Source organism: Micromys minutus (assembly GCF_963924665.1).
Source record: "Micromys minutus genome assembly, chromosome: 29".
Lineage (NCBI taxonomy): Eukaryota > Metazoa > Chordata > Mammalia > Rodentia > Muridae > Micromys > Micromys minutus.
Window position 1 is genome coordinate 23,759,619 of NC_137964.1, and position 283,679 is coordinate 24,043,297.

General features: G+C 47.9%; 8 protein-coding genes and 1 long non-coding RNA gene across 11 annotated transcripts in view; 2 read left to right on the top strand and 7 right to left on the bottom strand.

Annotated features, from left to right (window-relative positions):
• Positions 1–23,029: 23,029 nt before the first annotated feature.
• On the bottom strand, positions 23,030–46,140 carry LOC308439580. Its single transcript, XR_013975622.1, has 4 exons — positions 45,946–46,140; positions 45,385–45,528; positions 26,909–26,975; positions 23,030–26,752 (listed from the first exon to the last, which is right to left on the bottom strand). It is a non-coding gene; the product is annotated as an uncharacterized lncRNA (long non-coding RNA).
• A 500-nt stretch (positions 46,141–46,640) lies between these two features.
• CCDC92 (coiled-coil domain containing 92) lies at positions 46,641–72,128 on the top strand. Its single transcript, XM_080940569.1, has 4 exons — positions 46,641–46,753; positions 67,781–67,927; positions 68,546–68,587; positions 71,081–72,128. The coding sequence occupies exons 2-4, from the start codon at positions 67,798–67,800 to the stop codon at positions 71,851–71,853; spliced, it is 945 nt and encodes a 314-aa protein (XP_080796695.1). The 5' UTR covers positions 46,641–46,753; positions 67,781–67,797; the 3' UTR covers positions 71,854–72,128.
• A 1,080-nt stretch (positions 72,129–73,208) lies between these two features.
• Positions 73,209–183,312, bottom strand: DNAH10 (dynein axonemal heavy chain 10; the record flags this gene model as incomplete). The annotated part of the gene is made up of 79 exons (XM_080941394.1): positions 73,209–73,355; positions 73,737–73,882; positions 75,433–75,613; positions 77,269–77,436; positions 77,528–77,739; positions 77,888–78,019; positions 78,323–78,494; positions 79,059–79,154; positions 79,276–79,485; positions 79,708–79,908; positions 80,666–80,849; positions 81,848–82,002; positions 83,192–83,346; positions 83,729–83,833; positions 85,114–85,387; positions 86,198–86,427; positions 86,656–86,935; positions 88,052–88,199; positions 88,396–88,617; positions 88,760–88,977; positions 90,492–90,628; positions 91,608–91,789; positions 92,379–92,553; positions 93,566–93,727; positions 94,671–94,868; positions 96,881–96,961; positions 97,322–97,525; positions 100,594–100,765; positions 101,561–101,749; positions 102,423–102,590; positions 103,039–103,132; positions 104,725–104,897; positions 105,768–106,028; positions 107,291–107,443; positions 111,601–111,746; positions 113,295–113,414; positions 115,231–115,447; positions 115,716–115,850; positions 117,549–117,671; positions 119,577–119,712; positions 121,720–121,878; positions 123,987–124,105; positions 125,044–125,235; positions 126,904–127,050; positions 129,102–129,290; positions 130,289–130,441; positions 130,970–131,104; positions 132,506–132,689; positions 132,790–133,059; positions 133,995–134,218; positions 134,547–134,780; positions 135,692–135,814; positions 138,456–138,689; positions 140,157–140,310; positions 142,538–142,749; positions 143,003–143,181; positions 145,288–145,390; positions 145,556–145,672; positions 148,365–148,523; positions 149,024–149,500; positions 150,144–150,300; positions 151,852–152,059; positions 154,261–154,425; positions 155,401–155,552; positions 156,755–156,927; positions 158,873–158,998; positions 161,039–161,215; positions 161,938–162,108; positions 162,780–162,974; positions 163,905–164,103; positions 164,379–164,569; positions 168,156–168,386; positions 170,234–170,391; positions 172,897–173,119; positions 173,715–173,830; positions 178,023–178,131; positions 179,079–179,179; positions 181,599–181,679; positions 183,096–183,312. 79 exons carry the CDS (start codon positions 183,310–183,312, stop codon positions 73,209–73,211), a joined length of 13,776 nt encoding a protein of 4,591 aa, XP_080797520.1.
• Positions 183,313–183,838: 526 nt separating this feature from the next.
• ATP6V0A2 (ATPase H+ transporting V0 subunit a2) lies at positions 183,839–212,605 on the bottom strand. Of its 2 annotated transcripts, none has more exons than XM_080941396.1 (20): positions 212,383–212,605; positions 208,901–208,979; positions 206,370–206,467; positions 204,974–205,111; positions 203,821–203,909; positions 201,850–201,976; positions 198,430–198,512; positions 197,560–197,653; positions 196,750–196,962; positions 194,072–194,222; positions 193,585–193,721; positions 193,058–193,245; positions 192,877–192,967; positions 192,049–192,167; positions 190,063–190,273; positions 189,001–189,120; positions 188,453–188,572; positions 187,868–187,985; positions 186,725–186,896; positions 183,839–186,337 (listed from the first exon to the last, which is right to left on the bottom strand). In XM_080941396.1, exons 1-20 carry the CDS (start codon positions 212,497–212,499, stop codon positions 186,295–186,297), a joined length of 2,508 nt encoding a protein of 835 aa, XP_080797522.1. In that variant the 5' UTR covers positions 212,500–212,605; the 3' UTR covers positions 183,839–186,294. The 2 variants fall into 2 exon arrangements, with proteins under 2 accessions (XP_080797522.1, XP_080797521.1); XM_080941395.1 differs by having other exon boundaries at positions 183,839–186,400.
• Positions 212,606–214,577: 1,972 nt separating this feature from the next.
• TCTN2 (tectonic family member 2) lies at positions 214,578–242,336 on the bottom strand (the record flags this gene model as incomplete). The annotated part of the gene is made up of 18 exons (XM_080941397.1): positions 214,578–214,896; positions 215,779–215,867; positions 216,013–216,138; positions 217,124–217,280; positions 218,801–218,907; positions 221,494–221,605; positions 222,651–222,728; positions 225,478–225,555; positions 226,786–226,920; positions 229,479–229,544; positions 229,792–229,933; positions 231,642–231,765; positions 232,344–232,540; positions 236,567–236,667; positions 239,663–239,858; positions 241,379–241,455; positions 241,970–242,077; positions 242,255–242,336. The coding sequence occupies 18 exons, from the start codon at positions 242,334–242,336 to the stop codon at positions 214,769–214,771; spliced, it is 2,103 nt and encodes a 700-aa protein (XP_080797523.1). The 3' UTR covers positions 214,578–214,768.
• Positions 242,337–244,525: 2,189 nt separating this feature from the next.
• On the bottom strand, positions 244,526–257,512 carry GTF2H3 (general transcription factor IIH subunit 3). The gene is made up of 12 exons (XM_080941420.1): positions 257,498–257,512; positions 254,268–254,347; positions 252,715–252,988; positions 251,718–251,780; positions 251,198–251,227; positions 250,895–250,923; positions 250,334–250,408; positions 248,764–248,817; positions 246,513–246,581; positions 245,672–245,807; positions 245,526–245,562; positions 244,526–245,445 (listed from the first exon to the last, which is right to left on the bottom strand). The coding sequence occupies exons 1-12, from the start codon at positions 257,508–257,510 to the stop codon at positions 245,376–245,378; spliced, it is 930 nt and encodes a 309-aa protein (XP_080797546.1). The 5' UTR covers positions 257,511–257,512; the 3' UTR covers positions 244,526–245,375.
• A 109-nt stretch (positions 257,513–257,621) lies between these two features.
• EIF2B1 (eukaryotic translation initiation factor 2B subunit alpha) lies at positions 257,622–265,405 on the top strand. Its single transcript, XM_080941412.1, has 9 exons — positions 257,622–257,699; positions 258,431–258,532; positions 259,625–259,761; positions 259,863–259,979; positions 261,781–261,897; positions 262,505–262,569; positions 263,116–263,191; positions 264,215–264,340; positions 264,717–265,405. Exons 1-9 carry the CDS (start codon positions 257,687–257,689, stop codon positions 264,879–264,881), a joined length of 918 nt encoding a protein of 305 aa, XP_080797538.1. The 5' UTR covers positions 257,622–257,686; the 3' UTR covers positions 264,882–265,405.
• Positions 265,406–265,531: 126 nt separating this feature from the next.
• DDX55 (DEAD-box helicase 55) lies at positions 265,532–279,631 on the bottom strand. Its single transcript, XM_080941398.1, has 14 exons — positions 279,478–279,631; positions 277,948–277,998; positions 277,789–277,875; positions 276,513–276,604; positions 276,337–276,399; positions 275,191–275,340; positions 274,176–274,365; positions 272,318–272,400; positions 270,990–271,121; positions 269,747–269,839; positions 268,554–268,668; positions 268,091–268,259; positions 266,995–267,287; positions 265,532–266,717 (listed from the first exon to the last, which is right to left on the bottom strand). Exons 1-14 carry the CDS (start codon positions 279,583–279,585, stop codon positions 266,541–266,543), a joined length of 1,803 nt encoding a protein of 600 aa, XP_080797524.1. The 5' UTR covers positions 279,586–279,631; the 3' UTR covers positions 265,532–266,540.
• Positions 279,632–281,891: 2,260 nt separating this feature from the next.
• Positions 281,892–283,679, bottom strand: part of TMED2 (transmembrane p24 trafficking protein 2) — a 9,245-nt gene continuing 7,457 nt past the window's right edge. For both annotated transcript variants that reach the window (XM_080941418.1, XM_080941417.1), the window contains one exon: positions 281,892–283,226. In XM_080941418.1, coding sequence (XP_080797544.1) covers positions 283,102–283,226 — 125 coding nt within the window. In that variant the 3' untranslated portion in view covers positions 281,892–283,101. The remainder of the gene's footprint in view (positions 283,227–283,679) is intronic.

Consider the following 283,679-nt stretch of genomic DNA (forward strand, 5'->3'; position numbering starts at 1 on the left):
AACAGGAAGATGAAGAACATGAAGCAAGACCACTGTAAAACATCACGCTTGCCCTGTCCCCAGAGGACCACTTCTTTGGGCAAGGCCCAACCTCCCAAAGGTTCCAGTATCTCCAAAACAGGGCAACCGAACTAGGAACCCAGTACTCAAACATGTGATCCTGAGGGGATTTTTATATCTAAGCCAGGAAGTCTTGGGTTCTTGTCACAACACTTCAAAAATGTAATACTGAAGGGGGGGGTAGAGGAGGTAGAGATGGGAGAGGAGGAGAAAGAATAGGAGGAGGGAGAAAGGGAGGAGGAGGAAGAGGAGCAAGAGGAGGAAGAAAAGGAGGAGGAGGGGGAGGAGGGAAAAGGAGGTAGAGACAGGAGAGGAGGAGGAAGAGGAGGAGAAAGAGGAGCAAGAGGAAGAGGAGAAGAGAAGGGAGGGGATAAGGAAGGGGAAGAGGAGAGAGAAGAGGAGGAGGAAGAAGAATAGGAAGAGGAGGGAGGGGAGGAGGAACAGGAGGAAGAGTTGGGAGGGAAGGAATAGGAGAAAAAAAGATGAAGGGAAAACTCCCATTTCTTTAGAGAATGCATCTGATTCTCCATAACTGGAGTTGGGAGTCCCTCATGACCCCGCCAGGATCCCAAGGGCTCTGAGCACGTAGCAGAGCCAGGGTTGAGCTGGTCCAAACTCTGCGCTTTCTTGGTAGACAGACTGAGCAACTGTCTTCTCTGATCTTATGAAACACTTCCTCTAAAAACCCCATACTAGGAAGTGAACGACTGAAGTCTTCACTTATCACGGCAACCCCACTAACCATCAGGGCAGAGATGGTAGGAGATGTGGGGGAGGGGAGGCTGTTTTCTGTGGAGAATGGGACAGACCAGACTGAGAGGAATAGGACACTGTGCTATGAATGTGCCCAGCAGCGGAGCCTGTTACATCCATGCTGAGGATGAGAGGGATGATGTCTGAGACTCAGGAGGCACAGGGGATACAGAAATACCCAGGAACCATGTTACTAACATGGGGAAAATTCTGGGAGGAAGAGGACGGAACCTGTGCACACTGCCCTTTAAGATATAAGTAGGTCTTAAACTAAACTAGTGAGGATTTTTTTTTTTTTTTTTGGTTGGTTTTTGAGACAAGGTCTTCTTATGTAGCCCAGGCTGGCCTCCAACTGGCTATGTGTCTGGGGATGGCATTGAACTCCTGCCTCTACCTCCCAAGCACTGAGACTACCGGTGTGCACCACCACATTTGGTTTATGGGGTGCTAGGGAAGGTACCAAGGACTTCATGCACGCTACATAAGCACCAAGCCACACCCCCAGCCTCAGCTTCTTATTTTTGTTACTTGAGAAAATGGAATCTGGGGACTGAGCTGGGAAGGGGGCTTATTTCAGAAGGCACTTCCAGAGCACCCACTACCAGTAGACCCAGTAGGGCTTTTTCTTGGCTTGTCACCCTTCTTTGGGGACCATAATCTATAAATAATAGCACCAATCACTTCCCTTGGAGGCCAACCAGCCTCCTCTTGCAGCCACTAAACTCTAAGAGCAGAATGTGGAAGCAAGCTACTGTCTCAAGGTCCGGAAGCAACCCACGAATAGCTATGGCCTGTCTCTTGGTCCCCCTAGTCTGGAAAGCAGCGTTAGTTCCTCCCTTCCCTATAGACTAGGAGATGAGACAGGGTAATGAGATCATAACCGGCAGCCTTCCCTTCTCTCTTATTGGCTATACAACCACCAACAGGAGACCTTAGTTTTAAATATTGTTCCTTTCTGAGACAGGGTCTGGATATGTAGCCCAGGTTAGCCTCAAATTCACCATCATCCTGCCTTAGCTTCTCCAGGGCCATGATTCCAGAAGTGTGACACATGCCTGCTTTCAGATACTTTTTTTGTTCGTGTGTGTGTGTGTGTGTGTGTGTGTGTGTGTACAATGTGCCATAGTGTATGTGTAACAGAGGTCAGAGGGCAACTTGCTGAAGTGTGGTCTACTCCTTCCAATATATAGATTTTAGAGACTGAACTCAGGTTGTCAGGCCTGGGGGCAGGGTCCTTTACCTGCTGAGCCATCTGCTCCATCATTTTATTTTGAGGCAGGGTCTCTTACTGACCTGAAGCCTACCAAGTGGGTTCCAGGGGTCCTTCTGCCTCTGCCTCCTCCCCAGCACTGGGATTAAAGAGACATGCTGCTCGGTCCAACATTGCACACGGATGATGCTGAGGATCAAAACTGAGGCCCTCCATGTTTATATGGCAAGCAGGTTTCAACTAATCCATTCCCCCATCTGCCGACAAACGAGTTTTAGACCATAACTGATGGTGAGTAACGGAAGCCACATGGCAAAAGTGTGGGTAAAAGAACTACTCCATAACCCCTCACTGAGTGTTGAAAATCCCCCGGGTGCAGTTAGTTTACTCTAGGCTGCCACAGAGCAGCCGGGGGAGCCTATAGCTCAAGAGCTGACACAGATCCTGAGCTCGGGGCCAGCAAACAGGAGCAGCACCTGGCACTCCACGGGAGCTCGCCCAGGGCTCCTCATATGCGACAGCCGACATTAACACCACGACTCAGACAGCACCCACACAGCACCCTGCAGCTCCACACCTGTGCCCTGCTCACTTGGTGCACCCCTGCTCTTGGGGAAGCAGGCCGTGAAACTAGGCAGCAGAGATCAAACAGAAACCCCCGGATCTGAGCAGGCAGTTTGACAGCAGCTTCCGGTAGAGCCACAGTCACGATCTCTTTCACCGCTACCACCCTGTTGGCAGCTGCTGCCGGATGAGCCCAGAAGGGCAGAACTGCTCATCTCTGTTGCTTGTGTCTGTCGTCAGCCCTGCTGGGGGAGCCCGGCTTCAGATATTTGTCAGTTTACTGTGTGTCTAGTATTAAAAATCCCACCGGGGAGCTGAGATCCCTACGGTAAATGCCGGCGATGTGGGCAGGAGACACTGTTGTTTCTGCTCTGGCTTCTGTTTTGTCTTTGGCTTGGGGTGGTGGGGCTGTGTCCCCGAAACTCAGTGATGGCTCTTACTGTCCCTCAGTAAGGGGCTGGCAGAAGGAAGAGTGAACTGACACCTGACTCAGCTGCCAGCGGTATGGAAATTCCTTCTGCCAGCCAGTCTAGGACAAAGGCCTGGAGCAGCGGCTGTGAGCCAGGGATGGGTGTGAGCCCCCAGGGGATGGTGGCAATGCCTGGAGATGCTTTTGGTTATTTCTGTTGGGCATGTGCTCCCAGTATGCAGTGGGTGGAGGCTGCTGATGTTGCTGAGGGTCCTCTGATGCAGTCTAGACGAAAGGGGTCATAATGCTTGGCCTGGATAACCGTTGCCTATGAGCACCCGATAAAAGAAGCTTTGATCAGCTTTTCCCGTTCTGTTTCATGGTGGAGACCAAACCCAAAACCAAAACAAACAAAAGCCATTGGAAAGTAAAGCCTCCTCGGTGACCTTCAGCTGGTGGCATTCCAAGAGAGCTAGGTCAGCCATAGGATATAGATGCGGCTCTCCTGGGAATGAGGCCCAGGGCTGCCTCCTGTATCCTCTTTCACTGAATCTGCCAAAGAGCTTTTATGTAACTCACATTTGTTGTGAATGAGCAGTGTTTATGGGCATCTGGGTCCCTGCATCCATGGCCCAGAAACAAATAGGCTCATTAGGAGAGGCCGCTTATGGAAGACGGGGTTATATCCATGTCATCGGAATACTTGCTGGGTATATAGGGCAGGCAGAGGAGGGTCTGAGTTGTACTGTGTGGTTGGAGCCTGTCTTATAGTAACATGTTACTCCGTGTTCTGTTGCTGCGAGAGACGCTCCAGGTAAATCAACTTACTAAGTGTCTCAGTCAGGGTTTCACTGCTAGGAAGAGACACCATGAGCAAGGCAACTCTTATGTTGGCAAACATTTTAATTGGGGCTGGTTTATAGTTTCAGAGGTCCAGTTCATTGTCATCATGGTGGGAAGTATGGCAGTGTGCAGGCAGACAGGTGATGGAGGAACCAAGAGTTCTACATCTTGATCCAAAAGCAGCCAGGAGGACACTGTCTCCTCCAGGCAGACAGGCAGGAGGAGGGTCTCTCCCTTAATGGGCAGAGACTGAATTAGGACCTCAAAGCCCAGCCTCATGATAATGCACTTCCTTCAACGAGGCCATACCTCCTAATAGTGTAACTTCTCACGGGCCAAGCGTATTCAAACCACCATAGTAAGAAAGAGTGATTCTTCTGGCTCAGGATCTCAGAGGTTTTGGGTCATAGTTGCTTGACCCTGTTACTTTGGGCCAGCAGTAAGACAAACGCATCATGTCAGGCTACATGGTATAGGAAACTTGTCTATTTTATAGAGGCAATGAAGCAAAGACAGGGACAGGCACATGTCAGGGTGGCCCTGTCCCCTTCACTATCATTCTCCTAATTTTCTCCCATCAGGTCCTGTCCCCTAACTCCCCCCTACTAGGCTCCACCTCCTGAAATGTCCTAATTCCTCCCACTAGGTACCACCTCCTAAATGTTCCACCACCTCCCAGTAGTATGATGGGTAGGGACTTTCATCAATGCATGGATACCTGGGGGGAATATTCCAAATCTGAACTACAGCAGATAGGAACAGTAGTCACTTCCAGAGGAGCAAAAACCCCATGGCCTCCTTGGCCTGGGAAGGAGGAATACAGGAAATCCAACACAAGCCTTAAACTGTTGTAAATACCCCCTTACATTTGTCTAAAGATGTCTACCTGTTCAGCAAGAGCTCAGCTTATGGGTGAGGCAGAACCTCACGTTGACAAGTAGGTTCTAGAACTCCCACCACAGACGGGAAGTCTGTTTGAGAGGGCCTTGTGAGTCCTGTGAGGGAGAAGAAAGAGTGAGTTTGATCAGAGCCCTTAAGTGGGCATTTCCTCCTAGTCACTGGTAAGGAAGATACGTTAACAGAGACAGGAGCCACAGCAAATGAGGAACTGAAGCTTTTCCTAATTACTAGAGGATTTCCTTCCCGGTGGCTCAGGGTGGCTGTGGATGCTGTACTGCTGTGAACTGCAGAGTTGGGAAGCCCTTTCTTCTCTGCTGCAAAGACCCTCCTGCATGACCCACTCCGAGTGTCCTGCTAAAGGTGGGGACTCACTGTCCACTGTGGCAAATGAAGAGCGATGTGAAGAAGTCCCCACAGCCAGGTGGTCGAGCCTGGTTCTCACGTGGGAAGACATTAGGTCACCGGGGTAGTGGGTCCTAGGTGAAGGAAGTTAGTTTATTGAGGATAGGTCCTGGTACAAGAAAATTAGGTACCAGCCCAGACATTGTACTATACTGTCTGTGCCTCCCACAACTCATGCCTACCAGGAACATGGGACTATGACAATGACCATCCCTGCCCCTGGGGATCATTGGCTGATACTGGTTCATGAGGAAAAAGGGAGCAGAGGCTATGGATGGGGTAGGGTGGGAGTGAGGGTGGGTAGGGGTGGGAGTGGGGTGGGGGTTTAGGAGCCCTGTGAGTACATACGGGAATGATGACACTGAGACCGGATGTGAGGAGGCAGATCAGTGTTACCTGGAGGTAATTCAAGGATTATACAGTTTTGGTGACAGGGTGGGGTCAGAATATCTAGGATGGGCAAAGGTCACTGGCTGAAGGTTTAAGGTACTGAAAGATCTCATTAGCATAGAGAGTCAGTGCAGAAACTGTGTGTGCTAGCTGAACGGATTCTATTGGAAGAAAGGAAGTTGAACCTGTAATCTTAAGGCTACGTGACATTCTGCAGGTAGAGGTGTGTGTCAGAGAAGGGGAAGCCCTGTAGTAAAGGGGATCCTTCTTATGTGCCGAGTCCAGAAGGCTGTCCGGACAATGGTAGTCTTTGACCTTAATTAGCAGGGCAACATAGAACCTCAGTGGGAGCAGAGCCATGACATCTTTAAGATGAGGTCACATGGGGGGGGGGGAGAAAGCCAAGGTCGCTCTAATGACAGACTAATTTTCAATGACTGGTATCCTAAGACTTGGACCCAAAGACACATATGCAGAAGAAAGACAGCCATGTGACAAGGGAGATGCTATCTGGAACATTTTGGCTGTAACAGTGTGGCTAAAAGCCACACGAAGCCAGAGAGTGACAGATCCCTGCTGAGGACCCCCAGAGAGCATGATGCTGGCTACTGCTGGGTGCTGGGGATGTTTCCTGTTCTCAGGCCAGCCTGTTCCTGTCTGTCCTTCACAGCTAACATCCCTGCCTGGTCTAAAACATCACCCAGATAATTCAGACTGTTCTGTGCACACAGACAGCTTGGAGGGATTTCTCAAGTTTGTAGATGGACATCCTCCTCAAGTGTACATGAGAGTTTTCAAGTAACGGCAACCATGACCGGAACTCATCATCACCAGGCAGTGACAACTAATAAAACCATTCAAGTCTCTGAGGACTTTCTTTTCTTTCTTTCTTTCTTTTTTCTTTCTTTCTTTCTTTTTTTTTTTTTTTTTTTTTTTTTTTGACATGGTCTTACCATGTAACTCCCTCTCAAGTGCTTGGGTTAAAGACATCACCTGAAAGCCTTATTTACCAAAATGAAGTTCTGAATTTCTGTGACACACAATTTAGAACATTTCATCTATTTCGACTGTTATTAGACTTGAAAGTGAGTTTTGAACTAGATATGCCTTTAGATGTTTGCTTATTTAATCCCAAGATTAAAAGTGTATCCAGGAGCTAGAGAGATGGCTCAGCCGTTACAAGCACTGGACTACTCTCCCAGAGGTCCTGAGAGGGCAGAGCGGATGCAGGCAGCACAGCTCCCAGGTATTCATCCAGCCAGCACAGTGGGAGGAGGAGGGGTACAGCCAGGAGGACCCGCTAGCACTGCTGAGTCAGGAGACAGAAAGCACACACCTGGAACCAAAGCTGATGGCTTCTGGCAGCAGCTCAGAGCCATGGTGCCCAGCCCCCGCCTCCTATGGAGTTCACTGTATCTCTGTGTACGCTGTGAGACAGAGGGTGCCTGCTTCCTAGTTTTAAGTGTGCACTGGCTGGTTTTGTGTCAACTTGACACAAGCTGGAGTTATCACAGAGAAAGGAGCCTCAGTTGAGGAAATGCCTCCATGAGATCCAGCTGGAAGGCATTTTCTCAACTAGTGATCAAGGGGGGAGGGCCCCGCCCATTGTGGGTGGAGCCATCCCTGGGCTGGTAGACCTGGGTTCTATAAGAAAGCAAGCTGAGCAAGCCAGGGGAAGGAAGCCAGTAAGTAACATCCCTCCATGGCCTCTGCATCAGCTCCTGCTTCCTGACCTGCTTGAGTTCCAGTCCTGACTTCCTTTGGTGATAAACATTGATGTGAAAGTGTAAGCTGAGTAAACCCTTTTCTCCCCAGCTTGCTTCTTGGTCATGATGTTTGTGCAGGAATAGAAACCCTGACTAGGACAAAGTGTTTTGCCACATATAATTTGCTACGGTACAGGTGTGGAGGAGAACCTGTGAGAATTCATTCTCTCCTTCTACCGCGTGGGTCTCCAGGATGGAGCTTGGGTCCTCAGGCTTGGTGCTAGGTGTTTTCCTGGGTTTGCACATCTTGCTCTGTTGCTATCATCCTGGTGCTAGCGGGGGGGGGGGGGGTCTCTAACTGCTGGATGGAGCGCAGACAGGGTCTAGAGTTTCTCGGGAGAGCTTGAGACGTAAGGATGTCCCTTCTAATTTACAAAGCCGAGTGAACTGTGGCAGCCCTTCATCTTCCATCAGCAAACCCAGGATAAGATGATGCCAACCAGAGCTGCACTTGGGAACTGTGCCCAGGCCTGGTACACTTTTGCTTGGCTCATGCTGTGAACAGAACTATCACTACCCTTGCTTCATAGTGAGAGAAACTAGAGTCTCTCATCTATTCTGTGAGGGTGCTGGGATTTGAACCCAGGGCCAGGGCTGGACTTCACTGATGAAAAGGGGGTGTTTGTTGTTTTCAAGGAACATGTCACCTTAAACTTAATAGACTAGGGAGAGTGTGCTCCTGTCAGCCACTTGGGGACTTACGTAAATCAGCCCGTTAGAAAGTACATCCTGATTTTGTTTATTCTGGAAATCTATTTTAAGGGACGAACACCGTTTGGTTCAGCAAAGGTGGGAACAAAGGCTTGCTCAAGTCATTTGCCTACTCCTTCTTTTATTTTTTTATGAGTCACGCCTGTTTTGCCTGCTGCTGTTTATCCAAGACTGTTTGAGAGGGTGGGGAGTGGGGGGTAGGTGGGAGGGGGAGGGGGAGTCGGACCCCATGGTCAAGAGCACTTGCTGCTCTCTCACAGAGGACCTGCCTCCAGTTCCCACCAAAACTATATTGGCAGCTCACAATTGTCTGTAACTCCAGCTCCAGGGAATCCGACACCCTCTTCTGACCTCTGTGGCCATCTGAGTGAGCTGGCCACATGCACACAGACATAGGAAAGAAAAAAAAAGGAAGGAGAAAATGTTTACGACGTGTGTGGTGGCATACACCTGAGGCAGGATGGTCCTGGAGTTGAGGTCTGAGTCACAGAGTGAGATTCTGTCACTCTGTGACTCAGGCAGCCACTGAAGATGTGATTTGCCCCCAGGCAGGAAGAGAGGCTCTCTTGAAGACACTGGGCAGCAGTCCGGCCTAGGGTAAGAATCTGCCGAGGCTCCAGGGAAAGGGACCTTCCCCCACATCTCCCCACTCCACACCTCCCCTCACCACCATTCATGATGTCTGATGGCCCTGCCCACGTTCAACAGCAATTCCCCAGTCAAATTGCTCCTCATGAGTCTTTTCTACCCACTGACCCCTGTCTCTGGTCCCCAGACACCTCCACAGAATCCTAAGGGGACCCTCTTGAGTTTGGACCTTATCACAGTGGTGCCAAATAAAATCTTCTTGGGCTTTAACCAGCATCAGAGTGATCCTTTTCTGTAACAGGAAAGGCAAACAAGATAACCTCCCAAAACAGGGAATGCAAAGGTCTTTGTCTTTAAAAATCAAACTTCAAAATAAGAATACTCTAAGAACATTCCCGGACAAGCTACCTTTCTTTCCTCTCCCGAGAATGTCTTGTCCCTCAGAGTTCATAGCTCATTCTCGGTCATTCTTCAGTGTGACCCCCGTGTAGACCCTGTCATCTCCCAAATGGACATGGTAGGGTATCCTCTGCCTTCTGAGCTCCCCAAGCGGCCCCAGTGCCTGGGCATCCCACAGGAATGCCCTCCACATTCCTCTGCTCCGCCCTCACTCCTTTTCAGCCTCCCTAGACATATTTGTGTTCCAGAACATTCTGGATTCTTCCCCTCATTCCTGATATTACTGCCTTTTGGATGGTACCAGCTGCCACCCACCTGGATGTCTCCTATTATACCAGAGGCTTCCAGAGGCGGCAAGTAATCCGTTTCTGTGCCACCCCCAGTGTGTGGCACAATGCCCAAGACCCAGTTGGTATTCGGTAAACATGAACAACGGAACAAACACTGCTGTTAAGTACTGCAGAACAAGAAACACCGGGGGGAATCTTAAGACTCACTTCCTGCAAGAACATTGTGTTTCTTTGCAGGCGTGAGAGCTTAGATCCTACACAGTGTACAAGCGCCCCCTGGTGGCTGCATGAGGCAGTACCATGACACTAGGAAACCAAGTGGTTAAAAGGATGTCCCTGTAGGATTGCAAGGCTCAGGAGCAGAGGCATTAGCTGGGTGACAGGAGCTGTGGACACCACAGGGGAATCTGCCTGAATCTGTTACATTAAGGTTAAAAGTTACATTAGAAAGGTGACAGCCGAAGGTCTTGTGGGGAGAGCAGATGCCTATAAAGCCAATACACAGTCTGCACAGGGATGCCCAAAGCAGAGTTATTCAAAATGGTCAGAAGGAAGCCAGCTCCCAAGTGCCCACTCTGGGAATGGACTATTCAGTAGCATTAGACAGTGACAGGACCAAGGACTCACACACAGCTGCATGAAAACCTTTACAATTTAGTTCTTTTCTGTGCCTCTCGAAAACTGGTTTTCTGTTTCTGTTTCTCATCTCTCTGTCTCTGCCTGTCTCCGATCTCTCTGCCTCTGTCTCATCTCTCTGTCTTTGATCTCTCTGTCTCTGTTTCCCTCTCTCAAGCTAAGGCTAGACTTGAACTCATGTCTTTTCTGCCTCAGCTTTCTGAAGGTTGGGATTAAAGATACGCATTACCACACATAGCTCAATATGATGTCATTCATATAACGTTTTAGAAGGAACTATAACAGGAAAGATTAGGGCGTGGTTGGCTAGGGGTAAATCTGGTCAATTTGTCTGTGGCCCAGACAAATGACTTTGACTTTCTAAAACTGTATTTTATTTAGTGTGTGTATGTGTGTACTATAGGCATGTGTGCACATGTGTCACACCGCATGTATGCAGGGCAGGGGAGTTCTCGGCTTCCACCATGTCTGCCCCAGAGATTGAGCTTATGTCATCGGGCTTGGCAGCAGGCTCCTTCATCTGCTGAGCCATCTGGCCATCCCAAGATGTCTTAACACAATGAATACAGTACTTAAAACCGGAGTATTTCATTTCACGGGAATGTCACATCAAAAGGGAAAATGAAGAAATGCTGAGGTCATATAAATGACACCTGTGCTGATGCATGTGTGGGAAAGTGGCTGATTTGTTGGCTTCTAACTCAGAAAGACAAGACCCCCTGAGACAGACTGGCAGAGGCAAAGATGGAGGGGGGTGGCATACAGCGAGTCAATTGTGGTAAATACTCGTTGCGGACCTGGATATACCCATGTTCTCGGTTTAAGCTCCTCAGTTTGTCCTGACTGTTTTGTTTTTCTTTCTGCATTGTTTTTATTGATGTTGTTTTTGTTTGAGACAAGGTTTCTCTGTGTAGCCTGTGCAGTGCTGGACTCACTTTACAGACCAGATTGGCCTGGAACTCAGAGAGCTCTGTTTCTGCTTCCTTGGGTGCTGGGATTAAAGGTGTGTCCTACCACTGTGGTCTCTCATCCTGGCATTTGAGATGGATTTATGCCAAAACTTTACAGAGAAGCCATGGAGGAAGAACTGGAGGTATCTGAATCCAGACTGGGTATTTGGTGACTGACGGAATTGTAATGTTGTATTTGTGATCTTGCTGATGCTGTGTTGATAAGAACATGGTTTTCATTTTAGATGAGCACTTTAGTACCTAGAGACGTCTTAGCATGTCTGAAATGCACTTCATACTACTCTATGAGAGACCCAGGAGTTAAGTTGGATGGTAGGAGGGTCGTATGCCTGTAATCCTAACACTGGGGGAGTCTGAGGCACAAGTGAGACACGAGGACTCCCTCAAAGTCAAGGCCAGCCTAGGCTACAGAGTGAGAAACTTGAAAATGAAAAAGAAGGATTCAGGCCATGCTCACAGTTGTCCATCCATGTGGAGAAAGCTGAGTACCAACTGTGCCAGTTCCTCTTTGAAAGAACACGCCCAGGAAAGGAGACAGCCTTCCTGGAGCCTGACTCCTGCAGGGCACATCTGCCCCTTCTCCCTGCTCCAGCACCATATTTACAGTTTCCTTTTTTCTATCTGGGCCAGAGAGATAGCTCAATGGGTAGAGTATGTGGATTTTAAATGTGAGGGCTTGAGTTTGAATCCCCCAACTCTATATAAAGTCAGGCGCCAGAGTGTGTCTCTATGAAGCCAGCATCCCTGGGGGAAAATTCCCTCTCACCCGGAAAATACTGTTTCGGTTATCTCTATGGGACCATGGTTTGCTAACGTGGTTGTGAGCATCCAATCAGAAGGCAGAGAAAGAGGAGTGAATGAGCAGGTAAGAGACACGGTGACGTCTAAAGGGTAGCAGAGGAGGGTTCGGGGAGGATGGGAACCTGGAAAGGTGGCAGTTTGTTAAGGTTCCAGGCAGCTCAGCAGACTCCCACCCCTTGCCAGGCCCTGCCTCCAAACCAAACACCAGATCTGAATCCACACTACATCCCACTAATGGCAAGCCGAGACTCCCACCTTGGACACTCACTGGCTGTCAGTTTAGCCTCCATGGCCTCCTAAAAAGTCGAGTTTGAGCCCCATCCTGGTCTCCAGCCCTCTCTGGCCAGGACAGGTCCTGCCTGGCTGATGGAATTCAGTTAGAAATGTCAGCACATTCTCTGGCAAGGCACCTCGCCCCCAGCTGTAGGACCCAAGGTGGCTTGGAACCCTGGGACCAGCATCTACTCAGAGGGATGTGCTGACATATCCTTCATGCACAAGCGTCAGAACACCCTACCCCTGGGCTGTCCTCAGGGATGAGAGTTGTAGTCTCAGGATCCACACAGGGAGTCCCTTAAGGCCTGCCAAGCTCCCTCCTGCAATGTTGCTTGGCTCCCCCTCCCAAACTCCAGTTATCTCTACAGCCTTGCCTTGCCTTTCCAAAGATACACTGTAATCCTGCAAGTCTTCCAGAACATGAGGTCCTCAGAGCAAGATGCACACTGGGAAGCCATGAGTAATACAAGTATCCAGTGTCTAGGCCCTGCTTCAGACCTAGTGAGTCAGATCTCCAGGGGCCAGGACTGGGAGCTGTGCTTTCTTGAGTCCCCAGAAGGATGTATATTGGCCATTTCCTCGGTACCAGTCACACTTTCTCACTGTACCCACCAGCAAATGCCCGCCCACACATCCCTTAAAGCCCTATAAGAAAGCTCTCTGGCTCTCTGGCTCTCAACAGGATTCCTCCCTCTTTCCTCTGAAGCACTTGGTTTGTATTTCTACGGTGGTTCCTATTATCCATTTGTGAGTCTTTCTGTCCCAGCAGGGTAAGCATATGGAACAAGGAAGGAGGAGGCCTTTCTTCTCAGCACTTAGCACCTCCCTGAGTGCTGCTCAATTCTTGTAGATCTCCACTAGGAAGTGAAAGCCACAAAGCAGGCTTGGGGACAGGGGGATGGCTGGATTTTAGTCAGTTTCGCCTCTCAAGGTATGTTCTTCCCAGTTGCTGGCCTTTCCTGGGCCTGCTGCTTCTGCTGTTGGTGGAAGAATGCTACTCAAGTAGAGGCCTTAGGCTCCACCACAAACAGGAACCAAGAAGCTCCACACATTGCAGCCCTTATAACCACCAGATGCTAGACCTTTGCCTGCCCAGACTGCCGTTGCTCTCTGAAATAAGGAAGCAGAGTCTTCGCTTCTGGTCCTTTTGGTCAGCTTGACATCTAGTCATCAAGGAGCCAGTCAGGAAAGAGAAGGAAAGACCATCTCAATTTGCTGGAACACATTCTTGGGCTTTTTAAAGCCAAAACCAATGATCATCACGGCTGGAGAGATGGCTCAGTGGCTAAGTGCAAGTGCAGTTCACACGGGAGATCCAAGTTCTGCCAGAACCCACATGGAGCAACTCACAAACCTTTGAAACTCCAGCTCCAAAGAGTTACTGGGTATGGTGGGATGTGTTGGAGGTCTAGCGATTCCAAATGACAAATAAGAGGACTGCCCTAAGTGTGAGGCCAGTTTGGGCTACATAGCAGGAACACACCACCAAGCAGCAGCCCCACGTCATTCCCGATGTGGAGGGATTGACACCATCTCATGTTACCTGAAGGGACAGCACCCCACTTTTGCCTCACAGCCTCTCCTGTCATCTGACACCCTGTCTTGTGAAGTATCACCTTCTGCCCATTTGTAGTGCTGGTATTTAACTCTGCTACATTAACCACGGACATTTCCAGGGTGTTGTTTGGTCTTGAAACAAACAAATTCTATGGAAGGCAAGGCCGATACTTGGTAAAATACGACATCAGGGCAAAGACTCTTAAACCCTCAGACCTGTTTGCCTTATAAAACACACAACAAAAATAAACACTCTCAAAGAGTACTTGGTATTTTAAAAGTCCTTCAAGGACTAAGAGGGTATGAACTCCCAGTGTGTGAAGATCACTCAGCTACCCCCCTAGTGACCCTGCAGCCTCCGGATTTCTACTCCTCATAGAGGATAATGAAAATGAGGCCCAGGCTGTCTTTCTTCCTTTATGACTAGCTCATGGTTGCCAGCTCATTTCATTACCTTATTTCACACTAAATAATGATGGTAAATAAAACACTGTTTTCAAGTAACACGTCTACTTCATTATTCCCGTACTCATGGGGCTCATTCCAGCCCTTGAATAATCAGTCTGCATATTAATGTTCAATCATGTATTAAACCCATGTCAAAATCCAGAGGCGATTGCCAGAGGAGCCAGAGGACCTTGTGAGCACATCAGCTCCTCTGAGCATCCTTTGCAGCAATGTCAGAGAAGGTGCTGGAGAGATGGCTCAGTGGTTAGGAGCACTGACTGCTCCTCCAGAGGTCCTGAATTCAAGTCCCAGCAAGCACTTGGTGGCTCACAACTATCTGTAATAGGATCTAATGCCCTCTTCTGGAGTGTCTGAAGACAGCGACAATGTACTCACATGCATACGATAAATAAGTAAATATTAAAAGCAAAAAAGACTGTCAGGGAAATGCGAATGGACAAAGAGAACCTGGCTGGTGTGCCACTCTGGAGAGGAATCCAAGTCAAGGGATGAGGAGATGGCCGAGCTGGCAACATGCTCGCTGAATAAGCATGAGGACCCGAGTTCAAGTCCCCAGTACTGATGTAAAAGTCTGGATTTGTCGGCATGTGTCTGCAATCGCAGTGCTAGAGAGGGAGAGGCGGGTAGGTCCCTAGAGCTCGCTGGCTGGCCAGCCTGGCATATTTAGTAAGCACCTGCTTCAGTGAGAGCCTGTCTCAAAAGACAAGGTAGAGAGAAACAGAGGAAGGTGCCCAAAGCTTAGGCTTCTACATGTATGCACACACATGAACATGCCTAACACACAACACACACATGCACACGCACATACACATACATTTTAAAAACCTAACTCAAGTAATTTACTGCAAGTTTCTCATGCCAGTGGACCCTCGAGTCTCACGTCTGCCTTGCACAGGTAGTCCTGAAAACATTCTAGAATTTCTTGTTGAGCATCTTAAAGCCTGACTCACAGTTTGTGGAGACACACAGAAAAGAGCTGTTTTGTGGGCCTTCCTACTGCTCAGTGACTCAGACATCTTGACTGACATGCCGCTGGAACATTGGGGAACCTAGGAAAGACTTGGAGGTGCTGACCTGTCATAATTTCTGTGAGATAAGCAAGTTAATGCTAAAATGCTAGAGATGCAAACAAGCCTCAGCTTCAGTCTCTTAGCACTGCCCGGTAAGCATTTCTCTGGACTCTAAGCATTTCCCGTAGAAGCAGCTCCTCTGCACACCTTGAACACCACATAGTTGACCTGCCTTGTCCTTGAATCTTGCCAGAAGTGGTCCTGGTCTGGGCCCCATGCAGAACTTTCAGGGGCATCTTTACCCCATCTTACTCACAATATCCCAGGCCTGGAGAATCTTTGTGAACCAGGCCGGCACTCAGGGCCTTCTTGGCCCTGGTCTCCATGTTGCCTTCTTCAGAGTAGGGACTGTCTATACAGTCAAGCCCAGACCTTCATGGTTAGGCACAGTGGTGTGTGGAGAGGCTGGCCAGAGTTCAGGCTGTGGGATACTGTGTGGGGAGTCCCAGCCCTCCAGGTCATCCTACAGGAGCCAACACGGAAAATGGTTACAGTAGTTCACCACCAGCTGTTTTGTCCTCTTGGTTGGTAAACTAATGGAGCAGACCTATGGGTAAGGGCCATTTGTACTCTTGCCTGGGTCTCCAGCCTGCCAGGAGCTAGCTAGAAACTGGTGTATGGTAGGGAACTGATTTCTTTTCCTTTCTTCCTTCCTTCCTTTTAAATGATTTATCTATTTTATATATCTGAGCACACTGTCACTGTCTTCAGACATACCAGAAGAGGGCATCAGATCCCATTACAGATGGTTGTGAGCCACCATGTGGTTGCTGGCATTTGGACTCAGGACCTCTAGAAGAGCAGCCAGTGCTCTTAACCGCTGAGCCATCTCTTCAGCCTGGGAACTGGTTTCTTAAGAGCTTCTGAGCTACAGCCCCCAGATACACACACCACAGAGCATTTTTAAAATAAAATACCATTTTAAGTAAGAACAATAAATGATAGGAAAAGAATTTAAAGCCAGCACCCCCCCCCCATAACCTGTTTCAAAAGAAGTCCTCAGAAATTGGTAGACAGGAACTGTGCACCAGGCTTTCTGGCTTTGAAGTCAGCTCTACCAAGGATGAAGGCGAGCTTCCAGCCACACAACTGATAGGTGTGCAGGTGCAGACCTGAGGGTGCTCTGGAGTAGCCTGTCACAGCCTAGAGGCTGACAACTCCAGGGGTCTCTGGGGAGAGCTCCATCCCCTCCCCCAAACTCCCTTGCCCAGGACAAGCACCTTGACTGTGACCTCAGTCACAGCCTGTCAATATTTGCTTTCAGAGAACAGGAACTGACTTCCTGCTTTGGCTGGGCCTGGATCCCTGTAAAGTTTTGTCTTGGCTGTCACTCTGGGGCCTTCAAATAAGGGGTTCTCAGGAAGCATTCTGGGGTCACTGCCAGGTCAGTGATACTGCAAACCTCTGTCAACATCCACTGTCCCCATGCTCCTAGACACAGCCTCAGATGTTAAGCCAGCCATCTGGGCCAGTCACTGGGGACAGCCAGCTCTGATGAGCAGTGACAACTGTAAGATCCAATATCACAAGTGCCATCCTGTGGGGGCAGAACCTGATGGCTAAGCTAGCCAAGCCCTTACACCAGGCCAGGCTGCAAGCTAAGGACTTCACCTGCTTAGCTCATGCTTGCCTCACATTCTGGAAAATACCACCCTTTGCCCTGTGGCATAGATGAGGACATGGAGGCTCAGAGAGGTAAAGAAACTGACTCAAGGCCACACAGCTGCATCAAGGAGCCTGCGCTCCCAGTGTCCCACTGTGAACCTCTGGAGAAAACAATCTTTGTGAGGAATAAACTCAGCTTGATCTCCTGGGACTTTTACAGTCTGGCACTGCCTTCCCACAGGCTGAATAGTCGCTCGCCAACTGCATGGAAGCAGGCTCCCGGAGGACATTGAGTCTTCTGGCTTTAGGGAAGGTTTATAAGTGCTAGATGATCTATTTTCTCCTCCCTCAAAGCCTTCTGAAGCCTCTGGGAAAGGCAGGGCCTGAGTCACAAACATACAAGGAGCTTCCAGTTAAATGAGTCTGGTTCATAAGGAATCCTTTTAACCTAAGTGTGGGCATGTCTGAGATCCAAATTTAACCTCAGGGGAGGAGTGCCGTCATCCCTCAGCCTGTGTAGACTGAGGTTGGGGAGGGATGAGAGATCGGGAGACAGACACACAGAATAAAAGAGGACCTGTGGTGAGAAGGGTGTGGGCGGGGCAGCTCCATCTCTACCTTGAAGAGGTCAAGAGAAAGGGATAGGATGGAAATGGATCTAGGGAAAAAGGGAGAGAGCCCAAGATGGATTTGGAGCCTTAGCAACACTCAAGTGATAAAGGAGGAACTTGAACCTCAAAAGCCAGCCCTAGAGGTCTATGACCTGATCCTTTGACATGGACTGGCTAGATGGCTTCAGAAATAAGACCCTTGGGGCCAAGCCTGACTAGCTGAGATGGATTCCAGGGACACTCAGAAAACTGGTCCTTGGAGGCCTTTGGAGATGCAGGCTGGGCTGGGGTTCCTCTGAACTCTGCGGGCCTATGGGACTGACTTCCTCACAGAGGTGCTGCAGTGAGGATCCCATTAGATCCCAGAACAGCTTGGCATTGTTTGGGGCATCATTTATTCTGCTGGCTGGTGTCACATGGCTAGAGGATGGTGGGACACTGACAATGAAGTCAGTTCTGTGGTTATGTGGGCTGCTGCCATTCCTACTTAGCCCTGACAGTTCTGATGAACAGCAAGGCTGCCCTTAGATCACAGGGCTATGATGGCACCTCGGCCTCAGCTGCCCAGAAATGGCTATTCCAGTCACAGCCTCAGAAGCCAGTTTTTTTCTTTCTTCCAGAGCTTTCCACACATTACCTCATCCCTTTCTGATATGCTCGGCACTCTTTCAAACCTCAGATGGAAGGACTTCCAGGACAGGGCATGAAATCAGGATTGCTTCAAAGCTTGGGACTGGGCTGCGGCATTGTGGAGCCTTTCTTTGCAGGTGATGAAAGCCGGATCAGGCACAAATGGGAAACTATGGATTGACTTGAGCAGCTTAACAATTTGAAGGCAGATGTCACATGCAGGTGCAGCTGGATCCAGGTTATTGATAGCACTGAGAACTGATCTTACAAAATGGCATGCCTAGTACTTGGGTCCTGGGTATTGACTTTGTTCTTCAGCTGATCCCTTCCTTATGGCAGTGTAGCCTACTGGTGGGGCATGGACACTTTCCATAATGCCCAAGGGCTTGGGTTCCATCCCTGGTAAGGTGAAAATTTTCATGGCCCAGTTTTAGTTCCAGAACAGATCATCCCTGTGACCAAAGAGGTACTGCATAGACATCCCCTCTGGATGTGAAAGAGCAGCCACGCCCACCCACACCCATTCTTTCAATCTTGCTGTCAGCTGTGCCAAGTAATCATTCAGGGTCCAGATCCAGAAAGGAGCCAGGGGAGGATTCAGAAGCCACAAGCAAAATAGGCAATGAGTAAGCCCCAGTTACTGTCAAGGGCATAATGGACTGAGTAAAAATGGGGTCAGACGAAGGGGGGCTTGGCAAAAAAGCATGGAATGAAGGAAGGGGCTGTTCAGGTCATGAGCATGCAACAGCACATAGGAAGTCAACAGGCACAGGGGAGATCCAGCAGGATTTGGGCTGGGCAGTGGGGGGTGGCAGTGAGTCATTAGGAGTGCTCTGAGCTGCAGGGAGCAGTTTCATGTAATGGGGTGCACTGCTTGAGCTCACAGTACAAGCTATAGAGGCCTCTCTGTGACTACTACCTCCGGTACAGCGGGAGCCTCCACTCAGCCCATACTGTCTTGTGGCACTTTCTCCTGAATGGGTATCCTTGAAGCCTCTGGAGGGGCAGGGCCACCAGCCTGAGTCAGCACAGAAGGAACTGCCACTCAAATGAGTCTGGTTCACAAGGAGTCATCTTAACATAAGTGTATGGCACGCCTGAGATTCCAAACTTAACTGGGCATCCTGTATTTTATCTAGCAACCCCCAGTAAGGGTGGTTCCTGGCGATTCCTTTCTCTGCCTGTTCTAAGGCCCTAAAGATGCAGTGTTCCAGAAGACTGTGAAGCTTGGCCTCCTACTTGAATAAAAAAAGCTCTTCAGTCCCTAGTGGGGCAGCTAGTGACATCTGAGTAGCCAGGAAAAGAGAATAGGTTGAGCCCACTCTAAGGTCACAGGAGCTTTCTGAGGCTCTCAACGTGCAGGGATATGCCGGTGCGAGACCCACAGACCCGAAGAGATGTGGCTATTTTGTCTATGCATCAACCACAGGACTGTGAGACAGGGTAAACAGTAGGTTAGGGAGGAGAGGTTATAAAAGAAAATGGGAGCCAATAAGGGTGGGAAGGGCAAGGCTTGATAGAGGAACAGCCTGGGGACTCTCTAGGGACAGAAGTGGCCCGATCTCTCTAGAAGATATGCTGCTGTTCCATGTGAAATCCCAACAGCATCATTCAGTCAACTTAACATGTTATAGATTGAACCCTAAATGTTTTCTAAAGACCACATGCTTTAAGGCTGTCAGGGCATGAAGGGCATGCCCTTGAGGGTGTATCATAACAGCAGCTTCTTCTTAACCCTTTGCTCCCCAGCTATCAGGCAGATGGCAGCTTTGCTCTACCATGCGCTCCTTGGCAAGATGTTCTGCCTCAACAGGTCCCAAAGCAACACTTGGAGACCATGAGTCAAAATAAACCTCTCCTCGTGTTTTAGATTCTTGAGTCTAAAACTGTCCCCAAAGGCCAGAAAAGGGTTTTAGACTACCTGGAGCTGGAGTTGGAGGTACTTGTTTTTGAGTCACCAACATGAGTGCTGGGAACCAAACTTAGGTTCTCTGCAAGAGCAGCACGTGTTGTTAGCGGCAGCGCCATTTCTTCAGCCCCCTTTCCTTCTTATATATTTGTCAAGAAGCTTGTCTGTGCCTGCTTCAATTTCCTTTAGCTGGGGGTTCAGTTGAAGTGAGGGGCTGAATCTGCTTTTCTATGCATTTATGTGAATGTATGCATACTTGTGGAGGTCAGAGGTCATGTCAGATGTCTTCCTCACAGTACACCCCCTAATGTGTTCTGCGGCAGGATCTCTCACTGGGACCTAAAGCTCACCAACTTCCCTAGGCTTGCTGGTTAGTGAGCCCTTGGGGATCCTCCTGTCATCAGTTGCCCAGCACTGGGATGACAGGCGCACCCATATACCTGGCTCTTACCTGGGTGCTGAGGCTTAAACTCTGGTCTGCATGCTCGCAAAGCAAGTGCTTTACCGACTGAACCAGCTCTCCAGCCTTTATTTGGGATTTGGGTTTTAGTAAATAGCCCAGTGGTTTTGGCTGTTTATCATGCAGTTTTCACTACATTAAGAGAATGTAACCCATGGCAACTCTATGTTCTGGTGTCTGGTAGTGATCAGTCCTTTATTGTCCAGGTTCACTTAGTAGTTCATACATGACAGGTAGATACAATGTGTGTTCACAGTGCCACACAGTGCAGTCCTTTTGAGAATAACATTCCCTGCTATGAGTGGAGACAGCATTTCTTACCACATCCTAAAATCTGAACTGTTAATAACTTGTTAGAAAAAGATGCACACCATGTGGGCAAGTACCACTCTCATACACTAATGCATTCTGTCTTGGGCTGTTTTGACAATACCACTACCTGCTTTCTACTGGCACCTGTCTCAGCCTGGCCTTTGTCTTTTTTGGTGGTCTCCTGTGATTGGCATGTTTACATTCTGGTAGGGAGGAGTCTATTTGTAATCCACCCCTATTTACTGTGTTTTGACTCCGGCAGCCATTTTAGACTTTGTCAGTCAGCAACCCCGGAAGCACAAGGTGAATTGAAGTTTGAGTCTAGCACTGTCCAACAGCAAGTGTGACACCATCAGCTCAGGAGATAAGGCACAATCTCAGGCTTATTCTCTGCAAGACCTTGGGGATAGGACTTACTCTTCAAGGACTCAGGGTTCAGAGTTGGGAGTGTACAGGGCTAAAATAATGTTCAAGTATGAAGCCCAAGATGGCTGTAGTGACCAGACACCACCATGTAACAGGAACAGGCTTTAGACCAACCTCTATCACCACAGAAACATCTTTATTCTGTAGCCAGAACTGTCTCCCCGAGAACCATACATATGCCAGGTTTTCCCAGAACCATCTCAACGTGCACACACTTGGGCATGCTGAGATTGTGCCCGGCTTACCTGTGGCCTTGTGTAATACACACCATGTTATCTTCCTTTTCTACTATAGCCCTCATCTTCCCAATACCCCTAATTTGTCAGCTTCCTATTAAAAAAAATTAAATGTGTTACTTTAAATTATGTGCGTAGGCCTGTGCATCCAAATGAGGAGGCCCACAGAGCCTAGGTATTCGATCCCTTGGAACTCACAGATAGTAACTGTGAGCCAAGTGATGTGGGTGCTGGGTACCAAACTCAGGTCTTTTGTCAAGAACAACAGTGTATAGTCTAACCGCTGAGCTACCTCTCCAGCCCCCAGCTTCCCACTTTCTAAAACCAAGGCAATCAACATACAGGAAAAGGGGTTACCATGGTTCAGTTCCATGTCTCAAGTTTTGGTTGGCCATGTGGGAACATTCAAGATCTGAAGTGCAGCAACTGTTCTATTTGTCCATTTTGTATTTGTTCTAGGGACCCATGACTTGTGTGGAGCCATCAGGTGTCCCTTTTATCTAAGGTCTTTGTCAGGATTGACCTTGTGACTCAATCAGAAGCTTCTTTAACCCAGTCTGTTACTTCTAAATGCATCAGAACCTTTCCCTAGAAAACAAACTGCAGAGGCCAGAAGTCTCACAACAGGTCAGACTGTCAGTCTCTCAGAACTGCCTAATTATTCAGGGTAGACCTTGAGCAGGGCCAACAGAACTTGGTGAGGGCATTCAAAAAATACAAATGTTAAAACACACATGAAAAAGGGATACAAAACTAGGCATGGTGGCGTAAGCTTTTAATCCTAGGCAGAGGCAGGTGGATAGAAGCCAGCCTGGTTTGTAAAAGGAGTTCTAGGATAGTCAGGTAGCCAGGGCTGTTATGTAGGGAAAACCTGTGTGCCCCTAGCCCCCAACAACAGAATAGAATACAACAATTCATCTGTTTGAGGATTGCAAATGTGGTTATCTTATTCTGAGCCCTGATGGAAAGAAACTTCAGCCAGATCCTTGTTGGTGTATCCACAGACAAAACATTGAGTTGGGTATTTGGGGAATTTTCTGTAATGCTAAGAACCTGTGCACCTCAGGTGATCATTCTACAACTAATCATCCATCCTCCTACAGGGCAGCTGTGAAAGGTTGGCCCATGCTGCACTACCTGAGCCTATCCTGTTCCTCTGCCTCACCTGTTCCTGCTTAGCTTTTGTGCTGTGGGGTCAACTGTTTACTTCTCCCCAGGCTGATTTCACTGAGTACTTTCCCATCTGCTTCTGATCCTTGCCTGCCAATAACCTTTCCAAGTCTCTGAAGATTATCAGTAACAGTACAGAAAGACAGCTGGCTGTGATTCTAAACACTAGACAAACACTGCCTGAAAGATGGAGATGTGTGCAGGCCCAGGCCAGAGAGCACCTCACCCCTGCCCCAACACACACCTTCAGGACACACAATCTGAGCAGATTAGACGCTTCTTATTAACATGTAGGTCCCAGGTCCTTCCTTGAGGACCCTGTACCCAGAAGGGCCCCACCATTACTGTGTTCCCTTGGGAAAGTGTTTGGGCAGCTGCTACTTCCATCTCAGTCACTAGAATGTAGACTTGTCTCCTCAGAGTTTAGTGGCTGCTAGGCTGCTTCACAACAGGTCATGCAAGCGGCCTTGCTTAATCAGAGCCTCACATTTTGCCAAGGGTTCCAGGCAGACAACAGCAATGACCAAAATGGGTCATACACTGAATATGATTGCTACCAACATTGTAAGATGACATTTTACTATGAAGGTCTATTCTGCAGCACAAATAACAGCCAATCCCAAGCCCCAGGACTACTGAGCTTATACATCACACAGGAAACATAGGGCCCTGTTATAAAGTGAATTTATTAAATTGATTTAAACATACTGTAGGTCAAATAATATTTCTGAAGATAACAATTATGGACTTTAAAGCTTGACATAAAATTAGTAGCTTCAAAAGTGTTAGTTGTATTCCCCAGCAACAGCATGATAAAATAATTCAACTATGTAGAAATATAGAACTCTAGGACTAGCTGGAAATTGGGAAATTATTTAGTCCAGTGTCCTCATTCTGTGAGAAAACTAGACCTGAAGATTAAGCAATTTTCCCAAGCTTACATACCTAATAGTAATAAAGCTAGAAATCAAACCAATTTCCCCTAAACTAAAAGTCTATTGATGGTATTTCAACTGGCTCTCTATCAACTAAGTCTATCCAGGCTTTTCTCTAATGCTCCACGCTGTGGTGACATGGAAGTATAAGACACTACAGGAAATTGCTGTGAGGCCAGGAAGGGGCTTTGTTAGCCAATAGCCCTCTGTGGAGAGGGGGAAGGCAGTGACCAGTGGGCCAAAGGCTTGCCTGAAGGTGTCTACACTGAAACACACGGTGACAGAGTCATTCTTAAATCCCACCAACTGACTATGTGCTCCCACAAACCCCTCTATGCACCAAGGCTTCAGTTTTACAAAAACCTCTTCCAGCCAAACACCAAAACAAAACAAAACAAACTCATATTTTCTATCTGAGAAGTTATTTATCCAGCCTTAGATGGCTGGCAGAAACCACCAAGACAGTCACCCACTTCAAATTTACAGGTCATTAGTTTTCCCAAAGACTTCCTGAGCAAAGGACTGCATGTGGGAGACAGAGAACGGGAAATGAGAAGGAAACGGAACTGGGAGCTTTGTGTTGGTGTCACTGGGGACTTTTGGTCTTCTCAACATCCCTTGAGTTCTTCCATGAGTTTTACCGTCAGTAGAAACAAAAACAAACACAACAGTCCCATAAATGCTAGCCACTAAGCTCATGGCTCAGCACCTCCCCTCCCCACACACTACCTCCAGCACCTGCATCTCCTCCCCAGAGCCAGCAGCACCTGTGCTGTGTACTGTCATTGCTCCCTTCACCTGACCCCAGCACCTTCAGCGCAGAGTTCCTGACCCTTCCTACCTGACACCCCCCACCCCCCTCTACATATCACCCTAGTTTCTCATAGCATTTAATCACTACTGCAAACTACATTATTTATGTGTTAAACTCACTTATCCCGTCTCTTCCAGAGGTGAATTTCATGATCCAGTGGCATTCCCAGCACCCAATACATGTCTGACACCCAGGAGGCGTTCAATACTCAGTGAATGAATGATGTTGGATCAGTAATACACACTCATGCCTAAAAAGAACTGTATGTGATTCATGATGACACCTACACATTATTGCCTGAGATGACAGATTCATCCTCAGTGACTCCCCAGTCAGCCCTCTCAGGGCCTTCTTAGCTAGTAGGGAACCCCACCACTTATAAAAGGAGCCTGAGAGGGTCACTCTTGAAGTAGGCAAGCTCCGTTTGCTTGCTTCTTCCTCCCTGATATGTACATTCAGCTACTTAAAAAAAAAAAAAAAAAAAAAGAAATTTCAAGTTGGAGCATGTGACAAAGCCACTAGAAAATACTTCTAACTTAGAAACACAGTGATTAGCAGAGTCCACAAAACTAAGGAAAAGTTCCAGGGCATGTACACCTGCCAGTGATTCCTGATCAGCTGAGTGAGTGCATATTATGACTTTCCTAAAATCTAAAATGAAGTTTAATGCCATCTAGGAAGGGGTAAGTGTTTATAGGTACTCTGAGGACATGAGGTAAGGTGAATTCAGAAATAACGGGATATATGGAAAGCTATGTCAGGGTTGAGTCAAATGGCAACCTCAGAAATACCAGGACTCGGCCTTCACGGGAGCTGTCCATCTTTAAATGCACTGACTGGTAGGTAGGCTTGAATAGAGGAAGGAGCATGAGCTCCAAAAGGGAGTGTCTGGCACTGCCTGGAAGCACAGCAGACAGGTGACCGAGTGGCTGAGCAAGGTTCACAAGTTTGAGTATTATTTCAACTGCTGTGGCATGCTGCCAGTCTCAGGAAACACCATACCTGTGACAAGGACACAATGCTCCATCTTGGGCACATACAAAGAAGAATTCCGAGTTCAGAAAAACACAACTTCACCCCTAAACCTCCTCAGAAAGAATGTTTTTCTGGGGACTGCTGTAGATGTTCCTGGGTTCAGTGTAGGTGGATTCGAGGTTTCCTTCCTAGTGGCACTTACGGGTTTAAGATTTTAATTCTTAGCAAAATGCTTTTATATAACTGATATTTTGAGATGGTTTCTCTCCTTGGTGTGTACTCTCTGGTGAATGCAAAGGCTTGTACTCTGGCTGAAGGCCTTCCCACATTCATCACACTTAAAAGGTTTTTCCCCTGTGTGTACTCTCTGGTGGATGCAGAGGCTGGAACTCTGACTGAAGGCCTTCCCACACCCACAACACCGATAGGGCTTCTCCCCTGTATGTACTCTCTGGTGGATGCAAAGGCTGGAGCTCTGACTAAAGGCCTTCCCACACTCATAACATTTATAGGGTTTCTCTCCAGTGTGGACTCTTTGATGCATGCAGAGGCTGGAGGTATGCCTGAAGGCTTTCCCACACTCTTCACATTTGAAGGGCTTCTCCCCAGTGTGGACTCTCTGGTGCATACAAAGGTTAGAACTGTTACTGAAGCCCCTCCCACACTCACTGCAGACGTACGGCTTCTCACCAGTGTGGACTCTCATGTGGATTTGAAGATGGGAGCTCCAGTTGAAGGCTTTGCCACACTCATAACATTTATAGGGCTTTTCTACAGTGTGGATTTTCTTATGTCTATTAAGCTTTGTTGTTGTGCTAAAATCTTTACCACAATCATCACATTTATATACCTTCTCTCCTGTGTGGTCTCGCCAATGAATATGAAGCTCTGATATGTGAAAGAAACCCTTATCACATTTGTCACATTTATGGGGTTTCTCTGCTGTATGGATTTTCTGATGCATAAAAAGATCTGCTCTCTCAGAGAAAAATTCCCTGCACATGGGGCACTTGTAGATCATTTTTTCCTATTTGGTATCCTGACTTAAAGAAGAAAGTGTCCTTACAATTATGAGTTCCAGAACTCCTACTTCATAAAGCCTCTTATTTCGCCATCTTGGTAGTCTATCTCAGGCATGCTCCACTGGGTAAGCTAACTGTCAGTCTCAGCTTCTCCCTGCCTGTCTTTCTGTGAAAGGCTTCTTCCTGCATAGTGTTCCTCACTCAGAGCTCTTACTGATTACAAAGTCACACTGACTCTCATATGAATCCCACAGCTCATCATCATGGAGCTTTTGTTCCTTTAGATCCTGAGTGGTCAACATTCCAGGGGCAGGAGAGAGTAAGCCTTTGTTTTGAGCCCCTGGAGTCTTTCTCTGATGTACAATACTCTTCTACTTCTCAGTCATAAAAGCCTGTGCAGTATGATCTGTCCAGGGCAGAAGATGCCAGCTGGTAATGAGCCGCCAGAGTACCCTCAGGAGAGTCAGAACGCTGCTTTGCCTCCTGCCCATCAGATGGAAGGCCTTGCCAACATGAAGGCTCCTTGGCTCCAGGGACAGCCAGTCTTGCTTCTAGGGACTCTATACAGTCGCACGCTGGTTTTCTGTAATACAGACAATAAATAACATGCAAGGTATTTTAAGTCTAGAAACATCTAGTCAGGATCAATGTTACTTAAATGGGGACAGGGATGGGAGCAGAGGACAGAGGGATGGGACTTAAGAGGAACAGGACAAGACACACAGACACCCCTACCTACCTTTTCTTGGTCCTGAGAAGGTAGCTCTCTCTTATCTCCCAGAGGGAAGTAGCTTGGATTTGCAGGTCTGAGAAAAGAATTGGAAGACATCACGGTCCTGTTCTAGGCCAAGTACATGATCAATTGTAGCAACTTATCAATTACACAAACACTGTCAAGGACAGAATTAGAGAGAACTCCTGAGACCCTTGAGTTTGAAGAACAGCTGACCTGTGAAGAAAAACCACCTCTACTTTGCAAGACTGACCCCACCTGTGAGAAAGATACAAGATATCAGTGTCAAACATTCCCCTGGCTAAGCCATCCAATGTGTCTTCCTGGCATGCTAATAGCATCTGATCCTTACCCTGAGTACTGAGGCCCTGCATGGCCCAGTCCTTTCATTTTTCTGCACCTGACCTTTTCTCTTCAGTTCTTACACAACCCAACTGCAGCCTGCCCTCCAGCCTTTCTATACTACTCCCAGGACTAGATCTACTTTCATGTGGTTATGTCAGCTCCCTCTCCCCTTAGTAAAGAAGGCCCTTTTATTTTTTCAGAATACAACTTTAACCTTGTTTGGTTTCTTCAAAGCACATACAACTTGTAATTATTTTCTTTATTTCCCTGGGTTTTGATCTATTTCCTGTATTGCAATGTGATTATGGTGAAGAATGAATGCAGCATGTTGCTCACTCCCATGCTCTGACAGTTAGTGCTTTGGAAGGATGCCCATGATCCTTCAGGGGCCCTACTCACACCCCACCAGAGCTTCCTCATTCTAGAGAGCAGATGGGAAAACATTTGCCACTGCCTTATTTCTAGGCTTTTGACAGTCAGAGGGCACACATGAAAGTCAGAGAACAACCTCAAGAGTTGACCTTACTTTCCACCTTGTCTGAGACAAGTCTTTTGTGTTGTCATTGTGTGCCATACAAGTACTGGGATTACAGACACCCACTAACATACACGTGCTCATGCCCACCTTTAAAACGTTCTGTAGATTCATTCAAATCTGAGTTCTCTTGTTTGCACAGTATATGCTTTTACCTACTGAGCCACCTCCATAACCTCAAAAAGGAGTTGAAAATGATTCTTTAAAAAGTTTTTTTTTTTTTAAAATATGCATGTGTGTATGGTTTTTGTGGTGGTTTGAATATGCTTGGCTTAAGGAGTGGCAGTATTAGGAGGTGTGTTCTTGTTGGAGGAAGTGTATCACTGTGGAGCTGTGCAATAAGACCCTCTTCCTAACCAGGTAGGAGTCAGTCTTCTTCTGTTTGCCTCTGGAACAAGATGTAGAACTCTCAGCTCCTCCAGTGCCATATATGCTTACCTGAACACTGCCATCCTTCCTTCTATGATTATAATGGACTTCTAAACCTGCAAGCTAGCCCCAATTAAATGTTGTCCTTTATAAGAGTTGCCTTGGTCATAATGTCTCTTCAAAGCATTGAAAACACACACACACACACACACACACACACACACACACACACACTCTCTCTCTCTCTCTCTTTGCACGTGCACATGTGGGTGTGCATGAGCTCCTGTGGAGTTTTAAAAAAAGGTGTCGGATACTCTGGAGCTACTGTTACTAGTTAAGAGTCCAGGTGGTTGGGATCTGTTCAATGTGGGTGCTGGGAACTGAACTCTGGTCCTCTGGGAGAACAGCAAGATTGCTTAACCACTGAGCCACTTCTCCAGCCCCCAAAATGACACTACCAGTTGTTCCACACATAGGCATGTGACCAAAACTTGAATGGAGAGATGTAAAAAAATCAATTGGCTTGCTCTCAGTCAAAAGTCCTCACAGTAAGGCAGTGGTCACTGTCCCAAGCCAAACAGAAAAACTTTTAGCCTGTATAGGTAGTTACCCTGTTTGTGGCAAGAAGCCAAGGCCAAGGGTTCTTCAGGCATACCTCCAGCTAGGTCATAGTATAGCAGGTCTTCCTTTAGAACTGGACACAAATAAACCAATAGCTATAAAAGGGTATTTTAAGTGATATGTGGGCACTGTAACTACAGGGAATTGCACATAGTCTTGGGTCATCCTGAAGCCCACAGGAGTGACATGGTGATATGGTACTTCAGAAATAAAATAAGGAAAGAGAAATACTGGCCAAGTAAAAAGTGCAAATAGCAAGCCTTTCAAGCCACTGAATTCAGGTAACAGAAAGGATGAGGAAGAACACTTAGCTCCTTCTCCCAGGGTCTTCTGCAATAGCAAACAAGGCATAACAAAATGGCTCAAGTCTCCAGTTGAGCCTGTATCCAGGACCATGAGTGTTAAGTGTCTCAGAAGAGCTAAGAAAGGCAGAGCTGCAGCAGACACAGAAAAGGACAAAGGAAGCCAGCACCAGCCTTACCTGTGAGCCAACCCCAACACAATTTTTAGAAAAACAAAACAAAAAGATAAGCAAAGCTCCACAGGTTAGATCTTTCTAGACCAAAGTGTGGGTTAGTTAGTCATGTGCTATAAAGTGATCAGCAGTGAACTCCAAAACCCTGTAGGTCTAAAAGCTCCTCAAGGCTTCCAGAAAGCTCAAGATTTGGCCTTATGCCTCATCCTCACTATCCACCAGCATCTGCTTGGTGTGACTGCCTATTCAAACTGGCCTCACATGCAGGTGAAATTGAAGACTGATGCTATGAGTCTTAAATGCCCAAAAAAGATCCCAAGAAGAGAGGCTCCATCTAGGCTTTGGCACTGCAAAGGGGACTCTGATGGTAGGGCATAAGCAGGACAGATGGGACAGGAGAACAGCTGATGGCAGATTTCCCTTAGAGTCTGTCAGGCCACAAAACCACATGAAGCTTGTACTGATACTACATCCACACTCTACAATACACAAGCTTCAGCTCTTAGCTTCAGGGAGGAAGTGCAGGAGAAGGGAAATAGAGCAAGCACAGATACTCCAACTGAGACCTAGGCTGAGGCAGAAATGGAGTGACAGCCCATCTGCTTGGAAAATAAGTTCAGATGCCAGGCTAGAGAGGGAGGGCTGGTAACGGCACTGGAAACACAATTTCCTTTATGTATATAACATTCCCTGGTACATGCATGGCTAACCAGAAAGTTTAAGTTTGTTGAAAAAAAGCGAGCCCGTGAGTTTCTGTGATGTCTCCACATAGGTCCATAATTTCCACCCAGTAATGCAGGACAAAGGTGTGCAGCCTTCACAGAGCAGCAGCTGGGAGGCAGCACACTGTGGGGGAGGGCTCGGAAGGACGTAGGCACCAACACTGGATGCCAGTTCTCTGAGGTGGAAGCAGAGGGATGGTAAGCTGTAACTGCTGTGTGGACAACTGGGCGGGGACCCCTGTTAAGTTCCTGGACAGCTACAGTCACATGCACAGCTTCCCAACTTCAGTCAGATTCACAGAGCCTCCTCTCAGCATCAGATTTGGCATACAGGTCTCAACACGGTTTTGCATCTATTTTACAAATTAACAATGCAAATGGCCTTGAGAAGGGGCCAGCTCTGGAAGCTCAAGGATACAATACTCTCTGTGCTTTGTTCTGTTAGGAAATAATGTGGTTGTACACATGCTCAGGCTGCTAAGACCAACAGCAATTGGTAACCAGCACTCACCACAGACTAACTCTGGGAATGACCAGAAACAAGAACATGCATCAGGTGGTACTCAGGTTCAAGCCCTGTAGTTATGAATTCCTAGGGGTCCATTTGTTTCTTTCCTTACATTTAGAATTTTTGTAAAAAGCCTGAGAGGCCTCTGCATATACAACTGTTGTTATAAAGGGTGGTTAACCCCCAAGAAAAATACATCATTCTTCACAATTCAGTTGAGTAATCCATGCATCTCATATGACAGAGAGGCTAAGGCTAGCCGGTGGGTCTGGCTGCACCCTGTCCATCAGGACTGACTGAAACTGTCCTTTGCCCACAAATATCTCTGTCACAGCATTTTGCCTGGTGAACACTATGGAATCTTCAGTTCTGCTCACATCTTCCGTCTCCCAGCCAATGTTGGTCCTACCACTGAGACATTGGCTGTCTTCTTTCCCACTTCCATTCTAGTTCAGTCCCCACAGTAACCTCTCTTGCTGCTGCCACCCACTCCCCCTTACACCTATGATGGCACCCAGGTGTGTTCTTACCAGGAACACTGGTAGAACTCATGCCAATCAATCCTTTTGGGTCACCATGTTCTTACTCCTGATGCAAGATTCAATTCAGCCACTCACTGCTAACTTTCCTGACACTCTGAGCAACCCCCTAGGTCCTTCTGAAGCTAACTCCCCATACTTGTTTGCACATGCTTCTGAGTACCTAAAAGAAGCCATTAGACTTGGTCTGGGATCACAAATCTCAAATGGACACTTAGTCCCTCCCTGTTTTTCTGAAAGTCCTGGCAATTTACACGTCCCTAGCAATTTAACTTCCAGCACAGCATATTCTTTTCTCACGTACCCCATGTGCCCTGGAAAAGGGCCTCTACTAGTACTCAACACTGCTCCTCTCTATTTGGCATCCTGCTTTGTCCCCTCTATAGATTTTATAGATTGTGTTTCTATCTGTTCTCGAGAAATAGTTCTTCAAGCCCAAGCAGTTGTCAGCCAACACCCAGCACAAGTTCCTCAAAGAGTTCTAGACTCATGGATGCTCCAAGGTTGTCTACCTCCCACAGCCTTCACTTGTCACAACTAACCTGGTCTAAGATTCTCTACCAGCCATCCTACAAGTCACTGCCAATCCTTGACCGTTTCCCTGCCAGCTGTTCACTGACCCCTTCAGTTCCAAGTTGACTTCTCTGTATATGGCCTGATGCCCTGTCATGATCAAGTTCTAACTGTGGTCTTTTGAACTCTTCCAAATACACTGCTGGGACTGTCCTTTTTTGTTCCTCCCCACCTAATTCTCAGGTTCACCTTACAAGACAGATGAAAGCAGGAAGAATGGTGCTAGCACTGGCTGTTCTGAAGCAGGAGCTAAGGTCATCTATGGATCCATCTCCAGGGCTCAGCCCCTTGCTAGGTGAGAAATGCTGATGACTGGCTTTCTTCAACAGCTTTTCTAACAGGCACACCAAAAGAACAGAGCATTCCCTTGCAGAAGTCTTTCCTGTCAGTCCAGATCTCTGCCTTCTCACAGGGATATAGGACACATGCTGGTTTAACTGTTACTGTCCTGAGCCTCCTACTTCTGGAAATATATAAGGCTTTTGCCAAACTTGGCAGGAAGCTACTCTGTACCATACATGTACCTACTCTGACCTGCAGCCAGTTCCTTCTGCACCAGATGTCCAGGGAATAATGACTTCTCAAGCAGGGTGTGTACGCAGGCCTCTCTCCCTCTCCCCTTACCCCCTCTCCTATAGTCTTTCTCTCCTTTTGCAAATGAAAGGCAGTAATTCTGCCTGAGGTCCACATCATTCCCTAGTGTGTTGTCTGAAATGGGACTATTCAGAAACAACTGCAGTGCTTTGAAGACAATGAGCCTATTACTCATAAGTCAAGTAAAAACTATGCTTTCGGCTTTCTGTAGCTCTCTAGTTGTAGGTTGCTCTGCAGTACCAATAAACCCACTCTAGGCAGAATGCTATAGAGCACTGAGTGTGGGGGTAGCCTTGCTAGGTCAGACTTATACTTCACTCCACCCAGAGCATGTGATATAAACTCAGCCATCCAAAGCATCAGGAGCAGTTTCTGGGAAAAGAAAATGAAAAGCAGACACACTGATCAACTAAGGCTCTCAGAAACCTCTTCTTACTGTAGAGGAAAACAGCGATCAGATCACCTTTCTCACTGACAGCTGCAGATGGTGCCACATGGGTGGGGAAGTGCAATGAGTCACAACAGCCTTGAGAACTGGAAGACTGCAGGAAGATTCTGAATCCTGGTTCCCGCAGGGCATGCTGAAGAGTGGCTCTGATGCTTAAAAGCCAACATACCTGTCAGTCTGGAAGAGAGCTATTACCAGAAGAGATGATGACAGCCCTGTTGCTAACCTTAGATGCAGAACAGCAGAGGCAGGCACAGAGGCCTGTGTTCCATGGACACCTGACTAGGGTCAGGCATTGGGTCTGCTCTGGAGAGTATGAGGACCGCAACACACACCAGCCCCAGAATTCTTTGAGTAAGCTCTGGGAGAGGAACTCCCTTCCTAACCTCCCAAGAGCATAGATGGTGATCACTTAAAGCTGACATCCCGTACACAAGATAGCCACAAAAGGGTTAGGAGGGAAGATGTTCAGTGTAGGAAAGGCAGTGGGTGGAACAGGCAGGATGGTTTTGAGGTTTGGTCTTTTACTCTGTATTGTAATGCTACGTGAGGGCCTCCCAAGACCTGAAGCCTGCAAGTAGACCTAAGTGACCCTGCCCCCAAATTATTTCTGATTAGAAAATAAAGATGCCAACAGCCAATAGCCGGGCAGAGACACAGGTGGGTTGGGGATGAAGATTGGTTAGGTGTGCCATTAAAAAATGGCCCCGAGGGCTGGCCAAATGGAGATAAGAGCAGCACAGATGAAACTCAGTAATAACTCAGGGCTACTGATAGAAAAGCAAATTCTAAAGCAGAGGGTAGGTATCTGCCCAGCTCTAGCGCTGATTAAACCTTATTGTAAATATAAAAGGTGTGGTGTCTTTTATCTGGGAACTAAAATGATCAAGGTAGTATAGAAAACCTGGATTGGGATTAGATAATTTCTACAACACAGGAGCTCAGGTAGATACATACATTCCATGTGGAACTATGTTTTAAAGAAATAAAACCACTACCACTGAAAAACTCCCAGGTGGTAGTATCTCTAGAGACAGAAAGGGACTGAGAGCTAGTCCTGAAGGGCAGACTGACAGCACAGGACAAAAGATGGGATATTCTGGGTGGGGATGGGGGGGCACTGCAGTCTTAAAAGAGTAAGGCTTTAGGCAAATACGATCTAGCACTTACTCAATATCTGTTATGTGGCCATGAGTTCTGTGATGGGGACATTCCCTTCCACTTCAACATTCCTCAAATGCTGCTTCCCAGAAACATCTGGGCCTTGATCCTGACATCCTTACTCCCTCTAGCACCCACTTTGATCCCAAGTCCTTCTATTATGTAGTCCAACCATAGATCATGAACAGAATCCTGCTCTCACTGAAGGACCAAGAAGCAATCAGCTCTGCCAAGAAAGGAGGGGTACACACTGGCATCTCTCCAATATCACTTAATAGATGAAGTTGGACCCTAATGTTTTTTTTCTTTTGTTTTTTCAAGTTTGGCATCCTTAAGAGTATAGAGGCAGCTAAGTGGAGATAGAGCAGGGACCAAGACGTGTACATGAGCCACAGCCTATCAAGGGATATGCCAGACAAAATGGTAGCTTCCCTGGGGCTTCAGAAAAAAGAGGTCACCATCTTACAACAGCTGGTGAGAATAAAATCTGTCTACAATACTTTGTGACAGGAGCCTGAGAAACTACCGAAGAAAGGAAATGGCACACTATTGGGAGTCCTGTTGGGGACAGTATACAATGAATGTCTTTGTTAGTGACCCATCCTTCTTCCAAACCTGCCCCACTCTAAAAGCTGGATTCCCGCCTATGCACTTGGAGGAGGGAGGGGGTACGGCTGTGTATCTCATTTACATACTTTCCTCTAAGAGATGGTACTTCACAAACCCCTAAATTCCCCCCTTTTTGTCTCCTGGGGTGCTGCACTCTAGAGGCCTTAACCCAATGAGAAAAAAGACAGAAAGGGTTATCTGATTTTCTTTTTAAACTATAATTTTCCATAGACTATGAAATTGGGTCCAGAGAAGAACAGAAAATTACAAAGGGAATGAGGCCAAGTTCTCTTCTGAGTGAGGATGAGTGCATGTGTTAAGAATGTGAGGGAGAGCCCTGGGTGTCTATCTAAGCCCCTTCAGCAAACTCTTCTTGATGAAATGACCTAGAAACTGGCACAGGTGGGTAGAGGCCTGAGTATGGCCACCTGCTGTGTGATCCCAGCTGACCTCAGGCTATCTGAACAGTAGGTTATTACATCTCCGGGTGACTAGCTGGAATAATTACAGAAAAGAACCAGTAAGTGTCTGTCAGAGAGCCCAGAGCACAGCTGAGGCTAAATAAATAAATAAATGTTTATTTATTTCCTATACTTAATTAGTACATGAGCCTGGTATCTGCCAAATGTGTTACTTCTTCTGAAGGTTATGAGCTCCTCTCCAGTAGTGAAGGCTCCAACTCTGTCCAAAGCCCAAGCCTTGGCTGTCTCTCCTACCCTACCATCTCTGCTCCTCCCGGACCTCTACTTATAGGCAGGTTGACAGGCTTGACTCCACTACTACTAGATGTTCTCTTTTCCAACATTACCTATAGAAACAGCACTGTAATGGACAAATGACAGCCTGTGCTTCATGGAACTAGCATTCACAGGACTAAACTTATCTTTTCTACCCAGTAAATGTGTAACATCAGAATTACTTGGAGGACAGAGGGCTTCTAGACAAAAGACCCAAGTTCAAATGCCTGGTCTCACACTAATTAGCTACATAGCCACTGGTAACTTGCCCCCATTAACCTCAACTAATGAACAGAGTTAAGAAAGCTGCTAGGGTCATCCCAAGTGTTACCTCACCTACAAACTCACTGAGAGGAGGTGAGGTACCTAATTCTTCCCTCATAAAGGAAGAACACAATGGGTAGCCAATGAAACAGAAGCTCCTCAGGCCATGGCTAGGAGGCCTAGCAAGGATCAAGGTATGACTTTTAAAAATGTCCTTTTCTCTGTACTCTGCCTATGCCAGATCTGTTCCCTCTCCTGATAGGACTCACTTGCTAACCTAGTTTCCTTCCTCCACAGCTACAGTAGCGAGTGCCAGAAGAACAAAACTAGTTCAAACCCCAGGCCAATAGGCTAGAAAGCTCAGCCACTGCCAGGAAAAGGCAGAAGAAAGGCTGAAGAATAGCACAAGCCCACATCAGCCAGCTCCAGGGAGACAAGACAGTTTTGAGCAAAGTGGAAAGTGATCTCCATCAGCAACAGAATCCCTTCCACACTCATTTCTCTGCTATCTCTATAAATCATATGACCCAGGGATGCTAGATTGGGCTACTGCTATACCTGGATTGTGACTCCTTATCTGTACTGTTTAGACAAGACAGGGTAAGCAAAACTTAGGATTGATGCAGGGAGAGATGTACAGGGGCTTACCCACAAAGGACACTTAAATCTTAACTCTGAGGAGATTATCTATCTTGGACAAATGGTGAAACAATGGGAAAACTGACTATAGTGACAGTAGCCCTTCAAGACAGTGCAGAAGAAGCAAGGCCATAGAGGTCTCAGAGTTTTACTAAGCACACAGAAAGGACTAAAGCACCAGGTTTACATTATAGAGACCTGAGAAGCATAGGTGTTTCGAAGAACTGGGTACAATAAATGAGCAATCTGAAGAGCTCACAAAACAGGACAGACCAGTCATACTAGAAGCTTGTGTAAACATACAGGATTCAAGACATGAAAAGCAAAGAAGTGAAAAAAAAAAGAAAAGGGAGGGAAGGAGGAAGGGGGAAAGGGAGGGGGGAGAAAGAAAGAGAGAAGCCAGTAGTGCTTTTTACTGATGCTTCAGGCAAGAGGAATACTAAAGACAAAGCCAAGCCAGACAGAGAGACTCCTGGGTTGGCTTTACTATCCCTGTTAAGACAATCTTCACTTGAAGATGAAAAAAGAAAGAACAATGAAGGCCCCAGATCCTACAAGGTACTAACAGGATGAAGTAAAGGATGCTTAGGCACTTACAATAATGCTAGCAGTCTGAAGGGTTGGTTCTACACATATGGATGCACAGCCATTGTCACTGTTGAATTTACCCCTCTCTTCAAACACCTAAAGGACTTTTTGGCATCTACTTGCTGCCATGTTTTTACTCAGGACATACTCTCATCCTGTAATTTGTGAAGTGGGGGTGATGCTAATCTGTTCTCAGATTTCAGGGAGAGGAACTGGCAGGAGGCCACATTGCCAATCGATCGATTGATCGATCGAAGTGACCACAGCATTGCTAACTGTGTTCATATGTAGGAGAAATATGTCTGTTAGTGCCAAAAAAAGGCAAACAGAAACATCGGGGACAGTTTCTCACTAACTTCTCTGTAGACAGAAGGGGCTGGGGAACTTTTAATAAGAGGACACGTAGAGAAGAGTTACACATAGTTCTGTTATTGGTCCTTACTGTGCACACCAGCCACAGTGCTTTTCAGCCAATGAGATCAAGCACAGCCATACATTAACCCTTACCTATGACAGGGCCTAGAACAGTATCAAAAGCACCAACAAAAATAGGCTTTCCCCTGTCTCTCAAGATTATAAACAATCCTGAAAGAATGCAGTGGTCAGCTTGAGAGAAGAACCTGGAAGATTACCAAGTTCCTAAGTGCTGCAGAGGGTCTAGAGATCGCAGCAAACCACTTAGATGGAAGGCAAGCCCATCAGCAAAATGAAAGCAGAAGATGCAGAGAAGAAAATGAGTCCAAGGACTTCAATTGTCCTGGAAAGGATGCCCTTTTTCCTGAGGTTTGTCCCAAGTCCAAAGAATCTTGACAACACACATCTCCCTTTCTTAAAATGGGCTGAATAAATCTCTGTTCCCTTCCATGCTCCTAAGGCTGCAGCTTTCTCAGGAGGCTTTCTGATCCCTGAAACAAGCAAGGTCTCTCAAGTCCACTCCATAAAGCATGCTTGACATTTGCCTCTGGAATGACAAGGATATGTCATCTTGGAAGAAGAACAGACCATAAGCCGTGAGCATCTTAAAGATCAGTATTATAGGATGAAAACAAAGGGAATGCACAGACCCTTTATAGTTTGGTGGGGGCACAGCATGGGAAGACACAATAGATGATGATGACAGCAACATGGGTTATAAATTTTCTAAAGGCTGACTGAACAACCAAGACCTGTACCAGGGTTTGAATGTGAAGCATCTCTACTCTGTCCATAGCTGGTAATGTGTTTTGGAAAAAGTTGGAGAACCTTTAGAAGGGTGGGTTCTGGCTGGAGCTGTCGCCACTAGGTACAGGCTTTGAGGTTATATAGTTTAGCCCTATTTCCTGTCTGCTGTCAGTTTGAAATGCCAACAGGTACCTTAAGTTCTTCTATAATGGGATGGATCCTTTTCAAGACTGTGAGCCAAAACAAACCTTGACTTGTTTTACTTCTTTTATTAGGTTACTGCAATAAGCAACTGAAAAGGTCTCCAAAGGTCTACATACCAGTTCAGTATAGGGGAACATGTCTACAGTCAGGACTGTCTCAACCTACTGAGCTCCCACTGAGAATACACCTTAGTCTGCTGCCACTCAAAGCTAATTCATAACCCAAGTCCCTGCACCCTTTACCATCCTATCCTGTTCGTGGTACCTCTGACACCACTTACTATTTCTATCAATTATTGCATTATTTCTACCAAAAGGAAGAAAGCATCTTTTGTGACAGCAAATGGTCCTGTATGTTGAAAAGATGGCTTTAACTTTTGGCACCTGCCCAAATAATCATCACAACTCAGTCTTATCTACTCTTTCCTCCTCAAGAACTCTCTCAACTATCACAAGGAGATGGGAACAATCACTACCATCTGGCCAGTAAAAGCAAAAGGGCAGGGGCTACAGAGTGGCTCAGTAGAGAAAGCCACTTCTTGCTAAGCCTAATGATGTGAGTTTGGTCTCCAGGACCTACATGGTAGGAGGGTAGAATGGAATTGTCTCCATATGTGTGCTCCAGTGGAGTAAATATATGCACACAAAATTGAAAATTTAAAAGAGCAAGTATCACTCTGGACAGCACAAAGTGTATAGGCGCAGAGAGGTCCCCACCTGTCCTCTGTGGCAACTCCTAGCCTGGTACCCAGCACCAGCTCTGCTGGCTGAAATTCTGTAGCCCCACACACTGCTGCCCAGCCTGCCACACTGCCTCTGTAAAGCACTGGAAGATAATCTCCCCCTTTTTGACTCCTCATTCTACATATCTGCTGCTCCCTACTCTCAATCTTCCTTCTTTGACCTTGTGCAGTGCTGTCATTGTTTCTTTTAATCCTTCCTCCTAAATACAGGTACCCCTGAAGGTCTGTTCTGATTCTGTTGTTTTTTCAGTGCAGTAAAAATGATGATGTAATGATGCACTGACCTATGGCCTACAAGACATTTCTGCATTGCCAACCCCAGTGATCTGGACCCTCCACAAACATCACCCCACCTCTCCTGTCCCTTGGCTTATTCCTCTTCCTTAGCATTTAACCACTATTAAAAAAAGCCACACTGTTCCTCTCCTACCCCCTTCTCTTGCTGCCAGATTCCCAAGTCAACCTGCATTGCCTTTTATCCAGTAATTTGGGGCTCCTTCTGTTTCTTCTCTCACAGGCTACCAGAGGCTGTATTTCTTTGCCTCCAAACAGCAATCTTCCTTAGCTACAAAAACTCCTCCATCCTTAGCTGGCCTGACAGGCCCCTGTAATGCCATTTCACATCCACTTCAATTCCCGATTCATGTTTTTGCCAGTTTCAACCGCCTGGCCCTAAGTCTCAACTGGTTGCTACCAAAAAATAAAATTAAATTAAAATATCCCAGCACCTCCAGAGGGCACTCTAACACCAGCTCACAGATGCATCAGTCATCCACAAACTTCTAGTTGATTGCCAAACACCTTGAGAACGTGCACTGGCTGTATGCAGCTTCAAGTGAGCTTGAGTTCCACCCAAGGCTTAACACTCAGTCCTATCACAAGGTAAAGACACAGTACAGCTAGTTACCAACTAGATTAATAAGGGCAGTGCTGACTCTGAAGTACATGTTAAAGTATAAATATGAAGATGACCTGGAAAGCTAGGGACACAGCAGCACTAGCTCTGCAGAAGAAAGGCTGCTGATTCTTTTCATTGGTTCACTGGGAATTTATGAGGATACAGTCCATAGTGCTGCTTTGGCTACCAAAGCTTTTGCAAAAGTTGTTCCAATGCTGTGGAACATGCTATTCTGAACCTTATTTTAGATGTGGAAGTAAGTTATTATTTTTATGGAATGCCATTTCAAATCCACTGTGAACTTGCATGGCTATGAAAAATGAGTTCTGGAATAACATTACTGAGGACAAACTGCATGCTCCAGAGAAAGAAACAAGTACAGAAACAACACTAATTCCAAATACAAGTAGCACAGAATATCTCTGAAAGTAAATTTGACTTGTTTAAAAACCTCTCTTCTTCCAGGGCTGGGTGGTACGTAGCTCATTTGGCAGAACACTCAACCAGCATGCACAAAACCTTTTCATTCCCAAGACTACATAAAACCAGGTATGTCAGCACATACCATTCTTAGCTACTCATTGAGTTTAAGGCAGCCTGAGATACATGAGGATGTTTCTCCCTCACACACCCAGTTTTTCCAAAAGACCAAAACTATTTGACAAAAATCAAAAACACTCCTCTTTAACATACACAAGTACACACATACACAGCTCTCCAACACAGACACATGACCTTAATTTAAATCAGGGCTTATTATTAGCACCAACCTAACAAATATTGTCTTACCCTGCTCTCTTTACTACATCTCCAGACCATTTAAATATATCACCCCCACACCCCCTTTTTCTAACTTCTAATTCCAGAAAATTTTGAACATTCTCATCTCCCTTTCCCCCAGATACTGAGCCAGACTCTCATACACTCAAGTTAAATAGCACTGAGCTAAGCCATTGGTACTTCCCAGAGAATCCATAGCTGCTCAGCAAAACTGCATCTATGAGGTTAGCTGGGAAGAGACTCGGGAGCACCTTCTAACATGGCCATTCTAGGAAAATGTCATTCTAGAAAAATGCAGGTGATGTCCAGAAGAGGGAGTACAGGAGAAGCTATAAGCACAGATGGGCAGAAACAGAAGACCGAGTAGGGCGTAGCCACTCACATGAAGCCAGAAAAAAAGCTCAGTTTCATACTGTGTGCCACAGAAAGCCCCTCACATCAACAGTCTCTCTGGTGACACCAGCCTTCTTTCCCTCCCAAATACTGTCTTTGTAGACAGAGGCTTTGTCTTCCGGGATATAAACACCTAGCTCTGACCAGTATGTCCTCATTGTGTTTCACATAGGCTCATCTGCCCTTTAAAGAAAACGACCAATTCCCAAACCCCCATCTCTCCTCTAAGGGTCAAGTGGGCACAGCCTCACAGAAGCATGGCCAGAGTGCCACTCTGCCTACTTTCTGTCCCCTCATTACAAGTTCATCAGTATTATAGAAATCACTATGTCACACTACTGTCATAGAAGACTGAAAGCAGGACCACCAATGCCCAAAGCAACCCCAAACTACCCAAATATCACCAACAGTCACAGTCAAGGCATCTGTAATGATTCCACCTGACACCAACAATGCAGGCTGTGTACAGGCATGCCCCAACTTAAACAATTTGGAACATATAATATTTCAAAAAAATTACTACAGAGAAACACCTTCAATGACGAAGCTACACACTACTCTTCAGAGAGCAAATGCCCATAAAGCTTCCATGAAGAAACTACACGACCTGTTTAAAGTCCCTCAAACTCTGTGGGCCCAAGGTCAAGCTTCATTATAGCACCTATTTTGCTAATGGGTCCCTACCTATATCCATTTGTCAGTGCCAGAAACCTGGGTACCATCTGCCTCATCTACCAAGCCCTGTACTCCCTACATTACTAGATTTTTTTTTAACCCCATCATTTACATCAGCCATTTATCTCTAAAGCCTCCCTCTGATACTCTAATGCATTCTTTATAAAGCATCAGATTGTTCCTACCCCTTACTTTTCAATGAGTCCCATCCACTTGCATTGCAACTTTCAACTGTTTATGGCTTAAAAAAAAGATGCAACACAATGTGGTGGTGCATGTCTTTAATCCCAGCACTCAGGAAGCATAGGCAGGAGGCTCTCCAAGAGTTCAAGGCCACCCTGGTCTACATAGTGAGCTCATAGACAGTCAGGACAACAGAGACCCTGCTTCAAAATAAAAACATAAATAAATAAATGTGCACATAATTTTATCATGTAGCTAACAATATATTCTGCAAAACTGAAAGTTCCATTGTAATTTTTGTAACTATAAAAGGACAGATTAAGTAGCTCAAAATCCTAATATGCAAAGTCCACAATTCTTCACATTTTCACCAAATTTCTGGTACACATTTCCATTCACAGTTTTAAATGGGAGATTACTGAAATTTTTGTGTATTTATATTGTATCTGCAACTGTTACTTCCTGATTTTCCTCTACTTAACAGTCATGAGCTTTTTTTTTTTTTTCTGTTCAGCCATTTCATATAGAGGAAAGACATGGAACAGCCCCTCCCTCTTCAGATCATGGCACTTTTCATCTATCCCATAAGCATAGCCACAAAATTCTATTAGGAGAAAATGTGGTAGTCAAATGGGAAACAACCATGAGCTTTAATTATATATCCTTGGTATACATTGTAAGTGGCAGCATTATCTAGTGAATATTACTGCCATTCTACAATTAAATCCTTAAGATCATTCTACATTACTTTGTGTATAAAGCTTTTTATTATATTTAAAAACATTTCTTTAATGGTTCTCATGTCAAGAAGCAGAAGTACTGTAAGGCTTGATCATTATGGCCAATATAACATAAGAATGTAAATATACCACTGGTACTGTGCCCCTTAAACACTGAACACAATGATTTCTCTGTGTTAAATGACAGAACTCACAGCAAGTTAGTGTTCTTACAGACATCAGGAAATGTGAAAGCACTCAGAAGGAAAACTGGCTCCCAGTGTCTCCCTGCAGAAGTAATCATGGTTTCCATGGGCTATTCTGGATATTTTTCTGTTTTTATTCAAACACACAATTATTTTGTTTTGTATCTTATAAATATAGAATGAAGCTTGTGTCTTTGTCTGGTAGTATATTGCAGACACCTATCCAGGTTACCCCTTTCAAAACCAACACACTACCCCCAGTACAAAAACACCAAGCTTCCCAGCTTAATAGGAGTCTTCTGCTTCACCTTTGTCAGAGCTTCACTCATACTGATATTCCCAAGAGCTGTCAGGGATTTCAACAAACTTCTAAACTTGCTTTAAAAAATTTCTTTTCTATATAGTATCACTAATGAAATTTGGATAGTTCTGTATTTTTATTTTATATGTATGGGTATCGTCTGCATGTGTGCCATGTACATAGTACTCAAAGAGGGAAAAAACTAGAATTACAGACGGCTGTAAGCTGCCATGAGGGTTCTGGGAACTAAACATGTCCTCTAGAAAGTGTGTCTGTGTGAGTGTGCATGAGTGTTTTTTAAAATGCCCTTTGTGTTAGAAACATAAATCCAATGACAGAAAATGTGCCCGGAATTTGGAAGGCCCTGTCAAATATTTTTTTGCTCTTGCTTTTATTGAGTCCTATCTCTAAGTAGGAAAAGAGTGGGTCTTTAAAAGAAGGGAAAAAAAGCATCTATTTTTGACTTCACTTTTGCTAGTGGTGTGAATTCACCATGAGCTCTAAGGAGCAGGCTGCCCCTCCTCCAAGAGCACTAGGAAATGGCTAGGGTGTTCTTCTTCCCCAATTTCTCTCTCACACCCCTACATTCTGAATGTGGCAAACTGGAGAGGTTGTTTTAAAACCACATTTCTAACATGGCCTGCTAGTAAGACTACACAATGTGGCCCCATCAGGTAATACTGTCCCTTTAACCACTGTCCAGTGAAGCCTTAGCTCCTACAATGAGCACTACTTTCCCACCCTTTAAGGCCTTCCCACATACTGTTCCTCTGCTGCAAAACTATCCTCTACTTCACTGACATCAGGGCTTACTAATCCATCAAGTCTCAGCTTAAATATTGTTATATAGAGTAGGGGAAGTCATTCAGGGTCCTCAAATCTAAAATGTGGTTCTCATCTTATGTTCTCCTATACATCAGGTGCTATGCAACTTTCAAAGCAGATAGTGTAGTCTGTGACTAGACATGAAGTTCTGGGATTAATCTCTCTCTCTCTCTTTTTTTTTCTCTCTACAGACTATAAACTCCTAAAGAACAAGAACAAATTGGTTTTCTTGGTATGCTACAGGCACTCACAAACATCTAAGTAAAATAACAAAACAAAACACACAGCCACAAAAGGACTGACTGAACTGACTGTATCTTAAGATGTTACCCCATTCCACCACTATCTCAGCTAGTGAAACTTTCTGATATACCTACAAATTCAGTCCTTTCCCTGAAAGGGACTGAGAGGTAATTCAAATCTTCTGCAGTCATAGAAAGTAAGTTTGTTTAAATGGCAAAGTAAGATTTTAGCTAAGCTGACTGCAGATAATCTGATCTAATCAATTAGTAAATGTGCTTTAATTTTTTAAGAATAGAAAAGCATTAGGAAAAAAGTACCTTGTAAAATATTCACTAGAAACATAGCATTGACACTACTCCATAAAAATTAATTGTAACAGGATCAAAAACTTAAAAGCTTTAAAGTTAACTGTCATAAGTAATCTACAATATGCTCATATAATAAAAAAGTATACCAATTATACTGCAAGTTAGTGGGTTTTGAACCACTAGAATTAATAGCCAGTCTGTTTACTGCTTTACACTTTCCAACCTGGTCTGTGCAGTGAACAGACCTTTATAGAAACTGAGGCTCTGAGTGTCCTCCCGAAGGTCACAGGCAAAAGAACAGTCTGCAGTCACCTCAGAGATGCCCTTGTGTACATTCCTAACCAAGGTCCTCCATCATAAATGTTTCCATTCTACAATTGGCACGGCTCTGTGGCTCCCTCCAATAAAATTTTATCTTACTAAAAAACTGCCGCCAGGCCTTTTTGGTTTTATATGTTTAAAAGCTGTTCTTCAAAATGAAAACTTCAATTGCAATCACCATAGGACATGGCTAAACCATGACAGACCCAAACTCTCGAACACCAGGCCTTAGTTCTAAAACAGACGAGTTAAAGCACTATATGCTAAAATGAGAAAAGTGCATTAGTTAGTACTCTTCATAATGTAAAGGCCCTACATAAGACTTGGAATACACACCACGTGCAGAACAGTTATCTCGACAGACACGGGCTGATAAAACTTGTCATCTGTTTGAATACATTCACCTTTACAAGAAAACATCTTTCTCTGCTCACCTACAATTAATTTCTAAATCTTAACCTGTAGGGGGGACAAGGTGGTCACTACTTTTCTGCTCAGGGAAACTACAAGACTACCAAGTACAGATCCCCTTCTCAAAGAGTCCCACCCCCAGAAAACAATACACAGTGCTTCTGGCTTGGGACTATGACTTCCGATCCTGGTGCTCCTTTGTTGCAACCGGCACACTTTAAACTCCCGATCCGACAGTTGCACCCCCCCAAGACCGACTTGGCCTGGAGTTTGCCCAGAAAGGTCTCACAAAGAAGCCGAGTTCGCGGAGAGAGGCGACCAGGCTGGAGTCGCGGCCGGTGCTCGGCGGCGGCAGGGGAGCTCAGCCCAGCACTGGCCAGCTTACCTGCGGAGAGCCGGGCCCTGGCGGTGGTCAGACAATGGAGGCGTCCGGCGGCGGCAGCAGCAGCAGCCTGGCGCGCTGGGGACGCGGGGAGGTCCTCATCACCTGGGCGGGATGCTGGACGCCCTCGGCCGGGACTGTGCAGTGCTGGAGATGACACGACATAGAGACATGAAGCGGACCGCTCTGCGACCCCCCGCCCCGTGCCCCTGCCCGCGCGCGCGGCCATTACGGTTCTCCCGGGACCCGCCTGGATGCGCTCCAGGGCGCGGCCCTCGGCTCCCAGAGCTGCCGCGCTCCCGCCCGCCTCGGCCGGGACAACAATGGGGCCCGGCCCGGGAGTCCGGCACCCGCGGGGCCTCTTCGGCTTCGTCCTTCGGACTAGGGCCTGCACGGCAGCGGGCACCGCGCTGACCTTCCCTCCCCGCCATGCCCGCGGCCCAGGCCCGGCTGAATGATGGGTTGTTTTCCTTTTCTTACTCCCCCGCCCCTACCGCCTTCCTCCCCCCAAGCCCGCTCGTCGGCCCACGCCCGGTCCTGAGAAGCTAAGAGAGACAAGCGCACCTACTATGGTCGGCCGGTCCAACTCACTCCCAAGTGTGGCTGAGGAGCGCGTCTAGGCCGCGGACTCCCGCGCGCCCACCGGCCCTCTCTCCTCAGGGGACACCTCACAGGTGCGCCTCTGAGCCGCGCGCGCGCGCGCTCCGCTCACCCAGACGCCTCCGGGGTACGGCGCGCGTGCGCACGCGCCAGACCGGCCAGCCCCATCCCCGGGGAGGGGCGGGGAGAACAAGGAGGGCACCACACGCATGCGTACCGGGCAGCTCGAGTCCCCGCCTATACACGCACGCGCGTTCCCGCTCTGCCTCTCCACCCCTCCTGGTCTCCGCCCCACCCCGCCCTGGTTACCCAGGGCAACCGCAGAGCGGCCGCACCTGAGCAGTGCGCTTGCGTGTTACTAACATCGCTCTCTTTTTCTCTCCCCCCCCACCCCCATCCTCGTCCTCGTCTTTGCCCTGCCGCAGCCGCAAGGAGCGGGGCGTCGTCCCCTTTCCCCTCCGCAGAGAGAGCATCGATCCGCCCGGGCTCTTCCCCCCCTCTTACTAGCAGACCGCCGCCGCGTCGGCGCCGCACCGTCTCCTCAGACATCCTCGGGTACGAGGACTAACCGGGCAGTCAACGGCTCCCGGCGTGCACCGCGGCGAGCGCTCTGAGGGAGCGGGCGGGATGCTCCGGCCGGGCGGCGGCTCTTGAGTCTCCGTGCCCCGCGGCAGGGCCGCCGCGCACCCGGCTCCGACCGTCCCTGCCCATGGGCCGCGGGCCACCGCGAGGAGCGGGCCGAGCGCCGCAGCCGCCTGAGGGACCGTGGCAGGTGAGGCGCGCACCTGCGCTGATAAAGAATCCTTGGGGTTCGCTCGCGGGGCTCGGAGCCAGGCTGCGCACCGGGCGCGGCGGGGGAGGCGAGGCGCAACGGCTGCAACCGCCGGCCGGGGCCGGGTACGAGCCGCATTGCAGGTGCGGGGCTGTGCCCCGGGGTCCGGCCCCACGCCGGCAGGATGCTGCGGGCCTCAGCTGCCCGCCCGCGTCACACCTGCCGCCTCCCGGACCTGCAGCCCTGGCGACCCGGTGGCTCCGCGTAAGTATTCTGCCCTGAGCTCCCCGGACGGGCGGACGCGCACGCTGGCCACGCTCGCAGGTAGCGGGGCAGCGGTTCCCTCGGGCTCGACCCGGCCCTGCGAGCTCATGTCAAGCCTCAAGTATCTTGAGCGCACGGTCTAGTCCACTGATGACAGTGAGGTGCCCGGGGAGGAAAATGTCACCCTGCTCTGTGACAGGTGGCACCGATCCGTTTCATAACAAAATACAGGTGCCTTTAGGAGTGTGATGGCGCACGCCTTTAATTTGAGCTGTCGGGAGACAGAAGCAAGTGGATCTCGAAGTTGGAGGATAGTTTGTACTACAACAATGAATTCCAGACAAGCCCAAGGCTACCTGGTGAGACCCTGTGTGGAAGGAAGGAAAGTTAGTTAAAACCGGGATCGCAGACTACAAACTAAGTGTGAAATTCATTTAAATAGCGTCGATATTATTTATTTATTTATTTATTTATTTTTTGCACAGCCAAGAATTCCCTGACATTCTATAGACAGTGAATTGTAAGGATTTTGAGGTGCTAGCATTCCAAGTGACTTAAACCTCCGGTTTTTCGTGTTTTCCTTTTGACTAACTGTTCACCAAAATGGCTGAATAATCTAATATGTTTGTAAGAAGGGCTTTAAGACTTGTGCTTCCTTATTTTGTATGTGTTTATGTGTATAACACTGCCGAAAAGCCTTAAAATCGTTTGGATTGCTTCTCTGTAGCATAATGAATCAGTTTTGTTTAGATTTTTCTGTTTGGATCTGAGGTGTAGAAGGATGAATGTAGGGCTCTACTGAGCTCTAGTTCCAGCCCTGATTTAGCTGTATTTTTAAAGTATAGAACAATGACTTTCATGGACCAGAATTTCCCTGTTAACACGCTTTAAACATCCCAAATTGGTGTTTTGGAAATTATACTTTTTTTTTTTTTTTAAACGTTGAGTCTTTTCAAAGAAATGCGTGAATCCTTTGTTTAGAACAGCTCACTCATTCTGGGTTCCTAATTCTCATCTGTCCTATGTTGGAAAATTGATTTTAACCTCATTATCTAATTGCCAGGATGTGTATGCAGCAGGACTGACGTTAATTATGATGTCGATGCTTTTAAGAAATACTTGTAAAGCATTCTCTCATGTTTCTGGCAAGAAGATATGCAGAGCTTTTTTTCTATCTAAAACAAGGTCAGACATAAATAGATCCTAATGCATACTGTGTGACACATTTATTAACTAAGATTAACTATCTCCTGAACTTCCTATACTCTGAGGGCAGTGGTGAGACACCCTGCAGTGCTGAACATACGGAGGCTGCCGCAAGAGCAAGTTCCAGCCCAGCTAGGCAGGCTCTGATGTTTCATCCCGCAGAAGCATTTGGCAGGGAAAGACAGACCTGTGTCCTAATGGTCTTCAGACATTTGAAGGTCTGCCATGCAGGAGGGATTTTATTGCTTTAGAGTAATTCCGAGCAAGGAAGAGGACACTGAGTACTTAGAGGAAGACAGCGTCCCTGGTGGTGATGGAAAACAGAATTATGATGGGAAGTTCAGTTCAGCAGTGAGAAGGAGCTGCTCATCCCTTTGGCTCCCTCCCAGTGCAGTAGGAATGGAGGAGACAAAGGGCTGGAGGGGGCTGGGGGGGGATCTAATGGAGGGTCTCCTGGGGTTCCTGTGGGCACAGGACTCTGTTTCCCTCCTAGCTCTGTGGGAGTTTGCTGTTATGTGTTCTTCTGCCAGCTTCTATAGTTGTAGGCATGTTGACATCCCCAGACATCTACTTGAAGCCTGGAAAAATAATAACTGGCTTATCTGCTTGGTGTCAGAGCTAACTTGAACCCCATTTTGCATGGTTTTAGGGGCTTAGAGACAGTAAAGCACTCCATGGTCAGCGTGATGTTTGAAATGTATTAGCTACTTCTTCCTCTGGCTTTCCTCTTCTGTAATAACCACCTAGTCAGGATAATTGCCTTTTCTAGGAAGGAAGTAGGAAGTCATTCTTGTTAAAAATGAGGTAGTACCAGTTGTGAGAGTCAGCAAGTTGTAAAGGTGTGCTTTCCTGCGCTGAGGACATCACAGATGGTAAAGTCTTGACTTTTGTGCTTGTTCCGCATTTTGCTTTGTTTATTTTATTACTCAAATATGACTCAAGATTCATAGCAAAACAGTCAAGTCATACCTACCTAAAGTAGTTTAATTCGGTGTTTCCTGGATAGTTGCTAAGTATATTTCCAGGAAGTAAAGCAAAACTACAAAGAAGAGCCACTGTGAGATGAAGAGAGGACGAAAGGCAGTCTTAGTTCAGCTTTCCATTGCTGTGGTGACACACCACAACCAAGCCAAAGTGGGGAGGAAAGGGCTTATTTCACTCACAGTTCCATACAACAGTTCTCATCAAAACCAGCCAGGGCAGGAATTCAAGCAGGGCAGGAACTTAGAGGCAGGAGCCTCCAGTCGTACAGAAGCCCTAGAGGAGTGCTGCACTCTAGCCTGCTTTACCAGGCTTACTCAGTCTGCTTACTTACAGAACCTAGGAGTAACAGCCCACAGGGGGCCCCACCTACGTGGGCCCTCCCACACCAATCACTAATTAAGAAAATGCCCTATAGGCCTGCCAGAACCCCAGATTTTATGGAGGCAGTTTCTAGGTTGAGACTCTCTTCTCTGATAACTCTAGCTTGACATGAAACTAGACAGCACAGGGGCTTTGTGATTTAAAGTACGTGTTTGTGCTATGCCAATCTTGATGAACTGATTAACAATGGGAAGGGCTGTGTCCTATTGGAATAATGACCAGACTCCCTAGTATGTACATTAATTGGGGTTAGTACTCTGGGCTATGGCTAATGAACAGAGCAGGTTCCTGGAAGCTCAAAGGACTGATGTGTAGCACAACGGTCATGAGGTCAATGGATTTAAACTTTGGATCCTCTAGAACTGAAGTTCTGGATGGTTGTAAGCCACCATGTTGTATTGTCCTCTGCAAGAGCAGCAAATGTTAGAGCATGATAGCATGGGTGTTTAATTCCAGCACTTGGGAGGGTAGTCTACATAGTTCACGCCAGCCAGGGCTCTAAAGAGAGACCCCATATGAATGAATGAATGAATGAATGAATGAATGAATGAATGAATGAATATATAGTAAGTTCAGGGTAGCCAGGGCTCTGTAGAGAGACCCCATAAAAATAAATGAAGGAAGGAAGGATTCCACAAATAAAATTTTAAGTAATATTTCTGAGACAACAAATAATGAAGTAAGGCAGACAGTTAAATACACACTCTGCTCCCCATCCCCCCCCCCAAGTTCATCACTCAGTTATCTTAAAAGATGTCTTTGTTAAGCAGACATGGTGGTGCATACCTGCAAGCCTAGCATTCAGCAGGCTGAAGCAGGAAAATCCTGAGTTCAAAGTCACCTGGTACTACAATCCAAGACCTGTCTTTAGAACTAGAAAGGGGTGGGGGGGGGGGAGACTTCTTTGTTAATGAAAAGAAAGAAAGAAAGAAAGTGAAATCAAAGAGCAACATTTCATGATTGTTTTCCACTCACCACTTCTCAGAATGAAAAGTGCATGCATTCTGTCCTGTGGCTGGAAAGGAAGAGGGGAGTATACTTTCTTCTTGATGCTGAGTGCTTTTTTCTATCTAAATTCTCAAAACTGAGCAGTGAAATCCTTGGGTTAGCACCAAACAAGAGAGCAAACCCAAGAGGCTTGGTGTTTAGGAGGGACAGAAGCTGTTGATAAGTACATTTTAAGACAAAATACCTATTTTCTGTGGATTAATTGTATCTGTGTTTCCTGTTTGGCTACCCTAGAGGAGAGTAAGTTTAGCTCTGCCCTAGACCCTAGACCTGCTGTTGTGGCATTATTTCCTAGCCATTGTAGTGGGCTGTTGTCTTCTCATTTGATGAGTTAGAGTTTGTGAGCCTGGAAATCAATTTTCATATTGACATTGTTTAAGGTACATTTGCTACTACACATTGCAGTTCCCAGGATTATTGTGAAGGTTGCATGTTTCACCCAGAAGCAAAGAATTACAAAGAAAAGTACCATCCATCTTTGATACCATGTGGGGGATGCATAAGACACTGGCTTCACAAGAGAAAGTTTTGTCTCTGTTGTGCATGATTACTCTGGGAGCCCTAATAGGTTCTAACCCAATTTTTCTAGTGATGAAGTAAGAAGCTAAGCTCATGATGCACTCTTATATCAAAAGAAGCTTTTTTTGGACCCTCTCCAGCCATCACATATATCACCCTGAGCAGAAGGCACAGGGTATTTCTCTTCTCTGACTAGAGACAAGATAACAGATCCATATTGAGAGGTACTAAAGCCTGTTACTTTGATAGGGAGGATAAAGAAAGCTGCTGTTGATTTTATGTCCTTCTAGACAAGATTGGAGCTGAGATCATGAATATTGCCTGTCCTTTCCAAGGTGTGTTGGTCTCTTTTGTAGTATGTCATCTTTAGTTTTTGGTTGGAAATCTATGACCAGATCAGAAACCCCCAAAAGCTGAGAGCAAGCATCTTTCAGCCATGAAGAAACTTGCTTGGGGTCTGCCTGTTGCCCTGGGCAAGGAGAGGTGATCCTTTGGCCAGGGAGTAGACCCTGTTGGCCCCACTGGCAACAAGTCTTAAGTAAGCATACTTCCCATGAATAAGTGGTTAGGGACTGGCTAGATAGCTTAGCAGTACCTGGGCAGTGCTCTACAGAAACTGAGTTCAGGCACTTACTGCCAACCTAATTTAATTTTGATTCCTAAATCCTATACAATAGGACCAGCTCCCCTAAATCACCCTGTGACCTCCATATAACCACCATACTCTGTACACATACCCCCAATACATAAATGTAAAACAGTTTCAAGTGGTTGAGGCCATATTTTGGTAGTTTATCTCAGTATAAAGCCTATGGTATTGTAGTCCAGTAAAAAGACCACCAAAGCTAGGCCTCGCTGATGGGAGACCAAAGAGATTTTTTTTAAAGGAGTTGGACAATAAGCCAGAAAAAAAGAGAGCCAGAGCAGCTCTCAATGCCACTAACTGGCTCTAGAGCATCATGGTGAACTTTGCCTAACAGCTTCTGGGGCTCCATATATTACACCTGCAGTGCTGTGAGCTGAGGACTTGGGCTGTTGTCTGACTGTCATATGGACTTCTCAGACAGTAGTAAAATTCATTGATGATTTTAGCATGGGCTTTGATAGGGGCTTTTCAGATAGTAGTAAAGTTCATTGATAGTCATATGGGCTTCTCAGACAGTAGTAAAGTTCATTGATGTCCATAGCATGGCTAAAGGACATAAAATTAACAGCAGCTTTCTTTATCCTCTCTATCAAAGTAAAATACTTTAGCAACTCTCAATATGGATCTGTTATCTTGTCACTAGTTATGGCTTCTGGTGACAGAACACAAGTTTATTGAACATATAATGCTATGTAGCTGAAGGAGTGGCTGGAGGTCTCACAACTGCACACCTGTTCAGGCAGAAGTTCTATATTTTTAATCGTTGTTGTGTGCAGTCCAAAAATAGGGCATCGAGAGACTTGAGTCCTGTCTCTGCAACATACTGTCAGGGTACTGCACACAGTTCAACTTTAAACTATTCTCACCCAGTCCAGTTTTGGGAGACAGTAAAGGCATGGAGAAACACAAAGTTGTAATCCAGTCATATGTGTGCTTCTGAATCAACATACAGTGTGCTAGGTCCAGGAATAAAATATTTTACAGGGTTTTGGCAATCAGTCACATGTCAGCCTTTGCAGGTAACATCTGGATGAGTGGAATGACTAGAGCATCCATGTGACAAGCACTCCTGTTTGACCTGATCTGAAAATGTTTATAATCCCACCCCTCATAAGCTACTGTCATTTCCTAATGGCTTGCCACAGTATGAGCCATATGAACAGTGACTCATACAGCACTGTTGGTAAGCTGGAGGCTTAGAACACCCACCTCCATCCAACTCTCCCTGCATCCCTCTGTTTGCATCCAGGCAGTGGAAACAGAGAACATCTTTTTGTCACTTCCAAGGGCCTTTTGGGGAATACCAGAGGTTACCTGCCTGGGACAAGTACAGCATGGAGAGAGCTGGTCAGCTTAAGAGGAATAACTTGACTTTTCTTGCCAAGCAGAAAGGTTCACAAAAAGGCTGGATTCAAGGTAGTGAGACCCTCAGGGCCCATCAAGGAGGCCCCACCATTGTCATCCCAGTGTGCTACTGTCAGTGTGAGAGTGTTTGGTCTTCTGAAGAGTGGATAGCTATCTCAAAGAGTGGAGACCCTTCTGTGTTGGGGATGGAAGCATCCAGCTTACTTTGCTGGGAGATGTTTAAGCCTTTTTTCCTCCATTATACAGGGTTTTGTTTTGTTTTGTTTTGTTTTTTACTGTGTTGTGATCCTTACATATAGTCATTCTGTATTAAGGTGTCTATCTGACTAAGTGGCAATGTATTATACAAGTTTTTAAGTGTACTGAGCATATCTGGTGCCCATAATATATTGATTTAACCATCCTCAATGGGCTTAGAAAGCAGGTGTTCAGAACTGTCCAGCTGTTACCCACAAAGACACTTGGTGACAGGTTTTCCTTTTTAGGTTTTAATTTCTTTTTAAGTCGTTAGGTAACTACATATTGTTTCCTAATCATTCCAGTATAGCACATAAGGAATTAAGAACTTTAGAAAGAAAAGTACAAAAAAATTCATGTAATTACTGATTTAACATTGGCAGAGAAACATGACACCTGAATATATTTCTCAGCCAGTAGAATAACTTTATAGTTGCCATACTGTATGATATCTAAGATTTCTTTAAAGGCTTATGAAGAGGCTATGTCTTTACTCTAAAAGGATAGGTATGTATCATTTAGCCTTTGTGAGAACATTCTTTCCTATGAATTATGTGCTCCTATGAATTCATATTTCCAATGAATTATCAGCCTCCTCTCCATCTACACTCTGAGTTATACAAGGGTCATATTAATGTTTGGTCCTATGTATATTCCAAATGGTTACCCTAGTTCCTGGCATTAAGACTAAAGAGAGGATTTGGCCGGCAAGATGGCTGAGTTGGTAAAGGTGCAGGCTGCCAAGCCTGGCAGGCAACCTGAGTTATATCCCCAAGATGTAAATGGTGGAAGGAGAGAACCAACTCTCACAGGATGTCCTCTGACATCCATACTGTACTGTGACATTCAGGCGCTCATGATAATGAGTAAATGCTAAAAGTTTAGCTACAAAACTTTATATTGCCACCCACAAAGAGAATGCTGAACTCTCAGAGCCTCAAGAAATGTGTCTTTGGTGTCATCTTCTATGTTACATTGGAATGTCTTCATTCTTCTGCTTAATACAAGAAGCTGGGCGGGGCTATTGTTTGGTGGTTTTTGTTTTGTTGTGCTTGGTCTTGAATACAGAGTCTCAGGTCTGCTGGGTAAGTGCTCTACCACTGAGCTACATTCTCAGCTCTTTTAATATTTATTATTGGAAATTGTCTTAAGTTGTCCAGACCAGCCTATAACATTTGATAGCCCAGGAGGGCCTCCAACTTTTGATGTTCCTGTTACACCCTCCAAAGATTACAATCTTTTTAACATATCAGTTTCCTTGAACACGGAGTTTCCTATATTGAATAATTCATTATACAGTATCCCCTGGAGTTGACCTGTGTCAGCTCTGTAAAGACTTTAGAATATCCACAGAATTTCTTTAGACATGTATCTTTTATAACTACGATACTGGAGATGCCTTGTTTGCAGGGCTTAAGTTTAAGTTCTTTTAATGTTTAGACAAGAAACCAAAATCTTTTGCCAAGAACTAAGAAGGAACACTTAGTCACAAGTACTCATATATAAATATGAAGTTTATCAGTGAGCCCAGACGATCAGGGAGGTGCCTGAGTTGGCCCAGCATGGAAAGTCCTCTGTGGACTTCTTACTAGGAGTGGAAGATTCAAGACAAGTTTATACAGGATCATTCTGAGGGCTTTTGCAAGATGGCTGCCCTTTTTCTCTAAGGTCAGTAGCTCTCTACAATGGGAAAAAGACCATGCCTGGCCAGACATTGTCCTTCCTGTGAGCTCTATATACCCTCACTTGCTGGGGAAACCCAAGGAGAGTAGAATAAACCTCAAATAATGAGAGAAGAGACCCTTTCTTCAGGGCAGAGCTGCTCCACCTGAGCTCCTGCAGTTCATATTGGGGGCTGGTGAGTTCTTTGCTATGGGGCTTCCTAACTGTAAGGAGCACCCCCACACACACCAGATATAGTGACCCAAATGGTACCAGTCGTGGTGCCTAAGAGCCACAGTTCCTCTGCAGCTCCTGATCAAGCCATTGAGTACACATTCTGCATGTTCTTTAATTCTGAGTACTTCAGCTGCTGTTCATCCGCAAAGAAACAATGGCTGTGCAGACTATCTTATAGCTTATGCCAGTGGAGACTGAGCAAAGATGAGCTTACATAAGCAGGCCAGCCCTTGGCAGGTATCATGTGCAGAGTTCTCTGCCTCCCCACAGTGTCTCACATGGCTGTCCCTTCCTCTTCCCCACTGCCCTCGTTCTATAGATCCATCTCAGTCATAGCACAGTTGTGCATTTAAACAGGCAAAGGATCTGAATGAGGAAAAAGTTGGCACCATGGCCTCATATTTATAAAGAGCAAGACTGAGCTTCTTCCTCCAGCTAGCCAGTCAGCCACATCCTACTGTCAGAGAGAGGTCACTTTACACTATCACCTTGCACTTACATTGTCATGTAAGATAGCCAGGAAAAAAAAATTTTAGGATTTCTGGGATACATTGTAAAGACTTCTGTTGAATCTAAATCCTGATTGTTTAAAACACTCAGTGGAAAGTAACAGCAACACATTTTCACAGCGTTCTGCACCAGCTCACAAGCAGGCTCTAGGTTCCTAACCCAGTACAGGGGCTGCATTTGTAGGGCAAACACTTCTTGTCCTGAGATTTTTTTTTCCATGTGAGTAGCTATATCCCCTAAATCCGAGCTGTTGAACTGCTAACACCAAATAAAAAATCTGTCTGTACATAAGCCACTTACAACTTTGGCTATGCAGTAGCAAAAGGGGGAAGGAAACTTTGAAAGGATGAACACTGACTAGTAGTGTTTTGTCATGGCAGTGAGTGCTGGTGGCATTTCCTTTGTGGGAGTACAACAGTATATTATGTCAGGAATGTGAACTTCAGAGTCAGAGTGGTTCAGAATGAATCCTACCCCTGCCACCTGCTAACTGCAGTTTTTTTCTTGCTGAGGTATAGATTAGGTCAGATGTTCGAGCATGCAGCGTAGCACCTGACCCTGTAAGCCCTCATGAGTGCTTTCCCCCAGAGCTAATGGACCTGGGGCTACTACACATCTTCTCTCCTGTGTCCTGCTTTATTATGGCCATTCTAAATTCTGAACTGCACCTCTATCGTGTAACCTTCCTGCTTGTTTTCTACCTGGGCACCTAAACTTAGGTGTACATTTTTTTTAAATTATGCTTTGTGAATGAGTGTTTTGCCTACATATATGTCTGTGAACCATATGTGTGCCTGGTGCCCATAGAAGCCAGAAGAGGGTGTCAGATAGTGTTAGTTGCCATATGAATGAAGGGAATTGGAACCCCAGGTCCTCTGCAAGAGCAGCCAGTGCTCATACCTGCTGTCTCTCCAGCCTTTGTGAGCAGTTCTTGATGTGTAACCTGTAGTTCTCATAGTGTAAATCTGGCATAGTCTGTTTATATCCTACCTTCTTTCCACACCTCTCCAAAGTCAAGTAGTCTGTAGTAAAGCTTCATGTTTCCCTCCCCAGAATTGCTTCCTTCTCCCCAGATCTGCTCAACTCAACCCTGGCCTTTCCAGAGGGGAAGCTTTGTTCTTCTAGGCCCTATGCACTCAGCAGCCAGTTAGGGCCTGGTGCCACCTGGTATTATACAAAGTGCCAGGAATGCTGTGATAATTGAGACTCCACCCATACCCTCCAGGGATCTTCTGTGCCTGAAGGAGAGACAGGTGCACTGAAGGGTGCCTCCCTGGGCTCCCTTCCCCTGGCTCCTGTGTTTAGTACTTCCATCTCAGGAGGTTAGAATCACTGATTGTTTTCTGATCTTCCCTCACCAAGTGATTGGAAACATGGAATGAAGTTATATATCAGGTACTTCAGGAGTATACTAGCTTGACTGCTAAGTACATAATCAAAAGGACTGATTAGCCAACTAGTGCAATAGGCCTTGTAAATGTGGAGATATATTTAAGTGGGGTGTTATGACACACACCTTTGATCTCAGCTTTAGGACTTAGAAAGCTGAGGTGGGAAGATGGTAGGTTTGAGATCAGCCTGGGCTATGTGGCAAGTTCAAGGCTATTCTAGGCTGCAGAATAAAACACTGTCAGAATAAGTTTTAAATAAATTCAATGATATTAAGCTTCTAGCTATTAAGGTAACTTCTGAAGCTCAAGGGATCCCCAGACTGATATTCATAGAACCCAGTGAACATAGATGTTCATTGATGGAACTGTCTGCACTATATCTACAGAAATTCTTAACTTGTCTTAGTTGATCTTGATACCTGGCCAGCTTTAGAAGCTCACAGGTAATATTTCTGCAAAGCTATGAGTGAGTTCTCTGCCAGTAGTGGTCACTCTGATGGGTGACCCCAGAGAGTAGTTACCCTAAGTGCTACATGGAGAGAGAAAAGGCAGGTCCTACATGACCTTGGTCACTGCTGTCCCGTCAGCCACTGTGTAAGCAGGAGTGCTGGGTTGACTTCTACAGGGTCTGGGGCTCCTACCTTCCAGGGTAAACTCTGCCTCAGGTTCCACAAGGCCCAGTCACTCCAGTGGACACCCTGTGATAGAGAGCTTGGACACTGACCTCTTCTGGCCTACACAGCCCATTTAGAGATGTATCATCTACCAGACTTGTTTTCTTGAGAAGACCTTGTACACAGAGTTACCTGTGGCTGGTCTTTTGCTACTTTGTGGGTTCTTTTTTTCCCCACCCTTTATCCCTCTAGTTTTACCTCCTATTACTAGGTAAGGGAGAAAGGAGGATAGGAGAGAGGGGAGAGAGAGAGACAGAGAGAGACCATCAGTCTGAGACCACTGAATTTTTTATTATTTGTTCTTTAAGCATGACTACTATCAAATTGCATCCAACCCCCCTGAACAGTAACCCTTCTGGGCCCTAGCATTCATATACCCCCTATACCCTCTGAAAAGTTCCCAGAATTCCAAACATCACACAGTTGGCAGAAACTGTCTGCAGGTGGCACAGCCATGCCTCTGTAGAGTATGAGGCAGACCACAGCTGTTGTGTCTGCTGCTTCAAAGCAGCTCCATATCTCCACACCTGGGATTAAAATAAAAACACTTTCTTATAGTATTTTTAAAGAAATCAAAATTCCAAACTTGTCACTGCTATTCCCCCTTGTGTTTTAAGCCATCAATTTTACTGTGTGTAGTAGTAAATCACACAGGCATTTTCAGTGAAGTACATGCTTTTCAGTTCAGTGTCTAAGGTTTTCAGGAGACCTCTCCTGCTCAAGTCTTTTCCTGCAGTAGCATGCATTAAATCTCCAACGCCAAGTGAAGGTTTTTCAGTCTGCATGTTACTCCTTGACTGAAACAGCTCATATTGTTGCTGCAAGGACCCTGAGCCAGGCTCCCAAGGGCCCACACTAAGAAATTACCTTGACTATCTCATTTTTGATCTGTATTCCTGAACCCAATGACAGCCTTTGCCTTATTAAATACACATCTCAGGAAGCCTAGGTGCTCTTTCTGTTTCAGATCTAGGAAAATCATTGCCCTTTGAAAGTTTTTCCAGAACTAAGTACTGTATTTCTCAAAGTTAAGGCATCAGTCATTTTGAGATTCTGAGGCTTTTGGTTTGGTCACAGTCTCTTTGCAAATGACTATATTTCCCACAATCGAAGCACTAGGCATTTTGATATCAGAGACCTCTAGCTATAGCTTGACCTATAGCGTGATATACATTAGAACCAGTGTCAGTTGTAACCCTTATCCATTTGTCTATAGCTTATGCTGGTGCCTTAAATGGTTGATAACTTTTTTACATTTGATAATCAAATTTTCAAATGCCAAGGTTTCTATCTTGCATCAGAGTCTGATGAGGCTTTCTTCATTGCTGAGACTAATCTTTTTAAAAACTAAACAAACATCAAACAAAAAACAGTGAAGGCTTCTCCAGAGCTGTGCATAGTCTTTGTAAATGAGGTGGACTTTTCCCCTTGGGCTCTTCAACTGTTGTCCCAAGCTCTTAAAGCCATTAAGTAACATTCTATAGTAGTGTCACCAAATTGAATCTGTTCTTGTTTATCAGAATACTACCCTTCACCAAGTAACTGATTTTACTATATTCATTCCCCTTGCTCTATTTCGCTGTTCAATAGTCAAGGCTTCTTCCATCCACCATGTTAACCACTGTGGGCATATGCTCTACAGCTTCTGGGAAAGCTGGTGTTGATCTCGCAACAGGCCTCCTCCTCCCACTCTGGGGGTTGGTTTGAGATTAAACCTTTCTCTAAAAAGATGCTGTTTCTCAGATTGTCCTACTTTTTCAGCTTTCTATGACCCGACTACCATCTAGCAGTTTCTTTCCCTCTTTCCTTCTGCAGGAAACTCTTGCTCAGTCACTGCAACTGAGTCATGTGTTCTCTCTTTCCTGTGCTCCTTCCTCACTTTCCAAGAGGGTCCATCTCCACCCACAACCTGTGTAGTTGTCCCACCAGTTCTGCAGCCCTTTCAGAAAAGAGAGCAGAAAGATCTCTTTTGTTTTCTGATTTCAGCCAATTTTTGTTTTTTGGGCCCTTTTTCCCCCCAACCTTTTTTGAAACAGAATATAAGAAAAAGGAAAAAAAGGAAAAAGAAAATCACGTCTGGGAGCAAAGCGGGATATCCGAGGAGTAGCAGCCTCAGTAAATTATTTTGCTAGCCTCTTAAAAATATATCCACTCCTTCATTCCCTGTCATTTCTTCTATGACCTTTGAAATCAGATTTCCCATGTTTGTATTTAATTTTTAAGGCACCACTTATAGTCAGCTTTTGCTACTTTGTAGATTCTTCTCTTTTCCACCTTTTATCTCCCCAGTTTTACTCCCTACCACTAGATAGGAGAGAAAGGAAAGAGAGAGAGAAAAACAGAGAAACAAAAATTATCACTACAGGGACCACCCCTTATCCAAATATGGGTGCCCAGAGTGATTTTAAATAGTAGCTCTGAAAGTGTGAGCTAACCAGAGTAAGAGGAACATGGGAATAAGTCCATAATGCATGCCTCCTGTGACCACAGGCTTCCCAGACAGGCGGTGTATCAAGTTTCTATGCCCTAATTGCCAGCTTCTGATCACATCTTTACAGCCCTCACATCAGGCTGTGCACTCTTTTGGAAGGAAATGGATGTCAGTGGCTGGAGAATTATTGATGGGTTTGTGTTTTATGATGGATAATGTCATCAAGGTACAGGAAGGTAGACCATGTGGGTAGAGGAGGCCTCCAGGGGCTCTTGTCATCCTCTGCCTGTCTTGGGGTCACTAAATTGTTGCTTTTGTAAAACTTGCCTCCAATGAACTCTTGTCTGCTTGGTTGAAGTAATAGCAATTCTAGCCATCCAGGATCCTCTGACATGATATTAGGGAACATAGTCTCTTCTCCTCAGTGATGTTCAGTGATTGACTTTCTCAGGAGAGACCTCTTTGTCATTTCCTAGACTATAAAGTGATGTTTGGAGAGTACTGAAATGGAGTAAAACATATTTACTTTGATTTTATGTGTATGAGTGTTTTAATTGCATGGCTGTCTGTTTATCACAAGTGGGCAGGGCCCATGTAGGACAGCTGAGGATATCACATCCCCTATAATGAGAATTACAGACATTTGTGAACCACCATGTTAGCTGTGAATTGAAACCCCAATACTCTGGAAGAGCAACCAATGCTCTTAACTGCTGAGTCACTCTCCATCCTGAAATTTTTAAGAAATGGAAAATCACCCATAATCCACCAATATCTAGAAAGTAATGCTTTAATACTCCTATGTACATCCTTGGTTGTGTAGTCATGAAAAACATTTGTCTTTTGACTTACACATTTACAGTGTAAATTGCTGATACAGCTTTGACTATGAGCTTTTCAGTTTAACCCATCACAGGCATATGATGTTAACTTACCCTCTTTCCACACTGCAGCTGTGCTGTAGTCACTAAAAGTAAGAGTTTGGCTGGTTTTTTCTGTTGGCTTTTAGAAACATATCTAAGCATTAGGCTGAGAGTAGGGTCCCCAATGGAGGAGTTAGAGAAAGGACTGAAGGAGCCGAAGGGGTTTGCAACCCCACAGGAACAACAGTATCAACCAACCATATCCCTCACAGTTCCCAGGGACTAAACCACCAACCAAAGAGTACACATGGAGTGACCCCATGGTTCCAGCCACATATGTAGCAGAGGACAGCCTTACCTATTGGGCATCAACGGGAAGAGAGGCCCTTGGTCCTGTAAAGGCTCAATGCCCCAGTGTAGGGGAATTGCCAGGGCAGGGAGACGGGAGGGAGGGAGTGGGTGGATGGGGGAGCACCCTCATAGAGGCAGGGGGAGGAGGGATGGAATGGGGGTTTCTGGATGGAAAACCAGGAAAGGAGATAACATTTGAAAGTAAATAAAGAAAAATATAGTATATATTTTTAAATATATGTATAAATATAAGTATATATTATAAAAATAAATAAAGAAAATATCCAATAAAAAAGAAGAAAGAAAGGAAAAAAACATATCTAAGAAAATGTCTACCTTGTAAGTAGAGAGTGAGCACTTGTAAGACACCCATCCCTACATAAAGTCTTCTGTCTTGGTTGACTCCAGCATCAGCTGGTTTATTGCTCTAACACACTAACCTAGCCATTCTGCTTGATCTCGTAGCTGAAAGTTTCCTTTAGTTCTGTCACCATGCCACATAGGCAGCATGATAGCTTTTTGGGTTACACAGGACTGCAGCTCAAACTCAGACTCCTGTTTTAAAAAAAAACAAAACTGAGCTGGAAGATGGAGAGAAAGCTTAGTGGTTTAGATTGAGCCCTTGTTGCTTTTGCAGATTACTTAGGTTTGATTCCCAGCACTTCATGATGACTCACCAACATTCATAAATCTAGTTCCAAGTGATTCAAAGCTGCCTTCTGACTTCTGAGGGTGCCAGGCATACATGTGGTACACAACATTCACAGGTAAAACATTCATCTGTGAAAAAATTAAGGAATGAAAATTTAAAAATTCCAATTCTTTTGGTGAGGTTAATTTCAAGTGTATGAATGTTTTGCCTGCATGTATGTTTGTGAACTGTGTGGCTGCCTGGTGCCAGAGAAAGTCAGAAAAGGATATTGAATTCCATGGAGGTAGATTTACATGCAATCGTGAGCCACTATGTGGATCTCAGGAACTGAACCCTGGTCCTCTTCAAGAACAACAAGTGGTATTTGCCCCTGAGCCTTTTCTCCAGGCCAAATCACCCTAATTCTTTAGGCTTACCTCTGTCTCTAAAAAATTAGTTGCATCTTTGCTTTCAATATTCAGTGCTATAACTTATTCCTCTTTAACAAGATGTTTCTGAAGTTTTGTCAAATGCTTGCTTTCCTGCAGCTGATGCTCTTTTTCTTGCATCCCTAGCTCTTTGGGGTTTTCAGATGACTCGCTCATTAAATTTCCTAAGTGCCCGTGTGGGCAGGAACAGGAGGTTCCTATAGCTTACAGCAGTTCATTCATCTTGTTTACTGTGAATTCAGAACTGTGTTATCTTCATACATGATAAAGTTGCACTTTAAAAATTGGGGTGGGAGGACTCATGTGTCATTGTGCCACATGTGCATACGTGCTAAGGCATGCATGTGAAGGTCAGAGGGCAACGAACTGGAGTCAGTTCTTTCTTTTCACCATTCCAGTTCTAGGGATGGAACTCAGGTTGTCAAATTTAGCAGTAGGCACTTTTTAACTGCTGAGCCATCTCAACAGCCTCCTTTCAGGATATAATAAAGCAGACCTAGGGGAGAGCACTGGCTACTTAGCCTCAGGCTATTTTTAGCCATTGGTAGAGTACTATGGATTGGTTCAGAGGAAGAAGTGAAAGTTGTACTGTCCCTGGGCTTCTGGGTCTGCCTGCCCAACTGTCCATCTTTATTGGCTTCCCTGGATAGAAGTATGAAGGCTGCTAAGAAGTACTTTCTGCCTCTGTACTTTTATGTTGTCTTCTTTGGAAGCAGCTAGAATTTGCTAGCTCATTCTCATAGTGTTTAGGAAATCAGAAGTAACATTGTAGAGCTGTAAACCAGTATTTATGTAGCAGTAGGTCACTGACTTTTATCAGCCATTTATTGTATGCCAGGCATCAAAGCCAGTGCACTTAATACTAAGGAGGCTGTGGCAAAGATCAGGTTCTAGCTAAATGACTTCACTTCCACCTCAGATTCAGCCCTACCCTCTCAAATTTCTCCACCCTGTTCTTTTTAGTCTCATTGTATTCTGCAGATCTTTTCTTTTCTGGGCCTGAATTTCTACATGTGGAGATAGTTTGCTGGCCAACTAGTTGGAGACTTTCTCCTCTGGTGTCCTCTGAGCCCACACATCGAACTAGAAATGCCTGTTGTATCTTCATTCCTGGCTATTCCTTTTTCTGATGGGACACCAGAACAGTACTCCAGTGGTTCTGAAGTCCTAACACTGAGCTGCTGTGTAGGGCCCATAAAGACAGGTCCTATCAAAAAGTAGAGGAAGACAGTATATCCGTCCTTCATGGAGAGAGAACCCACTGTGAATGAGCTATAATTAATTGATGAGTAGAGTCAAGAATAGCTTGGCTCTAACCAGTTCTCAGTCACCACCAGGCACCGTTCTCACATTCTGAAATTGTTACCTCCATGGCTGTATGAACCAGACTGAGAAACACTCCCACCCCAAGACACTCATTTCTCTTTGTCTGCTAAAAATGTAGCTGCTTTAAAATATCTCCCAGGCTGTTGAGAGTTTATGGGATGAGGTCATGTTCAGATCAATGCTGCTACAGTGCTTTTTGATTAATGTGAAGTAACTTAGGAGCAGCCTTTCTACTCAGCCCCATGGCAGAGCAGGATAAAATTATCTGAAATACATACGTTAAAAATGCATGAGTTCTTTGGAGAAGGAAGAAAGAGGGCAGAAAGTGGGGGTTGCCCAGAGTAGTCCAGACAGAGGGGAAAGAGGGTGTGCAAAGGCCCCAGTATTAAAGGGAGTGGCAGATAGAAGAAAGGCAAAGGATATTGTGATAATCGGGAAAAAGCACACTGGGGATCCAAGGGGGGGACAAGGCTGGGGAGGGGAAGCCTGCCCAGAGTATCAGATGCTTGGCATGAATGAAATGTAGGCCAGATGAGCATGTACACAGAAGGGTGCTGTGGAAGGATGCATTTTGGAAAGAAGAATATCTGGACCTGGCTGTAGGTCTCCCCCCATAAACATAACCAAATGGTGTCTGGCAGCTTATGGCTGAGCAGAGCACTACTTGTGAGCCGGAGCACCTTGTGCTGAGTCAGTCCCCAGGGGCTGTCATCCTGGCTGTGGAACAAAGAGGGTGAGTATGAATCTGGCCCTTAGCCCATCCTGCTGGTATCCAGGGTATGAGGACAGATATACTGAGGGTGAGATTCCTGAAGGTGTTTCTGAAACAACCTTGCTTTACAATGGTGTTGGTGGGAGCTAGAAGGCTGGACCTTTCCCTTTTACCTTAAAAGCAAGGCTGGTTCATGATTGTCTAGGGAGTATACTGAAAACCCAGTGGGTGTAGGGCATATCTGCTCCTGACCAGGCATTGTTTCTGACCCCACCTCAAAGAACTGTCATCCACTCTCCTCTGGAGCTTAGCTGCATCAGGTTTGTTTTATCTGTGTGCACTTGCTTTCATTTTGTTTCAGAGGTTGGATGTATATACAACATTTGTCTTCCTGTGTAAATCTACATTTGCCCAGCCTTGAAGGTTAGCTTTGTAAACCATAAGGCTGAGGGGAACTGCTAAGTTCAGGTACATTTTTGGATGACAACGTCCCTTTGTCCTGCAAAGAGGGACTGCCAGTTCAGAGTGTTGGTGCCAAAGTGCTTTGTAAGGAAGATCTTTAATGCCCTGGAGCTAGGAGGCAACCAGCACCTGGGAGTCAGGATAAGACAGTCAGTCTTCTTGCTGGCAAGAGTCCTTAGCTATTGAGGTCACCAGGACTGTCATTATCCCCAGGAATGGTGGTGAAGTTCCCTGTGAACTACCTCAGCTGGGTCTCTTTGACCCTCTGAAGAAGCACAATGACTTTCCCTGATGGATTTGCTGAATGCAGAGGGGACAGGGTGAATTAATGGTGTTCTGTGGTGCACTAACCGCAGCAAGTGTCTGCATGCCTCAACCTTCCACTCAGTCAAGGTAACCTTGTTAAGGGACACCCATTCTCACTGCCTCAGCTATCCGGGGAGAAAGACCACAGGTCTGTGTGCATTCACTGGGATTGGGCCAGGCCCTGGTAATGACAGTGCCCTGCAACTGGTGCCTGTCCTTGAGCAAAGAACTATGAAATAAATTACTGATGACTCTGCAAGGCACAGAAACATTTGGATCACCCTGGGGCAAAGTTGAGAGCTGTGATCTGGGTGGTACCTTTACCTCACAGAAGGGTAGTATTGACAAGGTGCTCATAGGAGGTGGGACCCATTAGTCATCTACAAAACAGCCCAAGATGACTCAATCTATTACACCAACCACTTCCAGACCCAGCAGTGTCCCCTTTCCTTTATGTCCAACTCCTCAAATTGCTTGGGGACCAGTTCCATCTATGTCCTGCACATTATCTCTAATGAGTATCAGTAGCTCAGAAGAAAAGTAACATCATTGTCTTACGCTATGCAGCACTTTCCCCAGGGATCCGGTAGCACTGCCCAGCTGGTAGGAAAGTCACTTAGCCATCTAGACACAGTTCAGCCCCACGTGCACATGCTTTGCTCCATAGACCTACCTGTACAGGTGGATCTCCTCTTTGGTACCTTTTAGGGCATCCCAGAGGAGGGACATAAGGGACCTAGACAGTCATGACTACCATGGGGCTTCTGTTGTCAGAGTAAATTTGTATGATCAGGATCCTGTAAACCTCTCCAGATAGTGCACTGCACTCCTTGTACACCTGGCTTTGCTCTAGGGTAAGACTGCAGCAAGGCCGCAGTGATTTCCTGAGTCCAGGGTTTGGTTCAAACACTGAGTCCAAGGCAGTCCAAATAGGAACAGTTTCTTAAACTGAACTTAAATGAATCTTAGATAAAACTTATCCACCACCCAGGGATTGGGACAGGGTGGCCACAGAGAGGCCCAATATAGATTATAAAAGCAAGTATCTGGCTCCCTGTGTAGATACGTTATTCTCTTGGAGCTGCACAGGATGTCTTAACATTTTAGTACATAGTTTCTTTGGGCATGCATGACATGTGAACTGTAGACCTGAGGAGGAAGGCCCTGCCAGCATGGGCCTTGGTGTTTGTAGGTCACCTTTGGTGTTCACCATGGTCTCTTAGGTGCAGGCACTGGGCTGGGCTCAGGTTGAGGCAGGGGCAGGTTGTGCAAGGATGAAGGCAAGAGACACATGCTCATAAACCCATCCTGACAGTTCTCTAGGACAGTGGCTAGGGATGTGAAGTACACAGACTAATTTGAGGCTAGGGATTGGAAAGCAGCAGAGCTTAGGTTGAGTCCTCAGGTATCCTGGGAAGGCATAGAGCAGGGTGCAGAAGACTGTTCTGCCATTAGAAGACATGGATAGGCTCTGAGGGAAGCTGCACTCTGGGTAGTGCACTGAGGCTCCAAAGAGGCCAGGGAGAGTGGCAGGAGCAGACTCAGGCTGGGCAGAACAATGGAACCCTTGCCAGTCTTTCTCTTGACCTTTCTCCGATGTCCTGGGTTTTGTCACCTTAGTTCTGCTAGGATATCTACTTAGCCCTGACAGTTGTTTTTCTATTTCCCTCTGTGGGGTTTTCAGTTCTCCTGCTGGCAGAGCTGGATGGAGCCCCAACTACCTCAGCTGATGGTCTGAGTTAAGGCAAGATCTGAAGTCCCAATGGAACAGTTCTTAGTGGTGAACACAACTTCTGAAGTGACAGCAGAGGCTGTGCTGCTACCACTACAACCACATACTGAGCAGATGGCATAGGCATGCTGGCGGCCCTTGAGCAACGGGGCTTCTGCAGGGAGGGCTCTCCAGCATGGCCATTGGGAAAGGCACTGAGAGCTGTACAGACTAGTCTGCATTCTGGCCTAAGTGTTTCTCAGTGCTGTGTCGGGTGTCTTGAATTATTCTAGAAAGATGGCCTGACTTCATATTACTCATTATCATAGTTGAGGGTAGGGCCAGTCACATAAGTCAGGACACATGGAAAGGTAGCACCTAGAATTGAGGGTCCTGAATTTGAAGAAACCCTGCTCTACACCTACTTATTCTTCCATTCACCTGCTGGACCTGCTTCCTTTCCAGGAAGGAGAAGTAGCCTGGTGTCCTATATTAGGTGTCATTCCTGCCCTCAGCTGGTTCTCACGTAGACCTGACATATGGCAGGTGCTCTGTGAGAAATGAGTTAAGGGTCTGCTCCACAGCAGTCAGAAGGGGTTTTTGGAGCCCCAGGACCTCACCTGCTCCCCACATATTTCCATGATGTATATACCCCGAGCCTTATGCTAGAAACAGTGACCAGAGTTTTATGTTCCCTGCAGGTCACCTGGATGTCAGCATGGCAGCCACAAACCTGGAGAACCAGCTGCACAGTGCGCAGAAGAACCTGCTCTTCCTTCAGCGGGAACATGCCAGCACACTCAAGGGGCTACACGCTGAGATCCGGAGGCTGCAGCAGCACTGCACAGGTGGGTGTGGCTGATGGCTGCCAAACCAAAGCCACTGTCAGTCTGTGGAGTCGGGTCAGCTGCTACACTAGGCCCACTCCCCAAACTGATATGTCTACATGATTAATCTTTTGTGGCCCACACACCTCCAAGTGACAGTTCTTCATATAGTATTGTGGAAGCACTGGCCACACAGCTGCCAGCCTTGCCCTAGAACAGCAGGTACTTGTGGTACTCAGCCACAGTGCCATCTGCAGTTCATGTACTGCTGGAGTGAATTCAGGGAAGATAAGGCATGGGTCCTCTTCCAGCCTTGATATGTACCTTGACCCCTAGTGTTATATATAAGTACACTGTAGCTGTCTTCAGCCATACCAGAAGAGAGCATCAGATTTTATTACAGATGGTTGTGAGCCACCATGTGGTTGCTGGGATTTGAACTCGGGACCTCTGGAAGAGTAGTCAGTGCTCTTAACTGCTGAACCATCTCTCCAGCCCACCCCTGGTGTTCCTTACATTGGTCCCTGCAGCTGCCATTCCTGCTTCTACAGGGTAAAACTCACTCACTGGGACTTGGTGCTTGTTTTCAGAACTGGTGGGAGGTACCTTAATAATCAATGTATCATGTTTTCTTTGTAGATCTAACATATGAGCTGACACTCAAAAGTTTCGAATTGACAGGTAAGAACTCCTCCCCAGATGTGGTTGCATCTTTTCTTTGTAATCTGTTCCCACTGATCATGTGCTTAGGGTCCCCTCTGCAATGACAGTGGTTGCCTTGAGCAAAGACAAGGGAATTTAGAGCCTGAAGTAACCTGTAGGCTGGAGTGATGAGTGGCTTTTTGACTTCCCATTATATATATGCCTAGAATGTCTATTATATTTTTCCAGAATTTTCTAACTTTTCTACTGTTAATGTATATCCTTCCACAATCCACAAATAAACTTCAGTGTGACTCAAGTGAGAAGTAGGCAGAAGGTCCTACATCCCCAGTTTCCAGAGTTTAGCAAAGCCCTGGCCCAAAGCCATATGCTCCAGAATAGGGAGGGCAGTATCCCTTGTTCATGACCCAGAGCCTTTCTGGACTGCAATCTAGATATACTTCCCATAAAATAAGGGTCTTCCAGGAGCTCTGAGCCTATGAGAATGGCCTGTTCGTTAGCACAGGGTTAGGTCTGAGGATATAGAACATGTATCTGGGGGAGACTGTGAGAGTTCAGTCTTTGTCAAAGCCTCAGGTCACTCCACTAAGCCTCGGTATCACTGAGCATTAGTTACTCTGGCCCGTTTCCTGGGGACACCTGTTATGGTTTTTTCTGGGTGGGTGCAGAGGGCCCTTGGAGCAGGAGCCTGCCCACAAAAATCTCTATAAAGACACTATAAGATGCTAAGAACTCAGGTCTATGCCATCCCTTCCCCACCCCCACCACACATTATGACAGAGCCTTGGGGAGGAGCTGCCTATACTATAGGAGCCAGAGCCTCACACTTTTGTCATGACTAGTCTGCACCATCTCATGCCTATGTCCTAGGACCCATTCAGTAGCATATAGCTGTTGTCAAAGTGTACAAGGCACTATGTCCGCAGAAGGAGCTGTTTGAAAGGCCTCTGGGTGGGTTTTATGGGCATGCTCACTTCTCTGGGGTAAAGCTATCACTCAGTTCAGTGCACATCAAACACAAGTTCAGAAGACAGGTTACAAAGAATCCTGATTATCTCCCGTGAAGACTTTGATGCCTGCAGTCAGGAGGCCTGGGGTCTACACACCTGAGTACTCAGTAACACACACAGGCTGAGTTCTGTTCCGTAATAGAGAGCAGTTGATGTACACCTCTCATGGGGAGCAGAGGACCATGGACTAGACAAGGAGAATCAGAAGTTTCTAGAGAAGATATGTATAGAGGACCAGGGGTACCGGAGGCTCCCAGTAGTACCTGCCAGATCTGGGCCAAGACTGTACCCGAGAACAGACAGCAGGTTAGCTAGGTCATTTTCAGGGAAGGACAATGTTTGGCCAAGCCTTTTAGGAATGGGAGGCCAAAAGAGCACCTTACTAAGGAGCCCTGGATTTCATGTTCTCTGATAATGTCTGTGATGACTCTGTGCCTGTGACTCTTGAGGATTATGTCCTTCACCAACACCAAGGAGTTTGCTTCTACTGTCCCAGGGCCACCATCCCTCTTAGTATCCCCTGGGGACACAGTGTTTGTGTCTGGTCGAGATGCAGTCAAAAGCCTGAGATTATAGACCTGCCATGCTTGTAGGTAGTACTGTACTTCAGAGTCTAGTGTTGTAGGACTTTTTTTTTTTTTTGATGTTTTGCTTTTGTTAAAAGCACAAGACTTTTCACACACACACACACACACACACACACACACACACACACCTGCAGTGAGCTTGCACCATCCACTTGCACATCCTCGGGTGTCCAGTAGTAGCTCAGAGTCTACCTGAGGCTGCTGGCTTAGGTAGGTGGGGAATGCCAAAGCAGACCAGGTGTGGGAGCCACAAGACTTGAGAGGTATAGTATGCTCCCAGCATCCTCAGGCACTGCAGGGCTGTCTACAGATTTTGAATGCACAGATATGGAGTTGAATCAACTCAGAAGGAACAAGGAGGTTCAGGGTTCTTGTGGGTGCAGAAGGTGTGGGACAGATGGACTGTCAGACCGGCAGGCCATGAGGAGTCATTGTTGGCCAAGGGAGGAAGAGGGAAGCAGGCCTGGGAGGTGGTAGTGCCCAGCGGGATGTGGATCTAGACAGGTCAGAGAGGAAGGTAGATTGCCAGCAAGGGAGCATAGAGGGAAAGTTCTAGTTTGAGGCAACTGGGACAATAGAGGTGGCAGAAGAGCAGGGTCTAGGCCTGAGGGACATGTCTGATGCCCTTCACTTGTAGAGCTGGCATTCCAGAGACGCTGACTCCAGCTGACGCTCAAGCTGTTTTAACTTCAGCACCTTCAGATTCTGGAGACGTTCTTTTACGCAGTAAGCCAGGGAACCAAGAGCTGGGAGGGGCCTCAGAGACCCCCTGATCCGCCTTTAGTGGGAGCAGGGCCTGCAGGCCATCCTGCACCCCGCCTGCCATAGGGCTTCTCGTCAGGGCTCTCCACACAGGCCATGAGCATCTCCTTCCTCTACTAGACTCTGACCTGCCACCTGACTTGTTCCTGCAGGAGACAGCTCTTCAAGAACGACGGAGCTGAAGAGGCGCTGTGAAGAGCTGGAAGCCCAGCTGAAGGCCAAAGAGGAGGAAAACCGCAAGCTGCTTCAAGAACTGGAGCAGAAGAATGCTGCCATCGCTGTGCTGGAGAACACGGTTCGTGAGAGAGAGAAGAAGTACCTGGAGGAGCTGAAGGTGAAGAGCCACAAGCTGAGCATGCTGTCAGGCGAGTTGGAGCAGCGTGCCAGCACTGTGGCCTACCTCACCTCACAGCTACATGCAGCCAAGAAGAAGTTGCTGAGCTCCAGTGGCACCTCCGATGCCAGCCCAGCCGGCAGTCCTGCACTGGCCAGCTACAAGCCCACACCCCCCAAGGACAAGCTGCCTGAGACACCCCGCCGCCGCATGAAGAAGAGCCTGTCAGCACCACTGCACCCTGAATTTGAAGAAGTCTACAGGTTTGGAGCCGAGAGCCGCAAACTCCTCCTTCGGGAGCCTGTGGATGCCATGCCTGACCCCACCCCATTCCTGCTGGCCCGAGAGTCTGCTGAGGTTCAGCTCAAGGAGCGGCCTCTTGTCATCCCTCCCATCGCCTCAGATCGTGGCGCCACTGGGCAGCATAGCCCAGCCCGAGACAAGCCACACAAGACCCATATTGGGGTGGCTCACCGAATTCACCATGCCACTCCATCACAGGCCCAGCCTGAGGGAGAGACGAGAGCCATGGACCAGGTGAACGCAGGGAAGGTGGTGCGGAAGCACTCAGGGACAGACCGAACTGTGTGAAGCCTGTGGCCTGCCACCGCAGCTATCCACACACTGTGAGCGCCACAGGGAACCTCACCCACATATTCCTCGCCTACCCATGCCAAATGTTTCCTCCTGTCGAAGCCTGGCTCTTGGCTCCATAGTGACACAATGCTACAATGGTGTCCCCGCTGAAGATATTTACTGGCACTGTGGCCAACGCCTGCATGCCAATAGCTTGCTTCCAGCCCCACGCCATGAGATCTTGGCATACTTCTAGATACGGCCATGGCTGAATCACTATGCCACACAGAATCAGAATCGCCTGAAGTCAAAGTAAAATTAGGAGCTATCCCTCCCCAGATCCAGGGCTGCCTATGAAAGCAGAGCAGCAGCTTCTGTTTCCTCCTGGAGACTCCTACCTTGCACAGTCCCTTTACCAAGCAGCTGTGTCTCGTGATCTTAGCAAGATGACCTCAACCCTGATGTCACCCTAACCCAAATGTGTGTTCATAATTTTGTTAGTTTCATCCAGATGTTCAGGATCCAACAAATGTTATTTTCTAAACCCGCCCTCTTTTTCCTCTGTGTCTTCCTTTTTGAGCACCGAGGGACTGTGGAGGAGGGCAAGGAGGACCAAAGTGGGGTGGGAGTACTTGCTGCCCAGAGCTGTTGCTAAGATTGTTGATATTCCTGCATTTCTGGCAGAAGCTGCATACTATCCTGCCTAGGCTCCGTTGCTGCCTCCCTGTGTCCAGCTGGCCAGCCCAGTCCAGTCTCAGTGTAAGGGACATCCAGTGTGACCACTTGTCCCGAAGCCACACACAGGTCCTGGCTGAAAAGAGGTCAGGTACAGAATGCTTGAGTCTTCTGCCAGAAAGTGGGGGTTGGCCGGGAAGCATGCGCTGGAGCAATGGAGGAGGAACCCCACACCAGTGGCTTAGCAGGAAGGGAGAATGCACTTGCCTTAAAACTTGCTCTGGCGTGTGCTCTGAGAAGCTACAGCCAATTCCAGCACCCATGTGGTGGCTCACAATTAGCTGTAACTCCAGGGACCACCTGATTTACATGTGGTGCACGTATATTCAGGCAGGCTCTCACACATACACGGAAATAAAATCTTAAAATAAAAACTAGATGTGGTGGTTCAGGTTTGTGACCCCAGTGCTGGGGAGGTAGCAATGGGCACTCCAGGATAATGAAACCTGGTCTGTTAAAGCAAAACACTGCAAAACTAGGTTCATTTAATGGAAAAAATAGATTCATTTATTGGCTGATTTTAACCACCACCTCACCAGACCCCTAGGGAAGCCCCCTGAAATAACAGTCTCCCGTTCTTTGGAAGCACCAGCCTCTCTGTGGCCTGCTCCATCTAAGGCTTCCACGTGCTGGGGTTAATCTGAGTTGAGGGTGAGGCACACTCCTTGTAGCACCCAGTGTGAGATGTGTTTTGCAGTGAAGAGGTCGGCTTCGAACACTAAGCCAACTCCCATGGCATTTCTCCTCATGGAGGTGGTGTAGACAGGGGTCCGGAAGGTGTTCTGCAAAGGAGAGGCTGTTGACAGATCCCCGGGATTGGAGGCTCATGACTAGATTGGGTTTATCGGAGCACTCTATGTGCAGTAGCTTTGCCCTTGCATGCCAGTGCCTTGGGTGGCTGGGCAAGCCCACTGACAGCACATCAAAGATGGCCCCTGGCCAGGTAAAGTAGAAGGCACCTTCTAACTCAATTAGTGTGCCCAAAATCTAATTTCCCTGTGTCTCTCCCACAGGTTGAGCTTGGACTTAACCCCTGTGGATGATGGGTGTATACCAGAGTTTTCCCCTGAACTTGCTCCATCGGTTAACCATGCCTCCAATAGTTCCCCCAGCTTTCCCTGAGAGGAGGGAAGGCACCATGGGATCAGGAAGAAAACTGTCACCTGTAGCTTCAGGCGATGACCTTCAATGGGGATGATCTTCAGGATGGGCAAGTCCACAACCAGCACCTTGGGCTTGCTCTTGATAAGACACCCTCTCTCTATGTCCCAGTCAGCACCTTCCAGGTAGAGCCCAGAGACAAAGCATCCTAGGTGTGACAAGAGAATGCAACTGTGTCCTGCTGCGTGGCTGCTATTCTTGGGTGTGCACAAAGGACAAGTGCAAAGACCACTGAGGGGGCCCTCCCATCCCAGAACTCAACCCTGCCAAACTTCCAAGGAAAGAAGACAAGACAAAAGGCTCTAGGGAAGTGGGTCCACATGGGCATCTCTTGCCCTGGACTCTGGCTTCAGAGCACACAGCTCAGAACAAAAAAACACATCCCCTGAGCCAAAGACAAGTCCAAGAGGAGTTGAGCTCTTGGCATGCAGAAATCCCTAAGCCAAGAGCATCAGCACCTCCCAGTGGTCTAGTGGTTAGGATTGAGTGCTCTCTCCAAAGGCAAAACTATCCACCTGCTCCCAACCAGAATGGCAGCTGGATGCTCTCCAGTAGAACCCATCTGAGGATCCTTGAGACTTGCCCATTAACATTCTCCTTAAACACCCATAAAGGAGCTTCTGTTCTTGGCTCTCCTGTGGGCTCTCTAGCCAGGGAAACTGAGTTTTCTGCTAGAACATGCGTAGTCAAAGTGCTGCTGGAGGGGCTGAAGTCAAGTTCTAACAGCCATGTCCCATGAGCAGTCTTACACAAAACCTCAAGCAGACCTTCTTAAAACAGTATGAGTGTTTGTTTTTCATTATCTTCTTCCAATTATTCATTTTACATTCTGATCACAGTCCCCCCCTCCTCCCAGTACTACCTTTAAAAATCTCTCCATTACCCAATCTCCTTGGGAGAGCCAGAGGGGTCAACTAAACCCGGGCCCATGGGAGTTCACAGAGACTGAACCACCAACCAAAGCGGGTAGGAGCTGGAGAGTTAAGAGCACTGGCTGCTCTTCCATGGGTCCTGAGTTCAGTTCCCAGCAACCACGTGATGGCTCACAACCATCTGTAATGGGATCTGATGCCCTCTTCTGGTGTGTCTGAAGACAGCTACAGTGTACTCATATACATAAAGTAAATCCAAGAGTATTCAGGGGCTGGACCTATGCCCACTACACATTGGTAGCAGATGTGCAGTTTGCTCTTTGAAGCTGTCTCTGACTTTTGCGTACTGTTGCATCTCTTTTCCCTAACTGGACTGCCTGGTTGGGCCTCAGTGGGAGAGGATGTGCTTAGATTTTTTAAACAGATTGTGCAGTTCTCAAATGGGAACTTTGTAATTGAGAGTGTCCTGTCACAATGTCAAAAGGTTAACTGCTTGACAGGCTCCAGGCCAGCTACCCTATGTGCTCTCTGACTCCCACACTCCCTCGGGAATTACAGAGAAGCCACTCAGAGATCTCCCTGAAAACTCACTTGACCCAGAAACCCATTTGCCACAAAGTAGCTGGGTGAACATAGGCCTCCCCACCATCCACCCAACCATGACTGCTAGTCTCCAGAGAGAAACTCTGTTCTCTGAGATGCCACAGAAAACACTGTCGGCAACAACCACAATAAGCAAGGCCTAATCTGCATGGCACCTTGATTTGGGAATGATTCTGGGAGGGAAGCCCCAAAAGGAGAGCAAGATACACGCCATATACTGTACCTTGCCCCGCACGTTCATTTACTTCATCGGCATCCTGGAACTTGGTCACTTGTGTAAAAAGGGTGGATCGGTCCAGTGGCCAGCCATTCCTCCGGCATGTGGCCTGTACTAGGGCTGTGAGGTAGGACTCTGGGATGTGCAGTCCTGAGAGCCACATCACACTGGGCTCACTCTCCGTGACCTGGAAAGTAGACAAGGTGTGGGAGCTTGGGCTGTGACACCAGACTCAAAGCCCACAAAATACCTGATTTTGCATGGTGACAACTGGTATTGGGTCAGTTCGATTTCCCCTGGAGAAACAGCTGACCACCAAACTCCAGGTGGACCAACAATTTAGGGAGATACCAAGGTCATTAAAGTATTTGCCACACAAATGTGGGGACCTGAATTTGCTCCTTAGGACCCACACTGAAAATATCAGGTGTGGTGGCAGATCCTTGTAACCCCAGTGCTGAGGCAGTAGAGACAGATCTTTGATGTGCCCTGACTAACCAGCAAAATCAGTGAGCTCCAGGTCCTAATGAGAAACTCACTCTCAACAGTCATGGCTCATGAGGAATGACACTCAGGATTCACAAATGGCCTCTGTACACGTGCACACACCCGCATGCATTCAGATATGCCCACACCCATAAAAGTACCAGATCAAACCTCCCATTGTTTTTCTCAAGCAGAGAATTACAAAGACCAGAAGCCACCTTGACTTGACTGCACACAGACTTAAAGCCCTTCTATTGAAACACACACACACACAGCATCATCATCATCCAAGTAAATGGCTCCAGTAGGGAAGAGTACATCACCAAGGGTCACTTTCTCTTATAGAGAGCTCTTAAATAACCAATGAAAAGGGCTGGGGAGATGGTTCAATGGCTAAAGCCTCACACAAGCCCAACGACCTGGGTTTGGATCACAAGAAACTGTAATGCTAGGTGCACTGTAAATCCAGTGCCCCTACAGTGAGATGGGAAACAGACAAGAGGATGGCCAGATCATCATGGGCCAGGTCGTCTGCAGTGTGCATCAGTCAACAGGGGACCCTGTCTCAAATAAGGCTGAAGGCAAGGGCTGATTTCCAAAAGTTGTCCTCTCACCTCCATATATGAACCACACGCACACACCATACATTTTCTTTTAAATCAATGTAAAAAGATGAAGCCTTCCACCAAGAGGAAACAGACATGAGGGATGGTTCACCAAATGTCTTTAAGCATATGAAACACTCTCCACTTCACCTTTGTTTACAAAATTGCAGGGCAAAAACAATTACATGTTCCATTAGCCAGCAAAGGCCCCAAACTCAAAGACCACAAAGACCGGAAGAACAGAACAAGCACGGTCCCCAAGCATTACGGCTTTGACTTTCACAGAATACTCACAGACAAGACCAGCTCACACCTGCAATCCCAGCACTCGGGAGGCTGAGGCAGCAGGACTGTTAACAGTTCAAGACCAGCCTGGGATACAGAGTTAGAGGCTATCTCACAGTCAATAAGTAAATCAAATGCACGTGTGCCCTAGGCAGACACATGGACCGCACTCACGGACAGTGACCGTGGTGCTTTGTGGCTCACAGGTACACAGTCACCACTTGAATGTCCGCCCATGGGAGGAAGGATAAAGACCCTAAAAAGAATGAGCTAGAACAAATGCCGAGACATACTCGGAAGCAATCATCACAGGAGCGGAGTCCCAAAGGCATACCAGCATAGACTGACCCCGTGGCAACTGAAGGGCTATCCCCAGCACACCCAAAATACATTCACAGGGGTCCACACTGAGAAGACCGGTGCAGGGAGGTGGCCAGAGACAAATACACAGCGGCCCGGCACTCACCCACAGTGTGTACTGGCTGAACCGCCGCAGGAAGTAGACCATCCAGTTTCCAAGGGTCTTTAGGGTGTCGGGGGCAAGCTTCCTCCAGATGTGAGGGATGTGCCCGAGGAAGAGAGACCTGGCTACGTCGTCTAACTCATTGCTCATTCCAACTTCCCCAGCCAAGGCCTGTTAGCAGGATAGAGAATCCTCAGGACCGTGGAGGGCCGGGAGTTCCCCTCTCCGTGAGGTAGTGCCAAGCCCACGGGCTCATGCTCACCCGCTGGAGCTCAGCCAGAGACCTGGTCATGCGAATGACAAGCTTGTTGAAGCGCCCCAGCTCCTGCAGCAGCACCACGGAGGTGGGTGAGATGTTCAGGCCCAGGTGCTTCCGAACCTGGTCCAGGTCAAAGATCTTGGGCATCTTGTTCTCAATGTCCTTGGCCACCTGGCCAATGTAGTCATCACGGCTGACGCCGCTGCTAGACTCCCCTGGGAGGATGACATTTTAAGGGACTTTGAGGCTGCCTGCCTAGAAGATAGGACTTTGGAGCCCCTTCATTCTTGGAAAAAGCCACCTACATTTACCAGTAGCATCCTCTGCCCCCAAGCAAACCGACGAGCTCCCTCACAGCTGTACCTGTCTGCGGCTGCAGCTCCAGCAGATGACCCCACATGTCTCGAGCTGCCTGTGTGTAATAGCCGATCTCGGCATTGGAATGGAGACCGAACACTTCCGGCGTGTTGGCAAGAGGGAGGGCCTCAATGGCTTCTAGAATCGCAGAGAAAGAGCAGGTTGCATGTGTTCCTCTACCTACCAGTCCTCTACCCAGTCCCCAGAAACAAAAGTAATTCTATGTGTTTTGAAATAAAGGTCCTATCCCACCTTGCCTGTCCCTATTATACTGTGTCAGTGAGCTTCCCAGGGTCACCTGCCCCTCCAGGTGAGGTTCCAGCTAAGGAGCCTCACTTGCCCAGCCCATGAGTGCCATCGTCATGAGAGGGTGACTAAGAGCCAAAGCAGATAAAATTTGTAATCTTTTAAAAGACCTTCCTTCACCCTGCGACAGCTCACCAACGAATTTATCCTTCACGTCACCCACGGGGATTTTATAGTCCACGTCCTTGTTCTGGAAGAAGTGGAACGGCTGAAATGTATCGAAAATGAAGTCTCCCAGGTACTCATCCATGTACGTGGTGAGGATGCGCCGGTCGAAGCTGTCGATGGCTCGGCCTCCGTACATGACCTGAGGTCAGAGTGGGTGAGAGGCAGCTGGACCCACAGCCTTACATGAACTTACAGCTCCGGTCCCCACCACTGCCCATCTCCAACCTTCTGGGCCAGGGAGACAAGAAGTAGGTTTATCTATAGAATCAGGCTGTGGTCCGAGACTCCCTGAGAACGGAACCAAAGCACAAAGCGGCACCGAGTGGATCAAACACAGACAAGACCCCAGACGCCGGCTGTCAGTCCTTAATCCTTATCCCCAAATCTAGAAGCCTCCCAGGAGTTCTTCAGGAGTCACAGTACCCATGCCCCAAGAAGACTGTAGGCTCCCTAGGTGTGCTCAGTGCATCGGCAAGCGGGGGACTGCCCAGAGAAGACTGGCAGGGGTCCTGTGGACCTAGATTTACACAGGGAATCTCCCTGGGAATAGAGTTGGTCTCAGAACAACAGCGAGGAGGCAAATGTATTATTTAGGGGTCTTAGGGTGGTCAAGAGTGGGAGGGACAGGACCGAGGACTGTCCCAAAATCTCAGAGGAGGGGTGTCTCAGTCCCAGCCCTCACGAGGCACCCAGGTACCATTACCTCTCCAATAAGGTACTTGAGGCTGCCCCATGGGATGCGAGGGTCATGCTGCTGGAAGGCTTTCGTTAGGTATGTGTTTAGGATTTCCATGCAGACCTTAAAGAGGAGGGACAGCTGTGGTTAACAGCCATTCACAGCCGGAAGCTTGTTGGTGGCGGCCTTAGAAGGCAGGTACAGAAGCTTGGGGTGCACCGGCCGGACAAGTCGTCATGCTCACCTGGAAGTCAGACTCATTGAAATCATAGTACACATTCCAGCCAATCTTGCCGAACTTCCTCCTCTCCTGCACCACAGCGTGGAAGAAGGCCAGCACGTAGACCAGGGGCTTGAAGGCGGTATGCGGACACTGCTCCAGCATCTCGTGGGAGATCTTGAAATAGGTTGCCCTCATGTTCAGTTTGAGCCCATTAGGTGGCTCTGTGACCACCTGCAGGAGGGCAGGAGACAGACTTGCTGTGGGCACCCTCCGCTGCCTCCTGCTCCCACAACATGTCTCTAGCTGGACGGGAGACCTAGACAACAAACATACCCAAGTCCCAAAGCCATTTAAGGAGAATAGGGTGGGCACATAGGGCATCCCCTTCACCCTAGGGCTCTCTGCAGCAGTGACCAGGAGCAGGGCTAGAGCATATCTGGGTCAATGCCAGACCTTCAAGGACTTCTGCAGGATTCCAATGGGGAAGCCCTTGGTGGGGTCCGTGGTGAGCCACAGGCGGAAGTCAGGGTGCGGCTTGGTGATCCTCTCCAGGGACTTCTCCAGGTCCTTCAGCCACTTGACCAGGAGGTGGCAGTTTTGTAACATCAGCCACTGCCCACGAGCCACCGCGGTCTCCAGCAGCTGCAGTGCCACCTGCGGGAGGGGGGTGGCGTGGCATGGGGGCAGGGCAGACTAGTGTTCCTGAGCCGGGCCAACTCCATGCCTCAAGGTAGCCAGAACTATGGTGACCAGAGTTAAGGGGGAAGCCATCCTGAGACAACCTTACCGCCCGTGACCTCAGGGCCAGTCATGGCTTAAGACAGCGAGCCTCCTGCCTCCCCAGCCTCTATGCCCCGAGATCTTTAACTTCCTCAGACCTGAGCAGGCCTGCCTGGGAGAGTCTTGCCCATCCCTCCAGGACTCAGAACTGGCCCAGAGAATTCAGGCGCATGAGGAAATGGCTTCCTCCCGTTCTGAGGTTGGAAAGAGAGAGCTCTCTGCCTGTGGTGCTCTGTCCACCCAGTATCGCTGTATTGCTGTCCTGTCCGTGCTCTGGTGGAAGCATTTGCCAGAGCTTCACAGACGCTTCACAACAAACTCAGGACTGTCAGTCAGCTCCCTCTGACTCTCTGTTTTCCTGAGTGCCATGCCCTGTCACAATGAGTTGGCGGATGGCACGGGATGGGACAGAGGGCCTCCGAGGGGCCACCCTAAAATTCCCGTGTTTGAACTCACTAATGGGTTCCTGAGCCACACACCAGGAGCCTATGACCACTGACCCACATGGGACCATGGTGACAGAGTTCAGTGGTCACAGGGGGCAGGGAGACCACAGTCAAGCTGTCCTCAATGTTACACTGTTTGAGCCAAACTTTTGCCCCACCCAGGTAACTCTCCTGGACACAGCTACCTTTTCCTGGCCTTGACCCATCGCGAGAAACTTGAGGCGAGTACCCCCAAAGCCACTCCGCTCAGCCAGCTTCATGAGGTCACTGGCAGGGTCAGAGCCAGGACTCAGGATGAACACAATGGGTGAATTGGGAGTGCTCTGCTCGAAAATGGCCTCGAAACTGATCATCGGGGGCTGCACATACCTGGCAAAAGGGAGAACGTGAGACCATCTGCAGGGCATCTCCAAGCTACTCCCCTACCCTCACCCTACCCCTCAGAATCCAGAACCTTCTGACTTTGGCTCTCATGTAAGCTCTTCAGACGTTTGTCCTGGCTTTTTGAGAATTCTGTTACACACAGAGATCTGGTAATGCCCTCCTCTGTGGCAGGGACCTCTCTGGCTCTAACAATGTGCGATTCCCCACATAATACTGGTTTCAGCTGCTTGGTATTGAGCTGGGTGCTTTAACCTACCCTCCATGTGCCCAGGTTTCGGGCACTTACCCAGAAATCACATGTCAACAGCTCTGTGGGCATGTCTCACACTGCCCCCTCCTTTCTTTAGTACTTTGAATAAGCTAAACTATAATTTAGTGTGGGTGGATGTCTATATGCAGGTGAGGGTAAGCACAAGATAAGGCAAAGCCTGTGATTGGGCAGTGAAAAAGAAAGGCAGGGTCAGAGTTTTTGAGAAGCAAGAGAGATTGGGGGGGTAGGAGGAGAAATCAAATGGAGGAAGAGAAGGATGACCCAGACCTGTGTGGCTGTAAATAGCCACAGGTAGCTCAAAAGTGTTTGCCTCGTGCACATGAGGACCGGAGTTTAAGCCCCAGCACCACCCACATAAAGAGCTGGGTATGCACACGTGGAATCTCAGTGCTGAGAAGATAGAGACAGCCTGGGCTAATCCTTGGTCCTAAAAAACTAAGTGGATGGCTCATGAGAAATGACACCCAAGGTTGAGCTCTGGCCTAAAAGCATACATCGTACATATATATAACATGTGCCTACACACATGTATCTGTACTCTCACACATGCACAAATTAATAATTTAAAATATTAGAAAACTTTTAAGTTTCCCTTTCTGCTGGAGTGTGGCCAGTGTTTGTTTGGGGTGTTGCATCTTCACGCAGGAGGTTAGACCAGGTCTCTTAGATCAGGCTAGCCCTGATCCTATGAGTCTGGGGGAGGGTCACTCACTTTTCTCCCATGGTGAGGGTCACATAGTCGGTCACTGCCCGGTACACGCGGTCTACTCGGAAGCACCGTAAAATAAGCAGTTTCTGGAAAGCCGTGATGTTGTTATCATAGCCCAGGGGAAATGGGAATTGTTCTAGAGAATCCTGGTCGTACCACTGTGAGAAGCAAAGAGTACTGACTGTGGCATCAGCCCAGAAATGACACAAGCTACCGTTTGCATGTGAAGGTGCCAAGATCTGAACTTTTGATCTAGGTGTCATTGCTGACACCAAAAACCATGAGTTGACAGAAAAAAAAAAAAAAAAAAAAAAAACCCAGAAAAGCTGAGTAGCAAACCACTGTGGACTTCAGAGGACCTGGCATCCAGTAAGTAATTCTAAGAATGGATGGACAGGGTGATAGATGGATGAACAGATGAATAATTATATGAATAGTTGTATAAATGGATGAATAGATGACAGATGAATAACGGATGGATGGACAGATGTGTGGATAGATGGACAGATGAATGGATGGTTGTGTAAATGGATAGATAGGTGAACGGATGGATGGATGGATGGATAGATAGATGGATGAATAGATGGATGGATGAATGGATGGACAAATGGATGGATCAATGGTTTATAAATGGATGGATAGATGAATGGATGGATAGATGGATGGACAGATGGATAGACAGACGGACAGACAGATGAATGAATGGATAGGTGGTTGTATAAATGAATGGATAGACATAAATATGGATGGATGTATGGATGGATAGTTGTATAACTAGATAGATAGATGGACAGGTAAATGGGTGATGGAGAGATGGACAAACAGGTAGACAGATGAACAATTGTACGGGTGGATGGATAGATGATGGATGGATGGGTGATAGAGAGACAGATGGACAGAGAAATAGTTGGATTGGTGATGGACAGATGAATTAGAGGACAGACGGATGGACAGGCTGATATATAGATGATGGGTGAAGGAAGGGATGGATAATAGACAGATTAATGGGTGGATAGACAGACGGATGGATGGGTGGTCTGATGGATGGATGGTAGATGGAGGATAAATTGGTGGTGAATGGACAGACAGATCAACAGATGAATGAACAGATGGACGGGGCAGCAGAGCGGTTAGGGATGGTAGATAGATGAATGGGTAGTTGACATGTGGCAGGCAAAGGGGTGGCTGGTCGTCCCACACAGCTAGCAGGATTAGATGAAGAAAAAGTGTATCGGGGACTCAAGGGCACTGACCCCATGGAGTGGCTTCTGGGAGCATTTTCCTGGCAAGGGGAGGCTATGTGTTCAGTGTGGAGAGCTGCCGTGTGGGGGGTGTGCTCACTCTTACCTCCTGCCAGACGGGGAGATGCTGCTCAATATCAAGGGGAAGATTCCCAAAGATGTCCGAGAACTTTTCCGACAGGAGAATGATATCTTCCCAGCCCTGGTCTGACAGCCAGGTACATGGCTTCTTCCATTTGCTCTTCTCCAGAGAAATGTTCCCTAGTTACAGGGAGAAGAGGGTGCCAGTCCAGTCATGGGCTCCCCGCACCCAGCACACAGACCATGCCCACTGAGCACTCCATGGCTCTTGCTCTGGGAAGAGGTCCCTCTGCCAAGGAGTGAGGCGGCATGGGCTTGTGTCACCAGTAGCCCTGGCTGGGTGGCTTAGCCAGGCCTCCAGTCTCAACACAACTCCTGGCAAAGGTGCCCCAAGTCAACAAGGAAGTGTTTCTGAGGCAGGGGTTGTTTGAGAACCTGCAGTTCTTGGAATCCAAGCTTGAAACGGATTTTGGTACTGGCAGCGAGCGTTTATGATGAAAGAACACGCAGGTCCTAGATGTCCGTGGACAGGATGAGGGTGAAAGCCAGCAAAGACCGTTACCTTTTAGGAAGAAGTCTAGCTCGTCCTGGGGGACCCTCCCCTCTGCCTGCTCTATCTTGATGGTCATGTTGAAGGAGAAGAGTAGTTTATGCTTCTCAAACAGCCCTGCGGAGAGACGGAGACAGAGACCACGCTTCAGAACCGAGGCCCTCGCACACTGCATGCTCGAGTCCAAGGGAAACAAAGTGAAAGCCCTCGTCGCTAGGTGGCTGCCCTTGAGGCTTTGCTCATCTGATGGCCATGGCTGTCCAGGTGCACACAGGTGTGCACTTAGCAGGGTGACATCAAGAGGAACCAAATGCTTCATAAGGGGAGGGTATGCAGTCAGAGCAGGAGCCACCCTCCCCACACAGCACCAGAGGTGAGTTGCTGGGGTAGAGATTGGAGTTTCCAGAGCACAGAAGTGACTGACATGCCAGTATTTCAAAAAGCACGTGACCCACATAAGCAGCTCCAGCTGCAATGGTTACTGGCAGGCAAATCCTACCCAAGGGGGCGCTGACAGTGCAGACAAAACCAGAGCAGCGGGTACTGGCCAGATGGTGATCACATTCCTCGGATTCAGAATGGTCCAGAATTTAAAAAAAAAAAAAAAAAAAAAAAAAAAAAAAGGTTCTTAACTAAGAGTGCACTTGGAGAGTAAAAAAAATTGTACAGCCATTTTGGAAACCAGTTGTGTAGTCCCTCCAGAAGTCAGAGCCTCCAGCATGTGGCCCAGAAATGCCACTCCAGGGAACATATGGATCCCATAGCAAAAAGCAAAAGCAAATGTTTAGGTTGAAAAGGAGTTCAGTGGAAGAACGCTCACCTAGCATGCATGAGGCTCAAAGTTCCAGCGCTCGGACCAATATGTATAGGATGCACACACACACACACACACACACACAGAGAGAGAGAGAGAGAGAGAGAGAGAGAGAGAGAGAGAGAGAGAGAGGGAGAGAGAGCACACTCACTGTGGCAAATATTGAAAGATGTTAGCCAAACAGGCAAAAAGCTGCCAAAAAGCACCCCAATGTTCTCCAGCTGAGAAGCAGAGTGTGAACCACAACCTAGTCAGTCCTGAACCGGCTGAATCCCGATACTCACTACAGCGCAAGCCTCAGTGTTCAGATGCATTAAATGAAGAGGCTAGCTATGAGAGTCACATGTTCTAGGACCCCCTTGACAGGAAGTGCCCATAACAGGTGGATCCGTAATCAGGAAGCTCTCCGCAGAGGCTGCCGGGAGGGGGAAGGGAGAAACTGCTGATGGACCAGGCTCAGCCCAACGGGGATGTCCTAGATTTAGGGGTTCTGTAAACTCTACTAAGCCTGGAGTGGGGTATTTTATCTCACTAAAGACATGGTTAAAGTGAGTGGCCAGCACAAGGCTTTCCCCTGCCTCACCGGTGCAGCCATAGTTGTAGATGTTGAAGGTCAAGGTGTCCATGATATTTTTCAGCCGCTTCAAAAGGATAGAGTCAGGTAGTGACTTCTTCAGTGACAGCCCAAAGACCTCCAGGAAGGCGATGAGGGAGTACTGGTACATGGAGTTGACAAGCGCCATCTCGGACAGCACGAAGAACAGAATGGCGCCCCGTCTGGCGGCCGGCCGGTAGCCATCCCGCAGCCTGTCAATGTCCAGGGCTGTCTTCTCTGCCAGCTTCAGCTTCTCCGAAACCTGCAGAAGGACTTCAGTCACCATGGAAACGGGGGATGGGGGGAGGAAGCGGGGCAGTGACAGCCTAGACAGCCTGGGGTGGTAGAGGCTGGACTGTGGGGTAAAAAGGGACCATGCTGTGCTCCCTGAAGTTACAGACCCTGCAGGGATCTTGCAAGGGGACATCAGACCATGCTCTTTCATGCAGAAACTAGAAGAACATAGAGTCGACCCAACATAGCCCCAGAACAGAGATGGAGAGCTAATGGGACCTATATGACATTTTTGGGTCCTGGATCCAGCCTCACCTGAAGCCACATCTGTAAATCTCCACTTTTGGAGCTAACTTCCCTTTTTAAAGTAAGCATGTCTGGGCTTTTCTGTGACTCAATTCCAGATGTTTGCCCAGCTGCACAGAAGCGCCTTCCCTCTAATACCAGCAGAGCCCCATATAGGTAGTCCTTCCTTTTTTATCTTTTTTAAGAGTTCTTTTATGTACATAAGTATTTTCCCTGCACACATGTACATTTATACACCACATGCAAGCCTGATCCCTTTGGGGGCCATAGAGGATATTGGATTCCCTGGAACTGGAATTACAGATGGTTGTGAACCACCATGTGGTTACTGGGAATTGAACCCAGGACCTCTGGAAGAGCAGCCAGTGCTCTTAACCACTGAGCCATCTCTCCAGCCCCAAGGTGGCTTTTTGTTGGGCGGGGGTCAGGTGAGAAAAAAATGATACCAAGCTCCTGTCTGATGCCGCTCTCCCAGCTGCTAGACTGGGATGGGTAGGAGGTGACAGGGCTCCGTCTGCACAGATATGCTCACCTCTGTGGCTTTGGACTTGGTCTCTTCCAGGGTCTGCACCAGCTCCACATTGTCCAGCATGTTCCCTGTGGACGTGGCCAGCTCCCGCAGGAGTGAGTCCTCCAGGTCCTTGAGCAGGTTCTTGTTCTCGCTCGTCTCTTGGATGAGGTGCTCCCTCTGCTCCTCCAGCTCTCGCCTCTCATAGGCCACCAGCACACTCAGCAGCTGGTCCTCCAGGCCCTTTAGAGTGACTGAAAGGATAAAAAAGCCTCCGTTGCTCACCCTGGCGTCCAGGCTAGACATACCCAGACACCAGCAGCTCACGGCTTTCCAAAGTCCCCAGTCCCGACACATTAAGAACCGACCAGCAAAAACAGCTTCCATGGACAGACTGGATCTGCCAGGAAACAAGGTGCCCATGAAGCCTCGCTTTCAAGGCGGGGTCCTGGATGTTTGCAGCCAGATCTGTCCCTTCTTACCGGTATAGTTGATGACCATGGCCTTCCCAAACACTGATGGGGAGTAGCGAGGGTTGGCCAGCTTGGTGTTGAGGTACAGCCGGAAGTTGGAGTCATAGTCAACCTCTTTGTCCCCCAGGATGATAAACTGGCGGCCTTGGGAAGTCTTGATGTTCTTCTCCAGGACGTTGTCAATTACAGGGTCGATGTACTCATCCACGTCGTGGAATAGAAAGGGGGTCCCATACTTTATGGACATCTCCAGCTGCTTGAGGAAGTCAGGGTCATTGAAGGAAGCAACCTGCAGGCAAGAGGCAGGAGCTGGGATGTGCCAGGCCTAATGAGGCCTCGGTGAGAGAGGGAAAGAGGGAGGGAGGGAGGGAGGGAGAGAGAGAGAGAGAGAGATTGCTCTGCAGAGGTAAGTAGGAGAGTCAAGTGGGAAACAAGAGCCAGAAAAGCAAGCACGGGACAAACTAGAGACCACTAGTTGGGTAGCTCAGCAAAAGCTGGAGTCCCAACAATCTCACTCTTGGTGTGTGCCCTGAAGGACCACGAATGGAGACACAGATAGGGCTGGTGAGGTGACTCAATGGGTCAAGGCCATTCAAGCCTCAGTTTGATCCCTAGAACTCACATGGTAGAATCAGCTCCATAAAGTTCTCCTCTGACTGCACATACATGACTTCCCCGCCACCCCAACAAACATAAATGAAAAAGAAGTGTGTATACAGATGTTCACAGTAGCACCATAAAGTAGAAACAACCCTGTTCTTCAGTGGATTGTGGAGCAACAAAATGTGGTATGTCCATACAAAGGAATATTACATAGCTGTAAAGAAGACAAAGAGGCCGGGACAAAGCCCCTACATCTGCTACAACATCGTTGAACCCCTACAAGAAGAAGCCATAAAAGAAGTCAATCCCAGATGATTAAATACTAAATGGTCCTATCCATAGAAGATATCCAGAGTTGGCAAAGCCATGGAGACAGAAACAATATTAGCAGTCACTAGTGGCCGGGCAGCAACCACTAAGAGAAATATCATTGTTCTTGGCTGGGGTGGGAGTGATAAAAGTATTCCAAGCTGGCTCTGTTAACTGTTATGGGATTCTGCAAATACTCTTAAAATGCCACAGAGGTGTCTGCTTTGAGTGAGTGAGAGACTTGCTAAGTGGGTCATATCCAAATGAAACTGTCACCTTAGCCTCCCTCCCCCACCAGCTCCTTCCCCAACCCAGACACATCCCGGCCACCAAGTGGAGCATCCCGGGCCACCAAGCCCTGTTCTGGGCAGAGAGGAATAAAGACAGAAGGTATGGTCTTTGTCAAAAAGGTGCTGAGCCCCTAAGCAGAGGAAGGGGCTGCTCAGTCCTCAGATGGGAGCATAGAGCAGGGCGCTAGGCAGAGGGGCCACACCCGTAGGTTGTTCTTCTCCTCCTTTCTTTTGATCCAGTTGAGGGCCTGCTGCTGGGGGTCAATGCAGAGCGGGAAGCGACTGGCCCGGGTTGTAAGGATGCCATTCTGAACCGAGAGCTCATCAGGGGGAAGGCCTTGGGAACCCCACCTGCGAGGGACAACCACAAGCAGATGAACTTACCCCACCAGGCTGGGAACCCCCCATGCTGCAGGTCACAGGGTCAGTCTTCTAGAACAATGTATGACCTTGCTCAGGGATAGCTGGGCTTCCCACGCCTGGAGCCCACCTCCACCCCCGTCCCCAGCTGATGCCCACGCAGATCCTTCTGGACTAAGTGCGGTACCTGCTGATCTCAACGTCATCTGTGAGGAGGCTCTCCAGTCGGAAAGGCTGGCTCAGGGGGATGTCTCGCTCCAAGATGTCATTCCTCCACACCTGCTTGACCATCTCATCACGGAACTCCCAGGTGAAGGCGCCCTCGTAGCTCAGGAAGGCTGCGCAAAGCAAGCAGTCACCTAGCAGCTTCACCCGCCGGTGCATTAGCTCATCCAGGTCGTTCAGCCACCTGCATAGGACGGGGAGGCCACGTGAGCAGCTCCCTCCTGGACGACCAATGGGAGCCTGCTTCGAAGTCCTTTAGTGCCTTGGAGCACAAGATCCATGTGTGTAGGTATGGCTCCCCTCTTTAGGTGGGTGGGACCTCTCACCTGACGTTTTCTGAGCCCAGCCCGGAGATGAGCTTGTCGGCTGCGATCAGCCGCCTCTCCATGATCTCCGCCTCCTCCTGCAGCTTCTGCTTCTCTAGGATGGCAGCCTCATACTTGGCCCCCAAAGCCTCCAGCTCCTTCTGGATTGCTGCCAACTCGTTCTGGATCTTCTCTAGCTCCCGTTTGGTTAGGAAGAAATTCCGTTCCAGCCTGGCCACCTGTGTGAAGGCAGTGAGCCGATGGCCCGCCATCTCCACCTACATCCGGGGTTCTCAGCCCTCCTAAGGCTCTCAGACAGTTCCTGTTTTGGTGACACCACCCCAACCTTAAAATGATTCTTGTTGCTACTTCGTAACTGTAACTTTGCTTCTGTTAGGGATCACAATGTAAATATCTTATATGCAGGATACCTGATACGTGACCTCTGTGAAAGGTCATTTGACCCCCAAGCTGACCTACATGAAGACAGTGGGCAGACAGTGAAGGGTCTCATTCCCAAGGATATTCATACTGAGTTACCATACACAGTGGGCCGCCATCAAGACACATCTCTCTCTCTCTCTCTCTCTCTCTCTCTGTGTGATTCCCAAGGATATTCATACTGTGTTACCATACATGATAGGGCCATCATCAAGACACATATCTGTGTGTGTGTGTGTGTGTGTGTGTATGTGTGTGTATGTGTGTGTGTGTATGTATGTGTGTGTGTATATATATATGTGTGTGTCTATGTGTGTGTATGTGTGTGTATATATATGTGTGTGTGTGTGTGTATGTGTGTGTGTGTGTGTGTATGTGTATGTATGTGTGTGTGTGTATGTATGTGTGTGTATATATATGTGTGTGTGTATGTGTATGTATGTGTGTGTGTATATATATATGTGTGTGTCTATGTGTGTGTATGTGTGTGTATATATGTGTGTGTGTGTATGTGTGTGTGTGTGTGTGTGTGTGTGTATGTGTGTGTGTGTGTGTATTACAGGATTACATGGCTAACCTAACCTTTCACATGGGTGCTAGGGATCTGAGCCCAGGTCCTCGTGTTCCCTCAGCAGGGACCCTTGCCACTGAGCTTTTTCCTCAGTGCATCATGGGGCTTGTCTTCTGAGGCACTCTCAGCTGTAAAAGCTTGTCCTTGTGTTAGAAAAAAAAAAAAACAAAAAAACTCTGCCCCTAAGATAGCAGACATCTCGGGTTGTGTGTCCTGAGGTCAGAGTGGCGGCTTAGTGGTTTTTAGTCAAAAGATTCAAGAGAATGTCTTCCAGACAACTCAGGTTCTAATGGGAATCTGGGAAAATGACAGGGTCCAACTGTTACCTCCAAAATGATTTCAGCCCAGTTGTTCACTATGGGGCTGACCCCGCCCACAAAGGGGGCATGTGACAATTGCTGGACATACTTCTGTGTGGAGACAATAGGCATCTAGTAGACAGAGATGAGGATGCTGACAGATATTCCACAATTCATAGCCTATCCCCGGCAAGAGGGAGAAGCCAGACCTACAGCCAACAGTGCCGAGACTAAGTCGCCACCTCAGCTTGGGGTGTGACTGTGGTCATCTTTAACACTGTGCACAGAGGCCTCAGCCCTGTCTGTCCATATGCCGTGTGAGAGACACCAGTACCCAGGCTTCTAAGTCTTTAGGTGGTTTCAGGTCAGAACCTGCCACCATTTTTTTTTTCCAGCAACATTATGGACACTTGAACTCTGACCCCAGGGCAGCGAGGCTTACCTTTTCTCTTTTGGGCTTGATCTCCCGAAACACATCACAGTAGCCCATGACGGCCTCCACAAACTTCAGCATGCCCAGCCCCGCCTTGCTCACAGCCTCCATCTCTTCAATTGTGGTGTTAAGAGTCTTCAGGAGGCCTGGGGGTGGGGGGGATACAGTGACCTCAAGCTCCCTCTTGGGGAGGGGGGATAAAACTAAAGACACACTGCCTGTGGACAGAGGGAGCGTCACCGGCTACTCCTCAGGGGCCTGCAGTGTGGAGCTGAAGGTGGGTATGCAGGGCAAAGTGCTGCCACCTGAGACTCCATGAGACCTCATGTGATCCAGAGGTCCCACTGGACGCCATCCAAGCTCTGGGGACAGGAGCGTTCAGGGGGCTCAGACAAGCAGTCAAGTGCAGTTCAGAGCTATGGTGGGTCATTCACGCCATCAACCCAGCAAGGTCTAGGTATTTTACTGTATCATTAGTGCCTGTGTTCCACTTACGTGACTGTGTGTGTGTGTGTGTGTGTGCGTGCGCGCGTGCATGCGTGCATGTGTGCCCATGAACTCCTGATCCTCCTGCCTCCACCCCCAAAGTGCTGGAATTGCAGGTGGTAACCACCACATTAGTTTGCCCAGAGTTTGGGATTAAACTTAAGGTTTCTTGCCTTCTAGGCAGGCGCTCTCCCAGCTGAGCCGCCCCCAACCTGCTCAGGGTTAAGGTTGCACACAGCTCTGACACTGTGGTCTGTGAGGGCTTCCTGGCAGGGAACTTGGGCATTCTCTGGCCAGAGACACATCCTCTTGACTGCAGCTGGCACCGCCCTTCCCCAGCCTGGTCCCCAGGTTCCTATGGACGATGGCATTGGCAAGAGGCACAGAGAGAAAATGCTGAGCCACACAGAGGGCAGCGGCAAGGCCAGGTTCCCACTGATTCTTGTTTCTCTGCCAGGGAGAGGCCAGACCCACTGCTGAGCTGACTGCAGATGGGCTAATGGCGACTGCCCTGTCCCCGCATCACCAAGGAGAGCTAGACAGCCATGGACCTGCTCCACCTACACAGCTAAGGTGATGCCCTAGCCCGACGCCCTAGCCCCACCCCTCACCTGGACCCTCCAGTCCCCACTCGCTCACCTTTGATGTTTTTCACTTGCCCCTGGGTGATAGAGTCAAAGTCGATCTCCATCAGGGACCGCAGGAAGTTGGGGTCGGACATCATGCCCTTGGCGGTTTTCCAGTTAAGCTCCTTGTAGCCTTTCATGATGAGAATGCACTCACAGACTGTCTGCACTTGCTTCGGGGGCTTCGCGAATGACCTGGGGGACAAGAGGCCCTTGTTCAGAGTATGAGAGGCCAGGACCTAGCCAGAATTCTTGGGGTGAAAAAGAAGAGGAGAGGCAGGCACAAGGGCTCCCTGGAGGTCACTGCCTGGGACTAGAGGATGCCTAGTCCCTAGGGGGAGGGAGATGGACCAGGAAGCGTCTTGTTGGATAGCATCCCATATCAGGCTCCGGGAAGACGGCAGGAAATAGAGACATGATGGTAGCCAATAAAATGTAGACAGATGCCGCAGGATATATGGGCAAGCCTTCCTGCTCCGGACCTGGCAGTCAGACCCTTGTCAAGCTGGTTGCTTTGATCCTATTTTTAAACTCTCTGGAGTTGGGGTTAACCAGTTGTCTCAGTGGTTAGAAACAGCGTCTGCTCTTTCAAAGGGACACAAGCTCAGTTCGCAGCACCCACACGGTGGCTCACTGTCCTCCCGTTCTGAAGCCTAGACTCCCTTGCTGGAACTTCCTGGCCTCAGTGTCCCTCTCTGTAAAGGGGTGGGGTGGGGTGAACACGAGGCAGGGCCCCGAGAGGGTTTCAGGGACACAGGTGGGAGCAAAGGTGGGGAGCTGGTACCTGATTTCCGTCACGTCCGACTTGTCCAGCTTCTGCAGTTCCAGTTTAGCGGCCTCCAGGATGGGCATGACCTCAGCCAGAGCTGTCTCTGCCTCGGCCTTCTCCACGGCAATGATCTTGTTCTGTTCCTCTATCTCTATGGCCTTCTCCTCCGCCAGCTTCTTCTTCTCCTCCGCTGCAAGGAGGAGGGGCTGGTGAGATGCTGGGGTACTGCTGTGTGGGAACCTCAAAGCCAGGCACGGGCATGGACTGGGGAGGGAGGAGGTGGCCAGGGGGCTCTGGTCAATTCAATAGCCTCAGAAATTCACAGAGATGATCCTATATGGCATTTCTTGCTATGTCCTACCCACATGATCCTAGGTCTGCCACACCTGCCTGGACACTGCTGGCCAAGGCCCTAGGGTGGCCTTCTGACTTCAGATTACTGAAGTGGCTCTGTTTCCCACTGTCTTTCCCTCTTCCTCTGTCTTACATGCCACGGAATCTGTTCTCTCCTATCATGTGGGTCCCAGGATCGAACTCAGGTCGTAAGGATTGGCCGCAAGCCCCTTTCTCTCTGAGCCACCTCACTGGCCCTTTCTCCCTCCATCTCCCACCCCACCCCCACTTCCCTAGCTACCCTTCCTTTTCATGCTCAATCAGGTCTAGCTCTAGAGATGCCCCATCTAGGGAGCACTGCCCCTCTGTGTGACTCCCCTCACCATGCTATCTGTTGGTGACACTGGTCACAACCTGACTTCACTTTGTCACTGGCTTGTACCCTGGGCTGGCTGCCTATAATCACGGGCATCTCCTACAGCTGGAGCTCAGAGATGACAGGGAGTGCAAGGGGGCAGACAGTGGCCCCCGGGCTCAAAGCCACTGTAGCTTCAAGGTGAGACCTTATTGGAAAAGATGTTGTTGGCGAAGATGAGGTCACACTGGCTCGGGGGTAGACCTCATGAGAAGCCATGCCTCACACTGAATTAAATTATCACAGTGCTCCCTATGAGTAGGCAAAAAACACTCAAAATAACAAAAATTAAACACAGAGATGTTTGGGGAGGGTGTCCTGTGATTGTGACAGATCTGGCATTAAAGGCTTGCTGCTAATGACTGCCCACACGGCTGGACTCTCAGTAGGATCTTGGGAGTCCCAGCCTCTTGGGCACAGACTGGCCCCAGGGCTACCCACTCCAGTTTCTCACCTATGGCTGTGTTGGTGGCGATTTCCTCCAGCAGGGTCTCACAGGCAGCAGACTTCTCGGCCAGGACAATCTTCTGCTCTGCCAACTTCTGGTTCAGCTCATCCAGCTGAATGGTAGCCTCCTTCAGCTTGTCCAGCCCGCCCTCCAGACGTTTGCACTGTGCTGGGGGCAGACAACGCATGGTCAGTGGTCCAGGCTCCAGGGCAGGACCTTGTATTAGCCTTGCTGGGACCCATCCAACAAGAGGAGAACTCACATCATCTACAAGATGCCATAGCCCTGTTCTAGCTCCCTGGTTCCAAGGCAGTTGCTAGCATGAACAGACCCGTAACAACCACTGTGCCTTTTGTTTTGATTTTCCAGACAGGGTTTCTCTGTGTAGCCCTGGCTGTCCTGGAACTCTCTCTGTAGACCAGGCTGGCCTCAAACTAGAGATCTGCCTGCCTCTGCCTCCTGAGTGCTAGTATTCAAGGCCTGCACCACCATCACCCTGGTAATAGTACATCTCTTAGCCAGCAACCATGATAGCCCTTCCTAAATAGCACTTTTCTAGGAGCGCACACTAAGGACCAGGGGACATCTCAGGCAAAGAAGCCAGCTCTGCAAGGACAGGGCCACAAGGAACTAAAATCACGCAGTGTCCCACCCACAGGGATGACCTGCCCCAAGTGCAAAAGCCAAATCTGCTTTATTTTGTCCCAAATATAAAGATGCCAGGCCTTGAGTTGTCCAAGCCTCTCATGGTTTGTATATACTTGGCCCAGGGAGTGGTACTATTAGAAAATGTGGCCCTGTTGGAGTAGGTGTGGCACTGTGGGTGTGGGCTTTAAGATCCTCATTCTAGATGCCTAGAAGACAGTATTCTGCTAGCAGCCTTCAGATGAAGATGTAGAACTCTCAGATCCTCCTGCACCAGGCCTGCCTGGATGCTGTCATGTTCCCACCTTGACGATACTGGACTGAACCTCTGAACCTGTAAGCTAGCCCCAATTAAATGATAAGACTTGCTTTGGTCATGGTGTCTGTTCACAGCAATGGAAACCTAAAAAGACAATGCCACCTTCCTCTGCACCCCTGCCCTGCCCCCCCACCTCTCCCTGCCCACCTATGTTGTACTGGGTTTTCTCGTCTAGCAGCTTTGAGTAAGTGTTAATGAAATCTAGGTAGTTCTTCGGAGTCACGTAGTTGCTGCGCCTCAGCTTCTGCTGGAACTGCTTGCTGAATTCACCCACCGACTGGTGGACCATGACCACGTGCTCCACGAGGTTTTCAAGTTTCTCACTGGGAATCATGGTATTATCTCCTGCAGTGGAAGGAACAGAGAAAGTAGGGGCTGGAACCAGGAAAAAGGAGGACTGGGGGCAGCTCACTGCCAAAGCACCAGCCTAGCATATGAGGCTCTGGTATTGGGCTCCAGCACTGCAGAAAACATACCAAAGAGAACAGGAAGGAAAACATTGTCCTAAATACTCATGAACTCCATTCCCATAAGTGTGCCCAAAAGAACCAGACCTAGAGCCTCCAAAAGATCTGTGAACTCCAATGTTCACAGCTTCAGAGTGCTTAGGAGAAAAGACCAGAGTCTAAGGTGAACAGTCACAGTGTGGCATGCCCAGTGGAGTACTATTCAGCCACAAAAAAGAACTAAATGTGGGGCTACATTCTAAGTGAGCCTCCAGAAATGCTCTACAAAAAAAGCTGGACACAAAGATGCAATGTGCATGGGTCCCCTTACATGAGATACATAGACACAGGGAAGGTTCATAGAGACAGGAAGCAGGTTAAAGGTAACCAGGGCCTGGGGGAGGGAAGAGTCAGTGTTTAGATGGGTGCAGAGCTGCAGTTGAGGATAATGGAAAGTTCTGGAAACAGATGGAGGTAATGGTTGCCTGACATTATGAATGTAATCAGTGCTTCAAGTACATTTTTAAGATGGACAGGAAGGAAAAGCTTACAGTAGACATAGTTTACTTAAACAAAAAGTGATGTCATCAAAAACTTGATTTGAAAAAAAGAGGAAATGAGCCAAGTTATTACTTATGGCAACTTCGAGAACCTGTGACGTGTCCCTGGTGGTCTAACACAGAAGCCAACCCTCCTGCCCTGGGGCCAGGGAGCTCTCTGCCTTTCCCCAGGGCTCAAGCGCCACTGGGAGAAGCTCAAGCTTTAGGACTGGGACCCACAACCAACCCTTGACTGATCCCTCCAGCCCAGCACAAAGTCCCCAGCCGTGGCATCTGGATAGGTGGATTCAGCCATTCTGTGACAGATTCCAGTGTCCAGCACACTCTGGGGGAAGGGGGCTCTTCCTGGGAGTCTACTGGAATGACTGGAGATCTCTCCCAGAGACAAATCTCTCCACTTGAGCCATGCTGACGGCCTGGGATGCAACAGGCTCAAGAAGAACGTGAGGGAAGGAGGTGTCCAGGTTCTGCACATCTGTCTGTGGCTCAGACTACACACAGCATGCCTGGAAAAAAAACACTGTCCACGGGCATCCAATATTGCAACCTCAGCTTCAGGGAATGTGTTCTAAGGAGAAGGAATTGTGAGTGAGCTGCGGGCAGCTTTGTGCATACAGCTGAAGCACTGCATGCTTCATGGGAAGATCTGGACATGACTTGCACACCTCGGGAGCTAGCATGCACAGCCTCAGCAGGGCTGGCAGCCATGGCTCCACAGGACAAACATGGCTGGCCCACCGCTTGTCTTTTGTAAATAAAGTTTTATTGAAACATGGCCAAATTCATCTACATGTGGTCCCAGAGAGCTCTCAAAGCACGCTGTCAGAATCTGGAAGCAGATGTCACCATGTGCACCTTCACAGAAGCAGTTTGCCAGACTCTGAGTCATGACATCACAACAAAATGTTCTCTTGGCTTCCTTCCCAGGAGAATAGCATTATAGCTGAAATGGTGGCTTTGGCTTTGGGCAGAGGGGCCGTTTGTTTATCGAGTTTATTGGGTGCATATTGATAAGGTTGAAACTATTTACAAAGCTACCCAATGGCACTGGTCATAAATCCTTTCGAGCTAGGCAAAAAGAGGACTTGTGTTGGCATCTCCATGGTAGTGACCTTTGGGGTATTTTTCTCTCCAAAGAGCTGAACAGTAGTAATAGCCCTGTCTCTCTGGCAAGGATATGATGTAGCAGGGGCCAAAGGCAGAATGTTCATGAAGTATGGGCCAATAAGACTTCAGTCATCAGAACAATCAGGGGGGCACATTATGCCATGAGGACTTCTAACCGCAAACCCTATATTAACAATACAAAGCTATTCCCAAGCAAGCAATCTCTGTAACACTGGGGGCTTACCTAAGAATGACTTGGCAACTGCGTGCAAGGCCTGAGGTGGCCAGGGCATGAACCAGTCAATCCCGGTGTTGTTTACCAGGCCTTGGAGAGAAAGGAAACAGAGGATCAACCTGCTACCCGGAACTCCTCCAGCGCATGCGTGCACACGGTCTTCAGAGTCTTCCAGAGTGGCAGGTCTGCTGTTCACACTCAAGTGTGATTGTGTCTCAGCAACCTGTCACTGTGATGCTGGGAGAGAGAAGAGGGGGAACCCTTCCCCCCCAACATATACCTACTGCCAGGAAGATACCAGGCCGTGTCTACTGAGAACTGAGAGGGGCCAAGAAGGTGTACTAACTTTCAACCTAGTACGACCATCCCTGTGTGATGGCAGGTCCCCCAGCACACAACATGCCACAACGCTGCAATGGTGAAGAATTTATAGGCTTGGCTCAAAGGTACCTGGAAAATTCCTACACCGGCTCCTCAAGGTGTCTCCCACTGGTGACATGCCCAGGACGATATGTAGGCTGTTAGCGCTTTTATTCACAAAATATTGCCACACAGACTCCTTGGCTGGACCCATGCCGAACTTCAAGGCCTCCTGTCCAATTTGACTGAGGATGTTGTCCTTTTCCTCTTCAGCGAAGAGTGCAGGGACCATTCCTGGAGAAGAAGGACGTAGGGGGAGCTGGCTTTCAGGTCTCTGAGTTCTCAACTCCTTGGGTGCAAAAGGAGGTGATGGAGCAAGGCATGATGGGTGGAGCAGAAGATGCCAGAGAAAGAACAGGGCTGGGGTCCATACTTGCACACATTTACTCACCCAAGGTCAGAGCCGTCCCTGAGCTTTTAGGATGGGTAGTGGGTATCCCTTGCTTACCCTGAGAAATGTACTGGGCATCAAAACCCATGTACATATGACTCTCACAGCAGGATTCTTACCAGGGGGATTTGCCTCCCAGTAAACACTGGACAATGTCTAATTAGACAGTTAGCCATTCTAACAACTTGAGAGGACTGATCTAGTTAGTTTTAAACATCAGCTTACCACAACGTTAAATTATCTGGGAAGCGTCTCAGTTAACTGATTATATAAGGTTAAGTGATGTAAGATGACTCAGCCTACCATGGGCAGCACCATTCCCTAGACAGAGGGTTCTTAATCCTACATAGCAAGAGAAAGCTGGAAGCAAGCAGCACGTGGGGCATTATTGACTATGGATATGATATGACCAACTGTTCAAGCTCCTACTGCTGACTTTCCCTACAACAAAAGAACATTAACCTGGAACTGTAAGCCAAATAAACCTTCCCTTCCCTAAGCCACTTTGTGCTCTGTCACAGCAACAGAAGTGAAAATAGAACCGAGGTGGTCAAACATCCAGTGGGACTAGCCAGTTATACAACATCAGATCCAACAAGGCCCAAGGGCAGTCCCACAGCAAGCAAGTCCTCAGTTCCAACAAGGACTGTGTCCATGTCAGGGTTTTTATTCCTGCACAAAACATCATGACCAAGAAGCAAGTTGGGGAGGAAAAGGTTTATTCAGCTTACACTTCCACATTGCTGTTCATCACTGAAGGAAGTCAGGACTGGAACCCAAGCAGGTCAGGAAGCAGGAACTGATGCAGAGGCCATGGAGGGATGTTACTTTCTTGCTTGCTCAGCCTGCTTTCTCATAGAGCCCAGGGATGGCACCCCCCACAATGGGCTGGGCCCTCCCCCCTTGATCACTAGTTGAGAAAATGCCTTACAGCTGGATCTCATGGAGGCATTTCCTCAACTGAGGCTCCTTTCTCTGTGATAACTCCAGCTTGAGTCAAGTTGACACAAAACCGGCCAGTAGAGACTGTGTCAGGCCAGGTACTGGGTGACCAAAAGCATCCCTGCTTTTAGATGGTGAGATGCCTGAATCAAGGGGTCTCTCGTGCAGAGGTCACATTGTAGCCAAAGTGGCTCATCCTCAAAAGACCCTGCCTCTTCCCTCAACTCTGAGCAGACCTCACGGGTGGCCAGAAGGCACACAGACTAAGTCCAGGCACTGAGAATGTAGCCTCATCTTTAAACCACCCACAGGTCCTGTGTCTCTGTGCCCCTCAACTTTTTTGTTTGTGTTTTAGGTTTCCTTTTTAAAGTGTGTGTGGGGGGGGGGTCTCATGTAGCCCAGGCTAGCCTTGCATTTCTTATATAGCTGAGGATGACCTTGTATTCCTGATCCTCCTATGTAAGGACCAAGAAGTCCTGAGTGAATGTGTGCTGCCTGACATGTGAAGGACCAGTGGGGCCTCAGCCCCCGTGGGGGTGGCAAAGCATTCCTCTGGTCTGAATACTACTGTTGACAATGGGCTGAACGTGTCCATCATAGTCTTCCCTCAACCCCATTTTTGCATCCTGGAGACTGCTCCTCGGCAGAGACTGTTCCTATGGAAACCGGCTAACTCTACCGTCTCCATCCAGGTGTGCACCACAAACCCTGCCTCCTTGTTTCTGTCTGTATAACAGCCCCGCCTGCCTCCTTTTTAACAAAATACACTCAGCTTCTGGATGCTGCCATTTCTCCATCAGAGAGCCCAGACCACCCAATTCCAGATTCTCTCCATGTGCTGGTCCTTTCTCCTTCTCCTTATGACCCCCTAGTCAAGGTTCTGGGACCCGGGCTGTGCAAGAATCAGTGCTGCCTCTTTGTCCTGGGTGCTAGGAGTACACACAGGTACTACTCTGCCCAACATATGTTGTCTGCTGGTACTGGGGATCGAACCCAGGACCTCAGACGTGCTAATCAAGCAAGCACCCTTCCCACTGAGCTACATCCTTGGGCACTCCTGAATCCTGCCTGTGAGATCACCATACCCCTGCCTTGATATCTCTTTTCCATCTGACTTCAGTACATGGGACTCGCTACATGTAAGTTTTTTTTTTTTTTTCCAGCAGTACCCTGGCCACTCTTTCTAACAGGGAGCATGAATAATGCCCCCCTGCAGACACCCTCACCCTAGGACCCTCAAGCGTGTTTCCTCTTTCTCCCTCCCAAACTGGACCAGGCTTTGCAGTTGGAACGAGGCTGAGGACACAGGCAGTCCAATGCTGTCACAGGAAAGGGTGAGGAACAGAAGTCAGTTGTAGGGGAAAAAACAGAGTACGGTGACATGAGCCAAGGAGCCCTGAGCTAGAGCGGCCTCTTCCGGTTGGAAAGGATGAGTTTGTACATCTCGGACCTGCTCACACCTTGGTGTCAGCTCCAGAAGGCATGCAGACCCTCGGAGATGTTGGAATCAACTCGCCTTTGGGCAGTTTGCCGAAGGCCCACGGGTAAGAGACAACACAGCATCTTCCAAGCCGTGCTTTGTGCGGCTCCTCCTCTCCCCCTCATTATCCAATCCCCACGTGTCTTTTTGTGTGCTTTGTTGGTAGGGAACCCCCCCCCCCCCCCGAACATCCCAGACTCTGGGCTTCAAGGACAGCAGAGATCCTGAGCGTCACATGGCCTGCCAACTCTGGAGTGTCCAGTGGCCGCGGGGTCTCTCACAGAGCTGAGACACACATGGCTTCAGGTCCGGGGACTATGGGACCATCCCTGTCCCAAGAATGAGGAAAGTGTCCCTAGGAGGGGGAGGACTTGGTGATGCCCCAGCCTGAGAACCGCAGGGCCGTGTGTGAAAACAAAGACCCATCTCAGACTGCAGTGGCAGGGATGGACATTTCTGTTGCATGGGTACCCGCAGGGCGGGCAGTACCTGAGGTCAGCATGTTGTTGATAAGTTCCAGGAAGCCCTCCTCAGCCACGTGAGCATCTGTGAACAGGAAGATCATCATCTTGTTCTCCAGCCCCAGTTTCATGTACAAGTTCTTCAGGTCGTCCCGGAAGTTAGTCTCCGAGTAGCCTCGGCTCAACAGGATCTCAAACACCTGGGGAAACAGGTAGTGCCGGCTGAGGAAAGTGCTGAGCACAGGGAAGCGTGTGGGTTTGCATGTCACATCACACGAGGGGCTCAGCCAGGGAAGCCAGATGACTGGCAGGGGACCTGTGCGCCATGCACACACGGGTCAGGGTACGAGTGTGAAAGTTCCCGGGCTCCTATGTAGAACATGGCTCTGGAGAAAGGAAATCGGGGGCAGTGGGGGGCTTGGCATCTTGGGAGTCACAGGGAGTTTTGAAGACGGAACACCCACAACAGCAAAGGTAGGTGATGGTCACGCGGGTCTGCAACTAGACAAAGTACTGCGTACACACTTTAAAGGGGGACCTGTTATCTCGAATGACAGCTCCACAACAGTTTTATCTGCTCTAAAAGATTTCTGTTGATTTGTGTGTGTGTGTGTGTGTGTGTGTGTGTGTGTGTGTGTGCGAGAGAAAGAGAGAGAGTGAGAGCACGAGCACACACGTGCACATTTACATCTGTAAAAAAAACAAAACAAAACAAAACAATCCCCCATACATGCAGGTGCCTGTAGAGACCCCAGGAAGGCAACAAATCCCCTGGAGCTGGAGCTGGAGCTGTAGGAAGTTATGAGCTGAAGTATGACAGTCAGGGTTGACCCCCCCCAAGGCTCCCCTGTGCTCCCACAGTTCTAAGTTCACAGGTGCAGCCCACGTCTGACTTTTGAGCTTGTGGTCTCATGGGAGTTAAGAGATTTGCAAGCTCAGGTGACAAGGACAAGAGCAGGTCCCACTCCCTACTCTCCACACAGGATTCTCCTCACCTCGTAGCCCGCGGTGAAGGCTGCCAGCCTGGCCAGCGACTGCTTCCCAGAGCCGCCCACTCCCACCAGCAACGCGTGGCCTCGGTCCATGCGAATGATGCGGTGCACGCGTGTCAGGTGTTCCAGCGCATCGTCAAACAGCACCAGGTTCATCTTGGTGTTGATTTCATTGTACTCCTCGAGGATTTCCTGTGTGGAGAGGATTCCTGAGCCTGCCGCATTTAAAGAGACACACTCTCTCCTTCTCGCCAGGAAAGATGAACAGAAAGAGCAGTCAGTCTTTCCCCAGCATCCACGGCTAAGGAAGCAGTGCCATCCTTAAGATGTGTGGGGCCTGAGACCTAGCATGGGCCAGAGACGGCAGGTGTGCAGGAGGGTGAGTGAGGGCGGGGCAGGAGAGATGGCTCCGCTGGGAGGTGTTGCTCTTCCCAGGACCCAGTGCAATTCCCAGCATTCACATTAGGTGGCTCACAAATGCCTGTAACTCCAGGCCCAGGGGCTTCAACATCCTCTCTTGGCCCCTACAGGGACCTGCACTCACATGTATGTACACACACACACACACACAATTTAAAATGAATCCAGCCACAGAGTCGCCTTTAATCCCAGCACTTGGTGGGGTGGGGCAGAGGTAGGCGGATCTCTGAGTTCGAGGCCAGCCTGGTCTACACAGAGAAACCCCATCTCAAAAAACAAACAAGTAAATATCTCCAGTTTGCTGGGTGTCAACCTGATAGAGCAAGCCACAGCCCATGACCGACAAGAGAGCCACTGAGCCACTGAGCCACTGGAGTCACCAAACACACCCGAAATTGGGTGTGCAAGCTCCTAGGAGGACAATTCGGAGGTGAGCGGTCCACACCTCGAACAGTGCCTTGGCGGCTTCATAGTCCTGGATGTCTTCATAAATGCGAGGCTCCCCCTCTTGCAGAGCCATCCGAAAGTCCCCGAACAGGATGGGGTCCCTCATCACCACCTCGAAGTCCTCGTTAAAATGCTCCCTTACCAGGTTCCCTATGTGATCTTGCACCTTGAAACAAAAGCAGGATGAGGCCCCAGGCAGGTCCACGGTTGCATATATTTGGCAGGAAAAGAGACTTTGCCGTTATCAATGGGATCATCTGCCCAGACCCTCCCTAGTGACGCCTATCCTGCTGTGAGCATCCCCGTCTAAGCAATTCATTGGTTTACGTTGGTTTCTTTGGGTTCCTTCCCCCCCCCAAGCCTTCTTTTGGCGTTGTTTCTAAAATTACATTTACTTATTTATTTGTGCTGGGGGGGGGTCATGTGTAGAGATCAAGAATATAACTTCTGGGCGTCGGTTCTCTCTTTCCACCACGTAGGCCCCAGGGATGGAATGGGGCTCATCAGGCTCGGCCACAAGTGCCGGCTGAAGCATTTGCTGGCCCCACTGACATGCGTTCTACTCAGACCTTGCTTGGGGTTTCCCACCCGCCAAGGCGGCTGCGCCTGCTCACCAGCTGCTTGTCTACTTCGTTGATGAGCCGGTCATGGAAAACCCGCAAGCATTCATTTCTCCACACTCTTACCATTTGGGAGATTGTCTGAAACCTACAGGAGAGAAGGACGATGCTGTTGGTCACCAGGTCCTCTGGGGAGGAAGGGGTTCAGGTAGGTGGGAGAGCACAAGAACCACGTCCCCGAAAGCCCCTCTTGTCCCATTCTAGCCGGAAGCTAGCAAATTAAATACAGGGGTCACGAAATCATCACCCACCACCCCCGGCCCACCCAAAGGAAGAAATGGAGCCTTCCTTTCAGTTCCACACAAAGCCCATGGCTGTATGCTAGGATGTGTGAACTTAAAATCAGCCTTGCTGAGCAGTGGTAGCTCACGCCTTCAATCTCAACACTCAGGAGGCAGAGGCAGGTGGGTCTCTGAATTCAAGGCTCGCCTGGTCTACAAAGCAAGTTTTGGGATAGCCAGGGCCACATAGAGAAAAAAACAAAAAGCTCAGCCTCAGAGCTGCTCCTTCTCCCAGCCCTATTTCTAGAACTTTCTCTAGTTCCTGTCAAAATGCCATCACCCTGTCCAGAAAACTAGGAACGAGAAGAACCATCCTCAGAACTCCAAAGCAGGTTGGAGCATGTGATGAACCCTCTGCTGTTCTTCAGGGTTATTAGTTCCTGGCACAAATCCATACAGTTTAGCTCTACTGATGCACAGAGACAGAAGCAGGCAGGGAAAATGAAGCCATTTTTATAGAGTCCTAATTCTTTCTGAGCTGTATCTGGAGACTCCTGAAGACAGGCTCATTTTCCACTGGGCTGGAAATACTGTATCAAATGAGCCACAGGCTCCACACAGCCCCAGCAGAGCAGGTAAAGCTGCTGAGCCATCCCACTGGAGGGACCAAGACACCACAATTGCAGGGGCTCAGGAGCATCATTGTTACCCTACGGCAATGGTTCTTGACCCCTCCCCCTCTCCTCATCTTATTCTTTGAGGCAGGGTCTCTCCTCTCTCCATCAAACACAGAGCTCTCAGATAAGGGTGGTCCCACTAGCCAACTTGCTCCAGGGATCCACTGGAATGACAGGAAAGCCCACCCACCACCCCAGCATTTGCATGCCCCTCTGAAGGTCTGGGTTCTGAATTCACATTGGACCTGCAGCATCTCCAGCTCTCTGCCCGACCCTTCTTGGTTTTGACTTTTCTGAGACGAGATTTCATGTACCCCAGGTGGGCCTTGAGCTTCATATGCAGCCAAAAATGACAACAAACAAACAAACAAAAAAACCCGCTGCCATTTCTCCAGTGGTTCCCAACCTTTCTAATGTGGCCGACCCTTTAGTACAGCTCCCTTGGTGGTGATCCCAGCCATAAAATTACTTTTGTTGCTACTTCAGAACTGTGATTTTGCTACTGTTAGGACTTGTAACATAAAGCCTGTATTTTCCAATGGTCTTAGGAGACCACTGTGGAAAGGACTGTTCAGCCCCAAAGGGGTCATGCCCCACAAGCTGACAATCATTGCCCTAAGCATTAATCTGTTTTTCAAATCACTAAAAATCAAGGATGCCATGTAACTCACTGCCACTTTCTTTTTCTTTCTGGAGCCATTGGATTTGTTGATAAGTCCTAACAGAAGCCATCGTGTCCTTAGGGTATATTTTAGTAAAACAAACAATCCCCCCAAACTCACCGCTCTGGATTAGTAAGGACAAGGCCGTTAAAAACCCTGGACAGGTCTCGAAGGTTGAAGATGTAATGGAACTTCGAAGGGGTGGGTGGTAGATCTTGAACGATGTTTTTGTAAAGTGTTAACGTGCAGAATGTCAGCTTCCTGCTCACGCCACCGATGCTCTCGGCAAAGATCTTAAAAAAAAAAAAAGAAAAGAAAAGAAAAGAAAAAGAAAAGAAAAGCCCTGTTGTATCTATCAGCCGGAAAATGGATAAGTGGAAGGTGGTATTTTTATGATAGGATAGTAATTGATCAGGAATGAAACACTGGCACGTGGATGACTCTTGAAAACTTGGTGCTAAGTGAGAAAAGCCTGTCTCCAGCACCCACTGATGGGGCCACAGAGATGGAGGCAGGTGAATGGCTTCCAGGGGCTGGAAGAGATGCATGGCCTAACTGGGACACATGAGATCTTGTAAGGGGTACAGGTTTCCTTTGGATTAAAAAGAAAGTTATGGGGTTGGGGGACTGGGGGTGGGGACATCCTTGTGGAGACGGGGGAGGGGGGGAGGTATGGGATGTGGAACAGTCAGAGGGTGGACCGAGGGGGAGGGACAAAGTCTGGACTGTAAAAAAGGATTGAATAAAGTTGAGGGGAAAAAGGAAAAAAGGTTTTGAGATTAAAAAAAAAAAAAAAAGTTCTGTTTACACAGTGAGACTGAATGGACCAAAAATGCCTCTGAACTGCATCTGCTAAAATGGTTAAAATAATGAATCTTCCATTCCACAAATTTTACACTTTGAATGTATGCATGTGCAGCTCACCATCTGACCCGCTCTGACTGCCCTGCATGGGTTTCAGCTTTTCGACACTGGGGTATGTGAGAGATGACCATCATTTGTATTTTAAACAGTGTCAGGCAAGGAAGGCTCAAGGTCCCTCCTGCTCCCCTCCTGGCTGAAGCCTTAAGTCCACAGAACCCACTCTAGGGTAAATAAATCAGGCCTTCACGCCCCCCACACCCACATGTTGTCCTCCTTGTGGGTAAAGAAAACCCAGTTACCGAGGTGTGGCCCTTCAGAATGGAGTAGTAGATCAAGCTCAGAGACTCCTCCGATGGGAAAGGGACGTTGAAGACGCTGAACAATGAGAGGAACCTGGGGTCCACCTCATTGCGGCCCCCTCCTGCCTTCCCCATGGCAGCGATGAAGCCCAGATCACGGATGCTCTTACAATTGAGTTCTTTCCCCCGGTCATATAAGTAGCCCTTTTCCAGCAGCAGCTTCAGCAGAGCGATGGGCTGCTGGGTACCATACTCGTCCACCTAGCAGGTTTTTAGAGCAATGAGAAAAGCAGTATCAAAAAGCAGGGCTTGGCAAGGCTGTGGTGACCTCAAATGCTCTCCTGTTTTCCTTTGAGAATTCTGGAATGTCCTCATGGGACTTCTCACTTCTACAACTGTCTATTCATTCCTGAGGTTTAAGGTCTGTCCCCTCACCACACTCTTCACTCCATGAAGGCAACAGCTGCTGAGCTTTACACATGGAACATCTCCAGTTTCCTGGGAAGAGTTCAGCAAATGGAGTGGATGGATGGATGGATGGATGGATGGATGATGGGTGGATGGATGAGTAGGTAGATAAATAGAAGAGTGGGTAGGTAGTGTGGATGGGCAGGTAGATGGATGGTGAGCAAGTAGATGGATGGATAAGTGGATGGATAAATAGATGGGTAGGTGGATAGATGAGTAGGTGGGTAGATGGGGGTGAGTGGATGGATGGAGAGATGGACAAGTGGGTAAATAGTTGTCTACAGATCCCTTATCATGTGGATAGAAAAATAAAATACTAGGTGAATAGAGAACTAGATACATAGATGAACAATGGATAGATGACCAGACAGACAAGTTACAGATGCACAAATCCTGCCGCGTACAGAGTTCTTCTAGAAGACAAGTTTTCAGAGGAGAAAAACGATACAAATCTCAACTCCAGGATGCTGAGAATGTTCTGCGTTTGTCAGGCCCCAGCCCTGGTGTAAAACTCTGGATGCCGATGGGAGGTACCTGCCATGCTGCCTCCCACATGATTGGGAACAGAGGTGTCACACAGTTCAGAGTTTACTAGAGAAGCCCTCCCTCAGATGGTTGGAGGCAGCTTTACTCCTGGTGTAGGAGACCATGTCACACAGTGAGGAGGCCTGTGTGAGAGGAACATGGAGACCTGCTACCTCAGCCTTTAACACTGTGGAGTTAAAGACCTAAAGAGATGGCTCTGCGGTTAAGAACACCTGCTGCTCTTCCAGATAATCAGGAGTTCTGTTCTCAGCTCCAGGGCAGGCAACTTTCAACCTGTAACTCTAGCTCCCGAGGGAACTAACACCCTTCTTCTGGTCTCTTTGGGGACATGTGGCATCATCTCTACACACGGGCACATACCAGTAAAAATAAATAAAGAATAAAATTAGTCTTAATAACGAAAAATCTTAAAACATGAACTTACACATGTGTGCACACACACATACACACACATAAACACATACACACACACACCTATTCAACCCCCGAGAAGGGAGCAGGATGCTCACCTTTGGCATGTTCATGTCATCCATGAACACCAACAGGCGCTTCCCCATGGGTGGCCCATATGTGTCCTTTGTCCGCTTCTCCACATTGGCTTCTAAATTTCTCTGGATGTCCAGGGATGTGGTCCGAGAGGAGAAACTGACCATCAGCACGATCTGCCACAAAGCAGAGGGTGGTGTTACATCTGGATTCCAAACAAACGTTTCCAGAAGTGATGCAGGAGTGTGCTTCCTCATTTTTAAGAGCTAAAGCCAGGGCTTGTTGTGGTGGCACACTCTGGAGACAAAGGCAAGAGGATCTCTGTAAGTTCAAGGCCAGCCTGGTCTACACAGTGAGACCTTGTCTCAACAACAATGATATCTGGGTCCTTCTTAGATTACATGTTGCCACTCATGAGACCTGGGACTATGCAGAGTATGGAGGCCACACTGTCTTGAAAGCAAAGCGGCTGTGACTCCTTTGTGGCGGGAGACGTCACAAGGTTAGACCCACTGATGTCATTGACCGGTGGAGGTATGGGAAGATTCTAAAGGTTCCCAACCCCCCCCCCCCCAAGATACACAACCAGCTAATTATCCACAAGTTGCCCTGCTTCTGTGGGTGACTCCCATCGTACTCATTTGGATCATCAAGCTAAACTTGGGTAGAATCACTCCTCAGTCCTTTCTAGCTGGGTGATTAGAAAAACTCCCAGGGAAAGTCAAGTGATGATATGTGGGGGGGAGAGTGTTGTTCTCCTGGGTGGCCTCCAGAAAGGCAATCGCATGACCCTTCAGAACCCAGAAAAGTCATTGTAATGACATCTGCTGGACAACTTGCTGTGGCAGAGGAATTTTTAAGCATCCACTGTTTTTAAGGCATCTGCCTGATGATAAGGAGGCCAAACCTCCTAGTTGGAGGGAAAATGTTCCCATGCAAGCTCTTGAACATGAACAAGGGGCTCTCTCTTCTCTCTGTCTTAGTCAGGGTTTCTGTTCCTGCACAAACATCACGATCAAGAAGCAAGTTGGGGAGGAAAGGGTTTATTCAGCTTACACTTCCATATCGCTGTTCATCACCAAAGGAAGTCAGGACTGGAACTCAAGCAGGTCAGGAAGCAGAAGCTGATGCAGAGGCCATAGAGGGATGTCACTTACTGGTTTGCGTCCCCTGGCTTGCTCAGCTATCTTTCTTATAGAACCCAGGTCTACCAGCCCAGGGATGGCACCACCCACAATGGGCTGGGTCCTCCCCGCCTTGATCACTAGTTGAGAAAATGCCTTCCAGCTGGATCTCATGGAGGCATTTCCTCAACGGAGGCTCCTTTCTCTGTGATAACTCCAGCTTGTGTCAAGTTGACACAAAACCAGCCAGTACACTGTTTTTGTCTGTCTGTCTGTCTCCCTCTCTCTCATGCCTTTAGAGGAACTGTGAGCATGTGTGTGTGAGAGCATGGATGCTCATATTCACACACACACACACACACACACACACACACACACACGGATGCTCATATTCGGCCAGATATCAGCTGCAGCTTGGACTGCTGCACCATTCAGCTTGCTGGCCCCTGCCCAGAGCTAGGGTTCAGTCAGTGAGATGTTTAAACATTTCTGTTGGTACCAAAGTTGTTGGCCTGTGGACCACGCTTTGGGAGCAGCTGACTTTTAAAATATCCTTTAACCCAGCTGCCCATGAGCACATGTCCATGGGCATGACAGGTTCTCTGTATGTTTTCTCACAGCCAATGAGGTCTAGGAGAAGAATGCTGGAAAAGTGATGCACACAGAGGGTTCAGCGTGTGGCTTCCCCTGGAGGCTTCCACCGATCTGCAAGTCCTACCGGTTCTAGCGCCAGCTCTGTGCCCTCCACTGTGACACCGTTAAAGCTAAATACACCCCATTGACTGCATGAGAGGAAGAAGGTAGGCCAGCCTGATCCACCACAGGCCTCATCTACCCAGTTTTCCTCACAGCGTAAAGCCCAGCTGAGCAGACCCTGTCCCTGAGGCCCAGGTTAGCTTCCAGAAGCCACAGGAGTAAGAGGCACAGAATGGAAAAGCATCAGCGAAGGAAGTGAGGGCGAGTCTCTGCCTTCTTAGGTTTGTAGAGACATGGTCTCTCCCTTGGGTATCCTGGAACTCACTGTTTAGACCAGGCTAGCCCAGAACTCACAGAGCTCTGTCACTGTGGTGGTTCCACATAAGTCTCAGGCACTTAGATACTTGGTATCCAGTTGTTGGCATGGTTGGGAGAAGGAGGTGTGTTCTCACAGCTGGGGGATGGGCTTTGAGATTTTTGAAAGACAGGCACCATTCCCAGTTAGCACTCTCTGGTTGCATGCTAATGGTTTGAGACATGAGCTCTCAACTGCCATGCCTGGATGGCGATGGGCTCTTGCCCCTCTGGAACCATAAGCCCCGAACCAAACCCTTCTTCTACCAGCTGCTGTGGTCATGTGTTTTTATCACAGAGAAGGAAAGCTCAGCAGTGAATAGAGATAAACCAAAGCAGACTGTGAGAACAGAAAAACCATCGAAGCCAGTAGAGGGACACAGAGGGCGTGGCCAGGCCCCTGGGGGTGGCCTTGTATGATGAAGGGACACGGCATCCTTGTCATCATGGACACCCTCATTTGTCCTGTGTCCATGCCCCCCTGGGAGTCCCCAGAGAGGAATTGTGTGAGCTTCAGCTTGTCCTATGCTGGTCTAGCCTGGGTCCCTGTTCATATCAGACCTTGCCATGTTTAACCAAATTCTAGAACGTGCAAGAAGATATCAGAGAATGGCAGCCAACTTCTACAATGGCGCTCTACCACCTATACCCCATGTCCAATCAAGGGGAGCAGAGGCCTCTGGGTGTGGCCCATCTGATACGGTATAATTATGAATGAGAGGCCCCGGCAAAGATATGTACTGAGCTCAGGACATGTCCCACTCCAAGCAGCTCCCTGTTATATAAACGTAGCCCTTTGGTCTCCACCCCGTCCTAAGAGACTCCGTCCTAAGAGACTCCATTTGACAAGCTACTTTTGACTCCACTGGGGGAGAAGGGTTTTTATAACACCCAGAAATTGCACCACCGGTCAGGGACCCCCTCCATCTAGCACAGACTGATAAATGACTCGTTCCTTCCTGAGACTGGAAAAATGAACTACCCTTATATGTTTATTGGGAAAAATCAAAACTGTAGGAGGATGCATGAATTTATTAAAACAATGTCAGGGAAACCAGGCCCAAGGATTTATCACCTACACCAGCCCAAAGAAAGAGTGTAACTCCCTCTGGACCCCATGAAGCAATGGACGTCGGATACTGCAGTATCGTGATACCTGGTGTGTGCACCAGGACTCACTGACTTGGCTCTGTCCCCTGCTGTTCACACGGAGTACCCACACGCCTCTCATCTGTCTAGTCCCCTGCCTAGACCCGCCTCTCTTCCCTGACCAAGTTCAGCTTTTTTACCTGTAAGAGAAAAGTCTACCGCTTGGCTCTCAACCCAATAATTGTGGGGATATGCTTATGTTTTAATCCCAGGTCTATGGATATAGGTCTGCTTCAGACTGTCCACAGCAGCTGACGATGATTTGCCTCGTGCTCTAGCAGGGGCGTGGTTTTGCCAGCTGCAGATACATTTGGAACCACGGCACTTTTCAGAGGGTATATAGAATGCTAGGGTCCTGGATGGTGGGATGCTCATGAGTCTTGGAGGGTCCCTGCACCTCTGGGGGATGACCGTATGGGAGTGCTCTCAAACGCATTATCAAGCCACTTGCAGAGAAACCGACTCAGGGGTTCGGAAGAAATGGCTTTTCTTTTCTGTTATGAAGGTGGGACTTTCTCTGGCAGGCTCTCTCTTTCTCACTGTGTGATGCTTTTCACCATTTTACCCTGTACCAAGAAGACCCTCACCTGCCAGATGGCAGCACCATGTTCTTGGACTAGCAGGCCCCTGAGAGTTGGGTTGAGTAAACTTCTACACTTTGTAACTACCAAGTCTTGAGTCTTTTGTTATAGCAAAGGTCTAAGACAAACACAGTCAGGCATTCCTAGGAGAGGTCCACACAGTTAGGATCTGAGACCTCCAGCCACATGAAATGCCAACTTAGAAGATGCTCATTCAGCCGGGCCTTCAAATGAACACAGCCTTCACCAACACTTAACCACACTTTCATGAGAGAACCTGAACTTAAGTTACCCAGCTAAGCCACTTTGCAATTCCTGACCCACGGAGGGTCATAAGAGGTGATAAGGGCTTCTGACCTTAAGCCACTGACTGGGTGCTGGGCTAACTTGTTACTCTGCAACTGGTAACTAATGCAGACAAATACTCACGTTGGTCTCCTCGTTCAGATTTTTGAGGAAGTTCTGGGTAGTGGCTGTCTTAGACGTGCCGGATTCACCCACAAAGAGAACAGGTTGCTTGATTTTAACCATCTGCTCCAGTATCCAGGTGGTGCGGGTGGTATCCACTGTGTGAACTGGAAGACAGGAGAGTCTGAGTGACACAGGAACGCAGAGCGTTTGGGCTGAGGCCATTCACACCGAGTCCCATGCATCCAAGAAGAGGTAGCTGCCACTAGAGAGGTGGCTCAGTGGGTAAGAACCTTGCTCTGGAAGCATGAGGACCTGCGTTCAAATCCCCAGCCCTACATTAAAAGCTGTGTGCAGCTGTGTGTGGCTGTGTGTGTCTGTGTGTAGCTGTCTCTATGCATGGCTGTGTGTGGCTGTGTGTGGCTGTGTGTATCTGTGTGTATCTGTGTGTATCTGTGTGTGGCTGTGTGTAGCTGTTTCTATGTGTGGCTGTGTGTGTGTGGCTGTGGCTGTGTGTGTCTGTGTCTGTGTGTAGTTGTGTCTATGTATGTTTGTGTATGCATGGCTGTGCGTGGCTGTGTGTGTGTGGCTTTGTGTGGCTATGGCTTTGTGTGGCTGTGTGTGGCTGTGTGTAGCTGTCTCTATGTGTGGCTGTGTGGCTGTGGCTGTATGTGTCTGTGTGTGTCTGTGTGTAGTTGTGTCTATGTATGTTTGTGTATGCATGGCTGTGCGTGGCTGTGTGTGTGTGGCTTTGTGTGGCTGTGGCTGTGGCTGTGTGTGGCTGTGTGTGTGTTTGTCTGTATGTGGCTGTGTGTGGCATTAACTCTAATGTCCAGGAGAACAAAGACAGGCAGGTCCTGAGAGCTTGCTTGCCAGTCAGGAGAGTCAGAACAAGCGTCAGGCTCAGGGGCCCTGTCTCGAGGCAAGAAAGCACAGAGCATTATAGGAAAACAGTTGACAGCCTGCTCACGCCTCCTCAAGTGTGCTGCACAGGTGAATGTGAATCAAAGCCTAGCCTCAGTTTCCCTGCCAGTCCACCTGATCTTTTTTTTGGAGATGTGACATCCACCTGATCGAATTAAGTATGAAATACTTCCTTGGCAAAGTGATTGTGGCAACTGGTGCAGCTTCAACCACCCTGCTTCTGAGCTCCAACTCACGCCTCTGGTCCCTGCAGGACTGACTTCCTGGAAGCCTCCACTAAAGGCACCATCATAGAAGAGTCGGGTGCAGCCAACCCACCCTCCTGTAGGAAAGTGTCAGTCCCAGAGGGGTTCTGAGAACATGCAGGTATCTTGCTACATTAGCACCATGAACTAGGTCAGACACGCTTACTATGCAATCCTAGGGGATGAACAGGACTCTCCAGGTCCACGCCCCCTCCAGGTTCCACACAGGAACCATGCCGTGGCTTCCCTCCTGCCCTCTCTGGACCCTGACAGCTCTATGGCTGGAACACCCTAGGAAATGCAAAGGAAAGTGGAGGACAGGCCACCATGAACATTAGCTTGCCCAGAAATGCCCAGGACACAGTCACACAGAGATGCTCTGAGGCATTTGACAAAGAGGGACCCCATGGTGCCAGCCTCTCTCTCATCACTCCCAACCAGTTCCCTGAGTGGTGCTCAGTTGCCAGTGAGGTCACAGTCATCTCCTCACACCCTTCCACACTCATTCACACCAGGAAGCTAAGACCAAGACCAGTGCTTACACACCCAGGATGTCGACAAATTTCCTCTCATGGCTGTGAATGTACTCAGGAACTAGCTTGTTCCATGGGGTCCAGTGGTTCCTCTTGGAATCAAAATGAAAGTCATACAGGGTGGGAAGTTGACCTGCAGGAGACAAGGACTGATGTTGCTTTGGTCATAGACATGGGGATGGGACAGATTCTGATACATCTGGAATGAGCTGCCTGTACTTGCTGTGCCTTCATGAGATGGGTAAGCAGAATTGTCGCTGTCCTCGTGTGGGTCAGAGTCGGAGAAGTTTGAACCAGCACTACCTGTTTGCAATTAGCCACCAAGCCTTCCCTGGGGACACAACCTTGGGATTAAAAAGCCAAGCTCCCACCCTTAGAGGCAGGTAAATAGACTATTTTGATGCAGATGCTGAACTCTGAGACTGGTATGACCCATGACCCCCAACCCATGAGAGCATCCGGCAAAGACTGGATGGGAAATGGGTAGAGAACCAGAGTGTCCAGGATAGCTCCAGAGCTGAATCCCTGCCCATCTCTGCACCCCATTCTCCACACCATTTCCTCAGAGGATCCCCATTCACATGTGTACTTTGCCCACCCATCTCTGGGACAGACCACTTCTCCTAGAAGAAGGCCATTCATGGGCTCTACTTGTTTGTATTTAAGGGTGAATGTCTTCACACAAAATCTTAAGCCCAGGAGTGGTATAGCTGGGTCTTGAGGTAGGACTACTCCCAGTTCCTGAGAAACCACCAAATTGATTTCCAAAGTGGTTGTACAAGTTTGCACTCCCACAAGCAGTGGAGGAGTGTTCCCCTTGCTCCACATCCTCACCAGCATGTGCTGTCCCTTGAGTTTTTAATCTTAGCCATTCTGACCAGTGTAAAATGGAATCCCAGAGTTGTTTTGATTTGCATTTCCCTGATGGCTAAGGACTTTGAACAGAGACTTAGGGAATCACCCAACTTGAGACCTATCCTATGGGCAAGCTCCAATCCCTGACACCATTGATGATATTCTGTTATGCTTGAAGACAGGAGTGTAGCATGGCTGTCCTCTGTGAGGCTCCAACCAGCAGCTGACCCAGACAGAGGCAGACACCCATGGCCAAACAGTGGATGGAGCTTGGGAATTCTTATGGAAGAACAGGAGGGAGGATTGTGGGTCCAGAAGGGTTGATAAGAACTCCACAGGAAGACCAACAGACCTCGACTCTTGAGTCTGAATCACCAACCAAAGAACATACACAAGCTGGACCTATACCCCGCCCCCACATACATATGTAGCAGATATAAAGTTTGGTCTTCCTGTGGGCCCCAAACAACTGGAGTGGGGGCCATCCCAAAAGCTCTTGCCTGACCACACAAGCTCTTCTAGCTGGGCTGCCTTGTCTGGCCTCAGTGGGAAGCAATGTGCCTAACCTCGCAGACTTGATGTACCAGGGTGAGTGTGGGGGATACCCAAGGAGGCCCCCCCAGATCAGAGAAGAAAGAGAGGTGGGGGGAGGGAAGGATTGTGGGGGGGAGGACCAGAAGTGGGGCACTGAGCAGATGTAAAGAAAATAAGTAAAAAAATCTTAAACTCTTATATGATTATATGATGTCTCTCTGCTGGTTTATGAGACAGATGGGGGAGCCCCAACATAAAACAGGGAACCCTGGGGTGTGTCAAGCGCGGAGAGCTCAGGCAGAGCTGAAGCACAAGGGTCCAAGATGGCTTCAAAGGGGCAGCCTTCTCTAGCAGTCATGTACTTGAAGCCTTGAGTGTTATTGATGGTCATTAGCACACAGGCTGTCAACCCCCCCAGGCCACCAACCCCCCCAGGCCGCCAACCCCCCCCAGGCCGCCAATCCCCTCAGGCTTCCAACCCACTCACACGCTGCAAACCCACCCGGGCAGGAACAGGGAAAAGTCATTTCATCTCCTCTGCACCTGAGAGAGGATCCTACCTGGCAATTCTCCAGGACGGGCCCAGTTCCCTTCCGTCTCCACAGTGGGCATTGACGAGAGGCGTTTGATACACTCGTCAAATTTGATCCTTCCCGGCTCAAGCAGGGAGGAGCCCAGTGAGCAGTAGAGGGCCTCCAGGAAGAAGCACTCTAGCAGGTCCAGGTCCTCAATTTCTCCTTCCAGTAGTGAATCCAACATCTTGGTTAACTGGGCCACCTGGTCACAGAAAGCCTGTCTCGGCCCATCTTTCCAACCTCAAGACTATTCTATCCTGAGTCCTGGGGTCCCCTATCCCACAGTGATGGCACCTGTACCTGCCTTATTGGTTTAGACACATGGAGCCTGGCACCTTGGCTTGCATGGGGAATCGCAAGAATATGCCCCTACAATCATCCACGAGGCCTCGCCATTTCCTGTGAGCCCCTCCCCCACCCTGTAGGACCGGGAAGCCTTCCCTTTGCCCTCAGCGGAGAAGCATTCTTACCATATTCAGGTCTGTCTGAGGGACCACCATCTTCAACTTCTCCCCTTGCCTCCCGTCTACTATCCCTTCTATGATCAGATCAATGAGAGCCGGAACATACTTCTCAAAGAGGTCATTTAAATACTTTTGCTCCACCTATGGAGGAGAGATCCAAATCCCTTTCAAGGTTTCCTTTTAAATGGCATCTCATCTAAGGCTTGCCTTGTCCCCGAGAAGTGTGAGAAATAGTTATGACTGTGACTTCAACAGGGGCCAAACCCCGGACCCGGTGACTTTCATGTGTATTAAGTCACACTGGAGAAAGGTTCTTCAGGCTACGCCCATTTCCTTCTATTTCCACAGGGTACCCTTGCCTTGGAGTGATGGAGGTTGACAGGTCCCTTTTGACAGAAGAGAAGCTGATGACCTCAGACTTCAACTATCACGGTGGCTGGAGGGCGTACAAATTCCGGAGCCATGGGTCAGCAGTTAAGAACATTAGTGGCTTTTACTGAGGCATGTTCAATTCTCTACACCTACATGGTGGCTCACAACAGGCTAGGACTCCAGTCCTAGGGGATCTGACACCATCATCGGACCTTCCTGGGCACAGCAGGTACACAGTGCACATAAATACATAGGCAAAAGCACTAATGTGCACAACATTATATATATATATATATATATATATATATATATATATATATATATATATATATATATATATACATACATACATACATACATTTTAAAGTTTAAGATGGCGGATGGCCCTTGTAGAGGAACCAAAGTTCAGTTCCCAGGACCCACACTAGGCAGCTCATAACTGCTAACTCCAGCTCCAGAGGTTCAGATGCCCTCTTCTTGACAATGTACTCATATGTATCACTCTGTGTGTGTGTGTGTGTGTGTGTGTGTGTGTGTGTGTGTGTGTGTACTTACGCAAAAAGTAAAGTGAATCTTAAAAGAATAAAGTTGAGCATTGGAAGTGTCTTTTCAACATGGCGTCGATGTACACCATGAGGAAAAGCCTCCCCACAGGACGTTGCTTCCTGTGGCCCCGGCATGCTTCCCCTGGTCATCTCCTCTCTGGGATAATTATATTTTGGCTTCCAGCCATTGCTATTTCAGTCAAGTGGCCCTTTGAGAGAGACACCCAGACAACCTGTGCAAACGGAGTCACAGGGTATTGAATGTGATTAAAGCCACAAAACACATGTGACCATTGCATACATCAACTTCCCAGGAATCCTGCTGTTGAGATGGGATGCAGCAGTGAGCTGAAGCCATTTGATCTCTACTACAGGGCAAACTGGTTCGTGTGCACCACACTCATGCAGTTGAGAAAAAGCACAGAAACGGGGCATCCTGTCTCTCCGTCACTGGGCTCATCTGAGCAAGGTTTGCACACTAGTGTGTGTGTGTGTGTGTGTGTGTGTGTGTGCGTGTGTGTGTGTGTGTGTGTGTGTGCGTGTGTGTGTGTGTGTGTGTGTGTGTGTGTGTGTGTGTGCCCAGATGTTTGTTACCCAGAATCCCACTGGGTTAACATCTGCTGGCTATAGCCATGTCCCGCATCTGTGTATTGTCCCTGGCTAGCGGTCTCACCCTAGGGGCAAACTAGAATAGTTACAAAAGAAACTCATGCAGCCGAGAATGTTTCCTACCCACCTCTTTGCAGAGGTGGGTTGATTCGTGCACATCATTGCCCATCGCACCAGAACACATGACCCAGAGGCTGGCCAGGCTGTGCACTCGGAACACACACAGCGGGTGGAGGACAAGATGCCCCCCCCTCTAAGCATCCCTCGCACAACACTCCTGCTAGTGCTCCAACTGTTTGAGGACAGTTCTCACCTTGCTTTGTATTTGTTGGAGCCATTTTTTCCAGTATGGTTGGTATTTCAAGTTCTTAGGGTCCACGTAGACCATCCCGCACCGGGACACAGTAGCCGGAGAGGCATATTGCAAGTCCCCAACCTGGGAAGAAAGCGACCCCTTCAGCTAGTAAACACTTTGCCCATGGCTGCTCACACATGGCCCGCATGCCAGAACCTTCCCTGTGCAGAGATTCACAAGGACTCGAAGCCCTGCCAGATAGTCGGCAGAGCTGTTGTGAAGTTTTTAAACAAACATGGCAGTCCTGGTGCCATGGCCCCTTCTAACCACCGGGTCATCTCTCCAGCTGCTTTGTTTTGGTTCATTTCAGTTTTTGTTTGTTTGATTGATTGATTTTTGTTCTGTTTTGTCTTCTTCCTTCCTTCCTTCCTTTCTTTCTTTCTTTCTTTTTTCAAGACAGAGTTTTCCATGGATGTCCTGGAACTCACTCTATAGACCAGGCTGGCCTCAAACTCATTGAGATCCACCTGCCTCCAAAGTTCTGGGATTAAAGGGGCACACCACCACCACCAGGCTGTTTCAGTTTTTGAAGGTAGGGTCTCATGTAGCCCCAGCCCCCAAACATCGTGTTACAGTTGTCTTCTCTTCCTCTTCATTTCTTTTTTAACGTAGCTGGCATTGAATATTGCAAAGTGTAAGTCTAAAGTTAAAAATACTGACCAATGTCTCTCTTCATAAAAGACATGCTTCCATGAGCCAACTAGACCCTGGTACGCACAAGCACATGTGCACCTATGGATTCTGCAGACTGGGGAAGAAAATGATGTTGCTATTTTTTCTCCCCGCCCCCCCCATGATGTCACTATTAAGCAGAGGCAAGAGTGAGTTCTAAGGGACAGCTATGAAGCAAGTATGGTAATCAGAAAATGGGGAGGGTGGGAGAACTCGAGAAGTGGTCTCTAGAGGGGGAAATGGGAGGGTTCAATTCTTAACACGATAGAAAGAACTTCTTAGTGGTGGTAAAGGCGAACGGTGTGAGGAAAAAAAAGAAAGGTCACTACAAACCCAAGACAAAAACAAACGGTCCTAAAAGGCAAAGAATGAATTACAGTATAGTAGTTGGCTCTGCAGTAAATATTTCCATAATTCAAAACCATGTAAACAGGGTGTGCTGCTAAGCAATTCAGCAGCATACAAGGAGGGAGGAGGGCCAGCAACTGATGCAGCAGACGGAGGAATCCTCACGTTCAGAGGACTTGGTCATCAAGAAATACGTAAAGATTTGAACTTTTGCTGTTTCTGTAAGCTTGGGACCTGCTATAGGCCTCAGACTCATGGGAATCTTCCTGCCTCCTGAGCAGCCTTTGAATTGCTGGGATTACAAGCATGTTCAGTAATAATATATAACTTTAAAAGCTTGCGTTTTGTGTGTGTGTGTGTGTGTGTGTGTGTGTGTGTGTGTAGATATGTGCACTAAGTAACTGTAGTACCTGGAGAGGCCAGAAGAGGGTGATGTATCACTTGGAGCTCAAGGGATGGGTGCTGGGAGCTGGGTGCTGGGAGCCAAACTCAGGAAATATGGAATAGTAAGTACCCTTAACCACTGAGCCATCTTTCCAAACCCACACTCAGGTCTACACTTAGTAAAGGAGTGAATCACAGGCTGCCGTGTTGTTTATAGATACTAGAAAGATTCTCAGGAGAAATAGCTTTAAGAAAGAAAGTAGTCCACCATGGCTTAGAGTAAAGAGGAGAGAATGGCAGAAGATGTAAAACAAAGGGTTGGGGAGGAAGAGACGGCTCAGCAAACAAAGCGTTGGCTGCCAGGCCGAGTTCCGTCCCTGGGACTCACACGCTGGAAAAAAGAAACGACTCCCACAAGTGGTCCTCAGACCTGACTACATAAACACAGATACATGTAGTGTTAAAAGTTAATAAAGCTAACTCATTATAAACTTCCCAGTTCTCATGCCCACCTACCACAGCGGAGAATTAATTAACCCACAGCGAAGCTTGTGTTCAAGTTCGGCTCTAGGCACTACTTGCCTCAAAGAGCAGAGCACAGTGCAACTGGAGCCGAATGCGCTCCCCATTGGCCAAGGTCAACAGCTTGTTGTCGTCCATCACAGAGTTCATGTTCTCAACCCACAGGGCATCCACGTCGCCGTCGAACAAAATGTACCTGCAGTGACCAAGGAGCATAGAGTGGTCCGTAAACCGTAGACCCCAGCGCATTCCCAACGACCCCACCATCCCTCCTGCAGCACTCACAGGGTGCTGTGTTCTCTCAGTACAGCCCACAGTACTCTCGAGCACTCCCTTTGTCCTCAAGTTGGAGCACATGGTGCCTGAATGCTGAGAAACTGGCCAGTGTTTAAGAGTGGGAGAAGGGGATGCGCGGTCCAGCTAGTCTCCTTTGGTACGCTGGCCTTCCCTCTTGAGAATAGCACACTGCTAACCTGGCCCATAGCTTGCATGACCTGCACTCCTTTAACGTGGAGACATTTACTGCAGAGCCAACTAGTGTTCTCCAATTCCCTTTCTGCCTCTTAGAGCCATGTGCTTTGTTTGGAGTTTGCAGTCCCTTCCTTTTCGTATCACTTGCCTTTCTCTTTCTTTGTTCTCTTAAGCCACGATACTCCCGCATTCTTAAGTGTGATTCACGAGGACAGAGAGTTCAGGGTCCACCACTATGCACCCCATTTTTGTCTTAAAACTGAGGTCAAGAATAAATGTCAACTTATCGGTATTTTTTTAAATACTTTGTTCTTTCTTTTCATTTTCCTTCATTTTTCTAAAGATTCATTTTTTTTTCATTTTTATTCCATTTGTATGAATTCCAGTGCAGATGTCTGTACCACATATGTATGCAGTGCCCTCCGAACCCAAGAGAGGGCAGCTGGAACTGGAGTTTATAGACGGTTGACAGTTGGGTGCAAAGAACTGAACCCCACTCATCTGGTAGCAGACAGTGCCCTTAACCACTCAGCCACCTCTGCAGCCCAAGTTGTTTATTTGAGGCAGTCTCTCATGAGGTAGCTCAAGCTACCTGAAAATTCTCATACCTCAGTCGCCCAAATGCTAGGTTTACAGATGTGTGCTGCCAAGCATTACACTTAGCCGGGGGAGGGAGGGAGAGCTTAGCTAAAAATCTCAGGACAAGAACGTTCTAGATTATTGGGAGGGCTCCCAATTCCATGGCAAAAATATCATAAGAAAATAGTTCAAGGAGCCAGGCAGATATTCCAACTGTAAAATTTATAGTCTGTCTCTCTCTCATCTCTCTCCATCTCCTTTTCTCTCTCTTCTTCCTTCCTCCCTCTTCTCACCCACCCCCTTTCTCCTCTCTCTCTCTTCCCCCTCCCTCCTCCCTCTCTCATCTCTCATCTTTCCCCATCTCCTTTTCTCTCTCTCCTTCCTTCCTTCTGCCCTCTCTTCACCCACCCCTCTGTCTCCTCTCTCTCCCTCCTCCCCCTCCCTCCTCCTTCCCCTTCCTCCCTCTCTCTTCTCTCATCTCTCCCCATCTCCTTTTCTCTCTCTCCTTCCTTCCTCCCTTTACCCACGCCCTCTCCCACTTCCTCACCCCCTCCCTACCCTTTCCCCTCTGTTCTTCTCCCTCCTCCCAACCCCCCCCTCTTTGGTCTATTGCAGATAGTTCCTAAAAATAAATGTATTCTCTTTGTACCCTCTGGACATGTGACATGTTTCCAATTCCATCATGTGGCTTACAGCCCACACTCCAATTATGTCATCTCCCACAGGAGTCTCTTTCTGTCTGTATCCATGGTAGAAGGACTGGACTAAGAAAGTAACACTAGCTGTTCAGACCACTGAGAGTGGGGTTGATGAGGAATGGGGTCTTAGCACCACCATGAGGCATCTCCCTATAGAGAACCAATCGATTCCAGAAGTAGGAAGTAATGCCTGGTCCTGACTAATGGGACATTCAGACACCATCTGTCTCCAGCGCAGAGACAGATACATCATCCCTGAGATGCACAGCCAGAATCTAACCTCAAGAGGGCAGCCTGAAAACTAAAACCAAGACTTGTCTATAACAACTGGTCTGGAATCTTCTAGAACATCAAGGTCATAAGGTTAAAAAAAAAATTCTAAGAAACTGCTCAAGATTGAAGGACTCCAAAGAACCAGCTAACCCAGGCTTCTGGCCAGTTTGGGAGGCACTCACTTCCGTTCCTTCTTGTCGGTCGGTCTGTTGATCTCCCGGAAGATGTTCGACAGCACCCCATCTGTCCAGTCTCGAGTGGTAGGATCCAGGATGCCATACAGCTCGATGACACTGACAGCTTTAGGGTTCAGGATGTACAACTTTGTCATTATCCCAAGCCTAAATGAAAGAGGTAGTAGCTTCAGCCATGGCTCAGGCCAACGAAGCACCCAAAGGAGACAAACCGTGAGAGGAAGAGCAAGTGGGAATCCACTCTAAACCCACCCGTGTTTCTGTTTTGTAAGGAAGGTTGGAGACAGGGTCTCACAATGTTGCCCTGGCTAGCCTAGAACCTATTAGGTCAACCAGGCTGGCTTCAAACTAGTGGTAATCCTCCTGCCCTCTGCCTGCTCAAGTGCAGGCATGCACCACCACACCTGGCTATGGGTGTCACACTTTATAAGTCAAGTGGACAGGGCATGCCTCTCTCTGATGATAAACCCCCACCACTCTGTGACTAGCCGAAGGAAAGCCCAACCTAATATGACCCACTGGTCAGAATATGAAAACAAATGGGTAAAAATAGTAAGCACACTATGACACACGTGCATGTGCGTATTTGTGTGATACTTGTGACAATCTATCTAGCAGCAGACTAACCAATTAAGGAAGACATCAATTAAGGCAGTGAACACCAGACCATAGCATGCCGCTGCCCCGGGGTCTCTCATACGGGACAGGAAGAAGTAAATGGTGCCGCCCAGAAACACAGCTTTTGTACATTTTGTGTGTGTCATGTATGTACAGACGGCATTTCACCTATGTGTGTGTGCAGAGGTCACGGAATGTCACTGCCTGCCTGTCCTGTTCTGTTCTCTCTGCCTTATTGCTTTGAGGCAGGATCTCTCCCTGAACCTGGAGCTAGGCTTGCAGCCAACAAACCCCAGGGATCTGCCTGGTGCCTACCCCACCACAGCACTGGGGTTACAGGGACCCGCCGCTATGGCTGTCTTTTTAGGTGGACACGGGGGATTCGAACTTAAGCCCATCCCCCTCCCCGCTTGTGCAGCGAATGTTCTTTAACGGTGAAGCCACCTCCCAGCCCCAGTCTGGAGATTTGCTATGAGATCTAGAAATGCTAGAGCCACAAAGATCTCACGGCTCCGCTGAGAGTTTGCCTGTAAGACTGGCGTTTGTCCAAGTCTCTCCAGAAGTCTTGCCAGTTATTGGGAAGCAGAGAAGCAAAAAGTAGGGAAATCCAGTCTTGATGGAAGACTGTCGCCACACAGCGAGCCTTTAGGATGCTCCGGAGGCTTTATCTAATTCTAATCATTTATAGAATTGTTATGACTTATTTATTATCGGGGCTTCGGAGGACAGTTTGTGGGAATCATTTTAATCCTCCTACCATGTCAGGTTGTCAAGCTTGGCCTCAAGTGCCTTTCCAGGCTCTGAGCCATCTTGCTGGGCCTTGTACCTAATTTAGGATAAATTAAAGGTGGAGCTGTCTCCTCCTTCACACAAGCCTGGTGCCAAGTTGCCTGTGGAGGTGTCACACCAGCGTTGCCCATTGTGGGTTTTGACTTGTGTTACAGGACCAATCTGACCAAAGGGGAGATTTTTTTTTTCAAGATGTATTTATTTTTATTTTGTGTGTTGAGCATTTTTTGTCTTTCATGTTATGTCTGCGTGCTACATCTATGCAGTACCCATGAGGGCCAGAGGGGGCGCCAGATTCCATGGAACTACTGTTACAGATGGTTGTGACTCCTCCTGTGGTGCTGGGAACCAAGCCCGGGGGCCCTCTGCAAGAGCAGCAAGTGCTCTTAACTGCTGAGCCATCTCTCCAGCCTCATTTTCAGAATTTTAACCAAGGAAGAAAATTCTTCCCTGAATGCAGGTGGGACCATCCCGTGGGCTGGGGTCCCAGAGTAAATAGAATTGGAAAGTGGGGAATATTCACCGAATGCCAGCATGGTTGACCCTCTGCTTTCTGGTCTTTGCGGATATGAGGAGTCTCAGCATTATGGGCCTGCTCACCTACCTCCAAGAACCCAAGGACTCCACAACACCTTCCTGACACAATGGCTTCCGCCCTCAAATGCTGAGACCGCCCTCGCCATAATCTGCTTTTTGTAAGTATTTGGTCACATCAGACGGAAAAACAACTCATGGTTGGGACTAACAGCCACCACCCCCACCCCCACCCCCTGGGAAATAAAGTTCTCACCAAACACTTCCCAAGAGGCCGCCCTGGCAAATCCCCCCAACCCCGGCAGGACACTCACTTGGTCTGAGCCTGACACAGAGTACTGATGACCACAGACTTGCCCCCTCCTGTGGGCCCTACCACCATGGTGGTGTGGCGGGTCAGCATGGTCTCGAACATTTGGACCACTTTATCTACCTGTGGGACAAACATGGGCAGTACCGTCAAACACATCTTCTGGGGGGAAAAAGATGTAATTATGGAGATGTAATTTGGGGCTGGTGAGATGGCTTAGCAGGCAGAGATGCTTGCCTCCAGGCCTGATCACCTGAGCTTGGGATAGGAGAGAACCAACTCCTATGCAGCCAAGGCTAGCCCTGAGCTCCGGAGTGCTGGAGGCATTTGCCACTAAGCCCATCTTGTTCTTTTCTATGGCAAAATACTATTTTATGGCATGTCTACACCAAAGTTTGCACATTTGGGCCACTGTGGATAATCTGACCATGGGAGCTCATGAGTGTATCTGAGCAGACATGTTCTCACTTATCTTGGGGCCATGTATTGTGACTGCTGGGTTCTAGGATGGCCCTGTGTGTGACATGCTAAAGAACCAAAAGACTGCTTGCCAAAGCAATGTGTTATTTTATATTCCCAAGAGGAATGCATGCGTGTTTCCATGGGTAGGTGCACACATGTGGGCATGTGTGTGCTCATGTGTGTGTGTTTGTGCGTGTACACGCGCGCATGCACCAAAAGTAGGTGTCTTACCCAATTGCTCCACCTTTTAATTTTTGAATCAGCATCTCTCATTGAACTTGGGCTCACTGATCAGGTTAGAGTTTTAGGGACCTACCAGTATCTTTCCCCCCAGGGCTGGTTTACAAATGCTGCTGCAGAGCCCAGCTTTTTACATGGGTTCTAAGCAACCGAACTCTGGTCGGCAAGTGCTTCATGCACTGAGCTAGGAGTTTAACATCAGCCTGTGTTATATAGTGAGTTCTAGGCCAGTGTGAGTTACGATGTGAGATTCGGGGTGTGTGTGTGTGTGTGTGTGTGTGTGTGTGTGTGTAAGAAAGAGAGAGACAGACAGAAGAGAGAGGTGTGTGGCCATCCTGGATCCCGGAAGTGTGGCTCACCTGGACTGGAAGAAGCACATAACCATTCTCCTCCAACACATGCTCTACTGCGTCGTTGAAATCCGGGTAGCGTACTCGGGGGCAGTCCAGCCCCGGAAACAGATCAGAGATGAGGCCCAGGAAGAGGGGGACGTCCTCAAAGACAAACTTGGGCAGGTTCATGTCACGCAGCGCCCTCATCAAGACTACATCCTGGAGGGACCAGAGGGTATGAGATGGCCAGGGATCACAGATGTTATATGTCTAACAATGAATGCCTGGTGAAGGCTGGCAAGATGCCCCAACAGATGGAAGGCACCAAGCTGATGTTTAGTCCCTGGGACCTACACGGTGGAAAGTGATAACTCACTCCCACAGACTCTTCTCGGACCACCACAAACACACTGCAGTGCAGGCGTGTGCACACACTAAATAAACAAATGTAAAAAGGGTAATGTAAAACAGAACATACTATATGCTATAGATTTATACATTTTTATATTATAAAATGTTACGTATTTATACATGTAACTTTCATATATTTCTATATCACACATAAAAATAGATTATTTAATAAAATATTCATAATATTTTATACTGTATATATTTTATGTGAAAATGTATTTTTTTAAGACTGTAAAGAAAAACTGGAGTGTTGTGATAGGGATTGGACCTTGGCAAATGCCTACTTCTGAGGTACATCCCCAGCTAAAATTTTTAAAAACTCACAATTTTGGCCAGTCATTGTGGCACATGCCTTTAATCCCAGCCTGGGACCAGAGGCAGTGGGTTTCTGTGAAGCTGAGGCCAGCCTGGTCTACACAGTGGGTTCTAAGCTAGAGAGACCCTGTCTCCGAAAAAAAATTCCCAATTAAGTATGATGCACTATGAAGTGTGAAATGTTATAAGGTATAAGTTTCTTTCATAAAATATTTTTAATGAAAATGAAATATAAAAATGTATATAAAATATCAAGAATATTTCTGGAATTTGCATTTTTGAAGTTTCAATCGAAACTAAAAATCCAAAATGAAGCCTATAAAAATGAAATATAGGATGTCAAGGTTTATATCAAAATAAAATTAAATATCCAACGTGTACAGTGTCACAGTTCGGAAGCTGTACAAGAAAGTCACCCTCCGAACGCCATCAGAGGCTCTGACTGGGGAGTATGTGTCCCCTGTCAAAGAGATGCCTCTGTCTCTCTCACGTTCACGGCAGAGAGAGAGAGAGAGAGAGAGAGAGAGAGTGTGTGTGTGTGTGTGTGCAGTGAGTGAGGCAGGGGTGAGTCTGACCAGAGCCCACGTGTGTGCCTGTGAAACATCCCATTGAATCCTGTTAGGATGTATGCTCAGTGGCTGGAGAGATGGCTCAGCGACTGAAAACACTGGCTGTTTTCAATCCCAGCACCCACATGACGGTTCACAATCGTCTGTAACTCCGGGGCCTCCAAGAGGACCCGGTGCTTCTGTGATACACAGACATGTGGACATGATACCCATGAAATGTAAGATAAATAAATTAATTAAATGTGTAATACATAGTCACAGCTCACATTCCCACTTCAACAGAAGGTTCCTAGTGTCCCTCTGCCACCCTAAGATGACAGGCTCACGGTTGTTACGAAAGCACTCTGAATTTTCACACTCTGGGTTTGATTTTCAAGTCACATGCGCGCACGCGCGCACACACACACACACACACATCTCTGAAGGCACCACAGAGAGAAGACCAAAGCAAAGGTAGACAGCTCACAGAGCGATAGCCAGGACTTGAGCTTCCGGATGGCCCCGCTCTTGTCCCATGTCCTCGGCCATGCCTTCAGCACGCGTACAGGAACTGCACCGAACCACACAGAACCCAAGACACTGAGTGGCCTACCTCCTGCAAGTCTGCGGAGCCTCTCTTCAGCTCACCGGCCATGACCAGCACTGACTTCAGGGCCCGGAGCCCAAAGTCATAATGGTGCTGTTTGGACAGCTGCTCCCGGGCCAGCTTGTACAGAACCGTCATCTTCTTGGCCAGCGTCTTTTTGACCAAAGACAGTGAGAAGATGAAAATCAATAGGACAAAGTGACAGAAAGCACTGTAAACACACGGGTCACAGTAAATACAAATGTAACTCAGCACACAAGCCCGGCATGGCTTCCCACCCACATTATTATGACCAGTTAGCTCTTTCCACCCAAACCCCAAAGCCCTTATATATCCTGTCCCTGGGGTGATAAAGCCGAGCTGTCTCTCTGAAGCTGATCCCAGAAGTTAATCCGTAGGTACTCACGGCCATCCAAACCCTACCCCTCCTCTGCTCCATTCACCCTCATGGGCCAGTGTCCAGGGACCCACAGGAAGGGGAGACACACACTATAGCACCTTGGCGACCCATTCAAAGAACACACATGCTAATGGGATTCATGTGTTCAGGCGGGAGGATCAGGAGTTCAAAGCCATCCTTGGTTATAGAGAGAATTTGAGGCTAGCCTGGACTACATGAGGCCCTGTCTGAAACACGTAAACACAGTTGCCAAGAGCTTTAGCTATTGTATAAAGCCAGGATCTTTACTGTCTTCAGTGACAGTCGATCCCTGTGGGCCATGACACACAGATGTTCCTGGCTTACCAGGACCTCAGCCTGCCACGCAGGAGGATGAGCCCAAGACTCCTAAGCTATGTTTTTAGCCCTTTATTTTTTTTCCACATGAAATCTGTGAATTTATAATCTTTCTGCCTCGATCTCCTTAGAAACATAAATTAGAGATCAATATGAGCTACCATGACCAGCCTGTTTCCCTTTCTGACGGCAGCTTAGATACCCAGGCCACAGGCGTCAACCTTACTGGTCCCCGGAGCTTGTGTGGGAATTCTGATGAAAAGAGACAAGTGATCTCACCCTGAAATCCCAGAGTCCTGGCAGCTCAGGGTGGGGTGGGCTGGGTGGAATGAGAGCCATGAAAGGCACCCTCTCGTGTGCAGGGCTGGAGAGATGGCTCAGTGCTTACGAGCACACAGTGTTTTTGTAGCAGGGCTCAAGCTTGGCTCTAGCACTTAGGATGGATGGCTCACAACCACCTGTAACTAACTGTTCCAGGGGAACAAGGTGCCCTCTTCTGGCCTCTGAGGGAACTGCACCCATGTGCACCTACACAGACTCGTAATTTAAAAATCAAATCTTTTTTTTTTTTTTTAAGTATGCAATTGCAGAAAATGGTTGGGGTGTGGCTCAGGGATGGAACACATGCTTTATCTGAATGAGGCACTGAACTCCAACTTCCAAATTCAGCATTGCAGGGGAGGGGGATGCATGTGCCTGTGTTGGTTGCGTGTGCACACAGGAACCAGAGGAAAAATTGTGTGTCTTCCTCTAACACACTTCACCATATTGCCTTGGTACAGGGCCCCTCAATATTCTGACTTGTCTCCTCCCTCCAGTGCTACGGCTACAGGTGTATGCAGCCCTGCCCAGCTGTTTACATGGCTACTGGGAATTCAAACCCAGGTCTTCATGGTTGTAGAGCAAGCTCTTTCACCCAGTGAACCTCCTCCTCAGTTCATGCCTTTGAGAGAAGGTGTCTCACCAGACCTGCCTGCTTTCACCTCCGGAACTACGATTGCTGGTGTGCACAACCACACCTGGCTTTCATGGGAGTCTGAGGATTTGAACTCGGGTCCTCATGCTCCCAAAGCAGGCACTTTGCTGACCAAGCCATCTCCCTACCTACCCTCGTGGTGTGACTCTGAGAGGCTGACCTGAGAGGTGTCTCGGTGTCTAAGGGATTGGTTTGTGCTCTGTGGGGACAGTCACTCCATCTCTGTACGTGATGAGAGAAAGACCAGGAATGCTGGTGGTGTTTGAACTTGGCGTGAGCCTGGGCAGCTTGCATGCTGCGGTGAAGACCTGAGTCTGTGTGCATAAGACACAAACTCCTGGGGAGGGGCACATGGGAAACTGTTACTGCTGTTTCAAGGTCTCGGGTATTAGCGCGTTCCCAAATTAAGCTTCAGAGAAGGGTGGGAGAGGAGCAGAGACAGGTCAGGATCCTCACAAAACACAGCCTGCAACGGGTCGCCTGCACGCTCACCTTGGCCCACAGGAAGCCCTCAGAGAAGAGCATGATCTCACAGATCTGCTGCAGGTCAGGCACAATGACAACCACCGGCCTGAACAGCGCCTTCACAGACTCGGGCAGCTCCGTGCGGCCTGCATAGCCGGGGTTCATGGTGATGAAGATGCCCATCCGAGAGTCAAGGGAGATCTCCTGCCCTTCGAACTAGGTGACAGGAGAGAAAAAAAGGGGTGATGTCACTGCCAGTTCACCTAAGAAGCAGAAGCCTGGGCCACAGGGCATCCCCAAGGGACATGGTGACGTGGACAAGATGGGCCTCTGGAGTAGCACAGATCCAAAGACATCTCTGGGAAGTCAGGTGTGGTGTCTGACAAGTGTGGTGTCTGACAGGTGTGGTGTCTGACAAGTGTGGTGTCTGGTCAGGTGTGGTGTCTGGTCAGGTGTGGTGTCTGACAGGTGTGGTGTCTGACAGGTGTGGTGTCTGACAGGTGTGGTGTCTGACAGGTGTGGTGTCTGATGGGTGTGGTGTCTGACAGGTGTGGTGTCTGACGGGTGTAGTATCTAGTAGGGTGTGGTTTCTGGTTAGGTATAGTCAGGTGTGTTGTCTGGCCAGATTTGTGGTCAAGTGTGCTGTCTCAGGGTGAGGTGTGGTGTGGTGTCTGGTCAGGTATGGTCAGGTATGGCCTGGTAAAGTCAGGTGCCGTGTCTGGTGAGGTGTGGTGAGGTATGATCAGGTATGATCAGGTGTGATATCTGTCGAGGTGTCACGTCTGGCCAGATTTGGTCAGGTTTGATGTCTGGTCAGATGTGGTGGGTAACCGTCATTGTCAACTTTCGTGGCTTTAGAATCGCCTCGGTACACCTGTGAGTGTTTCTGTGAGTGTTAAGAGATGGGGTGAGGTGCCTACCCTAAATGGGAGGAGGATACCATAAGGTAAGGAGGATCTGGATAAAATTACAGGGCGGTGAAGAGAAAGCTAGGCTTTGGGGCCACAGTGGCGGGAGCTACCCTGCCCTGCTCTCCCTACCGTGATGGACCGAATGAACTCATGAGTCAAAATCATTGCTCCCCTGACACTGTCTGGTGTCTGGTCACAGTGGCACTAGAGTACCTAGTAACGGACTCTTAACCAAGGTGGCACAGGCTTTGCAATTGTGGCTCCTGGGGCAGGATGCAGGTTGCGCCCCGCCCCACCCCCTACCTGGAACGTGGTCAGCTGGTGGATCAGAGCGTGGCGGATTGTCTGGATCTGAGACGAGATCACAGAGAGCACAGAGGCATCTATCCGGTTGAACTCATCAAAGCAGCCCCACGCGCCACACTGGGCGAGGCCAGAGAAGATCTTCCCGACAGCCTAGGGATTCCGTCAGGATGGTCAGTGCCTGTTCCCCCTGGAAACGGGGGTCGGGGTGGGGGGGAGCTTGCTCTTCGAAATTAAACTGGGAACGCTGGCCCAGTGCAGCACTCACAGAGCTTTCTGGCACTATTCCCAAGGCCCTCAGTCGGCCAACTCCCACTTGGGGCTAGGTTATCCAGACTGTGTATTTGTAGAAAACTCCAGATTGCCGGCTGATAAAATGCTGCAAAATCGGGCCACAGTGGGTCCACTATACTAAGTGCCCTTACCAAACCAAAGCTGAATGGTGGCGCCCTCTAGGCCCAGAAGGCGGTACTGCAGTAGACATTTTCCTCTCCCTCTCTTGCTCCCTATGCTAGCTCCCTGGTCTCCCTACCACAATGGACCGAGCAGCCTGACTTCAGGACCCCCCCCCCCAGGTGTCACTTGTCATTTCAGGAGACTGGTGACATACTTTCCAACCGTGTCTGTACTAGAAACTCTCTGCAGGGGAACCGGGTACTGGAAATGGTGGTGAGGTCTTACTTTGTAATCCATGCCTTCACCACAGTTAGTGACAACGCACAGGAGGCCCAGGGCTTTGGCGAGGTCCTTGGTGGTCTCTGTCTTGCCGGTTCCTGCCGGGCCAGCAGGGGCACCTCCCAGATACATGGACAGTGCCTGTGAGCAGCCAAACATAAAGCACATGTGTTCTGGTTCCTAGAGGATTCATCTCTGGGACACACTGTGACCCTCAACTCCATGTGTCACTTGACTGTGCAGGTTGCTGACTGAACGCTATTTCTGGGTGTGTCTGTGAGAGAGCATCTCAGAGTCTGATACTTTATGATGAGCCAAGCTAGGTAGATATCAGGGTAGGCAATATCATCTATACCGCCACCGCCGCTGCCGCCACCACCACCACCACCACCACCACCATCACCACCACCAAACTACTACCACCACCACTGCCACTGCCAACACCAACACCACCACCACCACCACCACTACCACCACCACAAACCACTATCACCACCACCACCATCACCATCACCACTTGAGAACCAGGTGGAACCAAAGGAAAAGAGAGCCTCCGTCTACTTTGGCTGGGATAGTAGCCGTGTTCTCTGACAATTCTCAGGGCTTCAGACCCAAAGGTAAGTGGCCCTCTCTGGTTCTCTGTCCTGTCTGTCCAGCTGGCCAACAGCAGGCTAGGATCCTAACGTGCCTCCCACCTCTCTGTCAGAAAATGCTTAAGTTGGTGGTCTCCCATTGATCCTGTCTCTTTAAACCCCCAACTCACAGAAAGGCTTAAACATTTCATTTTTGAAACAGAGTTTCATGTAGCCCAGGTTGGCCTAAAATTTGCTATGGAACCATCTACACCGAGATCTGGCGCCCTCTTCTGGCACGCAGGCACACATGCAGACATAACACCGTATACATAATAAATAAATACATCTTAAGAGAAAAGGTTTTTAAAAACTTGCTAGATAGCTGGGGGTGACCTTGAACTCCTGACCCGTCTTCCTCCACCCACCACAATAGGCTGAAGTTCACGCTTGTGTTTAGAAAGACAAAGGGCTCACAGCCCCGAGTTGTTATGGGCTTTGTCCCAGGTACTTCGAGGTAATGCAGAGACAAGCACAGGAGTATGCTGTGCGTGGTGTGAAGCTCAGCTGTAAGCTAAGGGACCCATCACACACAGGCGCTGTGTGCAGACTGTGGTGCCCCTCCGTGGCTAAGCTGTTGCTTAGCACGTACAAGCCCCCGGTTCCAGCCACAACAAAAGAATCTGCCTTCAAAGGACAGCTAGCACGCTGGCCCCCATCCTGAGGGGGTACACGGTCTCCCTCACTCACCTTCTTACGGTCCAATACACTTCAGACGTGTCTGAGATTTTCTATTACCCTCTTACTCCATCACCACTGTGTAGGGACCAGTGTCCCAGGGAAGATGTCCTCAGGGTTTTCAGTTCCAACAGAGACAGTCAGACTCCAAGTGGAAGATGTTTCCTGAGCTCAAAGCTGAGACCCCTGACTAGAACAACCAACAAGCTATGTTCAGGGGCAAACATGTCACCTGTGTGAGCGTCAGGTAGATGCGGTCCGTAAGGGGCGTGATGACCAGCCGCCCGTTCAGGCCCATGTACTCATAGCCGTAGCCGAAGGTCCCCGTGCACTGGCGGATGTTGAGTTCGTCCGGCTCGCGGTCCCAGTAGAAGCGCAGTTGGCTCTCCCATTCAAACTCCCTGGCCTCGAGGATGCTGAGAGGGGGAGAGGGGAGAGGGGGAAGAAGCCATAGGTGGGCAGACCACAGACGGACAGAACAGTAAAGCAATCCTGGTATCCCGGGGAGGGACCCACCTGCCCCGGATGAAGGAGTCCACGATGTCCCGGGCGTGTACGTCAATGATTAGGACCGTGTTGTATTTCTTCCTGTCGTTTTTGCTCAGCTCCATGGTGATGCGTGTGACCAGATCGTCGATCTGGCTGTGCATCTTCTTGCCGTAGTTCTTCATGGCCTGCTTGTCCCCTTGCTTGACCTTGTTGAAGACATCTTCCACTTCCCAAGTCCACCAGACCTGGCTGGCGGCCAGCACCACCATTCCTTGGTAGAGCAGCATCCAATCCACCCTGTCGGGGAAGCAGGCCAGTCACAGGCTTAACAGACACTGGGTTCGGCTAGAGACTACCCTGGAAGTCGGCCATTCATGTGTCTGACCAGGAACAGGAGGCGTGAAGGCCAAGAAAGTTCCAGGGCTAGACCACGAAATACCAGGACAGTGATTCCCCTTGTGGGCTCCTGACTACATATCAAAATACCCATCACAGGGCCAGAGGCGTGGCTCAGCAGTACAGTCCTGGCTGAGAATCTACCATCTAGGGGCTGGAGGTGTAGCTACACGGTAAGGCACCTGCCTACTGGGATCCTGTCTGGGCTGCTCCTGACTGCTAGGCACTGACCTCACAGTGAGGTCTACTAAGAAGCCCCCGAAAGACTAGAGATAGCACAGCTTCTGGTACAGACCCCAGTGTTTGGTGCCTGAAATGGACTAGGCACTGAGAGTTTGTATTCATTCATTCATTCATTCATCCATTCATCCATTCATTCATTCTTACAGGGCTGGGAATGAAGGCCCCAGAGTCATGCATGCTAAGTAAGCATTCTACCTCTGGGGGCTTCTAAGCAGATGTTCTTCCACTGAGCCAAGACCTTAGACCCTCCCTGGAAGATTCTAGGCAAAGACGACCACTGAGCCACGCCCCCAGCCCCTCACTGGAGGATTCCAGGCAGGGGCTCTACGACAGAGGCATACCTCCTGCCTAAAATTGAATCTCTAAAAAAAAAAAAAAATCTCCCCCAGGCTCACAACCCAGTGCCTTGTCCGCCCAGGAAGAACTGCCCAGAATTCATCATTTGAAACAGCGCTCAGCAGCTGGGTTGCCATGGAAAGGAAAGCCTCATTACAGTGTCAGCGAGCCTGCCGCGCACCCACGCAAGTCACCCCCTGCGCCACGCGGCAGGATCGAGCAGCTCATCCTCACACGCCCTCGCACGCCCGTGTCACCTGCTTCTGTCTTCACAGTATCTGAAGATAGCCTCCTTGGTGATGAGCCTGTTGGTCCTCCTCATCTCGTTCAGCACGGCGGTCATCCAGTCTTCCACGCGGCCCTCGGCCCGGATGATCCTGCGGAAGGTCATGACTTCTCCCTCGGCTGAGATCATGGCCGACACGAGCTTCTCCCCGCTGTCCCCGTCGTGGAAGCGCAGCATGGCTATGTTGTCATACATCTGCGAGACGGCAGGACGGAATGCCCCGCCGTGAGAACGCGGCCACCCGTCGTGGCCAGAACACGCTCGCAGCGACCCTAGACGGCTGTCCACGGCCCAGGGTGCCGTTTCCTGGTCAGGATGATGGGCTATTTGTACGCAGCCTGGTGCAAACCCAAGATGGGTTCTCAGCAGGAAGGAAAAAGGCCTCTCCTGCGTGATGTAGGGCTCGTGTGAACACAGGGACAGAGTGGCCCAGGCACATGCAGCAGGGTGAGGGGTTAAACCTGAGGTGGTCTGGGAATGGAGACCTTCCTGATGGATCCCGACCATCGCCGCGGGCCCTCACCTTGATCATATGCTCTTGCACGCACAGTGGGTCACTGTTGCCCAGGATGCTGAGCAGCTCATCGTCCGAGATGAAGAAGAATCTGGGGAAGGCGTTCCTCTTGGAGTCCAGGTAGTCGTTCAAGCTTTTCTGGCACTTCTCCAGGCCCTCGCTGATGGACTGCAGGTCGTGGAGGCGGTTTGGGGCCTCACAGCATCGCTTTATCACCGGGTCTTTCAACGTCTCACCCATGATCTGGAAGAGGTCGGGGAGACGGCGGAGTGTCACTCAAGGTGGCAGAAATGCTGTGCAAACACACACACACACACACACACACACTAAATTTGATTTAAAAATTGTTAAGAAATATGTCTCACACTGATACCATCCACCCTCAAACTGACACTTTCACACTGACACTGTCACACTCTCACACTGACACTATCCACTCTCACACTGTCCACTCTCACACTGACACTGTCCACTCTCACACTGACACTCTCACACTCTCACACTCTCACACTGACACTTTCACACTGACACTTGCACACTGACACTCTCACACTGACATTGTCTACTCTCACACTCTCACACTGACATTCTCACACTCTCACACTGACATTCTGACATTGTCATACTGACACTCACACACTCTCACACTGACACTCTCACACTGACACTCTCACACTTACACTCTCACACTGACACTCTCATACTCTCACATTGACACTCTCACACTGACACTCTCACACTCTCACACTGACACTGTCCACTCTCACACTCTCTCACTCTCACACTCTCACACTGACACTCTCACACTGACACTCTCACACTCTCACACTGACACTCTCACACTGACACTCTCCTACTCTCACATTGACACTCTCACACTGACACTCCCACACTCTCACACTGACACTGTACACTCTCACACTGACACTGTCACACTGACACTCTCACACTCTCACACTGACACTCCCATACTCTCACAATGACACTCTCACACTGACACTCACACTGACACTCTCCTACTCTCACATTGACACTCTCACACTGACATTCTGACACTCTCATACTGACACTCACACACTCTCACACTGACACTCTCACACTCTCACATTGACACTCTCACACTGACACTGTACACTCTCGCTCTGGTCACTTGCCCTCTTAAATATCCTGTCAATGTTGTCAAACTTCTTGGCCTCCTCCGGCAGCTGGGACCGTATGTCCCCACCAATGAAGATGCTCTCCAGGTACATCCACTTCCTCTGAACCAGCATCCAGATCTGAAAACATACGTGTCAAGGTCAGAGGGTCAGGCGGGATGCCAGCAACACGTGCAAAATTCCTCCCTAATTCAGGACACATCCAAGTCACCCCGGGAAGAACAAGGACTTAGTGGGCTAAGTGACAGTGTGTGCAGAGGCCTGGCCACCGCCCCGTCTACTTCAAACACTTATCCCTCACGGAGCTTTTGCTTGCTGGGGTATTGGTTAACTGTGGTCAACAGGAGTCTCAGCAAGTGTGAGGACAGAGCACATTCACACAGTTCTGAGATGCTGCTGTCACGGGCACTCTGTGTATTAATAGTCACCGTGGCGCCCCTCTGAGTGGACTGGACTTGTAAATTAGACTTTGCCAAGGTTATAGTGTACTGGGAAACAGTTGTGTGCAGTTCAGAGCTATCTTGGTTCTGGGTATTGTCAGGACGTCTGGGAACAGATCCCGGAGAGTTGGGGATTACTCAACGCAGGGATGTAGCATTTTAATGGGGAAAGATTTACTAAAAGGCAAAATAATGCTCCCCTTGCCAGTCCTGAGCAAGGAGGATGTGTGTAGTTACATGTAGAACCCAGAGCCCTGCGATCAACGACCAGTGTGGAAGCTCATGGCAAGCCACACACCACCTACTCAGCCAGTGTTTCCAGATACAGACACCAGAGAAAGGAGAGCTCCCACAGCAACACTGCTGTGACGCCCAGGACCCGGGAGTTAGGAGCAATGAATGTTTGAACCATTAGACAGCCACCGAGTGGTGAGCAGAGAAACCAACGGCGGCATAACGGTGAAACAGAATAGCGTTTAACGATGAAGAGGAGGGAAGCAAGGATGGATGCAGCCATGTGGGTGAGCTCTGGACATCTTACGCCCAGTGAAAAGGCAGACACGGGGCCTTGTGTGTGATTTCGCACATACGAGACATACAGAATAGACCTATGTGGAAATAGAAAGCCAGCGTGTGGTTACTGGGAGCTGGGGACATGGGGGCTGGGAAGTGATGGTTTGGGAGTTTTCTTTTACAGTGCTAAGAAGATTTTGGAACCAAATGGGGGCAGAGCTTGTAGAACACAAATGCTCTAAATGCTCTAAAGACTTGCACATCCTGAAGTGGTTCATTTGGCTGGTGAGATTGCTCGGGCCGGAAACTGCCCACTGCTCCAGCACAAAGACCTGAGTGCAGCTTCCCAGAACCCGGGTAGAAATCTGGGCATGGTGGCGTGCTTCTGTAACACCAACACTGAGAGGGTGGAGACGGGAGGATGTGTGGAGCTCGTGGGCCAGCGCAGCCAGTCAGTGAGCTTCGGGTTCAGTGAGAGACCCTGCCTCAAAAAATAAGGTGGAGCCAGGCTTGGTAGCACATTGCTTTAACCCTGGCACTTGAGAGGCAGAGGCAAGTGGATCTTGGTGTTTGAGGCTAGCCTGGGCTACGGAGCAAGAGCCAGAATAGCCGGTGCTGTGTAGAGAAACCTTGTCTCCAAGAAATAATTATAAATAAATAAGGTAGAGAGAAGAATGAAGTCAACCTCTGGGCTCTATACACATCCATGTATATGCATGTGCATACGTGCCTTCAAATGCTTGTGCACACACATACACACGCATATAGATACACACCATAGCCAGGCGGTGGTGCACACACTTCTAATCTCAGTATTTGGGAGGCAGAGGCAGGTGGATCTCTATGTTTGAGGCCAGTCTGGTCTATGGAGTGAGTTCCAGGATGAACAGGGCTATGCAGAGAAACCCTGTCTCAAAAAACAAACAAACAAACAAAAGATAGATAGATAGATAGATAGAACCAACAAATGGTCAAGTTTTATTAAAATTAAATTTATTATAAAATTCACCTCAATAAACATTTAAATCACAAAGAGGGCTGAGGCGATAGCTCAGTGGTAAAGAACTTAACTTGCATACATGAGACCCTAGGTTCAATCTCCTAAAAAACATATACAAACTCACACACACACACACACGCACACACACACACACAAACACACACACAACACACACAAACACACACATATACACAAACACATATACACCATCGCCACTACCACCACCACCAATAAAATTGACAAAACTATGCCATAAAAAAGAGCCTTCACAAGTAAAGAGTCAAAGGCAAAAACAAGCACAGAGAGTCAAGGATGTTCAAGCATGGTGGAAGGAAACAGGATCATGTTTCTTTGCCAGAGAACCAGGATATGGATGAGAAAACATACTTATCTATGGTCTGGGAAGAGAAAACAAACTGCCCCTTAGAGATAGTAAGCTGAGCCTGATTGATCCGGCTTGTTCACAGAGGCCTGGTCCAGCACTGTCCGCACAGGACTGACCCACCACCCAGTATGACAGGCCAGGCTGGAGAGACTGCAAAAGCAGATGAAAACAATGAAATACTCATGCAACAAGAACAGGAGGTATGGAAAAGGAACAGGGATGCTTTAAAAGGCCAAGTAGGAATCTTAGAAACTAAACATCAATTCCCTAAAGTCAAAATTCATCAATCTCCCCAGCTGCGCTCCTGCCGCCACCCAGTGGACCCAAGAGCCATGGGACAGCCAACCATCTCTCAGCGCAAATGTTCCTGTATAGAACCCGCATGAGAACTGGCAGCATGCTTTTCTTCTTCTTTGCGCTCACCTCAATGACCTCCCCTATCAGAGACAGTGTCTTCTCCCACTTGTGAACAGTTTGCAGAAAGGGCCCCACGAATCTGCTCCCTGAGATGCTCTGCAAGTTGACAGTGTTGTCGTCCAAGCACTGGATGATGTCATCCACAGACCCTAATATGTAGCCTCGCTCCTGCGTGCCTTTGTAGTACTTGACCACAGCGAACTTCATGTTCTCCCAGGTGTCCAGGATCTCCTTCACAGCCTGCGTGGGAAAGTGAAAAGAAGCACTGGAACCCACAGATGGAAGAGCAAGACCCTCATGTGTCACCCTCTGTCAGCAACTCAACCTGTTGTCCCAGCTCAGTCACAGGAGAAGTTGAGATAGTCCACAGCAGCAGTATCCCTGCCTACCAGGCTCACACTCTGCAGTATGGAATCTCATTTGACCCTCACTCCAAAAAACCACGTTGTTAGACAGAGATAGGCTCAGAGAGGCCACGTGGGGTGCCAGGTATGCCACCACGTTCCAAAACTGGGGTCTCAACCCAGCAGCTTCCTGTTCAACCAGAGGGTCTTGCTCTGTGCTCACTCCACTGATAAGCGAGAAAGTCCACATTCAAAATGCTAAGTCCACTATCGGTCCATTCTCTGAAGACAACCACATTGACATGTGCTTACATGTATTCCTACACATAGATGTTTATAATAAGTATGATTTAATCTCCAGTGAGACGGGCCCTGGGTATGCCTCTGAGGGATTGTCGTAATTAGGTTCAGTTAGAAACATCTGTCCACTGTGGGTGGCACCATTCCCTAGGCTGGGAACGTGGACTGAATAAAAAAGAGAAAGCAAGCTGGACACTAGCAGTCATCTGAATCTGCTTCTTGACTGCAGATGCTACGGTACCAGCTGACGCACTGTGCTCCTGCCATGCCTTCCCCACCGTGACGAACTGTGCCCTTAAACTGAGAGCCAAAAGAAGACCTTCCTTCCTCCAGTGGCTTTTGTAGGAGTGTTTTGTCACAACACTGAGAAATGTGCTAAGACAATATCTACACATACTATGTACATGTATTTGTTTAGAGGCGTGTGTGTATGAATATGTACACATGCATATATATATATATATATATATATATATATATATATATATATATACTGTATGTATTTTATACATATATATGGATGTGATCACATGTGTCATGTGTCCACACGTGCCTTGTGTCCATACATCTTTTAGCTTTTTGTTAACATGTTTTAGTTATGTAAAATGGGTTCTTCTTCCTTTGCTCATGTTTCACACTTCAATCTTGTAACTGCATCTTCTGCTAGGAGCAACACTTAGTAGGACAACACCCACCATCAGGTGTCCAGGCTGGGAGTCATGTGCTTATTTTTCATTTTTTCCAAGGGGTTCCCATTTCTTCATCAATAAGTAGAACATAAAACTATAATCAGAGATGTCAAAAAAGAAGTAAACTGAGGCAGAGATTCTATTTACTTAGATGCTAGAGAAGGCTTGAAAAGACAGCCTTTGCTGGGAGCGGTGGAGAATCCTAGGATCCCAGCACTTGGAAAGCTAAGGTAGGAAGACCACGAGTTCAAGGCCAGCCTGGGCTACATGCTGAAAACCCATCCCAATGAACTGAAGATTCTGGAGGAGTGGCTCAGAGGCAGAGCTCCCTGGATCCAGCTGCAGCACAGGAATCGAAGGTCCTCCTTCCCCACCTTCTCAATAGCAACCTCCTTGATGGCCGCAGTGACGATCTCATTGAGCACTTCCGTGTGCTTGTGAAGCTCCATGGCAAACATGTTCTCCAGCGTGAAGGTCTCTGTCATCTCAAAGAACACGCCTGTTTTCTCCATGAGTTCTTTCCAGTGTCTAAAACAGCGTAGGGTTATCGATAAGCACCGCTCAGACAAGAGCGGGGATGAGCTTGCTCCCACTACCGTCACAGGAAGGGGCCCTGTGGGAGATGCTCCGTAGTGACACGGGACAGCCCGGGAGCATACTCCCCAGTTCTTCCACATTCTCCTCCCTGTCACCAGAGTTAAAACCAGGAAGCATCTGGCAAGCCCTGCACTGTGTGTGTCTTCGGTGCTGAGGAAATGTGTGGCCTCCAGTTTTTCAGAACCGGCCTCTGCCTATGGGAGGGAGAACCTGGTGTCAGTCATGGAACCCCAAGTGTTGATCTAGCTCTGGATCCACTGGGCAGTGCCTGGTAACCCCAGGCCCAGTCCTGGTCTCAGGGAAAGGATCCTCTGACTGGGTCGATGGCCAATAGACAATGAAACAAGTCTACAAATTAAACACCATCTTGTGTTCACAAGGGGATGTGGCCCTAGGAAAGCATCATCAGGGAGTTGGAGACATGGCTCAGTGGTTAAGGGTACCGACTGCTCTTCTGGAGGTCCTGAGTTCAATTCCCTGCAGCCACATGGTGGCTCACAACCATCTGTAATGGGATCCCATGCCTTCTTTTGGTGAGTCTGAAGACAGCTACAGGGTACTCACATATATAAAACAAACAAATAAATTCAGAAAGAAAGAAAGAAAGAAAGAAAGAAAGAAAGAAAGAAAGAAAGGAGAAAAAAGACGTCATCAGGAGATTTCAGCTTAGTGTGAATTTCAGAAAGCACTACCCAAACCCACAGGGCCAGGCCTGTGATACATCTGGCCCCACATGAAATAGCATATGGTCTGCTACTGGCCAGAGCACTGGTACCTGCTGATATGTGGCTTAACTACAAACCTGTTGTTTTATGCAGAGCTGGGGACAACATGCTAGGCAGAACTGCTCTGTCACAGAGCCACATGCCCCAGCTTGTAAATACTAACTGTTCTGAACACTGTGGACAGGGGTGATAGTGCAAGCCTGTGGAAGACTGAAAAAGGACAATACAGAGCTTGAGGCTAGCCTGGGCTACAACCTAGACCCTGGTTCAAAAAAATAAAAAAATAAAAAAGAACAAGGGGGTCGGGTGTGGGGGGTGGGAGCCCTGACATCAGATGTGACCCTCAGATATGACAAACAGGGAAGGGCATGACCAGAACCTGGGAACTGTGGGCTATGAGGTCATGGAACAGGGGGAGAGGGACTTAAAATGATCTTCAAAGTGTGTATGTGGATGAGGGTTAGGATTCATTTCAAGCCAGGCATGATGGCTCTTGCCTATAATCCCAGCATGTGGGAGGCTGAGAAAAAAAGATTGATAGCCTGGGGTACATAGTGACTTTCTGGGCTAGCCTGGGCTACAGAGTGAAAGCCTATCTCACCCCACCCCCCAAAAAAGACTAATATCATTTGTTCCCATTCCTCTTTTTTTTTTCTTTCTCTCTTGGGTTTTTTTGAGGCAATGTGTCACTAGATACATGGATCAAGCTGGCATGGAACTTTCTGTCCTCCTGCCTCAGTCCCCCAAGCACTAGGAAAACAGGTGTGTACCGCACCATGTCTGGTTCTTTCTATTCTTTTAATATGGCACTGGCTGGTTCTGTGTCAGTTAGACACAGCTTTCTGAGAGGAAGGAGCCTCAGTTTAGGAAATGCCTCCATGAGATCTACTGTAAGGCATTTTGATCCAGGGGGGAGGGCCCAGCCCATTGTGGGTGGTGCCAACCCTGGGCTGGTAGACCTGGGTTCTATAAGAAAGCAGGCTGAGCAAGCCAGGGGAAGCAAGTCAGTAAGTGACATCCCTCCATGGCCTCTGCATCAGCTCCTGCTTCCTGACCTGCTTGGGTTCCAGTCCTGACTCCCTTTGGTGATGAACAGCAATGTGGAAGTGTAAGCTGAATAAACCCTTTCCTCCCCAACTTGCTTCTTGGTCATGGTGTTTCCCTGCAGCAGTTGAAACCCTAATACAGCCCCCCCCAAACACCACAAATAGCATTGGTGCCCCCATTCCATTCCTCCTGGATTCTGCTGATCAAATCCTGCTTTTAAAAAGCAGACAAACAGAAACATATCTCTCTGCCTGAAGTGACGGTCCATTTTATGACATGTCTTCACTTACAAACAGCCTGGTCACCTCTCACCCAGCCTCTGAACTGCCCCCATCTGACCTGAGCTCTTCGTGTTTGAAACCTAACGTCCCTCTCCAAGGACTAACCTCTCTCTCAGAGCCTCATGCTTCAGGTCCAGGAGAAGGGGGATGGAGTCTTTGAACGCCTTCATCTTCGCTTCCAAATGGAAGGCCACGGACAAGCTGCGCACCTGCCGCGGCAGCTTGCGGAGGTTTTTGAGGAAGCCATCGATGCCTTCCTGCAGATACTGGACATTCAGGTTGATCCAGAGGGTCTGGGACCATTCCTCTTTGGCAATCTAGAAACATTACACAAGACAGCATCAGCGGGGTCTGGTGCAGATGTTAAGAAAGGGACAGGGTGAGTGTCTAGCTCTGGCCCCTCTTGGCTCTCTCTTCAAAGGAACCTCTAACTTAAGAAGGCAAGAAAAGGCTAGTGCCGAGGCCGAAAGAAGGAGCTGTAGGCTTCCTGAGCCCTTCCTGACACAATGCCCCGCCTGAAGGCGTGCGTCCCTGTGCCCGGCTTGGGGAGTCTCCTGGGAAGAGTTGCACCTTCAGAGAGTTGTACAGATCATAGATCATCCGGAGCCCCGACACATCCTTCTGCACTTTGATGAGCTCGGGGTACATGGTGATGGTGAGGTCGAAAAGCTTCTCCGCGTTGGCCAGTTCCTGCCGGTTCCTATCATGCCTGGCCAGCTCCTTTTCAAAACTGCCCAAGAGTTCGAAGCCTGGATAAGAAGTGCAGAGATTAAAGCAGGAAGGACAGCCTGAAGGTGAGACGACACCTCTAGTTGCAGCACTTGGGAGGCAAGGGGTGCAGGGGTCCCTGAAAGTTCAAGGCCAGCCTATCCGGCCAATCAGGGCTACAAACTGAACAGTGTGTCTAAAATGTGTGTGTGTGTGTGTGTGTGTGTGTGTGTGTGTGTGTGTGTGTAAGACCAAGGGCCAGCAACATGGCTCACTAGGTAAAGATGCTTGCAGCTAAGCCTGACAGCCCAAGTTTGAGCTGTAGAAATCATGTGGTAGGAGGAGAGAACTCCTGAGTTGTTCTCTGACTTATACACATGCATTCACACACACACACACACACACACACACACACACGTACACACACACAAATAAGTAAGTTGAATTAGATTTTTTAAGTAAGAATAAAATAAAGTTAATGAAGAAATTAGCTGTTGGGGCTGGAGAGTTGGCTCAGTGGTTAAGAGCACTGGCTGCTCTTCCAGAGGTCCTGAGTTCAATTCCCAGCACCCACACGGTGGCTCACAACCATCTGTAAAGGGATCTGATGCCCTCTTCTGGTGTGTCTGAAGACAGCTACAGTGTACTCATATACATAAAATAAATAAATAATTCTTTTTTAAAAGATACAGATGTATGTCTGGCTCTTTAACAGAAAAAAAGAAATTAGCCATTAATTATTCACATAAATTACAGAGAGATAAATTTTTTGTCAGTAGGCTTTATCTTGTCCCAGCAACCAAAAGCCCACTTGCCCTACAAGCCCTTCCAGTCAGAGCATCAATCCCTCGTACCCAGACCATCCTGGACACAAGGTGATTGAAGGGATACCCACCGTGTCCCCACCAGAGTGACTCTCACTTGCTGACTGATACCCTCAGACTTTCCTCACCAGACTAACAACTGCCTTCAGTCTGTGCTTGGCCCCCAAACCCCGATGGCTACTACCATCCCTCGCCTCAGACCGTGTACCCACCCACCCACCCCAGCACTGCCTTCTCCCACAGTCTTTGTGATTCCCAGGATCCGACTTTTTCCTTGGAAACTCTAGACACCCTTGCTAGAAGCACACTCTTTAGGACAGCGACTCTGAACCTGTGGATGATGATCCCTTTGAGGGTCCAACAACCCTTTTGCAGGGGTCACCTGAGACCATCAGAAAGCTCAGAGATTTACATTGCGATTCACGACAGTAGCAAAATTACAGTTGGGAAGTAGCAATTAGAATAGTCTTATGGTTGGGGGGGGTCACCACAACATGGGGGGCTGGATTAAGGGGTCACCGTGTTAGAAAGGCTGAGGACCGTTGATGTCACATAAGAATGATGTTTCCTCTCTGTTGCTTTTCTTGGCTGGTGACATATGAAGGACATGTGTCACATTTTGCAGATGAAATATTCCCCCCAAAAGGCTCTGTACTGGAGGCTTGGTCCCTGGCTGGTGGGTCCAGCCCCTGAGAGGTGACCAGATTGAAGATAGTCAACAAATCCATCAGATTTGATGGGTTTGACTCAGATTTGATGTTGTCATTGAGGGGTGAAGAAAGAGAGAAGGTGAGACTTGGTTGGAAGGGTGGTGGCTTAGAGACATACTTCTGGAGGGTGTCTGTGCTCCACCCCCACCCCATCCCCAGGCTCTACTTCCTGGCTGCTGAACACTTCCCTCGGCGACGGTTTACCCCACTGGGGAAGTTCCGCATAACCACGGGTGAACTGAGGTCACCAAAAGCATGAGCCAGAACAACTGTTCTTCCCTTTAAAACATTCCTCTCCGATATGCATCATGATGACGGAAATGTGGCAGAGCCACCACAGGCAAACAGATGACTTTGGAGAGGGCCGGGGTACACACGGCTACACCAGCAAAGGCCTCCATGTCTGACTGCCTTGGGGACTTGCTGGGTTCTCTGGGAGTGGACCAGTGTCCCCACTCTCACTGAAGCTGCCCTGCCCTCAGAGGCCACCACACCAACCGACCACGAATGCAGCATCCGAGGAAGCAGTTGACGCCCCGAGACAACACGATTCACTTTCTGGGAACCTCTCAGGAACCCCCGAGCCCCCAGCACCCCCCTATGGCAACCTCACCTTTGTCAAGGTCTTCACCCACAGCCCCAGGGCCTTCCCTGTAGAAGCGCCTTGCAAACTCATCCACCTGACTTCTGTAGTTCATTATCTCACTCCGGGTGATCTGAGGGAAGGAGGTCGCCCCTTAGCTTGACTTGGCCTCAGTGAAAGTGGAGAGGTGGGGGGTGGGATTGGAACCCAATACCTCATACACGGCGCCAGCACTCCAGTGCTGAGCCTTGCTTGCCCCAGCCCCCCATCTGCACTCAGAGTTGAGGGGACACCACACCTCTGTGAACGTTCTCTTGATGCCCCCAAGAGCGTGCTCCACGTTCATAGATTCGGTGAAGAGACTTTCCCACATGTTCTCAATGTTGTCAACCAGTTGTTGCTCCGCATCTGTAGGCTAGAGAGACGGGGAGGGAGAGAGACAGACAGAGAAGAATGGAAAGGACAGACAGACAGAACAGATAAAGAATTGAAGTTTCAGGTCAAAGATGCTCCCACAGATTTGTGTTTCCAGCTGCGCCCAAGGGGCTATTTGGACAAATGGAAAAGCTACCTGAGGTATTAATGTCCTGTTCTTAGAGTTGTTTGTTTTTCTTATATCATGTGTTTTGCATGTGTGTGCAGTTCTTGCAGAGGGCAGAAGAAAACATCAGACTCTCTGGAGCTGGAGTTACAGAAAGTTGTGAGCTACCGGGTGTGGATGCTGGGATCCCAACCTGGGTCCTCTGGAAGGGCAGCAAGCTCTCTTAGCCACTAAGCCATCTCTCCAGGCCCCAGTTTGTTTGTTTTAGAGGTAAAGGTTCATGCATCCCAGGCTGATCTCCCACCCACCGTGTAGCCAAAGATGACCCTCCTGCCTCCACCGCCCAAGTTCTGGAAGTATAAGCCCATGTCACCGTGTTGAGGCAAAACTGTAGCTTTTAAAGTTAAAATGATATCTGGGACAGGTATGGTGGGATGGGTATGGTGGGACAGGTGTGATGGGACGGGTGTGGTGGGACGGGTGTGGTGGTATGTGCCTTTTATTCTGGAAGCAGAGTCAGACAGGTCTCTGTGAATTGAAGGCCAGCCAAGGCTTCATTGTCTCAATGAGGGAGGGACAGAGGGAAGGGATCCGGAGTGGGGGTGGGGTATAGATCTGTCAGAGCTCGACAGTTAAAAAGCACTGGCTGCTCTTCCAGAGAACCAGAGCCTGGATTCTATTCCCAGAGAGAGCTGACACCCTCTTCTCTTTTTTTTTTTCAAAGATTTATTTATTTTATGTGTATGAGTACACTGCACCTATATTCAGACACACCAGAAGAGGGCATCGGATCCCATTACAGATGGTTGTAAGTCACCATGTGGTTGCTGGGAATAGAACTCAGGACCTCTGGAAGAGCAGTCAGTGCTCTTAACCACTGAGCCATATCCCCAACCTCTGATGCCCTCTTCTTGCCTCTATGGGTATTACACTGATGTTGACACACACACACACACACACACACACACACACAATTATAAAAGAAAAGAAAATCACTTTCTTCATATTATAACTTCTGGAGATAAAGTACAAAAACAGATTTAAAAATCAGACCAAAAATACTAGTCAGACAATAACCTCAAAGAGGTGAATTGTTGACTCTTAAACAAACAAACAAACACCCAAAACAGAAGCCAGAGACAATTGTAGTAGCATCTTCCCAGAAGATGACCATACTATGTGCAGATAAGACTGGGGCCCCCAGAACCCCTGCAGATGCTGGCATAAATACACCACCAGAGATTATAAAACTGGGCATAAGAATTGCCTGTAACCCAGAAATTCTGTGTCTGAGCTCATTACTGCCAAAGATGCACGCTCGCGTGTGCTCACCAAAAGAACATCATAGCACGCAATCAGCCCAAGTATCCCATGACAGCACAGCTACATGGACTATGGTGGAGGAAAGACCACGAGCAGAAGTCATGAGAATATCTCAAAAAAAAGTAAAGTTAAATAGGAAAAGAAAGACAGATGTAGAGAATGCACTCCTTTTTAAGGCCATCTATACAGAGCCCATAAACCGGGAACTATCGGGGCTGGAGAGACGGTCCAATGGTTAAGAGCACTTGCTGCTCTTCTAGAATGCCTGAGTTCCGTTCTCAGCACCCACGTGGCTGCTTACAACCATCTGTAACTCCAGTGTCAAGGGATATGATGCCCTCTTCTGGCCTCTGCAGGTACTGCACTGACATGATGTACATAGACTCCCCGGCTCAAAACAAAACTAAACTAAGAAGTTGCCACCATTTTCCTATGATCTCACATTCTCTTCTCTCTCTTATCCTTATTTATGATTATTAGTGTGTGTATGTGTACATGCATGTGACCTGTAGGTGTGAGCCTGCAAGCCATCATGCAGACATGGAGGTCAGAAGACAACTCTGGAGTTGGCTTTCTGGGGATTTCACTGAGGTCTCCAGGCTTGTGTAGCAAGTTCCTTTACCCACTGAGCCACCTTGCTAGGCCTCTCTCTTATGGTTTTACAAACCCGCTTTACTTATTACAGGAAGTAAACCCAGTCCTCTCCCCAAGAAAAGGGATTGAGAAGAAAGGAGGAAGGATCGGGTGAGACAGTAAGCCGGTATGGCTGGGCTGTAAAACACACGGGCCTTATGAGATCAAGCTATGATCTCCACGTTTATCTGTGAAGTGGCTTCCTACTGGAAACTTACTACTTTGGTCCTTGCTTGGGAACACATGGCTGCCAGGGTGACTAAGAAGCCCTTCAGAGGATGGTCTTGGTGGTTAAATAAGAAAAACAGCCCCCATAGGCTTACTGTTTGGACACTTGGTCCCCAGTTGGTGGCGCTGCTTGGGAAGGTGATGGAATCTTCCGAAGACAGGACCTTGCTGGGGGTGTGGGCTTTGAGCATCTATGGCCTTGTCCACTTCCTGTTGTTTATCTCTGCCTTCGTGAATGTGGATGAAATATGACCAGAAATCAAATAAACCCTTTCCTCCCTAAGTTGCTCTCCCTGGGGTACTTTATGATGGCCACATAAAAGTGACTAAAGCGGTAGTCCACCCAGTCATCAGAGATGTCAGGACAACCAAGCTGACTTACAAAGATGTTGTATATTGCCATGGTGCGGTACCGTTCCTGGACGTCCTTGTACCTCAGCTCCATGACTAAAGATTTGCTCCTGATCTCCGAGATTGTTGCGAGGACAAACTTGAGATCTTCAAGAGTGCTGGGGCTCTTCTTAAGATTCTTGGTCAGATACTATGAGAGAATTTAGGTGAGAAGATGCAACCCAGAATCACTTGAGAAGAGCCTTAATGAGAAATTGTCTAGATGGGGTCGGCCTGTAGGCATCTTCTGGGAGGGGCGCATAATTGTTAATTGATCCATCCCACTGTGGGCGGCACCATACCCTAGGCAGAGGGTCCTGAACAGTATAAGAAGAGAAAGCTAGCTGAGAGCAAGCAAGCAAGGATGCATTTATTCTCTCTCTCCCTTTGACTGTGCATGTGATGAGCTGAGTCCCCACCTTGACAGCCTCTCAATGCTGAGCTCTAACGTGAAATTATGAGTGAAATAAACCAAACCTTTTCTCCCCACAAGTCACTTTTTATCTGGACATTTTATAATAGCAACAGAAACGAAACAAGGACAGGATGGAACCCAGGGCCTTTGCATGTGCTAGGCACACGTAGCTCTACCATAGAACTACACCCCCAGGCCTTGAAGGTCTGTTTTAAATAAAGGCGGCCTTCAGGTACCTCAATCTCATCCCGGAGGCTATAAAGTTCTTCCTTAGCTGACTCGTTGAGAAGCTTCCCCAGCGAAATCACCCAGGACTTTGCATTTTCTTGCACCGTGGTGGCCAAGGGCTCAAGCTGCAGCCGCATGCAGTGTTCATCTTTGACCAGTGGGTGGCGCATCACATCGGCAGAGATCTTGGAGTAGAACTGTAGCTTCTCATCATAGGCCACGCAGGCCGGTTTCTTGGCTGCAAACTTCTCCATCACAATGGACTTGTCCAGCTTCCAGAGAGGCCGGTATCGCTTCCACCTCTGAAGGTACTTCATGATGTTCACCAGGAGCCTGTGGATGTTTTGGGGGATCATAACAGCTTGATCCATGATCAGGGAGTTCTGGGAGATGTCGTTGTAGAAGCTTATGATGACAACTTCTTCCTCCTCCCCCTTCTGTGGGGGACATTCGATGCAGCTGCCGTTCATCCAGCGCACGAAATACTGGTGGGACAAGAACAGGCGGGAGATGAGGGCTGAGCGGGGTGTGCCTCCTGGGCACATACTGGTATCTGGGGACAAATCCAGCTATGACAGACAGTCGCACTATGTAGCCCTTCAAGGCTAGCCCTGAGATCATAATCCTCCTGCCTCAGCCTCAAAAGATTATAAGTCTGTGTTACTATTCTCTGCTGTGTTTCTTTTTCTCCTTTTCTCCCTCCCTCCTTCTCCCCCTCCCTTCTCTCTATTTCTCTGTCCTCTCTCTCTCTCTCTCTCTCTCTCTCTCTGCCCCAATGGATTAAGACGTCACTGTGATAGCTCTGGTGAGCCATGGTGACTACTTCAGGTGGAACAGCTGTGTGGAAAGAGAGGTGTGCAGAGTTGGGCGACCGTTGATAGAGAGCTTGCCTGGTGTGTGCAAAGCCCTGGACTTCATCCTCAGTACAGAGAAATTAGATGTTGTGATGTGCGCTTGTAATCCCAGTGCTATACAGGTGGAAGTGGAAAGATCAGAAATTTGGGGTCCTCAAATTTGATGGCTTCACGTAGGCCCAATGCTGGCACCTCTCCAACTGTGTCCACCGGTGGGCAGGAGGCAGGTGGACAAGTAGAAGGTGTGTCGTTACCCCCGTGATCTCCACATTACCTTGGTGATCTCCACACAGCTGCGGATGCAGTGGACACACATCTTATCGATCTCATTGGCGTTTGGGTTGAGGATGATTTCTGGAGCCGACAAAACGGTTTCCGCTTGGAACAGAGGGACATTTCTGAGGATCAGAGAGTTGAAAGCCTGTAGATTCCTAAGGTGGGGGAAATGCAGAGGACACAGGACTCAGGGTGTGAAATGGTGACAAGGAGCAGTCTAGAGTCAAGCAGAGAGGTCTGTTCCACACGGCAGACTTGTGAGGAAGGCAGTGGAGACGTCGACGACAGACCCGTTGTCTACATTTATGCGTCTTGTTCATTTCTGCTTGGGGGACTCAAACCCCTACTGGTAGAAGTAAAAACAACCACCACCTAAAATCATTCCCAGCAGCCCCTGAACTACCTCGTGGGGATGCTTTCTGCTCTTCTGTGAATCTCTTTGCTTTGAAGTCTCTCCTCAGCTCTCAGAAGACAAGAACCACTGTCTGTGACCAAGATGTAGTCCAATCCCTAGCACATGGACACTTCTGATAAAGCTTGGCTGCGTGGATGCGTGGGTGGATGGGTGGGTAAATGAATGTATGGATAGGTGAATGGTAGGCAGATGGATGGATGGATGGATGGATGGATGGACACATGGGTGGGTGGGTGAATGGATGGATGGATGGATGGACACATGGGCGGGTGGGTAGATGGATAAATGGATGGATGGACACATGGGTGAGTGGATGGATGGATGGATGGATGGATGGATGGATGGATAGATGGACACATGGGCAGGTGGGTAGATGGATGAATGGATGGATGGATGGTTGGGTGGCTGGCTGGCTGGATGAATAGGGATGTAGGTGGGGGATAAATGGATGGATGGATGGACACATGGGTGGGTGGGTGGGTGGATGGATAGATAGAAATGTGGATGGGGGGATAGATGGATGGATGGATGGATGGATGGATGGATGGTTGGATGGATGGGTGGGTGGGTGGATGAATGAATGGATGGGTGACTGGATGGATGGACAGATGGACGGGTAGGTGGATATAAACATGAATGGATGGATAGATGGAAAGAGAGAATAGAGATATGATGGGTAGATGGATAAGTAATAGGAAGATATGGAGTATTAGGCAAATACTGTAAAAAGCAGCTCCGGATAAGGTGCCTGGAGAACCGAGTTTGGTCTCCGTCACCCATGCCGGGTGGCTCACAACTGCCTATGAGTCCAGCTGCAGTGAGAACCAATTCCTCTGGCCCCCACAGCACCTGTACATGTGTGTGCGTATGTATCATTTAAAAATGAATAAATGTTTTAAAGATATGTTAAGGTTTTTACAGTGATTCAAGGATGCCGCCTTTGCCAGGACGACTTGGAGTCACAGAAATGCCATTCGTAGGCTGGCTTCTTAGAATGTCTCCAAGCTACAGTTTGTGTGTCTACCAGCTGGTCTGGCCATGCAGCTGGGCCACAGGACCCACAGAGGACAGCAGGGGGCAGTGTCACCTGTCCTCTGAGAAGACGCTCTACTCCGGCCTCCTGCTGCCAGGCAAACACAGAGAAGCCCTGTGTGCCATTAGGGCCTCATAGGAACAGGAGGGGGTCCACACAGAGGGTACCACTCCTTGCTCGGCCTCCCCACGCCCCTGGTGCCTAGATGTCCATCACAACCTATAACTTGTAAGCAGTCCATGATCCGGGTGTGCTTACTTTAGGATGAGCTTCACCAAGACGTCATAGATCTTGCCTTCCCAGTACTCATAGTAGGAGGCCAGCTTGGGGGCCCTGCCCGTGTTGGTATGTACAACCAGACCTTCCACCTTGGTCAGCAGAGGCCCGATAGCCATGTACCACCGGACCATGTGATCTACATCCTTGCTCCTTTCTTGTTCAATGTACTCGAAGAACTCTTTTACACCTGTAGAGAAGGACAAGAGTTACACACAGCCCCATAGCAAGAAAGTACTTCAAGGGCCAGTGAGATGGCTTGACAGATAAAGGAGCTTGCCACCAAGCCTGATAATCTGAGTTCAGTCCCTGTGAACCCACTTAGTAGAAAGAACCAACTTCTGCAAGTTATCCTCTGACTTCCACAGGTGCACCACAGAAAACACACATACACACACACACACAGAGAGAGAGAGAGAGAGAGAGAGAGAGAGACAGAGACAGAGAGACGGAGACAGAGGAGGGAGGGAAAGAGGGAGGGAGGGAAGGAGAGGGAGAGGGAGAGAGAGCATAGGCGTAACACTACTGTATACTATGCAAAGATTATCCTTGGATCATTTGAATGCTTAATTCTGAGCCCCCTCCCCCATAACTGGTTATAATCCTTAGTCTAAGAATCTCCTATCTTAATATTGTATAAACATTCCTGCCCAATTATTCCCTGACTTGTCCATAAAGTTAGCTAATCAGACAAGGACTGAGCAGGGGAGAGAATAGAGCTGGACTTCCTGGCAGCCAGGGAAGGAGGAGAGAGAAATGGGAAGGGGGGATTAGCCATAGGGAGGGTCCAGAAGATGCTGCAAGAAAACACCTTGAGCAGAGAGCAACACATCAGTACTAAAGTGCAAATGTTCTGGGGATTTTGACTGGGAGGCAGCTAGATTAGCTTAGAGGATTAAAACAGAGAAATGCTGCTCAGTTGTTGTGCCCTTAAAGCTTGTTCGGTAATATAATAGAGCAGTCTCGATTATTCGGAAGCTAACTGGGTTAAAAGGAAAATAGTAACATCCTTATTTAGAAGGACACTAACACCACAAAATACATAAGAAAATTAACAAGAAAATAATTAAAGAAACTACTTTGGGGCTGGAGAGATGGCTCAGTGGTTAAGGGCACTGGCTGCTCTTGCAGACGTCTTGAGTTCAAATCCCAGCAACCACATGGTGGCTCACAACCATCTGTAGCCCCAAATCCAGGGAATCTGATGCCAGCTTCTGCCCCTGTAGACACTCATGCACGTTGTACACAAACATGCAGGCAAAACGCCCAACCACATAAATGAGAATAGATGAAATTATAAAAGGAAAGTTCTTTATGCCTGCAGAAGGAGATATTAGTTACACGTGGCAGCTGTGACTCACAACGTCACAGCAGAAGCCATGGGTTCTGTCCTCAAGAACGTGGACTCAACGCCACAGGTTAATTCTCACCTCAAGGAAAAAGTGAATGGCATGAGCCCAGACTGTGGTAGGGGCTCGTGCCCCAGACATAGCCAGTGGCAGTGATGTTTTCCTTGAGTTCTTTAGTGTCTAGGTTTTGAGTTCCTTATTGACTTGTTTAAGACCATCTGAAACACCACTGCTGTGGCGAAAAGCAAATAGGAGCCCATAAAATAGAATTTACCTGAATAATAACAAAGTTACACAGTCGGATGTAGGTGGTACACTCCTGCAATCCCAGTAGTGGGAAGTCTGAGGCAGGAGGATGGCAGGTTCAAAGCCAGCTTGGACAACATAGTTAAAGTCCATCTCAAGAAAAGAAATGTCATCTGAGCGGTGGTGGTGGTGGCAGACACCTTTAATTCTAGCACTCAGAAGGCAGAGGCAGGCAGATCTCTAAGTTCAGGGCCAGCCTGGCCTACAGAACTAGTTCCAGGATAGCCAGGGCTACACAGAGAAACTCTGTCTCAAAAAAAGAAAAGGGGGGGGGGGGAAATAAGTTATTGACAGAAGCCTTTCAAAGTTACTGATGGAAAGTGATTGTTGAGCTGGGTGTAGCGGTGCAGGCCTTTAATCCCAGCACTCAAAAAGCAGAGGTAGGTGAGTGGATCTCTGTGGGTTCGAGGCCTGCCTGGCCTATATAATGAGCCCTTGTCTTTCTCAAAATCCAGAGTCTAGAGGGCTGGGCCTGGCTTGGTGGCAAAGCACTTAGCTAAACACATGAGAGGCCCTGTTCCAGCCCAGGATGGAAGTAAACCATGACCATAAGCTGTAAAAATATTAAGTAACACAGAACATGGCAGAGGGTAGGACAGTGCCGTAATACTTCCAAGTAAGGGGCTGGGGTGGCTAGACCAGTTTATTCCAGTCACGGAATGTGGAATTAACATAGAGACAGTAAACATGAGGCTTCTCCTTCTTCTGTGGCTGACAAGCTGGAAGCCAGGCCTACCTGGGAGCCCATCCTCAGTTTTGGCGACTGGGAACCTGAAAAGGTTGACTGACTCAATTAGTGTAAGCCTGGCGTTGATGTCCTCGGCGTTTTTGTGAATCTGGTGGACGAGAGACTCGAACTTGCCAATGGCCTGTTTGCAGCGTGTGATGTAGTCAGCGATTCCTTGGAGAAGAGAAAGCATTTTGGTTCCATCTCTGCTGTTCCTGGCCCACCCATTTTGGACACCCGTGGTGATGCCACTTAGCTCACAGACCCTGTTCCTCAGCTGTGGTGACGGAGAGGTGGATAAGAACCACTTAGCCCCTGGAGGCCTGGCACAAAGAGGCCTAGGCACATCTTCTATAAGCTTAGTAGTGAGTTTTATTACGTCCCCAGACATCTGTGTGTTTACATATGTGTACCTGAATATGTGCATACATGTCCATAAATTTGAGCATGTACATACGTATGTTCAGGCACCTATATGTGCACGTGTGTGGCTGACCTGTGCATGTGTGTACATGTATGTGCATATGTGTGCACGTGTACATGTGTATAATTGTGTGCATGCATGTATGTGTACACATCTATATGTGTGTAAAATTGTATATGCATGTGTTTATAGGAATGTATGTGTATATGTGTGTGCACCTTATATAAGTTTGTGTAGTTTATATTAACACTTTGTGATATTTGGGTTTTATGGGAAAGGGGCATTATATAAGGTTTCTCTAGGGACTGGGCATGTGGCTCAATGGATAAGAGAGTTTTCTCTATAGACATGAAGACCTGAGTTTGAATTCTCAGTGCCCACAAACAAAGCTGAGCAAGGCTGGGCAAACCTGTAGCCCCAGCATTTTAAGCAGAGACAGGCAGAGCCCAAGAGCTCCCTGGCTAGGCAGCCGAGCCAAAATGGCAAGCCAGAGCTTTGAGAGCCTCTGCTGAAAAGTGATCATGTGACCGAAGAGAACACCTGACTCCTTCCTCTGGCACACACACGCACACACTCACTGACATGCACACATTCGAGTGTACACTTACTTGCACAGTCATCCATGTGCACATCTGCATGCTCCCTTGCACACTCCCGTGCACACACCACCCCACACACAAGAAATAACTATAAAATAAACTGTAAGGCGACTAGGGGCCGTTTACCTAGTGAGTTCCAGTTCAGCCTCTTGTACCCAGACCGGAACACCCGGAGCAGCTCCTGGGAGTGGTCATCCAGGAGCGTTATCTCTGCCTCGTTCAGCGTGTTGACAAGCAGGTGGTAGTGGTCCAGCATGCGCTGGATTCCTTCTGTGTACCTGAGTGAAATACAGGATAGGACATGACTTAAGAACTACAAGAACGCCCCCCCACCCATGGCCTGGCTACCAGCACCCACCCTCAGAACATTTGCAGAGGGTGGGCAGGATGAGACTCAGGGCCAGAGCGTGTGCAAGCACAAGGCCTGTCCGTCCCCAGCATCATGGAGGTACCTGTCACATCCATGGGGAAGGGTCTGCTAGTGTTCTGCACCCAGAAGAGCAACTCCATGTGTGAACCACTGCTTTGTGTTGCGTCCTGATGTGATCAGTGTTGCTAGTTACACACCTCCAGTGCTAAAGCTTCCTATGGCTCGACTGGGGGTGGGGTAACCACTATCTCTAGTCATGTACACTCGTGCTGAGACCACCAGGCTCTGACCAGTAACAGCTAAAACCCTCAGTCACACCGGCCTGGCTAATCTCAGGTCACAAAACAATGCGGAGAGATGTAAGCGTTCGAGAGAGATTTGTGGGGGGGGGGAGGTTTGGCAGGAGTGAGAGTGGATGGGAGGCAAGGCATGCATAAGTGAGATTGTAAATATAATAATACTTTTTAAAGAAATAAGCTGGACCCAGTGGCGTGCGCCTTTAATCTGAGCACAGGGGAGCCAGAGGCAGGAGGATTTCTTTGAGTTTAAAGCCAGATTGGTATATATATATATAAATTTATATATATACATATATAAATGATATGTTATATGATATGTGATGTGATATGTTACATGTGACCTGTAACATATAACATTTAATATTAATATATTATATATTAATAGTTATATTTATTTATCACCTCTAAGAGCTAAAGGGGTAAATCCATTGATACAGTTGCCTGCCTTGCAAATACCAGGCCCTGAGCTCAGCCCCCCAGCTCCCATATATATATAAAACTGAGGACAGTCCCACATCTTTGTAATGCCAGTACTGAAGAAGCGGGAGCAGGCAGATCCCCGTGAGTTACCAGCCAGCCAACCTAGCCAACCCAGTGAGCCTCACACCAATGAGATTCTGCCTTGACAAACAAGCCAAGCTGTGCTTGAGGGCAAGGCCCACAGTTGACCTCTGGGCTCTGCATGCCCTGATATCTGAAACACACAGACACACATGCACACGCACACATACACACTTAAAAAAAATCAAAAGAATTTCAAGAAGCCCTGAGACCAAAAGTGTCCCCTCTGGTTGAAGAAGGATCTTGTCACCTGAGGAATTTGTCTTCCTGGAGGGCCACGTTCCTCGCCAGTTCAGGGATGTTGAACCCCAGCTGCTCTAAGTACTTGGTTTCGTTAATAATCTCTTTGAGAACGGGAGAGAAGTTGATCGTAAATGTGGTTCCCCTGTCTATGGTGGTGGAGTCATCAGTTGTGAGGATACTCTGTGGAGGAGACGGTACATACACGGAACTGGCTGTCCGCCATCGCTTGTAAAACAATGCAGGAAAAGAGCAATGTGGGCCCTTTCCCAGGTGGTCGGGCACAGACAGGAAGTAGTGGATTACACATTCTGTTTCTCTGAGGGTTTGGTTGGTTGTTGTTGTGTTGTTTTGTTTTGTTTTGTTTTTAATAATTTAGATTTGGTCCGGAGAGATGGCTCAGTATAAAATGTTCTCTCTGCCAGCAGAAGGGCTTGAGTTTGGATTCTTAACACTGTGTAAAAAATTTCAAGCATATTCCAAACAATAACAGAGAGAGAGAGAGAGAGAGAGCACCTAGACAGGATTCTAGGGGTTACATGGCCAGCCAGTCTAGCCAAATCCACAAAGTTGGGGGTGACTGACACCTGATGTCAACCTCTGGCCTCTGCATACATGAACATACATGTTAACACCCCTATACATACACACATACACACACACACATTCAGTTTAGCTGCTTCGGGTCCAACTAGACTACAGAGAGAGTTCAAGACCAGCCTAGGCGACTGAGTGAGACCCTGCCTCAAAATAAAAAAGAAGAGCTGGGGTGTTTCCCAGTGGTAGAGAGCCTGCCTAAAATCCCCCAATGAGGGACTGGGGTGTGTTTCTGTGGTGGCATTGCTTCTCTAGCATATATAAAGCTCTGGGGAAAAAAAAATACAAGAGTTATATTTAGTTGCCAGTAGTAGAATATTAGGTGAGGTCCCTTTAAAATGTACATTTCTGGATTTTCTTAGAAAATGGGGAAATCAAATCACGTTGGCAGGCCCAGGCTAGACTTTGGCAAATGACACCCCTGGAGCAAGGCCTTAAAAACCCCAGCTCCCCAAGGTACATGGGGGGCCTCCTGGTGACAGAGAAGTCACCTGCTAGGAAGAGTTTCAGGGGTGACATACATAAGCTGCCAGGTCCACAGACACTGGACTCCTGTGTGGTGGCCATGTGCCAGGCCCAAGGCCACAAAAGAGGGTGGCAAATGGTAACCTTTAAAAACAATTGCCTGTGGGCCTGTGAGGTGGTTCTGTGGTAAAAGTTTCTTGTCACCAACCTATTCTCAGTCCCTGGGACCCACACAGAGGAAGGAGAAAACCGGCTCCTATAAACTGTCATCTGATGAACACACACAAAACACACACACACACACACAGTAATGTAAAAACCTGTGACTTGTGTATGATTCAATCAGGGCTTCCTAGGCTTCTGTTGTCCAGTTCACTCAATTATTTTTAACATGTGTGCATGCATTTGTGCAAGGAGGTGCACATGGGTGTGTATTCATGTGAAGGACAGAGAACAACCTTGGCATCATTTCTCTAGTGTCATCTTGGTTTTTAAGACTAATTTGGGGCTGGAGAGATGGCTCAGTGATTAAGAGCACTGACTGCTCTTCCGGAAGTCCTGGGTTCAAATCCCAGCAACCACATGGTGGCTCACAACCATCTGTAATGAGATATGATGCCCTTTTCTGGTGGTGTAGCTACAGTATATTCATATACATAAAATGAATAAATAAATCTTTTTAAAAGGACTTATATAGGGGTGGATATATACACATGAGTACAAGGTACCCAGGGAGGCCAAAAGAGGACATCAAAGCCCCTGGGACTGGCGTCACGGGCAGTCGTGACCCTCCCTGAGTGAATATGAGGGATCAAGCTTGGCTCCTCTGCAAGAGCAGAGTGTGTTCTTAGCCACTGAGCCGTCCTCTCTTCAGCTGGACTTGGTTTTTTGAGTCAGGGTCTCTTGCTGGCTGGAGGCGCCCAAGGTGTGAGTGCTCCCAGCTGAGCCATCTCCCCCAGCCCCTCAACTTGTTTCCTGAAGGAGGAGGAGAAGCCACTCAAGGGGTGAGTGTGGCTGCTGCCGGTACCTCTGTTTCCTTCCCAGCCCAGCATGTGGAAGGGCGTACCTTGGTGAGCAGGCTCTTCTTCATGAGGTTTGGGAGGGTCTGCTCTGTGGCCTCCTTCCAATGCTCATACTTCACATCCTCATACTCCTTCATCTTCCTCCCCACCTCCAGGTACCGCTGCTTCACCTAGCGGGAATTGGAGCAGCCGTCACGCTTGTCCCAGAAAACGATGCCTTCTGCCCTCTCTATCCATCCCGCCTCTTTCTGCAACTGCGTGCGCATTCGGATGAACAGTCACACCACTCTGGACAATGGAAATAGCATTTTCACACGTGGTAGCGGGGTGGTGGTAGTGGTGGGGTTTTGGCTCGAAAACCAGGCTCGAAAACCAGCCACAAACCTCAGTTCTTGAGGAAAGGTTTAGAGGTGTTTTGAGGGCTGGAGAGACAGACGGTTCAGCAACTACGAGCACTTGCCGTCCTTCCTGAGGACCGGGGTTCAGCTCCCAGCACCCACAGAGTGGCTCAGATCCACCTGTACCTTCAGCTCCAGAGGATCTGGAGGCACCTACACGTATGTAAACTCACACACAGGGGGAAATGCACATCCATAAATAAATTCAATACTAAACCATGTTTAAATGGCTAACAGAAGTAAAATGAGGGCCAGGGTGGTAGTGACTCACACCTGTAATCTCAGCTCTCAGGGTAGGGGGTGTATGGGGGGCTTACATTCCAGGCTAACCTGGGCTATGAAGCCAGACTCTATCTCAGAAAAAGAAAATAAAAACCGAGCAGATTAAGGAAATCACACGTGTTTTCGTGAACATGTGACATGTGAACACTATGTGGAGTTCACACACAGCAGTCAGAACTAGGAAGGCATGTCTGTCCCTCCGTGTGTCACCAAGAGTAGCTTCCTTGGATCAACAGGGCAACATAGATCACGTGATCTTCAAATGTCTCTGCTATAAACTATATGGATTTTCAAAAGACGTGTTCTATTTTTAGTTACACACATGTGAATGTGTGCACACACCTGAGTGTGAATGCCCATGGAGGCCAGAGGAATTGGATCCCCTGGAGCAAGAGTTACAGGTGGTTGTGAGCCACCCAACATGGGAGCTAGAGTCCAAATCAGGTCCCCTGAAAAAGCAGAACCTGCTCTTTACCTCTGAGCTCTCTCTTCACCCCAAACTCTGAAGTTATTTAAAGAAAAAAAAAAAGTCTGTCAGCTTCTGCTTTACTACACACAAAAAGCTCTGGAAGAAGGGATAGCCAGAGTTAAAATGACAGTGGTCATAAATAAGTCAGGCATGTGACTCAGCTGGTAGAGCATTTGTTTAGTAGCCACAAACCTCAGGGTTCCATCCCTAGCACCACAGAAGCCAGTTGTGGTGTCACCATCTCTAGTCCCAGGATTTAGGAGATGGAGGCAGAAGAATCGAGTCCAAAGTCATCTCAGCTAAATAGTGAGTTTGAAGTCAGCCTGGGCTACTTAAGACTCTGTCTCAGTGGGGCAGTGGTATCACACACTTTTAATCCTAGCACTCAGGAGTCAGAGGCAGGCTAATCTCTGAGTTTGAGGTCAGCCTGGTGTACAGAACAAGTTCCAGGATAACCAGGGCAGCACAGAGAAACCCTGTCTCAAAAAAAAAAAAAAAAAAAAAAAAAAAAAAAAAAAAAAAAAAAACCAGAGAGAGGCTGTCTCAAAAGTAAATTTTAAAAAAGAATGATAGATGATAGATAGATAGATAGATATAGATAGATAGATAGATAGATGGATGGATGGATGGATGGATGGATGGATGAATGGATGGATGGATAGATAGATGGATAGATAGATAGATAGGTAGATAGATAGACAGAGAGAAAGAAAGAGAGAGAGACAGGCAGGCAGGCAGATAGACAGAGAGACAAGCAGACAGACAGGCAGGCAGGCAGATAGAGAGACAGGCAAACAGTCAGACAGACAGACAGGCAGGCAGGCAGGCAGATAGACAGAGAGACAGATGACAGTGGTCACCCTTCAAAACAAACTCAAATCCATGGAGAAGCAAGCAGGCGTCCTAAGCTCTGAGACTGGAAGACAAGGCCAGAAGGAACCTGAGATAAGAAGGCTCAGGAAACAGGGTGTCTGCAAGCATGGACATGCCACTGGCCAGCCAAGGTGGCAGTCACAGAGCAAATGAGGAGCACAGAGCGGCCACCAGCGGCGGTGACATACCTGCTGGCCCCTCTCACTGTCCAGGAGTTCCTCTACCTCCATGAACCGAAGGATGGTGTGCTTGATCCTGTAGAAGAGGGACCGCTCCCAGCAGATGGCGCCTGCCACGGGAGGGTGGTTCTTGTACAGCGGCGGGTTGTCCTGGTTCTGCACAAAGATCTTATTAACGATATCAATCTGAAAAGCAAACGGGTGCCCTTGTCAGCCTCACGTGTCCTGCCAGCCAGGCGAGGAGGAGAAAGGGTGCGAATGAGATCGGGGTGTGGCAGAACCTGGGGTCTCACTGAGGCCCCGAGGTCCATCCCCAGCACTGTTGTTGGGGGAGGGGAGCAGGAAAATCTAAAGAGAATACAGTCTTTATTGTTGGCTTAGTGTTTACTACTGTGGTGGCCTGGATATGGGAAGGCCTATGGGGGTGGGGGCGGGGGAATATATCACTGGGTAGGCAGGCTTTTCGGGCTCCTGGTGCTCACGATCTGCCCCGTATAGGAGAGTTAGTCTCTTCCTGAATGCCTTTGGAACAAGAGGAGGGACTCTCAGCTCCTTCTCCAGCACCATGTCTACCTGTGTGCCGCCATGCTTCCCACCATGATGATAATGGACTGAACCTCTAAAACTGTAAACCAGCCCCAATTACATTGCCATTTCAAGAGTTGCTTGGTCGTGGTGTCTGTTCACAGCAATGGCAGCCACTCTAACTAAGACAACTATTTTTTTCTTTCGTATACCCTCTCATCTCTTTTATCTAAGTGTTCCTGATTGGGTTGAATTATCTGAAATCCTTAAAGCTGTTCTGAGGTGACCACTGGCAGGCGGTACATTTTAAAAGAAGTGTTTCTGGGCTGGGCTGTGGCCACGTGTTCACTGCCGGGGTAGCCAGAGGTCCCCCGGCCGGTCACCTCCTTGTAATACTGTGACAGGATGTCATTAAACTTCATCATCATCTGCCTGTTGATGGCCTCCCGTGAACGAATATGCTTGAATTTTAGCAGCATGTCGAAGGCCGCTTCCGCTGAGCGAAGTGTTTTGAAAGATTCGTCAATGAAATTTTTTGCTTCTTTCTCAATAACCTGCCGAAAGAAAGAGGAGGAGGAGGAGGAGGAAGAAAGGGAAGGAAAGTTAGAGGAAGGGAGATGGGAGGGGGAGGAGGAAGAAAGGGAAGGAGAAAGAAAACAGAGAAAAGAGAAAACGTTGAAGAAGCTTGTCATGGTCTTGCATGGAAGTGGGGTGAGGGGGCTCAGCAGCTTGGGATAGGGCTCTATTGTGTCTTAGGGAAAGTTGGCATCTAGTCAGAGAAACTTGCGTGACCTGGGGCATGGCTCAGTTGGGAAAGTATTTGTCTCGCAAGGATGAGGAGCTATGTTGGGACTCCAGGATCCACATGAAAAGCCTGGGTGACCACACCTGCCACCCGAGCTTGGAGGGCGGTGGCAGAGGCAGGAGAATTGCGTAGTTTCAGCCTCAGGGAGGAAACTTGAGGTTGGGTTCAGGAAGAGACCCTGCCTCAAAGAAATATGTGGGGTGAGGCCCAACAGGACAGACACCCTCTTCTGGCCTCTGAGATGCATGCAACTCACACACACACACACACACATGCACACACATGCACATACACACACACATGCACACACATACACACACACACACACACACACACATGAACACACAAACATGCACACACACACACATCCTTATAGGAAGCCTCTGCTTCTGTGGTTGAATCAATGGCTGGGTCACTTGCCAGAACTTCAAGCTTGAAGTCTTCCATCACATATTTCCAGTACGGGGAGGACTTGATGCTGAAGGGGTCAAAGTTCAAGCTCTCCATAGGGGCGACCAAGCTGTCTACCCTGCAAAGGACATCGTCGATTCTCTTGGGGTCCCCGGTCACAGCCTTGAGCTCTGGGCCAAATATGTTGTAAAATTCTTCCAAGACCTGGTAGTGGGGGACAGAATGGAAGGGGGCTAAGCATCCTTGGGTTTACTCTGAACATTCGAATTGTAAACAGATAGCACTTCCAAAGTCCCAACACACAGGCAACCTTCTCCCCATCTGAGACCTTTGGGACTGAGACCACACACACAGGATAAGACTCAGAGGCCCCGGGGCCCAGAGAGATGGCTCAGGGGTTAAGAGCACTGAATTAATAAGCCCAGGCACATGGAGAGCATTACATCAAGACTGGACAAGGCAATCCAATAGGAGGAAAAGGGTCCCATAAGTAGGCAAAAGAGTCAAAGACAGCCCCAGCTCCTGCCTGTGGGAATCTTCACCTTGTTTGTTTGTTGTTTGTTTGTTTGTTTGTTTGTTTGTTTTGAGTCTCTCACTGAGCCTGGGACTCTAGGGCTCAGCAAGCCTGGTGACTGATTACTGAGCCTCAAGGGTCCGCCTCCCCAGCACTAGGATTACAGTGACAGAGAGCCCTGGGCCTGCCCAGCCAATTAATGTAGAGGTCACCAGGACCACCAATAATTATGCGGCCTTGCAGAGAGGTCAGAGCACAAAGAAAAGCTGCAAAGCCTGCTGGAAAGATGATTCAGTCAGTAAGAACCATGATGACCCAAAACTGATTCATCAGTCATAATGGCTCATGCCTGTAATCCCAGTACTGGGGAGGTGGAGACAGATAGGCCCCTGAGGCTCACTGGCCAGACAGCCTAGATACGCACAGAGTCACAAAAGACCTGGGGTGCAGTGGCACATTCTGGTACATTCTAGAACTCCATACATCTTTCTTCCAATGGTTTCTTTCTCCTGGGCACTTCAGGCTGATAGCATAATTAACACCCCCCCTCCCCCATCCAAAGGCCAGAATGTGTCCTTCCATCAGACAAACCCATACACATCCCCTGAAGTGGCTCCTACCTGCAGAATATATGAGAGGTCCTGGCAGATGTTGGCCATGTAGTCTGTTCTCTCAAACAGCCGCTTCCGGTCAAATTCCCACCGTGCCTCTCGGCCAGAAGCCTCGATCTTGGCCCGAATATCGAAGTAGGCTTTCTTCCACAGCTTCAGAGTGTTTCTGGCCTCCTGGGTTTTGAGCTGTGCGCTTGCTCTGTTTTCCCTGTTAAGCAGCAGATGCTCTTAATCGCTGAGCCACCTTTCCAGCCACGCGCTCTTACATCAACCGCTGTGACGGCTAGTCCCAAGAGTATACTGCCAACAACTGAATCTCTGTGATAATTGTTTCGCAGTGCTGGAGACGAAACCCAGGCCCCTCCGCACACCATGAGCCTGCTCTACTGCTGAGCTCCACCCTAGCCCTGAGTCCTGCACAGTCTGAACAGAGATGCTGGACTCCCAGAAGGGACCCCAGCTGGCCCTGTGGCTTCCTCTCACTTGAACAGAGTGCGTAGGTTGATGACTCGGCACACGCGCTCGGCAATCTCCCAGGCAATGCGTTCCATGAGTGGGATCATCCTCTCGTCTCGGTTGTAGTGCCTAGAAATGATCCACACCATGCGCAGGGCACTCATCATGGATGGAATGGTGTCCAGGACCACGTGGAAGCTGGAGCCGTGTGTGATGTTCTGCCAAAGCCACACAGAGGGGACAAAGGGGATAGAAGAAGGACTTAGTCTCAAAGCTAAGAATCAATTGTCTCTCTCTTTCTCACTAATACACACACACACACATACACACACATATGTACACACATACACACACACATACACACACATACACACACATACACACACACACATACACACACATACACACACACATACACACACATGCACACACACACATACACACACATACACACACACACACATACACACATATACACACACATACACACACATACACACACATACACACACACACTCACACCAGGTTAGAGCTTTTCCCAAGCACAGCCTTAGCCATTAGCCTTCTCTTTGTCTTCTGGAAGTAAGCCACCACCGGTGAAGGGTGATCATTCTACCCTGCGATCAGCTGGCCCGGAGATGAGCCATTCTCCAGGAGAGGCCCTGCCTCTGAGACTTCACAGGAAATAAGGCCCGAGGGCACTCAGGCAGAAGAGCAGGCAAGAAAGCCAGCCATTCTGCAAGGGCATGATCCACCCCACAACTCAATAGATGCCCCTGAAGGTGGAACCCTTCCCAAATCCTGACCCACTAAAATGGGGGGGATAGTGGTTTTATCAAGAAAATGATCACACACCCATACACAAGAACATGATGTCCTAATTAATGCCAGCTATCAACATGACACAGCCTGGAGTCATCTGAAGAAGCCTTAATTCAAGAATTGCTTCAATCAGACTGACCCAAGACCATATTTGTGAGAAATTGCCTTAGTTGATCCTTGAGAATAGTAGGGGGAAGAGGGTAAGAGAGTAAGAAAGCAAGAAAGAGAGGAGGGGGGCTAACAGTCCCTTTTATAGGGTCAGGCATACCTGGCTGTTGCCAGGTAACTGTGGGGCGGAGCTTAGACAGAATGCTAACACCATGTGTCAAGTTTCTCATTAGCTTCCTGTTGCTCTGATGGACCTTTCTTCCTTCTAAATCCGTAAAAGAAATTTTTTGTGGGTGTGGGTGTCTGCATGTGCATGTAACTGTGTGCTTTGTGTATCTACTATTCTCTTGACTCCCCTCCTCATGCCCTGCCCTGAATAAACTCTATTCTATACTGTACCATCCATGGGCTGGTCCCTCAGGAGGAAGCGATGCCTCAGCATGGCCCTGCCAGAGACACCCCTTCCCCCACACCTCACCACACCTCCATAGAACATATTCCCCTTGGGGCTGGAGAGATGGCTCAGAGGTTAAGAGCACTGACTGCTTTTCCCAGCAACCACTTGGTGGCTCACAACCATCAGTAATGGGATCTGATGCCCTCTTCTGGTGTGTCTGAAGATAGCAACAGTGTACTTATATGTAAGAAATAAATATTAAAAAAAAAAACATATCCCCCACTCTCTTTATCTTTTTATAAACACATCACGTGGTATATCTGATGGGGAGCCTACAATTCAGTCTTTTATGTTAGTATTACAGCCCATAATATAAACAAGAGGTGACATAGTGCATCCTGGGAGCATCTGGTAGAACAGAGCTATGCACTTCCTGTAAGTCAGGAAGCACAGAAGCAGACCGAGAGGAACCCTCCAAGGACAACAGTCCCCTGCCCCGCCACCCTGTGCCCCAGCTCCCATGGCCTACTTTCTCCACTAAGGCCTCCACTTTCCGAAGGTTCCAGAAACTCACAGAACAGCAATACCATAAGCCCCTGGATGACAGTTCCATTAAAACCACAACACAGCATGTTGTGTTCATGAAGACAAAAATGCAGGAACACAAAAATAATAGAAGATAAACATTTAGGCCCTGGAGAGATGGCTCGTTAGTTAAGAGCATGTACTTCTCCCCCAGAAGACTCAGGTTCAGTTCCCAGCACCACCATGTCATGTGGCTCACAACTGATAAGTCTAGCACCAGGCCAGAGCCTCTGTGGGCACCTTCATTCATTCATTCATTCATTCATTCATTCATGCTTGCAGAGGCTTATACATCTTTACAAATGATAATTAAAAAATTAAGAACACAGGAACAGCTGGGTGGTGATGCATGCCTTTAGTCTCAGCACTTGGGAGGCAGAAGCAGAGATATTTCTGTGAGTTCAAGGCCAGCCTGGCCTACGGGGCAAGTTCCAGGACAGCCAGGGCTACATATGTGGCACAAACAATCATAGAAGCAGTCTGGACACCCGTGAGTGTGGTCTGACACGTGGTCATAAGCCTGGTCCAACTCTATGAAGGAGCTTGATTCCACCGGAAGCACTCACGCCTCCGATTGTGAGAGGATAAAAAGTGCAAAGGGACAGAGAGGAAGGTGACTGCACTCTGGTGACACTCGGGGATCTGGGGGAGGCAGAGGTGAGACTTGGGGGTTAAATGGGTTCAGGTTCTCAGTGTAGGTGCTGAAGGTGTGCACATGTATGTCATTTATCTGGGGATTGGATGATCAGAGGTGGAGAAGAACTGCCCTGCCCTCCCATCTGAGATTAAATAATTAATACAACAGGTTTAAACCTAATGCTTCGGATAGTTCAGGTAGAAGTGGTGTTGCGCCGAAGGGATACCACAGTCCGTGAGGGCTTGCCTTATAAGCACCAGAACCTGTGTTTAACTCCCAGAGCCCAGACTAACACACCACGTGTGGGCGGTACATGCTCAACATTCCACACCCAGGGAGGCACAGACAATGGAGCTCCTGGCCAATGAGAGACCGAGACTCAAAAGAACGAAGCAAGAGCTGGAGACGTTGCTTGGTGGTTAAGAGCAATGGCTGCTGCTCTTCCAGAGGACTGAGATTTGATTCCCTGCACCCACACGGTGGTTCACAGGGACCTTTAACTCCTGTTCCAGGGGGTCCGACTCCCTCTTCTGTCCTTCATGGGATGTGCAGACAAAATACCCATTATTTTTTTTAAAAGCTTGGTGTGGTGAGAGGCAGAGGCAGGTGGATCCCTGTGAGGCCAGCCTGGTTTGTACAGTTAGTCCCAGGACAGCCAGAGCTACACAGAGAAACCCTGTCTTGAAAAAAAAAATGAAGGAAAAATGGAAAGAAAGGGAGGGAAGGAGGGAGAGAGGAAGGGAGAGAGAGATAGAGAGAGAGAGAGAGAGAGAGAGAGAGAGAGAGAGAGAGGAAGGAAGGAAGGAAGGAAAAGAAAGAAAAGAAAGAGTAAGAGAGAAAAAGGAAGGGAGGGAGGAAGGAAGGAAGAAAGGAAAAAAGGAAGGAAGGAAGGAAAGAGTAAGAGAGAAAGAGAGAGAGAGAGAGAGAGAGAGAGAGAGAGAGAGAGAGAGAGAGAAAGAGAGAAAGAAAGAGAAAAAGACTTAGGTAGCCCAGGATAGCCTCAGATTTTCTACACGACCAAGGATGACCTTGAATTTTTGATCCTTCTGTTCTACTTCCTGAGTGATAGGATTACAGGTGAGTACCACCATGCTAGGTGTATGTGGTCCTAGGGATAAAAATCAGGGCTTCGCGCATGCAAAGCACGTACTCTCTCAGCTGAGCCACAACCCCAGCTCCTAAATGTAATTTTAAAAATATCTGTGCAGTGTTCCTCACAGAGCTGGCTTCCCAGAACGCGGCCCATCCTCTGTACCTTGAAGTGACGTTCCACAGTGGACAGGAAACGCACGTTGTCAGAGGCCTCCATGTGGAGTTTGAACAGTTCTGTCAGGACAGGCTGCACATTGGCCATGAGCATGGATTCCGCTTCCTTGATCACTTCCAAGACCTTCTTCACAAATGGAAGCTTCGTCTGCTCATAGAGGGCGCTCAATGTTGCATTTCTTTCTCGCCAGAACTCGATTTCAGCCAGAGGACCGTTGCCCTGAGAGGTGTGAGCACGCAGATACACACAGTTAGGTGGGTGGACACCTGTGGTCATTTCTACAGTGATATTGTCCCAACTGCTCCATACAGAGGTGAGTCAGTAGAGAGCTTCTGTGTGGGCTTCTCATCCTGCATGGTCCAATCAGAGTGGACCCGCAGAGCCCTGCCTTTCCTGGTACGCCCACAGTGCCAGAAACTGTGACTACGAAGGAGAAAGCATCAGCCCCACAGCAGAAGAGATTCCGAAAGCTGCTCAGCCAGTGCTCTGAGCAAAGCTACCTTCTGTTATGGGAACAAGGAATGTATCTATCCTCTCTTTCTTCTGTGCGTCTGTGTGTGAGAGATCATGTATGTATTGCACATGTGTATGTGTGTATATGTGTATGTGTGCTCATGTATACACATGAGCATTGTGCATGTATGCTTGTTAGAGTGTGTGCATACACATGAGTTATGGGCTTGTGAGAATGTATGTGATCATGTTGTGTTGCATGTGTGTGTATGTGTGTACCTGTATACACATGGACATGTGTGCTTGAGTGTCTGTGCTCATGACAGAAAAAGAGAGCATGTGTTTGTGATCATGTGTGCAATGTGTGCATTGAACATGTATATGTGTGTATACATGTGAGTGTGTGCACATAAGTGTGTTCTAGGAAAAGTGTGTGTGCATGTGTGTGTGTGTGTGTGTGTGTGTGTGTGTCATTCAGCAGGAGCTATCCATCTTGTTTTAATTTTTCTTTTCACTTGTTTTTAAACCAGGTCTTAATGGTTTCCCTGGCTGGCCTGGAACTCGCTATGTAGACCAATGTCTTGGGGCATCTCCTGCTGTGATAAGACACTGCTGGTCAAATCGACTTGAGGAAGAAAGGGCTCCAGCCAGTTCCCCAGCCCAGTGCACCCTGGAGAAAAGTGGGGCAGGAACCCAGAGGCAGGACCTGAGGCAGAGGCCACGGAAGAACGATGCTTACTGGCTTGTTCCTCATAGCTTGCTCAGTCTGCTTTCTCATACGGCCCAGGACAACCTGCCCAGGGAGGGGACCACCTGCCATGAGCCAGGCCCTCTCATGTCAACCATCAGTCAAGGAAAGGTGCCACAGGCCAATTTACTGCGGGCATTTTCTCAGTGGAGGTTCCCTCTTCCAAAATGACTCAAGCTTGTGTCGAGTTGACATAAAATTGGGATTGCCTTGAAGTCTCAGAGATGCTTGCCTCTACTTCCCTGACGCTGGGACTAAAAGCCTGGACCATCAGGTCCCCCACACAACTTGTTTTCTTATTTAAAACAGTTGACGTGGCTTCCTAAGAATGGCAACCCGACCAGCTCAGCCTGTGGTCGGAAGAAAAATGGCGCTCATAGATTCATATGTTTGAAAGCTTAGCTATCGGTTATAAAGGATTAGGAAGATTAGGAAGTGTAGCCCTGTTGGAGTAGGTGTGCCCTGGAGGCGGGGCTTTGGAATTTCTAAAACCCAAGCCATTCTCAGGGTCTCAAGCTCTACCCCCTGCTTGCTAGTCAGTCAGGATACAGCCTCTGCTGCTGCTTCAGGACCACGCCTATCTACTGCGACACCGTCTGCCGCCATCAACTAAGCCTCTCAAACTGGGTGCAAGCCTCCAATTAAATGCTTTCTTTTGTGAGCTGCCTTGATCTTGGTGTCTCTTCACAGCAATAGGACGGTGACCGAGACAGGGTAAGCACTGTCACTCCAGACAGTGATCTGATAGCACCCCAACAAAGGCAGTGACTATGGTACCGAGTCTTGAACAGAAAGGAAAAAAAAGACCTGCCCCTCGGGTGGGTGTAACCTGAGTCTGGCTCCTTACAAGCCCTGCATAGAATACCTGGGGTGTCTTCTTCATCTGGGAATCCAGAGCATATGAAATCTGGCCCAGCCAGTTGATCACACACTGCTCCAAAGTCTCCACCAGTTCCGGATTGGCCATCAGCTCTGACACTTCTCCCTCCACACTGATACTGGGCATCTCCAGCTTGATCTCACCTGGTGGAGGGCATCGAGTTAGAGCCTAGCTTAGGAAAAACCTCTAACACTCAAGTTCAGCAGCCAGCTCTTCCCTCCCGCATCATCCGGTCATTAGCTCATCTCCTCGGCTGTCTCTGGCTTATTCTCTCTCTTTGGAATGTGATCGGAACCCTCTGGTGATGGTCTGGTGGTTAAGTCCCATCAAAGTGATGTCATTACTTGAGAAGTCCCTGGATTGACAATGCAATGACGTTCAGGGTTTTTTGTTTGTTTGTTTGTTTTGTGTTTTTTTCTTTTCCTTTTTCTTTTTTTTTTTTTTTTTTTTTTTTTTACAATTTGAACACAAGACCAGAGTTTAGTGGCTATTTAAGAAATCCTCAGGGGCTGGGGAGGTGGCTCAGTAGTTAAGAGCACTTTCTGTTCTTCCAGAGAGCCAGAGGCATCAGCATCTGAATGGATTGGCTCACAACTCCTGAGTATCTGACGCCCTCTTCTGGCCTCCACTGGTACTGCTCTCACACGCACTCTCCCACCACCATGCAAATACACAGGATGTAAAATAAATCTTTAGAAAGGGGAAATATACCCAGTATAAAGGAAGATAAATCAGGTTATCCCAATCAAGATAACGTAAAGAAGAAAATATTTAAGTCCCGACTCTTTGTCCCAAAGACTGGAGATAATGTGTCCATTCGACAAGAACAGAAGGCTCTGGGGAAATAAATGGCAGTGAGAGGCCTCAGAACTGAGCAGAGCAACCAGCAAGGAGAGATCCAGGCTGAGGAGCACTTCGGGCACACAGAACACGGGAACCAGGGGGATGCCTCCATGGCTAAAGCGCTTGCCACACAAGCATAAGGGCATGAGTTCAAATCCGAAGAACTCCTCCTACGCAAGCCAAGAACAGTGGTTCACATCTGTCATCCTAAAGTAGAGACACAGGGATTCCCTGGGGCTCCATGACCAGCCAGCCTAGCCCAGTTGGCAAGTGAGAGACCTCATCTCTAAAAGGAAAGCGACTGTCACCTAAGGAGGCGACACCTTGCCAGGACCTGCACACACAGGTGCACCCCCCACCCCCGGAGAATTAAGTCATGATTCCCTAGAGTAACAGTTCCACATTACGGCTCTCCTGGCTGCTAAGTGCTCAGTCACCTCTTCCCTGACTGGTCCCCTAAACACCTGGGGACTCCCAGGACACCCAGGGCAACTCCTCTCCCTCATCCAGCCAGCCTCTCCCCCTTTTTCTTCTCTGCTTACCACAGCCAGTTTCCGTTACTGGAAATCAGTGCGGGGGAGGGCACAGCAGGCACCGCCCATCCAAGGACCCCATCCAACGAATGACCCCATCCAATGACCAGTGACAGTGGGTGGCCTAAATTCCACAGACACAGCTTTCAGATGAGGCCCAGTTTCTACCCCCTCTAGAAAGCCTTCTGTGATTGCCCTGCCCTCTTCTGTAGGCCTTGGCATCTCTTCAGGCTCTACTTTCTGCCACACTGGGAGTGGGCAGGGCTGTCCTGTCACGGTAGAGATTTCACTGCCTCACTTCTAAACAAGTCCGTTTTCAGTGAGCATGCAAACAGGAATTCTCGGGCTTGACCTGCGGCTCAGCAGATAGAGCTAGTGCTTGGGATGTACATGGCACAGGGTTCAACCCCCAGCAACGTATAAACGGAGCACTGCAGCACACGGTGTAACCTCAGCACTTGGGAAGTAGAGGCAGGAGGATCAGAAATTGAAAGTCACCCTCAGCTACATGTCACAGATCTGGGCTACAAGACACCCTGTCTGAATGCCTACATACCAAAAAAAATAAAAAAAAAAACAGTGGTGGCACATGCCTTTAATCCCAGCACTAGGGAGGCAGAGGCAGGTGGGACTCTGAGTTCGAGGCCAGCCTGGGCTACAGAGTGAGTTCCAGGACAGCCAGGGATACCCAGAGAAACCCTGTCTCAAATTTTTAAAAAAAGGAATAAATGAACAAATTTTAAAATAAATAAATATTAAAAAAAGAAAAAAGCTAGAGAGATGGCTCAGTGGTTAAGAGCGTTGACTGCTCTTCCAGAGGTCCTGAGTTCAGTTCCCAGCAACCACATGGTGGCTCACAACCATCTGTAATGGGATCTGATGCCCTCTTCTGGTGTATCTGAAGACAGCTACAGTGTACTCATATAAATAAAATAAACTTTGAACGCATACATACATGCAAACCCCCAAACACATAAAATACTATGTTTAAAAGATCATAAACTGTTAGGAACTGATGGCTCATGCCTTTAATCCCAGCACTTGGGAGGCAGAGGCAGGTAGATCTGTAAGTTCAAAGCCAGCCTGGCCTACAGATCGAGCTCCAAGACAGCCAGGAATACACAGAGAATCCCTGTTTCAAAAAACAACCAAACAAATACCACAAAATGAAACAGGACAAAGTTAATAAGCATTCTGGACTTCGGCATTGCCTTCTTAGGATGAATTATTAGTGCTTCAAGAATGGGATGGAGGGGAGGCAGCGGAACAGACCTTCAAGCTGTTGCATGGTCCTTTGAATGTTGTTGGCAAATTTCTGAAGATTCATTAGGAACTCATCGCGTATCAGTTGGACACTGTGGTACTCCATCGCCTCCCCCGGCACGCCAGCCATCTCTGGTGCATCATAAGAAGAAAACTCCTGGGTTTCTACAAACGATAGTCCCTGGCTTGACTCCGATTTGTGCTGGTTGAAGGACAGAGCGGGCATGAAAACCTGCAAATGCACAGTGGAATACAGCGAACCTGTTGGGGGCGGGCTCTTCAGCTGTCTGTTAAATTGATGGATGGACGAGTTGGTGCCAGGTCTGCAATCTTAGCCCTCAGGAGGCTGAGGCAGGAGGATTGCAGCTTGGGGCAGCCTGGGCTTGCCTATTGAGACAGGGAGGATTTTTGATACAGTGGAGGTTGCAGATGATGTCCAGATCTGCTAGTTATGTGGCACGGGGCCGCTTAGAAAGAATTTTGTTTCACTCTGAGGGTGCTGTATAAGGAACGGCTTGATTGGCTTAAGCAGCCAGTGGCTCTGTTCTTAGAAGTCACAGGATTAAAAGATGTCACCCAGAGGCCTGGTGTGAGAGGAGCACACCTGTGATCCCAGCACTTGACAGGCAGGTGCCATAGAACTACCTACGAATTCAAAGCCAGTTTGGTCTACACAGTGAGTTCCAGACCAGCCAGGGCTATACAGACCCTGTCCCAAAGCAAATATATGCTAGATGAATAAGCACACAGACAGCCAGTGACCTTCTGTCCCATATCCGCCACCAAGACCGAACTCTCCAGCCCCTCTCTGTATAATCCACGGTTACCTGGCAGATGGTACCCTTCAGGAACTGGAGCACCTGAGAGTTTAAGATGCCATACTCCATGGTCTCTGGCATCATTTCCATTGCTTCCTTCATGTCGGTGGCTTCTGGGATTGTCTCTAAACAAAAACACACCCTGAGCGTCCAATCAGTGGGTGGTGGGGACATTCCTAGGTGTTCCAGGGGACCTCTCCTTCCTCTCAGAGGCTCTGGTCACAAAGTCAGAAGACAAGACAGGCTAACCGGGATCTAAACAAGCCCTGGGTAAATGAGACTAAAATAGACTACACTGAACTTTTGAGCTGCTGGGAGTTAAAGACTGTGTGAGGTGTAAGGCTGTCCTGAACTTTACATTATAGTACTAACAAGGGGTCTCGGGGACAAGAAATCAATAGGTTATAGTTTACTTACTTATTGTTTCTTTTCTTTTTTATTTTTCTTTTGTTTATTTATCTATTTATTTATGTGAGTACACTGTGGTTATCCTCAGACACACCAGAAGAGGGCATCAGATCTCATTACAGATGGTTGTGAGCCACCATGTGGTTGCATGTAGAACTCAGGACCTCTGGAAAAGCAGTCAGTGCTCTTAACCTCTGAGCCATCTCTCTAGCACCAAAGGGATATATTTTAAAGAGATGTATTTAGCGGCTGAGGAGATGGCTCAGCCATTAACAGCACTTGCTGTTCTTGCGGAAGATGTGAGTTCAGTTCACAGCACCCACATCACATGGTGGCTCACAGCCATCTGCAACTCCTCTTCCGATGTCTGAGGGCACCGGGCGTGCATGTGGTGCACATAAACACCCATACACATGAAATTTTTAAAAATACATCTTAAAATATTCATACAGCTTACCTCCGGGGCTGGAGAACATGGCTTGGTAGTCAAAGCACTTGCCACACAGGCGTGAAGACCAGCTAGGACCCTAGGTAAATGCCAGGCCGATGTGATTGATGGCTCACTGTAATCCTGGCCTTTGGGGTTAGAGAAGGGGGATGGATGCCCAGAGAAGTAGTGAGACTAGCCATACCAGCCAGCTCTAAGTTTGATTAAAAGACTCTGTGTGGGCTGTGGTGGTAAACACATCCTGGCACTTAGGAGGCAGAGGCAGGTGAGTCTCTGGGTTCGAGGCTAGTGTGATCTACAACTTGACTTCCCAGACAGTCAGGGCTTTATAATATTTACTGCAACAGGTGGTGCACCAATGTATTAGGCAAGCATCCACTAAAAGGTTTACGGCTATCAGCCTAGGAGTTAGAAAGATTTTATTTTCTAAGAGGGGGCCAGCGCCATTTTGAGTCATGTGATGTCTCAAGCCTGTGGGGGTGGGGTGGGGGGGGTGTAAGGAACTTAAACAAAAGAAACACAGAGACAGCCACTGCTGGCAGGCTGTGGTGTCCTGTGGTAAAAAAGCAGGAGACCATGTACACACACACACACACACACACACACACATACACACACACAGAGAGAGAGAGAAACAGAGAGAGAGAGAGAGGGAGGGAGGGAGGGAAGGAGTGAGGAAGGGAGAAAGAGATTAGTAGCTATTTGATTCTTTTAAAAATTGTTTTCAAAAATTAAAAAGCTTATCTGTTTGTTTTAAGATGGTATAAAGAATTAATATACAAGTCAGGTTTGTTTTTCTAGTTAGAAGAAGAGATTATAGAATTTACCTGAATCACACGGGAATTTTCACCAGAGGTTCGGGACTAAGACAGAAGTCTGTACACCAGAAGAGTGAATACAGACGTATATTAGGAAAGGTATTAATAAATAAGATCCTACACTCCAGACTGAGAGGAGAACAGATCGAAAGATTTTAAACTAAGGTCCTGGTTTTACAAATTTTTCACTTATTTATTTGTAAGTGATAGTTTATTTTGTGAATTATCCTGCTAAGGCCACGTGGCTGGTCAGATGCCGGCTAGCAAGGGTTAATAATTATCTTAATTGTTTATATTGTTTCAAAATAGATATGATGTTGTGTTTTATATTATTTCTCTGGGAAAGAATACAAGATACAAGATATTCTAGTTGCCAACTAAGTGACACGCTATTTTGGAAGAAAGGTTTTGTCTTTGTGTTTTTAAAAAGTGTGATTTGGCTCTGTGTGCCTTCCAGAGTTATATGGATTAGATTTGATAGAGGGAGACCACCTGAAAAACTAAATTCAAGAAGACCAAACAAAATATTTCTTGTTACTAAAATGTTTTCTGTTGAGGTTTATATATACTACAGAATGTGCAGCTATGGTGAAGCTTGTTATCAAAATGCTGAACTGGCCTGATCCCAGACATCAGAGACAACATCTGCAGGTGGCTTTCCTTCTTGAGGCCTGTCCAGCTTCCTCATTCTCCTCCCCGCTTCTAAATTCTCAATGCCCATATATTCAGCTTGAAGAAGCTATAAAGAGTTATCACCTGATTCCCTGAACTTTGGGCAGTGAAGGTGGTTACTATAAGGTTGTTTTTATGAAGAATTTAGAAATGGTCATAATCATACAGGGAGGAATTAGCCAGATTTGATTATATAGCCATAATATTTTTTGGTAACTAAGCTAAAGTCATATCTTCAATGGTAGGAATCTTTGTAATTGATGCAAAGTTAAAGTTATAATCTTTACAGTGTTATAAAATTGATTTAATACAGATTTAAAGTTTATACACTGTTTTTAGTTGATTAAACAATACTAGTTGAGGGCTAGATGACAAACTCATGGTTCTGAGTCATTAAAATGGTATTTTTTAAAGATAATTTCAATTAAAGATGGCCAAGAGTAGTCAAGGTTTAACAGTTCAGAGATGTTTTGTGTAGCTAGATAATCTTCAAAGTCATTAGAAGTCCACAGAATATGACATTTATAGGTATTTTTATTAAAGATTATTTGACTAGAGACCTGTCTGCTCCTGAGAGCACCCTTCCTTAAATTCTAAGAAGAAATTGAACATCAACAGAGGTGCTCCAGTTGTGGCGAGACAGCCACTAGGCAAGAATTGCCTCATTCATCTACAGACAATACTGTCCAGAAAGGGTCACCTTTGTGGACTAGTTGACTGATAATCTTTGCCAAGCCAAAATTATCAGTCCTTCAAAATTCTACATTACAAAGGTCTGTCAAATATGATCCTGGACCAGAAGGCTGGAGGCTGATGCTCCAACGTTTTGAGGGATGAGAGACTGTCCAAGTGATCAGCGGTCTCTATAAATTGTCTAGTTTTGGAAGCTGTGTTTTGTGCCTCTCATGTATTAGGTAATGTTAGTCATTCTGGGGTTTCTGACATGGTTGGAGATTGGTAGCCTCAGAGCCAACCCAGCTGTTTAGCATTGAAAAAGATAATATAGTATAGATCTAAAAGGGTGGTTTTCAGATGACATACAAGCTAAAATGAAGATATAAGTCAGGTGTGTATAGTCTTTTACAATAGATGACAAAGTGCTTTATTTAATAGACAAAAATGATAGACTGGGTGTTAAATCTGTCTTATAAATTGCAGAAAGATAACAGTTCTACTCATTTTATAGTTGAGGAAAAAGAGCCTTTTAACTGGACAAAAAGAGGGAAATATAGACTGTCCTGCAGCTGTTTGTACTTTGATGTTAATTCCACTTCCCCAAGAAGGGCTGCCTAGTTACATACTCAGGTGACTTCATCAGAACCTTCCCATTTTAATTAGTAAAACACAGGCGAGAGCCAGTGATTGGGCAGGGAAAGGGAAGGTGGGAGAGGGTCGGGAGAGAGAAGGAAAGAGGAGGCTCAAGATGGAGCTCGGGAAAAATGAACTGGATCCAGGTGGACTTGATTAGCATTAGGTAGCTATGAACATTTTAAGGATTTTATAGGTCTTTTATCTCATATGGAAGGGCAGGTTGTATCTTTGTCTATTTGACGTAATCTTATTGTGTAGAAGGTTTGTGGATTGGGAGTTTGACATATAAACCTGCATGAAAAGCTATCGGGACTTGTCATGTTTGTGCTGGACAGGGCAGTCATTCCACCTGGGACAGGGGCAGAAGCACCAGAGCAGGCGGAGTGAACCACCAGGGGAGGGAGCTGTGCCGAGAATACGGCTTTCGAACCGAATGACGAAGTCCATGCACCGGCTCCATGCTAGGAGCAGCGCCCGCAGAGACCTCAGGGCCAATAAAGAGATAAACCGTTCCTATTTTAATATTTACTGCAACACACACCTGTCTTGAACCCTGTTTAAAAACACTCATCCCTACACAAGAGAGTGTACCCATGAAGAATGCCCCCCTGACACACACACACACACACACACACACACACACACACAGCTTGAAGGTACCTTTTGAGCTCCTGAGGAAGTAAACCACATTCTGTTCCAGAAACTCCTCAGGAAGCGGGGTGAGGCTCACATGCAGTTCCAGCCTGTTGATGATGCGTTTCACAACTTTCTGAAACAGACAGGCAGACAGGACACCATTGTGCCAGCAGGTGAGTGCTTAGTAGAATGTGTCTGTCTCCAATATGGAGGATCGAGTTTCTGATAAGGAGGCGACGGCTATACAGTGGCCACAGAAGAGCTGATTCCCACTCAGACCCCTGACCCGGAACCTGCATCTTCTACCAGGCAGACAGTGCAGTGATAATTGTGGTGTACTGAGGTTGACAGGAAGCTGGGAGGGGTGGAGCGAGGTGGGGGCGGGGCAAGGCCTGTCAAAAGAAACTGGCTGCCTCTGGCTAGTTGGTTTACTGTTTCAGGGACTTCGGTGAGAATTACGCTTGTATCGCTGGGGGGGGGGTGGGTGTGCCTGTATAATAATTTCCTTTAAAAGAATTATTTATTGGGATTGGAGAGATGGCTCAGGGGTTAAGAGCACTGGCTGCTCTTCCAGACGACCTGGGTGCAGTTTCCAGCACCTACATGGTGGTTCCCAGCTGTCTGCAACTCCAGTTTCTGGGGTGTCTGACCCCCCTCTTCAGACCTCTGAAGGTTCCAGGTATGCATGTAGTGTAGAGTCATATAAAATAACACAATGGAGTGTAAATAGATAAATGAAGGTTTGGGACTTTTAAAGAGATATGTGTGTGTGTGTGTGTGTGTGTGTGTGTGTGTGTGTGAGTGTTTTGCCTGCCTGCATGTCTGTGAACCACGTGTGCACCACTACATTGGGCCCCTCCTTTCTCTGTAAGCCATAACTCCTGGTGGGATGGCTTTTTTTTGGTCCCGGTGAGTCCCTCCCAGCCAAAATGAATCTAAAGCTTTCCTGGGCATTCTCAACACAGGATTCTGGAATCTCCACTCCAATGCACTGTGTCCTTTACATGCTCTGTGCCTTTCAACCTGTCATGAGGGATGTCCCCGAGCCACTCTCCCGAGGAGGCAGGAAGCAGGGCGCACCTTGCCATACAGCCTGCTGTAATTCTCTGTGTCTGGCTCATCATCGTCCACATCAAACACGGAGGGAGTCATGGAGTCGCCTCTCAGCCTTGAGAACTTGACTGAAAAACACCATTTATTGTGTGAGTTGAGACGGCCAGAAAGAAGGGTTTTCCAGTATCCAAACAGCTCCTGACCTCCACATAGTTGCGACCTGTCACATGCTCTGCAAAGGTCAGGAGTACAGCAATCACAACAGGCCACATGCTTAGAAAATCCTCCAGAGCGATCCACAGGTATGTGTGTGTTGACTGTGTGTCTAGCATTTCTCTGACATTTTTTTTAACCTTACAAGAGATTTATGGATAAGCGTTGCAAGATTATGGGTGTAATTCCGTAGTAGATACTTGTGTAGTATGTGCAAAGGCCCTGGGCTCCATCTCCAACTCAGCAAAAGAAAAAGACAGGTATGGTTCAACAGACCTGTCACCCAGCAATTCAGAGCTGGAGACAGGAAGATCAGGAGTTCAAAGAGATCTTAGGCTATATAGAATCATATCTATGTACCCTGGACTCATATAGCCTGGGCTATATGAAATCCTGTCTCAAAAAAATATAGAGAGAAATGAAAAGATGGCTCAGTGATTAAGAGCATTTGCTGTTCTTCCAGGAGACATGGTTTGGTTTCTAGAACCCACATGGCAGCTTACAATGAACTGCAACTCCAGTTTCTGGTGTTCTGGTGCCCTCTTCTGGTCTCCTGGGGTACTGCAGGCACAAGGTGCACATACAAACATGCATAAAACAGACCTTCTTAAGAAATAAAACTAAAAACAACAAGAAGAAATCAAAATACTTTGGTCCGCCAAATCCACCAGGACCCTGGGAGGGTTGGAATTCTGTGATTCAAGGTTCAGCCATGAGAGCTTCAGCTGGTCAGGTGAGATTAACTGCACAGAAGGGTGGTTTTCCAGACTGACTCCATTCTGTCTGAGAGCACTGTGTTTGCAGGGCAGCTTTGGAAGCAGCTCAGTGAGGGACAGTAACACCTCTCTGCTGTCCCCCTTTGTCATCCAGAATATGGGACAAGCGCCTGTACTTTTGTATACCGGAGAGCCAGGTGATGGCTGTTACAGATCTTGGCAGAGAAAATGACAGTGCCAACATGAGGTGGGCAGTAGTAACCTTCTGCCAAAAAGACAGTCAGAGATGTGTTTAATGGCATTGAAAATAGTTAATGCTGGGGGCTCCGCTGGTGAAGCATTGACAGTATGAGGGTGAGAACACAGAACCCTGTAGAAAGCCAGCTAGCTGTGAGACATATGTTCAAAATCCTGGCTTTGGGGAGCCTCACTGGCCAGGCAATCTAGTCTAGCTGCCATGCTCCAGGCCTGTAAGAGATCTTGGTTCAGAGAATAAGGTGGCCAGCTCCAGAGGAATGCTACCTAAGGTCATATGTGTGTGTGAACATATGCCTGCTGTACATGCATGGTACAGCATACTCACCCACGTGGGTGCATGTGTGTGCAAGTGTGCACACACACCAGTAAAGAAATGATTAATGCTGAGTTTTATTCTATGTTTTTTGTTCATTTGCTTTTTAAAACACAGTCTCATATAGCTTGGGCTGGCCTCATTGAGGCCCTGTCTTTTAAAAAGAAGAAGGAAGAAGAAGGAAGAAGAAGAAGAAGAAGAAGGAAGAAGGAGGAAGAAGAAGAAGGAAGAAGAAGAAGGGAGAAGAAGGAAGAAGAAGGAAGAAGAAGGAAGAAGAAGAAGGAGGAAGAAGGAAGAAGAAGGAAGAAGAAGAAGGAAGAAGAAGAAGAAGAAGAAGAAGAAGAAGAAGAAGAAGAAGAAGAAGAAGAAGAAGAAGAAGAAGAAGAAGAAGAAGAAGAAGTAGAAAGGTTGTTGGTGGTGGTACATACCTTTAATCCCAGCACTCAGGAGGCAGGGGCAGGAGGATCTGAGTTTGAGGCCAGATCTACAAAGTGAGTTCCAGGACAGCCCTGGCTACACAGAGAAACACTGTCTTGAAAAAAAGAAAAAGAAAAACAAAACAAAACAAACAAAGGAACAAAGAAACGAAAAACAAAGAATAGAGAAAACCCGGCCTTTTGTTCCTGAATTTAACTGTTCACACACACACACACACACACACACACACACACACACACACACACACACATTCACCCTGCATTAATCTGCCTAGCTAAGAGAAGTGACAGTGTGAGCCAGACAATTAAGGAAGAGATCCCATGACAGCAAAGGAGAAACGGGACCAGTGTGCCCACAGGCCCTGGGGTACCAGAGCCAGCAGCAGCTAAACAAGGCAAGATGTGGTCCTTCATAAGAGCTTTCAGAGGGCATCTGGCCTTGGGGACACCGGATTTGGGCCCCCTGGACCCGTGAGAGGAGGTATTTCTGTATTCTGCTGTCCTATTAAGGCTGGGTGTGACAATAACCCAGGGACCCTTGTGCAGAGACCCATCACCAACTCCACAGACTCCCCATGCAGTGGCAGCTTCAGCCCCTCCAGACACCCACCTGTCATTTTATCAGCACCCTCTGCTTTTTGAGATTCAGTCTCCTCTTCCTCTCCCTCCTCTTCGAAGATCATGGGAATGTCTTCTTTATGGAACCATAATGGGGAAGATAATAGGAAATAGAGTTATCCCTGTATGAGTTAGCCCCACCTTTGCTTCAAGGACACACCCCATGGAGAACTCATAAGTTTCACTGCAAAAAATCTGATGCTGGGTCCAGTAAGGAAGATTTGTGTCAGTCCAGATAAGGGTGAAGAGGATTCCGGATTTCAGTTACAATCAGCCTGGAAGAACTCCCGGCAACCAGAGAGTATGAAAGAGATGTGCGATACCACCACACTTCAGTGTGTTTTGCAGCACCTAGGCACAGCCTAGAAACTGTTCCAGTGAGCCTAGTGCGGTGGTTCTGGTCTGTAATCCCGAGACTCAGGAGGTGGAGGCAGAAGGATCAGGAATTCAAGGCGAATGTCACCAATACCAAGTTCAAGGCCTGTCTGGTTTGTCTGAGAACAAAATGAGGGCCCGAAATGACCCGGGTGGGGGGGCGCTCTGAGATGAGACCAGGACACTCACAGAGTGAGGGCACCCAGACAGGAGGCTGAGTCAAAGAAGACACAGCAGGGAGGGGACAAGCTCCTGCTGCTAGCCAGAGTCCCAGGAGATTATGAGAAGTTAGGGTCTTGATGCATCTTTATTTGGTCTTGCTTTGTTTTTAAATGTATATAGAATACCCTCAGTATATCCTGGAATCTGTACTTTAAAAAAAGAGATTTATTTATTTTATATGAGTATATTGTAGCTGTCTTCAGACACACCAGAAGAGGTCATTGGATCCCATTTCAGATGGTTGTGAGCCACCATGTGGTTGCTGGGATTTGAACTCAGGACTTTGCTCTTAACAACTGAGCCATCCAGCTCATCTCGCCAGCCCAGAATCTGTACTTTTAATTGGTTATAATGAATAGGCCCAACTCAGAGGCTTAGGATAATGTATTCAGATTCAAAGTTCCACCTGGGGAAGAAAAATGAAGGCTTGGAAGCTTTGATTCCTGTGAGGCTGAGGCAGGAGGATTGAGAATTTGAGGGTTCCTTGGCTTACACAATGAATTCTAGACCAGCCTGGGCTATGAGACCCTGTTTCACAATATAATAATGAAAAGAAACAAAATTAAACGATAGCGGAGCCTAGTGTGTCTGACCTTTTTTCTCTCCCCTCCCTGCTTCTGGCTTGCTCACTATGAAATTTAGGTGATCCTCACTCAAACTTGCTATGGTCCTCAGGTGACTGACCCTCCGCTGGCTGGTTTACAGGACCCAAACTCCTGGGCGTCCTCCATGAGAGGTATGCAACCCTGCTCTATTGAGAGCTTCTGAGCAAGGATGGCAGCGCTCCTTAGAGCACAGATGAGAACTGAAGATGAGAAGCTGGTCCTGGGCACATAGTAGGGCTAAGTGCTAGCAGGGTTCTTGTTGTAGGCTGGCCTTTGCTCAAGCTCACCTATCTCTTCCACATCCACCTCCTCAGGTACCAGGACACGGTAGAAGAACAGCGCGGAGGCGTTGTCCTCCTCGCTGGAGAGGTTGAGGAAGTGCAGGATGAGGTCCTCTGCCTCACCGTCATCACGGCTCAGCAGCTCCTCAAACAGATCAGGGTCGCTGAGGTCGAAGGCGGTATAGACGCGGTCGCGCATCCACAGGACCCGCAGGTCGTCCATGGCGCAGACCTGAGCGGTGCAGGGCGCAGAACGGACGGGGCGGGGAGTCGGGCGGCGTCTGTAGCAACGGCGCCCCTAGCAACGGGCACCTGGGCAACGGCGCTGGCGCGAGGCTAGGCAGCAGATAGGAAAGCTAAGGTATGAGAGAACTGACAACCGAGACATGACAAGGGCACAGCCCGCTGAGGACGATGTCATTTCTGACAGGTGGGCCTTAGTTGACAACTGAGCGAGCCAGGGGGTGCAAATCGGCAGTGTTCCTCCATGTCTGCCTCAGCCCCCGCTGTGTGCTTCTGCCCTTATGATGGAATGTAACCCAGGATAAAATAAACTTATTCCCAAGCTGGTTTTGGTTGGTGTTTTCTCATAGCAACAGGAGCAAATCGGTCAGGCAGGCAAGAGTGGCCTCAGCCATCAGGCACTAATGAAAGAACAAGCTAACTCTTTCTGGCACAGGGGCTTAGGGAACAGGGGCACGAGAAAACAAGACACCGGCATCTCAAAAATATACATTTATTTTGTCACTAGCAAAAGGAAGTTCAATACTGACAGGCAAATTAGCCTTTCCATGCATCTAGCAGTACAATGCAGTCCTGGCTGGCTCCAGAACGCAGCCTCGATCCTGTGGAGTTGTATTGTCTGAGGATTTCTTGACGTCAGAGCATCATGTGTGGCATATGAGCAAACCCAGACTTACACCCCCTATAGAGAAATGTGATCTAGGAGCTGTTCAGACTCTAAATCACAGCTTGATGTGCCAGCCCTGTGAGTTACCGGTGGACAGTCTGTGCCTCATTACACTACCACAGATGGGGCGCTGGGCCTGAATGGCCTTATGCCCACGCCCAGCATTGCAGACCTGTAGTGTCATCTGAGAGACTAAGACAAAGTCAAGGCCTGCGTGGGTGGCACTAAGTATCTCCAAGCATATAGACCCATTCCAGAACTGAGACCAGGGGAGGATTTGAGGACAAAGGAGTCTGTCCCTGGTCCCCTGGAGGAGGGAGAGTGGAGGAGCTCAAAGCCCTTTGCATGCCTCGACTGGCCATGTCAGGCCTTCCCGCCAGCTAAGTCTATGTCATGTGGTTCCGTTGACATTGTTCTAGGAAGATGAACATGTGACACCACCAGACAGCTGCTTGCTTCCCCTGAGGACGATTCCCATCCTATATCCAGAGGGCTCATGAAGGGGGTGACTTCCATTTATGCAAGAACATTCTACATAACCGTGACGGGCTGCAGCTGAGAAGTCACCCCTGCTCTGTGTTCTGGACCCTGGTTAAGAGATGACAGGTAGAAAAGAGGCCCCATCACAACTGACACCAGGGACGGTCAATATGGCAGAAACGGCATCTCCTGTTTGGTTCTTGTTCCTGGAACCAGTTATCTTCTCTGTGGTGACCAAAGACTCTGGGGGCACAGTAGTAAGAGTGACATGGGGGTGACACCCGATACAGGTAAGGGCAGACCTAACACTGGGCAGCACCAGTTCATCCAGCTGCCAGTAGGTTCGGCATCATAGCTGCCAGGAAACTGACATGAAGGGCAGAGGCTGGAGCCTCAGTTCGGACTCTGTGTGGCAGCCGGAGGGCCTCCAGCTGTGTCACAGGAAGTAGGTCTTAAAGGACCCAAGAAGCTGTTACATTCTGTCAGCCAGGGGCTTGGCATTTAAAGAAAGGGACCCTCTCTCTACCACGTGGAGCTGGAGGGGTCTGCAGTAGCGTGGAACTCAGAGGTTTAAGATGTGTTAGGCTCCGTTCTCTTTCGGGTGTCACACAGCCCAGGCTGGCGTCAAACTTACCACACAGCCAAGAGTAACCCTGAACTTCCTGATCCTCCTGCCTCCACCTTCTAAGTGCTTGAAATACCAGTCAGGTGCCACCACACCTGGGTGAAGTGGTTCTGGAGATCTGACGATCAGGGAACACCCCAGCCTCAGATTTCTTTCTGAAATACTTAGGTAAATCACTAGCGTAAAATGTGAGAGTGAAAATAATCTATGAGAATATGACACGGATCAAAGTGTTCAATGGGACTGAGCCAACTTCACTCGAAGCGGAACAGTACACGAACGGGTGATGTTACATTGAGGAAGTAACTAACTAACAGATTAGTGAGATTCAGTCTTCAACTATCCTCAACAGTTTTGGAAGTTAAACTGTGGCCATTGGACCTTTATTCAGAATTAGTGCGAAAGTAAAAAATTATACTATTCTCAAGTAGAAGCAAGGTCTCTGTGGTAAAATATCTTCATTTGCTCTTTGCTATAAAAATACACATGACTTTTCACTGTCTCCCCTGGGTCTTAAGGCTCAGGACAGTCATCTTTCAGAACGCACAACCATCATGACTGGTCTGACACAAAGGTAAAGGACAAGCATCTTTAAAAATATACAAGCAGGAGAGCCATCCACTGTGCCATTTTGTCCCACTACCTCCAATTATTAGCTGAAGATCAGGCTGTCACGCGCCCTTCCTGGTAATAGTGAGAGCATCCAGGGAGAGTTCACACATTTCTTGAGCAGGCAGAGTGAGTGGGGAAGCCGATGACCCAGCAGTGATGTCTGAGAAAACTATTCTTAACTTGAGCTGTTGGAAAATATTATCTGACATCTTCTCATGATGGAATAACTTTTTTTTTTTTTGAAGTTGAAAAGGAATCAAGTATCTAAGACCATTTTTAGCTAGCTATTCATCTGGCTTCTTCTCTCCTCCAATCTTACACTTCAAAAAATAACCTTAAAGTCGCATTGGCATTAGCTTATATTTGTTCATAATAAAAACCAATGAAATTTCTGTGTCCGGAGTGGTGAGTTTTACAAAATCTTCAACATGAGAGAGAGAGGCGTCTCTTACAGAACCATTTGGCTGAGTTGTAAGGCAGTCAACAAGGGTGGAACTCTCCTGTCGTAAACTCTGGCTTGAGTGAATTCGTTAACATGATAGTTCTCCGGCAGTCAGAGCGCGCTGGCTGCGCTGACATCATGCTATGCTGTCATCATTACTGAACTTGGAGGAGAGCAGACTGAAGGAGAAAGGAACAAATTTGGTGCCTGCACCAACATAGAATTTGTTCTGAAATTCTACCCTACAAAAAGAAAAATGAACATGTATTAAACATCACACCTTCCTACCATGGACTCTACCCTGGGACTGTGAGTGATGTAATGTTTCTACACTTCTTTTTTTTTTTTTTTTTTTAAGATGTATTTATTTTATATATGTGAGTGCATGGTAGCTATCTTCAGACACCAGAAGAGGACATACAGATGGCTGTGAGCCACCATGTGATTGCTGGGAACTGAACTCAGGACCTCTGGAAGAACAGCCACTGCTCTTAACCACTGAGCTATCTCTCCAGCCCTCACCTTTGTTTTTAAAATACTGTTCAGAGGACACATATCACACTCACCAGTGAAGCCGTATGGCGTGGAGAAATGCAGAAAGCCCTTCCATGACCAGAAGGATAAAAATGGTCAAAACTGCAAAGAAAGCCATGACAGGCAGCAGCAGCAAGACCCCATAGGTGGTGTCCACACGCAGGCCCACACGCATCAGCATGGCCCACAGCACATCAGAGAGCTCTGCGAAGAAAGCCATTCGGAAAACATAAGCCCTCTCACCAGCCACATGACAGAAGAAATGACAACCAGTCTGTCTATCCCTCTAGCAGAGGCCCAGAACCTCCAGGCCTTCCTCTGTAAGAACAACCTTAGGAGGCTCCTTCATGCCCTCTTCTTGCCTACCTCAGGGGCCAGACCTGGACGGAGCATCCTATCTGAACCTACAAGTGACCTTTAGGAAGTCTGGGTCTGCAGTCAGCAAGGCAGCCTCTGCAGACCCAGACTTCCACTGTCGTGGGACACAAAGGGCCTCCTCTGTCCCCTGTTGGTCAGTACCCTCCTGTGACTACCCTTCTCTGTCATGTGTCCCAGGCCTCTGCCACAAAATAGCAAGGCAACACAAGTATATGCTGTGTGTGAAGTGAGTGCAGTCAGTGGCTGTCACCTCCAGGCTGGAGAAGTGACACGGCCTCTCTGAGCTAACTCAGCAGTGCATTAGCAGACCATGCACATGAACACTGATGGCGAGCCTGAACTCTGGCTTAGTGGCTGCCACACTTGCTTGAACTTGAACATACTTGGTTCAGTAAGTAAAGCAATGGCTAGGATACACACAGGGGAGGACACACACAGGGGAGGACACACACAGGAGAGGACACACACAGGGGAGGACACACACAGGGGAGGACACACACAGGAGAGGACACACACAGGGGAGGACACACACAGGGGAGGACACACACAGGGGAGGACACACACAGGGGAGGACACACACAGGGGAGGACACACACAGGGGAGGACACACACAGGGGAGGACACACACAGGGGAGGACACACACAGGGGAGGACACACACAGGGGAGGACACAGAGGAGAGCATCATGCCAGAGGTCACCAGACCTGTACGATCAGAAGGTACGCCCACAGTGAACAGGACTGGTCCATCACCTACTACCTGCAGAGCTTACACACTCTGTGGGCTAAGCAACGTACGTGCATGTGCCAGGCTGAGTGCCCAAAGCCTCAGGTAGGACGCAGTGTTGGAGATGCAGCCAAGGCAGTACTCGATGGAGTGGATGGCCTGCGTCATCAGGATCTCTCCAAAGTTAAACTGAGGGACAACAGAGAACATCAGACACCACACCACAGACCTGCTGCACTGTGAGTCCCTGGCTGGCCTCTGGGGCAGAGCATGCTGGGAACTAAAATCAGCAGATCCAGGGTATAAGTCCTGCTCTCAGCGGGGCTAGGAGGCCCACCAACCCATTTCCCCAATGTTACTCAAGCTTCAGTTTCCTGTCTGTGACCCAAACACCAGCCTAGAACCCCAGCGGTCACGAGGACCACATGATTGGTGATCTCAGTCACATCTGAGCAAGCCTCCGAAACTACCCAGCATCCAAATGGACATTTCCCTGCCATAGCTACACAGGACCCTGTGGTTCTTCCCTGCTCTCTTTAGTCTATGAACTTGTGATGTGGCTTTCTGGCCTGAATGAAAAGCGACCACAGGAATCCAGTTTGTTCTCATTAAGGAAAAGCTTCCTCCCTAACTCAACCGATCAGCTCAGAGCTCACCTCCTCACACGTCATTTCTCGGCAGCCTTCTTCCATGCGGTTGTTCCCCTCTTCTATGTCCTGGCTGCCCAGCAGAGACACCTCTTCCTCACTGTCCTTCCTCACGAGTGTGTAACCACTCTAAAGAGAAAAGAACGGCATCGGCACCCGGAACGACATAGGGCTGAGACAAACCCCAAGTAAGTGCTCCTCTTAGGACGCAGCTCTCTGGGAATAGGAGAGCTGTCTCCGAGAAAAGGCACACCCCATATGCCTTTAGACTGTCAAGGAGCAATGGGGAAGAGCAGAGCAGAGAGCTGCAAGTGTTGGAGCCCCGGGGCTCTCCTGCTGGGGATGGAAAGCGCTCCAGCTGCAACAGGGCAAGTATGGCAAGCCCTGAACGCTCAAACGCAGATCTGCCCTGTGACTCGGCCTCCTCTCTGAACACACACCCAGGAGAGTCCGGAGGAAAGGCCTGCACACACAGTTCAGCAGCATCGTTCCTCCAGCGCAGCCCAATGGCAACGTCAAGACTCTAATGAGAACTGGGGACGTGGGGACACACTCACCCGGCTCATGCCAAAGCAACTGCGCCCGTTGTGCAGCCACAGCAGAAAGAGCGGCTTTCCTAAGAAGAGCACGGGGACAGCCAGTACAGTGACAGCCAGTAACACTCTCTGGATGTGTGCCTGTTGGTACAAGGGAGAAAGAAGGCCATGAAGGTGAAAGGTACCCCAGAGTCACTGGGATGTGAAGCAGAATGGGGTCGGGGGTAGAGCAACTCTAGGTCAGGGTAATGGTCACCGTCCACACTTCTGACTCGCAACAGAGCAGTAAAGAAACAGAAAAGTTCTAAGTGGAGGCTTGGGAAAATGACTCAGTCCAGACTGAGTTAGATCCTAGGCCTCACTTTCAAAGCCCTCCGTGGCTGCGCAAGCTTGGGACCCAGAACTAGGGACACAAGGGTACGAAGATCTCTGTGGGCTCATTAGCTGGCCACCCCAGCCTACTCTGGCAATTCCAGGCCAGGGAGAGACCATCTCACACACACACACACACACACACACACACACACACACACACACAACAACTACTACAGAAAGGTAGATGATGCCTATGGGATGACATCCAAAGTTTGACCTCTGGCCTGTAGACACAGGTAACCACAATGTACATTTTTTAAATAGGGGCTTGTACTGGCATCACACACTAAAATGTTAGAACCACTCAGAGATTATCAGGGTCCCTGAGCAAGGATGATATACAAATTCTTGAAGCATTTATTTAAAAAAAAATTCTAAGCTGGGCGGTGATGGTGGTGCATGTCTTTAATCCCAGCACTCAAGAGACAGAGGCAGGAGGATTTCTGAGTTTGAGACCAACCCGGTCTACACAGTGAGTTCTGGGACAGACGGGGCTACACAGAGAAACCCTGTCTCGTAAAACTGAGGAGAAAAAAAAAAAGAAAGAAAAATCTAAATGAAGTCTAACCTCAGATGATAACTATTCTGGGAACAGTGCAATAAGAACAGAAGAGCACTTCCCACACTCTTGGCTCTGTGCTTTCTTATCACAGGCTGTGGGAGATTGCTAAGTGTAGGCTTGTCACTACCAGGCAGAGGCACACTCACCTGCCCTGGGTAGAGGCCATGCGTCTCACTGGCTGGGAACAAGAACATGTTAATGAACTCGATCAGGATGCTAGGGGCCTCTCTCGAGGTCTCTGCCGAGTAGGCCAGCCACTTGTAGATGATCATGAAAATCAGGTACCCAAAGATGCAGAGCATGAATAGGATCTCAGGGACGGACACCAAGTAGATGTTGAACTTCTTCCTAAAGTGCCTGCAAGAGAAGCAAATAAGGCAGCTGAAGGCTCTGTTGTACAGCGCCACGGGACACTTCGGGGCTCCACGTGTGTCCAAGCCAGAGATGAGATCCTTCCACAGAGAAAAGAGACAAGAGAGAGTAAGAGAGAGACCTATGCAGAACCTCACACAAACACAATCTGCTACTGGGTCTGGCTTTAAACTATTAGTTATTTTAATTATTAAACCAAATTGTTGTAATATAATCAATTTTCTTTAACTTATTTAATTTTATGTGTATGGATGTTTTGCTTGAATATACGTCTGGTGACCACAGAAACCCTGGAACTGGAGCCAAAGCCAGTTTGAGCCAATGTGGGCTCTGGGGACCAAACCCAGGTCCTCCAGAAGAGCAACAAATGCTCTTAACCACTGAGCTATCTCTCCAGCCTCCAATTTTTAAAACTTTTTAAAAGTGTGTTGGTGTGGGTGTATAGGGGCTGTACTTGATTGCAGGGCCAGAAGCACACCTCTCCACAGAGCTGAAATTACAGTTGTGAGCCACCCAGCAAGGATGCTGAGAGCAGAACTCATGTGCAGTCCTCTGAAGAACTTGCTACCCAGTTCTCTGCAGCTCAAAGCACTCACTGTTTTAACAGCTTTTTTCTTTCTTTCTTCCTTTCTTTCTTCCTTCCTTCCTTTCTTTCTTTCTTTTTTTTTTTTTTTTTGTTTTCCAAGACAGGGTTTCTCTGTCCAGGTCGCCCTGGCTGTCCTGGAACTTGCTCTGTAGACCAGGCTGGCCTCGAAGTCACAGAGACCCACCGGGTGCTGGGGTTAAAGGCGTGTGCCACATGCTTCCCCATGAGAAGAGGCAGTCAGGAAGGGCCAAGTGCTGACTTTCCCACAAAACAGAAAGCTTTCTGCTTTAGAGCAAAAAGAAGGAACAAAAATTCCCTTCTGGGAATAACCGGCATTCATGTCACACTTGGACAGGAGCTCCAGGAGGGCAAAGGCCTCTCTTCACTCTCTGCAGAAGCCTTGTGCCCAGGACAGTGTGCACTGAATGGATAGATTACTGATCCGCAAAACCCAAAGCTAAATAACCAAAACAGAATCACATCCAACCCTGCGCCATCAGATCCACTGCCATTGGCTCAGCAGCCAACAGTTTAGCATCAAGAAATAAAACTTAAGGGCTGGAGAGATGGCTCAGCGGTTGAGAACACTAGCTGTTCTTCAAGAACACCCAGATATAATTACCAACACTCCTGTGGTGGCTTACAACTGTTCTGTAACTGTAGTTTCAGGGGCTGATTGATGCCCTCTTTGGTCCCCACAGGCAACTCACATGGTGCCCAGACACATACAGTTAAAACATCCACTCATAAAATACACACACACACACACACACACACACACACACACACACCATATACGCATAAAGGTTGTGGACGTGGTGGAGAGGTGGCTCACTGGATAAAAGCACTTGCTACCAAAGCTGGTGACGAGTTCAATCCCCAGGATCCACGCATAGTGGAAGGAGAGAGCCAACCTCAAAAGTTGTCCCATAACCTCCACTCATGGACTATGATGTGCACCATCTTCCTCCTCTCACCAAATAAACACAACAGATGTGTAAGTAAATGAGTAATGAGAAGAAGTGACAGAAACAGCTTACAAGCACAGATGTCAAAACTGTGGGCCAGGCACATTGGCTCACACATGGACACAATTCTCAGAGAGTGGAAGGGCACTGCCCTAAGTGGAGGGCAGCCAAAAGCATGGAAGAAAAAAACCAAAACACATACTTACAAGTGGTTAAATATTCCCAGAACAACACCAAAAGTCATGTGAAAAATTCCTAAAATCACAGACATTTTCATCTTGAAGGAGTTGAGGAATGTGAGGCGATTTGTGGCCAGGTTCCAAATCTAAGGACAAAAAAAACCAAACAGAGGCAATCTAAGTCCCATCAGCTGCACTGGGGAGCTCCTAAACAACAGGGTTACTCTGTGTTTACAGAGGAAAAGTACATCTGTCTCTTCAGCTTTCAACTGACTTCCCTTAGCCAGGGCCTTGGGGGCAAAAACAGAGCTTGCTAGATCCGGCTAGATCACTGCTAGATCTAGCTTAGCATGCTAGAATGTTATTCACCTTCTGGATCACGCTCAGACTGAAGACTTGCCTCTGGGCAGGACTGAGGACACCTGAGTCTGCAGATCTGAGGTCTGCCATATTGTGAGCAGTCTCACCCACGGCTTCCCAGCCAACTCAACTGTGCTGAGATGCACTTTTAGGACAACTCCTCAGAAAGTCTTCAGGACACTAGTACAAAGCTTTGCCTACTGGCATCGGTCTGCTGAACCCTCTCGTGGGATAGGAGGAGCCTGGCACCCTAGGGCTGCCTCAGCCCCTCACCTTCCTCTCTAGGTCAAAGGTGACTCACACAAACAATGAAGCAGCTCAAGAACCCGGTTGGCGTCCACGAAGGAACACGTCTACCACAGGCAAAGGCCATAGCCCCACGGCTCTGCAGACCTGCACCGACCCAGCTCCCCAGGTGGCAGGCTACTCCACTGACTACCCTAACAGAGGAGAACCCCAGCACCTCCCCTCACACATGGGGAAGGAAGCACTCACAGGATCGATGCCGAAAGGGTAGGGGCCTCGGAAAACGCCGGGGATGTTCGGGTCCAGCTGCAAAGTCCTACTGTGCCTGATGGTGCTGTCACTGAAACAGGGCAGAGCAGGGTGACGCAGGGAGGAAGAGGTGTGGGAAAGGCACGCTCCACCTGTGCATCCCTGTTCACAGGCCACTTACTTCCAGAGCACCATCTTCCTTTGCTCCTCCAGAGAGTGGCTGGAGCTGTACATGGCGGACACATTCCACCCAGAGCCAAAGAGGTTCACAGACTTGGAGAAGCAGTCGTTGTAGATGAGGCCGGTGTACACGGAGAACAGCCCCATTAGCAGCAGGATGTATCGGCCATCAAAGAACATCCTAAGGATCTGGAGAAGAGCGTGGGAGCAGACTCACTCACTGGACAGTGGGTTTATGGGCAGCTCATAATAGCTTATCCCAGCCGTCCACACGCCAGCAGGAGTCCTACCCGTAGGTGATAAGTGCATGTCTCTTATTTACAGCCAAAGCTCTTGAGCTGGCCTGGGGCATATGCCTATCACAAGTTCCAAGGTCAGCCTTCAGTGTGTAACAAGTTTGAGTCCAGCCGCACTACCTGAGACCGCCCCATCACTCCCCACCAAAAGAAATACAATCAACACACAACACGGCTCCTCTGCAGTCAAACAGCGCAAGCCTTGTCACACAGGCTGGTGGGCGAGCATTACCTCCTGTGACTGGCTCAGTCTGGGGTGATTCTCATTCAACACCAGTAAGAGGGCAAACAGGAACATGACAAAGCCGTGCCCGAAGTCACCAAACATCACAGCAAACAGGAACGGGAAGGTGATGATGGTGAAGAGAGCTGCAAAGACGGGGTTGGCAAGTTCTCAGCAGGGCCCTAGGTTAGCACTGACACATGTACACACACACACACACACACACTTTTTTCTCAGAACAGGACTGTAAGGTCATTTAAATGTTACACCAGGCTGACATAGTGACAGCAATGAACTTGCTTGACCAACATTTACTCCATTTCTCCATTGAACACACTACCAGGGCTAGGCATGGTGGCTCACGCCTGTAAAGCCCAGCACTCAGGAGGAAGAGGCGGGAGGATCACCAGCAGTGTAAGGCCTTGCCTCAGAAACCCGACAAAAGCCAAGGCTGAGCTGACGCAAGTGCAAGACCTCGCTCCTCCAGATGCCCCACCTGGGTTGACTTCTCTGTAGCTCCCGACACCATAGGCATCCACGATGTTCTGGAAACCTTCGGTGAATTTGTTGGTGCGGATCAGAGTGGGCGGCGTCTCTTTCGTGGGGATCGTGTTCATAAACGAGGGGATTGTAGCTCCACTCTCTCTCTTCCACACAGAAAAGAAAGAGGAACATGACTGTCCGTGAGAACAGACACAGACAACACGTGACGCATACTGGTGGCTCTGCTCTGCTCTGCATGCTCACGGAAGTGGGTCACGGCACAGGACAGCAAGCAGAGCAAGCACAGAAGCTGAAATTGGGGCCCTGGGAAGGAGAGTGGGATGGAGCTGGGGCCCCTGGGAAGGAGAACAAGATGGAGCTGGGGCCCCTGGGAAGGAGAGCGGGGAAGGGACAGAGCTGGGAAGTGAAGATGAAAAGCTGGAATGAGAAAAATGGAGGCAGAATCAGGCCCAGGGCAATGAAAACCTTCTATGTGAGCCAGGCCTGCAATACAGGCCTATGATGTCAGCATTTGAGAGGTTTGAACAGGGGCTCTTTGAATGTAAGGCCAGCATAGCAACAGCAGAGCAGGACCTTATCTCATATAGGAGAGGGGCTGGGGGAGACAGAAAAAGAGAGAGAGGAAGAGAAAAAGAGGGGGGGGGGGGATAGGGCTGAAGAGATGGCTCAGTGGTTAAGAGCACTGACTGCTCTTCCAGAGGTCCTGAGTTCAATTCCCAGCAACCACATGGGGGCTCATATCCATCTGGGATTGAATGACCTCAGAGCAACAATGTTCTCATACATAAATAAATAAATAAATAAATAAATAAATAAATAAATCTTTAAAGAGAGAGAGAGAAAGAACTCTGAAGTCTAGAACTTTATTTCTTAAAAGTGGTCACAAGAGGGCTGGTGAGAGGGCTCAGTGGGTAAAGAAGCTTGCCTACAAGCCTAATGACCTGAGTTCAGTCCCCAGGATCCACATGGTGGAAGCTGTTCAATCCCTGCAAGTCCTCTGACCTCACAGGCACAGTAATACCCACATACATACACACTGCATAACAGAAGTAATTTACAATAGTCAGCAAAGAGGAAGTTAGATACAACTACAATGTTACCTAATTTACAAAAAGAAAACAAATAAAAAAAATAAATTGTATCACTGTGGCAATTTATTTCTCTGTCAGCTTTCCCTCAGTTTCAGTGCACTGTTCACACTTGCCCAGAAATGCACACTATCTACGATGTTCACACTTGCCCAGAAATGCACACTATCTACGATGTTCACACTTGCCCAAAACTGCACACTATCTACGATGTTCACACTTGCCCAAAAATGCACACTATCTACGATGTTCAAATTTACACAGAAATGCACACTATCTACAATGTTCACACTTGCCCAGAAATGCACACTATCTACGATGTTCACACTTGCCCAGAAATGCACATTATCTACAATGTTCACACTTGCCCAGAAATGCACATTATCTACAATGTTCACATTTACACAGAAATGTACACCATCTACAATGTTCACATTTACACAGAAATGCACATTATTTACAATGTTCACACGCAGAAATGCATATTATCTACAATGTTCACATTTACACAGAACTGTGCACTATCTACAATGTTCACATTTACACAGAAATGTGCACTATCTATGATGTTCACACTTACCCAGAAATGCATATTATCTACAATGAACAACAGAAGAGAAACAGACCAACACCCAGGGGAAGAAACCAATGGCATGTGAGAGCTGAGCGCCTTCAGCAAACAGGAAAAAACCCAGCCTCACTCAGCAAGAGCCAGAGCTGGGGAAATCCCTCTGGAAGACCTACACATGCTAAGTATCAAAGGTTCTGTGCAGTGGTGTTTATAACCAGAAAGCACCTGACCGACCGAGAACCAGCTAATAAACCAAGACATATGCCTGCGAGAGAATCTGGTCATAAAAGCAGAGCTGTTTTACTGTGTAGGGAGAACACACAATCTGCTGTTTGGAAGGGGCCAATGCCAAGCAGCTCTGCGGCCCACCATCCTTTGCGCTTCCCAGTGGGATTGCAGGCTAAACTAAACGGTTCTTTAGACATTAAAAAAAGGGGGGGGGGGTAATTTAAAAAGGCAAGAGGACAAGAAAGGCTGCCTATATACATGCACCTATTCCCATCCGGCCACAGTGACAGAGATGGGACAAAACTGAAGTAGTGCCCAGAGGGCCGGGCTGTCAGAGTCACTCAGTGCCCGAGAACCACCGTTCTTCCCACTGTGCATTGCTGTATTATCTGTGTGTGGGCGTCAGACCCCACAGAACTCAAGTACAGACAATGGGGAGCCACCATGTGAGTACTGGGAACTGAACCCAGGTCCTCTGGAAGAGCAGCCAGTGCTCTTACTGCTGAGCCATCTCTCCAGCCCTAAGGGACCCACTCTTCAAAGTGTTAGTCTGAAAGCAGTGTTGGGCAAGCCCCTTCCCAGCACCCTCAAACATTTTTTCTTTCTTTTTTTTTTTTTTTTTGTTTTTTGTTTTTTGAGACAAGGTCCCAGACTGGTCTCAAACTCTCCAACCTCCTGCCTCAACTTCCCTAGGCCTGGGGTCACAGGTATGCCATACCCTGTGACACACTATGTCCGTGAGTGGTCTTGGTCTGAGGGTCCTAATGGGGCAGGGAGCCTTACCGAGCCTTCCTCCAGTGCTCTGCGCAAGCCTGGCAGGTCCACCTCAGGGCACCAGACCTCAGCTATGAGGCACTTGTTGGTGACGTCAAAGCTGCACATGTTGAGCATGTGGTAGATGGCTTTCATCTTCCTCACTTGGATCACTCGGCTGCACACCGACTCGGCAGCTTTGCACAGCACCTGCCTCAGATAGTCCTCCGTCTTGTGCAGCACCTGCGGGAGCAAGTACACTGTGGCTACACGCACAGTTCTTGTCCACTGGCCTGACTGGAGGGAACTCTCACGAGGAGGAGCTTTCCATGCACAGGCTCCCATGGCAGCAACACCAGGGATGGTCAGACTGCCAGCTCAGCAAGGGGACACGATAGGTGGCCTCCAAGAACAGAGCCCAAGGGCACTCAAGAACTCAGACATCCTGCCAGTGGTGGCCAGACACAAGGGTAGTCTGACTGGCTCAAACAGCCCTTTGCCTCTCACCCCACCTTGTCCTGGCCTAGCTCCAATGCCCTGGAAGCCACCCATCCCATTTCCAGCTCTTTGGTTTCCATGGAGATATGCTTCCTCTCTCAGTGCTACCAAGACTCCTCAGTGACATGGAGGCTCAAATCTTCAACAGGCAGGAGGGATGGCCCCCACTGGAGCTTGTCCTCACTGCTCAAATGATGATCTGGCACACCAAAGAGACAGAGGGCTTTCCCCTTCACTACTCCCTGGAAACAGATGCCCCAGTACAGGAATGCATGGTGATCGTCCACAACCAGACACCAGGCTGACAGAAAAAGTACATGTCCCCAGCCCCAGCTTACTCACAGTATAAAGGTCTTGGATCCGAGTATTGAGGCCCTCCTGAATCTCCCTGCGTTCCTCGGCCGTATTTGGATACGGGTAGATGTGGCAGTGGTAACTAGAGGACAGAAGTCAACAGTCTAGAGGGACAAGAAGGGCTGCTTCTAAGGCAAGCCCAGATTCTACTCAAGCCAGGCACTCCTCCTCCAGCCCCAGGCAGGGCAGTCGTCGAACGATTCAGCCATACAGTAAATGGATCCCAAATCACACTCAGATCCACACCCACCACGACTCCAGAAAGCCTACCTTCCTGAAATGCACCCGAGGTTAGGAACCATCAAGCTGGCTAAAAGCATACCTTAAAAGGACATGCCAGGATGGTGGTGGCACTCAGGAGACGGAGGCAGGAGGATCTTAAGCTCAAGTTGGCTACTGTTTCAGGATTGACACTATTTAGGCTGAGCTGTCCTGCAGGACCCCTGTCCTCAGGTACCCCGACAAGAAACTGTTGTCCCACACTGCCTGCTGAGCTGTGCCCTCTCTTTTGCAGAAGCCACTTGGAAACACCCTCCCGGCCTCTTATCACACTACTACTTGGAGGCTGGAGAGATGACCGGGAGAGATGAACTTCAGTTCCTAGTTTGAGCCACCCACATCCCATAACTCCAACAATACCCAACAATAGGTGATTACAGACTGTACCAAGTTGATGGTTTAAATAAATAAATAACACACCTAACAAGTCCTAAATGCATTAAATAAACAAAAGAATCAGAGGCCCGGCGTAGCTCAGTGGTAGAGAACCTGCTTAGCATATGAGAGGCCTCAGTTCCCTTCCTAGTCATGGAAAAAAGGGGGGGAGGGGGGGTCAACTCAATGAAGCCTCTTCCTCACCAGTCACATATCTTCTTCACCTTGTGGCCAATCTGCTCTCCCCAGAAGGAAATCAGGAACACATACCACTTTATGACTTCACCCTGCAAAGACAAACAGGGAGAGAGTGGTGAGTTCTGTGCACACCCTCAGCCCTGTTCACTGCCTGGGGCAGCAATACGGTGGCTCTTACTGAGCACATCTAAAAGTGCACTTCACCCATTCACCAAGACAACCCGTAAGCTCGGAAACATGCCAGCTCACAGGCGTCTGCAGAGCCACGCTCCCCAGTAAGCAGTGAGCACACCGGGCCAAGTTCTCCCTTCTCTCCATTCAGCTTTTATATTGTAACCATAAGTGCCCTCCCCATCACTGCCACGACTTCCCCGTATGTGCTTTTTGTTGATGATGGTACTGGTTAAGATGGCCACTGTGGTGGTTTGCATATGGTTGGCCCAGGGAGTGGCACTATTAGAATGTGTGGCCTTGCTGGAGGAACTGTGTCACTGTGGGGGTGGGCTTTGAGACTCTCCTCCTAGCCACCTGGGAGATAGTCCTCTCCTACTGTGGATTTGGGACTTCGGATTTGGAAAGCAGTGAAATGCTTTAAGTGAGATGTAATGGGCTATCCCAGTAGGAACGTGAAGACTTTGTTGCTGAGGGTGATGAAAACTGTGGAAGCCTGGCTCTAAAGGTTTCAGAAGAGAAAATTTTTAATACGTGGCGGAGAGACTGTTTTTTGCGATATTTTGGTGCAGAATGTGGCTGATTTTTGCCCTTGTCCGAAAAGTCTATCTGAGGCTAAGGAAAAGATTTATATTATTAGTTGCAGAGACAAAGGAAGTCTCAAAAAAAGCCCAGCAGAGACTTTGTTCTCTGGTTTAGATTCATGAAAGAGCATTTGGATCAAGCACAGCAAGCTGGTCAGCTGGAGCTAAGAAATTAGTAGTGATTGAGACCAGCATCACTGAGGTAAAACCTGGAAACTGTTTTCTGAGAGAACAAAGAAGCTGTGTTCTAGAGATAGCCAAGGTTGTACCTCATGCTGAGGCTGGACTTGGTAATGTGTAAGAGTCACCCAAGTGGCACTGGTTTCAAAGGCATGAAGGGGTCATGGAGAGCAGCTGAGGCTTGGCACTGAGAGGCCAGGGAAGGCCACTGGTGAAGGTGCAGCCTCGGTTACAGTTACGGGTGTAGGACTGAAAGGGTCATGCAAAGGACTTGAGGCTTAGCACCATGAAGGGAACCTATTAGTAAAGCCCAGTTGCAGCATAAGACCACAGCGTAATGGAGATGCCAGTACCATGGGATGACCAAGAACAGCAGCGGCAGTGGAGTGGATCAAGCTGAGCTTAAAGTGCTACAGAGGGCAAAGCTGGAGAAGTGACAGCAGCCCTTTTGAGGAGCCCAGAAGATCATGTGTGGATCCCAGACATTGGAACAAGAAGCTGTAACATTGAAGTTGCCTTGAAAACCAAGATGCTAGCGATGCCAGAGCCATGGGATACCAGCCAAGGAAGGCTGCTAACAGGGAGTGGAACCAGCCCAGGAGAAAGAAGTTTGTTGCCAACAAAGATGAAAGGAGTTGGTGATCTGAAGAATGCTTTGACAGCAGATATGTAGATTTAGAGTTTGGCATTTACCCAGCTTGTTCCTGGTCTGGTTTGGTCCAGTGTTTCCTCACTATGGCATTTTGGAATGGTAATATACATCCTGTGATGTCTGGGGTAAGTGATCTCCTTTTCTATTTTCACTTTATAGGGAATTACAGTTCAGTGATTAGAAGAATCTCAGAAAAGATTGGAACTTTAAACTTTTAACATTGTTGAGACTGCTATAGACTATGGACACTTTTGAAGTTGTACTAAATATATTTTGCATTACCCTATGTTTAGTTATGGCCCCCATAGACTCATGTGTTTGAAAAAGCCTATGGAGGCCATGAAGTGGAATGTGGTGGTTTGAATATGCTTAGCCCAGGGAGTGGCACTATTAGGATGGCCTTGTTGGAGGAACTGTGTCACTGTGGGTGTAGGCTTTGAGACCCTCCTCCTAACCACATGGAAGGCAGTCTTTAGAACAAGATGAAGAACTCTCAGCTCCTCTAGCACCTAGCATGCCAGCACACTGCCATGCTTCATGCTGAACCTCTGAACCTGTAAACCAGCCCCAATTAAATGTTGTCCTTTATAAGAGTTGCTTTGGTCATGGTGTCTCTTCACAGCTGTCAAACCCTAACTAAGACAGCTACCAAGTAACCTATCTAGAATTCAGTCTTCTGGAAATCTTTGTGGATGAGCCTTGTTCACCACCAGTTAAGAGTACAGTTAAAAAAGAGTCAACAATGCATGGTAAACAGGTCAAAGAGAAACACAAGGTAAATCCAGACATGACTCACTGATGAACAGTGACCAGAGATGCTTGAGAAGCAAACCCACACTGCCACAGGAACGGAGAAACCCCATATTTGCTGAGTGTTTACAGTGTCTTTGAAAAACATATTTCTGTGAATAATGAGAATCAGCCATCATTACAAATGTTCAACAAGATGAATTTCTAGGAAGCTCAACCGGGGTGAATAGAACTTGCCTGGTATGAATGAGGGCCTGGGCTCTACGCCCATCACTGAGAACCAATGGAAAGGGAACTGTCAGGCTGATAAGACAAGACAGGCCAGATGGTGGAAACATTACAGAAAAAGCCAGGTTGGAAGGGCAGTGAGGCAGGGTGTGTGTGGCCATCTTAAACTGGTGGGAAAGAAGGGTCCAGAGAGGAGGACGGTTAAGTGTTGAGAACATGAAGATGAAGGAGAGGCACATGGACCAGGGAAAGACTGGAGCAGAAGAAAAACCCACAAAGAAGCATGATGGGAGAGAGGAAGCCCTCCCAGGGCTTGGACAGAAGGGTGCAACAACAGACAGGGACAGGCCAGGCCCAAGCCACCACAGGGAATGGGCCTTCTACTGGAAGCCACTAGAAGATTCTAAGAGTGAGATACCCTGGCAGAGCTAGCTGGATGCTAGGGTGAGACAGAGGCAAGGCAGGTAATTCTGTGGGAGTGGGCTCCTGAAACCTAGAGGTAAAAAAAGTGCAGCCAAGTCCCCAACCAGAACAGGCTGAGCAGAGGAAAGCTTATGAGCCAGACTCCCTTTGTTCCTGGGTACAGCCTCTGAGTCTGGGGATAGAGTGGAGTGTAGAAGATGCTGGGCATCCTGAGGCTTGTGCAATGAGCCTTAGACATGGAGCTGCTGCTTCCTGAGATGGGATCTGGAAGCCCGGACTTAGGAGAATTGAAGGGCTCAGTATGAGCCGTGAGGTAGAAGCATCTTTGGGTATTCACAAAATGGCGTACGTATACAAGCAAAAGGCTGGTGTGCACACAGGCAGAGACAGGGCTCTGCAGAAGCAATACTCCAGCTTCTGCCTCTGACAGGCACTCACCGTCTCAGGATCTTCCAGGGACTCGTCCAGCTCTGCATAGGTCACAATGGTGTACCCTTTGCAGGCCCGCCACAGCATTCTTTCAAATGCTTCGACTTTGCCTTGCTGAATCAGGCCAGAAACGAATCTGTGAGACAGTGAAGACCCCCGGCATTAGAGGACTGAGAAGACCTCTGTCTCCTGCAGGCCAAGAGGCTGGTGTGTGAGCCATCAAACAGCAAGATATTCGTGTGCTAGACAAAGGATTGTTGGCGCTGTCTTTCCTATGGCTAGCGGAGTGAGAGGAAAGTTGTAGAATTTCAAGATAAAACCAGATAACCAACTGCTGTACCCTTTACACTAACTGGGGTGTGAAGACCCTATAAACGCCAGTGTGGAAGATGACAAACTCCAGATGCCAGCAAAGTGAGGAGATGGAGAGAAGCCACCATGCCCATGACTTCCTGCCCAGAGGGCTGCTCCTTAAACAAGTGACGGCCGGGAAAGTAAAGGAGCCTACACAGCCACCTGCTCACGGCTGTGCTTCTCACGGACACATGAGACGTCTGCCCTGAGAGCACACAGTCAGAGCGCAGAACTCAGACAGGAGTTTGCTATTCCAAAAGCTAAAAGTACCAACAAAAACCCTGTTCTAAGAAACAAAAAAGGGCCCTGGGCTGACAGCACTCCCAGCTACCTGTCTCTCCAAAGGAATATGCCTTTATACCAGTCTCACTGGGTGCCCAGAGAAGGAACTGGAGAATATGAACAACTTTTTTAGCTGGGGAAGTGATTCTGTTACCGGGCACTTGCCCAGAACATGCTTCAATCTCAAGAAACACAGAAAAGAAAAACAGGGCTGGCAAGATGCTTACTGAGTAAGGATGTTTGAGCCACGCCCAACCTTACACAGTGGAAAGAAAAGTGACTCAGCAAAGCTCTCCTCTGCCCTCCATGTGCACACCAGAGTGTGCATGCACCAACCCCAAACACACACACTAGATAAGAAAAATAAAAAAGCAGGAGTCGGTTCAGCAGTTAACTAGGTGTTCTAGAGGGCCTGGGTTCGGTTCCCCTCCAGGTGGCTCACAATGGGCCTTAACTTCAGTTCCAGGGGGTCTGCTGACCTGTGTCCCAGACACATTCATGGTATCCAGACATACGGACAAGCAAAGCAACATATACATAATCCTTTTAAAAAATTAAAAGTTAAAAAAAAAGAAAATCATACATTTTTAAAAGTAAATAAAATTAAAAACAAAAGGTCACAAATTTTCAAGAAAAATGTGTTCTCGTTGGGTCAGGAAAGCAGACGGAGCAAACAGCCGTGCCAGGTGTGGTGACACCTGGGAGGCTGAAGCAGGAGGAACAGAAGCTCAAGGCCATCCTCAGCTACGTAGTAAGTTTGAGGCCAGCCTGGGCTACACGACACCTTGTCTCAAAGAAGAAGGAAAAAGAGGACAAGGATAGACAACAAAGGAAACAAAAGGAACAGAGGGCAGGCGCAGCCTCTGGGAGTATTACTTAACACCAGACCCCATGAGTGGCTCAGCGGGAAAGGCACAAGCTGCCCCCAGAGCCCACAAGGTAAGGGAGCACTGCCTCCTATCATCTGTACTCTGACTTCTGGGCACTTGAGTTAAATAAATGTAGGGAAAAAACAAAAAACAGGACACAAAAAACAACCATCAACCCAGAAGCGATCCGTTTCCACCACAGGATTTGGTGCTTCAAAGACCAATTATGTTGGGCTCATGGGGTCAACACTGGGGAACCAAGATGTAGCTTCTCTCCAACTCAATACACCAAGAGAAGAAATCCCTTCGGCCTTCAGCTATGTCAATACTGTGTGATTAAGTCCAATGTACAGGAGCCCAGTGTTCTCTGAGAGACTCTCGCTCTGGGCCAATCGCCGTCTGTAAATGGCCCATTCACCCGCTCTATGGCCCACATCTATTCTCCAGGAGGGGCCTGGTGCTCACTGTCACCTACCCCAGCTTGGCGCCCAGCCGCTGCATGCAGCTGTAGTCCAACAGAGAGTCGTTCTCTAAGGTGGGAAACTCTTCGTAAGTGGGCTCAAACTGGAAAGACAGAAGTAGGCACACTGTTAACAGACTCCTCCCTCACAACAAGCTTCCAGACAAGCCCACAGAGGTGCTGTACCACCGGGAACAGATGTCAGCTGAGACGGGTAAAGGGCCATAAGGAAAGTCACATCACCATGCTTGACAGGTGAACAGCGCGACACGCCCACGGGAGAGTGGTTGTCAGTGAGACAATGACTGTGTCTAGGGTCACAAGTACAGCAAGCGAGAGCAAACACAGAAGGGAGGGCTCTATCCTATGCACAGCTTAGTGTGGTGCGGGCCGTAACTGGGATGCAATGCTCTGAGCACATGGTGATGCTGGAGCATTCACAAAAACATATGTTCACGGACATAGACCAGAAAGATGGGTTAGAAATGCTGACTGCTCTTCCAGAGGACCTGGGTTCAATTCCCAGCAGCCACATGGTGGCTCACAACCCTCTATAACTCACTTAATGCAGTGTATAGGTAAATATTCAAGGAAAACACCAATACACATAAAATAAAAACACTAAAAACAGTATTCAAAACATTAAAGACTAAGCAAATCATCTTTTTCTCAACTGTAAATGAAAGGATCTCAGGGTGGGAAGTAATGTCCCTGCTAAAAGCAGCAGCACAGGAAGACGTGTATGACCCAACCTAAAGCAAAGCAGAGGCCGAGCAGACCCCTTAAAACACACGAAACAAAGCCACATCTATGCCAAGCACAGTGGCTCCGGCCCATAATCCCAGCACTCACTCCAATGTCAAGGACAGATCTGGGCTACCAGTGAGACCTGGTCTCAAAACATGTCCATTTTAGCAGAGTCTGAGAGACAGCTCAGCTGGCAGGGTGCTTGCCAAGTGACAAGGCCAGCTTTAACTCCAGGACTGGGGAGGTGCAAGCACAAGGATCAGAAGTCCAAAGTCAGGCTGCACAGAGAGTCCAGGGCCAGCCAGGGCTACATAAAGCTGTCTCGAGACCAAACTTAAAGGCATAAGATGTAAAGGAACTGACAAACCCCACAGGCAGCGGTGGTGGACCCTCGAGGTATGCTTCTCCTGCTGACACGTACCTCCACATTCCGTTTAAGGAAAGTCTTCGTGACCCTCAGCATGTGGGTATACTCCACCAGTTCCAGCAGGTTCTTCCTCAGCTTCTCCTTGTTCTTGGTGACTTCTCTGAGCTCCACCTCGAGCTTCTGCAGCTGTTCCTGCAATAACACAGCTGCCGGTGAGAGCAGGGCTTAGTCTGAGAATACCCCTGGGACCCAAAGTCACCACAGTGCCTGGCAGGGAGCCAGAATGCAATGTGATGTGCAGGGTGTGAGAACACAGCAAGACCGCAGGGTTCACTGGCTCATTTTAATCCATGGGGTGAACCACACCACCTGCCATCAAATATCTGCAGACTGCAGTGACCTCAGCACCTACAGGCCACACGTGGGCTCCCACCCGAGTCCCAGCTATTGCTGACTTCCTTCAGCTGCTTGTCCATTCCACACACTCAATGGAAAAGAATCTAAGATCATCCTTTCAGAACTCGTTCTCCTGTTAGTCCCTGGTCCGCCAGACAACTAGGAATATAAGGACTCAAGAGAAGCTTCAGTGGACACAACCAAGGGTCCTTATCCTTCAAAACACTGAGCCAATGCAAACTCACTCACCTGTCCTGTCCCCTTACCATGCTACACATCACCAAAGCGATCAAACTCACTGCTGCCCATAATTACGTCATAACCAGGCACTGCCAGAGTTCCACTATAACCAGGCCACCTAGCTGAACCAGAGGATTGCCAACTGCTGTTGGGAGGGTGCCATGCTTGACATGAGTTCACACACCAAGCAGCTGGCTACTTCCTCGCAGACAGAACATCTGGCCACAGAAGGGCCTCGGCAATACCATCGCCATCATTTCAAAAGAGTGATGAAGGGCCACCATATTTCTTCTGAGTGCCAACCCCGACAAGAAGTCTAGTACATGCCTCTAATCCCAGCACTCAGAACCAGAGGCAAACAGATCTCTATGAGTTCAAAGCCAACCTGGTCCAAGCCAGCCAGGGTTGCATACTGAGACCTTGTCTCAAAATTAAAAAGTATGGCATCTCAGACAACACCTGTGTTCATAGGCAAGGTGGGAAGATGGCATCGTATCCTCCATTCCCCAACATGGTGACCTCCTGCTGGGACCTTGGAGTGGGAAGGACATGCAGGCCCCGGGCCCGAAACCCACAGTGTGCTAGGGTGGGTAATCCCAGAGAGAGCACCCGTGCTACAACAGAAACTAAATTCTCCTTAGCCTCCCTCCACCACAGTCAGACAGAACTGGGTTGCAGGTCACTGAGGCCTGCCACCTGCTGTTCTTTATGTCAGGCCACAGCTCAGGGAGAGAGGTGGAGAGCCCTCAAGCGCTGTGAAGGTGACCTGGGAACCCTGGGACTTTTGCTGACAGCGTCTTCAGGAGCGAGTTACCTGCATTTCCAGAACATGTTTAAGAGGTGGTGCAGGAGGACTGGCCTCTCCCTCTGGCAGGGGAATATCAGCTCTGGTGATTTCCTGCACCAGGTACACTGTGAAAATAAGATGCACTCAGACATCTCACTGTGACCCTTTGCAATCAGAACCCTGACAGCCCCAACCTGCTGGGTGCACAGATCTGCCTGTCCTTGTCACCCCCTGCATATACTGGCTGAGCTACCCAGCTTCCTTCATAACTAAAACCTAGGCTAAAACAAGTTTGGGTACCTCCTCCTGTGGAAGGCATTGAAGGTGCAGACGGGTACCCCCACCAGAGGCAGAGAGCTGGCTGGCATTCCCTACAGAGGTCCTCAGAGGGAACCCGGAAGTCAAGTCACAGTAGAGCCAGGCTCTCCTGCAAGGCACCAAGCAGCCCTCTCTGCTTTTGGGAGCCTCATTCTACACAAGTGATGATGTCACTTGAACACATGATCTATTAATATGCAAATAACTAGCACCTTAAGCAAGAGACTCCGCATGACTAAAGGTTATTGTTAACACTGGGGCTGGCACATGCCTTCACTCCCAACACTCGGGAGGCAGAAACAAGTGGATCTCTTATTTCAAGATCAGACTGGTCTACAGAAAGATTTCCAAGCCAGCCAGGGCTACACAGAGAAACACTGTCTTGAAAAACAAAAACAAAACAAAACAAAAAATCCTGATAACTGTGTATTAGGGCTGGAGAGGTGGTTCAGAGCACGGCTCCTACAGAGGACCCAGTTCAGTTCCCGGCATCCACATGAGGCAGCTCACCCCGGACCTCAGGTGGACACTACAGTTCCAGAGGATCTGATGCCCTCTTCTGGCTTTGTTGGGCACTGCACTTACAAGTTCCTAGCCATACACTGGTGGAACATAATAATAAATCTTTTTTTAATATTGTAAAATTTATAATCCTTAACTAAAAGTTCAAGTTTTGTCTAGAGAAATGGCTCAGAACTTAGTCCTGAGTGCTCTTCCAGGAGACCTAAGTTCAATCCCCAGTTCCCACACTGGGAAGCTCACAACCACCTGGAACTCCAGCTCTAGGAGACACAACACACCTCTGTTCTCCAAGGGTTTATCTGCACTCACGTACACACAGACAGACAAACACACACACACACACACACACACACAATTAAAAGTAATAAAAATAAATCTTAAAAAAAAAAAAGAAAAAAAGGCTGGGGGTTGCTCAAGCCTGCCATCCCACTGCACAGGAGAAGAGGGCAAGAGGACCAGTAGTTAAGGTCTGCCTCAGCTACATATGTGCTTCAGTTCAGTCTGAGCTACATGAGACCTTGACCACCCCATTCCCAGTCCCCCCCCAAAAGAAAAGAAGTCTATAAATTAAGGGGAGTTCCTCGATATTAGCAACTGAGGGCAACTAGCAGAGGCAGAGTCTACCTTCTTTGGGGGCTCTAGCCACCAGTTACCTGTCTTCGCAGATGCCCCACAGCCATGAACACATGGGTGGCATAGGCTGAGTAGGTAGGTCGTTAAAGGAAAACAGGACAGGAAGTTGAGAGAGGGAAGTGTTTGGAGGGACCAGGGGAGGGAGGCATGCAGCTGAAGGAAAACAGCTGAGGATAAATATGATCAAGACGCCCTGGAAATGTGTACAAAATTTCAAAGAATTAAAAAAATTCCTAACTAAAATAAAATACTTAAGTAACAATTAGCAATCAGATATTATTCTAAGGGACTGGAGAGATGGCTCAGCGGTTAAGAGCACTGACTGCTCTTCCAGAGGTCCTGAGTTCAAATCCCATAAACCACACGGTGGCTCACAACCTCTTCTGGCACGCAGGTGTACATGCAGATAGAGCACTTGTATACATGAAATAAATAAATCTTCAAAAAAAAAATCATTCTAAAAGTCAAAACTCTTTACACCCAGACAATGACTACTACAGATTGTAGAGATGAAGGAAATCCTGTGCCTGGGCCACTGGGTTGTAAAAGTTAAGCAAGCACCAACCTACCCCATTCACAAAGGAAGCCCTGCAAAACCACCAGAGTTATCAAGCCAGCTGTCAGCCATTTCCTGCCTTTCTTGTTCCTAAATAGCAGCTTAAGTTGAGTGAGGGATATTAACATGCATACAAGGTTCTTCACTTACAAAAGAGACTATGCAGATTTGCCTGAGTAAGCCGTGGCACAAGAGACCAGGAAATCCTACTCAGCCGCCATCAAAAATGACAGACCTACCATTATGCAGAGCAGAGAGCAACTCCCTGCCCCCACACATCACCCTTCTTTTTTTTTCTTCCTTTCTTCTCCTCGCCCCCATACAAGGTTTCTCTGTGTAGCCCTGGCTGTCCTGAAACTTGGGCTGTAGACCAGGCTGGCCTCAAACTCAGACATGTATCTGCCTCTGCCTCACAAGTGCTGGGATTAAAGGTGTGTGCCGCTACCCGGCTTCTTCCCTCTCCTCTATTCATCTATATCTTCTGAAAGAAACATATGCTTATGTTGAGATAAAAAAAAAACAAACTTACCCAATATTCGTTCTAGTTCTTCACACCTCTTTACCTCACCAACGAATTTTCTTTGAAAAGAACTTACATTTTGGTTGAGCTGAGAAAAGAAAGAAAATTTTGCTTTTAAGTTCCTAAGATTTTAAATTTGCTTTTATTTATCTATTTAAGCCATTTTGGTGGGGGAGAATCAAATGCAGGCCTTGTTAAATCAAAATTTTTTATTTTCAGTTGCTAGTGCTGGGTCACATTCTGCCACTGAGCGAAGGTAAAATCTGTTGGGAGGAAATTATCACGGCCAGAGGTTTGGGGGGCACACACTGTCACTGGCCACTGAACAAAGGGAGAACTGGCAGGGGTTTCAAGTTGGCAACCGTTACCAGAAAAGCCTGAAAAATAGCCCTTGGCTCAGAAGTAACCCACGGAAAACACTTAATTTTAAAAAAGCCATGAACATGGATATGAAACTTGTAAGAACAGCAACCTGAGACAGAGAAAGTCTACACCAAAAATCAAAGGAAACTGGTGGGGGTGGAGGTCGTTGGCGAGTGCAGGTTAGGCCTGCAGGAGCCACATGAAACTGGGAGTGGTGGCACACACCTCTAACTTCAGCACTTGTCGGGTAGGGGCAGGAGGGTCATAAGTTCAAGGTCACGTCCAACTACACTTGGGGTTCAAAGTCCTGCTTCAAAGTAAAGCGGTATTAAAATGAGTTGAAAAGCTAACATGCCAATTTCTTCCCAGATAACACACACAGTAATTATTTTATTCTTAACAATAGCAGCAAAACCCCACTTTCTGTTTTTGTTTTCCAAGGCAGGGTCTCTCTGTGTAGCCCTGGCTAGTCTGGAACTCGATCTGTAGACCAGGCCTCAGAGATGCCCCTGCCTCTGTCTCCTGAGTGCTAGCTAGGACTAAAGGGTGTGCGGCTATGTATCCAACTTTTCTACTAATCATTTATAAGGACAGGCATTTATGATCCAGGTTGCATCAGGATTGGTGTGGCATTTGCCCTGGGCTCCAATGTCAAGATAAGTCGTGAGACTGCTTACACAGCCGAGCAGCAGCTGTTCCCAAAGTCTCAGTGCTTGTTTGAGAATCTCGGCTTCTTTTAACACTTTAGTTAGAAGATCAAAACTGGGGTTTCACTTCTGTCTCATTCCCTCTCACTTTTGGGGGTCACTCTTGTCCAGATGAATCAGTGTGGCTTCTGTGAAACTGAGAATGGAAACCAGGATCTGAGAACCAGCTGTGCCTGCAGATCCACTTGCCAGTTGTTTTTTTTTTTTTTAACGTGGTGCCTGAACTCTTAGCCGAATGGCAGGATCTTTTGTAAAGAGGTGTACTCCTTCTTCAAGGATGCTAACAGCCAACAGCAGCAGCAGCAGCAGCAGCAGCAGCAGCAGCTTGGACTGTCACTGTTTTTCTGTTGTGTGGGTTACAAATATTGGTTTTTTTTTGGGGGGGGGTGTTTAAGATTGCAGTCACTTTAACTCAAACCTAATAGTATAAAAGTACATTTCAACAGACCACCTTGTTTTTTGAGATTCTCTCTCTCTCTCTCTCTCTCTCTCTCTCTCTCTCTCTCTCTCTCTGTGTGTGTGTGTGTGGGTCTGCCAGGGTGTGGGTACATAAGTGTAGGTGCCTGAGGAAGTCAAAGGAGCTGGAATTATAGACCACTGTCAACTGTGGGTGCTGGGAACTGAACTCCAGTCCTCTGCGAGAACAGCAAGTGCACTCAATTGCTGAGACATCCCTGTGCAGCCCAGACAAGCCTTGACTTCAGCCTCCTTCCTGCCTTAGCCTCCAGAGTGTTGCGATACCACACCCAGCTCCAGGCAGTGGAGAGGGAGCTACTGCACTCAACCTTTCCTGCCCCAGCAGCCAAGGAAAAAAGCTGTCCTCGGAGTAGAGACGGAATTGAGCCCACCTGTCCCTTCAGAGCCACAACCTCTCTCCTTCCAGGTCTTCCCACTACAGTCACTTCAGCTGCCCCGCCCCCTCCAAGGGTGATGAGCAGAAAGGCCAGAATAAGCCAAAAGTGGTGAGAGAGCTTGGGACCCGACAAGCACTTTAACCCGGATGCCTGAGCAGACCGGGGCTACACCCAGCACCTCTGAAGGCTCGGCAAGATGCTTGTTTTATTTTCCCCCTAGAAAGAGCAGCAGCACTGTCTCTCTGGTTGACTCCCTGTTTAAAATGCTCCTGAGTCCACCCTGGATCTCATGTAACGGCACTCGGTGAAACCTGAGGCTCTGAGCTGATAGGAGTGCTTGCTTGTTCAGGCCTAAGATTGAACCTCGATAATGTCTTGGCTTGAAGCCTGACAGGATGGAACAAACAGACCTGATATAAAAGCCTGCTTCCCTTACCACTGTAGCCTGGATCTTTCTGGTCCTACTCAAAGCACCACACCCTACCTGTCAGATATGAAGATCCAAGGGCTGAAGTCCAAGTGGCTCCAGGACCCAGGAAGGGCACTGCACCCTGCCTGCTCCCTTGCCTGTCATTTAGGAGTCTCTGGAACAGTGCAAGGATCATTCATATCAGATCGTAGGTTGAGATGCTCCCTCTTTAGAGTAAGGACCCATCAGAAAGATACAGGGAAACGGCCAGGAGCCTACACTAATGCCATTAGTAGGAATCAGGGCTTGGTCGGCAGACTTTCTGCACTGTTCTTCTCCATAGCACGTATCATTTTAGCTCAGGATCAGTGCCTCCCCGCTGTCCTTCCAGACTTCGAGCCCCCACGGCACAGGGACTCCATCTGCCTCATTCACTGAGTCCCCAAGGCCACAAGTCACTCAATCAAAGATTTGTTCATCCAACAATTATTTAATGCCAATAAATGCCAGGGCCCGTGCCACTCGTGGGAAATGAGGAAAAGAACAAGTTGGGCAAGGTCCTGACCCTTAAAGGTTGGCAGACCAAAGGTTGAACATAAGCCAAAGGCTGCGTTCACAAGTGTGTTATTATAGTTGCAGAGACTGCCCCCATTCCACACCTACTGAGTGTGACCCAGGTCCTTGTCACTTGCCAACCATGCCAGCGCATCATGACACAGGAGTCAAAAATTCAAAAGCTCTCTAAGGATTCACAACCTGTCAGACTACCTCATTCTTCTTCCTGCCTCTCTTATCCCACTTAGTACTGCTCAGTGAGGTTCCCTCCTTAGTCACCCAGGAAAATCACCTCTGGGGAACCTTCTCCTCCACATCTAACACTGCCAGCTCCTGTTCCATCCGGATCTCAGCTCAAAGACCAACCATCTCCTTGGAGGGAGCCTCCCTTGACTATACTGCAAAGCCATCTCCAGAGACCCTCGTCTTTCTCCCTGACAGCTCCTGTCCCATCTGGGTCTCGGCTCAAAGGCCACCTCCTCCGAGGGGCCCTCCTTGGCTACCCTGCAAAGCCATCTCCCTGCCGGAGTCCCCGCGGTGCCAGCCTGCTTTGGCGGCGCCCAACCCTGAACCTCACAGGCCCGCAGGCCGCGGGACACTCACGTCTCGGAACTGCACCAGGCCCTTCTCGCCCAGCGCGCTCAGACACTCGTAGGCCGTGCCCGACTGCAGGAAGAGCTGCGCCAGGCACATGCTCTCGCTGCGGAAGAGGGAGCCCATGGCGGCGCCGCCTCGCTCAGCCTCCACGGACTGCGCACCCGCACCATGGGGCTCCCCTCCGCTGCCACCGCGGCCACCGCTCAGCCGCCGCCACAGCCACCCGTCACGCCCCGCCCACCGCCGCAGCCGGTTCCGGTTCCGCCCCGGGGAACCGCCCACTGCAGAATGACCAATGAACGGCCGGAACCGTGGCAGTCCGTCACTACGGCTCGGCCAATCGACGCACAGAAGGCAGGAGTCCTTAATTGGGTGACCCCTGCGCGGTTTTTAGAATTTGTTGTTTCAGTACTTCTTAAGTTTTTCGTGGATCCCAAGTTGGTCTGAAGTTCACAATCCTCCTGCCTCAGCTTCTTCAGGACAAGGATTCTAGGCGTACCCCACTACGGCCAGCTACTTTTGAAGATGTTTTTGTTTTATTCGAAACACAGTCTGTGTAACTAGCTCTGGAAGTAGATCCGCCTGCCTTTGCCTCCCAAGTGCTGCGATTAAAGGTGTCACACAACCACCTGTAACTGCAATTTCAGGAAATTCAACGCCTTCTTCTGACCTTGATAGGCTTTTGCATATATATATATATATATATATATACATATATATATATATATATATATATATATATATATATACACTCAAGCACACAATACATCTTTTAAAGAGATTTTTATTATTATAAGGTGTATGTGCATGCATGACTTGCAGAAGCCAGAGGTTTAGTTCGTCCATGAGCTAGGAGTGAGCTGCCTGACATGGGAACCAAGTCAGGTCCTCTAAGAGGAGAAGGTGTGCCATTAAGATCTGTTTCACGTACACAATCCTTTGATTCTTAATGAAGGTCCAGAGAGGATGCAGCCATCATCCTTATTCTGAGATCATGCTATTAACCCCCCGAGATACTGATTCAGCACAGTCAGATACCACTAGCTGCCTTTGTCACAGTGGATTTGCCAGCCTGGGAGGGATACGGTCCATGGGACAGGGCCCTAAGTGGTGCAGTGTGTGGCCTCTGCAATCCCTCAGCCACACTGCTAGCTCCCAGCAGTCACGAGACCTCTGCAACAACATACAATCTGATGTGTACTTAAAATCTCCGGCTTCTCCTGTTGCATGCAAATAAAACCCAATCCCCTCACCATCACAGAGGAGAGAGTGCATACCAGGTGGCTTCTGCTTCCTCCTGTGGGGCCCTGACTCCTTTCCCTGGGCTACACCTCCTCTCTGCTTTTCCCTGGTCTGCACACTTGAACTCTGGACTCCTTCCGTTTAAAACACTGGCCCACTGGACTTTCTCAAAGCTGGCTCCTTGAGATCTCAGCTCAGATGTCCCAGTGCCAGTTAGGTTTTACTGTCAGCATGACACAATGTCACCTGAGAGGATGAAATCTCAGCTTAAGAGATGACACAGATCTGACTGCCCGGTAACCATGGTTACGGTGAATTATCTTGATTGCTGATTGATGTGGGAGGTCCAGACCACCATGGGCAGTGTCACCGCTGGATAGATGGTCCTGGGCAGTTTAAGAAAGCTGGCTGAGACATTGTGGTGTATGCTTTTAAACTCAGCACTCAGAACGGGGAGGAGGTGGGTCTCTACATGTTCCAAGCTGGTCTGATCTACATAGTAAGAAATAGAGCATTTAATGCTATAGAACTGCTAAGATGGCTTGTGGGTAAAGGCATTGTCTACACAGCCTGACAACCTGAGTTCCCTCCCTGGATACAAAAGGAAGGAGGAGAAAACTGACTCCAAAGCTTGTCCTCCATGTACCTCACTCAAACACACATACACACACACACATACACAAATAATAATACATTCAATTTTAGTTTAAAAGTCTTTTAAAGCATTTTCTAAACCTTTCTCTGGAATATGTGACAGTAGTCAACCTTTTTTTATGCTTACATACTTGCATCAAGTCTGGTAAAAAATAAAACCCCTGTGGTTAGAAATCTGTGCTGGGCTTAAGTCTCTGACATTTAGGACACTTCCCCTGCAACCAACTAAAATCAAGAACGATCATCCTGAGCCACTTTGAACATTTGATGTAAATTCACTTAATGCTAAGAAGTTCTGCAAAAATAGACATTTTGTTTATTAAAATGTTTCAGAAGGTCAGGCATGTGGAACGTGCCTTTAGTCCCAGCACTCCAGAGGCAGAGACAGGCAGATCTCTGTGAGCTTTAGATGTAAGCCAGGACTACCCGTCTCAAACAAACAGGTTCCCGAGAGGTGCACAGGCCTACAGGAGTCACTAGAGAATGCTTGGAGTCTTCATTGGTGGACGGGAGCGGGACACCAGGCTTTGCTCATCCCCACCCAGGGGTGCCTGAGGAGTATGGCCAGCATGAGGAGTGACAGCAGCATCAGGCCTTTGGCCACACACTGCGACCGGGGCTCCCCTGAAAGACAGCAAAGGGCAGTGGTTAAAAGCATGAAGGCCCTTGTACCCGCAGATCACCAGGGAAACCAGGGTGTTGAGCATACAGGGTTGTGCTCTCAAAGGAAAGGACATGCGACCTGTTCTTCCATCCAGAAGGCTAGCAATGGGGGCGACTAACAGTCTGGTGATCTGCAGTTTCTGTTGGGCCAGGCCATATCAGGACCCCACAACAAGAACCAGAGGCAGCTAATAGTCTGAATGACCTTATGTAATCTGTATCGCCAAGGACTCCCACAGGCTCTCACAACCAGGACCAGAGATGGCTAACCGCTCACATGACCTCTACACCATATATGACTGAGACCATGCTGGATCCTTCCTTAGGCTCGTAAGCCAATCCAGGTAGTCTATCTCTAGAACCTTTCTTGGAGGAAGAGATATGAACTTTGAGTTGCATTTCAGTGTTAATTATGTCTCCTTGTGTACTGGGGATTGATTGTATTATACCAGGAAACTTCCCCCAAATTGTACTGTGTTTAAATATGCTGGCAGTAAATCACCTGACATCAGACTCCTGAAGTTTGACCCAGCTTGGATGACTAAATTGGGCTGAACTGAGTTTCCATTCATTCTCATTTCTTTGTGGCTTGTTTCCCTGCCAACTATGACATTTGCAGGGGACAACTCCTGCCCCACGTCTTGACTTTGAAGGTAATAATTTAGTGGTCGTTAGTGATAACCATTCATTGTTATCATAATTTCTAAACATCAATATTCGTGTGGTTTCTTCTTTTAAGTCTTTTTTATGTTTTAAGTTATCTGGGACATTTCCACATTGACTCGTCAACAACTTTCACAGGCACAACAGAACTGACAACACACAGAAACCTGGCTTCCCTACCTTGATAATACTGGGTCAGAGGGTACAGAAGTTGGGGCCAGCAAAGCTCATTCCGGGTACAGTCGTACTCTGTAAAGTTGATCTGGAATCTACACAAACGCAGGAGAGGGTTACAGCGAGAACAAGTGAGAAGCAGGAAGAAACCTACAAACCTGTCAGCCATTGGCTTATCAGGTCGGGGGGCGGGGCGTCTGCTCAGGAAGGAACCTTTGAACCTATCAGCCATTGGCTTACCTGGTCGGCGGGCGGGGCATCTGCGCAGGGATGTTAATGAACTTGACAGAGGCACTTAGAGGGAGAAAGTCAGCCTTGTCCTCACAGGTGAGCCCACACTGGTACTGCCAGGTCACTGTGGAAAATCTAGAAGGGGACGGTTGTAAGGTAGTGGGGCTACCAACCATTGAATGTCTAGGAAGCCGAGTGCTGCATCCTCACGTCTAGACCCAGAATCTACAAGTCCTTGTAAAGATCAATCACTGGCTGTATGTGGGTTCTCCTAACAAAGACTGCTTGTCTCCAACAGTCTAATAGGAACATTTATCGAAGGCATGGCATGCCGCAGAACAGAATGAAGGTGGGGTTTTTTTTTTGTTTGTTTGTTTGTTTGTTTTTAACATATTATGGCAAGGAATCCTCAAAACAGTACTGTGGGAACGGGATGTTGCTTGGCAAAAGAGGCCTTGGCTCCATCCCAACAATCTGAAGTGGGTCTGACAGGGAATCAGCACCCTCCTTCTATTCTGATAACTGCTCTCCAAATCTCCATGGGGGTTCAGTGGCAGTGGATCAGAAGACACCAAACCTGAATCCAGAGCCTGCCTGCTAGAGCTAGGTCTGGCCATAATGAATGGCTCCAGAAGGAACACATGACCCGGCTAACAACAACAAAAAGTCTGTCTATATCCCTTTTGACAGGCAGCCTCTCTTCACTAAGCCCAGGTGAGGTGAGGCTGGTGCCGACGTTTCAGGACTAAGGAGGATGTCCCTGAGTATGAAGACGTAAGGCACAGAGGCATAAGGCTACTACTACCTGTCACACTGTCTAAAGTCACACACGATTCCATAATCTGAACCCATGGTGCCGGCAAAGGCCATATTCTGTCACCAATGGGCTACTCAGGCCCACAGAGTTAAATACCCTCAATCACCAAGCAGCCCCTTGTCACCCTGGTCCTCCCCTGACACCACAACAGCTCTCATCCAGAGCTCTACAAATACCCCTGAGGGCGGTGTCTGTGCCTTCCACTTCCACAGCCTGATCTCTTAGTCACCATTTGCAAGTGTGCAGATTCCTGCCCAGCATTCCTCATCTTTGACTTTGGCAACTCTCAGGAAGGGACCGCACCTTGTCTCCACAGCGAGGATCTCCTGCTGAGCCACGCCTTCCACAGAGCCAGCCTCGGCAGTGAGGATGCGGATGGAAAGCTGGGCTGGAACTTCTGGACACATGCCATTTGCAATGCTTGGGGGCAGGTTGGCACCTGTATCAGGGGCGTCCGCACCTGAAGGAATGTCAAGTTAGACACCTGTTAATAGCAGCTGTCCTACAGTTTCACACATGATACCCAAAGGGTTGGAAGGTGATATGGTTTGGCTCTCAGACGGAGGCTTGACTCTCTCCCAAGGGTGTTGTCACTCCATGACTATATGACCTCCCAACATCTACAGCACATGCTACTCACCTGGGTGGTGTCTAAATGCTTCCCTATGTGTTGAGTGAGGTCCCAACCCACAGAATAAAAACAAACACAGAGATTCAGTGTCTGGGGCTGCAGAGACTTCTCAGTAGTTAAGAGCACTTGCTGCTCTTTCAGAGGACCCAGGTTCAATTCCCAGCACCAACGGGGCAGCACACAGTCACCCGTAACTCCACCTCCAGGGGATCTGGTGCCCCTTTCTGACTTCCAAGGGCACCAGCACACATATTATACCATATGTGTACACACACACACACACACACACACACACAAATAAAAATCTTTTCTCGGGGAAGGGGAGATGGGATAAGGAGACTCCAGACGGGAAACTGGGAAAGGGGATAATATTTGAATGTAAGTAAAGAAAATATTCAATAAAAAAAATCTTTTCTTAAAAACGATTCAGTGTCTAAGCTTGTCACTGAAAGCCACAAAGTATGGCGACAGGGACAGTACAGAACTGTGGTAAATACTTACAAGGCTATTCCAGACATCCCTAATATCCCTAATAGAAGTCATGTAAAAGAAGATATTTAAAACTCATCTGGGCATCTTTGGCTTCTATGGGCTAGATAAATAAGCAATTTCCTGGTTGAATGCACCACAATAACATAACCAAATCCTGGGCTCACACATGCCAGGCAAGCGTTCTTTCTTAGAACCACAACCCAAGTGCCTGCCAGTCCCCTTTTAAAGTGAACAACTCAGAGCTGTGTGACCATCCCCACTCTCTCAGGATGTCTCCCGATTTGTCTGTGTGTGTATGTGTGTCTATTTTAGGATCTGGAAAGTTGGTGCTGGGGCTCAAATCCATGGCTGTCCACACACACTAGACACTATGCGGAACCACATCTCAGCCCCAGATTCACTTTCAAATCTCCCTGTAAAGAACTCTCCAGATCACAAGAGTGCCTCCATTTCCTAGCACTCATGACTCTGCTTTCTCATACACAACTGTCCATTCTGGGCATTGCACACAAATGGAGTCAGAAGTTCTGGGTGCTCTGTGTCTGGGCCCCTTTCCCTCATCGCCGTGTTTTCACTCTCTATAAACTCCTAGGTCAACTCTCAATGTCAATATTCTTAGGTGCTCAAAACAGAAGTGCAAACTGATGTGTGCCCTGGACATCTTTAAGCTGGGGCTCTCAGCAAAAGGAAGCTCAGGGTAGTTTCCTCTTTGAGCAAAAGCCATGAGAGAGCTGGGAAAAGAAAGAGTCCTGCCTGCAGAGAGCCCTGGGCAAGGGCACCAGGCTCTCGGGCCGTGGCTAGTGACAATAGGCTCAACAGCAAGCAGTAAGCCCCTACGCATGGCCAGGGTGACTCACGTATGACCTCCAGCCAGTCGTCGCTCAGATCGCTGTAGTCCGAGTTGCCTCTCCTCGCGATGTGTGTAGCCTGTATCAGCAAACCCAGTCTCTGAAGGACATTCTCCCTGCAAGAGAGGAAGATAACACTTAGCTGGTGGCCAGCGGGCTTGGTCCTCAAGTCCTTTTCTGGGAGCCCAGATAAAAATCTGCAGGAGCAACCGCCATTAAAAACAGGATGTATGTGTGTGCGTATAGATTAAAGAGATGGCTCAGCAGATAAGAATACTTACTGCTAGCTGGTGTTGGTACAGGCCTTTAATCCTAGCATTTGGGAGGCAGAGGCAGGAGGATCTCTGTGAGTTTGAGGCTAGCCTGGTCTCCAGATTAAGTTCTATACAGAAAAACTCTCTTGGAAAAACAAAACAAGCAAGCAAAACCAAACAAATAAACAAAAGGAATGCTTGCTGCTCTTCCAGATTTGGGTTTGTGCACTGCCTGGACATGGTGCAGAGACATACATATGGGGGGAAAATGCTCATACCGGGGGCTGGAGAGATGGCTCAGTGGCTAAGAGCACTGACTGCTCTTCCACAGGTCCTGAGTTCAAATCCCAGCAACCACACAACCATCTGTAATGAGATCTGATGCCCTCTTTCAGTGTGTCTGACAGCTACAGTATACTTATATATAATAAATAAATATAAAAAATGCTCATACCATAAAATGAATAAATCCTAAGTGGGGGAAGTATGCTGGGAGGGACCAGTGAGATAGCTCTGTGGGTGGAGGAGTTTGTATGCAGGCCTAACAACCTGAGTTGGATTTCTAAACCCTTCAAACGTGGCTAGAGAGAGTACTGGCTCCCAAGAGTTGTCCTCTGACTTCTCATGTGAAGCATATGTAAGCTCACCCATCCTCCCACAAAATAAATGTAAGAAAAAAAAATGAGAAAAAAAAAAAAAGAAAGAAAACAAAAAACACAGCAACTTGGGGAAGGCGTGGAAAACCTGGAGCCCTCTGCCCCACTCTGCTGTGAGGATGGCAAAGCGAAAGTGGGTTCTGCAGACAGAAAAGGGAATTACCAGATGACCTGGCACTTCCATTCCCGGGGGCACAGACAGAAAGAACGGGAAGCACATTCAAACAGAAACCTGCACGGGCCGGTGTGCAGCAGCACACACAGCCAAACAATGGGAAACCCAGACTTCCATCAACCCAGGCTGATAAACAAGATGTGATATAAACAGACACACAGAGGCAGGCTATGAGTCACCATAGAAACGGACGGAGTTCTGGTGCAGGGTGGGTATGCTGCCGTTTGAATATCCAGAACAGGCAAAGCCACAGGAACAGAAAGCAGGGTGCTTGGTGCCCGAGGCGTTGAGAGGAGATCCAGGGAGTAACTACTTACACACACAGATTTACACTTTTGGTAATGAAAGTATTTTAGAACTAGATAAAGCCTTTCATAACATCATGAAAGGCCCAAATGACACTCAATTGTTCACCTTTTCTTGTCTTTAGGTTTTTAGCCATTTGTGTATGTGTGCGTGTCTGCATGCATGTGCCATGGCATACTTGAGGAGGTCAAAGGTCAACTTGAGTCACTTCTCTTTCTTTTTTTTTTTTTTTTTAAGTCCTATTTATTTATTGTATATAAGTACACTGTAGCTGTCCTCAGACACACCAGAAGAGGGCATCGGATCTCATTACAGATGGTTGTGAGCCACCATGTGGCTGCATGTAGAACTCAGAACCTCTGGAAAAGCAGTCAGTGCTCTTTAACCGCTGAGCCATCTCTCCAACCCCTGAATCAATTTTCTTTTACCACATGAGTCTTGGTCTTGAACTCTGCCATGGCAACAAGTGCCTTTGCCTGCTGAGTTATCCCAACAGACCGTTTGTTTAATTTTATGTAGCCCAAGATGAACCTAAGCAGCAACCCTGCCTCAGCCTCTAGAGTGCAGGGATGGTGGTAGGAGCAACTCTGTCTGCCTGCGTCACTTACTTCTGAATGGTTAATTACACTATGGGAGTTTTACACCAACTTTAAACAGGATGGCTCAGGCTGGAGAGATGGCTCAGCGGTTAAGAGCACCGACAGCTCTTCCAAAGGTCCTGAGTTCAATTCCCAGCAACCTCACAACCATCTGTAATGGGATCCAATGCCCTCTTCTGGTGTGTCTGAAGACAGCTACAGTGCACACATATATATATAATAAATAAATCTTTAAAAAAAAAAACAAAACAAATAAATAAAATATTAAAAAAACCAAAAAACCCAGGATGGCTCAGGGTAAGACACACACACATACAAGCACCTGTACATTCACATGTGCGCATACAAACACACACACACAGTATACATGTGCCTGTGTTCATCACATATGCACACAATAATCATTTCATAAATAAATGTTAAAAACAAATGTGTCTTCTGCATGTGTCCACTCACTGTCATGTCCACTGTCACGTCTACTGCGTGTGTCCACTCTCTGTCACATCCATGCCATCCACCCTAACTTTTCCGTCTTCTGTCTTTAACATTCACACAGGAAATCCATTTTAAGGAGACCACTCAAAACGCGGGGGAATTCATCGGTGAAACTCACAGGAGCCAGCTTTGGGGAGGTGGAGCAGGAGGACTCATGAAGATCTTCTTGGCTGTGTGAGGCCTGGTCTCACACAAACCAAACCAACCAGAGACTCACCTGAGCTGCGTACAGTTCTCCTTAACTCCAACTTCCAAAAGGCAGCCGGAGAAGGCGTTTTCTCCGAATAAAACAGGTCTGAAAGTGGCTGAGGTGCACAGGCCCCTTCCAACTGCAACAGAAGGACAGGCCCCTCACTGTTCTGCTAAATACAAGTAAAAATTTACTTTGAGGACTTCCTGAAAACTCAGCAGCACTCAGGAGGCTGAGGCAGGGGCATGGCTGTTCAAGGCCAGCCTGGGCAACATAGAAAGACCCTGTTTCAAACAAACAGAAAGGATTAATTCTTATCTTTTTTTTTTTTTTTTTTTTGGAGACAAGGTCTCACATAGCCCAGGCTAGCCTGAATTGCTTATGTAGCTGAGGATGGCCCGATCTCCTGATCCTCCTGCCTCCACCTTTTAAGTGCTCAGAGGACAGGAATGCACCAACACACATGGGTAAACAAAACAAAACCAACAATGAAAAGTAAAAATAAAGTTTCAGCTCCTGAGAACAAGGGTGTTACTCTAGTCCAGTGGTTCCCAACCTGTGGGTTGTGACCCCTTTTGGGGCCACGTCGCAGATATCCTACATGTCAGGTATTTACACTGCAATTTATAACAAAAGCAAAGTGACATTTGTGAAGTAGCAACAAAATAATTTTATGGTTGGGGGTCACCACAACATGAAGAACTGTATAAAAGGGCCACAGCATTAGGAAGGTTGAGAATCACTGCTCTGATCTTTCTGATCCTTTCAAAGCCAAATAAACGAAGGCGCCCTTCTGTGTGAAAATCCTTGGACCAGGTGAGGTAGCTTCCTGTAAACCAGACCTTGCTGCTTCTGGCAGATGTAGGTAACTCCTACTGTCATGCTGGGTGCGCTCTGTTCAGAGGGTACTGTTCTGGCTCCAAGGAACAGCATGACAGGCTATGGTCACACACAGCACAATTCTGCCTGAAACACTCTTACAAATACCCAGCACTTTAGGTACAACATACAAGGCATCCTTGAAAAAGGAAAAAAAAAAAAAAAGACCCGGAAACACAAAAAGCAACTTCTCCCCACATACCATAAACCAAAAGGGCAGCAAATGTCCCCAACTCCAGGCTATGGGGGGGTGGTGGTGCAGGCAGATCCCATTAATCAAATCCCAAATGGCAAAACCACCTTACCTGGCTGCCAAAGGTGCAACGTGGTGACATTCATCCCATTGGTATGCAGGGCTCGGACCGGCTTTCCAAGCTGGTAACCTAGACACAGAAAACAAAGCAAAGAGAGCTGCCATCCTCTGCACTATTAAAAGATGTGGCCTTGTTGGAGGAAGCTTATCCCTGTGGGGGTGGGACCTTTATCCTAACTGCCTGGAAGCCAGTCTTCACCTGACTGCCTTGGATGTAGAACTCATGGCTCCTTCTCCAACACCTGCGTGCCTGGACACTGCCATGTTCCTGTCATGAAGATAATGTTCTAAACCTCTAAACCCATAAGCCAGCCCCAATTGAATATTGTCCTTTAGAAGAGTTGCCTTGGTCATGGTGCCTCTTCTCAGCAATGGAAACCCTAAGACAGAAGCCTGCAGAACCTTGGTGTTGGTGACCACCCCAGCAGCCAGCACTTGGGAGGCTGAGGCAAGATGATGGTGATTTCTATCTACTATTTTGATTTTTTTTTGACTTATTAAATTTTTAGCCAGGCATGATGGAACCCATGTGTAACCACAGTCCTTGAGGTGTGGAGGAAGGAAGCAAAGCACTTACACTGAAGGCTCTGCCATCTACCTAGCAACAGCTGACGTTTCCCAAAACAACTCCCTACAGCAAGGGCCTACTCACTGCATATCCACACCTCCCTCTCCATCCCCGGGTGTGATTTAGCACCAGCGCTACAAAGCAGGAGCCAGTCAAGGTCTCTGTACCATTTCTATCTCGGGCCTTATTTCCCAACATTCCTGAATTCTTGCCTTTCCTAATGTATTTTATTTATCGAGGCTTATCCAAAATATTACCATATATATGTTACCACATCTCAAATGCTGAGCAGTCCCACGGGACATAAACAGGCACCAAAAGACAGTCAAAAGAGCAGATAAATGACTAGCAAGCTGGTGTGAGCCTTTCCTGAGGTGATACAAACAAGCATGTAGTCAGGAGACGTAACCCAATGCATCAATGACTATAAGACAGCTACATCCCTAAGAATCCCACCCAGCATGGGCGGTCACTTCCTGTTGGGTGGTGACTTCCTCCTATTGGACAGTACCTCCCAAGCCCACACAGTGCACACAGCTGGGGAGGGGAAGAGGCCTGACCTTGATGGGGGCCCCTCGTAGATATAGTCATCCACAGTTGTTCTGACTAAGGTAGTAATGGTTACTCAGAAGACAGTGGCCCACAGAGTATCAGGTTTCTTTAACAGCCAATGGCAACAGACAGTGGGACTGTGCCTTTAATCCTAGGGGCTCTGAGGTTGAGGGAAGGCATAAAATCAAGAGTTGGAGGCCAACCTTGGGTACACACAAAAACCACATCTCAAAAACAAAACAAAACAAAAAACTCCCAGGGGCCAGAGAGATGGCTCAGTGGGTAAGAGCACTTGTTGGTCTTCCAGAGAATCCAGTGTTAGTTCCCAGTGCCCATGCTAGGTGTTTCCCAACTGTTTGAGACTCTAACTCTGAGTAATCTCACACCCTCTTCGGATCTCCACAGGCACCTGCACACAAGTGCACATGTGTGAACATTCACACAAATAGAAATAAAAAATAAAAATAATTTGAAAACAAGGGGCTGGAGAGATGCCTCAGCAGTCAAGAACAAAGGCTTCCAGAGGAGCAGGGTTCCAATTCCAACACCCACAGAGACACGACTGTTGTAGTTGTGAGGGATCCAACAGACACACATGCATGTAGATTGCCTGAAGCTGTTTGTATTTTAATGTTAATTCCACTTTCCCAAGAAGGGCTGCCTAGTTACTTACTCAAGAGGTGACTTCATCTAAACCTTCCCATTTTAATTAGTAAAATAGAGAAAAGCCAGTGACTGGTCAGGGCGAGGGAGGTAGAGAGATGAAAAAGTCTGAGGAGGTCGGAGGACTAGAAGAGGTCATGGCAAGATGGAGGTTCCCAAGGACCAACTAGAGCCAGGTGATATTGATTGGTGTTAAATAGCTATGAACATTAAGGATTTTATAGGTCTAGTATCTCATATAGAAGGGCAGTTTGTATCTTTGTCTATTTGATGCAATCTTGTTGTGTAGAGGGTTTGTGGATTGAGAGTTGAATATATAAACCTGTATAAAAAGCCATCAGGCTGTAGAGTTGTATTTATGTGGGATTTTGGGGTAGAGAAACACCCTGGGACAGAGGCAGAGAACAGGCGGTAGGAAACCGCCAGAGAAGGGAGTTGCGTGGACAGGGCTGGGCCGTGGTGGCTCAGACCGAGAGCCAGAGGTGCGCGTGGCTCCATATCAGGGTCGGACCTGAGGAGTGAGACCTCAGGGCTGATACAGAAATAAACCTTTTTTAAAATTTTTAATATTTACTACAACACATGCAGACAAAATACCAAGGTATATAAGATAATAATAAATCACTAAAAAAATTAAAACAACACAACAACAAAACCACCACAAAACAGCCAGGCATGGTGGCACAAGTCTTTAATCCCAGTATTGGGAGTCAGAGGCAAATAAATATCTAGTCCACAGAGAGAATTCCAGGAGCAAGAGCTAGCTACATAGAAAAGCCATATAAAACAAACCAAAAGGAAACAAACCCACAGCATATAAGAATAGAAGACGAAAGGCCAAAGAGAATAAAGTTTGCATGCAAGGCAGCATTGCATGCTAAAACATAAATTTGCCACAGGAGAAAACAACTGTCATAGGATGAAGAAACTGGTCATGGGGACAAAATGCAACTCAAGATAGTTCCTTATGACCATGGGACAGCCCAGGATGCCACTCTAAGATCTGTGCAAAGAGCAACGATGTTATTCATCCTACCTGGATTTCCAGAAAATTCCTTCTCACCACCACTGTTATGGCTTAAAAACTTCACTGTAAATCTCTGGGTCACTGTTCCTAGGAATAAAAGAAATCATAGATATAATGTGTACCATTTTGTTGGAAAAAGAAATTAGCTGCCATGAACAGGATGCATACATGCTGTGAGGCTGAGGCAGGAGGATTGCTTTGAGACTGAGGCCAGGGCAGAAGAAGGAGAAGGAGGAGAAGGAGGAAGAGGAGGAGGAAGAAGAAGGAGGAGGAGAAAGAAGGAGGAGGAGGAGGAGGAAGAATCAAAACAGAAACAAGGCAGGTGGTGTTGCACACATTTAATCCCAGCACTCAGGAAGTTGTGAGTTTGAAGCCAGCCTGGTTTACACAGAAAATTCCAGCTAAGGGCTAAAGAGACCTTGTCTTTATTTACTTATATATATATATATATATATATATATATATATATATATAATATTTTGTCTTGTAATAAGCTGTCTAGTTTAAGGTAGTTTTTTTTTTTTTTTTTTTTTTTTATGTAGTTCTGGATGTCCTACAACTTCTTTGTGACCAGGCTGGCCTTAAATTCAAAGATCCTCTTACCACTGCCTCTTGGGTGCTAGGATTAAAGGCATGCGCCAGCATTCCCAGCCAATTCTTTTCCTTATTCTAAAGTTACGTTTTATTTATTTCGTGGGCATGTATGTGTGTGGTGCACCAGAACTGGCAACTATGTGGAGGACTGAAGACAACTTAGCCTCGTCAGGTCTTCGGGATGAAGCTTGGGTTGTCAGCAGCAGGTGCCTCAGTGACCGGCAGAAGTATCTTGCCAGCCCAGGGTTACTATCTGCATTGTTATTTTCATTTTTTAATTGCATGTATACATGTGTGTGTGCATATGTGCACGGCAGTGCAGTGTCTGTGGAGAAGCTCAATCTCCTCTGAGCTACCTGATGTGAGATGCTGGGGACGGAACCCAGGTCCTCTGAAGAGCAGCTGAGCCATCTCTCCAGCCCAGGTACTATCTACTTTAAAAAAAAAAAAAAATCACCTTTTTTTCTTGTTCTTTTGAGTCAGGACTTTACTGTATGTACCAAGGCTGCTCTTGAGCTCACTACCAATCCTCCTGCCTCAGCCTCAGGCATTACAGGCAGGAGCCACGATGTCTGACATGGAAGAATCCTAACTCCCTGGTTCAGCGATAAACACACAAGATAAACTCATTCTGGCTTCATTTGAGGGGTTATAGTTCTGAAAGCCACTGGGAAAGGAGACACCTCAAACTGAAAGCGTTTCGGATCCCTCGCCAGCCATTACCTCTCTGGTGGGCGCTGATTTCTGCCCTGATGATGATGATGTCTAGGCCGAGGATGGAATTATTTTGCCATCTGAAAATATAATGCTCTTCCACATTCACATTTCTGGGGGCCGATCCGGCACTTAAAATTGTGTCTGAAAGACAAGGATACGCACATAAATGAAAACTCTGAGCTGCAGTCTGTTACCGGGGCTCACTGCCTCAGTGGGCTCCCGCCAGCCCATCTCTTCAGCTCCCTAAGGAAGCCTGGCCACCTCTTCCTCCCTGGAGCTTCCTGTGGTCTCATGTCAGGGTCGGCCACATCCTCTATTCCACCCCAGTTCCCTGAATAACTCTGTCCCTTTCCTTTGATTCCTGTGTCCCCAGTGCTTGGCTCATAGCCTTCCTACAAGTGTGCACTTGGGGACACTCATGCCCTGGAAGCAGAGGCTTCTAAACACACATCCAGGAACAAGGTCATAACCACTGGAAAGGAACACAAGCCACACCTTCATTCAAAACAAAAGGCCGCTCAATCTGCCCCACCCACACAGCTGCTAGACGGCATCTCGGCATCTCCGGCATCTGCAAAGCACAACCTTTACCAGCTGCAGAGACAGCTCAGATCCCCACAGAAAGCCAGCTGAGGGGGCCTGTCAGCAACTCTGGTGCTTAGCCTGGCAGAGAATAGGACGAGCTGTTTCAAACAAGGTGGGAGACAAGGACCCACGGCCAAGGTTGTCCTCTGATTTCCATGCCTGCTCATACACCACACACACATTACACATACACATATACACACATACACCCCACACACATATTATACACACACATACAAACACATACCATACACACACACAACACACACACATACATCACACACACTCACACCCCACATATCATACACACATATACACACACACCATACACACACATACAAACACATACCCCCCCCCCACACACACACACAAACACAAGAAAGTGAAACAGGCACGAGTGAACATGCTGTGCCCTCAAGAGTCACTGCAGGGAACCCTGCAGCACATCCCAAAAAGGCCTGTAAGAAGGTGGCCGGGGTCACAGTCGGTGCACAGAAGCCATGGAGAACAAACAACAGAACACCCTCCCCCAACGCTGCTGATACTACATCAGTTCTTTCTTAAAGATTTATTATTTTAGCTTCATGTATATAAGTGTATGCACCATGGTGTGTGCCTGGTGCCCAGGGAGGGCACAGGTCGTCACTGGATCCCCTGAAACCAGAGTTACAGATGGGAGCCATATCTGGGTCCTCTGCAAGAGCGGCAAACGCTCTTAAACACTGAGAGGCCAGCCTCCAATGTTACGTTTTACACTTTTTTGTGTGTTTATATCTGAGTAAGTACTCTTGAGTGTATATTTGTGTATGTGTTCATGGGTGGATGTAGAAGTCAGAGTTCAAGGCTGGGTATCTTCCTTAATCATTATCCACTTTTTTCACATTTTTATTAATTAGTGTGTGTGTGTGTGTGTGTGTGTGTGTATCTGTATGTGTACACATGCTCTTGCATGTGCCCCCACCAAACACACACAGAGTACACGTGCACATGTAGGTGTAGGCTTGTCACAGTGCTCACGTGAAGGACAGTTTTCAGGAGTTGGCTTGCTCCATTCACCATGTATGTCCCAGCAAAGAGCTCAGGTCCTCAAGATAGGCTGCAAACACAGCCACCCACTGCATCCTCGGGCCCAGCATCTTATTCCTGTGTTTTGTTTTGTTTTGACTCAGGTCTCTATGTATCTCTAACTGCCCTGGAACTTGCTATGTGGACCAGGCTGGCCGGCATAGAGCTCCTCCTGCCTTTGCCTTCCGAGCCCTGGGATTAAAGGTGTGAGTGATCAAACTGACTCTGTTAGACTGATGGGCTGCTGAGAGCAAGGAATCTTCCACTCCCCTAGAGCTGGGATTGCATTGCACCCAGAATTCTACATGTGGTAGGGAGCACAGTCAGGTCCTCCCACTCGTACGTCAAGAACCATCTCCCAGCCCCTCCTCCATCAATTCATAATGGAAGCGCACTCCTGTGCTGGCGAAGTGCCACACGAGGAAGATGTGACACATATGGATATTAGTTCATGCCTGTCAACTCGAGAGGCTTCATTGTGACTGGTGTGACACATGGCGAGACCGTGTCTCAGAGGCACAAACCACAGGGGCTGGAGAGGGGGCTCATAGGTTAAGAGCAAGTACTGTTCTTCCAAAGGACCCAAGTTTAGCTCCTAGCACTGATGTCTGATAACTCACAACATCTCTAACTCCAGCTCCAAGAATTCCAACTTCCTCATCTGGACTCCAAGGGCACTTGTACTGATACACACAAGCTCAGACACAGACAGACAGACACACATACACACACACACACACACACACACACACACACACACACACACGGGGGGGAACTAATTTTTTTAATAAGACAATAATAAAAATAAATCTTAAAAAAAAAAAAAAACAAATACAAGCCGGATCTGGTAGTGCATGCCTTTAAATCCTAGCACTCAGGAGGCAAAGGCAGGCAGATCTCTTTGAGTTCAAGGCCAGCCTTGTCTACATAGACAGTTCCAGGACAGCCAGGGCCACAGAGTAAGACACTGTCTCAAAACCAAAATAAAACAGAAAAGAAACAGCATGTGTGCTTTGCAGACGTGGCCTGAACACGGAACACTGACGTACCGGAACCAGTGATGATCTTGGCCAGGTCAGTGGCTTCCTCATAGGTTACTGTTGGTGTGACCAGGCCTAAAACGACACAGAATTACATCCATACAGGAGGCATATCGAGGGGAAGGGGAGGGTTTCATGCCCAGTGCAGAGAAGAAAACACCAACCACACATGCAGGGCGCTGCTTGATCAGACTGCACTCTTCCCATGAAAACACCGTCCTCAACCAACAGATGAACCATCACCGGATGCTAAACCAGTGGCTCACACACAGGAGGGGGTTTCTCTATTAACTACACCATTCTAACCATAAAGGCAGCCTACCTCCTGTCGTGCGGATCTTCACGTCCTCGAGGTCCATTCGATCTTGTTCTTGGTGCACTTCCAGGTCCATGGTACATATACTGTCAAAATTCCTCAGGAAAGCCACGGGAGCATCCTGTAGACACTGCCCAGCTAGAGACGCCTGAGGGCAAGGAGCAGCTACAGTACACTGATTTTTTTCTTCACATTTTAGAAACATTCCTTCTGCCAAGCTCGGTGCTCCGGCCTACAATCGCTGCACTTGGGAGGTTCTGGCAGGAGAGCTCTGAACTCAGCATAGGCTACAGTGGGAGACCCGACCTTGAGGCTGCCCTACCTGGAGTTGCTTTCTTCTGTCTGGCCCTATTGCTGAACAACGCCTACAGTATGGTGACAGACTTTAGGGAGCCAAGATCTGGAAGCCACTGCTAACAGTGAAGTGTCCTCTAATACATCTGGGACAGACCCTGGCCATCCACTAACCAGACAAGGCACATCGTATATTCAACCTTGGTGAGAAACTTTAACACAACCTGATTTTGGAGGGAGGTGGGGAAGCCAGGGCCCCACATGGAGAAACCATAGCGTCTACTACTGCTAAACACCTCCTCCTGCTCCCAGACAGTTTCAATAACATAAAAATTGGCTCCCAGGGCTAGGCATGGTGGCTCATGTCTTTAATCCCAGCACTGAGGAGGCAGAGGCAGGTAGATCCCTGTGAGTTCAAGGCCAGCCTGGTCTACAAAGTGAATCATGGATAGCCAGGGCTACACAGAGAAATCCTGTCCTGAAAGACCAAGAAAAACAAAACAGGGGTCTGGAGAGATGGCTCAGTGGTTAAGAGTGCTGACTGCTCTTCCAGAGGTGCTGAATTCAAATCCCAAGAACCACATGGTGGCTCACAACCATCTGTAATGAGATCTGACGCCCTCTTCTGGTGTGTCTGAAGACAGCTACAGTGTACTTATATATAAGAAGTAAGAATAAATCTTTAAAAAAAAAATGGTTCACAGGAATAACAGACAAACTGTCCGGCATCCCATGTATTCCTCCCTGAGGCACGGTTTCCTAATGATGGACTTCACACGACTTTCTAACCTTTTGTTTCTTTTTTTTTTTTTAATTCTTTTGTTTATGTTTAGACAGGGCTTTTCTGTGTAGCCTTGGCTGTCCTTTAGATTATTCTGTGGACAAAGCTGGCCTCGGACTCACAGAAATCCTTACTGCCCCTGCCTCTGAGTGCTGGATTAAAGGCGTGCATCACCAGCCCTACTTAAAACTCTTTTTAAAACAGATTTATTTATTATTATATTTATATGAGTACACTGTAGCTGTTTTCAGAAACACCAGATTCTATTACAGATGTCTGTGAGCCACCATGTGGTTGCTGGGAATTGAACTCAGGTTAAGAAAGCTTTTAATCACTGAGTCATCTCTCCAGCCCCCGACTTAAAACCTTCTAACCTCAAACAATGTTTCACTGTTCCGAGTGCTATATATAACCACATATTTAGAGCTTCTTAGAATGTGCTGGGGCTGGGGCTAGGGCTGGGACTGGGGCTGTGACTCAGTGGGAGAGCCCTTGATTGACAGACACAAGGTTCTCAGTACCGGTCCCAGCACAACAAAAGCATAAAACACCAATAGAAAATGACCTGGAGACGACCCATCACCTCCAGAGTTCACACCGGGATTCTTCCGCTTTATCACACATGTTCCCACTTCGACTTAGCAAAGACAGGGGTTAAGAATGAGTCTTTTCAGTCTAGAGATTATTAGTAGTTAATGCACAAGGGGAAAATAAGCTGCTGAGGGGGAGATGTTTAGAGGCCATGCTGGTTAAGCTCGACTGTTGAAATGGTAGGCATTACCTGAGGGATGGTAAAATACCCCTTCGTGGTCATAATGGGATCTCCTTGTTTGTAACTGGAGTCAGCGAAGTCTCTTAGGTCGAAGTGCAAATGGGTTTCAAAGCCGGGGGAATGTCTGGGGGAACTGTGAGACCACAAAACACAATCAGTTGGCCTGTAGGGGGCCTGCCTAGTCTGAGCACAGGCCCAAGACCCACCCCAGAACAATAAAAAAGAGAAGACCGGTAACACTTCAGCCGTTTCTGCTTTGAGACAGGGTCTCATGTAGCCTAGGCTGACTGCCAACTGTGTAGCCAAGGATGGCCTTGAACTCCTGATCCTGTCTCTGCCTGCTGATCGGAGGGGTTGCCGGGGATGCAACACTAACCCTAGCTTTTCCTGTTCTGTTTTGTTTTTATTCACATCACAGTTACAAAGTTTTCAATGATACAGGACCATAAAACACAGAGAGTTTGAGTCCCTGGGGCCCTTGGCTCCTTCCCCAATGTTGTAAAGTCACAAGTGCTGGCTGGAGCTGCTGGTTTTTTTTTTTTTTTTGTTTTGTTTTTTTTTGTTATTTCCTACATTTCACGAGAAATGTCAGACATGGCCTCCCTAACCACAACCTAGCATGGGAAAAAAAACCATGAGCCAAGTCAAGGACTCAGTAAAAGGAAACCCAGTGACCTCGGGAATCCTTCCTAGGTGGCACCGGGTACTCACGTGGCACCGTGGTAGAAGTAACCGAGGAACGGTGAGGTGGAGGGTGGTGACTGCACACACAGGAAGGGAAACCAGTCCGGAGTCTGGGGAGTAGTCCCGACCACACAGCGATGGTGGAACGGAGGGTTGATGTGCCCTCCAAACACACCGGAGTAGCAGGAGCGTTCGAACAGCTCTCTCACCTCCGGTTGACAGTCCTTGGAAACAGATTTTTAAAAAAGTAAGGAGGGCACACAAGTTCCCACTGTGATGCTGGTCACAGCTCCCGGCTAACATGAGGACACACACCCTGAGGCTGCCAGCATGCAACCCGGTAGACGAGCAAGCAACGGATCTCAGTCTCCTCCCAAAGTGCTTTGCGGTACAAGAAGAGCTCCTTGGCGCTGTGGAGATGGCTCAGTCAGAAAAATGCTTGGCATGCAAGCATGACGGCCTGAGTTCCATTTCAAGAACCTACACAGGAAGGCCTGGTGTGGTGGCCTGTGATTATAATTCCACTGCAGGGGAGACTGGAGAGGGTGATCCCTGGGGCTCACTAGACAGACAGCTGAGCCTACTCTGCCAACTACAGGTTTGGTGAGAGGCCTTGTCTCAAAAGAAAAAAAGAAAATAAAAAGAGAAAGAAATGAAAGAAAGAAAGGAAGGAAGGAAGAAAGGTGTTGGCATTAGGATAGCCCCCTCCCCCAGCAATGGCTCCACCCACAGGTGACAGGAACCTAGCACATCAATTGCTATGGAAACAGCCAAAGCATTCCCAGAAGACATCAGTTCTAAATCCCATCTCCACCTGGGAGCAAGTGACGTCACTACCCCTACAAAAGACCGAAACCCTTCCTCCTCTCTCTCTTTCCTCTTCCTCTCTTCGCCCGGCCTTGACCCCTGCCCTATCCCGTTCTATTAAACCTCTCCACGTGGAACCGTGTTTGGTGTGGTCTGTCTGGGCCTAGGCGAGAAATCTAATTTACAACAAAAGGAAGGAAGGAAGGAAGGAAGAAAGAAAGAAAGAAAGAAAGGCAGAAAGAAAAGGAAAGAGAGAGAAAAACAAATAAGGTAAGAAAGAAAAGGGTTCATGGTACCTCGGGTATTATCCTATGACTTCCACAGGTATGTGCACACATGAACAACACACACATACATACACGTCCTACAACACACACTACCAGGTACACACACTTGCACACTCACGTACACACACAAGAACACACACACACTCCCTCACACTTGCATGAACACAAAGTTCCTTAGTCAGCTCCCCAGTGACGTTCAGTCGGAATCTTCCAGCCTGCAAGGGAGTGAACGTCAGTGGGAATGTCATCAAACGAGGCCGAGAGCTAGGGGTAGCATCTCAGCCACTGAGGATCAAGTGTGGGATCAAAAGTTCAAGACCAGCCTAGGCTACCTAGCAGGACTCTGTCTCGAATTTTTAAAAAGTAACAGAGAAAGGCTGGGCACATTACTCAGTGGGAGCAGAGATGAGTGAGGCCCATGTTCAATCTCCAGTACTTCAAAAATAAAATGAAAATTGTACATAAAGTATAATAAATTGGGATTATTTAAGACGCCACTGACACGATATATTTTGTACGTTTGTTTGGTTTGCTTACTTATTTAGTTTCAGACGAGGTCTCCTTGGCTGGAACTCACTGTATAGAACAGACTGGCCTCAAGTTCAGAGATCCACCTACTTCTGCTTTCTGAGTCCTAAGACCAGAGGGGACGGCCACCATGCCCTGCTACCTTTGTCCTTTTTGTTTCTTTGTTATTCTGAGACAGGGTCTCACTAACTAGCTCTGACCAACTGGGGCTATGCATAAACAAGGGCTACCTATTGTTTCATTCTGTTTTTGAGTACACTGGCTGTACTCAGACACAGCAGAAGAGGGCATCAGATCTCATTACAGATGGTTGTGAGCCACCATGTGGTTGCTGGGAATAGAACTCAGGACCTCTGGAAGAGAAGTCAGTGTTCTTAACCACTGAGCCATCTCTCCAGCCCTTGTTTTTTATTTCTAAGAATAGTTTTCATTTCTTTCATGTGCATCAGTGTTTTGCTTCCATGTGTGTGCATCTGTGTGCACCACCACACTTGGCCCTGCTCTTTTGATAATCAGAGAGTCTTATTGGGTAGACCAGGCTAGCTCCTACTTCATGGTGATCCTCTGCAGTGGTAGGTCTGCTGCTGCTATGTATTCAAATGCTAAATGCTGTATCCAGAGAGCCTCAGTTTCTGTTGTATAAACCTTGCCCCCCAAATTGTCCATGATTGGTTAATAAAGATGCCTACAGTCTATAGTTGGGCAGAAGAGAGGTAGGTGGGGCTTCGGTTCCTAGGCTTGGGGCCCCGAGGCAGGGACCACAAGGGAGAGAAAGATAAAGAGAAAAGAAGAAAGTCTGGAGGGGGTGGGTGGGTCGTGAGCACTTGGCCATGAGCACCAGCATGTCCTCCAGGCAGAACAGGGCAAATGGTGTCTCAGCCCGAAGTAGACAGGGTAGATGTCTGCCCGGCTCCAATGCTTAAAGATTTATTATAAATATAAAGGCTTTTTGGTTTTTGTCTTTTATTTGGGAGCTAAATAATCTAATGTAGGATAGAAACCTTCAAATAACATTTACCACAGCCATCCTCAGTCTTAGCCTTTTCCTTCCCTAAGGTGGGCTTGCCGGCTTGTGACCCCACACTCAGGGATGCCGTAGGAAATCTCTAGAGGAGCAGTTACTGCAGAAGACAGGACAACCGGCTCCAAGGGCAGTTAGTGACAGGCCAGGCACAGCCTGGCAGGAGCCATCCGGATGATATAAACCTACTGATGGCGCAGTGACACACGGGAGCATGTAACTCTAACACAGTGACTAAAAACAGCCTCTGCAGACAGATGTCCCTCATGGCCACTTCTTTTGTGTTGGCTTTGTTTCAGTTATTGAGGGTCTCATGTATGCACCCCAGGCTGTCCAATGACCTGTGAGTCTGCTTAGGCTGCCTTGTAGCCCCCCTGGCCCCCGCCTCCACCTCCCTGTTACGGTGATGACGGTGATGCTAAGTTCACTGGTGTGTGTTTACCTCCCGAAACAGCAAGATTAGATATTGCATCTCTCTGAAGGGCTTCATTTTGGTTTGCTCAATATGGTAGGTTTCACAGGTCTGGGGAAGCAGAAGCAGGATTGAGGGAGTTTTGGGGAGTTCAGAGTGCTCTGAAGCCAGGTGAACCCCTATCTCAAAACAAAAGCAACTAAGTGCACACCTTTCTGCGCATGATCCTTCTACAGACTGACTTTAAGACAAGCGTGTCTGGCCCAGCTGGGGGTGTACCACACACCCATAGTGAACACATAGTCAGCCAGGGATGCACAGCAAAACCCACCTCAAACAATAACCGTCCTCCAACCCCAGCACTTTAGGAAGGCAGAAACAGACAGATCTCTGTGAGTTCAAGGCCAGCCTGGGCTACACAGCAAGTTGTAGGCTAATTGAGGTTATACAGTGAGACTCTCAAAACAGATGTACAAAAGCAACAATAAAACATTTCATTTTCCCAGTGGGAGAAGGAAAAGAAAAATCTCAACCTCACAGGACCATATTCCTGAAAAAAAAAAAAAGTAACAGCCTGGGTACCAGAGAACATGCCTCTCGTTTGTCTAAATTTTAGATTTTAAGGTATGTATTATAAACCAGGTATGATGGCTTGTGCCTACAATCCTGGCATTCAAGAAAGCTGAGGCAGGAGGACTACCTTAACTTTGAGGTCAGTCTAGGCTACACAGTGATACTTGTCACTAAATAAAACAAGGGCTGGCAATATGGCTCAGCATGTGAAGGTGTCTGCTGCTAAGTTTGACAACTTGAGTTTTATTTCTGGAACCTCCCACAAGTTGGCCTCTGACTTACACACACACACTCACACACAAATAAATAAATGTAGTTAAAAATTATCCAAACACATACTTTTCTGTTTCCTCCACAAACTATACAGACAATACCAAAAGAAAAAAATACTCCTTTTAAACACAAATTGCAGCTTAAAGATAAAGACTGGAGAACAAAGAGTTCAAGGCTACTTCCCACCACAGGGAGTTCTAAAGGCCAGCCTGGGCTACAGGAGACCCTATCTGAAACAAACAAACATGACTTGCAAAATGAAATCCTATCTCTGTTGTCACCTGTCCAAAAGCTGCTGGGGGAGTTTCCCATACTTTCTCAATAGCCTGGTAAACAGAGAAAATCTTACCTGGTCACAGCAGCAGCGAATGTCACAGGCTTTGGCTGTCAAGTCACACGGGCAGGGACCCAGGGGCTGATAGACTTGGTTAGGAATGACAGTTACGTTCTCTGAAAAGTACATACGTCAAGAAAAGTTCAGCTACCAAACAATTCCACAAGGCAGGAACACATTTTTGACATTTACAAAAAAAGGCTGAATTATGATTTGTGCTTGTGTGTGTGTGTGTGTGTGTGTGTGTGTGTGTGTGTGTGTGTGTAGAAGCAGGTGCTTTCTCTTGCCCTTGGTTTCTGGTGGTGGTTTTGGCTCAAGGTCTCAGCATATTACACCTTATACCTTGCTTTCCTGGAACTCAGATTCATGTGCAGTTACCTTGAAGGGCATAAGCCAAAGAATCCACAAAAAAAGTTCCTTACATACTCTATACAGCACAGAGAAGCCAGAGGCCAGCTGGGCATGGTGGCGCACACTTTTATTTCCAGCACTTGGGAGGCAGAGGCAGGCAGATCTCTGTGAGTCCAAGACTAGCCTGACCTAGAGATTGAGTTTCAAGATAGCCAGGGCTGTGAGGAGAAACCCTATCATGAAGAACTAAAAAAGGAAAAGAAGAACAAGAAGGAGGAGAAGAAGGAAGATGGAAGGAAAAGAGGGGAGGAGGAAAAGGAGGCAAGGGAAGATAAGGAAAAGGAGGAGATGAAGGAGAAGAAAAAAAAGAAAAGAAAGAAGACAAAGGAAAAGAGGAGGAAGAAGAAGGAGAAGAAGGAAGAGGAGGAGGAGGAGGAAGAGAAGGGGGAGGAAGTTGCACCATTACTAGCAGCAGCAGTCAGGACCAGAGAGCAGAGCAGGCAAGGACGGTAGGGTCAGCCTGTGTAACCGCACTCATGTGACACCAGGAGGCACTAGAGGACAGGTCTGTCTGTGCTAAATAAGCAACAGAGGCTCCTTTCTGTGTGTCTGTGATCACCACATACTTCCTGCCTGTCCTTCCCTCTTCCTGGTTTGGACCTACGTCTCCCTAAGTCTGTTAGCCCACCATGAGGCTCTAATTCTCCACAGTCCATCCACGGGTGGGTATTTCGGCCGCTAAACACACTGAAGCGTTATTTTTTCCTAAGGAAAATACTTATAAATTGATTTTGAATTATGCATTTTTATGTATGTGAGCGCTGCTGTCAACAGGGACCATTGAAGCCTCCAAAGCTGGAGTCACACATCTGTGAGCCTCCTGAGGTAGGCACTGGGAACTGTGGGTCCTCTAGGCCAGCAGTGTGGGCTCCTCAGTCTGGATCATGGCTGCTACGGGTCCTGCAGGCATTAACATCCTCGTTATTTTTCTCCACGAGCTTCCCGAAGGATCCACTGAACGTTTTCTTGGTTTGCTTTGCATTTTAGGCATTAAAAAAAAAAAAAAAAAAAAAAAAAAAAAACACTGTTTTCTTCTTCCTTTAAAAAAAATGTTGGAGCTGGGCATGGTGGCTCCTGCCTGCCTGCGATCCCAGCACTTCGGAGGCAAAGATAGCAGGTTCAGGAGCTCAGGCTAGCCTCGGAAACACAGCGAGTTCCGGGTCAGCCTGGGCTATGTGAGTCTCTTTCAAAATACCAACTGAAATTAGGTCATGGTGGTGCACACCCATTATCAGAGCACTCAGGTGGCTGAGGCAGGATGACTTGGGTGTGGAGGCTAACCTTGGCTACGCAGTAAGATCATGGCCAGCCAAAGCTACCCAGGCTGGAGTCTGCTGCAGGCTAGAGAACCATGGCGGTGGCACTTATGGCAAAGTAGCCCCCACGCCTTTATGTGTTGCTCTTATTCTTTTCTTAGAGACACAGTCTTATGTAGCTCAGGCTGCCCTCAAACTTACTATGCAGCCAAGAACGTCCTTGGATTTTCTAATCTTCCTGCCTCTACCTCCCAGCGCTGGGATCACAGACAAGCACCACCTTGCTCAGTTTTCTGCATTGCTGGGAACCGAACCCACGGCTTCCTGCATGCCAGGCAGGCGCTGCACCCACTGTCCCTCCCTTTTTTTTTTTTTTTTTTTTTTTTTTTTTTAATTTTAGAGAGTTTCTGACAGACTCATAGATAAGAGCTTAAGAGGGAGAAAGAGAAAGAGCCAGGCCATTTGAGTGACACATAGAGACAAGCAGCCACATGGTAGGAGGGGAGTGTTAGAGAGCACAGAACAAAGGAAGAGAGTGTACGCCTAGACTCTGGTGTTCATCAGAATAGGCGAGAGAGAAGAGAAAGGAGTAACTATGCCTCTCTGGGTCAGCCTATTCATGTCCATATATTTTCGCATGCTTGGGTACCAGTGCATGGAAACCAACTCTGCTTTCTCCACAAAAGCACTTAAAAGTGATTTGCAAAACATGCGTCAGAAAGTCAGATAATTAGGTGTGTGGTGGGGGATGTCTAAGACAGAATCTCAGTATGAAGCTCTGGCTGTTATGAAACTCACTATATGGACCAGGCTGGCCTCAAACTCATAGAGATTGGCCTGCCTCTGCCTCTGCAATTCTGGGATTAAAAGCATGCACCACCACTGTCTGGCTGAGAGCTTAACTCAATAAAATAATACAGAGTTAAAATCTCAAAAACAAACAGACAAAAGAACCTAACCAAAAAAAAAAAGGCACTTAGGAAGCCATAAGAGACTCAAAAGTTGAATCTAGGTGACTGAAGACAAGGCTCAGAGGTTAAGGGCACTTGCTGTCCTTACAAAAGACCTGGGTTCAATTCTCATTACTCAAAAAGTGGCTCTTATGTAATTCCAGGTACCAGGGGATCTGTCGCCCACTTCTGGCCTCTTCAGGTACTGCACATGCATAATGCCCATTTACTCACCCGAGCACACACACATACATATATAAATTAAAAACAAAAAACTTAACTCAGGAGCCAGAGGCCAGGCATATCTCTGTGAGTTCGACCTGATCTACATAGTGAGATCTATACCAACCAGAACGAACTACATAGTGAGACCTTGTCTCAAAAAAACAAAAACGAAACACCCTGCTAACAGAGCCATATCTAATACACGGTACACACTCCACAATCCTCAGACAGTGGCTGACAGAAATGTTTTGACCGTAGACATCACTTGCCTGATGCATTGTGGGTTACAGACGTGTTGGGATAAATCTCCACCTGGATGAGCAGATGTGCTAAGCAGGATGCATTGTGGGATGCCGAGACCAGCAGAGTCTGCACGATGCACGGGTGTTCTGAGAACGAGGCTGTCTCATCTGTGGAGCACCAGTCCAGACCCCTCTTCCACCTCACGGTCACTTCCAGCACGTTCTGGAAGGGAAACACAGTTGCGCTTTTAACGTGACTTACTTCGAGGGACTGTGGTGATGAGGACACCGAACAAACGCACTGTAAACTCGCACGTGAGCCTTGCTTCATTTTTCCTAAGAGCTGTATAGAGACAGTGCACTTCACAAAAGGAGACCTGAACACAAAGATGGCAGTGCTCACTGAAGTTCAACCAACCTGTAGTATGTAATCTGGAGCCTTTCTTATAATACTTTTTAGATTTACTTATTTATTTAGTGTGTGTGTGTACGTAGGCATTCTACCTGTGTGTATGTCTGCAAATCATGTGTGTGTAACACCCTCAAAGACCAGAAGAGGGCACTAGAGACCCCGGAACTGAATGAAGTTACGGAGGCTGTGGGTGCTGGTGATCATCAGTCCTGGGTCTGTAAGAACATGTGCAACAACTAAATCATTCCTCCAGCTCCCCTCCCCCATTTCTTCATCTTAAACATAAAAGCAAACAATGCTTGGGCATTAAGAAAGCTCAACATAGGTCCAGTGTGTGCATCCAGCTTGTGAACCCAGTTTGTCGAGAAGATTTTCAAGTGTTTATATCTTCCCAGTAGCTGAAGATTACACACACACACACACACACACACACAGGAGACCGACCCCAGTTCTTCTCAGAATAGCTCTGAACTGGTGTAACTGGTCTCCCTAAGGCACAGTTGTTTATATCTCAAATCAACATTATACTGGCTAGGCACATCCATTCATCTCTCGAGTTATGAGTGGTCCCTATGCAGAGATGGGGCCAGATCAGTGTTCACAGGGTTAAAAGGATATCTCAGTGGTTAGCAGAGAACCTGGGGTTCAGTTCCCAGCACCCACATGGTACCTTCACAACCACCTCTAACTAACTTCAGTTCCAGGGGATCCAATGCCCTGACTCTCCCGGTACTAGGCATACATGTGTTACTGACTAGAAATGGAGTCACAGACGGTTGGAAGCTACCACATGCATGCTGGGAACTGAAATCAGGCCTTCTCCAAGAGGAGCTGGTGCTCTTAACCAGTAAGCCATCTCTCCAGCCTCTTATTCGTTTATTCAGAAACAGTGTCAATATGCAGCCCAGAATGGTTTTGATTTTGTGATCCTCCTGTTTCGCCCTCCCCAATTTTGTGGTTACAGGCCCTGCACTGACACACACCTAAATTCACAGGCTTCCATCTACACAAGCTAGAGTTAGTTGAGAGGGAACTTCAATTACGAAAATGCCTCTCCATAACCCAGTAAGCAGCAGCCTTCTATGGCCTCTGCATCAGTTCCTGCCTCCAGGTTCCTACCCTGTGTGAGTTCCTGTCCTGACTTTCTTCAGTGATGATGGTGTGGAGTGTGAGCTGAATAAACTTTTTCCTCTCCAATTTGCCTTGTGGTCCTGGTGTTGCCTTGCAGCAACAAAAACCCTAAAACACACACACACATGCATAGAAGGCCTGCAAAGAGCCTCAACAGGAGGCCTCCACAGGTGCCAGGAAGCTGTTGCCCCAAGTCTTACCTCTCGGGGGCTCACAGTCACATTCCAGTCCGCTGTCTCATTGCTGAGGCCACCACAAGTAGGAACTGGCAACACTCCTGAGCGAGAAATTAGAATTTGAGGCATCAGGGTGCAGCAGCTAGGGTGAGTCAAGTGTCCTGGGGTAGGAATCCACCCCCCTCCCCCCCCACCACATACGTTGCATGAGACTGGACAAACAGTATGTGAGTATGTGTCATTTGTCAGACGGGACTAAAAAAGACTCTTCCGTTCTTTGAGAACTCTGAGGTGCTATGTGGAAATCTCAGGGGAGCTAGCGCAATAAATGGAGGCCTTTCTCCCCCTCCCCCCAAACAAAACAAAACAAGTTTTAGTATGCAAAACAGGCTGGCTGCATATCCACATATCCACCTGAATCTGCCTCCTCAGTTCTGGGATTAAATGTGTGTGCTATCATGCCTGGCTTGTTGGCCACTTTTATTTCAAGCTCGCTTTTCCAGGACTAGTTCACAGGGGCCTACAACACGCACTGACACTGCCTTCCGGCCCCCTCCTGAGAAACAGCATTTCCTTTGGCAGCACCTACGCTCTCAAGAACAGCCAGAGTCCTACCTTCCTCGACCTGTAGCGGAGTCAGAGACACGGTGACTTCCTCGCTGCCTCCGACCAGGGACGCGCGGACCTCAGGGCTGGACATCCGGATGAAAGATGGGATGAAAACTAAGAGGGAAGGAAGGGTACGGGGAGAGGTTGACGGGTGCAGAACCTGTACCTGGGGCACGTGTCCAGGTTTTTTTATGTGGCCTCGCTTCCGGGATCCTAGAACCCCAAGTCTGGCCCTTTAAGAGCAAGATTCCATCAGCCTGGGACATGCAGGCCATACCCCGCCATACACACCCGGGTCCCCACGCAGCGGCCTCAGGACTCCCTGCAGCAGGAGGAGTCCCCACAGGAAGCTCAGCGGCGACGAAGAGCCCATACCCGGGGCTGGTCGGCCTCAGAAGCCCAGGATAGCCTGGAAGAGAAAAAGCGGCGGCCTTCGCCGCCCGGCCGACGCCATATTGCCAAGCCAAATGCCCGCAGCCATAGCAACCACCAATCGATGATGGGCACATCGTGATTGGTCCAGAGCTACAAGTCTAGCGAGGACTGGTAACCAAGGCAACCTCCAATCGGCCAGCGGCGCTCTGCGCCTTGATTGGACCAGAACAAGAGCGAGGGTTCTCTGCTCAAGGCCTTGCTCAACAGGCTGTGTTTGTTTGGGGGGGGGGGGGATCGTGTCTGTACTCCCATTGGACATCATGGGTTCCTTCCATCCCAGAAGTCAAAAAAACATACTCTGGGGTTAGAGAGATGGCGCAGCTTTTCAGAGCACTACATGCACATGGTGTGCATACATAGATCCATGCAAACACTTGTATACAAGAAATAAAGCAAACCTATTAAGTACCAGAATTGTACATGGGTGGGAGTACAGAGGGGTGTCCTGTGTCCAAGGTTAGTAAATTTAAAGAACTCCAGAGTTGTAGTTTGACAGACTTGTGTTAGTCACGCCGGGCCACCACATTCTATTTCTTGAAGATATGGTTCTGGCTGCTTTTGTGTCCTGTGTGCATCGTGTCGTCTCAATAACGCCAAACTATAGTTTTGCACTACAGAGCAAAGCAAGAGAACCTTAAAATTTTAGCCCAAAGTTCCTCTTACCTAGTTACCATATTCAAAATATCTGTATTTCGTGGTTTAGACCAAGCCTTGTTTTGGTTTTCCTTTAATCCCAGCCATAGATGATTCATTGCTTCAAATCCAGTGATTTAAAAAAAGGGGGGAGGGTCTCAAATCTGTCTTGGTTTTATTAGTTCCAGTCGGCAAAATAAACCCAACAGTATCCTGAAGACAGTGGGGATCCAAATTTAAATAAGAAAATGGGATAGGGTGGATGTGTTCATACTAGTTAGGGGGACACAAGCCAAATCAGCTTGGAGTGACCTGGTCCTCCCCTTCCAAAGCCGGAAAAATGGCTGTGGATCTGTTGCCACTGCCAACGTCCATTAGACACAGCAAACTGGGTAGGCTTCCGACTGCCACCTCAGGCCACAGTCATGTGATCAGGAATGCCATCCCCAGAGCCACAGCAGAAAGCCCCCCAAGGCCACTGCCACCTTCACACCCTGAGCCTCCAGGCACCAGCTCTGACATGTCTATGCCTCAAAGGCTCCTTGTGTAAAAGGCAGCGTTAGTCCCACATGGAATTGAATGAAGACAATTCTCAGGAATTAGGTTTATCCTTCAGCAGTGTGGTCCTGGGTCATAAGACCTGCTGAGCCATCACACCAGACTGCTGATTTTTTTCTCTTTTCCCCTTTAGTCTTTGTGTAGTGTTGTTTATGCATGAATGTCTGGGTACCTTGTTTGTGCTTGGTGCCTGTGGAGGCCAAGAGGGCCTCCAACCCCCTAGAACTGGAGTTACACATAATGGGAGCTGGTATGTAGGTGCTGAGGTTGAACTTCTGGAAGAGCAGTCAGTGCTCTGAGTCATTGTCCCATCTCTTCAGGGCTTAAGAAAGTTCTTAGTCACCAGGTAGAAGGTGGCGGACACCTTTAGTTTGAGCACTCAGGAGGCAGAGGCAGGTGGATTTCTGAGTTCAAGGTCAGCCTGGTCTACTGAGCAAGTTCCAGGACAGCCATAGCTACACAGAGGAACTGTGTCTCAAAGGGGTAAAGAAAGCTTTTAGTAATATACTTTTTGGTTTTTCAAGACAGGGTTTCTCTGCTGTCCTAGGACTGGTACTGTAGACCAGATCTGTTCTTGAACTCACAGAACTGGGATTAAAGGTGTGCACCACAATCACCTAGCAGCTTTTAGTAATTCCAAGAAAAATTCTCAATGCAAATATTTAGCAAAACACTTTAGGGGGCTGGAGAGATGGCTCAGTGGTTAAGAGCACAGACTCCTCTTTCAGAGGTCCTGAGTTCAATTCCTGGTAACCACATGGTGGCTCACAACCATCTGTAATAGGATCTGTGTCTGAAGACAGCAACAGTGTACATAGAAATAAAATAAATACATTTTTATTAAAAAAAAGACTTTAAGAAAATTAGTAAATATAAAAATAGGAATTTTATTGTTGAGATTACAAATGTTTCTATTGAACTCATTACATTTCTAGAATTCAACAGTTCTCCAATGTTAATGTTACTGGTTTTTGGTTTTCATATTTTTGTAAACAAGGTAGCAAGATGCAACCCTGGTTGGTTTGAACTCACTATGTAGACCAGGCTGGCCTCAAACTCAGAGATACACGTGTCTCTGCTCCCTGAGTGTTGATACTGAAGGCTTGAATGCCTTTAGGTCAGGTTACATTTGAATATATTTGAAGTAAAATGTTCTTAAAAAAAGAAAGGAAGGAAGGAAGGAAGGAAGGAAGCCAGAATCTTATATATATCCCAGGCAGGATCTGAATCTAAAACTTTCCTGTCTTAGCCTCCCAAGTTCAAGATTCTAGGAGTGTACCACCTGAGCAACTAAGGTGCTCTGTCATGACCATGGTCCCATGCCGGTCCCATGCCGGTCCCATGCCGGTCCCCTTCCCAGCTTCACACATTTCCCATCTTGAGGTGCAGAAGACCCAGCATCCACCATAGTAAGCTTTGATGGAGAGGATCATCTGAGAACAAAGTCCCAGGGAGTTGATTGTGGCTCAGTGGTGGGCTGCTGGCCTAGCTTGTGCAAGGATGTGGTTCACAAAACAAAACAAAACAAACAAACAAACAAAAAAAACAGCACCAAGCATCAAAGCAACAACTAACAAAACAACAGCTTAGCATCTGCCAGGCAACTGCTACCCTACAACAATAAACAAAAATAAATGCCTGTCCCCCTCTTCCAGATAAACCAGGGGTGTGGGTACTCTTTAGTTTCACACCCTAGAGGCACAGGACAAGAGCCGTGTTTCAAATTCCTCCATGTTCCCCACAGAGAGTCGGCCTGTGGGAAGAGTCGGGGAAACTCTATCGCTTATCACAGGGACACCTTCTGTTTCTTCTTCTTGGCCTTCAGCACAGGGGGGAGGGAGATCTTAAAAGCTGTCCTGGAATGACAGAGAAGAAATATCTCAGGGCTCTGAAGCTCAGGAACCGACGCCCAACCCCCACCTGCCCAGATACTCACTCGCACGTAGTGCAGATGGGGCTGAAATTGCAGAAAACTGTTAAAAGTTCAGAAAACAAGGAAATTAGAGGACTCAAAGAGCACAGGTTACTTCTGCCCTGCCCCCACCTCACACCCCAGCAGACAGTAACTCCACATGAGCTTACTAGACAGACACACAGAGCAGACATAACCGATCTCAATGAGACTTCGATGACAGAAGCAGGCAGCCCTGTAGTCGACGTGGATCGGAGGTGGGAGGATTAGCTGAGATCGCTGATCTTGATCCGGAAGAAAAACCCACTGTTAAAAACAGAACAGAAAGGATGGACAGGCAGGAGACTTACTTCAGCCACGGGAGGAAAACCAGACAGTCACGACACAGCAGTTGTCTTCGGCAGTCGGTACCAGGAATACTAAGTCAGGCTTCCTTCAGGGCTGTGAGATGGCCCAGTGGGGAAAGGCACCGGTCACCAAGCCTAATGGATGGTTCTGGGACCCACAAGATAGGAGGAGAGAGCTGACTCCTACCAAATTGTCCTCTGACCTCCACATGCACTCAGTGGCAAGTGTGGACCCACATGCACACACAAAATAATAAAAAGGAAGAATTTCCTTCAAAGTCTACTAAGACTCATTTTTAGTCATTCCACAATTATTTTTAAAAATTCTAAATGTTTTGTTTGTTTTGTGTGGTTTTACGTATTGTGAGAGCTACAGCACATCTGGTAGTCAGATGATAACTGGTTGGAGCTGGTTCTCTCTTTCCACCATGCTGGTCCTGACACTGAACTTAAATTATCAGGGCATCAAGCACCCTTGCTTACTGAGCCATGTTGTGGGCCCCACCCCACCCTTGCTATATAGTCACATGACACCTGCAAACATCCCTCAGAGTTCAAAGACCCGAAAGTTCGCCTTCCCAGCCCGGGAACTCCAAAGCCAGTATCTATCCCAGCGATTCCTTCCCTGGGTGTGAGAGGTGGGGGAGTGCTGCTGCTGACTCACCAGTAAGTACTGCAGGAGAGAGGGCATCTGCGGCACCTTCAGGTACAGTCCCCCAGTGATGTCACAAGCCTGCAAGACAAAGGGGTCACTGCCAAAGGAGCACCGTGGCATTCCCAGAGGACTCCACAGGTCTGTAAGGTCAGTGTGTGAGGTTCACAGACACATCCCTGTCCATAGCTCTGCCCCAGGACCCAGGGTCTCATCTTCAGGAAGTAAGCTCTTAGAGCTGCCAGCAGACAGGACAGCTCTGGCAGCTTCACTGTGCCTGCTGTGCCACGCAGCCTAGCCAGAACTTCCCACCAATTTGCTTTAAAGTTTCCTTGCTCATTTTGGAGGTGTGGGGGGGAGCATATCGAGCTGCAGGATGCAAAACTGATGTTACAGTTAGATTCTCCTGACAATCATGTGGGGTGATGGGGAAGGAGAAGCAGAGGCCTGAGGGAAGGCCAGAGCTGAGCCTCAGCAGAGAAGGCACTTGTCAGCAGCAGCCCAGGTAACTGTGTTTCTGACAACACCAAGGAGTCAAGAGGGGGCCCAGAATGAAAACAGAAGATGAGGGATAAACAAAAGGCCTCAGCAAGGACTTGGGTATCAGCCACAGTGTGCTGGGTCAAGAGGGGCAGGGAGTGGGGCTTGGTGGGGGGCAGTTAAGCAAGAGTGACATGGCCTCGTTTATGCTGTAACCTTTCTGACTCCGGGGTGACAGGCCGGGCTAGTAGAGGTACGAGTGCTAACAGGACAGCTGTCTGACGGCTGCAGGCCCATGGATGGGGAGACTAGGAAAGAAGTCAGAGGTGGGATTCAGGTCTAATCCATGCTGAAGACAGATTCCACCAGATTCTAGCAACATGGAAAGAGAGGAAGGGAAAGGGGGAGCCAGGTGACCTGCCCGGCGAACCACACTGTGCAGATGGAGCTCTGAGTTTGGGAGAGGCCGCTGTACAGAAAAGGCTCTGCTCTGGACACAGTAACTGAGATGTCCAGGAGGAGATAGCATGCACTGCAGAACACGCCTGCCTAGACCTCAGGAGAAGCTGCACTGGACTTGAGGTATCACAGGGAGAGACAGGGTAGTAGAACTAACTTTCAACCAGAGTTGAGACCTCTAAGTTAGAGGATGCTTTGAGAGCTACAAATTGTCACCTCCTTGAAAACCTGATCCTAAAACTCAGTGGGAAGTGTTACAGTGTGCACACAGTGTGCACACAGAAAGCACTGGTGCACATAGGAGTGAGATGAAGGCAGCGGCTACCCTCATCTGACCATTACACACTTCACAAGCACTGGATGTCACATGGTATCCCATGCACAGGATTAATTCCTATATTATATCTCATCCTCATGAGGTGGGATCCTAAATTCTAAATACATAAAAGTATATTTCATTCTTAGGTATCTCTTAAAAATTCTAAAAAGTACATTCTTATGGGCTTCCCACATGACCACCATCAATTGAGCCTAAGAAACAGACATTCCTGGCACCCCCACCCCCTACCCTTTGGCTCACTGATCTGCAAGGATATAATAGTTTAAGGAAATTATGAATGAAAATAAGAATGCTAGCAGCTGTTTTCTTTACATATATATGTGTGTGTGCATGTACGTGCATACCACAGCACACAAATGGAGACCACAGGGGTTGGCTCTCTCCTTGTAGAATATGGGTCCCAGGAATGAAACTCAGGTCACTGGCTTTGGTGACAGGCACCTTTAGCCACTGAGCAATCTCACTGGCCCAAATATTGCTTGTGAGCAAAGGCCACCGTCCTCAGCTTGTCGGTTATTTCAGGTGTGGGTCCCTCTCCTTCCTCACTATTTGGTTTCAGACTCTGCTCAGAGAGCAGCAGCTAAAGCAGATGTGCAGTGGCCTTGGACCCAGCCTGGGCGAACCGTGCTTCCCACACATATATGGTGCACTGTACAGACTTTACACTTTCCTAGACCCCCGTTAAAAAGGGGAGGAGGCATGGTGGCACAGGAGGGAGGCAGGACTCTGTGAGTCCCAGGTCCAGGGACAGCTGTACAGTAAGACCCTGGTCTCATGACCAGAAACAGATAAAGTCCATTTTAATTGCACATGAAGCTCAGTATAACCAAAATACCCCCATATTCTCTCTGTCTCCAGAGTCTTACTCTGTAGCCCAGGCTGTTCTCAAATCTCAGGATTCCCCTGCCGCAGCTTCCTCACTGCGGGGACTACCAGCGTGTGCCAGCATGCCTGGCCGCTGCCGCCCATGCCCTGGAAACGTACCTGCTGGAGGAGACCTGAATCCGAGTCTAGGACACAGGCGTCAATGAGGATATTCTGAAAGAGGCATTTGAAACATTATAGCAATGCTATGGCTGTCTGGAAAATGCCAGATACTATCCTTTTTTATCTTTTTTTTAGTCAGGGTCTCAACTCTGTCATCTGGACGAGCATGGAGTTTGTGGCAAGCCTCCTGCCTCTGCCCCTTGGGTGTTAGTTCAGTGAGACTATATTCCTAAAATGGGCCCTTTAATATGTGTGGTGATGCTACAGGGCATTGGGCACCCAGAGCATCCAGGACATGTCGGAGCTCCTGCCTCTAACCCCTGACCGCTTTTACTCCAACACTATCCGTGCTGACAAGAGGGCTCTAGTGGTGCCACAGGATAGAACTAAGGTGTGGAGGAGAGATGGCCGCTGGGTAAGAGCATTGCTGCTCTCCCACAGGACCTTGGTTTAGTTCCCAGCACCCACATTGTGGCTCACATCATCTAGTTGAACAGGATCTGACACCCTCCCTTAGCTCCTGCAGGCACCAGAGCTGCCTGTGTTACACATATGTATGTGCAGGCAAAGTATTAGACACATTAAAAAACAACCAGAGAACAAAGATGGCATGTCAGGTCATCTGAACATGTCCCTTATTTGCAAAGTACACAGCACACTACAGTGAGAAGAGAGACACTGTTGGGCAGAATGCCATACATCTGTGATCCTGGCTAACCCAAAGGCTGATGCAGAAGGTTCTCAAGTTCAAGGCCTGTGTGGGCTCTAGGGAGCTCAAAACAAAATGAGAGCCAGGCAGTAACGGCACATGCCTGTAACGCCAGCACTCAGGAGGCTGAGGCAGGGGGATCTCTGATGAAGTTCAAGGTCATTCTAGACTCAGAGCAGGTTCCAGGATAGCAGGGATACACAGAGAAACCTTGTCTCAAAAAACAAAAAACAAAAAAAAAAAAAAAAAAAAAAAAAAAAAAAAGCTGGAGGAATTGAGGGTTCTTGTATCAAACTTAACTCAGATTCTAAGGGACGAGTACCATGATACCCAATACAAAAGCAAGTTTAGGTGGATTGTCCTGAGAACACCACCCAGTCAGAAACTCCCTAGGACTCTAAAATGGAAAATGGTCAAGAACCCAATGTAGCTTCTGAATCCCCCAATCCACTAATACAGCCCTGTTTAGCCAGAATACCACTGTGTAAGAATGACAATCATCACCTTTTGGTTTTTGTTTTAATTAATTTAATTTTATGTACATTCATGTTTTGTCTGCATGCATGTCTGTAAGAGGGCATCAGATCCCCTGGAACTGGAGTTACAGACAATTGTGAGCTGTCATGTGAGTGTTAGGAATTGAACCCAGGTCCTCTAGAAGAGCAGCCAATACTCTTAACCAACGAGCCATCTCTCCAACCCCGTTGTTTGTTTTTGAGACAGGATCTTTCTATGTAGCTCTGGGGCTGTCCCCTGGACTCCATATAGACCTAGCTGGTCTCTAACTCATAAAAGTAGGCACCGCCACACACTGCCACTGATCATTTCTTTCGGGAAATAAGAAGGCTGAGGCCTCACCTGCTTCTGAGCAGCAAAGATGACGTTCATGAAGTTCATGTACTGCAGTGCACTGTCCTCTGCAGCCTTGATCACCTGCAAACACAGCCATTAGACCTCAAGGACTGCCCAGGATGTTCTCATGACAAGACCTACTGCCAGCCACAGACAGTATTACTTCTCCAGTCCCTCTTCCTACTTAGTATGAACCCCCTGAAGTGTAGGATAACACCAGAGCTTTTCTGGTCCTTGTTAGGCTGATGGGCATCTGTCCAGAGTACCCAGCATGCATTGGGAGGCCTGAGAACAACTTTTGGGAGTTAGTTCTCTCCTTCCACCATCTAGGTCCTGGTCTTCAGGCTTGGCACCAGACACCTTCACCATCTGAGCCATCTTACTGGCCCAAGAGCTCTGGCTGGCCTGGAACTCGGTATGTAGATAAAACACTGTCCTTGAACTCACAGACACCAGCCTGTGTCTCCCTCCCCAGTGCTAGGATTAAATGCATATGACACCACAACTGGAGTCATTCCCATCTCTTTCAGCTGTCTGCGGTTGTATGTAAGTTGTGTATCATCTTACCAAAATCCTTGATTTCATCTCCTGATTATCTATAAAGAGATTTAAAAGGAAAGGTTATAATTTGGCAAACACGATAGCTTAAAAAGAATGTAGTTTTCTAAGCATTTTTTACTTTATATTGAGGCAGGATCTCACTAAGCAGCAGCCATGGATGGCCTAGAATTTGCTATGTAGACTAGGCTGGCCATGAACTCAGAGATCTGCCTGCCTCTGCTTCTGGGTGTCTAACAATTCTTAAATGCCCCACTAAGCATGCATCACTAAAACCAACACAGTGATAGTTGCAAAAGAATCCGCTCTTACCTTTAACTGCCTTGTTCGCTCTGTTAATGTCTGGATTCGTTACATAAAAGAATATAAAAATGTTCTAAACATCTGTAGGAGCAGAACAGACCTTCAGATTTGAAACCAGACCCCTCCCATCTTCTGCCATGACAGCTATATGGGTGAGTTTAGGTTCGGTTACCCATTCTATACTCAGAGAAAAGCATGTGAAGACCAGAGCTTTGGACAGATGACTATCCACCATCCTAGACAGGAATACTAGGGCCACACCTACACCCATCAGACCACCCAATGAGATAATAAATGTGAAAGCCATTCAGAGATCAGGACAACTGGATAAAGAAGGTTGTGAAAAGCACTCAATACTGTTCAGACATTTCACAAACCAAAGCTGAGGCCCGTGACACATGAAATAAGGTCTGGGAAGAGTCTGGTTGCCCTGAGTCCTGTGAACGGTGCAGAATAAGTTCTAGGAGAAGCCACTGCCTAACACCCTCCCCACAAAAGACTTCTTTGGAACACACTGGCACAAGGATACAACACAGGGCTTTGGCGAGGGACCCTGCCAGTAGTGTCTCTGTATGCTGGCCCTTGATGTCACCTGCAAGCAGAGCACAAAGGGGGAAATTCTAAGTCTTTTTTTCAAATGAAGTCATTTTTTAAAAAAGTTTTATTTATTTATTTAATGTATGTGAGTACAATGTTGCTGTCTTCAGACACACCAGAAGAGGGCATCAGATCTCATTATATATGGTTGTGAGCCACCATGTGGTTTCTGGGAATTGAATTCAAGACCTCTGGAAAAACAGTCAGTGTTCGTAACCACTGAGCCATCTCTCTAGCCCTCAAATGAAGTCATTTTGAAACTTAAGTATTCATGAATGAATCGAAAGAAGATGACACATTCAAAGTGGATTTCAAAACAATGTTCTCTTGACATGGCAGAAAGCTGTACTCAGAAACTCACAGCAGCTGTGGCTGCCAGCATAAGCCCTGTACAAGATCAAGCCAGTTAACATTTCAGCACAGAGTGGGGAGGAACCCTTGTGCCTTCACCTCTAGCTAAGGAGCCATTAACAATTAAAAGGCTGGTGTGGTGCAGCTGGCTTTTCATTAGTTAGTTTGTTTAAGGGTGTGGTCACCATAGGTCAACAATGCTCCAGTAAATGGCCCAGTATCCTTGTGTAAATTTATTGCTTGTTTTGAGGCAGGTTGTCCTGGAACTTGCTATGTAGACCATGCTGGCCTGGAACTCACAAGTGATCTACCTGCCTCTGCATTCCTAGTGCTGAGATTACGACTATAGCGAGATTATCTTTAAAAAAGGACTCGGAGTTGGGAGGCGGTGAGTAAATGTAGGGCGAAGATGGGAGTGGATCTCGGGGTTAGGAAGAAGAATGGGGCTGGTGAATATCATCAAAACACATGGTATACATGTATAAAATTCTCAAAGAGTTAATAAGAATCTTACATTTTAAAAACATACAAGAATTACCACCACATTGAGACAGCAGTGACAAGAGCCAGGCTCTTACTCTTGGTCATCAGATCCTTGATCTCCTCAGCGATCACTTCATTTGCAGCTGTCAACAGCTCATATTTCCCATCTTTACTCCCAGAGGGATTACAGTCAGGAAGGGCACTGCCAGGGTCTCCGAAGAAGTCTCCAAGTCTGCCGTTCTTCCCCGGGTATAAGAATCGACTTTCCTGAATGTGACTGGCGATGACAGCCAGCTGGTTGCAGCGGTTCATGAACAGGTGGGAGTTGGCCAGCACCATCACAGCATCCATGCACTTGGATAAAGTAAACTGACAGACGAGAGAGAAACAAGTCAGCTCCCACACAACTACATCCAGCCTCGAGGAAGGCGTCACTGAAAGAATACTTAGCTATTACTTAGCTTCATTTACTCATAAGAAAGGGTCTTGCTACATGGCCCTGGGTAGTCTGGTGCTGAGTAGCAGCAAGCGTCCAACAATTCACCTGTTGCTACCTCCCCATGTCATGACACGTGCCATTCTATGTGGATGCTTGCTGACACCTGGTATGGATTCACTGCTGAAAATCTGCTCAACTTCTCCTCCTTACTGACAGACATTTACAGATTAGATCCTTACTTATCAGATACTAGCATAATGGGGCCCCATGGGTAAACTTGGAAGCCTTGAACTTAGGAAAAAGAGGCAGCTGGACCAGAAGTTCAAGGTCATCCTCAGGCTGCACAGCATGTTCAAAGCCAGCCTGGGATATCTGAGACCTTGTATTGATAAAATAAAAAAGCACAATCTTGCTCTTCCATACACATAGACAAACAAAAACAGATGTTAAAAGAAGGATAGAGCGGGCTGGAGAGATGGCTTTGCAGTTAAGAGTACTGATTGCTCTTCCAGAAGTCCTGAGTTAAAATCCCAGCAACCACATAGTGGCTCACAACCATCTGTAATGGGATCTGATGCCCTCTTCTGTGTCTGAAGGTCTGAAGACAGCTACAGTGTAATCATATATAATAAATAAATCTTAAAAAAAAAAAGGATAAGGCTATCTCAGAACTCCAAAGACCAGGTCTGGTGGGACAGCTCTATGGTTCAGGGTGTTTCCTGAATCTGATTCCCAGGGCCCACATGGTTGAAGAAAAGAAGTAACACCCAAAAGCTGTCCACTGGCCTCCACACGTGTGTGGCACATACCTAACAAAAGCTGCCTATTTATACACTAGACACATGAACAATAGGCAGGAGGCAATGAATGGCTGCTGCAGGTAAAGGGCAGAAGCAGGAGTGAGGGTCAACAGGTCCAAGGACTGCATATGGTACAGACACATTCCAAGAAGGAGCTGTGGGGGCCAGTTATGCAATTGCCTGGTCTGTGCAGGGTGATTGGCTGCTTTTACGAACCCACAGCTTTCCTTTCTGACAGTGTCTCTAGCCCAGAGATGAGCTTGACCTCTGAGGACCTGCCTAGCTCCACCTGAGTGCTGGGACCGGACGAGGATCACCAAGCCTGCAAAGACTCAATCATGGGGACAGTGCATGGGATACAGACATACTGAAGTTAGAGAGAATCATTCAAAGGCTCACGCCATCTTACCTGAGATTCCTTCAGTGCCTGCTTTCCCCACCAAATCGGGTTGGTGTCAACTATGATAACCAGAAGATTCAACTCATCTTCTGCAAATAGTAACAGAAGCAAATGGTCAGCCTCCAACTGCAATCATGTTAACGTTCCTGATGAGTGACAAATCAACCACAGGCCTTCTAATGTCCTCATCCTCAGATCGATGGTGACATCACAGACAAGGCCAACTTTATGGGAAGATTAAGTCACAGGACTGAGGACACAGCTTAATGAGAGCTTGTCTAGTACTGAGGAAGCCCTGGGTTTGATTCCTGGTATCTCATTTTTAAGAAGGAAAAACAAGGAAGGGGTCAGAGATGCCTTACTAGTAAAGGCAAATACAGCTAAGCCTAATGCCCTGAGTTCAGTTCCTGGGATGCACATGGTTAAGTGAGACCTAATACCCACTAATACATACATGTTAAGGAAAAAAACTAATTTCAAAGGCTGGGAATGATGGTGTTCCTTAATCCCAACACTTGGAAGGCAAAGGCAGATGGATCTCTGTGAGTTCAAAACCAGTCTGGTGTAGCTAGTTCTAAGCCAAGAATGATTAAGAAGCTGGGCAAACCTTACTCAGTTCTCAGCTGCCCCATATTACAAGCAGTAGTTGAGCCTGGGGCATGCTTCTGACACATGGTGAATTCATAAACCAAAGGCATTCCCACTTAAAAGGACTGGTAGGAATCTCCAGTGGTAGAATTTCAGGCAGATTAAGGACCCATGAGCAGCTGGGGTGGTCCTATCCAAGGATAGAACAGGCAAGCCGGTTGTGACTAAGAAAATTTTATTTATGTATTACTTTTTTTATGTATAGGCCAGGCTGAGCTCTAACTCCTTGTGTAGCTAACGTTGATATTAAACTTCTGATTCTCCTGTCTCTACCTCCCAAGTGCTAGCTTACACCACATCTAGTTGTAAGCAGTGCTGGGCATCAAATTCAGGGCTCTGTGAATGTCAGGCAAGGACTCTATTATACTGCTACATTCCCAGCCCAGGGACCAACTTTTAAAAATAACCAAAAAAGGAGGAAATAATTCTTATACGAGCAAAGTTTTTAACCATGTAAAGAAGTCAGGCCACTATCCATACTGACAGACACAACTATACAGGCCAAGTAACACAAGCACTCAACACACATCCATGCTGGGTGTACTAGAGTCAGCTGATGGAGGTGCTGATTCCAATTCTTTGAAGAACCTACACTTAATTCAGTTTGGTGCTGGACACTGAACATGGACACTTGTACATGCTTAAAAAAAGGGGGTGGCTCTGCGACCAAAATACATCCTTAGAACTTTCTTATTAAGAAAAAAAATTAGATGTCCCAATGCACCAGTGCTTTGACTGCAGCAGTATTCACGCAGTGCCTTCAGGGGCTGAAAGATGGCGCCATATCCCCTGGATAGTTTTGCCACTGCCTGCATGTTGGACTGAATGAGGGGAGCTCCTCCACTAGTGTTCTTAACCACTGAGTCATCACTCTGAGAACCATGACCCTTTAAAATAGGGTCTCAGAGGGGCTGGAGAAACGGCTCAGCGGTTAAGAGCACTGACTGCTCTTCCAGAGGTCCTGAGTTCAAATCCCAGCAGCCACATGGTGGCTCACAACCATCTGTAATGCCCTTTTCCGGTGTGTCTGAAAACAGCTACAGTGTACTCATAAAATAAGTAAATCTTAAAAAAAAATTTACAGGACTGTAGGGTCTCAATTCCAGGCTGGCACTGAACTTGGTAACCTCATACCTGATGAGTATCTGGGATTACAGGCATCTGACACTATACCCAGTCATGAGCTTGGATGCTCATGTAATAGTACAAGGCAGTGCCCACTTACCCCCTCCTCCATTCCCTCACGAAGTACCTCCTGCCAATCTCCTTAAGTGTCTAGCTCACTACCTGACAAGCCTGCCTTTCTCCTAGATACTATGGCTCCTGAATGGACCACCCTAGCTACTCTTATTCCCACAATCCATTTCCCACACACAAGCCAAAGTCCAATGCTAATCAAGTAAATAATTCTCTAGTAAAGGCCTTTGCTGCCAACCTGATGACCTGTTTTCAACCCCTAAGACCTACACACAGCATACAAGAGAACAGATCCAACAAGTTGTCCTATGACTTACACACCAAATAAGTAGAATGCAACAATCTTTGAGGTTCAATGTAACTTGAAAACTGTAACTAGGGCAGGGCGATCGTGCACACCTTTAATCCAAGCACTTGGGAGATAGAGACAGGTTGATTTCAGAGTGGCCTACAGAGCGAATGAGGACAGCCAAGGCCACACAGAGAAACCCCATTTCAAAACACGGAAGGAAGGAAGAAAAAAACTGGCTAGAGAGATGACTCGGTGGTTAAGAGCATTCACTGACTGTTTTGCTGGTAGACCCAGGTTCAATTCCCAGCACCCACATGGCAGCTCACAACTGTAACTCCAGGAATCGAAAATCTTCACACAGACATACATGTAAACAAAACACCAATGCACATACAATGATTTATAACTGTAGCTAGTAGTTTACTGTATGAATAAGAGCCTCCCACCTTCCTCTACCCTCTTTCCCCAGGATATTTGTACTTAAAGTGAACTTCATAATGTCGCTCACACCAAAGTTCTAGTATCTGCATTTTTCCTGGACTCCTAGTGAAAGACAGTCCTTAGCTGCCACACACTATCTTTACAGCCCTGGTCACCTCTTTGAATTAACTTCACTTGTCAACTGGTATCTCGACCTTAAGACCCCACACTCCCAAAACTTCCCTGTGTCGAGTTCTGTGCCATGCTTCCCAGTTTAAAAAAGAATATCGAATACAAAAATGCTAACACCCAATATTTCCTGAATGATACATTGGCCATGCTGAGGCAGGCCTATATCCCAGAACTCGGAAAGCTAAGGGAGGAGAGAGCGCCTGCATAAAAAATAATTAGGGCTGGGGAGGAAGCTCAATTGGTAGAATGCCTCGTGAACATGCACAAATATCTGAGCACCACATAAAATCTAGATTGATCGTGCACGTCTGTAATTCCAGCAATCTAAAGGAGACTGGAAGATGAAGAGTTCAAGACCATCCTTTACATCACAGCGAGTTCTACGTGACAGCCTTTCAAAAAAATTGCTGGATGAATGAACGAATACACTGGATGTTCCTCTAAAGACCAAAAGTGTCCCTCCCAACCGGCTCCGCGTTTCGGCCCTCACCGTCCGCGGCCATGGTTCCCCTACGCCTCGGCGAACAGCCGCCCACTGTCGGATTTGCAGTCGGCTTCCGGCGCTGACGAGTGACGTAACACGACCCGGTGGCGACGGAAATGATGCGTGAGAAGTGCGACACGCTGTCAGGCCGTGCTTTGCTGCCGGCGGGGTTGTGGGGCGCATCGTAAGGAAGCCATGGAAGACCGTGGTGAGTATTTAGCCAGAGCGGCGGGGACACAATGGTCTCGACCTCGCACTGGCAGTCTGAGCTCTGGGCGACGTTGTCCATGCTGGGGCCGCTTCCCGCTGTCATTGCTCTATTGTCCGTGGTCTGGGTCCCTTGAACGCTCGCAAACTGGCTTCAGCACAGGCTGTCCGAAGGACATCCTCCAAAAAAACTGGCTTCAGAAGGCAATGTGCTGCCCCCTCGCAGCCCGGGTGTCCTCTGTGAGCAGTAGGAAGGCGCCTTGCCCTACTGGAAGAAATGAGGCATCGTTGGTTTGATCGTTTACTGTAGTTAATCAGAATATATTTATTACGTGAAAAACTAATACACTGCTTTTAGTTAAAAATTGAACTGTAAACATTTATGTTCGTGCACATGCGTGGACTCGACTGGCATACACTGCTCAAGAGGCTGCAGACGAAATTGATGAAGTGGGTGAGAGGAATCCTTAGAATACTAGCTCCTGATACTAGCCCCTAAATTCTATGCCTTGTGCACCAATAGCTTTTTTAAAATATGGAAGAGGTATGTCCTTGCCAACAGTATGGAGGTATCTTCTCTATCCCTATCAACATCTGTCCCCTTTAACTTTAAAAACTGCTTTTTAAAATGTGTTTGCTTCTTATTCTTAAAGTCAGCAGTTGTTACCGAGCTTCCTGGCCTCATCCTGCTAAGTTCATGTGATGACCCATTTTTTTTCCCTCTCTCCTTAGAGTTAATTGAATACTTTAAGTCTCAGATGAAAGAAAATCCTAACATGGCCTCGGCGGTTGCTGCCATCCAGACTTTGCTGGAATTCTTGAAGAGAGATAAAGGTATGAAGAAGAGTGAGCCTCGAACAGTCTGGGCCTTAGGAAAGTCCTCAGATGACTTTTAGGAATGTGGACAGGGAGACATGTAGGTCTGTGTACAGAATCTCAAGCCCAACTTCTGTCCATGTTAGACTGGTCGGCCTGGGGGAAACCCTTGGGTTATCACCAAAAGGATTCCCATCCAAGAGTCAACAATACAGCCTTAGCCAAAAGGCTTAAATTAGAGCAATAATTTAGCTTTATAGATGAGTGCCAAGCTCCTAGCTTGTCCTTGAATCTGTGCTGTGCTGTATTGTTCCAGAGTAAGTTCTGGATTCAGTATTCATTGAGACCTACTAGGTGCAATAAGTCTTAAGACACTGGGTACAACATGACCTCTTACACATTCATTCTCATGGGGTGGCCAAGAGGAGACTTTCTCTAACACAGCCTTACATGTCTTCCTGGTATACACACATTGGAGCCTGTACTATCTTACAGATCACATCTGCCCCCCACTAAGTAATTATCTGCCAAGCTGTCACTTGCTACAGATACCTTAGCCCAGCCCAGCAGGCCTTTTTGCCCTTTTCTCTGTTTTGTTCTTAGCGTGTACGTGTGTGTGGGTACACACGAGGACAGCTCTCAGGAGTTGCTTCTTTCTTTACTCAGGTCACCAGGCTGGGCTGGCACCACAAAGACATTTTGCCCATTTTGCCATCTCATTGGCCTTTGTGGTGTTTTAAACCAAGTGTGTCCCTTTCTTGGGCCTTGGTATCACTGACATCTACATGGGAGCTGTCCTCACAGGTCTCCACATGTCTGAGTCCTTATTTAAGTCTCCGTTTAAATGGCCTGTAATGCGAGAGGCCAGCCTTGTAAAGAAGCTTGATCTCATTCATCACCCCGCCTTTTCCTGTCCTCATTCCAGTTTGTAACATGTCTGTCTCTTTCTGTGCTTACTTATTGCACCATGAGAGCAGAGCCCTCTCATGCAGCATCTCCCAGTGGCTGGCACAGAGAAGCATCCAGTATTCTTTAAATACTGGATGAATTGCAGACCAGCAAGGGCCATGACACTAAATGAACATCACGTTCCTCACTTTGTCGTTGCAGGAGAGACAATCCAGGGCCTGAGAGCAAATCTCACCAATGCCATAGAAACCTTATGTGGTGTGGACTCCTCGGTCGCCGTGTCCTCTGGTGGGGAGCTCTTCCTTCGCTTCATCAGCCTCACCTCCCTGGAGTACTCTGTAAGCCCTGCCCTCCCTCAGAATCCCTCTTCTCTGTGTGCAGGCATTGTAAGCTTTGCTGGCAGCTCTTTCCTGTCTTCACTCGGTTCTTTCCTTCCCAGGACTACTCCAAATGTAAAAAGATCATGATTGAGAGAGGAGAGCTTTTCCTAAGAAGAATATCGCTGTCGAGAAATAAAATTGCCAATCTGTGCCACACTTTTATCAAAGACGGGGCGGTGAGTAGACGCCTTTTTTTGTGCTGCTAGAATCAAGAGCTTTGGGGTCACACTGCCAGGCGTGGAATCCTGGCTCTGTCACCTACCATGGACAGTCACTTCTCTGTCCTGAACTTTGCTCATATGTTAATAAGGGCAGCAGCTCCCAGGCTGGGTGAGAGGTGAATGAGATGCTCTGTGTAGTGTGCACTCTGTAAATGCAGACTAATATTAGAAGGGCTCATCGTTGTGAACTGGGAGAACGTAAGTTCAACATGAGTGTGTCTTGATTTAATAAGCTTTTTGCTTTTATGTGGAGCTGGAAGTTAAAGAAAGAACCTCTAACATTCTAGACATGTTTTACCACTGAACTACACCTATAGCCTCTTAGTAAGCTATTTTTTAAAGTATTTTTTAAAAAGATTTTTTTTTATTTTATGTGTGTACATTGTTGCTATCTCCAGACACACCAGAAGAGAGTATCAGCTCCCATTACAGTTGGTTGTGAGCCACCTTGTTGTTGCTGGGAATTGAACTCAGGACCTCTGGAAGAGCAGTCAGTGTTAACCACTGAGCCATCTCTCCAGCCCTCTAAGTTTTTTTAATCACATTTCTTCCTATGTGTTTATGGGAATATGCCTAGGTGCCACAGTGAGTATGTGGAGGTCTGAGGAATTGGTTACTTCTTCTGTGTAGGATCTGGAGGCACCAAACTCAGGCCATCAAGCGTGGTGACACGTACCTTTACCCACTGAGCCATTTCACTTGCTCTAATTTTTATGACTGAGTTCATGGTCCTCTAAGCTGAAGTGAGTCTGCTCAAACTAGCTGTTCCTGTGGTCACTGCCTAGCATCTTTGAGTCAGCATCATCACTGGGTGGAACTGTCCTCTTTATAGCTGCGACCTGTCCCTAGTTAAATGAGGAACAGCAGGTTCAGCCAGCCTCCAGCTTATCCACTCCGCCAGGTGATAAACCTTGTTTCCTTTATCACCTGCTTGCCGTTGCTGCTCTTTTGTCCATGGTCTGGGCCCCTCAGATGCTCACAAACTGGCTTCAGCACATGCTGTCCAAGATGCCTCCTCTGAAAAACTGGCTCTTGGAGGCAGCGTGCCATCAGCACAGCCACCACCTCAGCCTCACAGACCATACCTGTATTTACTTGCATCCTGGCTCTTAGATCTGCCCCTCGGTTTTACTGTGCTTCTTACCTTTGAAGTATGCTATTAAATATGTATAAATGGTAGTGCCACAGGCCTGGGCCATTGGAGGCAAGGCTCACAGTGGGTGGCTGTAGTGTGGGTTTCTTGCCTACCCCCCACAGCAGCCTGCTCTTAACCTTACAACTGGATCCAAAGCAGAGTGGCAGGATCTTGATTCTGAGGGCAGGTCACCCATGGACTTGTTAAATGCAGAGGCCTCAGGTCTAAGGTGAGGCCTGTATACCCACGGTTCTAGTGAGCAGTTATGACAGCCATGTCCACCACCTGGCCTTATGTAGTCCTCTGCATTTGTAGTCATGTGTGAGTTACAAGTCATCATCTGCACCACAGATCTTATTGCCAGGGAAGCCAGCCCCTGCTGTACTGGCTTATGTGCCTTTGGGTTCTGCTGGGGAGATCTGTGTCCTATTTCTTGGGCAGAAATGTTGAACTGCTCAGTGGGCTTGAACTTCAGCGTACTGTCGTGCCACCCTTCTGATCATGGTTGGTTTGTAGAATGCTGGAGCTTCTCCTGACAAGCAGGAGTCGTGACAGTGCATCCAGGGTGGGCAGTGGCTGGTTGGCAACTTGCCCCTCTGATGGAGGTTTCTTGTTCTATAGAGAATTTTAACTCACGCCTACTCCAGAGTTGTCCTGAGGGTCCTAGAAGAAGCCGTGGCAGCCAAGAAACGGTTCAGTGTATATATCACAGAGTCACAGCCTGATTTATCTGGGCAAGTATCTTACCACTGGCCAGTGAATCAACATTGGATTCAATAAAGGAAAGTCCCTGTGGGTTTCCAGAGGCACAATGTAGGCTGTAGTGGTTTTGTTTTGTTTCCAATTTTTTAGGGTTTTTAAAGGGTTTTTCTTTAGATAATTATGTCAGAGGAACAGTAAGACACTCTAGATAGAAAACTTCAAAGAACGGGTGATTGACAGCCCCATCTCCAGGAAACAAGCAAACTTTGTTCTGTTTTCTTTGTGGTGCTGAGAAGTGAATCCTGGTCTGCCCAGGCTACTCAGGTATTCTGGAGCTTGACCCCCACTCAGTCTTTCACACAGGGTTCTCTGTGTTGCCTTGACTATCCTGATTTATTCATTTATGTGCGTTGGTGTTTGCCTGTATGTATATCTATATGAGGGTGTTGGGTCCCCTGGAACCAAAATTACAGACCATTGTAAGCTGCCGTGTGGGAGCTGAGAATTGAACCTGGGTTCAGAGATAGGATCTGCCCCTTAAGCCATTGAGGTTACAGGACATCTTTGTCTAAATCAAGTTCATCATTCATCACTGTGGGATCTCACTGAACTATTGTCATGTTTTCATGTCACCTTTAGTAAGAAAATGGCAAAAGCCCTCTGCCACCTCAACGTCCCTGTCACTGTGGTACTGGATGCTGCTGTTGGGTAAGAGTGACTCTTCCTGTGTACCTGCATTGCTGGCTTCAAGCAGTTTTCAAATTAAGAGTTTGAATCCTGTCCATAAAATCTGACTGGGTAGCATCTCTCCTTACAATAAGCAGCCACCCTGTAGCAGGGTTATCACAAGGTCATAAGTACAGAAGACAGGCTGCTGGGGTCTTGCTTCTGAGACAGATTCTTGTAGCCCAAACTGGCCCAGAACTCACAGTCCTTCCTCACAGTGTCAGGGGTTGCTGGCATAAACCTAGATGTTCATGTTTTCAGAGTAAAAGGTAAAGGTCAGGCTATGGTCAGCAGTTAGGTGACCACTGTCTGCAGTGGCTACTTGGGAACTTTGTCCAAGTTGGGTCATCAACATCTATCACTAACTAATGGTAGTCCTTTGAAAAGAAAGCTCACTATTAAGCTGGTTAGGGGGTTGTTGGATAAGCCTCTTCAGTAGTACTGTCTTAAAAAGTAAACTAAGCACTGGGAGGCAGAGGCAGGTGAACCTGAGTGCCAAGCCAAGCATTCATTTTTTTGTTTCCTCAGCTATATCATGGAGAAAGCAGACCTAGTCATAGTTGGTGCTGAAGGAGTGGTAGAGAATGGAGGAATTATTAACAAGGTAGGTAACATCACACTTTTCCCAGAAGTCCCTATGCCCGAGCAAGACCTTAGCCAGGTTTCTTCCTTGGAAGCTGATCTTGGTGAATTTTGTCAGTGGCATTTACATTTATATACAATTGGTGCTTTCGTTTGGAAAATGGTATTATGAGACTGACATGCTGCCTATTGTGCTTAGAACACACTTGGACAGGGTAACCTCCATCTTCTGTCACTTACCTTGAAAACTGTCAATGATGAACGTCTTAATCCTGTTAAGCTCTGCGCACGTCTGAAGTCTCTGGTTCACTGGCATTCAGCACACTCACACCATGCTATTATCAGTGTTTATAAAACTATTTGTCCCAGATGGCCTTTTCCCATGTCCCTGGTCACCTTTGTTCTTTACTGATTTTTCCAGTCCAGGGGACCACAAATAGATTTACATGATGCTCATGGTTGTGAGCTTGACAGACTTCACTGGCCACACTGCAGCATGTGTCATTGCTGTATCTTTTCAGGCAGAGTACTGTTCTGTCATAACACGATCACGTGCCCGTGTTTGGATTTTCCTGTTGGCTGTGGAGCAGGGTCCACAAGTGTCTGGGTCCCCCTGGCTTATTTTAGATTGCACTTACTAAGTGATAATGCTGGCATCTTTTCATGTGCTTTGGGAACATTTATCTTGGAAGAAAAATTGTTTTCTTTCTTAAAAAAAAGGTCCTCTTTGAGGGCTAGAAATATAGCTTAGCTGGCAGAATGCTTCTCTAGCATGCTGATATCCTGAGTTCAAGCCCCAGCACTGGATAGACAAGGTCTGGTGGAACTCAAGTAATCCCAGCAGTAGAGGGAACGGATGCAGGAGGATCAGAAGTTCAAAGACATACTTGAGTGCGAGGCCAGTATGAAATATATTAAGATCTTGTCTTTAAAACAGAAACAGTCCTGATCACCATGCTGAAACCATGCTCACTCTGTGCTTCCTTCTGCTTCACTGAGCTATGCAAGCAAGCTCACCTGGTGTCCGTTTTCCCTGACTTCGCAGATTGGAACCAACCAGATGGCTGTGTGTGCCAAAGCCCAGAACAAGCCCTTCTACGTGGTTGCAGAAAGTTTCAAGTTTGTACGGCTCTTTCCACTCAACCAGCAAGACGTCCCAGATAAGTTTAAGGTAGGTTTTAAAATTTGACTCTACCCTGAAACTAATGGTCTAGGAAGTTCCTCCCTTCCCATTGCTGTTTCCTCCAGTGCTTTTCCAGTGTAGAGATAGTAATTGGATCTGGACACATTTGTGGGCAAATCTCACTTACATAGCATTCTGATGGGAGGCTGGTAGCAGAACCCGTTTCCTCATCCCATCTCTGCTTTTACAAACCATGTGACCTTGGCCAGGCATATCCATTGTGGCCTCTTCTTTCCTGTGGGATGGGATGGTGTCCTGGACATGTTGTCCCTGCCAGACTGCTGCACAACCCATTTTCTGACACAAGGGTGTCCAGAGCCTAGATACAAGGCCAATCCAGCTAACCAAGTTCTTCTCTCCTCAGTACAAGCCAGACACTCTGAAGTCTGTGCAGACTGGGCAGGATCTCAAAGAGGAACACCCATGGGTCGACTACACCTCCCCATCCCTCATCACCTTGCTGTTTACGGACCTGGGTGTGTTGACACCATCTGCTGTGAGCGACGAGCTCATCAAGCTGTACCTATGAGCAGACATGTAGGAGCTGTGCAGGGTGAGCAGCCTCTCCACTCCAGCCAGCCAGGGGCCAAACCGAATCGGACTTCCAGATCTGTACGCTAAGGGCTCATATCAGGGGTCCTGAAGAATCCTTTTACTTGGCTCTGTCACATCTGAAGCCTGTTCCCAGTTCTACAGCCATTCTTATGGTTTTCAGAAACTCACAGTCTCTGGAAGTACAAGTTACTTACTGGCTGCAAACCTGAGCAAAGAGAGCACATGAGCAGGGACCCTCAGGTCATACCGCACTCCAGGCTGGTAAGAGTGACACAGTGCTGACAGCTGACACCTTACGGCACCTCAGTCAGCACACACTGGCTGACTGCATATGGCTTCAGGGATCCATCCTCAGCAGGATCAAGCCAGATAGGAAAAATACCAATGCAGGAGCCATTCATGTGGCACTGCTCATAGGATGTTTAGAACCCAAATGGCATTTTTAAGTTAAATATGGGAACAAATCAGGATATTTTCAAATAAATTATATGAACAATTTGGATATGGTATTGCCTCATACAAGTTGACAAATACCAGAAACAGTGTAAACGTATTGGGAAGAACCTGTTACCAGAAAAGCCTTACCAGCACTTCTCCAGATAAGATACTGGTTTCAATAAAACAACACCAGAGCCCGTTCTAAAATGTTCTCAACCCAACCTGGGTATAGTGACACCAGCCTGTGACTCCAGAGCCTGTGACTCCAGAACTTGTGAGGCTAAAGCAGGAGGATCATTCTGAAATCGAACTACATAGTTGTCTTAATTTGGGCTTCATTCCTGCATAGAGACACTAAGACAGGCAACTCTTATGAAGGCAAACAAACATTTAATTGGGGCTGGCTAATAGTTCCAGAGGTTTAGTTCATTATTATCATTGTGAAAGGCATGGCAGATGTGGAGCTAGAGAAGCTCAGAATTCTACATCTTGATCCAAAAATTGGCCAGGAGGCTTTCCTCCACACAGTGGGGGGAGCTTGAGCCTAGGAGACCTCAAAGCCTGTCTACACCATAATACTTCCTACATAGCCATCTAATAGTGCCACTTTCCATGGTCCAAGCATATGCAAACCACTACAGTAGTGTACTCCCTGTTGCAGTGAAAAGGGGGAAAAAAAACCCTCTGCACACAGTCACCTCTGCTCTGTGCGTGTTCTTGGTAGGGCTGCAAAGGTAGTGCAAAATTTGGGGATGTCAAGTGACTCTTTTTACAGGGCCTAAAATCAAGTACACTTAATTATCTGTCTTAAAGTAAGGGAGTGGGAATTGAAAAAGAATACATATTTTAAGTCTGTAATAAGCACAAAAACCACCCCAGAAAGAGCACAATTAATCAAAATAAATACTGTTATTTACACTCAAATAGCTAAACACTTCTGTGAGATTCTGGCAGGATCATGTGATTCCTGTGCAGTCCTTCGGTTTCTCCCAGTCTAAACAGCTTTCCAGCAAGGGTAGGAATGTGGAGCCAGTGAGGTGACCTTCTCCTGAGGCCAAAAAGGCAGAAATTACCCTTATTTTAGGGCAAAAAGGCAGAAATTCCCCAATTGTGGGGCAAAAAGGCAGAAATTCCTCTTATTTTAAGGCAAAATTGCAGAAATTTCCTTTATTTTGGGGCAAAATTAGTTCTGAGGTCAACTGTCCTCTTCTGAGTCTGAGACACGTAAATCTGTCAGCTGGACTGTCCTTTTGGCACTTGTCAACAGCCCCTTCTCAAATTCTTCCTCTGTGATTTTACCTTTTTTAAATTTTTTCAAGAGCCTTGTATCATTAAGGAGTTCCTCCATGTCCTCATCTTCGATATCAGAACCCTGTGTGCAGAAGAAGCAACATGAGTGTCAGCTTCGGGTCTAGAGCGCAGCAGCTCCTGTTATGGCCTACGAGCTCTCGTCAGCTAACACAGCAGCCCTAACCATGGCCCCAAATTGAATGGGGGATAGAGGATGCTAAGACAGGTGCCTACGTAGCTCAGGCTGGCCCTAATCCTGGTGTGCCAGCCTAAGCAACCTTGCTGTTCTGACACGTTAATGTCTTCCTAGTGCAGTGTCAGAAGACAGGGTTTAAAGAATAAAGAACAACACACATTACCTCATCCTTTTTCCTTTTCGCGTTCATCTTCTTCTTCCTTTCCTTTTTGGCCTTCTGCTTTGACCAAGCTTTATTTTTGATGAATTTTCTTCTCCCTTCATTTTCTGTCCTCTCTTTTCTTTTTTGCTCCAAGAGTTTCTGCCTCTGTTTTTCTCTGACTTTATCTTTAAATGGAATTGTGTCAGTGTCGATGTCCACTGGTACAAAGTCTGGAAACTGCTTCCCCCTCAGCTCCGGCATCCTGGGCATCCTCAGCAGGGCAAAGCCTCGAGCAAGCCCGGCAAAGTCGAGATCTAACAGAAAAGAACTCAGTCAGCACTGGAAGACACCACAGCCACAGGCGGTGACTTCCTACTTTAATGATGTAATAAGCTGGGCAGTGGTGGCACACGCCTTTAATCCCAGCACAGGCAGAAGCAGGAATATCTCTGGGATCAAGTTCAGCTTGGTCTACAGAGTGAGCTCCAGGACAAAAAAGGCTACACAGAAAAACCATCTCTAACCTACCCCTCAGCCCCCAAAAGCATTTAGAATTTTTAAAAATATTTACTCATTTATTTTATAAACGTGAGTACATTGTTGGCTCTCTTCAGACACACCAGAAGAGTGTATCAGATCCCACTTCAGATGATTGTGCGATTGCTGGGAATTGAACTTTTGACCCCTGGAAGAGCAGTCAGTGTTCTTGACCACTGAGCCATCTCTCCAGCCCTAATTAGAATTCTTTAAGCAACATTTTTCCCCAAGGTGGAAATGACAGTTTATTTTACATCTACTCAGAGCCCAATTCTTTTTCCTTTTTCTTTCTTACTTTTTGTTTAGGATTTCCTTTGAAAGGTTCAGAGAACACTAACCCTAACATGCCATGTGTTTCATTAAGACAATGTAACCATGACACCCAAAGACTCAAGAATTAAGAAGAAACATGACTATGCCAGGCACAGCGTCACATAGCTTTGATACCAGTACTTGGTAGGCAGAGGTGAAGAGCTCTCAAAGACAGGTCAGCCTGGTCTATACAGCAGGAACTAGTCAAGGCTACAGAAAGACCGTCTCAAAAAAAGCCCATGATGGAGAAAGCGAAGCCCAGGCTTACCCTTCAACCTGAAGATGAGGCTGCACTCATGCTTCGCATAGGCCTGCACAAAGGACACAAAGGCTTTCATGCCCTTCTCAAACACAGCTCTGTCAGCCAGGGCCATGGCCCGGAGCTTTGGCAGAAGGTCTACGGTGTTTCTCTGGAGGCTCATCTCCTGCAGGGGGCACTAAACAGAGACCATCATCTCAGCATCCCTGCAGTCTCTCCAACCCTAGTGACCCCCAGATCTAATAAACCAAGGACAGCACAGTGCACCAAAGCCAGGGGTCCAAATATAGCCCAAGAACATTTTTTAGTCAAAAAGGACTTTAGGATTTTTTGTTTCAATGCACATAAAAATTCTAACCAATAAGGTGTTCCCAAGTCATGGCTGATACCTCCCCCATCCAGCCCAAATAAATCAGTGCCCCCCCCCCCCCCCGATTCTGACCACCATCTACCAGGCCAACGTGCTGCTTACTTTCTGGTTGATTGCCAAGAAGTTGATGTACGCCTCCTCCATGGGTAGCAGGAACACCAGAGCACTGCCACCATGGCCAATTCGGGCTGTGCGTCCACATCGATGAACGAAGGCACTGGGGGGACAGGGTGGGGCAGTACCCCAGGAGTGGCAGTGAGCAGAACCAGGCTCCAGCCAAGCGGGTATGGTGCTATAGAATGCTACACAGAGCCACCAGGCCCCACAGCTCAGGGCTCATGTGACCACAAGTCAGTGAGCATGGAAGAGCTGCAAAAAAACAGACACTGCAGACAGGACTGTAAGGGACTAGAAGTCTAGTGGCCCTAAGGACACCTGACCAAAGCTGGGCCCCTCAGGCCACACAGAAGGGCCACATCGGGAAAACTGAGAAGCAATGAAAGGCATCAAGGAAAAGTGCCCTGCAATATTAGACATCAGAAAAAAAGTGTGAGTTAAATGTAACTTTGACATTTAAAAGTGAGGAAAACCAAGCACAGTGGCTCTCGCCTTTAATCCTAGCACTGCTGAGGCAGAGGCAGCCTGGTCTACATACAGAGAAAGGCAGCCAGGTCCCAGAGTTCCAGGACAACTGGACTACACAGAGAAACTCTGCCTTGAATAACCAAAATAACAAGTGTGTGAGGGAGATACGCAGTTTTCTTGAGAGTAAGCAGTTGTTCTTTTCAATATTTTATACTTTGCACTTCTGCAAGAACTTTCAGCAGTAGAATTTTCTTCAGTGTTTAACACCCTCTACATACACCCTTTTGCAAACAGCAACTTTTGCAACTCAGCAGCCCAGACTACTGAACTCATGAATACCATCCTAAGTTCAGCTCCACGAATACCAGGATTAAAAGTAGGAGCCACCACATCTGTCTGATTACTATAACACATCACTATTAATTAATACATTAAAAGCTATTAAGCCATTTGCCTACTTCTGCAATTTAATCCAGGTGATAGAGCGCTTGGATTTCAAAATTTAATCCAGACGTGGCAGTTCACGCCTGTAACCCCAACACTCAAGAAATGAAGGCAGCCTGTCAGAAGTTTGAGGTAATTGCTAGCTACATGAGACTCTTATCCAAAACAAACAATTGTTTTAAAATGTTAGAAATGCCACTGCGTGCACTTCCTCCAGATTCCCATCTGCTCGTCCAATCCCCAGACAGGAACAGCACCCTGCATACCTGGCATTGCTGGGAGGGTCATACTGCAAAACCCAGTTCACTTCGGGAATGTCGATTCCCCGGGCCATGACGTCAGTGCACACCAAGATCCCACTGGGAGAGAGAGCAGCACTGTGAGCAAGCCCATCCCGTGACCTGCAGGACACCCCAGTGAAGCAGCACAGGGCTCCAGAGTTTCTCACAAACCACTACTTTTTTTAATGTAATATTATTTTGATTTTTTTTCTTCTTCCTCCAACCTTCCCAAGCTTCATAAACTGCCATCAAAAGTGGGGAGTGGAGGAGGCCAGAGAGATGGCTCTGTAGTTCAGAGCACATACTGCTCTTTCAGAGGACTCAGCACCCAATCACAGGCAGCTCACAACCACCAGTAACTAACGGCATGAGATTCTGGGGATCTCATGTCCTCTTCTGGGCTCCAAAGGCACCTTGAGACAAGGTCCCTGCATCATCTATAGTGTATGGTATCCTTGAATTTGTATTTCTGTCTTAACTTACCAAGTGCTGGGTTATACACACGTATGGTCACACCTGGTTTTAAATTATTTTAATTTGGACTGGAGAGATGGCTCAGTGGTTAAGAGCACTGACTGCTCTTCCTGAGGTCCTGAGTTCAATTCCCAGCAACCACATAGTGGCTCATAAGCATCTGTAATGGATTCTGATGCCCTGTTCTGGTGTGTCTGAAGACAGCAATAGTGTACTCATATATATAAAATAAATAAATATTTTTTAAAAATTAATTTATGAGTTTCCACTCAGTACATTAAACTGTGGAAGGCCAGAGCCCTCAGCAGCTACTTGAGAACAAGAACCATCTTCACCCTGTGACTTGGAGATAACACTGTGCCCTGCAGCTGCTTGGAGCCATGCAATGCTTAGGAAAAACAAACAGCTATGTTCATCAGGACACCCCAAGTTCTCTCTGTATCGCTAGCACCCTACAGCCTACAGGGACTATCTCTATTCTTATTTACTCAGGAGCAAGTAGCTGGAAAGCTGCACTATGCTGGGGCCTGGATACAGCAGTGAACACACTTGGGCTTCCTGACTGCACAGGCCTGCGATGGAGCAGGGCGATCCAGTAACTTAGCAAGTGACCCAGGCTCAGTATACAGTGAGGCATCTTCCAAACTTGGAACTACTTTCTCTAGGAGGGCAGAGGGAAAGGGGTGAGTGTGGGACCTGAGTAGCCAGTCCATCAGTCCACCTGCTGCCAGCAAGGACAGCGACCCCGGCTCACCTCTGCAGCTTGCGGAACTCCATGAAGATCTTATTGCGTTTGTACTTCATCTTCCCATGGATACACAGGATCTTCACTTTCTTCACCAGCGCCTCCAGGGCCTTTCCATAGTATTCCACACATGCGCACGTGCTGTGTGAGAGAGAACACTCAGTCACCAGCCACCTGGGTCCCAAAATTGGAGAAGGATGCAGAGAGGGGCAGATCAGGACCCTCTTGGGACAGTGTGTGCAAACTTGCTGATGAGGAGGCCTTGCCTAGAGAGATGGCTCAGAGATTAAGAGCACTGGCTGCTCTTCCTGAGGACCGGGTTCAATTCCCAGCACCCAAATGGCAGCTCACAACTATTTCTAACTCTGGTTCCAGGGACCTGACACTCACACAGACATACATGCAGGTAAATCAATTATTAAAAAAAAAAAAAAAAAGCCCATAAATAGAAATCTGCATCTGCTGGGGTTGGGGGTGAAGAATCTCTAGAAAGCCCCAGAGACCTAGGATAAAGGAGGTTCCCAGGACTCAATGTGGGTGACCTTAGCTGAGATGCCTAATGGTGAGGACATGGAATCTGAAGAGACCACCTTCTGTAGCCAAGCAGGTACCCCAGTGGAGGGATAAGGACACTAACCCACCCATAAAACTTTCATCCTACATTTTGTTCTGTCTTAAAGAAATGCAGGGACAATGATGGAGCAGAGACAGAAGGAATAGCCAACCAATAAGTGGCACAACTTGAGACCCATCCCATGGGCAAGCACCAATCCCTGACAATATTAGTATTAATGATACTGTTATGCTTGCAAACAGGAGCTTAGCAAAACTGTTCTCTGAGAGGCTTTCCCCAGCAGCTGACTGAAACAGATGCACATACCCACAGCCAAACATTTGTACGGAGACCGGGAACACTTATGGAAGAGTTTGGGGAAAGACTGAAGGCCCTACAGGGGATAGGAACCCCACAGGAAGACCAATCGTGTCTTCTAACCTGGAGCCCTGGGAGCTCTCAGAGAATGAGCCAACACCCAAAGAGCATGCGTGGGCTGGACTGAAGCCCCGGCACATATGGAGCAGAGATTTGCTTTGTCTAGCTTCAGTGGGAGAGGATGCGGCTAATCTTGCTCAGATGTGATGTGCTGGGGTGGGGGTTACCCAGGGGAGACCCCACCCCTCTCAGATGTGAAGGGGAGGGAGGATGGAGGTATGGACATCTCTGCAGTGTGAGCTACAGGATGCAGTGTGGGCCGAAGAGGCTGGGTTTGTCAGCTTCACACAGCCAAGAACCTCCCGGCACACTGTGCGCGAACTCCCAGCCACAGCCTGGAGAATACCTGAAGAAGACCAGGTGCTTTTCCTGCTGACGGCTCCGAAGGAAATGGACCAGCTGGTTGAATTTCTCATCTGCCTTACATATCTACATGGGGGCAGGACATCATATATATGTAAAAATAAAGTAATCCCCATAATGGGTTTCAGATTCAGCCTCCCCACCCTAGCCCCCAAACCCTCATCCCCTCTCTGGTGACACGGCCGCTCACACAACCCAAACTGGTCTCAACTCTTGTAGCAAAGGTTGGCCTTGGTCCTGGTCCTGTCTCTACCACCTGAGGGCGAGGATCACAAGCGCACACCAGCCCAGCCAGCATAGCCTTCATTTGTCTGTTTGGTGATGCTGACTTATTGGGAGGACACACATGAACAGAGGCTGGAGGGCAGCTGGCGGGAGTCGGCTCTCTGACGGCCATGTTGTGCCCACATTGACACAGGTTGTTCACCCACTGAGCCATTTCACTGGCAAGTCTGAAAGTCACCCTGAAAGTCTGAGGACCTCTATCTCCTCCTGAACAAGACAGACTTTAGAGATGACATCTGTCTGCCTGCCCGGCTCAGAGAAGCTGGATCACATGCTCCTGCTAGTGCTCAGTTTAAGTTGTGTAACTGAGCGCACAGCCATATAAGGCAAGTCTTCCCTGGAGCCAGCACACAGCGAGGCCGGGCCAGCCAAGGTGTCGGTGGGTCTGAGAAAAACCAAGAGCCTCATTGCCTCCAAGCTTGACTCCAGGGCCAGATCCCCAAAGTGCCACACTGAGGCAAGTACAGGTTTCCAGAAATGAGCATTCCTGACGTCCTGAAGGGCTGCTGGAGACAGGCTCCATCCCCTCCCAGTAAATGCCCTGTCCAGAACCTAACCAGAAACATTCAGTCCTGGTAAATGGGTTTCCTCAGATTTTAGCAAAGCTCACACTGTAGGTTAAACCTTTATCTCATAGGGCATGGGAGCTCAGGACTGTAATCCCAGGATTTGAGAGGGAAACCGAGGACAAGGAGTTCAAGGCCATTCTCAAATACATAGTGTCTCAAAAAAAAAATTAAAAATTAAAAAAAAATTTTAGACTTGGACTCTCTATGTAGCCCTGGTTGTCCTGGAACCTGCTACATAGACCAGGATGGCTTTTAACTCAGAGAAAAGCTTTCTGATTTCTGCAAATAAAAGTGTAAACCACCACTCCCAGACAATAAATTAACTTTTCAAAAGTTCTTCTGGACTGGAGTGATGGCTCAGTGGTTAAGAGCACTAGCTACTCTTCCAGAAGAATACACGAGCTTGCACACACACACACACATGAGTGTGATCACTCAGAACAGGAGCTTCAGGGGCATGGTGTTTAATATGCATTTCTGCGTGCACGGGCCAGCAAGGATGCTAGGCAGGTAAAGGTGCACCATCAGGCCAGCAACCTGAGGGGAACAGGCTCTCAACTCTCCTCTGACTGCCAGACACACAAATTAATACAATTTAATTTTTAAAATACATTTATGCTGGGCATGGGGGGGCACATCTTTAATCCTAGAGATTTAACTCTTGAGACAGAGGCAAGAGGATTTCTATGAGCTTGAGGCCAGCCTGTTCTCCACAGAGAGTTCCAAGACAGTTAGAGCTACATAACAGAGAGACCCATTTTTATGACACCAAAAAATAAAAATACATTTATGTTTCTACTAACTTAGCCATTCATATAACAAGCAGAATCGTTTTTTATTTGGCCACTTATCTTAGCTGTCTCCGAATGCATTTTAAAGTTGCTGAGGACACACGCATACATGTACTTTCCCAGTGAGTCGTAGGGCACCCCCAGCACCCACCATCGCTGCCTCACGGCAGGACATGGCAGCAGGCCCTGTGCTCACCATATAGTGGTTCTCCAGACGGGACGGGGTCTTCTGGGTGCTGCTGGCTGCCACACCCTTCTCTTTCACAGAGATTCGGACAGGGTTTCGGAGGCCTGCTCGCACCAAGTTCTCCACTTCCTGTGTCTGTGTGGCCGAGAAAAGGCCTGTTCTCCTCTGCTTTGGCAAAAACTCGAGGATTGTGTTTATGCTGGAAATGGAATGCATGTGTATTTAGATGTGGTTTAAAAAGCAGAGGAGCTAGGTGCAGAGGGAGGGAGGCTGAGGCAAGAGGACTGCAGAGTCCAAAGCCAACCTAGGCTACGTAGTTAAGTTCTAGGATAGCCAAGGCTACAGAGTAAGATCTTGTATAAAAACGAATCAAAAATTACAAGATGAGGTGGCTAGGGACATCATTCAGTGATGGCCACACATTGAAGAGGTGCTGGGCTTGGTGGTGCTGTAAACCAGCTCCGTGAGGAAAAGACAGTGAGAGAGGATTTAGGTCACCAGGACATTTAAGGGCCATACCACTGGGAAATAAATTATAATTCCTGTTCCTCCTTTATACCGTCAACATGTCTCCAATGTAAGCATATAATAAATATGAACTATATGACATATGAGAATCATACCTAAAAACTGTTTACTGAACAACATAAACAAATTAGAAAAGCTGGGATGGAAAATACAGTTTCAGAAAATCAAAAACAGAAAAATTGGAGCCAGCTAGGTATAGTGGCCCATAGCTAAACTCATAAAGTCAGAGGTAGGAAGATCCAGAGTTCAAAGCCAGCCTGGGCTACAAAATGAGACTTTACCTCAAACTTTAATACAAATACACGAATTCAATTTTTAAAAATAAAAGAACTGGAACTAAGCCATATGGTACAACCAGAAGGGTCAAGAGATCTGAGGTCTGAAATGCTAATGAAGAATAACAAAAGTCCTGGGTGTGAGGCAATGCGGACGGCCTGCCTCTACCAGGCTCACCCACCTCTAATTCTATTAGAGTTAGTTCACATTCTAATAATACCTTGCCTCAAAGCCCATGTCGAGAAGTCTGTCTGCCTCATCCAGCACCAGGACATCCAAGCTCTTCACACAACTGGCCAGGTCCAGACCCTCAGCCTTCCTCCGGAACATGTCCTCCAGGCGGCCTGGGGTCGCCACAATGATGTTCCCGCTTTAGAAAGAAAGTTCCTGTTTACCAGGGCGCTCTGGATCTCAGAAACATGGATAACAGTTACTAACATACCAAGACCCACCCCGAAAAACCATCTAAATCCCCGGGAGAATGATGGTTGCAGGGTAGGAACAGCTAGGGCTAGGAGAGAGAAGAACGTGATTACAGGCCAGGATCCCACAGGCCACGGTGACCACCTGTGGTGTAGGCATACTGCTGGCACACAGCTGCACATTTATTCCTACCCTACACCATCTCTGTTATTACTCTCCTCAGCAGAGAAACCGTAACACAACACTGCATGGCCCACATGACTCAGGGTGACCTCTGACCTGAAGCTGCTGCATACCACATCAAGGAACACCACTACAAGAGGGAAGTAGACTGGGGCAAGGGTAACTCAGTGCCATACACTTGTCTAGTATGCACAAGGACCAGGGTTCAAATCCCAGCTCCCTACAAGAAATAGGGAAGGAGCAAGAGGAAAGAAGGGAGAGGAGAACAGGAAGGAAGGAAAGGGAGGGAAGAAAAGGGAAGGGAAGAAAAGGAAGAGGAAGGGAGGAGTGGGAGCTAGACCAGCGGACTGAGGGTCTAATGTGTGCCTGCACAATGGCTGCCTATAACATGTTTTTGGACAATGTAGACCACAAGCAACAATTTAAACAAATCTGAAGACACATGTATACCTGGGATTCTACCCTCTAAGCTAGTCACAAGCTGGTGAGCACCAGCAGCGGGACTTGCCAGGCAAGGCTCAGCACACATGAGTACTTGGGGCACCACGTGTTTGCAGCCAGGTTGTTGACACACCTGCCCCGACTCCCACGGCAACCCGGGCCTATGCAGCCTATTTAGTGTCCAGAGAGCCAAGGGAACCAGGAGGTGAGCAGGGAGCAAATGCCCTCTGAGGGTCCCCAAGGGCACTGCCTCTGAGCCTAAGGTCCAGCACAGCTGAGGGCAAGAGCACGGGGAAAGGAGCAGGACGTGCAGGCTCACCCATGCTGCTTGAACCTCTCCACATCTTCTCCAGGGTTTCGGCCTCCAATCCACAAAATCTGGCTGAAGCAAGAAATGAGACATAGAGCAAGTCTGGCAAGATAACAATGTAGGCTAGTAAGGATTCCCAGCATCCAGCACCCCAAGTGCTGTCTCCAGGGCCCTGGACCAATCACCTGAACTGCGGGAAGTGCTTCGTGAAGTGTGACAGGACCTCATCAATCTGAATGGCCAGCTCCCGAGTGGGGGTAATGACGATGGCTCCTACCTGCCCAAGGGAGGAGAGACCCCAGGGTCAGTAGCACGTAAGCCCCAGGGTGGATCGCATTAGACTGTACCTCCATCCTCTGGCAGTTTCTGAAATCTCTTTCAACAGTCTCAGCAAATCAAGGGCTTTGAAGGGTAGAGCACCTGCCTACCATGAACAAGGCCCAGTATCACAAAATAAACTAGTCATGAACACAGGGCCACGCAGATAGCTCAGAGGTTAAGAGCACTGACCACTCTTCCAAAGGATCCAGGTTCAATTCCCAACACTCACATGGCTGTCACAACCATCAATGTCTCTAGTTCCAGAGGATCAGATGGCCTCTGCAGGCACCAGGTGCACAGACATACATGCAGGCAAAACACCCATACACATAATAAAATAATTTTTAATTTAAATCAACCAAGGTGTGGGTGACAAACGAAACCTGCTGTCCTCTGTTCAAGCCTGAAGGAACAGACACCAGACCCAGATTTTCTCTGTATGTCATGTCATACTGTCATACCAGACAGCACATCACTGTACCAGAGGTATTTAGTTACTTGGCTATTTGAATGAGATAACCTCTGAAGTCTCAGGCATTTGCCGGAGACTTTTTTAAAAGAAAATTTTATATACTTCTATTTATGTGCGTGAGTATTTTGTCTGCGAGCATAGACATATATGCTATGCATCCAAGGCCAGAAGAGGGCGCCAGATTCCCTACTATAGCAGGTTGTAAGCCCCCACTTAGATCTAGGAACCAAATCCAAGTCTTTACAAAAGCAACAAGTGCTTTTATTCACTGAGCCACCTCTTTAACCCCCACTGAGGGCATGTTAAACAACAAAATCACCAACAAAAGCCACAAAAATTAGGGGTTAGGGATTTAGCTCAATGGTAGAGCACTTTCCTAATCAGCACAAGGTCCAGGGTTGGGGGAGTGGGGTGGAATAAACAAATCATTCCCAAGGCTACCTGCTTAAAGTATGAAAGCAAAAATGGTATTTCTACCCATATCCACAGGTGACTGAGAAAGCAGCCCAGTGTCATGAGAGCACCTCAGCATTGACTGCAGTACAACAAGCAGGCAAATTCAAAACCAGACTTCTCAGATACCAAACAGGGCTGGACTGAAGTCTGTCCAGCTTCTTCCTCAGGCCTGACCCCTCCTATCTCTATGACAACCAGCTAGCCCACCTCACCTGGTTCTTCTTTAACTTCTCCTCCCTTCTCAGAAGAATCTCCAGAATGGGAATGACAAAAGCCAGGGTTTTCCCACTGCCGGTGACCTGCAAAAGGAGAAAGCTTTTGACTTGCTTTCCAGTTATCAAGAACTAGACACTGATGCAGGAGATACTCACAGCCTCTGCAGCGACATCTTTGTTCTTCATGAACAGAGGGATGGTGGCAGACTGCAGGGAGAGATTACAAAGGACTGGTTAAATACTACCACAACTAAACATCAGGAAACACAAGGCCTAGAAATGCAACAGGTTACTAAAGTCCCAATGAGGGCTGGAGAAATGGTTCAGTGGTTAAGAGCACCTACTACTCTTCCTGAGGACCCGAGTTCAAATCCCATGGTGGCTCACAACCATCTGCAATGGGATCTGATGCCCTCTTCTGGTGTGACTGAAGACAGCTACAGGGTACTCACATACATAAATAAATCTCTTAAAAAAAAAAAAAAAAAAAAAAGTCCCAATGGACCACACCCCAAGGGAATCCCGAATAAACCAGCCACCACAAAAGGTTGAATTAAATGTTGTAGTCAGGTGTGGTGCCTTTAATTCCAGCATTCAGGAGGCAGGGGCAGGCAGAGAGCTCTGTGAGTTAAAGGTCAGCCAGAGCACAGTAGTGAAAACCTGCCTAAAAAACAACCAACAAACAATAACCCTGATTCAAGTCCTGATACTCGCTTTGTTCCTCCTTGAACTGGGAAGGAGCTAGAAGCACTGATGTTTGGTTTTTTTCATTTTTTAACTTATTTTTATTTGTGTGCATGTACCTCCTAGTCCCTTTGTACATTACATACATTAAGGAAGGCAAGAAGGCCAGTTAAATGTTGGCTTTTCAAGAATTGGGAGTTATATGCAGTAGTGAAGCATCAATGTGAGTGCTGGGAATTCAACCCTGGTCCTCTACAAGAGCAGCCAAGTGCTCTCAACCTTGAACCATCTCTCCAGCCTCTAGAAGCATTAGATTTACCACCAGTCCCGGCGCATTTGCACTGGTATTTCTCTCTGTGGCAATTGGCTTCCCCATCACCCCAAAGGCCCTCCTGATCCTCCAGACCTCGGAATGACAATTCCCCCAGAGGCCAGCTCCTTCACTATCCACCACACCAGTCTGTGTCAGTTTCTTCATAACGGCCAGCAAGAGCTAAATAATTTCGTTCCTATGGTTCTTTCTCTAACATCTGCCCTAGTAAATGAAGCCTATGAGTAGGTACCAAGTATGCTAAGTTCCTACAGCCTAGATGAGACCTGGATACATACCAGGTCCTAAATAAATGGTTTGAGGTTTTTGCTTGTTTTTTATATATTGGGCCAGAGAGACTCTACCCCCACATCATAACACGTAGCGGTCAGTGGGCACCCACCTGGACCTATTTAATCTCCACAATGCTATGAAAGAAGTGGTTGTCATCATTTCTCAGATGGAAAGGGCATAGAATGAGCCACTGTCCGAAGTCTCAGCTAGAGTGAGCAGGAAGAGCTGAGACATCCTCCCCTCCCGCTCCCCGGGAGGGGATATCGTGAACTCCCCTGGCACTGCCAAATCTGAGGTTCTGAAAACGTAGCACAGCCCCGAAGGTGCTCTCTCCCTAATCCCCACGACTGATCTGGAGCGGCTGACCGCTCAGCCTCGCTTCCCCGCAGGACCGATACCTGCACCGGCGTCATGTGCAGGAAGCCCAACTCGCGCAGTGCTCCGAGCACCCGAGGATGCAGCGGCACCTGCAGCGACTCCCAGGAACCCTCCGTCACGTGTTCCATGGCGCGTCGCGGGTCTCCCTCTCCGCTGTCTCAGCCGCCCGGAATGCCACGGGAGCACCCACAGAAAGAACTTCCGCTTCCGGTTGGTCCTTCGCCGGACGGAAAACCGTACCACAGCGACAACATTCCGAGGGCGGGCTGAAGGCGCCTGGAAGTGGAGAACCGCAGTCCCACAGAAGGCGGAAGGGCGCTGGAATAGACCGGAGCAGCCACGCCCGGGACCCCAGCAAAGGCAAAGATGGGTTTTTACCGCCGGTGCGCATAGAAAATGCAGAACTCTCAGAACGTCGCGGCTAAACGAGGGCGCCAGACGAAAACAACCTCTCAGTCACTTGGCCAGCCTAGCTTTGAGCAAACTATGACCGCTCACCTGCTGACATGCCGCCAGCTGTTCAAGGCTTTCTCCACGACACCTTCTCAGTGACCACTGCTTAAAAAGCAAAACGCCTACTTACTTTACCCCAACGGACTTTTAGCGTGTGCATTTAGTAGGTTCACACTCTCAAGAGCAAACCGACAACTGGGGGTGGGGGTGGGGTGCGGGAGATCGGAGTGTTCGTTTTGTTTTCCGCGTGTATATACATACCAAATTTGTGACAACACTAAGCCCTCATTGCATCTTTTGAATGAGCTTTTTAAGAGTTTCCTCAACTCGGATAAAGTTGAGGAAATCTGAGGACAACCTGGTAAAGGCTACAGGCAGTCACGGGGATGATTCTTTTCAGTCTGTTTACTATTTTGATTAACTTGTAATCCTTTCCAAGTCTGTTTATTTAATACTTGTACACAAGAAAGGTAATGGCAGCTGAGACGTAAATAGGACATGCCATGTACATAGCTAGGCAGCAGGCCAGGTTTTAAGGACACAATACTTGATAACTGACCTGCCAGGCTTATTATCAGTTTGGTGATTATCAGACTTGGTTCCACCTTTCTGTCCTTGGGCGATTCCATCTCCCATCAGCCTATTTCCCCACATCCACAAACTACCTGATAAAGTAAAAATAATTCAAATGTGGACTTCCTCCGCCCCCAAAGGCCTTAAATGTAACTTCTTTTGGTTTTGGTGTTCTGGTTTTTTTTTTTTTTTGTTTTGTTTTGTTTTTTGTTTTTTTGGTTAGTGGGTTGTGGTAGCACATGCTGGTAGGATTTGCTGAAGGAGGCAGAGGCAGGAGGCCAGCCTGGGATATAGATGGTTGTAAGCCACCATGTGGTTGCCGGGATTTGAACTCAAGACTTTTGGAAGAGCAGTTAGTGCTCTTAACCACTGAGCCATCTCTCCAGACCTCAACTTGTCTTTTGAGGCAGGTTCTCAAAAGCCCTGGCTGTCCTGGACGTATGTAGACCTACAGTTGTCTTTTTGCTACTTCAGGAGTTTTTCTTTCTTCAACCCTCTAATACTGGATAAGAGATTAGAAGGAAAAAAAAAAAGGAGCGATCCCTGAATGAAGTCAGGGTCAGAATGCGGATGACATTATTATATTACTTCCTACTTATCAGAGGTGTCATTACTTGGAGCAAGTTTGCTCTTCACCATCAACATATTTTATTTCTTCTTTGTATATAAAAAAACCACAACAAACAACCCACAACCAACTCTGGGGCCCAAGCATTTATTATACACTACTGAAAAGTCTCCAGATATCCGCATCTGTCAAAATCATGTCCCTGCTGGAGCCCCAAGCAAATCAGTCAGCTGCTCTGGACAATGTGAAGTGCCCCCATACCCCACACCTGGGATAAAAACAAATATTCTTACACTATTTGTTTTGCAAAGAAACCAAAACTCCAAAATTGTCACTACATAAGCCAGACTGGCCTCAAACTCAAGAGATCAATCTGCATCTGCTTTCCAAGTGCTGGATTTAAAGGCTTACACCACACCTAACTTAAAATGGTATTCTTGTTCACAACCCTTGGAAAATACATAGCTGTTCGTAAAGGGGGCATATCCATTTGAATAAATAAGGTATTTTTAAAAGATTTATTTATTACATGAGTACACTGTAGCTGTCTTCAGACACACCAGAAGAGGGCATCAGATCCCATTACAGATGGTTGTGAGCCACCATGTGGGTGCTAGAATTTGAACTCAGGACCTCTGGAAGAGCACTGCTCTTAAGTGTTGAGCCATCTCTCCAGTCCAAGAAATAAGTATTTAACAAAAAAAATTTTTTAACCAGCATTAATATAAAACACAAAATACTGTTTTTAAAAAGAATTGTTTATTTACTGAACCTGGGGCATATTAGATACACAACCAATTTGAAATTTACATTTTTTAATTCAATTCTGAAGTGTTTTCACACACACACACACAAAAAAAATTGGCATGCAACAGCTGCCCTATGGTGATAGTCACCTTAACAACAAACTGTTGCAAGGATATCATTGGAGGTTGAAAAATTATTTGTCCTGAACATGAAAACCTGTAACAAATTTAAATTAAATTTATAAAACTTGTTACCTGTAGTTTTCCCCTTGCAAGATCCAAAAATAAAAATAAAATATCCAGGTAACTAACAGACATCAGTCACCACATAATCCTGGACCACCCAAACCCAAAGCAGAGCGCCTTTCATTAAACCCATCATCAGAGAGACAGTCTCTTCATTTCATGTAACAAAACTGACATGTGCCAAAAAAAGAAAGACCCCAGAAGACAAATAAACCCTAGTGCTGACACTGAAGACCAGGGCCCAAAGGCCACTGACTAAAAAGACAACAGTGGCTGCCTATCACTGCAAGCCATCCCAGAGGCTTAACCCTTTGGCTTGAGAAGTGCAGGCTTCCACGTGAGGAATTTGATCTTCCTAAGTGCCCACAATGGACAGACTACGCAGCACACAGGGACAGCAGTCCTGTTCCGACACCTAGGAAGCTGGATTTAACAGACGGCTAAGTTATTGGCTGCTTGTGTCAACTCAATTAGAGGTGATTCAGTTCTAAGGTTCAATATAAAACTTTAGGGGAAGTGTTGTGATGAGTTTTTAAATCAAACTCGAGAGAAAGTGTGAGTGCCCACCCTGGTAACAAGCCCCGGCAAAGACTCTCCACCCTGAGGTGGTACCATAAGGATCAAGATTCAGATCACTGTTGCTGTAATAACAAAGTAAGCCTCTGATGACAAACCACAGCAGAGGAACTACTAGAATGCAGTTAGTTAACAAGTATTGTCAGGCTGTGGGCTACTTCCTGGACAAACTGCATTTTATTATGAAAACCAAAGGTAAAAACATAATAAAGACCATAGTCCCATACAGCATTAACAGCCTCTGAATTCTTGGAAGGACATGTATAATGGGGCTCCTTTCAAGTAAGAATTTTAGGCCAATTAAATGTCAAATTTTCACTCTAACTTTCCTAAACAGGTTTTCCCCAACACCTACTAATCACAAAGAAATATAAGTCATGAACATTCAGAAAATAAAAATGTATAAACTAATGACATTATTATGACCAAGGTGTTTGGTAAACAAGTAAATCATGAATTTGGGATCAACAGGAAAAGGCCTTTTAAACAACCCTCCGGACTTCAAAAAATCGCTTCAGGTAGTAGATCTGTCCCAATGTCATGGCAACAAGAACAAGAGCTTCGAAGAAGGACCAAAGGACCACTCTGCTGTTTGTGTTGTCGTTGACTGTGAAGGAAAATAAAGAGACTTTAACACCAACCCCAAAAAGCAGCAGAGGACTGTCATCATGTCACTGTAACAGAGCACCGCCCACTAAAGCCCACAGCTTTAAAAGTGACCATGAGAAGCAGGCATGCTGACCCATCCTGTAATTCCTACATTCAAATCGCTACAGTGAAGGTCACTTTGTTCCATGCCACTCAGGTGGCAGTGGCACACGCCTTTAGTCCTACCACTAAGAAGGGCAGATGGATATGAGTTTGAGACCAGTCTGGTCTACAGAGTGAGTTGCTGGACAGCTGGGACTACACAGAAATCTTGTCCCAAAAACAAAAGACTATGTATCAAGACCCCTGCCTTAGAAAAGAGAAACAATGACTTGCCCAAGGTCACACTTTTAGGGTTAAAACTCAAGTCAACCTTCTCTCACCATAGACCTCTAAAAACGTAAGGGATCTA

Bases quoted from the DNA above. Each gene is read 5' to 3' on its own strand.
- EIF2B1 (XM_080941412.1), top strand. The intron at 259,762-259,862 runs GTAAGCCCTGCC...TTTCCTTCCCAG, and splicing joins TCACCTCCCTGGAGTACTCT to GACTACTCCAAATGTAAAAA. The intron at 264,341-264,716 runs GTAGGTTTTAAA...TTCTCTCCTCAG, and splicing joins ACGTCCCAGATAAGTTTAAG to TACAAGCCAGACACTCTGAA.
- DDX55 (XM_080941398.1), bottom strand. From the start codon at position 279,585: ATGGAACACGTGACGGAGGGTTCCTGGGAGTCGCTGCAGGTGCCGCTG. The intron at 276,400-276,512 runs GTGATTGGTCCA...TTCTTGCTTCAG, and splicing joins AAGCACTTCCCGCAGTTCAG to CCAGATTTTGTGGATTGGAG. The intron at 272,401-274,175 runs GTGAGCACAGGG...GCCCCCATGTAG, and splicing joins GTCTGGAGAACCACTATATG to ATATGTAAGGCAGATGAGAA.
- CCDC92 (XM_080940569.1), top strand. From the start codon at position 67,798: ATGGCAGCCACAAACCTGGAGAACCAGCTGCACAGTGCGCAGAAGAAC. The intron at 67,928-68,545 runs GTGGGTGTGGCT...TTTTCTTTGTAG, and splicing joins GCTGCAGCAGCACTGCACAG to ATCTAACATATGAGCTGACA. The intron at 68,588-71,080 runs GTAAGAACTCCT...TTGTTCCTGCAG, and splicing joins CAAAAGTTTCGAATTGACAG to GAGACAGCTCTTCAAGAACG.
- ATP6V0A2 (XM_080941395.1), bottom strand. From the start codon at position 212,499: ATGGGCTCCCTCTTCCGCAGCGAGAGCATGTGCCTGGCGCAGCTCTTC. The intron at 198,513-201,849 runs GTGAGTGCCTGT...TTGTCTTTGCAG, and splicing joins CCCTGGAAGATCCTGAGACG to GGTGAAGTCATAAAGTGGTA. The intron at 189,121-190,062 runs GTGAGTGTGCCT...TTGTACCAACAG, and splicing joins ATGGCCTCTACCCAGGGCAG to GCACACATCCAGAGAGTGTT.
- GTF2H3 (XM_080941420.1), bottom strand. The intron at 251,228-251,717 runs GTATCCTTGTGC...TAACGAATCCAG, and splicing joins CCTCGCCAAAGCCCTGTGTT to ACATTAACAGAGCGAACAAG. The intron at 245,446-245,525 runs GTGAGTATCTGG...CTGTCATTCCAG, and splicing joins CCCATCTGCACTACGTGCGA to GACAGCTTTTAAGATCTCCC.